Here is a 288358-nt window from a genome sequence, read left to right as displayed (position 1 = left end):
GGGTTGCCGATCGGAGGTTAGCGGACTAGTTGTTCGTATTGCAGCCTATATTACACACGCCTACGCGACCGCGCCGCCGGCGCGCCAAAGTCGCACCAAAGGCAAGCCCGCCGCGCCCGTCCCCCTGGCCTTGAGGTATTGGATACCATCACCTATTCCAGAGACTTTCTTCTGCAATTAGATCTTAACGGTAGGAACATGTGTTGTCCAAGGATAAATCCTGATACGTTCCCTAAGGGTGCTCTGGCTTCATGTTCTAAATGCTTTGGAAAACTCCCTTCCTCCACAGAACGCCTGAACAGGTCTAAGCCCTGTAGGAAAGGTAATAGCTTCCCTGCACCCATTAAAGCAATGCTTCTTACTGACAGATCCCTTATCAAACACAGTGATGAATGCGAAAATCGAAAAAGAGATTGGAAGGTGCACTCGTTCCGAAGTCAATGAGGCAGCGTAAATCAATTACTCCATACTAAAAGTCCTTTTATTCAATAAATCTCTCAGAACTGGCACACAGCCAACGCGTTTCGTTCCCGAATCTTTGCCAGAGGGAACTTCGTCAGGGCTCCTCTGTTATAGATATCCAAAGTAATAAGGCACAAATTAGACCTCGAAATGTAGAGTATATGTTGAACTCTCTCAGGATCAAAAAGCATTAATCATATGCTTTATATAGCATTATGATACTACTCCCCTTTTGTTTAATAAACATAATATCTCTCTATTCCAATTAAAAAAGAGGCACAAGCGATTCCCATAAGATAAATGGCATCAACTGCCGGTTATTATGCCGTACTACTCACTTCCCCTCATTGCTCAAGCTTTGATTTGCTGTATTACTGCCGATTGAGGAATCAAGATTTACAGTTGATGCCATTTATCTTTTTAAAACCCTTGAGGGGCATGGTCCTGCCTTTATGAGTCAACACTTTCAATGGTACACCCCCCCCCCCCCAGGGCCTTATGTTCAACTAAGGCAAAGCTGGTAAAAGTTTCACGCGCTAAAACTGCTAGTTGGGGGGGCAGGAGTTTTTTCTGTTGCGCCGCAAAGGCTTGGAATGGCCTCCCCCTGCAGCTTAGAGGAGCAGTCGGGCTCCTAGAGTTTAGGAGGGGCTTGAAAACTTGGCTCTTTTCTTAATTTTGAACTTCTTTTCTGACCTCGCAGGCAACGTTTCAGCACCAGGACACCTCACGGTCACAGTGCGCTTTATAAACTTTATTAACATAACATAACATCAATGCGCATGTTTGACCCCGAACCACATGGCCAAATAGATGATTGTGAAGGTGTGAACTAGCTGTGGCCTCATTGCTCATGAACAACAATCTTGCAACCCCCCAACTTAGCCCCATGCCCATGTATTAAATAGGGCTGTGTGTAAAAATGTCAAATTTGGTAGCAGGCCTTAAGTAGTGTCCCCCATCACATGTGACAACAGAACATCTCTTCGCATACCTACTCACACTCAACTGTGTGGACAAAGCCTGTTTTGAGGGATCACATTGATCCACATGGCAAGAAGTTGGACACCATACTCACATTGCTGAAGACACGTAAGAGCACAGGTCTACCAGCAACTATCCCAACCACAATGTCTGGCTCACAGAGGTGGCTCACCCCCAAGTGAAATGCGACAGTCAGTCCCTCCCTGTGTACGGACAATGCTCATTGAAGGCACACGATTTATCATTCTAATCAACACTCATCACAGTTGAACACTAGTGAAGTTGCATAGAATTTATTAGCATGTGCGTGTCAGTACGGGCAAAAAAAGTGCCACAACATGCAGACCAATGCGTAAGACACTTACAGGCAGCATAGAAACATGTCGAGGTGCAAGAAATAGGGAGAGAAAAATGAACACCAATTATTACGGATGGCAACGGTCTCAGCCCACCTTGCCTTGCTGGACGATTCATGTGATGTTTGGCGTCTGCTCATTGCCCCGTGTCAGGGGACATGACTCACAGCCCATGGGATCTGCATAGTGCTGACAGTGAGCAGGTGAAAGTGTCCAACAAGGTCACATGTCGTACTACATTGCCATGTGTGTACACTCTCTCCAGCAGTATGTCAGATTTAGGAACGTTGCCAAACGACGCTGTGCAGCTCTGCCCATGGGACTGCCTCACCTTGCACAGGTGTGTGTCAACACGCGTAGGTACATGCACAATCCTGGCGAATGCAGACATGTCCACTGTTGTGACCATTCCTCCAACATGCAACAAGGTGTTAGTACCTGTGCTCTGGGTTACAATCCGTTGTGGCTGCAGGAACGTTGTCACTCGTCCATGAATGTGAGCGCAGCTTCATGGGCTTGACGTCGTTGTTGACTTCAATGAGCACGAGGGAGACCCAATCCATTAACTGGTCCGGACATATGTGCTCCGTCCACGCCGTTTCACCAATCCGCAAAACAGACCAATAGAGGAGCGCCTTGATGTGGTCACTGCACATGATGACCTGTGCAATCTCCCATGCCCTACTGCCAGCACATACACCAAATATCAAGGCATCCCATGCATGGGTATCTTGGTTACACTCCTGGTCGTGGGCCAACAGGTGGCGCACACACAAGTCATAATCCAGTTCAGCTACCGTTGTGTTGAATAGGCAGACATCCATGGGCCACTCGAATGTGCATGATCGACAGTGGAACCAGGGCTGGACGCAGGTGACGTACGCAAGATGGAAACTCAGATGGTAACTGATGCGCAACACTGCCAGTGACATACGTGCACGGTACAGTTCCACATGACAGGGGTTGTGCATGTCCCCGGGATGGCCTGCCATTGCGTTTGTTGGTCTCGTAGACCCGGCACTCTTCTGACCGGTGGCAGTTATGTGGATGATATGCCACAGCTCGGAGCAGTGAGTCGTATGTGTGTGCGAGGTTTGGACGTATGGGTTGTTTTTTACTTAAGTGTCAAGGAGATCCCATGCAGGAGTACCTCAAGCAGGGACTACTGTGTGTGGGGTGAGGACAAGTTTGTCTTTCATTAGCGCAGTTCGTGGAGTGGGAGTCGACAAAATCTGGTATGGTATCTCTCTCAGGGGTGCCAGCCTCATTCAAGACCAAGGTCGGAGGTGCAGATGTCCTTCCGCCTTATGTATTGGGACAAAGGAGCTTTGATCCCTAATGTTAGTCTGACTACTGCTTGTATTTTTGAAATGTGATGTGGCCTTCGTGCTGCAATTCATGCCAGGCCTTCAGTTTATGGTGCACCAATAGCGATACACACACAACACTTGGCATGTATGAGCCAAGAGCCAGATTGGCCTTGCGCTCCTTGTACAACGTCTCTCTTTCTCTCTCTCCCTCTCTCTCCCTCTCTATCTCTCTCTCTCTGTCCTTTTATGAGTGCATGACACACCTTCTTATCTTGAATTTTGTCTTGCAGGCTGTGACTTACAGATTGTCCAGGGATGACCTGCCATGACTCTTCCAAATAGCTGTTTTGAATGAATCAATTTTGAATGTGATATTTCGTTTGGACTTTTAATTGTGAATGAATGATTCTCCTTTTTCTGTCCACACATGAATGTTACTTGTTGTAATTGTGCGACATCAGGCGAATGACTTTGTTCATGATTTCCTGAAGTTGATGTGTAATATGTTTGTCCGGGGGGGTCATTGCCCCCGGGGGGGGGGGCTGGGGGTGGTGGCAGTGGGTGTTGTGGCCCTCTTGGGTGTCCGAGCTGCATGCTCGTTGGCTCCATGGCATCTGTTGTTCTTCAGGTGTGGCTTTGGGATGGGCTCCTTTTTATGGTGCAGGTTGTCGTCTGACTTTACACCAGGTAAGAGCAGGTGTTAAATCCCTGCTGCTAACGCACCTTATCGCCTGTTTTGTGATCTTATCGCAGATCTGGCTGGTCGTTGAGAATGTTGTGACGTGGTGTTGTCGCAGCTTTTTGCACGGGAACGCCTACTCTGCATCTCATTAGAATTAGTTGCCAGTGTCATCTGTGGCGATGTTTTTTGCGGCTGCTATCGCAAGGGAAACAGGGATATCAGCTGTTAGCACCAGCTTGTGAATGAGGCAATATGTTTATCACCACTTTGGCTGAGATAAAGTGCCGATAACTCGGCGATAAGTCCTTGAGAATATGCCCCTTCAATTTTATCTTGAGCTGTGTGGGATACTCTTCATCACTATGACCTAGTCTACAGTGATGGAATGCAGAATGGTATATGCTGGGATCATGTGATCATAATGATTGGCGGTAACAGCAGCTGATGCTGAAGGCTCTCTCAATAACTGCTGTACCAAGCCAATTATATAATAAACAAATCTAACTTTCGCCACTTTCAGAGTAATCTTTAAAATTAGACTGGGAACATTTTCAGATAAGGGATGTTAAACGTATAAGACATTTTAAGGTATTACTCTGTAGCTCCTGAAGGTTGATCCACAATGTGGGGGAGAAAGGGAAATGCAAGTGTAAATGTGTACATAAGGTTGTCGGAGTTGCACACATTCAATAAATGGGGTACAAGAATGAAAGAAAGTATTTTACCACTTCTATTTAAAAACATATCATATGCTTAGAACTCTCCTATTTTCTGCACTGGGTTTAAAGACCTGTGTTTACAATGTGGCATGAATAACAAAAGAAGAACAATAGTTACTTACCTGTAATCTGTGGTTCTCCAGTATTGGTGTCTTTCATAGATTCACATGCCTGAATCATTCCCCGTCGTCGGAGTGGGAGTCCCACGGTACATAAAAAAAGCAATAATTATGCATATAATAACCAAAAATCCTTGGTAACACAAAACCGGGAAGTAAAGTAGCCTAAGCTACAAGAAAAAACCTTCCACACTTATGACTATCAAAGTCATTATGTACAGTCCAAACAGGCGACAGCACCCACCAGAATGTTTCTCCTCAGAGGCTCAGGCTCTCATATTTTCTCGCACAGGAGTGAACCAAAGTATAACAGCCCAAAAGCCTCTGAGGGGAGGTGGGTGGGTTGCATGTGAATCTATGAAAGACACCTATACTGGAGAACCACAGATTACAGGTAAGTAACTATTGTTCTTCTCCAGTATTTAGGGTGTCTTTCATAAATTCACATGCGTGAATCAGAGTAGCTAGCAGTACAGATCATAATGCTCATAAGACTCACCTTATGTACCATAGAAAATATACATCACCAAAATGTATAATCATATATAAATACATCTGTGTTCAATATATGCAGAACAATTTCAAGATAAAGAAAACAGTATGGAATAAGCGTCTTATAGAAAAGAGCATAGTGGAGGAGGGAGAACAGAGGCTCACCTTATTTGAAAAGATTGCGGAGAACAGCTTGTCCCACTGACACATCTGCATCGCTTGAGGCTTCCAAACAATAGTGCTTGGTAAAAGTGTGTCTGTTGGACCAGGTTGCCGCTCTACAGATCTGATGAAGAGGCACACCGGTAAAAAGAGCGATGGATGAAGAAATTGCTCTTGTAGAGTGCGCTCTTGGGGTTGCCTGCAAAGGTCTTCCCGCTTGTTCATGGCATAAACAAATTGCAGCAGAAATCCAACGAGCTATGGTTGGTTTGGAGACAGAATGTCCTTGACGTAATCTACCATATGCCACAAACAGTTGGTCTGATTTACGTATTGTTGCTGTCCATTGTAAATAGAACTTGAGACATCTTCTGATGTCAAGGGAATGCAAGGCCCTTTCCGCAGCTGTGAGCGGATTTGGGAAAAATGTCTTTAAAATTATAGGTTCATTAAGGGGGAAGTCCGCAGGAACTTTTGGCATGAAGCTGGGATTAGTGCACTACAGAATTCGATGTAAATTGCAGAAAAGGTGGATTAATAGTGAACGCTTGAAGGTCACTGACTCTTCTTGTTGATGTCAGAGCCAATAGCAAAGAAACCTTCCAAGAAAGGAACTTTAAGCCCACTTTATGAATAGGTTCGAAGTAGTGCCGCTATATTGTGTAAGCACTACATTAAGGTGCCAGGATGGAGGCTGACGTCGAATAGGGGGAAACATCCGAAACATCCCCTTGAAAGATTGCTGAATGACTCTATTCGAATAAAGAGAATTAGAACCATCCTGCAGAAACCATGAAATCGCCGCCAAGAACACTTTCAAAGTAGAATGGGAGAGGCCCGATCTCGCCAAATGAAGAAAGAATGGTAAGAGTTGTTCTGGTTTTGCATGAATTGGGTGTATGTTGACAGATTGACACCACATGCAAAATTTTAGTTTGTAAGTTTTAATAGTAGCAGGGGCTCGAGCATTAGCTAAAACTTCCTGACAGTCCGCAGGAATATTTAGGTGCACGAATTCAAGGTGTTGAGGAGCCATGCCGCTAATCTCAACACTGCTGGGTCCGGGTGACAGATCCGTCCGTTCTGGATGGACAGAAGGTTCGGTATTGGTCGAAACTGAATGGGTTCGCACTCCGAGAGGAGGAAAAGTTCGGTGAAACAGTATTGGCGAGGCCACCTGGGAGCAATGAGGATCATGCGGCAAGGTTGTTTCTTGATCTTGCGGAGAACTCGTGGAACCAACGGAATCGGTGGAAAGGCATAGGCATATATCTGCGACCAGTTTATCGAAAACGCATTTCCGCATGAGTCTTTGTGGGGAACCCAACTTGCAAAGGATGGGCATTTGCGGTTCTGGCTGTTCGCAAACAGGTCTAAATCTGTGCACCCCCACTCTCGAAAAACTCTGTTTAAGGTTAGTTGATGTAGCTCCCACTCGTGGTTGGATGTTGTGGACCTGCTGAGGGAATCCGCTAGAACATTGGCGAACCCTGGAACATGAATGGCTGAAAGGCTGATCTTGTGATGAATCACCCAGTCCCAAATCTCCTGAGCTTGTTGCGATAGTAGGGCTGACTTCGTCCCTCCCTGCTTGTTCAAGTAATGCATACTTGTAGTATTGTCCGTTCGAATTAGTACTGAGGTTCCTCGAATGATGGTTCGAAATGACTTCAGAGCCAAGAAAATGGCTCACAACTCCAGAAGGTTGATATGCCACTACCTTTGCTGGAAAGTCCATCTGCCGTTGACCGTCATCCCTTGAAGGTGCGCCCCCCATCCCTCGAGGGAGCATCTGTGGTTATAGTGAAATCCGGCATTTCGACCAGAAATGCACATCCTTCCCTTATGTTCTTTATTTGACTCCACCAATAAAAGGTTTCTCACATCCGAGGAGTGATGTGAACGATGTCCTCGAAAGACCCCGAAATCTGTAACCATTGAAGGTTGAGTTCCTCTTGCAATGGCCTCATTCTGTAACGGCAGTTGGGTATCCAAGGGATGCAAGAAGAAATCATACCTAGGAATGACTTGTATAAACGGACTGAAATGCACTCTTTTGACAGCAATAAGCGAGCGAGATTGCAGATCTTGAGTTGTCTTTCTTTTGAGACGAAAGCCTGAACCAGCTGAGTGTCCATTGTGGCTCCCAGAAAAGTCTTTCTCTGTGATGGAGTCAGATGAGACTTTTCGAAATTTATGGAGAGACCCAGAGATTGGAATAGTAACAGACACTTCTGAACATGTGCGTTTGCGGTTTGAAAAGAATTTGCCTTGATAAGGCAGTCGTCCAAGTAAGGGAAAATTTGAATGCCTTGTAGACAAAGGTGTGCGGTCACCGGTGCTAGGACCTTTGTAAATACATGGGGTGCTGATCGAAGACCAAACGGAAGGACTCTGAATTGAAAGTCTCTGCCAGCCACTCTGAACCGTAAAAATTTTCTGTGTCTGGGTAGGATTGGCACATGAAAATAAGCGTCTTGAGGTCGAGGGTGGTCATGTGATCCCCCGCCGAAAGCAATTGGAGGATTTCTTGAAGTGTTAACATTCGGAAGGATAACTTTTTCAGGTATTTGTTGAGGGCGCGAAGGTCGAGAATGGGGCGCCATTCTCCCGACTTTTTTAGAATCAGGAAAAATCTCGAATAAAATCCTGTTCCTCTTTGTAAAAGAGGGACCTTTTCGATTGCTCCTTTTCGAATCATCAGATTTATTTGGGAAAAAAGCTCCTTGAGAAGAGCACGAGGTAGTCCTTTGGGAGGAGAGTTTGGGGGAATCTTTATGAACTCCAGAGCATGGCCTGTGGCCACTATATCCAAAACCCACTTGTCTGTTGTAATTGTGGACCAGTTCGAGTAGAAGTGGGATATTCTTCCTCCAGTTTTTGACTGGCGAAAAGGCAGAGATGGTGGCAGGTGGCGAATCTCATTGTTTTTTATTTGAATCTCGTCCACGATAGGATGGCTTCCTTCTTGATTGCGAGTAGGAGTTACCTAGCTGTCCGTAGGATTGCTGTCTGTTGGGTTGAAACCTTTGATTACTTTGAGAGGTTTGATAAGATCGTTGCTGATTGTAACCTCCTCTGTTAGAGAAGGATCCACGTCCTTTGGCACCACGAAAGGATGACTTACGAAATTGAAGGCTACCAAGAGACCTCGCTGTCTCCGTGTCTTTTTTAAAGCCTGAAGGGCATCATCAACATGTTGGCCGAATAGTGACTCCCCATCAAACGGCATGTCAATAATTTTGGTTTGGACCTCTTGGCGAAAAGATGTCGATTTCAGCCAACCTTGTCTCCTCAGTACTGCTGCACCCGTTAACTGTCTGAATCCTGTGGATGCAACATCCATGGCTGCGTCAATGATTTCCGCAGAGGTACACTCTCCTTCCTGTAAAATCTTCAAGGCCTCGGACTTGGAAGGTTCTGGCAGCATGTTAATGTAGGGGGTGATGTCTGACCACATCTGCCTATCATATCTCCCTAATATGGCTAAGGAATTTGCAGCACGGACAGTCGTCGCAGCCATAGTGGAAACCTTCTTTCCAATCGAATCCAACCATCTGCCTTCCCTGTCTGGCGGAGCTGTTATAGGCGAAGAGGGGTTCCTGGCCCGTCTCTGCGCCGCTTGGGTGATGACAGAGTCAGCTTTCGGCTGGCCGATGAGGCATGCAGGTGAATCACTTGGCGCCTTATATTTTATGTCTAACCATGGCAAGACTGCCGGAAGACAATTTGGTGCTGCCATGATCTTCAACCGTTCCTTTCAGATGAAATCTATGATGGGAATTGTCCTGATCTGCGTTCGTGGTTGGTCTTTAAAATCATAAAGAAAGCAATCATCTTTCTTTGTCTCCATAGGTATGAGAAACCTCTTCGTTGCCCTCTCCATAAGGAGATGAAAACCTCCGATGTCTACAGGAGGAGAGTCCACGGGAGCTGGAGCTGACGGTGATAATGTTTGAATTCGTCCCACTCCGAAAGAACAGACTGATCATCCACCTCTCCCTCTTCCCTGTCATCATCTGTTGTATTAGCATCATGGGAATGACGAGATGGTACTGGAGAAGGTGGTCTAGGAGATCGTAAAGACGTTACAAGAACCCTTGGCATGGGCGTGGATGGAAGAGACTCCGCCGATTCAGATGGAGGAAAACGACAATAATAGTCCTGCAACATATATTGCTAATTATTAAGCAACTCCAAAGGCATTTGTTCTGTGGGAACCGTGACAGGAGCTGGAGCTTCAGGCTCAGGACAAGGTTCTTCCTCCTGGTCGTCATCTTGGTAGTTTGTAAACAATTCCGACGGACTCCTAGCAGTGCGGAATCTGTCATCATCTCCTGATTCTTCTTCTTCTTCCTCCTCAGAATCTAATAATTGCTCAGGCAACTTCAATGGGGAAAGAGCTTCCAATGAGGAGCCACGACATTGTAGTAAAGAAGCCACTATTGTAGGCAGGGCGGAGGAGGCAGTAGCCGATGTTGCAGACCAAACTTGCAAATCCGTGCAGGAAGACAAAAGAGGCGTTGACGAGTGTGCCGTCGACGAGATCGTCGTCGATGGAGCTGGCATCAGAAAAGTGAGTGTCGACGAGGCCGCTGTTGTCGTCGACGAGGCAGTCTTCGTCGACGAGGGGTTCGCCGTCGACGAGGCAATCTTCGTCGACAAGGCAATCTTCGTCGACGAGTCAGTCTTCGTCGATGAGGCAGTTGTCGACGCCGAGGTAGTCTTCGACGACGATGTGGCGGTCGACGAGGACGTTTTCGTCGACGAGGTGGCCGTCGACGCAGCAGTCGTCGGCGAGATCTTGCTAACCCTTACCGTCGACGGAGCGCTGACGAGAGATGAAGTTTCCTTCATCGACGAGATGGGTCGAACAGCAACAGAGACCAGCGTCGACGAAGAAGATGCCGATGCCACGATCATCTTGGGTCTCGGCGACGAGAAGGTAACCGTCGACGTAGAAGTAGTGTCGATGATGATAATCGTCGACAAAGGAGCCGTCGATGACGGAGCTTTCTGCTGAGGTAAATCTTTGTCAGGAAGTCTTTTTGATGCCAGAGACTTTTCAGTCTTTCTCGGGGACGTAAGAGGCTTACATTTTGAAGGTGGAGAAGCCTTTTTTGATGAGGAAGTAGAAGGCAAGCTAGAGCCCTTAGCAGGCTGGACTTTTCTCGACACCTTAGACCCAGGAGATGATAAGTCTTCCTCAGCTATCCTCTTTCTAGAGGACATAGATGAACCAGAGGCTACACTTTCCACCTCAGATAAAGGGTTATCCTTGTCCTTGATCTTCTGTAGCCACAGAAGTAGGCGCCCTTCTCTATCTCTGAGGGTCTTCTGAGGGAAGGTCCTGCAGATCTTACAATCCCTCACCTCATGATCTGGATAGAGGCAGTAAATGCACTTCTTGTGGGGGTCTTCAGAAAATAGCCGGAGCTTCCCAGAAGATTCACAAGGCCTAAAGAGAGACCTCTTAGACGATGACATTTTGAAGATATGCAAAAATCCAGAAAAAACTGTGAAGTACTGAGCAGAGCTCAGGGAGACTCCCTTCACACGACGTGCAGTAGAAAATCTGAGACCCTGAGCCTCTGAGGAGAACATTCTGGTGGGTGCTGTCGCCTAATTGGCTGCAGTTTGGACTGTACATAATGACTTTGATAGTCATAACTGTGGAAGGTTTTTTCTTGTAGCTTTGGCTACTTTACTTCCTGGTTTTGTGTTACCAAGGTTTTTTGGTTATTATATGCATAATTATTGCTTTTTTATGTACCGTGGGACTCCCACTCCGACGACGGGGAATGATTCAGGCATGTGAATCTATGAATGACACCCTAAATACTGGAGAAATATGTTTACTTCTGTTAGGAAAATACTACAGATATCAAATTCGCAGCGTATAGGCAGGCAGCCGGGCAGAAAATAAATCAATGGAACCATTTTAATTACCTATCCTGCTTAGCCTTGTTATAGTTTATTTCAATATAGCCTGCCTGAAACTGAGCAGCATTTTGTTTTTACAAAACAATACAGTTCTTAGGCTGCCCTCTTGCTGCCCACCCCTCAACTTCACACATCACACTTAATTTTCATTATGTCTGGTGAAGCCATCTGCTTCACTTCAAAAGCACAATAAACAACAAAATTCCAATACTGATAACTTCTTCTACCTTATTGTTTGACACGTCACAATGAACCAAACAAAGTGACCACTAGAACTTTTTCTTCTCAGTTTTTGAATCCATAAAAATGTATTAAACCACAAAATCAATTTAATGGGTTATTCAAAATCATTACAATAGTTTTGCGCCTATTGTTTAGCAAAATGAAGCCCTTATTACCCATATGGCAAGATGTTTGCACTTACTTGTCACAATCCTCTATACGAGAACTCTTTAAACACTCCCTTTCACGGTAGACGACACCATTAGTTACGCATCTACTCTGCAATAGAAAATGGGAAGAGACACTGGAGGCTTCCAATCTAACCCACTAACATGGAAAACGAGTCACTCTTCCTCTTTATCTTCTCCATGCCTTTTTTTACGCAGGGGAGTGGGCTCTTCGCTGTTCCTTGTGTTCAGAAACCGGCAGGACACCACGGGCGACCGCTTCCGGGTGGATGCAGGATGTAGACTATTTTATTCGCTCATTGGCATCACGTGACCGCCATATTCTTCCGGGGAAGCGCAACAGCGCTCTTGCTCATGGGAAATGTAGTAAATATACTTATGAGTATTCCGGTGGTTAAAACCATCAACTTATTATGTATATCCTTGTGCGTATTTGTACACGCTTTGCAGGTTTAAACACTAATGATGGTATGATTACACTCATTTAGTAGCTAAAAAATATTAGTATATTTGTCAAAAAGAGCATAGTCAGTGACAAAGAGATCGTATATAAGCTTCACTTCAATGGCCCATTTCAAAGAATGTATTTTACAATTAAATCCCATGTTATGAGATAACATTGTCTCCCAGACGTCTTACCTCAATGAACGGCATGAGTGTACTGGTATATCAGCTGATGGCACTGTAAAAAACCACATGCGATCGTATTGATACTTAGACTTTGTTCAGCCAAATGTGGTAATGACATCCACAGTTGCTTTTGCATCATATCATGACTTTGGTCAGTTGTAAAAAATAAGCTGAACATTCTATCCCAATGTATAAATCTCAGATAATTTGTTTAATCCATTTATTGCTGAATTGTATTTAACAATCAGCATTGCTTCCCTGCGAGTCAATTTTAGTTCCAGATCGCCACCTCTTGTATCTAGTTCAACTTTCGAGATCACAGTCCATTTGAGATCCTTTTCAGCGTGATTGTTTAGCTTCCAATGGTTCACCAAAGGTGCTGTTTGCACATTTTTCCAGGTACGTGATTTATGTTGTGAGATTCTAAATCTCACTTCCTGGTTAGTTTTACCAATGTATAGTTTCCTGCATGGGCAAATTATCCCATACACCACGTTTTGATTTACAATTTGTATAGGATTCATGTTTCCAATAAATGGAGTTATGTGCGAACACTACGCCTTCTTGGGTAGATTCGCAGCATGAACAAGTACCACATTTATGATGTCCTGTTACAGGAGGCAAGCCTACATAATCTCGTACCGTATTTGGCTTTGGTTGGGAGATTGCTGCTCTTACGATTTGATTAGAGATACTCATGTCCTTTTTAAATGCAAAAAGTGGTTTTAAGGCCAAGGACTTATCCACATGTTTAACCAGATGCCAATTCTGATGGATAACTTGCTTTAGATGGTTCGAGTTTGGACAAAAGGTTGACACACAAACTATTCTTTCCATGGGTGTTTTCTTTCTTCTCTCTATCAGTACCTTTCGTGGGTAAACAAAGCCCTTTTCATCGCTCTTTTCAGCAATTATTTTGGATATCCTCGATTCATCAAGTTACCTATTAAGTTAGTAGCATGAAAGGTTTAATCATCTTTATAGGTACAGTTTCTTTTTATCCTTAAAAATTGTCCATAGGGCAGGTCATCTTTTAGACTTTTAGGATGATTGCTTGAGAAATGTAGGGCTTTATTCCTGTCTGTAGACTTTTTAAACAATGTAGTAACTAGTATGCTTTCTTTCTGCATATACCTCCACTTCAAGGAAAGGCATCTTAGTGTTAGAATGGTTCAGACTGAACTTAAAATCCACAGACCTGTTGTTCAACCATTCATGGAATTTGATAAGGTCCTCAACGGTACTTGTCCAAACCATAAAAATACCATCAATGAATCGTACCCAACTCACAATAAATTGGGAGAAGGGATTGTTGTTATATACAAAGGTGCCGATTACGATCCGGCAAAAACCGGGTACGAACCGTCGGTCGGAGCGTTTTCTCCGTCCGACTCGTACCCGGACGTAAAACTTCACAAACATGGAATTACGATTCGCACGGAAACACCATTTCCGTACGAATCGTAAAAAACACCGACCGACGAAAATATACATACGAATGTGCTCCGGGAATACTGCAACGTGACGTCGGGACGATGTCAGGCAGCGTTTCACGACCCAGGAACCACGATTCAAACCGACAGCAGTCCGGACGGGAATATTTTCACGGCACCAAAAAAGTGCCGGAAAAGCGAAGTACGTCGCGAAACGACCAGAGTAGGTGGCCCGGTACGTGCCGTACCCCCCCCAGCCCCCGTACGTATGTGCCGACCCCCCCAGCCCCCGTACGTTCGAGTCGTACCCCCCCAGCCCTCGTACGTTCGAGTCGTACCCCCCCAGCCCCCGTACGTTCGAGTCGTACCCCCCCAGCCCCCGTACGTTCGAGTCGTACCCCCCGTGTATGTACACCCGTGTACGTGTCGAACCCCCCCGTGTATGTACACCCTTGTACGTGTCGAACCCCCCGTGTATGTACACCCGTGTACGTTCGAGTCGTACCCCCACCCGTGTATGTACACCCGTCGACGTGTCGGACCCCCCGTGTATGTACACCCGTGTACGTTCGAGTCGTACCCCCCCGTGTATGTACACCTGTGTACGTTCGAGTCGTACCCCCACCCGTGTATGTACGGTGCGTACGTGCTGGGGGTACGCACCGTACATACACGGGTGGGGGTACGACTCAAACGTACACGGGTGTACATACACGGGGGGTTCGGCACGTACATGGGTGTACATACACGGGGGGGTTCGACACGTACACGGGTGTACATACACGGGGGGTTCGACACGTACACGGGTGTACATACACGGGGGGTTCGACACGTACACGGGTGTACATACACGGGGGGGTTCGACACGTACACGGGTGTACATACACGGGGGGTTCGACACGTACATGGGTGTACATACATGGGGGGGTTCGACACGTACAAGGGTGTACATACACGGGCGGGTTCGACACGTACACGGGTGTACATACACGGGTGGGGGTACGACTCGAACGTACGGGGGCTGGGGGGGGTACGACTCGAACGTACGGGGGCTGGGGGGGTCGGCGCGTATGCGGGCACATGTCTCCATGGTTGCTATGGGAGTTCGGTGCGGACTGTGTTTTTTCCATACGGTTGTAACATCGGACGCACGGGATGGATCGTAATTCCTCGGTCGGACTTCACTTTTCACATTTGTACGGTAAATCGTCCGTGGACGTGTCGGACACATTTTCCGACCCGAGGACGTGTGGGGAATACTTCCTAATACGATTCGTATGGACTTTTTACCATGCGAATCGTAATTGGCAGTTTGTACGGCACTTGTGCGATTCGTACGGTAAAAAGACCGGATACGAGTCGTACGGGGAATTTCTTTACCGGATTGTGATCGGCACCAAATTGTTCTTCATATGCCATGTAAAGGACAGCTAGCTCTGGGGCGAATGGACACCCCATAGCTACTAATTTCACTTGGAAATAGAAGTCACCGTTGAAATAGTTTTTTTTTTGTGCAAAACTACCCAGTTGTATTATAAAATCTGTTGGTACTTGTGTTGGTTTTTCTCTGCCATTCAGGAAGGGTGAACACCCTAAATATCGATTCCAAAATATCGACTGCCCAGAATATCGAAGTTAAAATATAGAGTGGACAGAATATCGAATTATCAAAATATAGATAGGTCAGAATATCGAAATTGGGGTACAAAATATCGATTTCCATAATATAGAATTAAAAAATATAGAATTCCATAATATCGAATTTTAAAATATAGATTACCACAATATCGAATTAAAAAATATAGATATCTATAGTGTTATGTATGGTAGTATATGTGTTAAAATTATGTATTATTTTTGTAATGTATGTTTCATTTATTTAAACTAATGAATGTTATGTAATTTAATTTTTGCGTAATTTAAATCCGTAGCGGGTTGTGGGTTTATAGGGGAATAGGGTGGGAAGTAATTTAATTATGGTTCATTAAATATTAATTATATTTATATGTTTTGATAATTAATTGATTGATAATTATTAATTGGTAATTAATTTTTATTAATTGTTAATTAATTTATATTAATTGATTAATTGATAATTATGTTAATTGTATTTTTATTATTAGGAGCGGGTTGTGGGTTTGTAGGGGAATTGGGTGGGAAGTAATTTAATTGTAATAAAGTAAATAATTATTTTTTATTTATGTGTATTGATAATTAATTGATAATTAATTATTATTTGGTAATTAATTTGTATTAACGGGTAAATAATTTGTATGAATTGCTAATTAATTTTTTAATAATTGCAAACCTATTTTGATTAATTGATAATGTTAATTGTATTTTTTATTATTGGGAGTGGGTTGTGGGTTTATAGGGGAATTGGGTGGGAAGTAAATGAATTGTAATACAGTAAATATTAATTTTTTTATTTACGTGTATTGATAATTGATAATTAATTATTAATTAATTTGTATTAATTGGTAATTAGTTTTTATTAATTGCTAATTAATATTTTTCAATGGTAATTGTTATTAATTGGTAATTATTTTTAATTAACTTTTTATTGGTATTGATAATTAATGTAATCTTATTTTACATTTAAATCATTACTTTCCCTACTTTTGCACTCTCAGGAGTGGGAATAGTATTTTTTACCCTCCGCTATCTAACTCTTTCCCTACTGTTGCACTCACTGGAGTGGGAATAGTAATTTCGACCCTCCTGCTATCCAACGCTTTCCCTACTGTTACACTCTTTGGAGTGGGAATAGTAATTTTTACCCCTACACTATCCAGCGTTTTCCCTACTGTTGCATTCACTGGAGTGGGAATAGTAATTTGTCCCTTCCCGCTATCCAACGCTTTCCCTACTGTTGCACTCTCTGAAGTGAGAATAGTAAATGTTATCCTCCTGCTATCCAATGCTTTCCCTACTGTTGCACTCTTTGGAGTGGGAATAGTAATTTTTACCCCTACGCTATCCAACGTTTTCCCTACTGTTGCACTCACTGGAGTGGTAATAGTAATTTCTACCCCTACACTATCCAACGCTTTCCCTACTGTTGCCCTCATTGGAGTGGGTATAGTAATTTTTCTCTTCCTGCTATCCAATGCTTTCTGTACTGTTGCACTCTCTGGAGTGGGAATAGTAATTTTTACCCCTACGCTATCCAATGCTTTCCCTACTGTTGGAGTCACTGGAGTGGGAATAGTAATTTTTCCCTTCCCGCTATCCAACTATTTTCCTACTGTTGCACTCTCTGGAGTGGGAATAGTAATTTTAACTCTCCCGCTTTCCAATGCTTTCCCTACTGTTGCATTCTTTGGAGTGGAAATAGAAATGTTTACCCCGACGCTATCCAACGTTTTCCCCACTGTTGCACTCACTGGAGTGGGAATAGTAATTTTTACCCCTACGCTATCCAACGCTTTCCCTACTGTTGCACTCACTGGAGTGGGAATAGTAATTCTTACCCCTATGCTATCCAACGTTTTCCCTACTGTTGCACTCACTGGAGTGGGAATAGTAATTTTTACGCTCTCACTATACCAAAAAAAGCTCTTCTTTTTTTACATTACTTTTATTATGTTTACATTTTAAGCTTTTTTATACTATATTATGTATGTTTTATTTAATTGTTTTTAATATTTAATTACTTTTATATTATTTTTAATACATTTAAAAAATTCAATATTTTAGCTAACTATATTTTAACATTCTATATTTTGGAATCGATATTTTAGTACTTACCTGTTTGTAGATAGGGAGTCGATATTCTGTCCTTCTATATTTTGGCGTCGATATTTTGGGCATTCTATATTATGTCCCTCGATATTTAGTCACTGAACCTCAGAAAGGCGTGAATTACTGCCAATCCTTCATCCTGGGGATTTGAGTGTACAAAGACACCACATCTAGGTGTCGATTCCGATCCGGTAAAACCCGGTTACGAATGGTCGGACGGAGCGTTATTTCCATCCGACTGGTACCCGGGAAAAACACCTTACAAACTCGCAAGTACGATTTGCACAGAAAGACCATTACCGCCCGAGTCGGAAAAAACACCGACCGGCAAAATTTTCACATACAAATCTCTTTCGGGACGGCGCACATGCGACGTCCGGACGGAGTCAGGCAGCGTTTCACGGACCAGCAAGTACGATTCGTGCCGACGTCACTCCGCACGCAGCAGGTTTTACGGGAGCCAAAAACTGCCGGGAAAGTGAGGACGCCGCGAACAAGGAGCCCCGGCACACCAGGGACAGCGATGGACCCCAACCTACGCGTCATCCCGGCCCTCATAGCCTACCACCTCGTATACAGAAACCGACGCAGACACCGCAGAAGGTCAGAACAACCCCCAGGGGCAAAGGGGGGGGGTGTGTGTGTGCAAGGGCCAGGAATCATAACCCACACCCCACAAATAACTACAACATCATGCACAGCAATTGCCACCATGGACTGGTCACTTCGGGGGGCGTGTCCAACAATCCCACGTCCCGCCACAACGGAAGTGGACGTGGACGCGTACCCGTCACCACCACAATGGTGGTACGGCACATACCACGCCCACCCCTACGTCACACCAACTACGCCGGTATGGCCTGTACCCACGTCCCAAAGGCATGGGTACGGGCTGCACCCCCAAAGTTGGGGTGCCCTAGGGGTACGGGCCCCACCCAGACCATCAGTGCATGGGTACGGCACATACCACGCCCACCCCTACCTCACACCAACTACGCCGGTACGGCCTGTACCCACGTCCCAAAGGCATGGGTACGGGCCGCACCCCCAAAGTTGGGGTGCCCTAGGGGTACGGGCCCCACCCAGACCATCAGCGCGTGGGTACGGCACATACCACGCCCACCCCTACGTCACACCAACTACGCCGGTACGGCCTGTACCCACATCCAAAGGCATGGGTACGGGCCGTACCTCCAAAGTTGGGGTGCCCTAGGGGTACGGGCTTCATCCAGGCCATCAGCGTGTGGGTACGGCTCGTATCACGACAGTGGACAGATACATAGGGGTGTGTGCCTATCACTCCCAGCAGTGCCCAGACATATGAGGGGTGGGTGCCCATCACTCCCAGCATTGCCCAGACATATGAGGGGTGGGTGCCTATCACTCCCAGCAGTGCCCAGACATATGAGGGGTGGATGCCGAGGACCCCCAGCAATGGACAGAGACATGGGGGGGTGTACATCATTATCAGATGACCACAGCTCCATGGGTGAATGCACGTATCCCTAACTTAGGACAATGATGATAGTGCCATAACAACACATCACTGACAGCAGTGTGCCACTCCCAGGAGGATGGTCATCCTACCCCCACTGCATGACACACCACATGTGGGTGTGAGGACAAATTACACATGCATACCCACCCCTGGCGGAGGCAGCACAATACACACACTCAGATCATGCCACAAGACTGCACCCTCATGTCAAACACCACTAAACAAATAGAGCCAAAGGGAACACACACTGTCACCCACATTCCACGAATGATAGGAATGTACAGGTGCCGGGGCAGCCAACAAGTCGTTGCCCCCCATGGAAGTGAAAGGGTGGAGTACACACAGATACAATGCCCACAATTGTCAGGCAGGTGCCCAAATACCCTGCAGAACACATAACACATGTGTGTGAGGCAGGGAGTACACACATGCAAAGTGCAGAAAAGGGAAAATGTCCACATGAAGTCATGTCAATATACGCCATACACAAGTACAGTGCCCACCAAAGATGCCACAAACGATGCAGGTGGAGACATTGCAGAGCATGCATGGCCAAAGTCGAAGGGATGTGTCACACACCGAGGCAATGTTGACACAGCTCAGCACAACAATTGGGAAACACCATGCAGGGAAGATATTAATTTTTTTATTTACGTGTATTGATAATTGATAATTAATTATTAATTAATTTGTATTAATTGGTAATTAGTTTTTATTAATTGCTAATTAATATTTTTCAATGGTAATTGTTATTAATTGGTAATTATTTTTAATTAACTTTTTATTGGTATTGATAATTAATGTAATCTTATTTTAAATTTAAATCATTACTTTCCCTACTTTTGCACTCTCAGGAGTGGGAATAGTATTTTTTACCCTCCGCTATCTAACTCTTTCTCTACTGTTGCACTCACTGGAGTGGGAATAGTAATTTCGACCCTCCTGCTATCCAACGCTTTCCCTACTGTTACACTCTTTGGAGTGGGAATAGTAATTTTTACCCCTACACTATCCAGCGTTTTCCCTACTGTTGCATTCACTGGAGTGGGAATAGTAATTTGTCCCTTCCCGCTATCCAACGCTTTCCCTACTGTTGCACTCTCTGAAGTGAGAATAGTAAATGTTATCCTCCTGCTATCCAATGCTTTCCCTACTGTTGCACTCTTTGGAGTGGGAATAGTAATTTTTACCCCTACGCTATCCAACGTTTTCCCTACTGTTGCACTCACTGGAGTGGTAATAGTAATTTCTACCCCTACACTATCCAACGCTTTCCCTACTGTTGCCCTCATTGGAGTGGGTATAGTAATTTTTCTCTTCCTGCTATCCAATGCTTTCTGTACTGTTGCACTCTCTGGAGTGGGAATAGTAATTTTTACCCCTACGCTATCCAATGCTTTCCCTACTGTTGGAGTCACTGGAGTGGGAATAGTAATTTTTCCCTTCCCGCTATCCAACTATTTTCCTACTGTTGCACTCTCTGGAGTGGGAGTAGTAATTTTAACTCTCCCGCTTTCCAATGCTTTCCCTACTGTTGCATTCTTTGGAGTGGAAATAGAAATGTTTACCCCGACGCTATCCAACGTTTTCCCCACTGTTGCACTCACTGGAGTGGGAATAGTAATTTTTACCCCTACGCTATCCAACGCTTTCCCTACTGTTGCACTCACTGGAGTGGGAATAGTAATTCTTACCCCTATGCTATCCAACGTTTTCCCTACTGTTGCACTCACTGGAGTGGGAATAGTAATTTTTACGCTCTCACTATACCAAAAAAAGCTCTTCTTTTTTTACATTACTTTTATTATGTTTACATTTTAAGCTTTTTTATACTATATTATGTATGTTTTATTTAATTGTTTTTAATATTTAATTACTTTTATATTATTTTTAATACATTTAAAAAATTCGATATTTTAGCTAACTATATTTTAACATTCTATATTTTGGAATCGATATTTTAGTACTTACCTGTTTGTAGATAGGGAGTCGATATTCTGTCCTTCTATATTTTGGCGTCGATATTTTGGGCATTCTATATTATGTCCCTCGATATTTAGTCACTGAACCTCAGAAAGGCGTGAATTACTGCCAATCCTTCATCCTGGGGATTTGAGTGTACAAAGACACCACATCTAGGTGTCGATTCCGATCCGGTAAAACCCGGTTACGAATGGTCGGACGGAGCGTTATTTCCATCCGACTGGTACCCGGGAAAAACACCTTACAAACTCGCAAGTACGATTTGCACAGAAAGACCATTACCGCCCGAGTCGGAAAAAACACCGACCGGCAAAATTTTCACATACAAATCTCTTTCGGGACGGCGCACATGCGACGTCCGGACGGAGTCAGGCAGCTTTTCACGGACCAGCAAGTACGATTCGTGCCGACGTCACTCCGCACGCAGCAGGTTTTACGGGAGCCAAAAACTGCCGGGAAAGTGAGGACGCCGCGAACAAGGAGCCCCGGCACACCAGGGACAGCGATGGACCCCAACCTACGCGTCATCCCGGCCCTCATAGCCTACCACCTCGTATACAGAAACCGACGCAGACACCGCAGAAGGTCAGAACAACCCCCAGGGGCAAAGGGGGTGTGTGTGTGTGTGCAAGGGCCAGGAATCATAACCCACACCCCACAAATAACTACAACATCATGCACAGCAATTGCCACCATGGACTGGTCACTTCGGGGGGCGTGTCCAACAATCCCACGTCCCGCCACAACGGAAGTGGACGTGGACGCGTACCCGTCACCACCACAATGGTGGTACGGCACATACCACGCCCACCCCTACGTCACACCAACTACGCCGGTATTGCCTGTACCCACGTCCCAAAGGCATGGGTACGGGCTGCACCCCCAAAGTTGGGGTGCCCTAGGGGTACGGGCCCCACCCAGACCATCAGCGCGTGAGTATGGCACATACCACGCCCACCCCTACGTCACACCAACTACGCCGGTACGGCCTGTACCCACGTCCCAAAGGCATGGGTACAGGCCGCACTCCCAAAGATGGGGTGCCCTAGGGGTACGGGCCCCACCCAGACCATCAGTGCATGGGTACGGCACATACCACGCCCACCCCTACCTCACACCAACTACGCCGGTACGGCCTGTACCCACGTCCCAAAGGCATGGGTACGGGCCGCACCCCCAAAGTTGGGGTGCCCTAGGGGTACGGGCCCCACCCAGACCATCAGCGCGTGGGTACGGCACATACCACGCCCACCCCTACGTCACACCAACTACGCCGGTACGGCCTGTACCCACATCCAAAGGCATGGGTACGGGCCGTACCTCCAAAGTTGGGGTGCCCTAGGGGTACGGGCTTCATCCAGGCCATCAGCGCGTGGGTACGGCTCGTATCACGACAGTGGACAGATACATAGGGGTGTGTGCCTATCACTCCCAGCAGTGCCCAGACATATGAGGGGTGGGTGCCCATCACTCCCAGCATTGCCCAGACATATGAGGGGTGGGTGCCTATCACTCCCAGCAGTGCCCAGACATATGAGGGGTGGATGCCGAGGACCCCCAGCAGTGGACAGAGACATGGGGGGGTGTACATCATTATCAGATGACCACAGCTCCATGGGTGAATGTACGTATCCCTAACTTAGGACAATGATGACAGTGCCATAACAACACATCACTGACAGCAGTGTGCCACTCCCAGGAGGATGGTCATCCTACCCCCACTGCATGACACACCACATGTGGGTGTGAGGACAAATTACACATGCATACCCACCCCTGGCGGAGGCAGCACAATACACACACTCAGATCATGCCACAAGACTGCACCCTCATGTCAAACACCACTAAACAAATAGAGCCAAAGGGAACACACACTGTCACCCACATTCCACGAATGATAGGAATGTACAGGTGCCGGGGCAGCCAACAAGTCGTTGCCCCCCATGGAAGTGAAAGGGTGGAGTACACACAGATACAATGCCCACAATTGTCAGGCAGGTGCCCAAATACCCTGCAGAACACATAACACATGTGTGTGAGGCAGGGAGTACACACATGCAAAGTGCAGAAAAGGGAAAATGTCCACATGAAGTCATGTCAATATACGCCATACACAAGTACAGTGCCCACCAAAGATGCCACAAACGATGCAGGTGGAGACATTGCAGAGCATGCATGGCCAAAGTCGAAGGGATGTGTCACACACCGAGGCAATGTTGACACAGCTCAGCACAACAATTGGGAAACACCATGCAGGGAAGATGACAGGTGCCACAGAGGAAGGAACACACCTTGGGACAATGTCACCATGCAGTAAGAGCTAACATGACCTACGAATATATGCAGACACCTTGTGACGGCATGCAGATACCAGGGTCCACCCCATGAGCAGGACACAACAACATTTACCAGACACCCAACACATCATCACCACCCCAACTCAGGGAGCAGCAGCACCAGCAGCAACAGCAGAATAGAAATAGTGTGTAAACGATAAAATAACAACCACATTCAGCATCTCGAAGAAAAGTAGCCACAGTACACCATTCCACAAGCCCATAGGCCACACCAGATGCGAAGTCCCGGGGGGGACACGTAGGGACGCGTCTCCCCAGGCTCGCCTGCACAGTACACTGTACCATATCATCCACAGAAGGGGGGGGGCATCATGTGGGGGAAGAACCAGGCACCGCAGGGACAGGAGGCGCACGGGTAGGTGTCGTGGGTGCAGGGACGGACGACCCCACCACAGGGGGTGCGGTGCCTGGCACGAAGGAGACATGTTTGGTGTACCACAAACTCAGAACCCAGAACCCCACATCCGACTAGCTAAGTGTCCCATTCGATATCCGAGGTTGGGCCCGGCGGTCCCAATGTATAGACAAGCCAGAACAAGCGACTTACAACATCCTCAGGAATGGTGGGAATCAGACATACCTGTTTGTCATGATTCACAGATCAGTCCACAACAGAATAGACACAGACAAGGTAAAGTTTAATGAGTACATTCAATGAACCTCACGTCCTAAGATGCAGGACTGTGGCCAACATAAGCAGACAAATGGTTAAGGCCAGAAACATCAGCATTGTTGCAATATCATAGACATTGAAAGGAGCAAACATAAGAAACTGACAGTGGAAACAGCAACCTTCCTGTCGCCAGTAAACTAATAGTAGTATCATTCGACTAATAGCAGGTCCCTAAGCTAGAACGGGGGACCCCCACCGTACAGATCAGCTCAGTGGAATCACATCACAGGATCATCTAGTCCCATCTCCTGCAAAAGTCCCCCATCACAATGAAACGAAAACGTGCTGCACTGCAATATGGCAAGCACTCGTCTATCAGGTATCTGCAGCTGCGTGCATGTAATGGCTAACTAGTGCGACGATCAACCTGCACACAACAACATGCACCGTCTAGTCACCCTAACTGTGTGTGTACACAATGCACAGTACAAGCTCACTGCTTACTGTGAAGGATGTCAATCAACAGACAGTCCTCATGTGAAGTAAACTCGAGTAGGCATTTCAAAAGTAATAACACGCAACCACAGTGTCGCGTGCAAAAGCAGAAAAAGTGGCAAGATGGCTTACTGACAACTAACGCGTTGGTGCCAACTTAGCATTGTACATAGGGAGATAGGAATCGTCACTACACCCGCCCTTGTTCGTACCACTAACCACTAGGGGCGCTAATTCGAGAACGCAGAGTTCAAGTTTGATAGAACGGAACCAAGGGCATGAACTGGAAGTCCATAGAAGGGAAGCGAAAAAGTCAGAAAATAAATGTCAATCATGAACGATGTTGAAGGGCAATTAACCATGTAAAAGGGGAGAAAAATATCACATCGACGGATGCACCATGAAATGAGCAGGGCTAAAGTTAATCCATCAAGGCATAGGCACTATAAGTTGCAACAGCTTCCAAGAGGAAATCATCTGCACGTTCCGAAAAATTGTCTGCCATCCAGTTCAGCAGGGGGAAAGAACACACGTGTTCCTCAACAATCGGGCCATCCAGCACAATTTGTGGACAACAGGTGGGGACATCAAGATAACTTCTGGATAAGAAATAATTTGCTGCTGTTCCGATGTCCCAATTCCCCAGGACTCCATGTGCAGCAGCACAGGCCATGACACTGACGCTAGAACAGTCCAACTCATGAGCCACTAAGGGGCTCATCAGTCCATCAAAATCCGGGTCAGGAGGCACCGAGTTAGACAGGCACAAATCCAGAGCCCATTCGAATGGACAATCTAGGCAATGAAAGACAGGTTGCACGCAGGTAAAGAAGGGAAACCGGAAGGACAATCCATGGGCACTGCTTAAGGTCGCCAGCGGCAGAGTGCCGTATAATTCAAGCATCATGTTCCGAAGATGGAGCAGCCGGTGCATGCTGTCTTGTAACGCAAGTTGTGAAGCCACAGGGTAGTACGCAGATCAATTATGGCACCCCAGCTACGAGGGCGAGAAGCAAAGGGACACCTCCGAAGACGGTAGACAAAATCGAATGATGAAATGCGGGGATCAATCCAAACAGAGTTTGGAAGAAGGTCACGAGGCCGGAGCCCACAATGTAGAAAAAAACAGCCAGGCCACCTGTTGACGAGGCATGAAAGATAGTCTGAATCCGAGTCCCAAATATGTAGTGGGAGATCAGTGTTAAAAAGCGCTTGCACCTCTGTGCGCGTGTGATCTACGTGAAGGCCAAATGTTTCTCGGGATGAAGTCAACACGACTTGTTTTTGAGACAATGGAGCCCTCATACTGCTCATCTTGTTGAACTCCGCTTTCAAGGTTGTAATGGAAGGCCAGATGGATACATCCAGCCGGCCATGCGGGGGTGGGAAAAGGTCGAAATGAGAGAAAGTCACGATGTCAGGAATTGCCGGAAGCATCCCACAGCAAGCTTCAGCATTGAATAGTACATAATTGCCGTTAGCAAGCAGCGCACAAGACGGGGTCATGACTGGCACACGAATCCCTATCAGAATACAAGCTACATCATGAGCGTGCATGTAACAAGCACCATGCAATTGAATGTGCCTACACACCACAGAATGATACGGAGTGGAAGTGCACCCTTCACCTCTTAAATACACCTCCTTGCCGTCTCTCACGCACCTGTTGTCACCTAGCACGGACACAAGGGACCCGAGCAACTGGGAGGGCGGTGATGAGAATGGAGGGTGCGGCGAGGGATGGAGTGCTGCTTTCAGCACTGGGGGCAGCCTCCGCCCCCTCTGGGAGCTCAGCCTCGGACCCGTCAGAGTCATAGTCGGTGTTGGAACTGGACAGGTCCTCCGCCTGACTCCCCTCGGCCTCCGTGCCACTTGCTGCGCCAGACTCCCCAGCACTGGTGGCCCCGGTGCTGGCTACCTCCCCCACGTCCGTGCCAGTGTCTCCCTCGGTTTCCCCCGACGATGCTGTGGCCAAGGTGAAGAGACAGGAGATTACCAGACACCTGTATACATATGACACATGAGTCAAATCTACATAGGACACAGCGCATAGCATTAACGGCAACATGAGTGACATCTACAATACTACAAACATATGTAGGCCCTGCACCACACAGTTGGTTTACCCACCATGCCACTGGGAAACAATGGGGAGCATGACACAACAGCAAATTACTTGTTCTAAATCGATACAGAGGAGCTACTCACTGGGGACAGTCGAGCACTGCATCACTGGCATGGCACAGTCACCTACACCCGCAACTGTCCCCCGATGCCAGGGACACGGATAATGACACCTCACATGTAACTACCGGCGTTGAACGTTGTGACTGTCATGTGAGTGTCATGTGTTCCCATGAGCTAGCTGTATTAGTTCCGTGACATGCATCTGCATTTGTTGCATCCAACATGTGTGTGCGTGTCGATGGGCATGGCACACTATTACGCACACCAGGCCACATGTGGAATCAGACGTAACGGGTGTATGTATGCATCGCACATGCACTTGCGAGACAAGGACATATCTGTGTAGTCTCAATGTATGTGTCATCATACCTGACATGTACCCCTTCATGGCAAGGTGTGTGGACTGTCCTGTTTCAAGGACATGCGACCTGTGCCTCTAGTGTCCCGCAACCGGTCTGTGTGATAATACATCCTTCTTATGCACATATGTGGATGTCTGTCACTCCTGTAATGCGTCAGCCTCTTCACTTACACTGGCCCACAGCTAGTTCCATGTCATGTCATGTTGACCTTGCGCACCCACGTGTGTAGCTGACTGTTGTTAGGGGTGTAACCTGGCTGGCATACGTGTCCTGGATGCATTGCACAGTACAGACTCTGTATGTAGTATATGTGTATTAGCTGTTGAACATGTGCTCAGTTAATTGACAGTGGTGTAGTGCTGTACTCAATCTTCGTTATTCCTTCCAAATTTCTGCAGGGCACCGCCTCTCCCCCGACCAATGCCAGACTTGGCTGCCATGAGGGAACGTGACTGTATACGCCGCTACCGCTTCTCCCAACCATTGATTGACGACTTGACCACAAGGCTCGAGCCACACCTCCAACCGCTACACAGGTATCCTACTGCACTGACACCCAAGATGAAGGTGATGGCAGCCCTACATTTCTTTGCCACGGGTACGTTTCAATTGACCATAGCTGATGTAGGTGGCATGTCCCAGACCATGTTCAGCCGTGTCCTGCATGATGTGTTAGAGGCCATGTTGGTACACCTGGATGAATTCATTACCTTTCCAACTCGTGAGCAGTTGACAGGTGTCAAGGGTGAGTTCTATGCCCTGGGAGGGATGCCCCATGTCATTGGGGCCATTGATGGGACACATGTGGCTTTGGTGCCACCACACGCACAGGAGGTAGCCTTCCGTAACCGCAAGCATTACCACTCCATCAATGCCCTTGTGGTATGTCTTGCCAACCTGATATCCCATGTCTGTTCACGTTTTCCAGGATCAGCACACGATGCCTACATCATGAAGCGTAGCAGGGTGCCTGAAATGATGCTGCAGCTGCGCAACGAACGTGCATGTCTTGTTGGTGGGTGTAATCTGTTAGTCCTGTATTTAGCCGTTTCTTCATATCTTACTGCTTCTCCTGACCCACTTCTGTCCATGATGTTTCCATGTAGGGGACTCTGGCTATCCCAACATGCCATGGCTGATGACGCCTCTCCGCAACCCCAGAACAGCCGCAGAACACCGGTACTACGACACCCATGGGCAGACGAGGCGCGTGATTGAGAGGACGTTTGGACTCCTGAAGAGCAGATTCCGGTGCCTCTGTTGAATACAAGCCCCAGCTAGGCCCGCAAGAGACAAGGGTTCGCTCTTCTGTAACGCAATCTACAAGGAAGTTGGCACGGAAACTGCAAAGTACAAAGACAACGTTTATTAACCCTTAAGGGTGGTCCTACAATCCACACAACACTCTTCAGTATTGCAAGGAGTAGCACAAAGAACTTACATACACAGTCCCCTTATATACACAACAGAGGGGCTCATGAGTGGGTGGATAGCACATGAAGTCGAAGAACATTACCATTTAGGGTCATTCTCGATTCTAAATCAATACATGGGCGGAGCTAACACACTCCTTGAGCCCGCGAAAACACATGGTCAAGCAAAACTAATTATAACAGACGTGGTCAGTTCTGGGCATGCGCCAAATGGACAAGAGGACTATTTATAAACTGTTGCTAGGCAGATTACAAGAGCAACTAACACAGAGGTCGGACTCTCCTCATGGCGAACACATGGCAGCACGTCAATACAAAATGGAGTCCAGACTTCGGCCAACATACTGAAGAGAACACGATAAAGGGAAACATTAATGTTTTCAGTGAATGCTTAATCACGATCTGCCTTAATTTACAACAGACGACCCTTTCAGCATTTACTGAAGACATCCGGCTTCCAGGAATAATCATCGTATATATCAATTATCATCATTCCTTTAACCTCTTTAGCTAGACCCTTCTGGCGAGCAACTTCAGCAATAGCTTTCTTATCTGGAATGCAGAATGAAATGCATACAGAACAGCATAATGGTCCACATTGAATACACATACAGAGAAAAAACAGAATTGCTATGATAATACAGAGGCCAGTTAGAACCTTCCAACCCCAGGCAGTAACCAACGCCCAAAACCATCCAGAAAAGGACCATGTGCCGTTTTCCGTGTGGATTTCGGCGGCTATTTTATGCAACTTATTAATGGCACTATAAACAGATGGCGTATGATCAGGAATAAACACACAGCAGCTACTTCCAATAATTTTACAAGCTCCTCCTCGATCAGCTAACATCACATCTAATACCATACGATTCTGCAATGCAACTATTCTGGTGATTTGTAGTTCTTCCGTAAGATTCCCAAGAGCAGCAGCGGTCTGATTAGTCACAGCTTCCACCACTCTCGTTAATCTTCGGATCTTTCTACTATTTAAAGCAGCTCCGACAAAGAAGAACAGTCCCAAGTTGAAATCAATATACTGTTGCAAGCTAGTGTCCGTCTGATCTACTTCATTAATTGATAAAGTACGTTTATATCTGTTTACAGTCACATTATTCAGCAATTTCAGGTCCTTATGATACGATGCAGGTGCTAGGAATACAGGGGGTAATAGGAATGATACATAGCATACCCCAGACCACCCAGCTGGCAAACGGTAATAACCTTTATTTCCACATACAAAATAGGTATTATGGGATGCTAGGAAGGTGCTGTTGTTCAGCCCGTCAATATTTAATACTTTTATACAATCACTGACACCAACAGGGATAAAACCCACACTCTGGACACACAGATCCGCTTGGGCTTGTGCCACTTGGATCACAAACTTATCCTTCCCCATAGTGTCTCTAGTGTTCGTAAAGATATAGGGAATGGATTCATTGTCCGGTCGGTACTCTTCCCATTCCCAAATTGTTCCATTCGCTTGTGGGTATTCACTTCTGTCCTGATGACATTCTTTATTAAGTCTGAACAGCAATCGTCCCACTGTTGGTTTCCGAGTAGCAAACAGCAAAGTGTACCATGCTCTACAAGAGCCATTGTGAGAGAAAGGAAGTGGTATGAATGGCGTACCTCCTTTCTTCTGATGAGCTGGCATCATCCCACATATCCAACAGTTCGTAGCATTTGTAGCAACGTGGGTGTGATGCAGCATCTGGATAAAAGTGTTGTTCAAATAGGACTGTCGATGCTTCAACTCCTGATATGGCAATGTGTAAAAGTAGTGCTCCGCAGGCACTGGAGTCGTCAACACAAGTGTCTCTCGGGCTGGAGTGGCCTCCTCCACAAACCATGTTGTTATGCCAACAATAACTATTGTTAGCATGAACCCCAACGCACAAAAGATTTTCTTCTTTTCCATGTCAAAAAGAAACAATGCCCTAATATCTTCCTGAAACTAAAAGTCTGTCAGAACTCTTCCCCTTGGGCAGCGGTTGATTTCTTCACCAACGGGCCAAGACGGGTGTCACTACACTAATGCAGGGCTGATCCCCCCCCCTTGCCACAGCGGCTCTCCGTTTCACTAACCCAAGGGCCGTTCTGACAGTATGTCCCGGTACTGGAAATCTCACTTCCTTGGTCGCAGATGATATCGCCTTCCTCCAGAAGTCGTGTGGTCCGAAAAGAGCTCCTCAGTGTCGTTTGGCTTTGCAGCACGGCCTGTCTCTGCTGCCAGGACTTCTCGCTGATCGGTCAGCACGGCAGACTCCACCAATCCGGGCGGCACCTTCCGACAGTGCAAGGAATGGATCCAGTTCTTCCTGTTCGAGACTCGCACTGCCGTCCTCGTCGCAAGAAGGACTTGCTCAGGTCCGGTCCATCTGGGCTCCAGACTGTTCGACCTGTCGAAGACCTTGATCATCACCTGGTCTCCGGGCCGCAGACCATGTCCTTCGCCAGTAGACCGATCAGGGAGCGCCTCTCGGACCTGTTGATGAATAGAAACCAAGTTATCCGTTAACTGTGCCAGATAATCACTCATCATCACGCAGGGTACATCATACACAGCCTTAGGCCTTGGTGGACCCCAAATGTTCATTGGTCGTCCAAATACAATCTCGTAGGGCGTAAGGCCGGTTCGAGAGTGTGGCACCGACCTAATTGACAATAATGCCAGTGGTAAGGCGTCTGGCCAAGTCAAAGATGTCGAAGCTTGGATTTTGGCAATTTTAAGCTTCAGTGTACCATTGTACTTCTCGACTAGTCCGGCAGACTGGGGGTGGAACACGGCGTGGAACTTCTGGGTGATGCCTAGGCCCTTCAAGACATACTTTATAACATCCGCTACAAAGTGAGGGCCATTGTCACTCCACAGAAGCCTACAGACGCCGTATCGAGGGAAAAACTCTTTCAGCAATAGCTTCGCTGTAGTCATTGCAGTATTGTCTTTCGCAGGGTACGCCTCAACCCATTTACTAAAGGCGCACACCACTACTAGAACATACTTCAAATTATTACAGCGCTCAAGCTGAATGTAATCCATCTGCAGAACCTCAAAGGGTGCAGTGGGCGTCGCAAATCCTCCTGCTGGAGTTCGCGTGCCTTTCCCTGGGTTATACTGCAGACAGATCATACAGGTCTGTACCACCCTCTTTGCTGTGCTAGCAATCTCTGGATGCTCCCAGACTTGGGTAAGCAATTTCACAATTGCGGAAGCTCCAACATGTGCTAGCCCATGTGCCATTTGAACCATAGGTTGTACGAAAGCCGTGGGTAACTTCCATCTATCCATCTGTTTATTTCTCCAACAACCCTCGTCATCCAACTCTCCCTCGCTAGCCCATTGCTCCCGCTCCTTTTCAGAAGCGGTCCTTTGTATTTCTCGCACTTCTTCCTTTGCATCACGCCATCTCTCCATCTGTGATTTCACTACATACATGGCAGTAGCACCAGGCTGCATCGCAGTCTCCCGTGCCACTCGGTCTGCTAACGCATTCCCTTCTCCAACTTTATCAACTACTTTCCTATGGGCGCTACATTTAACAATAGCAATTTTCTTCGGGTACGTCAATGCAGTTAAAAGATTGTGAACTAACTCTCCATGCATTATCTGTACCCCATGTGACGTTAGAAACCCTCTCTCCTTCCAGAGTAGACCGAAGTCATGTGCTACTCCGAAGGCATAGCGGCTGTCTGTGTACACATTCACACACAATCCTGTACTGAGCTCACACGCTCGTGTTAACGCTATTAGTTCTGCTGCTTGAGCTGACTTCTGTGGTATGCGTGCTGTCTCCACTATCGTTTGTAACGTGGTAATTGCATACGCTGCTGAAGTCGTACCATCTGGTAGCTTCAGACATGACCCATCTACCCATAGTTCTCCATCTACCTCTGAAAAGGGCGTATCCTGGAGATCGATACGACCCTTTGTCTGTTCCTCAGTCACAAGAATACAATCATGCGCTTTCTGCGCCTCCGGCTGGGTCTCGGGGTATGGCAACAATGTGGCCGGGTTTAATGTCACGCACCTTTTCAACGTAATATGAGGAGCCAAAAGCGTCAACTCATATCCCGTTAAACGGGCACTGGTCAAATGCTGCGTCTTTGTTTGGTTAAGCAGGGCATCAACAGCATGGGGGACTAACACCAACAGTTTATGGGACAACACAATTCCTTCACTCTGCCGTATTGACACAGCTGTCGCCGCAACCGAGCGAAAACACCCCGGCAATGCGCGGGCGACAGGATCAAGTACAGCCGAAAAGTATGCACAAGGGCGCTGCTTATCACCATGCATTTGCACTAAAACTGATAATGCACATCCATCTTTCTCATGCACATATAATGAAAAGGGTTTTGCATAATCAGGGGTCCCTAACACTGGTGCGGAACAAAGGGCCTGTCGCAATTGCTGAAAAGCAGCCTCACACTCATCTGACCAAGGGATTGGGATGGGCGTATCTTTTGTCAGGAGAGCTAGTAATGGCTTAGCCGTATGTGAAAACCCCAATATCCACTGTCTACAAAAAGAAACGAGACCCAAAAATGCACGCACATCCTTCTGCGTGGATGGTCTCGGTGTGTCCAAGATCACTTGGATACGGTCTGGTGTGAGTGCACGCCCCTCCTTAGACAAAAGGTGACCTAGATAAGTCACCTTTGGTCTACAGAATTGCAATTTCTTCCTAGAGACCTTATGATTATGGGAGGCTAAAAAGGAAAGTAAGGATAGTGTGCTTTTCTCGCACAACTCCAGGGTGTCAGCCGCCAGCAAGATGTCATCGACATATTGAATGAGGGCGACCCCCTCGAGTAAAGCAAAGGAATCCAACTGTCGCTTCAAAGCCTGACTGTAAATACTAGGGCTTTCTGTGTAGCCCTGGGGAATTCTACAAAAGCGATAAGATCTATTGTTTAATGTGAACCCAAAAAGAAATCGGCTATCAGGGTGGATGGGAATAGAAAAGAAGGCATTTTTCAAATCAATCACTGAGAACACGGTCGCCGTAGGCGGGACCAGGGTGAGCAACGTCGTGATATCGGAAACCACCGGGTACTGAGGTATCACGATCTTGTTCACCTCCCTCAAATCAATTATGAACCGATAAACCTTTGCATCCGTGTCCTTTTTCAGAATAGGGAGAATCGGGCTGTTACAGATATTGTAAGGAACTTCTTCCACTACGCCTACTGCGATCAAATCTTGCACAATCTGTATGAGAGCTTCCTCGCCCTCCTGGGAAATGCGATACTGCGGGAGGCGTGGTAGCACCGCCCCCTCCTGGACACTAATGTGGACCGGAGGAATCACCATTTGTCCCACATCTGTGTCCGAAGTCGCCCATAAAGCGCGGGGGAGGGTAGCCAACAAAGCCTCCTCTGAGATCGTACACATCCGCTCGGATCGGGGGTAATTGTCATTCAGAATCACTCTCACACCCTCAGGGGAACAGCGAATCGTAGCCCTAAAGTGTTTTAACATGTCAAGGCCCATAATGTTATCCGGTGTATACGGGGCAAGCAAAAACGAACAGGGTGCAGAGAAACAATCAACCTGAAATGCAAGGGGCTGCGAAAGAGGGCTGCGGGAGAGCGCACCGTCAAACCCTACCGATGTAACCATTGAGCCGGATGGGGGAGCCCCTGGAGCCAAGTACCTAGACAATGCACTACGTGTCGCTCCTGTATCCACTAGGAACTGATCAGTAGAACCTAAAACCTCAGCCGATACATAAGGACCCGTCTGATCGACCGGCACCTCAACTGCTTCAGACCCCCATCCAACGCATTCCTATGCATGCTGAGAATCATGATACCCCGAATGATCGGCGTCCGATACATGATACTGGTGCTGACGATCGAACACATTTGAGCTATCCCGGTGCTGCCCCGCAGTGTCGAAGCGGACATTATCATTAGGATTTCCTCTAAAGTTCGAGAAACCCCCTCTACCTCTCTGGCCACCCGGGGTGTGCCCCTGCCGTGAAGCATGCAACGCTGGGCACTCCCTGGCCCAATGGCCCAACTGCTTACAGTACGCACATTGGTTTTTATTCAAATCAGATCGGCCCGAAGGGGGACCATAAGATCCGCCCCTTCCCCTATTATTAGTATTACCCCGGCGGGGCGGGCCATATACTTGTGCTAACATTACTTTTGTTTTGAGATCTTTCGATTTCTTCTCCTCCTGGCCCTTCGCCTCTTGCTCCTGACGCTCATAATACTGGGCGATGGTCAGAAGGGCCGTCGGTGTCGCGGAGGACCAAGAACTCTCACTCGCTTTTAACCGGGCCGCAACTGCCGGCAGCAGATTAGCCACATATTTGTCCGCGAAAAGGTGGCGGCCTGTGTCGTCGGTAAGCGACTGGCCACTAAAGTCATGGAACGTTTCTTCAAAGCGCGTGAAGAAATCTGCCACTGACTCATCAACCTTCTGCTTACATGCCGCCAACATATTCCAATCAATCTTTTTAGGGGGGATTATTGTTTTTAATTTAGCGACAATAGCAGCAGGAAGATCTAAAATACTCTGAGGTGGTTTCTGTGCGGGCTTCCGCTCCCTATCCTCATCCTCAAGGTCAGACCACCGGGCCTTAAAAGCAACTATATCATCCACCTTTCGGACAGATCGCCACGTGTCTGGTGGTAGAATAAGGCCAAAGAACAGATCTATATCCGCTAGGGTCATAATGCAAGAGTTCAAGGCCCCCTCAACTTCTTCATAGAAGGCCGCCGGATTCTTGCGGGGGTCAGGCAATGCATTCTTTAATGCCATAACATCGGCCCTATGCCAAGGGGTATAAACCCAGTTATACACAAAATATCCCTTAGCATCGGCGGAGTTAATATCGGAACTAGTCCCCGCTCCTTTAGGAGGAACGTACAAAGGCGCCGCTTCTCGCATTGGTTTAACATGCACAACAACATCCTTATCTGACTGGGAGGTGGATGAATGGCCCCCTGCTGCAACCGAATCCTGCTGCTCCTCCTCAGCTCGGTGACGTGCTTTCTCTCTAAGCGCCAGCACTTCGTCCCGTAAGGCGAACAGTCGTCGAGCCGCCTCTGGAGCCTTAGGGGGAGAAAAAACACCGTCATGTAATGCTTTAACCTCCGAGGTCACCTCTGCAGGCTCAAAAAACACCGGAATATTTTCGGAAAGCAGCAATTACGTCGTCAGCAAAATGAGACAAAAAATACACCCTCTCTCTATCTTGCCATGACCCCCAAGTTTGAAATAAGTCCTCTATGGACATCCTGCCCTTGAATGCACGAAAGGAAAGTTTCCGAAGGTCAGCCATGTTCTCGGCCGATAGCATGGACCGCGTGTCTACCTTACCCGAGGCTGGGCCAGAATCTTGCGGCCGTGGAGCAGATGCGCCAACATAAGGGGGCGGAGAGCGATCTAGTAGATAAAAATCATCATCAGGATTATTAAGGACAGGATAAAGCGGCTGGCGAACGACATATTGACCCGAAACTTGGAGCCTACGCTCTTTCTCTTGTTTCTCCGCCTGCTCTTTGTCCTCCCGACTCTTCGCTTCTTCTGCTCGCACATGATCATTCTTTCGTTGCTCTTTATCAAACAACGCTTTCTCACGTTTCTCTCGCTCACGCACTTCCTTCACCCATAACCGCACACACTCAAACATATCCTGACGAGCACGACGCTTACACAGACACTGTTCCACATACTCAATCTTACGCATATCAAACGATCCATACAACGGCCATCGCAACTCAGGATCCTTCCTGGTATATTTCCTCCACAATGTGCTGTACATTATGGAAGAAAGACCATGTTTCACATACATATCCCTATTAGGAGTCCCCTCTGGGGGGGCTGGAGCAGATTCCTCGAGGTTCAACCGGTTTCCAAAGCAGCAACACCACTTACGGAGTGCGCTAAAAGCAGGCATGCTAAAAATAATGCAAAATATGCAGTACTATCAAATAAAATGGCACTTAATCGTTGCGCCGTTCCAAGTTTACACAGCTCCGGAGAAATTTCTCCACATTACCTGCCTATATGTGTTGCAACGCATATATTTCACAAAGACAAATTCAAAATATGACTAGTCATCACAAATCAAACTCAAATAGCCAACCCAGGCTTCAAAACTCGGAGCAAGTACCGTACAACGGTTCTTACCAATCAAGAGTCCAGGTTCCAACTGCCAAGCTCCACAATCGCCCAAACGGCTCTCACGGCAGGACCGACAGAAGAGGTCTCAGTCGATGACCGGCGCCACCCAGACGGTCAGCTCGGAAGGGAAGGAAGAAAAACCTCGGGATGCCAGGGCTAAGACGCCGCTGGCAGTGATCACGTCCCCGGCCAAATCCCTCACCTTCGTCGCGACCAGTCCTTCGAGCATCCGAGTCGCCGATGAGCCCCACGTGACGGGCGCCAATTGTTGAATACAAGCCCCAGCTAGGCCCGCAAGAGACAAGGGTTCGCTCTTCTGTAACGCAATCTACAAGGAAGTTGGCACGGAAACTGCAAAGTACAAAGACAACGTTTATTAACCCTTAAGGGTGGTCCTACAATCCACACAACACTCTTCAGTATTGCAAGGAGTAGCACAAAGAACTTACATACACAGTCCCCTTATATACACAACAGAGGGGCTCATGAGTGGGTGGATAGCACATGAAGTCGAAGAACATTACCATTTAGGGTCATTCTCGATTCTAAATCAATACATGGGCGGAGCTAACACACTCCTTGAGCCCGCGAAAACACATGGTCAAGCAAAACTAATTATAACAGACGTGGTCAGTTCTGGGCATGCGCCAAATGGACAAGAGGACTATTTATAAACTGTTGCTAGGCAGATTACAAGAGCAACTAACACAGAGGTCGGACTCTCCTCATGGCGAACACATGGCAGCACGTCAATACAAAATGGAGTCCAGACTTCGGCCAACATACTGAAGAGAACACGATAAAGGGAAACATTAATGTTTTCAGTGAATGCTTAATCACGATCTGCCTTAATTTACAACACCTCCACAAGACCGGCGGTGCCCTCCCATATGCCCCGGTGAAGGTCTGCAACAACTTCCTTGTGTGCTGCATGCTGCACAACATGGCAGTGGAGAAGGCCGTGCCACTCATCCTGGATCCTGATGAGCAAGATCATCCACCCGTGGAGGATGAAGGGCTTGGGCACGGGGCAAGTGAGGATGAGGATGAGGATGAGGACATCCGGAGTCAGCTGATCCGCAACTTCTTCTCATGATGGTGAGTCCCTGTGTCTGAGTGTGCACGCTTAGTGCCTTGTGTGGCATGTGTTGCAATGTGTGTGTCGAGCTGACTGTGTGCCAAGTGACTTGGAGGTGTGTTCTGATGTGTCATACATGTGCTAATGTCATTCCCCATATTTGTGCAGAAACACAAAAATCATTATTTCCATGGTGACAACATCAATCCTGTAGAGTGCATGTACATGTCTGCGGATTACTAGCTCCTCGCTGACTTGTTGTGTGTCTGTCCTCCCCAGGTTCCTGCGGCTGTCGTCTGCTCATGTCATCATTACACTCCTGCTATTCCTCATGATTTTTGCAACGTGTGCTAGATCAGAGTTACATGCACAGAGATGGTGAAAATTCATTTTGGGTAAGGAGTGCAGCAAGGCGTTTTGTGGGTGGTACGTGTTTGTGATATGTGGGGACTGCTCCTGTTGTGTTACCATGCATACATGTCGACTCACCATGGGCCACGTGACGTGTTGCATGGCTCCCATGAATTGATAGTCACCCTTCCTGACAGTCATCTGTCATGGATTGTGGATTCTGATTAAGGCATCAATGTGTGTCTAACGTCCCTCAGGAACATACGGGATGGTCATGCTGGACATGGTGTGGGACATCCCCATATGAGGCTCCATGTGGAATTGTAGACTCGCCGTGTGCAGCAAGGGGTGTGAGGCTCAACCCCTTCACTTGTGTGCCAGCTCAGTAGGATATACCACATCTGTGTGTTGCAGGGGGTGTCCAGTGTGGGTCACACATGTTCAGCCGAATGACCTGTGATTCTGTTCCAATGGATGCAACTCCATTAGTGTGAGGATGAGTAATAAAGGTGTTCGTCATACTCCAAGGTGCCTCGTCTCTGTCAATGCTGGTCTCTTGCCACTTGGCATGCGGCATCTCTGGCATACTTGCTGTAGATAATGCATAGGAGTCCATGTGTAGTTTAGCGACATGCATGCAGTTGTTCATGAATTAGACTCCCTATTGGGCATGTAGTAAATGGTTATGTATGTTTTTTAGCGAGGTCAACCACACAATAGGTCATCACCAGTTGCTGAGGGTGTGTCTCCAGTGCGCAGGTCGGCCTTCAGTTTCCTGATCCGGTGTAATGGTTCTTTGGGGATTGTGCATGCATTGTCTCTGGGTGTGCCATGTGACACTGGACACTCCTCACTTTACACACGCACCTGTTGCAGTTGTCCTTCTGACATCCTAGTCTTTGTGTGCAAGATGGGCCATTTGGCAGGGAGATGGCGCCTGCTGCTGCAGGCCCTGCACAGGCACCCAGTGGCCACACTTACAAGATGTTGTGCATCATGTTTGGCTCACTCACATTTGCCATGCTCTTTGGATGCTGGGAGGTCCATTGCGTAGCAGGAAAATTAAAACGAGGATACCCTCTACAAGGAGTAGGACCAGCGGAAGCCCTCCAAAAACACTTCCCAATACGGAGTGTATAATTGATGGAATAACTCCGAGGATTGTCTGAAAGGTTCTGAATAGTCCGGAACCTATCGATCAATCAATCAATCATGGCATTTGTAAAGCGCACTACTTACCCGTGAGGGTCTCAAGGCGCTAAGGGGTGTGGAGTGCTGCTACTGTTCGAAAAGCCAGGTCTTGAGGAGTTTTCTGAAGGTCAGTAGGTCTTGGGTCTGCCATAGGTGGATGGGTAGGGTGTTCCATGTCTTGGCGGCGAGGTGGAAGAATGATCTGCCGCCGGCTGTCACTCTTCGGATGCGGGGGACGGTGGCGAGGGCGCAGTCGGTGGAGTGGAGCTGGCAGGTGGGGATGTAGAAGCTGAGTCGGCTGTTGAGGTATGCTGATCCGGTGTTGTGGAGTGCCTTGTGTGCGTGGGTGAGGAGTTTGAAGGTTATCCTCTTGTTGACGGGGAGCCAGTGCAGGTCTCTCAGGTGGGGTGTGAAGTGGCTGCGGCGAGGGATGTTGAGGATCAGGTGTGCAGAGGCGTTCTGGATGCGTTGGAGCCTATTCAGGAGTTTGGCCGGGGCTCCTGCGTAGAGTGCGTTTCCGTAGTCTAGTTTACTGCTGACGAGGGTCTGGGTGACTGTCCTTGTTTCAGTGAGGAGCCACTTGAAGATCCTGCGAAGCATGCAGAGGGTGTTGAAGCAGGAGGAGGAGACGGCGTTGACCTGCTTCGTCATGGAGAGGGTAGAGTCAAGGATGACCCCTAGGTTGCGTGCGTGGTTGTGGGTGTTGGGGGTGTTCCTAGTGCGGTTGGCCACAGGAGTCGTCCCAGGCCGAGGTTTTGGATCCGAGGATGAAGACCTCTGTCTTGTCCGAGTTCAGCTTCAGTCGGCTGTTCCTCATCCATTCGACGAAGGCCTTCATTCCTTCGTGGAGGTTGGTTTTGGCGGTGTGGGGGTCCTTGGTGAGGGAGAGGATCAGCTGGGTGTCATCGACATAGGAGATGATGTTGAGGTTGTGCAGTCTGGCGCCGTGGTCGATCGGTGCCATGTAGATGTTGAACAGCGTTGGGCTCAGGGATGAGCCCTGGAGTACACCGCAGATGTTCTCGGTGGCTTCGGAGCAGAAGGGGGGGGGGGCGGACGCTCTGTGTTCTGCCAGAGGGGAAGGAGGTGGTCCATTCCAGGGCCTTCTCTTGGATCCCGGCGTCGTGGAGGCGTGTTTGTAGTGTGCAGTGGCAGACCGTGTCGAAGGCAGCTGATAGGTCCAGGAGGATGAGGACCGCAGTTTCTCTGTTGTCTAGCAGGGCCCTGATGTCATCGGTGGCGGCGATGAGTGCAGTTTCGGTGCTGTGGTTGCTGCGGAACCCGGACTGGGACGGGTCCAGGATGCTGTTCTCCTCGAGGTAGCTGGTCAGTTGTTTGTTGATGGCCTTCTCGATGACCTTCGCCGGGAACGGGAGCAGGGAGATGGGTTGGAAGTTCATGAGGTCCTTGGGGTCCGCCTTGGGTTTCTTGAGTAAGGCGTTGCTCTCGGCATGCTTCCAGCTCTCCGGGGAAGGTTTCTATTTTGAAGGAGATGTTGATGGCTTTCCGGAGATGGGGTGTGATGGTGGTGCTAGCTTTGTTGAAGATGTGGTGTGGGCATGGGTCTGACGGGGATCCGGAGTGGACGGTGTTCATGATCTTGATGGTGTCGTCGTCGTTGATGTTGGTCCAGTAGAGCAGGCGGTTGGTGTGGATGGTGGTCATGGGGGCGATAGTCTCACTGGTTGCCGGGGCAGTCGTGGTGTTGAAGCTGTCATGGATGTCTGCGATCTTGCGGTGGAAGAAGGTGGCCACCGAGTCACACAGATCTTGCGAAGGTGTGATGTCGTTGGTGTTGGAGCTGGGGTTGGAGAGTTCCTTCATGAATGTTGAAGAGCTCTGTGCTGTTGTGTGCGTTGTTGTCTAGGCGGTCTTTGAAGGAGGCCCTTTTGGCGGATCTGATGAGGTGGTGGTGTCTGCGGGTGGCGTTCTTGTGGGCTGCGTAGCTTTCCGGTGCTCGTTCCCGGAGCCAGTTCTTCTCTAGCTTTCGGCAGGTTTGCTTGGGGGCCTGGAGGTCTTCAGTGACCTATGCCCTTAAATAGGTGTACTATCCCACTCGTATCAGATATGTTAAAGATACGATGTATCATTTCTCGAAAATGGAGAGGGAAGTTAGTTTCGACTAGTGCCTGTATCTCAGCTGAAGACCTAGCAACCTGGATATCAAAAGTCTTTTGAACTGAGGTTAAGGCCACATCCTTTGTAAAAGCACGGTTTTCAGTCTGCTCAGAGAATCGAACTGTATAAGGGAAACATTCAACGAAGGCCATAGCGGTTAGTTTGAACACCGGATGGATCACGGCAGCTGGGGATCCTTTTAAGTGACACGATTAGTTTGCAGCCGAAGCATTACATGCTCCGTGAAGCATAATAGCCTGACAAATTAGAGACACGCTTAAAGAACTCTTGCAGTCTGAACCGCTAACAAATACTTCAGTGTCTACATTCCTTCATTTAAATCTGTACGGTAAAACCCAGGATGTATGTATAAATCCCTTACCCAACGCTTCATACCTGCATACCTGATGGTACTGTAGACAATATTGAAATTGGAATGTCGTGACTGGCAGTGTAATGTGGGCATAGATTATCCATTTGGTGAAAGGTGACTCAGCCACGGTAAAAGGTAATTGGTCTACTTTTTCAATGTGCAGCATTGTATATTTTGCACCTCTTCATGCCATTATTGTCTGTCTCTTTGTTGGATTGTATACAGAAAACAGAGACGTACTGTTGATATTCCACCAGGACACGTGACCAGAGCGCAATGATTGTAGTGTCCAGCTCAATAATAGAATGACGAAGTCGGTGATGGAGTCGCTGAACTGTGCTCGTGGTCCGTGGGGTCTGTAGATGAGGGTTCCTCTGAGGGTGTTGTTGAGATCGGTGTGGATCTGGAAGTGCAGGTGTTCGGCGGTGCTGAGTGTGTCGTCGGTGTTTTTTGAGACTTTGAGAGAGTTCCTGTGGACAATGGCGATTCCTCCTCCTACTCCATTGATGCGGTCCCTGCGGGTGATTTTATAGCCTTCTGGGATGGCTATGGCGATGTCGGGTGCCGAGGAGGGGTTCAGCCAGGTCTCCGTCAGGAAGGCGACGTCTGGGGGGTTGGAGTCTAGTAGGTCCCAGAGTTCCACAGCGTGTTTGCGTGCAGAGCGGGTGTTGAGTAGGATGCATCGGAGGTGGTTGGGTTCTTTGGTAGGTGGGTTGGCGGACCAGATGCTGGTGAAGCTGCAGTTCCGGCAGGAGAAGGGTCCTTGGGTGCGCTTCGGGGCTGCCAGGCAGCAGGTGCGTGATCGTCCGGCGTGAAGGGTGCTGGGGCCGTAGCAGCGGCGGGCGTGGATTGCACGGGGGCAAGAGCACAGAATCACGGGGGCACAGAAGAAAAAACGGGGCACAGATCATGGGGACACAGATCACGGGGGTACAGATCACGGGGGTACAGATCACGGGGGCACAGATCACGGGGGCACAGAAGAAAAATGGGACACAGATCGCGGGGGCACAGATCACGGGACACAGACTTTACCTAAGCAGCGGCAGCTGGGGCAGGGACAGGACGCACAGGGGGAGCGACCTACCTTGCGAGGTCAAGGGTTGCTCACCTCACCACGCAGCGGCCGCCATATATGGGGAGGAGGGAGGGAGGAGCAGCTGGGAGGTGGGAGGCGGTAGGTAGGGGCAGCGAATGGACAGTCAGGGGGGTGGGGCCACAGGGGATGCAGGGGCGGGAACCGGAGCTGGGACGACACAGGGGCAAGGGCACAGAATCAAAGGGGCACAGAAGAAAAACGGGGCACAGATCACGGGGACACAGATCACGGAGGCACAGATCACGGGGCACAGAAGAAAAGCGGGACACAGATCGCGAAGGCACAGAGCACGGGACACAGATCATGGTGCACAGAAGAAAAACGGGACACAGATCGCGGGGGCACAGATCACGGGGGCACAGATCATGGGACACAGATCACGGGACACAGATCACGGGGGCACAGATCACGGGGGCACAGAACTTACCTAAGCAGCGGCAGCTGGGGCAGGGACAGGACGCACAGGCGGTGCTGTGCGGAGGGGGAGCGACCTACCTAACGAGGTCAAGAGTCACTCCTATATTCTTCCAAATTCTTCCTTTATTGTTGTAATATAAAAACACGGTCGAGGAGATCTGAAACATGGTAGGGTCATTCCATGGTGAAATAATCCATGGTCCAAGGCGAGTTGGTATGGCACAATCACCATGACCGGCCAGAATCAGCGGGTTTCTGGGCTCCTAGGGTCACTTCGTCACGGGTGTCAAGATGGAAACCAACTGGCCTTGGGCCATGGGTTATTTCACCATGGAATTACCCTATCATTTATTAGATAAGGTGTTGATTGAAGTTTAAACAAAAAAACTCTGACGAAATTACACTGTATCTTCGGTTACCTTCACTTTTTGAACTGCCTCTCACACCACAAAGTGTAAGGACTCATCCCGCCCTGAAGAAGTCCTTTGTAAGGACGAAACGCGTCGGCTGTTTTGGATGTCCTCGACCGTGTTTTTATATTACAACAATAAATGAAGAATTTGGAAGAATATATGTGTATGTGTGTATTCTTGTTTCGTTGTCTAGATTATTCAATGGTGCACCTTTGCATTTGTTTAACCCATCATACAGTTCATTACTGGAGAATGCAGCAGATCGTTCTAAATCAAACAGCATAGTATTTACAGTTTCAAAGTTTCAATCATCAGAGAAAGTGAGGATATCACTTAAGGAAATTTGTGCGTTATTTTAAAAAGTTCAGTTGGACTATATACTTCATATGAAACCCTATCCCAAACTATTCCTTCTGGAACTGGAACTGCTGTAATGTTCACAAAGGACAGGTCTCTTCGGTCGCGGTGGGATGAGGCATGTGGTTTCAGGACCAAGGTCACATGTTGTACTGCAGAGCGTTCTGGGAGATAGTGCCCATTCAGGAGTAGGAAAAAAACAGTCACTACACTTATCCAAAGGACTAAGAAAGGTAGACTAATTGCAATCCAGAGCTGTAGCCAGGGGTATAGAAAAGGTAAGTCGTCTTCAGCCAAAGGTCGAGATCGCAAATTTGTTTGTGGGAAATAGGCGATGGCGGTAACTCAGGTTCACTCAGATCCAGGCAAAAGGTGTCAAAATCAATGAAGTAGCCAGACGCTGTTTGATCTATCTTTGGTAGCACAGTAGGTTTTGTATAACTGGCAGATGACTCGTTATGAGACATATTCACATAGATGTCAATATTCGACCAAAATGAGAACTGTGTTTTACCTGTATTTATTTTGTTGCTGTTCATTTCCAACAGGCACAAGTTTTGTTCCGTTATTGGTAACTCCTTCATTTAGTAGAGTCTAATCTTCAAATGTTATTAATCTTTCGGTCTGAACTTCCAGAATAGTAGCAAGATGAGATCGCCGGCTACCCAGGACACCAAGCGGCCTACTAATCAGTATTGGCCACCTAGTGTGGTTTGATCAGATCAGTGGAGAAAAATCTCTTTTATTTCATTCAGCAAGAGGCGGAAGAAGTACTATTCTTGTTTCTTCGACAGCCAGGACAGGTACAGGTGCTCTGTAAGATGTCCCAAATTATTTTTTGTTCACAATCTTTTCTCTGACAAGGTCCCCGATCTTCGGGACCCAGGAAGGTCTTGCCGAAACTGCTTTTACTTCCCAGTGGTGGTGGTGTTTTACTTGGATGTTGCTTTGTAATGCCAGGAATTCATTTGGATCCTCTAAAACAGCCAAATGATCATTAATGCCAAATGCTTTTTCATTCGCCACTGCGCCATTGTGATGCCGCAATTGAGGTTGGGTACCACATTCTAGTCCCAAACAGGACTTCATATGGAATACGGCCTCCTAAGAAACGTCTTGGCATTTTATTAAGTGCCCTCTGGAACCCATATAGGTGATTGACCCAACTACCACCTGAGCTTAATACCCTTGCTGTTAAGGATTTCTTTAAGTCATGGTTTTTCCTCTCCACCATCAAAATCCCCTCGGGATGATATGGAGAGAAGTACCGCAAGACTACACCCAAACTTCCCATAGCTTCTTTGTAAGCCCGAGAGCTGAACTCAGGGCAACGGTTAAAATGTAATGTGCCAATTGCGTAAATCCCTATAAAGACTGTCAAATCCTTTAGAATAGTTTGAGCGTCAGCCTAGCGTTGGGGCCAAACCCAAAGGAATCTAGAGTATGATTCTACTGCCACAAGGATGTACCTGTAAGCCCCGTCACATTGTAAGGGGCCAAAGTTTTCCAAATAGACACATGCAAGAGGTCTGTCTGATATCAGTAGTGGTGTTTGGGGCAGAAGTGCAACGGTGGAACCCTTCATCTGTTGACTGATGTCGCACTTAAGGACAAAGCCTTTGGTCTGTTTAGTGAGACCTGGCCAGCAATAATGCTGTTTCATTCATGAAACTGTCACAGTAATGCCTGCGTGTGCTGAACCCAGACCCTTCTGTGCAGCTAGAATTAAACTTAATCTGTGATCCATGTTTGGTATTACTCTATCCCCACTCCTGGAATATGAAGATATAGTATGTTTTGCGCATCTAACTTGTAGGAGTACTGGAGTGGAAAACCTTTTGGCAAGGCTGAGCTGTTGTTGCAAGAAGCGTTCACAGCTATCATTATCTGTTCGTCTATCCGTGCTAGAACGAGTGATTGCAGCAACGGCAGCAGTTCTCACTGTCGCCTTGGTGACTTCATCAGCCAGTGAATTCCCTTCAACATGCATGTCCACATGCTGATGACTCGCATGTGAATTACATGAGCCCGTGGAAAGCCTTTTTTCAGCTCTGTCACTTGTTCCAAAAGCAATTTGTGCTTTACTGTGCAACCTTTAGAATCTCTAAATCCATTCTGGCCCCAATATTTTAGGTATTCATTGGAAGACTGGCCACAGTAAAACAAATCGCACACAATGAGTGTGGGGAATTCTCGATCCGTATTTTTTAGTGGCAGTAGCAAGGCTTTTAGTTCTGCCAGCTGTGCCGTGCAATCTCCTAGCGACTACATCTACGTATTGCTAGGACAGAACTTACTGTCCCACATACGTCCCTTTACAATCGCACATGCAGCGTTGTCTTGCAGGCTGAGCAGATCTGTCAGTGTAAATGATGTATTTATACTGTTCTAGGGGCATTGTTTTGTTTGGGAGACGATATTCTTGTTCGTACTGCAAAAATGCTTGTGTTTTTAATGTAGAATCAAATTTGTAGTCTACATCAGTTGCAGAGAGGGTATTGACCCATTGCATCTGTCGCGCATGTAATGCTTTTGCGTTTGGAACGCTTGCTTTTGTAACAGCCTCTAAGGTTGGTATTGGAGTCACAACAATTATTTGTTTCCCCTGAGCTAGGGCTCTTTCTCTCGCTACAGCAGTCTGTACTGTTGTCGGTATTTTTTCAGTTGATGCAAAACACATTTCAGCGTTTGTGTACAAATTAGCTTTGTATGCAATGGGTACTGTTACGCCTTCATTGAAGCTGTGGTAAGTGTACCCGGATTGACCCCCGATTACACGGATCACCAAAGTCGTGGTGTTTACACATGTGTGTAAGTGTTTGGAAGCTATCATGTCAGCTTGTAAGGAACAGAGAATTTCTGTGTGTTCCTGTGTCCAATATCGAACTGAAAATTCAGGTCTAATTAAGTTGTAGAAAGGTTTTACTTTCTCTGCGTGATCCAAAATGTATGCTCTGCCAAAAAGTAGGAATCCCAAAATGGACTGTAGATGTTCTGAGGTCGGAGCAGAGCATATTTTTAAAAAAATTATCTGCTTGGCTCTTCCCTTCACTTGAGAGCTCATATCCTAAAAATGGAACATTGAGATAGGCATTTTTTGATTTCTAAAAGTTACATTTGTAGCCGTCCGAGGTGAATCCCAGATTTATATTGTTCACCTGGATCAAATGATCCAGTTCATTGTCTGTCAGGTAAATATCATCCACTTAGGACAACGCCTCCTCATCAAAAATTTGAAGCTACTCAGATACTCTTGCTGAGATTAACCAGGGGCTATTTTTATACCCTTGGAGCAGTCTACAAAATTGACGTCGGGAGCCAAGGACCGAAAATGCTATCAAATATCTGCTTTCAGGCGCTATATTTTGGCAAAAGAATCCATTTGAGATATCTAGTGTTGTTTTGTATTTCTTCCGCACAGTGTTATTCATTAATGCGGGATTGTGTGCATTTTGTACTGTAAATGTTTTCGTGCATGTGTTTAAATGCCTATAGTCTAAAACTAGACGGTATGAATTGTCTGGTTTCATTAGGGTAAAAAAGGATTATTTATGGAAGGGGTGCACTTTTCAATAAAACCTTGGTATTCAAGTTGATCTAATATCTCCCGGACTTGCTTTTTTGTGTAATGTATTATTGGGTACAGCTTTTGGTGTGTAGGAGTAGTTTTAACTGGGATATCATGGTGAGGCGACTCAGCATCCCACCCTACATGACTTTCGGATTTAATGCAGGAGCTGGTGCTACCGCCCACTCCTGCACATATGAATGTTTAAGTGACTCTGGAATGAGGTCGGAGAAGGCTGATACTATTACAGTTTCTTCTTTTGGGCAGTCCGAAACGAACTCAGGTGGCCAATCTTTTTCAGCCAAAAGGATACCATATGCATATGTCAGGTTCTCCCAAAAGAGACCTTTCACTTTCCTCTATATGTCCCCCTCCATTTTGAGTGTTATTTTGTATAATTGATGTGGGATACTTGCTCTTGTATCCGGTGTTTCCACCATGATATGCTCATTCATTGCTGCTGTCACCAGAACTTCCATCAGGTATTTTAAGGCCAGCTACTTTCTCCTTTTTTTAAAATTTAGGTTTAGATTTAGGTTTATCTGCTTGTTTGATAAGGCAGTCTGAAGTGTGATGTGTGTCTCTTTGTTTTGGCTGCTCTTCTGATCTGTGATCTGACTGTGCTTCCCTATCAGAGGTTTTGGAGTAACCCTAAAAGGAATGAGAGGAACGTGCATCAGTATCCTGATACCCGTCAGGTTTTCGAATATTATCCCAGTTCCTAAGGTTATATTTCCTGTCAGAGGGTTCCTGTTGAGGAGACTCACCCCGTGATTGTGATGCATTCTGCTTGTTTATTATCCCATTTCTTTTTTGAATAATTGGGTGCTTGCTTGGAGTTATGGTTTTCAGGACTGCCCATTAGTTGTGGTTTCACAGGTCTAGCTCTCAAATTATCTCTATCCAGTGAAGCATAGGTTGCTTCGATAATTTTAGGTAATTCCGCTCCTGTTGTGTAGGAGTGCATTCCCTCAGGTATTGGCGTATAGCCACCACTGCTGCCTCCCCTTTTATGTTTGCCAACATAATTGTAGATACCTGGGCAAAATTGCCTATCAATTTCATCTCTAAGTCCAGAGCAGTGCTCTGCCCTGTACTCATTTATTATTTGATTTAATAATTCTGGTATTACTGCTATTGAGGGGGTACCATGAGTTCTGGTATAAACAGCAGCAAAAACTGTACCCCAAGTGGTACAATCCTCTGTTGGGGAGCTATCCCCATTGGCAAGCAAATTGTCAATATTCAATGCTTTTCTAGCGGGCCTGTGTGGAAACACTGCCTCAAGCTGAGCTATTTTCTGTGCTATCCAGAATGGCATTTGCTCATGTTTGGTGGGCATGCTTCCCATAGCGTTCCCGTTCAACATTTGTGGGGTGATTTTAGTTGTGGTCCATTGCAGTTGACTTGCTTGTGTGACCCTTGTAGGTTGGATTGAGTGTTCGCATCACAAACTGCATAAGAATTCTGTATAGCTTTATTATTTCTTTGTGAAGTGGACGCAAGTCTGCTGCTGGCAATAGGTCGATCTCTGGATGCAGTATGTAAGCAGCTAAGATGCCAGGTCGCTCCATCTCTGTTGGGCAGACAGAGTCTCACTTTTACTGTGGTATGTGGAAGGGCGCCTTTAAACCAGTTTATATGCTCTTGGTAAGCCAACGGGACTTCTATGTCCTCATATGGAGAGTATTTATCTGGTATTTTATCAGGAGTATAAGAATGAAATGTATGTATGTGTGTGCATCTGCAGGTGGGAATTTAAACCAAGAATAGAACACCTCCGTCATGTTTGCCTCGTGTGCCTCAATCAGGAAGGTAACAGTCCCACCTAATGCTGAGAGACCATATTTGCTAGTTTTAAAGTAAGTGCATTTCTACAATGTTCCGAAATGTTTATAGCACCTTTCTGATCAGCTTCCTTCCTACTAGTACCACTAGCCCCACTCAATGTTCCCTCAAATTTTTTCCCTCTGTGTGCGGCAGTGGAGGGTCTCTGTGCGCTGCAACCATGGCTATGGGCGCCAGGAACAAAGACCGCGCGCGTGTGTAGCGCCAAATGTCACTCCAAACGTTTACTTTAAAAAGTGAAAAGATGGTGCATTTTCACACATACAGTGCCAGCCTTGCTTGAGAACAAATGGTGCGGCCTGCAGGTTTCTATCATAATCTTATACTTTGAAATTCACTGAAAAAAACCATAGGTTTCAGGGGCGTTATAGTTAGCTGGACATTTCCCTCATACAAAACCCTTGAAATTCCCCCGTTATAGTTAGTTCAGCTAACTATAACTCGCGCCCCCGCAATGCACTGCTGATGACGTCACATATTACATCACTCATGACATGGTCAGTGACATCACTGATGACATCACTGATGACATCTGAAATGACATCTGAAATGACATCACTGATGATGACATTCAGTGAGTGTGTGTTTCCATAAATTTTAAATATGTTTAATATATATATAGGGAAGAACCTATGTAAAAATGAGTGGGTGTATAAGTGTGTGAATAGATGATTTAGTAGGTGCGTGACTGACTCTATAAGTGAGTCATTAAACGTATCTTACTGCAGACTGATGACTAAACTGTGTGAATGTCTGTATCTGTCTGTCTGTTGGTGTATAAGCAGCTGCATGGTTTTGTGAATAGCTATATGAGTGTCTCTATGGGTTATTGATTGGTTGTCTGAGTTTCTGTTTGGGTGCATGAGTGTTTGTGTGGGTGGGGTGTGTGTGACTGCATACATGTGTGAGTGGGTGATTCTATGGGTGCATGGTTTTAAGAGTGCATCTGTGATGGACTGTATGGTTGGGTGAGTGTATGTATGGGTGTGTTAGTGATTGAATGTATATCTCAGTGGTACATGTGTGAGTAACTACATATGTGAAAGGCAGTATATATGTGTGTAAGAGTATATAAGTGGGTATATGTGAGAGTGTGTGATTGTGAGAGTGGCTGTATGGATGAGTATGTGCTTGTATCAGTGATTGTATAAGAGCGTAAGAATGTGGTACTATTTTTATGAGTAAGTGAACTTGTGTGTGTATAACTGTGTAGGTAGTAAATGGGAGTGTGATAAATTATTTGCATGATAGACTAAGTGTGAGAGTACCTCTATGGATGATTGGTGGTGTGTGAGTGTCTATGTAGGTGTATAAATGCATATGATAGTCCTGTACTTAGTGACTGTAAGTATGAGTGACTGTACATTGAGTGGATGTGTGTGTAGATCTAAGAGTCAATGAGTGGGTATGTAGTTATTGGTATTGGAGTATCTATGGTTTTGAGAATGGACGTCTGAAATTTTGATTGAGTATATCAAAGGGTGTGAGAAGGTGCACTAATTTATCACATGGATGACGTCATCAGTGATGTCATTTCAGATGTCATCAGTGATGTCATCAGTGATGTCACTGACCATGTCATGAGTGATGTAATATGTGACGTCATCAGCAGTGCATTGCGGGGGCGCGAGTTATAGTTCGCTGAACTAACTATAACGGGGGAATTTCAAGGGTTTTGTATGAGGGAAATGTCCAGCTAACTATAACGCCCCTGAAACCTATGGTTTTTTCAGTGAATTTCAAAGGTTTTTTAAATGCCAATTCCTAACTATAACGCCCCTGAAACCTATGGTTTTCTCTGTGAATTTCAAAGGTTTTTTAAATGCTAATTCCTAACTACATCAGGCCTGAAACCTATGGTTTTTTCAGTGAATTTCAAAGGTTTTGTAAATGACTATATTGAATGTATTCATTGTTATACTGATTTTTTTTATACTGATTTACTACATTTTTTAAACTATTTATTTTTAGATATATTTTTTTTAATTACATTATAATTACATTATACATTACAATACAAAATATACTTTCTCAGAATGAATTACTTTAGTTTAAATACTTGGCAAATAGGCAAAAGACTTTTAAGTACAGTAGTTACAGTTGTTGCAATGGGCAACACAATTTCAAACACAAAGCAACATTGAGCTCAATGTGAATTTCTACTTAAATGCAATTAGTTACTTTATGGATTACTTTTCTAACCACAGGACTGGACCCTAGATTCAGTCCTTGGACATCTCCTGTAAACAGTTGAGTAAAAGCGCTTTGGTTACAGTAGTAATTTTTAAGGAATATTATTGTATTTTAAAAGTTGACACTTATGGAAGGAAAGAGAAGTTACTGGTAAGTACGCTTAAAACTACTTTTCAGGGTCAGTGCTGGGCTAAAAGATGCAGCACTGGGTTCTCTCCTGATTACAGGTGAGTAAATCGGAATTCGTAGTTCGGCTGATTTTAGACAAATATTTGTACGTTTCATAAATGGACACTTAGAACATTTTCTGCTGAAAACCACACAATGCATTCCTATGGAAGGAAATACAAGTTACTGGAAAATACGCTTAAAATTACTTTTCAGGGTCAGTGCTGGGCTAAAAGATGCAACCCTGGGTTCTCTCCTGATAACAGGTGAGTAAATCGGAATTCGCAGTTCGGCTGATTTTAGAGGAATATTTGTACGTTTCAAAAATGGACACTTTGAAAATTTTCTGGTGAAAACCACACAATGGATTCCTAAGGAAGGAAATACAAGTTACTGATAAGTACGCTTAGAATTACTTTTCAGGGTCAGTGCTGGGCTAAAAGATGCAGCCCTGGGTTCTCTCCTAATAACAGGTGAGTAAATCGGAATTCGTAGTTCAGCTGATTTTAGAGGAATATTTGTACGTTTCAAAAATGGACACTTCGAAAATTTTCTGATGAAAACCACACAATGGATTCCTATGGAAGGAAATACAAGTTACTGGTAAGTACGCTTAGAATGACTTTTCAGGGTCAGTGCTGGGCTAAAAGATGCAGCACTGGGTTCTCTCCTGATTACAGGTGAGTAAATCGGAATTCGTAGTTCGTGATTTTAGAGGAATATTTGTACAATGGTGAAGGAAGGGGGAGGGGCCTGAGGTGACCTGTCCAAACACGCCCTGTGGCGCGTTTTAAGTTGGGGAATTAATTCTTCTTCAATCCTGTGGTCCCCTGGGGGCCAACTAGCCCACCAGGTACCTCCAGTATGCGCCAGGGAGCTGCATTGCAGAGAGGTATTCAGAGGCCACGCCCCTTTTTACAACAATCTGCAACACAGCTCCGTGGCGCTTACTGGAGGTACCTGGTGGGCTAGTTGGTCCCCAGGGACCCTCAGGATTGAAGAGGAATTAATTCCCCAACTTAAAACGCGCCACAGTGCGTGTTTGCACAGATCTCACCTCAGGCCCCACCCCCTACCTTCACCACTGTGCAAACGCGCCCCGTGGGGTGTTTTAAGTTGGGGGATTAAGTCCCCTTGAATCCTGAGGTCCCCTGGCGGCCAACTAGCCCACCGGGTACCTCCAGTATGTGCCAGGGAGCTGTGTTGCAGAGAGGTGTTCAGAGGCCACACCCCTTTTTACAACACTCTGCAACGCAGCTCCGTGGCGCTTAGTGGAGGTACCTGATGGGCTAATTGTCCCCTAGGGGACCTCTGGATTGAAGAGGAATGAATTGCCCAACTTAAAACGCGCCACAGGGCGTGTTTGCACAGTATCACCTCAGGCCCCGCCCCCTACCTTCACCACTGTGCAAACGCGCCCCGTGGCGCGTTTTAAGTTGGGAGATTAAGTCCCCTTGAATCCTGAGGTCCCCTGGCGGCCTACTAGCCCACCAGGTACCTCCAGTAAGCGCCAGGGAGCTGCGTTGCAGAGAGGTGTAAAAAGGGGCATGGCCTCATTACACCTCTCTGCAATGCAGCCCCCTGGCGCATTCTGGAGGTTCCTGGTGGGCTAGTTGGCCCCCAGGGACCCCCAGTATTGAAGGGGAATTTGTTCCCCCTCTACAAACGCGCCAGGGGGGTGGTGGTCCCCGGGGCTGCGGGGGGGCCTTGAGCCCCCCGCATACATCCAGTTAAGCCCCGGGGGTGGCGGTCCCCGGGGATTGGGGGCCCCTCTGGGCCCCCCATTATGATAAACACATTGCCTCCGGGACTTGGCCCCCCCCGGGGGCTAAATAAAAACGAAGCGCGGGAGCCCGCATCCCGCAATTTTTTGAGCAGGCCTAGGGGGTCAGGGTGTTTCTACCCTGCCCCCTTGTCGCGTTTTGCGTCTTTGTTTTTGTGCTTTCTTGTGCCTCGGTTCTACCGAGGCACAAGATGGCTGCCAACACTTCCTGATCCAGAGTGTTGGCAGCCAATTAGCATTCAGCTCGTGCTCGGGAGGGTTCGGGGAACCGCGGATCCTCCCCGGCCATAGATATCACTAACATTTAACTCTAATTTTCTCAGGAACTACTGAACGGATTTACACCATTTAAGCAAAAGGCACGAATCTGAACTGAGGACTACCTCTTTGCCAAATTTGGTGTAATTCCGTTCAGCAGTTCGGGCTGTAGCTGCGACAACAGATCCTATGGGAAATTGCATGGGGAAAATGAGTTTTGGGACCCCCTTTTTTTCTCGGCCCCCGCTTGACGAATCACCACGAAACTTTCAGGGTAGGAGCGGAGCGGAGCTGGGCAAAAGTTTGGAAAAATTTGCGAAGATTTGTCAATCGGCGCCAATGTTATTCCAAATAGAATGTTGCGGATTTCCTATGGAAAATAGGTCCTAACTATAACTATCTACTGGCGACCGCCAGTAGATAATTTATTGACTCTTAATTGACTTGAATATTGAACAAAAATATCCTACACAATCCGAATGAGTCAAATAATTGCAAAAATCAACGATTCAGAGTGGGTGCATTTCATACATGATTAGTAAGTACCAGAATATTCAATATATGACCTATGGAATTAAATATGTGCGTATGTTATTCATACCACCCGAGTGTTAAGTATTCAGGCCGGGGAAGGGTTTGGGTAGTGTTGGGGCAGGGATGGGCCATTTGTAAAATTACGTTTATTTTTAATCGAATCTTCCTGCTGCAGTTATGTGCACCGAAGTGGCAAGGAACATGACAAAGCCATTGTATCAAGAGACATGAACCTGAACTGATGTAAACCTCAACTTTTTCTGAATGCCAGGTCACTTAGATTCTCCCTGAACACCAACATCACCCTCAAGGCACATAGCTAAGAAAGCAAAGAAAGCCTGGTAACAGGTGCCTCTACTAAAGAAAGATAAACCGTTCTCCCTGAAAACATTTCCAGAACAGCTGTTCAAGCCATTGTAAAAGTGCATCTGGATGGTGGGTGTGCACGCTGCAGTGCTTCAGTGACTTTCGGTCAGCAGAGTGAGGGGCCCACACTCCGCTGACCAAAAGTCACTGAACCATACCATTATAGGTTTTATCCCTGCTCCCGTAGGCACATTACAGATTAATACTAGTGCAGGCGAGAAGAGTGCAGGTGCGCGCCGCTGGGCATCTGTTCCTTCGTGAAATTGAAAGTAAAGGCTCCCTGCTGCTCCACTTTACTCAGTCATTTGTAATTTGGATTACTTGGAGGTGAATTAAAAGATGTTCCGGCACCCACAGCAGTCCGTGAAATAAAGAGCTCACCAAGCCATCACCGGCGGGGCGGCTGAGGGGAATAGACGTTTGCTACAATGGCGGGCATCTCTTAACAGCTTACACCTTGTCCTTTCAATCCTCTGCTTCTCCGGAATGTGCACTCCTCCAGAAATTGTTCTAGGAAAATGATGATGATCATCATCATCATAACAACAATCATAATCCAGTGGTTTTTTTTGTTGTGTTTTTTTTTTTATAGGTGCTCAATGCTGAATGCCACGTCATGAAATATAGAGACTGCCAGGTCTTGATTATACCTCATTCCTCCTTCGACCACCCTACACTTTTTGTATCTTTGTCTACTCTTGCCGGATCTTTCTTCATCTCCGCTTTCTTCCCAATTCACACTACACTGAGGTCACATGCATAATGATGGGCACTGGAGAAAGAAGGGAAAGGTATAGGCAGAAACGGTAGAAAGATAAACAGGGGCCTTTACTCTGTCTCACTACCGCTTTTGAAGGAAGACAGGAGAGGGGCAGAAATCAATACTTAAAAGCCCACAATTAATTGCTTTCGCATCCGCGCTTCACTAACAATAGAGTAGAGACTGTTTAAAACTTTCTGAAAGTAGACGCTATGTTTTTAAACTTGCTCTACTCTTTTATTAGTAAAGCGCGGTGCGGGGACGATTGTGGGCTTTTCTTTAAGTATTGATGTTAATCAGAGCCCCTTCACGGGCAGTATTTAACATCAATACTTAAACAGAAGCCCACAATTGCTCTCGAAGCCGCGCATTACTAACAAAAGAGTAGAACCAGTTTAAAAACACAGCGTGTGTTTTTAAACTGGTTCTACTCTTTTGTTAGTAATGCGCGGCTTCGAGAGCAATTGTGGGCTTTTGTTTAAGTATTGATGTTAAACACAGCCCGTGAAGGAGCTCTGATTAACATCAATACTTAAACAAAAGCCCACAATCGTCCCCGCACTGTGCTTTACCAACAAGTGCGAACAGCCACATGCTGACAAGCCCCCAAGTCCCCCAAGGTCCCAAGCCCCACTTACCTGCACTCCGTCCCGACTCTTCCTCCGGCACACGCATTTAGAAAGTGGCCGCTTTTCGCGCCGCTCGCTTTTTTAAAGCAGCGGCGCGACTCTCTCGCACGAAATCTTGGATGTGTGCGCGCTCCACACACGTCAGTGCGCGCTGATGTCAGCAGAGGTGCGCGCGCGCACCTTAAAGGGAACGTAGGCCCCACCAGTACCACTTTCACCTGCATCTGTCCTTTGAGACATTCTGGGTGGAAGATCTATAGAAAAAGAGATAAGGTTTTGCACAATGGGGAATTATATCCTTCAAGATTGAACAAACCTACAGCCAATATATAGTGAATACCTACTCAGCTGTGGCGGATTTTCCCTTCCCACTCCAGGGGCCTCATGTAGGAAGCCAAATACCGGTCGGTAACGGCCGATTTTCGGTAAATATACCGTTACCGACCGGTATTTAGGCTTTTGAGATGTAGGGGGATCATTTCATGATTCGGTATTTACCGAATCGGTAATTTTACCGATTCGGTAAATACCGAATCATGAAATGAGATGTAGGGGGAGTGTGTGGTGGGTGTGGGGATTTGTTATTTACCACCAACTAAAGGTTGGTGGTAAATGACGAATAGGTGTAAAAAAGCATTTTTGTGCACGTTTAAGTGTGCAATGTGGCAGACATACATAGGCATGTATGTGCGCCACATGTGCACACATGGCCGAATCAGGGGTGCAACAGGGTGTCAATGTGACACCCTGCCACCCTTGCATGTGCTCCCCCCATTACCGAATCGGTATTTACCGAATCGGTAATGAGGCATACCTTCCCATCAATGGGAAGGTATGCCTCATTACCGAATCGGTAAATACCGATTCGGTAATTACCGAATTTCTACGAATCGGTAATTTTTACCGATTGAATACCTACATAGCATTTACCACTTCATAAATACCGAATCGGTATGATTCGGTATTTATGAAGTGGTAAATGCCAGGCCACCTACATAAGGCCCCAGATGTTTCTGGGTAAATGTGATTAGGAATGTCTGAGAAAAAGCACGACTGAACTATTCAGATTTGACCATTAAATAAGAACCAAACCAATGTTAGCGGCGCCATGTTCCTACACATCTTTATAAGATCTTCACATTTAGACAACATAAAATAAGGGATGTGTGACCAGAATGATTCCAGACGCCCCGAAGGATATGTTAGTCTGTAGACCAGCTAGCTCATAGTGCCACTATAACCCCCTCAACCTTAGCAAGGAGCGAATAGTTTCTGGCAACCATCTAACATGTCAACTCTGACCGCCAGGGATCGTGGAAACAGTACAGTACTTTTTGCTCAGTCACTCTTGCTCACTTGGTCTCAGAGATATACACAGAATAACAGTGGGGACGTTTTCAATAAGCATTTATTGAACCAGCATCATTCTAGTATAAAATGTGTGCTGCGACGACTATTGGACAGAAACAGATGTATACAATTACAAGAACTGTGTAAATAAAAGGTAGAATTCTACAATGGTACTAAAACAGTGAATATATTCAGGGATTTCAGATATATGGCAGTAATCATGCATACTCCTAATATGCGTACCCTAATTAAGTGTACCCGAATGTACCTAGCATATATGTAAGTGTGAAGCTAAGAATCCCCTGGGAAAGAGCCAACCCCATTACCTGATAGGAGAGAACGAAGGACCCTGTCTTGGCCTCGAGTTGGACACTCCGCAAGGGATGTCAGACCACTACGTGCTGGAGTGTCTGCGTCCAGGGACCTCAGCGTCTTGTGATAGCATGGAAGCTTCTCCTCTGGTTTACCCAACGAAGATGTGGTACTTATATATCAGAAAGGTACCCTCAGGAGTTCTACCTAGATGTGTCATGGTCCTGTGGGCCTGTCGTTCAAAGATGACGATAACGGTGACTTTTGTATAGAGTTATTATGCAGAAGATGGTAATCCAGCTGTGATACTAAGAATCCTCATGCATAATAAATGAGGCTAGTTTTCAATGAAAATCACACGACATTTGTTAGGCACCTAACTAGGTAAAAGGTCAGCACCAGAGCCATTATGTACAGCAAGGTAGGAAAAATATAGGTAAAAGGTAGTGCGGCTACCTAGGCTTATATGAGGGTACATTGTGACTCATAACACTACGGCTTTCTCCAGTAAAACTAGAGGACTAGCAGCAAATGGTGATTTCTACTGCTTTCCCTTACACAAATTCTTTCCTATGTATGGGGATTGAAGAAGAATGTGGACAAAATGAGTCAACAGAGGAATCCAAAGAACCAGTTGTAACTATACAGTTTGATGAGGATCAGAAATGAAGCTGCGGGGAACCTTCCTACAACTTAAATTCATGAATTAATTAGTGTAAAAAAAACATTCAGAAAAATGTAGAAACATTTAGACAACCCAAAAAAGTGAATCTCTTGAGAACTGGAATAAGATGTTAAACAAGCGCTGGCAAAGCCAATAAGTCTCGGTTATACAAGAGCTACTGGCTTTGGCAAAGTGTTTTTACCATTTTGAACACCAGTGTGGCTGCTGTTCAGCATGGATGAAAGTTAGTGCCGTGGAGTGTTGTAGAGTGGAGTGGGGAGTAGAGTGTTGTAGAGTGGAGTGGGAGAGTAGAGTGTCCTATAGTGGATTTGTTGGAGTAGAGTATTGTAGAGTGGAGTACGGGGGAGTAGCATGTCATAGAGTTGAGAAGAGTTCAGTCGCAGAGTGTCGTAGAGTTCGGTCATAGAGTGCTGTCGTAGAGTGCAGTGGTGTAGAGTGAAGTGGTGGGAACAGGGTGAAGTGGGTTGGAGTGGATTGAGGTTGTGGGGTGGATTGGATTGGAGTAGAGTGTTGTGGGTTGGATTGGGGTAGAGTGGGGTGGATTGAGTGGAGTGTATTGGAGTGGGTTAGCTGGATGGGGTGGATTTGAGTGGGATGGATTAGATAGGATTGGGTGGATTGGAGTGATTGGATTAGGGTGGGCTAGATTGGATTGGATTGGGGTCACTGGATAGGAGTGGATTGGACTGGGGTTCTGGAGTGGGTGGATTGGCTTGTAGTGGGGTGAGCTGGATTGATTAAATTGAGTGGGGAGGACAGAGCTGACGTGGGGTGGATTGGGGTAGAGTAGGGTGGATTGGAGTAGAGTGGGGTGGATTGGAGTAGAGTAGGGTGGATTGCAGTGGATTAGAGTGGGGTGGATTGGATTGGAGTGGGGTGGATTGGACTGGAGTCGGTGGCGTGAAATGGAGTGGGGTGAGCTGGATGGATTGGATTGACTGGGGTGGACTAGAGTAAAGTGGGATGGATTGGAGTAAAGTGGGATGGATTGGAGTGAGGTGGATTGGAGTGAGGTGGACTGGAGTGGGGTTGATTGCGGTGGGGTGCATCAGATTGGTATGGGGTAGATTGTTTTGAGGTGTATCGGGTGAGAGGGATCAGAGTGAGGTGTATTGGAGTGGGGATTATCGGATTGAGGTAGGGTACATTGGAGTGGGGTGAAATGGCAGACAATTGCAGCACTTAATGGTTCAATACTGGCACAGCAGTAGTGGAGAAATTGCTTTGTGTGTACTTGCATGATACTGTGACGAGACTGGGTGCTTGGCATTTAATGTCAAACCACTGATTTAGAGAGCAAGTCACTTGGAAGTGACATAAGGTGACTTGTACCAAACTGGGCAGCTTTAATGTACTTTAATAATACTACACCAGGTGTCTGTGAACCACAGATTATTCAAACAAATGATGGACGGAATGCTGAATAAAAAATACATTCACCCCCAGTCAAGAGATCTGGGTCAAATCCATTGTTCTTTTGCTCACAAGGCCACCCCAGATTAGACCCAGCCATATGCAAATCAGTCTTGACCCTGTCCCTCATGGGAACAGTCCAGACCGAACTGCTAAGCCAGGTCCTTCCTGGACAGGAAAAAAGCATCCTGGGACCGGTTTCTGGGTATTACTCTTCATCAGCCAGGCTAGTTTGAATCCGGTGGCACAGTGAGCAAGGGAACCACGTCTGGGCATACCGATACCACTTAGGGTGAAAAGTGCTTAGCAAACAAATGATGGACAGAATGCTAAATAAATCATACATTCACCCCCAGTCAAGATGTCTGGGTTAAATCTATCCTTTTTTTGCTCACAATGCCACCCCAGTTTAGGCCCAGCTATATGCAAATCAGTCTTGATCAGTCTTGACCCTGTGCCTCATGGGAACAGTCCAGACCGAACTGCCAAGCTAAGTCCTCCCTGGACTGGAAACAAGCATCCTCGGACTGGGTTCTGGGTTTTATCCTTCATCAGCCAGGCTAGTTTGAATACAGTGACACAGTGAGCATGGTACCCACATCTGGGCCTACCCATACCACATAGGGTGAAAAGTGCTTAGCAAACAAATGATGGACAGAATGCTGAATAAATCATACAACCACCCCCAGTCAAGAGATCTGGGTTAAGTCCACTGTTTTTTTGCTCCCAATGCCGCGCCAGTTTAGACCCAGTCATATGCAAATCAGTCTTGACCCTGTGCTCATGGGAACAGTCCAGACTGAACTGCCAAGCCAGGTCCTCCCTGGACCAGAACAAGTATCCTGGGACCGGTTTCTGGGTATTAACCTTCATCAGCCAGGCTAGTTTGAATCTAGTGGCACAGTGAGCAAGGGACTCACGTCTGGGCATACCCATACCACTTAGGGTGAAAAGTGCTACGCAAACAAATGATGGATGGAATGTTGAATAAATTATACATTCACCCCCAGTCAAGAGATCTGGGTTAAATCCATTCATTTTTTGCTCACAATGCCACCCCAGTTTAGACCCAGCCATATGCAAATCAGTCTCGAACCTATGCCTCGTGGGAACAGTCCAGACTGAACTGCCAAGCTAGGTCCTCCCTGGACCGGAAACAAGCATCCTGGGACCGGTTTCTGAGTATTACCCTTCATCAGCCAGGCTAGTTTGAATCCAGTGGCACAGTGAGCAAGGGACCCACGTCTGGGCACACCCATACCACTTAGGGTGAAAAGTGCTACGCAAACAAATGATGGGCAAACAAATGATGGACGGAATGCTGAATAAATCATTCAATCACCCCCAGTCAAGAGATCTGGGTTAAATCCATCATTTTTTTTTCCTGACAATGCCACCCCAGTTTAGACCCAGCCATATGCAAATCAGTCTTGACCCTTTGCCTCATGGGAACTCCATGCCACTGGAATCAAGCTATCCTGGCTGATGAGGGCTGAAAGCCCGAAACCGGTCCTAGGATGCTTGTTTCCAGTCCAGGGAGGACCTGGCCTGGCAGTTCGGGCTGGACTGTTCCCATTGTGCGCAGGGTCAAGACGGATTTGTGTATGGGTGAGTCCAAACTGGAATGGCATGGTGAGTGTTAGAAGGCGACCTCAGAGGAGCCCGGAGGGGGGCCCTGACTATCCTGAGACCAACCCTCGAGGTATCTTAGCCGGGCACTGGCGGGAGACTCCTCAGGGGAGGAATCTCGTATCTAGGATCGTACACTCGGCACCACACGACAAAGAGACGCCACACCGTGAGTTCTTAAGAACAAATCTTTATCAAACCGGAGTCGTAGGATCTTTATGATCGGCAAGGCAAATATATACAAGTAGAGCACGGGCTCACAGAGTCTCGGGGAGGCTAGGAGGTAGCGGGACAGTCTTTTGGGGGTAGGGATCAAATGCGGGGGCGTACCCGGCGCACAGCTCACAATCCTCGAGCTGGGGGATACGCTTGTCGTCGTCGGGGTCCGGCGGGCCCAGGAGAGTCTGTGGGAGCCGCGAGTCACTCAGCAGGGCTCAAGCACAAGTTCGGAGGTCTTACGATCTTCAGGGAGCCGCGAGTCACTCAGCAGGGCTCAAGCACAAGTTCGGAGGTCTTACGATCTTCAGGGAGCCGCGAGTCACTCAGCAGGGCTCAAGCACAAGTTCGGAGGTCTTACGATCTTCAGGGAGCCGCGAGTCACTCAGCAGGGCTCAGGTGTTTCCAAAGGCGAATCTCCCGGATAGTCCCAGAGCACCCCTTGTTATAGGTCGACCCCTTTTTGATGTCCGGAGTCTGTGCAGGCAGGGGTCTTGTTACCTGGGGGTCGCTTGTCGGGGTTTCCTGCCGGTGTCTTTTGATCCTTTCAGGGCTGGGTTGGGAGGAGTCCCAGACACCCAGCAGGCGTGGAGCCAGCCCTTGGGGAGGCCGGAGGGCCGATCGAAACCCACCTTCCCAGGGGAGCTCAGAGGTGCGATGGAAACTGCTCCTCCCTTTCTCATCCCAATGGGAGCGCGATATCCTCCAGCCGGAGTGGCGCCTCTAGGCCAGGGTCGCGCTGGGGCCGGGCGGCCATCTTGGTGCATGAAGTGGGCACGCGGGCCCGGTGTGGCCGAAAGGAGGAAGGCCACGGACGGGGAAGTCCGGGTCGGGTGTGTGTGTGTTCTGGTGGGAAGGATCGGCTAGGCCGTGTGCTCGGGGGCTGCCTGAGGTGCATGGGTCAGGATATGTGGTGCGGGGACAGGGATGGCCATGCCACGAGGCCGGGTCTAACAGTGAGCAAAAAAACGATGGATTTAGGCCCAGATCTCTGTACTGGTGTGAATGTATGACATTGTTCTGCATTATGTCCATCAATTGTTCTTTTTGCACAGATTATTCAAGCAGTAATCCCCTCATGAAGAGCAGCTAACAGGGGTGACAGCACTTCAACTAATAAAACGTGTTACATCAGTGATTCAAATAAAGCCATTTGTCAGCTGAATCAAAGCACTGTAAAGGAACAGATATATAAAGTGTGAAACCGCAGGCAGCAGCAAATACGAGCTTTGCAAAGCCCTCTCATGAGTAACAGAGAGAAGTCTCAGTGCAGCACTTCCATACCCGACCATTGCGAGCTGGAGGTCTCAGCTTTTTACACAATACACACAACACAACTGTGCATCTCTCATTAGCATTGTTGGAAAGAACTGCCCCTAGCTGTATTAGTTAACTTAGGTACACAAACCCAGCCACAAATGTGGCAGACAGGGCCGGACTGGCTGTAGTAAGCACAGGGCGTTTCCTCAGTGGGCCGCCAAGATGCAAAATCGCCCCCCTGCAACAAAAGCGAAAAGCGGTACAAAGGTTTCCAATAGCCCCCCCCCCCCCCCCCAACCCTATGGGCCGGCCAAGCTCATTGCCAGAGTTTCGGTTCCCAGTCTGGCCCTGGCGGCAGTATTGCGTAATATAGACAGTTTACCGTCTGCTTTTGTTGGTTGTGAATGGCACAGAACTCAGCTATAAGGAATAAACACAAACTAAACATTAAAATAAAACAACGATTATATTAAAGTGATTGAAGCAGCACAAGAATAAACTGGGGCAGTTACAAGGCGACAAAATGTAGCTCCTGCACCATTATACACGGTTGGCACTCACTGTGCACAAGCACTGCATTACATGTTAATTTAATTGCAACTTCAAAGACAGACAGATCCCTATAGACGAACAAGTAAACTAACGTACTTTTAATCAACTTTACCACAGCCTGCTCCAGTGTGTTCTAGGAGCACAAAAGAAGCAATGAGGGACACAAATGCAGTAAAAACTAGAACAAGGGTCTGGGTGAAGTTGAAGAAATAGGAGGGAGGGGAGCAGCAAAGGACAAGTTGAAGAATAGATGGAGTAGTGGAGGTCAGAGGATGTGACCTGATGGCCTGGCCTGCCGACTTTGGAACTGGAGACCCAGGTTTGAGTCCTGGCGGTGGCCCAACAACTTGTGATTCTGGGCACATCCGAAAAAATTAAGGCGACAGTGTGTAATTTGAAAGATGGTGAATGTAAAGCACTCCATTGGGGCAGATTCCTACCTGACTAGTTTTGATTCTGTGAGTCTGATGTTGCTCAACATCGTTTGATTCAGCGCACATTCTTCAATCAATCAATCATTTCAGATTTGGAAATTGGTGCTTATCACCCACTAGGGTATCCAGGTGCTGGGGGCAGCTGCTGTTGTGCCTGATCAATCGAACAGCCGCATTTTTAGCCCAGTTCTGAACTCCTTCAGGGATGGGGAGGTCCGTAGGTATGAGGGATGCCATGGCAAATCTTGGCAGCCAGGTGGGAGAAGGATCGGCCACATCTCTTGCTTCAGCGGTAGCAGGGAGTGTGGGCGAGGGAGAGGAATGCAGAGCACAGATGTCTGACAGGTTGGTGGAAGTTCAGCCTGTGATTAAGGTAGGCTGGTCCTTCATTGCACAGGGCCTTTGGAGGCATGTGTCTGCATTTTGAACTGGCAGCTCTTGTGGACGGGAAGCCAATGGAGTGTTTGGAGGTGAGGGGTGATGTGGGTTCACATTGGGAGGTCAAGGACAAGCCTGGCTGCTGTGTTCTGGATGGTCTGAAGTCTGTCCAGCATCTGAGAGGTGACCCCAATGTAGAGGGTGTTGCCATAGTCCAGTGGGCTGGTAACGAAGGCCTGAGTGACAGTGTATTTGATGCTGATGGGGAGTCACTTGAAGATTTCATAGAGGATACGGAGAGTGGGGACGCCGGCTGAGGACACTGCATTTATCTGTTTTTTTCATGGTGTGATTGCTTTCAAGTATGATGCCAAGGTTCCTAGCGTGTTCTGTGGGTGTGGGTAGAGCTCTACTGGCCACCAGGAGTTGTCACACGGGGATGTGTTGGCTCCGAAGACGAGTACCTCCATTTTGTCGGTGTTGAGTTTGAGATAGTTGTTTTGCATCCAGCTGGAGATGCTGGTCATGCACCTGTGCAAGTTGGCTTTGGTGTTCCTGGGGTCTGCGGATAGGGAGAGAATCAGCAGAGTGTCATCAGCATATGATGATCATGCCGTGGTATCTGCAAAGCAAACCACACTCAATAGTTTTTTTTTTTTAAGCAACGGCGAGGCTTTTAATGAAACTAAATCAGAGTGTAATAAAAAAAGAAAAAAGGTGCATCGCTTATTTCTCTCCTATCACTTTCTTTCACGCAGACACACACGTAAAATATGGACAGCCATTGTGAGAGGGATGAGGAGACTGGGTACGTCTCGACTACGGCTCTACATCCTCTGCTCATCAGCACTTCACCCGTGCATGAAAAATAAAAAAATAAATCACAAGTTAAAACAAAGTAATGTTGGCATTCATATAACAAAGGGAGAGGATGTGGCATAACGGCTATAGCGCCAACTTTGAAGTTGCGAAACCTGGCTTGTGTTGGTTGAGTATCCTTTTATTTTGATTCAAATCACTTAATATCTCCATACCTCAAAAAAAAAATGAACGTGTCCATAGGGAATGCAACTAGCTCTCATGTAAAGTGCTTGGATACCTTGCTATATACAGGTAAAACCCCATGACTGTGGGAGAGGGATAGGCAAGTAGCCACTGGGGCACAAGTGGGAGCAAGCAACAGGAGAGGAGGGTGACAGGAGAAGCAAGAATTCAGAGTGGGGGGAAGAGCAATTTGAAAATCATGTAAGCGCTGTGGATGGAGCAGGAGGGAGAGTGGGTGTGAGGGGGAAAGAAAATGCACCTCAATCACTTAGGGAGCAGTGGATAGGCACGGACTGAGCTGAATCAATCTGTGCTAGAGCTTTGCTCCACCACAAGCATCGGAAGTGACATTTCGGCTGCAGTGGCCAATGACCATGCCTGCAAAAACATAGCGACGCTGAAGCAGACAAATGGGAAACAACGGGGCAGGCTCCAAGCCCTTTTTAAAATACAATTATGTCTCTCAAGCGATACGCATGCATTAGCACATGTTCTTGCAGGCTTGACCATAAAAACACATCCACACCAGTTGCATTTAAGTGGAGTGGGCATAACTTGCACACTTTGCTGTAGCGTAATTAATCAAAATTACACCAAAACTATGTGAGATTATGCAGAATTACGTAAAGAGCACAACCCAGCAGTTAGTGCTATTTTCTTATTGCGAAATACACCCTTGCATCCAAAATGGCTCAGAGGATGCATTCTGTCCTAAGAAAATAGAGCTAAATGCAACAGAACACGAACAGCAGCAGCTTGCGCTCACTAAATTTGTTGTTTCTGTGCTCATGCAGTAGGAGTCATGCGCCAAATTACTCCTAATTACATAAACTGGCATAATCGCATACATTTTAGTAATTTTGTGTCAAAAGAGTAACACAAAATTACTGAAACTACTCTGGCGTGAATACAATTTCACCCAGGAATACATTTTAGCAGTCTGTCCCTCTCAGGCACTCTGAAGATTTACATTAAATGTCTAAAGGTAAACATTTTGACCAGGGTATACTAATACGTTTCTTTAAACTGCATTCCATCGTGGCCACATTGATACTTACTTCCCAGTACTACTGCACTCAATAGAATAACATTCATCTTAACCTTTCCATTGGGTTTTTGGGAACCTTTCTTGTTTATGTAATAACTGATGATCCCTTCATGCACATTGTTGATTTTGTGCCTTTTTCTTACTAAGTGCGCTCGCTCATCCATAATACCATAACACAAACTCACCAATCAATGAAGATGAACTTTCAGTTATTGGTCAGATCAGTTCCTAGTTTGTGCTCCTAGTTTAAGGGGTGGGGGGTGTGAGCACTTCTGAGGCATGAGTGTTTTGTCAGTATTGTGTCACGTTTAGTCTTTGAAGAGTGTATGAGTGCTGCTTCCTGTTGTGTGACTGCTACTTTTGAGTGGTGTGAGTGCTGTTTTAGTCTGAGACTGCTGAGTTCTGTTAGCAGTGTCAGACTACCACTGTGAAAGGTGTGAGAGCTGAGTGTGTAACTATTAGTTTATGCGGGCTATTAAAGTGCACGTGCTAGGGTACGACTGCTAATCATAGGCATACAGGAGTGCTATAAATAGTGAAAAAGCCCTAGGACGTGAAGGGTGTAAGAATGCTCCCAGTAGTGTGTAACTGGCCATATATGAGAGGTACTATAGTGTCATTGGCACTTTGAGTGTTTTGTTTTTCTACTGCAAGGGCTGTATTAACAGTTCACCTCATGTTTGATTGGACCATGGCTGATACCTGTTGTGTATTTATTTAACAAAGGCTGGTTCTTACTCTTGAAACAGATCTGCAGCAATAGTTCACAAGCGGATACCTCTTCCTCTACTTCTAAGGACTGATTTCTGTAACGAGGCGTCCTAAAGATTGTTGTGTCATGTCATATATTCACCTTTGAGAACCCTTGACCAGTAATCGCTTACAGGCATCTGCATGGAACATTGACTCCGTACATCATGTACACAACTGGTTGTCTTTACTCTTGTCACCCGGCACCAGTGAACAGAGTCTCAGTGCCCTACAAACAGGTCACTTAGTGCTCGTTCACCATCTCCACTGGGACTCTGCCTCCAGCCTCACAAGAACAGCTATGCAGCCGTTTTTAGCAGCTGCTCGCTCTGGTTGATGTCCGTCCCTACGTCCCCAAACCAGAAGCCACTCTTGCAATTCTGTGTGTGTCGTGAGACTTAGTAAGCATGTGTAGCAAACTGCCCTTCATGCACAGGGTGCATGTGCAATAAATACCGCGAGCCAGGCAGGATTAATATGCTATGCATGTGCCGAAGACAGTCATTCTTGTGCATTAGATAAAACAAACATAATGCAGCATAGAGCTCGCCCACAGCTATCATTGTCTACCGAGAATGAGGGATTGCAGCTCTGGGGGAAGCCCAGCAGCAGTCAAAACAATACATAACACTATCACAGTTGGGGGACAGGCAGGGTGCACACCACAGGGGTTCTGCTATCCCCATAAGCTGCTGTGCTATTGACCTTTAGATGCATCTGCCATTTTACGACTAGGGATTTGCAGTGTCATGCATCACTGCACCGCTCCTGTTCCAGTTGGCACACAAGTCATTTCGAGATACTGGTCTTTTTAGGTCTCGCCTAGGCAGCGCATGCGCTGTCTCTCCGAGACATGCAGTATATACTTTAGGGGGAAGCTTCGCATAAGCTCCGCCCACTCCCCCCGCCCATCTTTTTCTTTGGCTTACAGCCTAAATGCTGCCTTCTGATTGGCTTTTGACTTGTTAGTCCCTCCTTCTGACGTCCATGTCTTCATTTGTATACTTCCAAGGCTATCGGCCCCTTTACTGAAACACTATTTTGTGTCCTGTGTCCCCCCCACCAACCCTCCCACAGTTCGTAACTTTTGGCACCACCCTCACCCTCCCCACTCCCATTTGTGCCTTTTTAAACACACGCACTGATATTTGTAATGCAATACGGCTCACGTAAATGCGAGTCGTGTTGCATTGCAAATGCTTGTTTTTTTTAATTGTAAGCACTATTTTCTTACGTACCGTCTCCTCCTCCTCCCCTGTAGTCCGTGCCTTCTCTCCCCCCCGCCAGCACCCGCACTCTTGTTACAAATGCTTGTTTTATCGGATAGATAGTCTACAGTATTACCATATTACAAAAATATAAAATGTCTACCGACCACGCAACAAATCGACTTCTGCCTCTGTATAATAAGAAAACGTCTTTTAAGCCAAAAGTAAACTGCATAAATAACAAACCAGCTTTACATACTATTGAAGCTGCCAGAGGTCGCTGATTATAAAATAATAGGGGAAAAAAAGCCATTCCAAGATGGCGGCCCGATAAACGAAGTGTGACTGATTCAGTTACCTCATCTCACACCACTTTAAAGAAGGACTACAAGAGCCATGATCTCACTTCTGTTTCTTTTCTTCTTCCGTCTGTGGTAAGATGCAGGCTCTGTCCCCTCAACACACCTACTTCCCTGTTCCCGGGCACTCGTATTTCTCCATTCATACAGTGTCACTCAGAGTGACACCTCATGCTCGAAGCTGCCCATTTCTGCCCCCGGCCCCTTCCACGCACACTCATCTATTTTCCAGGAGTGGTCTGCCCCGACACCCCTGAAAGTTACTGCATTGTTACCCTGTCCTGACAGCTCTTTCCTCTGCCAGAGGCAGAACCATAGTGGTGAGTACTGCGGACCAGCAGCAGGGAGCAAGACGCTGCACAGGGCTCAGCTGGGACCGCTGGCTGTAGAGTTGGGGCAGGAAGCAAAGGGGCCAAGGACAGAGCTAACCGTCAAGTGGGGTGCAGGCAGCAGTATACACTATGGTGTGCCCCCACCCCCCTCCCACAGTCCAATGCCTTCTCGCATCTGCCTTGTTAAAGTAAAAGCGCGCATGGCGCCCTGCAAATTCAAACAAGTAGCGCCATTGCCGAAGCCGGTGTTCCCTTGTCTTGCACTCCTGTTGTTTTGGTGGCTGCTTGTTTGTATTTGCAGCGTGCCATGCCACTTTCACTTTAAAAATAGCATAGCTGCCGTACATCACAGCACTCTCCTCATAAAGTGAAAGTGAGCATGACGTGCTGCAACTACAAACAAGCGGCTGCCAGTGCCGATGTTCAACAGACGGGGAGCAAAAAAAATGAAAAGCGGCTTCCGCCCTCAAGTTTGTGCTATATATAATTGTGAAAAAGGAAAAAAAATACAGTACAGCTCCCTATTCTGCCATTGGTGATTTCAGGTGGTGGGCCTGCTGCTTTCTTTTCCGCTTGAGAATGCCCACCACCAATGAAGGAACTGTAGCCTGCGCAGACCCCTGCTCCTCCCTCCCAATCCATGCTCACTGAGGGCCCACGAGTCGTAGGCTGCAGGATTGTTCCAGGCCACTAGCCAGGCCAGATTCTGCCTGCAGTTTCAAGTCCTGCAGGCCGCCCCTACTGCACCCTCAGCCCCCTGATGCCTGTGACCACCAGACATTGGTACCGGGCCCCGCCTGTCGGCCCTTTTTATGTTAATTAAATTTAGCGACGCTGCAAGATTATTTAACAATCTCAACCTTGGACCCCAGTCCAGCTGAGCCACGCACTGTAAAAGCAGCCCTCTACAAATGCGGCCCCAGCTCGGCACACGCACACAGGAAAGCTGCCTTCAGCCTCCTGCCTACACCATAGCTCCTGGAAAAGGATCCCACCGGACCAAGGCCATCAAAGGGACACAATTGGAGAAACCAGCTTAGCGCAGTGGCAGCGAGTGTCACTACATCAAGGCAAGCCATCTCGGTCAGAAGCCAGACAGCCACCTACAGCAACTCTACATAGTTCTGCCGGCTGCTTGAGTGACCCTCTTTCAAACAACCTGGCCAAACACACTCTCTAGACCACCCTGGCACCGCAGGAGGACACATCATGGTGGCACAGGTGAGAGTGTCTAGCAGTGCAATGAAGTATGTCTGTGAGAGTGTCGGAGCGAGGTCAATTACGACTTAATGGGCAAAATATTCTGTATTGTTCAGGTGCACATATCTGGGATTTATGGGTCTTGGAAGCAGGGTCAGATTGGGAGGTCGGGAATTCGCTGATGGGCCAGTAGACAAGGGCCAGTTGTTAGCCGGTGTGCTTTTAGCCTCAGTGCCTCGTCTGTAAACTCACCTGCTAGGAATATGACATACAAAGTAATCTCCTGTAGCCGTAGAAAACTGCATTTCACACAGCTTGGTTGGCACACTCTCATGCACAGGATGACAATGGACCTTCCTGGTTGGGCCTGTGTCTGTTCCAAACTAATCATGTGCTTCGGCCTATGCATCCTCTAGAGATGCCTGGAACTGCACTATTAGGAGGTGTAGGGAGTAGGGGACGAGGTGGAACAAGCATTTCTGTGGCACTGGTTCCCTGGGTGGTCTGCTAACGTTAACTGGACATTTAGCAGTCCTCGTGGGCAGCAATGCCTTTTTGCATTACACTGGCCTCTAGGGTTTCAAGCAGCCCAGTGGTGTAAAGGCTGTGGCCAAAGGGTTATGTGGGACAGGTCCAGTTAAAATCAGTAAAGATTCCTACCAACTATATTTATCCCCTTTACCTTGGAAATAAAAACACTTTGACAGTATGTACAAGAATTCTAAAAGTAATGCAAGTCAGTGATGCAGTCCCATTTACATTTTACTCATTTGACTTCATATTGTATTGCATATCCAGTCCTGTTCTCTAAGAGTATTTAAGTTTCCTAGATGTATTTTATTAATTTATTTTGTCATACAGCTTTAAGGGTTAGGGAGGTCAGATTGTGGAAGAGGTTCTTGACAGGACAAAATTGAGCGCTCCTTAGTTGTGTGAAAATAGTGTGAGTTTCACTCCCATAAAGATGTTCAGACACACTCATTCAATCTTTGGCCTCTCTGCAGAGCACAGAACGAAGGTCACATTTACGCCACTTGGAATATAATTATAGCTAAGAGTGACTGAAATGTTTAGTCTAAACTGTATGTTCCTCCGACTATTTCACTAGTAGAGGTGCCACTGGTCAAAGCTGAGGTATCTTACCAGACTTTTGTGGAAAGCCATGGCACAGCTGAGTGTGATTGTCTGCACGGGAATAAGCAGGAGCTGCTGGAGGTGGTTCAGTACTGAATGACGGGCAGAACTTTAGTGCTATCCACTGGTAAAGTTACTTGAAGGTTACACCACTAGAACAAGAGTCACAGGAACCAGGCAATGAAAGCACGTGGAATGTGATGAGGAAGGTCATGAACAATATTATCCCAACTGTTTCTGCTGTTTTACCGTGTGCCCCCTCTCGGATCACCTACCCCACTCCCCCCATGCTCTCCTCTGTCTGCTATTGGAACTCACATGTACACCGCTCTTTTTCCGTTCTCCTTCGTACGCTCTCCTTGCGGTTATCCCCTCTCTGTCAGACCTCCTCTCCCTACCATTCATTTTGTGGTACCTTGTTTCCTGTCCAGTCCCTCTTAAATACGTCCCTGACCGCTGTTATGTTTTTGTGCTTTACAATATAAAAAACAATACCTACATTTGCAGTGTAAATAAAGAAGTAACAAACTAGAGCAGTGTCAGTTTTTTATTACATACTACTTTTGCATCGCATATTACTACCTTACTTATAACATTTTCTATTAAAAACAAATACAAAAAAACTCATAAAAATGGCGAGACCGATTGGCATAGCCAATGCTTGTTTTTAGAAGTGGCCACCCTGCAAGTGTTGGAGCCTATAGTGCCACAGCAAATGACGCAGAGGGAGATGGACACTAACACTGAGGTAATGACAAAAATGTTTGTCATTACCTCAATACTCGTTCACTACCCAAACACCAATTAGATATCTTTAATCTCCTTGACTTTTCCAAACCCGACATACTCTTTCTCTCTGAAACTTGGCTCACGGATGACTCCCTACCAGACATCTTAGCCGCTATTCCTACAGGGTACTACATTCTTCAGGCCAACAGACTCTCTGGGAAGCCTGGTGGGGGTGTGGCTGCCATCATCCATCATAATTTACGATTCACCGCCCTAACGGTCTCTAGCATCCCCTCGGTTGAGAGTCTTTTTCTAAAGCTTAAGTCCCCTTCTTCCTCCCTTATCTGTGCCCTCTTTTATCGGCCTCCTCAATCCATGCCTTCCTTTCCCCAGCTGGTTGGGGATTTGTTGTCCCAATTAGTTATCAACAACGCTAAACTAATTATAATAGGTGACTTTAACTATTGGCCCTCTGACCCTAAAGAATGCTCTAATTCCCGGGAATTCACGGACCTTTTCGCTAGTCTCAACTGCACCCAGCATGTCCATTCCGCCACCCACTCTAACGGCCATATTCTAGACCAAATTTGGACGACCAATCTGACCATTTCCTCCCTTTCCATACTCCCTTGTCCCTGGTACGATCACTATAGTATCCAATTCTCCCTGGATTTGCCCCTCGCAGTTAAACCTTTGACATTGGGTGGGCTCCAGGCCAGAAATTGGAATCGAGCGAACAAAGCTGAGTTTCGCTCCTTAATTTCTACCTCCATCCCCGCAGAAGCTGACTGTCTCAACAATCAAGCAGACGCCATTAAACACTGGCTCATCTCTGCTAGTAATATTGTTGCTTCCTACAAACTCTCCACCCTCAGGCGACCTCATGACGCTCAGCGCTGGTTTTCCAACGATTTATAACTTATGAAACTCTCCCTTAGACAAGCAGAACGCAGTTGGAGACGAAACTACTCCCCCGAAAAGAAAGCCATCTTCATGGGACTTCTACATGACTACAAAAAATCCATAATCGCAGCCAAATCCACATATTTTTCCTCAAAAATCACGAATTCCACAACCAAAACAAAAGATATTTTCGCCATCGTGAATGAATTATCTCTACCTGATCGAGTAACAGTCAAACCCCTCCCTACTCAACAGTTATGTGATGCCCTCAACGAGTATTTTGTGCAGAAAATCGCCACCATCAAACACAGTATCCCTCCTTCAACCACTTCTACAGTCTTGGGGCCCTTGCCTAAGAACACGAAAGTGCTGGATCAGTTCCTTCCGATATCAAAAGAGGATTTTCTCACACTCATAAAAAAGGTCGGCTCTGGTTCCCCTACGGATCCCTGTCCACCCCCTTTTCTCCAAGAAGCATTCTCCTCCTGTCCCGACCCCCCTCTTGCACTTCTTAATAAATCTCTAAAACTAGGCTTAGTCCCGGACTCCTTTAAAATTGCAGAGGTAGTTCCCATCCTAAAAAAGCCCAACGCTGACCCCTCTAATCTCATTAACTATCGTCCCATTTCTCTTCTCCCTTACCTCAGTAAGGTCCTTGAATCCCATGTTACGCATTGCCTCAGCTCCTTCATCGAACGTTCGTCCTTTCTCGATCCCCAACAGGCTGGCTTTAGACCTGCCCATTCCTACTCGCAGCCATGAATGAGCTCAGAAAGGGGGCCGATAACAACTCTTCTCAGGCCCTTGTCCTTTTGGATCTTTCTGCCGCATTTGATACGGTCGATCACAAACTCTTGATCGACCGTGTCAGGGAGGCTGGTATCCATGGTACGGCTTTAAAGTGGATCTCTTCTATTCTCGATAACCGGTCGCAGGTGGTTCGTCTGGACTCTTTCTCTGCTAGGAGGACCATCGTGACCTGCGGGGTACCTCAGGGGTCCTCTCTTTCCCCTCTTTTATTCAATTTGTACATGTACCCCCTGATCCATTCCCTCCGCAGCTTTGAGGTCACCTGCTTCAACTATGCGGATGACCTCCAATTAGTTTTCAAAATTGACTCCTCTCCCACTTCTATGGCAAGTTTTCAGGCTACCTTATGTTTTATTAGCAATTGGATGAACGCCAGCCAACTCAAACTTAACGCTGATAAGACCGAGTTGGTCTTGAGCGGCCCCTCCAATCCGTGGAATAACAACTTTTGGCCTTCAACATTAGGTAACCCCCCTCTACCCACTGAATCCGTGAAAAGCCTCGGCGTAATAGTCAGTAATGATCTGACTATGAAATCCCAAATCAGCGCTGTGACATCCTCCTGCTTTTTCCATCTACGCAGAATCCGCAAGATTTCAAGATTTCTTACCACCGAGGCTCTCACTGTGGTTCTCATGGCTTTAGTCATCTCGCGTATTGACTACGCCAACTCTCTATATGCTGGTATTCCAGAGTACCAACTTCATCGCCTCCAAATGGTGCAAAATCAGGCCGCCCGTCTCATTTTTCAGCAACCACGCAATCAACATGTTCGTCCCCTGTTGAAAAGCCTCCATTGGCTCCCGGTGGCTAAGCGCTGTATTTTCAAATTGGGCTGCACCATCTTTAAAGCCCTAGCCGGTCTCGGTCCGGTCTTCATCTCCTCTTTGATCCTTCGTTACACTCCTTCCCGTGTTCTTCGCTCTTCCCATTCTAACTTTCTCGTCGTTCCTCCCTACAAGCGGAAAAAACACGGCGGTCTAAGCTTCTCATTTCTTACTCCTCAGATATGGAATTCTTTTCCTCTAGCGCTCAGACTGGAAACCTCTCTTCCTCGCTTCAGAACTCTTCTCAAAACTCTCCTCTTCACTCAGGCCTACCCATAACACCTGGGCCAGTACATTGTTGTCCCCTGTCCTACAGCGCCATGAAACCGTTGGGTGTACGTGCGCTTTATAAAAACTTTTAACATAACATAACATATAGTGTCACAGCAAATGACGCAGAGGGAGATGGACACTAACAGCTTTTTTTTTCAATTATAATAAAAATGCATCACTTGCAGTCCTTGTGGAAAAATGTTTGTTGGATGGGTCAATAAGTCGCTGCTCAGGCAGCATATCACAGCTAAGCGACCCTTCCCTGCTATATGATGCCTCACTTCCAATACCTCTAGCATACAACAGGGTTATACCCAATTGACCCTATATATACCTGGGTATGGAACAATTATATGCAAACAACACGTGGTATAAAGGAATATATATAGAGATTACTTTTGTATAGAGCACACTTAGTTACTCTATCTCTAGTTTATTAATCTAGAAGGATTTTATCAAAACATTTTAACATTTCTGCATCAAGAATGACATAGAATCAAGAAGGGAACAATAACTCAAAAATACAGATATACACATAAATTGTACATACGCAAATTCCTAACATACAAAAGAACACAAGCAACTTATACATACAAGCTAACCCCTAGAAAAGCACAAATAATTTCTACTAGTGTCCTCCAAATAATTTTAGGACAGACCACTGGGAGATAGTCCAGGAGGTACGCTGCGACTCAGTCAGTTAGTGTCGAACCTTCTCAGCGTACTTGACAGTGAGTCTCCAAACTTTTCTTAATTTCTGTGACTCCTCCTTCAAAAAAAGGGTCTACGCAATCGCGTTTCGGCCTTACACTTTCCTCGGCCTCCTCAGGACAGGGTTAATGCAATAACTGTACACACAGTTAGGACGGTGGACATCCGGACGCTTGTGTAATCGGGTCATCCGGGTCCCCGGAGACCCATTAAATGACGGGCCTTCCTCGCAAGCTAAGTCCCTCCTTGTAAAGCTACGTGTACAAAACTTCCGTTTAATCTTTCAGTCCGGGCCACAACCTTAGGAAAAATCCGACTGGTTATCAGGGTCCAGCACCAATGCTCGAAACTCCCAAAGACGTTGACCGGCGTCTTTGGGAGTTTCGAGCATTTAATGGGTCTCCGGGGACCCGGATGACCCGATTACACAAGCGTCCGGATGTCCACCGTCCTAACTGTGTGTACAGTTATTGCATTAACCCTGTCCTGAGGAGGCCGAGGAAAGTGTAAGGCCGAAACGCGATTGCGTAGACCCTTTTTTTGAAGGAGGAGTCACAGAAATTAAGCAAAGTTTGGAGACTCACTGTCAAGTACGCTGAGAAGGTTCGACACTAACTGACTGAGTCGCAGCGTACCTCCTGGACTATCTCCCAGTGGTCCGTCCTAAAATTATTTGGAGGACACTAGTAGAAATTATTTGTGCTTTTCTAGGGGTTAGCTTGTATGTATAAGTTGCTTGTGTTCTTTTGTATGTTAGGAATTTGCGTGTGTACAATTTATGTGTATATCTGTATTTTTGAGTTATTGTTCCCTTCTTGATTCTATGTCATTCTTGATGCAGAAATGTTAAAATGTTTTGATAAAATCCTTCTAGATTAATAAACTAGAGATAGAGTAACTAAGTGTGCTCTATACAAAAGTAATCTCCATATCTATTCCTTTATACCACGTTTTGTTTGCATATAATCACTTCCAATACCATAGCTGTTTTTTCTTCAACCATTACAGGTCTCATAGAGTGCACCTAACGTCCGGCTAGTCCACCACGACCAACCACATTTTCTCGTTTTTCCTGACTGCCCCTTCTCCATAATGCACAAGTTTGCAGCTTTAGAGCACTACTAGAGCTCTGCCTCACTCCCCATATAAAATAAGTCAATTTCTGTTGCATATCTGTGAACTCTGTCATTAGGGTGGGGACTAGGGGTGCTTGAAAGACATAACATATGGGTGGCACTATGTTCATTTTTATGGCTTCATTCTTTTTAATGATTTCTGGAGTGCACATACAATGTCCCAATCTCAAGAGGTCCAGTAGATTAGGGAAGGGGGGGGGGGGGGCAGACCATCCCACAAGGAAGGGGAAAATACACATTTTTAGGGATAGGGGATGAGTTCTCCATATTTAATAGTCACAACACTAATGGGTATGCCACACCCAGAGATATTACAAAATAAAAGTTTTGTGAGTATCACCCTATGGTCATAGTCAAAGGCGCAACTAGAGTGAAATTTCGGGGGGGGGGGAATAAACATTTCAGGGGTGGGGGCTAATTCTTCCAGCAATCAGCAGATAAAGAAGCAGGGGCTCTAAGAAGGGGTGAAAGAGCAAGAAAGCCTCGTTAACAAGTAAATGGTCTTTCAAAAGACCTGTGAAGTACTCGGGTGCGGCTGTGTGTGTGCCCGGGAAGCTGTCTCAGCCCGGGCTGAGGCACACGACAGGGAGGAGTGGGGGGCGGGGGGGCTAAAGCCCTTTGAGCCCAATGGGCGCTGTGCGCATGGTGTTAACCATTGTGCAAGATACAGGTCCCACGTTCAATCTCTGTGTTCTTAACCCCTTCACTGCGGGTTGTAATTCACCCACGGCGCGGGGGGGGGGGGGCACGCGGCGCTGCTCATGAAGAGCCCAGCTCGTCATGAGGCACAGTGGAGCTGTGCTCATGACGAGCTGGGCTCGTCACGATTCCGTCCACTGATTGATTCTCCCGCACAGGCGGGGAATCAATCGCGCGTGGGCGGAGCACGGCCGTTATGACGAGCCCAGCTCGTCATGAGCACAGCTCCACTGTGCCTCATGACGAGCTGGGCTCGTCATAAGCATGCAAGGGGTTAACCCTTCCAAAGCTTGGCCCATTATCCCATTTGCAGTGCTATAAATCCTTAAGAATCTGGCAGCAAGCACTACACAAAAAACTGTAGTTTGCCGTCTTAACTTCCTTTTATTGTTCCAATGTCCAGATGGAAGGAGTAGTGCTATAGGGCATTTGGGTGGAATCCATGCGCAATGTAAATATTTATTATTTGCACCATTGTTGCCCTTAATCAGATCTTCAGCAGGGGAGTGTGTGAGTAGGTGTGCGTCTGTGTGTGTGTGTCACCACCAGTATTGCGTAATATAGACAGTTTACCGTCTGCTTTCGTTGGTTGTGAATGGCACAGAACTCAGCTATAAGGAATAAACACAAACTAAATATTAAAATAAAACAACGATTACATTAAAGTGATTGAAGCAGCACAAGAATAAACTGGGACAGTTACAAGGCGCCAAAATGTAGCTCCTGCACCATTATACACGGTTGGCACTCACTGTGCACAAGCACTGCATTACATGTTAATTTAATTGCAACTTCAAAGACAGACTGATCCCTATAGACGAACAAGTAAACTAACGTACTTTTAATCAACTTTACCACAGCCTGCTCCAGTGTGTTGTAGGAGCACAAAAGAAGCAATGAGGGACACAAATGCAGTAAAAACTAGAACAAGGGTCTGGGTGAAGTTGAAGAAATAGGAGGGAGGGAAGCAGCAAAGGACAAGTTGAAGAATAGATGGAGTAGTGGAGGTCAGAGGATGTGACCTGATGGCCTGGCCTGCCGACTTTGGAACTGGAGACCCAGGTTTGAGTCCTGGCGGTGGCCCAACAACTTGTGATTCTGGGCACATCTGAAAAAATTAAGGCAACAGTGTGTAATTTGAAAGATGGTGAATGTAAAGCACTCCATTGGGGCAGATTCCTGCCTGACTAGTTTTGAGTCTGATGTTGCTCAACATAGTGTGATTCAGCGCACATTCTTCAATCAATCAATCATTTCAGATTTGGAAATTGGTGCTTATCACCCACTAGGGTATCCAGGTGCTGGGGGTAGCTGCTGTTGTGCCTGATCAATCGAACAGCCGCATTTTTAGCCCAGTTCTGAACTCCTTCAGGGATGGGGAGGTCCGTAGGTACGAGGGATGCCATGGCAAATCTTGGCAGCCAGGTGGGAGAAGGATCGGCCACATCTCTTGCTTCAGCGGTAGCAGGGAGTGTGGGCGAGGGAGCGGGATGCAGAGCACAGATGTCTGACAGGTTGGTGGAAGTTCAGCCTGTGATTAAGGTAGGCTGGTCCTTCATTGCACAGGGCCTTTGGAGGCATGTGTCTGCATTTTGAACTGGCAGCTCTTGTAGACGGGGAGCCAATGGAGTGTTTGGAGGTGAGGGGTGATGTGGGTTCACATTGGGAGGTCAAGGACAAGCCTGGCTGCTGTGTTCTGGATGGTCTGAAGTCTGTCCAGCATCTGAGAGGTGACCCCAATGTCGAGGGTGTTGCCATAGTCCAGTGGGCTGGTAACGAAGGCCTGAGTGACAGTGTATTTGATGCTGATGGGGAGTCACTTGAAGATTTCTTAGAGGATACGGAGAGTGGGGACGCCGGCTGAGGACACTGCATTTATCTGTTTTTTTCATGGTGTGATTGCTTACAAGTATGATACCAAGGTTCCTAGCGTGTTCTGTGGGTGTGGGAGGGGGGTAGAGCTCTACTGGCCACCAGGAGTTGTCACACGGGGATGTGTTGCCTCCGAAGATGAGTACCTCCATTTTGTTGGTGTTGAGTTTGATATAGTTGTTTTGCATCCAGCTGGAGATGCTGGCCATGCACCTGTGCAAGTTGGCTTTGGTGTTCCTGGGGTCTGCGGATAGGGAGAGAATCAGCAGAGTGTCATCAGCATATGATATGATGATCATGCCGTGGTATCTGCAAAGCAAACCACACTCTTCAATAGTTTTTTTTTTTAAGCAACGGCGAGGCTTTTAATGAAACTAAATCAGAGTGTAGTAAAAAAAGAAAAAAGGTGCATCGCTTATTTCTCTCCTATCACTTTCTTTCACGCAGACACACACGTAAAATATGGACAGCCATTGTGAGAGGGATGAGAAGACGTGGTACGTCTCGACTACGGCTCTACATCCTCTGCTCCTCAGCACTTCACCGTGCATGAAAAATAAAAAGATAAATCACAAGTTAAAACAAAGTAATGTTGGCATTCATATAACAAAGGGAGAGGATGTGGCATAATGGCTATAGCGCCAACTTTACGACTAGGGAAATGACAAATGACGCAGAGGGAGATGGACACTAACAGCTTTTTTTTTCAATTATAATAAAAATGCATCACTTGCAGTCCTTGTAGAAAAATATTTGTTGGATGGGTCAATAAATCGCTGCTCAGGCAGCATATCACAGCTAAGCGACCCTTCCCTGCTATATGATGCCTCACTTCCAATACCATCGCAGTTTTTTCTTCAACCATTACAGGTCTCATAGAGTGCACCTAACGTCCGGCTAGTCCACCACGACCAACCACATTTTCTCGTTTTTCCTGACTGCCCCTTCTCCATAATGCACAAGTTTGCAGCTTTAGAGCACTACTAGAGCTCTGCCTCACTCCCCATATAAAATATGTCACTTTCTGTTGTATATCTGTGAACTCTGTCATTAGGGTGGGGACTAGGGGTGCTTGAAAGACATAACATATGGGTGGTACTATGTTCATTTTTATGGCTTCATTCTTTTTAATGATTTCTGGAGCGCACATACAATGTCCCAATCTCAAGTGGTCCAGTAGATTAGGGAAGGGGGGGGGGGGGGGGAAAAGACCATCCCACGAGGAAGGGGAAAATACACATTTTTAGGGATAGGGGAGGAGTTCTCCATATTTAATAGTCACAACACTAATGGGTATCCCACACCCAGAGATATTACAAAATAAAAGAGTTTTGTGAGTATCACCCTATGATCATAGTCAAAGGCGCAACTAGAGTCTAATTTCGGGGGGGGGGGGGGCCTAATAAACATTTCAGGGGTGGGGGCTAATTCTTCCAGCAATCAGCAGATAAAGAAGCAGGGGCTCTAAGAAGGGGTGAAAGAGCAAGAAAGCCTTGTTAACAAGTAAATGGTCTTTCAAAAGACCTGTGAAGTACTCGGGTGCGGCTGTGTGTGTGCCCGGGAAGCTGTCTCAGCCCGGGCTGACGCACACGACAGGGAGGGGGGGCTAAAGCCCTTTGAGCCCAATGGGCGCTGCGCGCATGGTGTTAACCATTGTGCAAGATACAGGTCCCACGTTCAATCTCTGTGTTTTTAACCCCTTCACTGCAGGGGTAATTCCCCCATGGTGTGGGGGGGGGGGGGCGGCACGCGGCGCCGCTCGTGAAGAGCCCAGCTCGTCATGAGGCACAGTGGAGCTGTGCTCATGACGACCATTGTTGCCCTTAATCAGATCTTCAGCAGGGCAGTGTGTGAGTAGGTGTGCGTCTGTGTGTGTGTGTCACCACCAGTCTGCGCTTGTCCTGAAAAGCTGGTGATTTCTGTTGCCTTTCACACTCTAAATCCAAGACGAGAAAGCTGAGTAAAAACCTGGTCAGAGTGACGAGTTTCCTTTTTTTATTAAATAAAATGATTTTATCCGGGACCTTCTGTTGATAAGGTGTTCGTATGAAGAACAGAAGGTCACAAATCCTGGTTATAAAATGTTCAGCAATGTAGGGCTGTTTAATATGGGGGTGCAAGCCTCTGGCAGCGACTCAGTGACGCTTCAATCTGACCAGGATTGGTACAGGGGCACGGCAGTAGGTCACTAAAAGACTCTGCTTGGCAGGATTAGAAGGAATTTCCAGCAGCAGGAAGGGAGCGTGGCAACGTAATTCTGGATTCGAGCACGGCAACATTTCTAGTATTTTGCCGTTTTTACAAATAAATACAGACAAAGGAAACATTGTTTTCGGTCTTTCCGTTTAAACGGAAAACCAGGAGCTCTAGTTATAACATACAGGAAGTAAACGAGTCCATGCTCTCATCCTTTGTCAGTCCTTTCCCAGGCATGTGCTCTAGGAAGTAACAAATTTGTTGCAAGTCCAGTCAAATAAGCTACAAGCATGAAACGAAATATTGAATGTTAGAGCACAAGTAGAAACTTTACGAAAAGTTCTCATAGGCTTCAGACTATTCAGTTCATTAGTTCATGCTAGGAAGGAAAAGGAGTTTAATGCCTAAACAAAAGCAGCCTGTGCGTGCTGAGTTTATGCTAAAATATGAATTTCACATCATTGAATACAGTACATTAGCTCTCCATTTCAGCATGTCAAAGACTCGCGATTACATCATGTAGGTATAAAGTACCCATATAAATTTTTGTAATAAAACCTCATTATTTTTTCAAGTTCATTGTGCAAATCTCTCCTCACGTTGCAAGCTTAATACATCACTCGTTATATTTGAAAGCATATCTAGAATAAACCTTTATGAAGCACAAAATATTATGGCTATTGTTTTTCTCATCCATATCAATGCTCACATTTCACATTCTAATGTTAGTCCATTTTCTCAATACCTAAAACAATTTATTCATGCATGTATAAGGAAATTCATATGATTGTTTGTCTGTTATTTGTTAATTTATGCATAAAGTAAACATGTACCAATAACTATTTCCTTCTCATTAGTTTCATCTATTGTTAGGTGTCATTACAAATCTACATCTCAAATTCGGCATGCTTTTACGAAGCAGTATCTAAATCATCTTTATTTCGTCCATGTTCTCTAAACATGATAACTTGACACACATTTCCGTACATTATTGTCATAAATCGTTTGCCAGGGCGAATTCATAGATATTAAATGAATAACATCTAAGCTTTATCAGTTCCCCTTTTGATGGCGAATCGAGCCATCACACTCTTCTCTTTACCTTTATCTGAAGTCGTCACTTTCATAAGGCAGATGTCTTCCTTAGTTTCAGTCTAGTTTGCTCCAAAGCCATTCATTCACCATAGTATCCACACTGTCTATCTTCTAGCTCATTTCCTGCTTGTTTTCTTTTTATTCCTCTTTTGCCTTTCTCAAATTTTGTGCGTTTAAATGATTTCCAATAGCAATTAATATAGGTGTTGATAGTCTCCCCACTAAACTAATTTCCAAGGTTGCAAACCATTTCCCCACTGACGTAAATCCTTTCCCAGTAGATTCCCATGCACCATCACCCTTCAATTCATTCAATCTTTTCCCAATTTAGTGATATTGCTAATATATCCCCGCAAATCTTTACTTTTGTCAGGAATATACTTGCAACACTGTTGGACCTTGAGCGTGTGACAGACTCCACCCTCTTTTGCGAATAGGACGCCTAATGCAACTCTGTTTTGTAAAACCATAGATTTGATAGTAAGCATTTCAGTATCTATAACAAGGAAACCTCCTGCTGTATCGGTTGACAAACTATCAACTACTGTAGAGTTTTCTAATTTTGTGAGAATTTAGTATCACCTGGACTAATGGAATTATTGCGCCAAAAATATCTCCAATTATTTCAGCAGCCCTTATTTCCCTTCTTCAACAAGTGTGTTTAAATCGTTGGTTCCACTAGTTTGACACACATGATAAATCTTTGGAAATCCATACCATTATTTTTTTAACCTATGTTAGGCATTTCTCCCACAAATATAGTACACCCCTGGGAAAATAGGATCAGATCCTCTAAGATATAAACACCAACCTGCCACAGTTTGGAAGGTGTGATCACATTTACTGGAACCAACAAATGTATTGTTAAATTCGGTTTTGCGTCTTAGCATGCATAGCTTCTCCTTGTATTGCCAATCCAGAGCCATTGTGGAGTGTGCTTCCCCCTATTTAATTTCATCCTCCCGATGTGCCTAAGGTGGGATTTTTGATTGGGTTTCAGCCTTTTTCTGAATATCCCCACATCTATCCTCAACTGAATTTATGAAATCCTTTTCTATATTATGTACAAAACAGGTTAAATGATGTCTATGTGCATATACTGTATCTATGCTCTGTGTAGGCTGAAAAACTCTCCCATTATTTCAGCCATTCGTGAATCTAGGACTACATTCAAATTATTTTTGATTGGTATTTCCGAGATCAAATCATAATGAGTAATAATATTGAAATTGCCCCTAGCAATAAAATAAACTAGTTAATACACTACAAGAAATGCCATATGTTAAAGGTAAGTGATAAGTCACTCCCTCTGATACTGAGGTAGGTAGTTGCATGCACACAACAGTCTCTCATATCCATAGTGTCCACATACTCAGAAGACTTTAGTGAAAACATTTAAAGAAAAGTCATTAATAGATTGATCATGATGTAAGATCTTGTCAGTTAGCTTGTTAGCTACAGCTTCATCATTCTTCCATTCTATTGGTTTACTAATAGAAGTAGGATTAATGTCATGCTTCACATTGACATGAAGAGGTAGATTTAGAACAATTACTACTAATACTAGAATTATAGAAAAAGCAGCTAGAAAGCAAGCACATATGCGTTTACGTTTTAACGATACCGGGTTTGGATTTTCCATCCCTCCAGAAAAGGGACTTATAATCTTTGTCAAAATTTAGGAATGCCTTATAACATTGTACTTTGCAGTAACTGTATTATTTTCTCCAGTTCAGGAAACAAGTTTTCTTTGCTTCTCCCACTGTCAAAATGCACAAGTTACAATGGCTCGGCATCATCTGGTGTACTTTGTCTCTTCAATTATTCAAAAGCCATTTTTCCGTATATTTTCTCCTGCTTTACACATTATGTCCTTTATCATATCAGTTCCTCAAGGTGGTTTTTGTGAGTTTAAGTTACTGAAACAAAAAGCATGATACGCTCTCTTTCAGTCCTTTGCTGCTGACAAAGCAGTCCACTCTGGTGGAGCAGATCTCTGACTTTGTACACCTGCGCTTTTTGATTTTCTCACTGCAGTCTCATCATCGCCTGTGCCACCTTGTTCAGCTTGGCTTAGAAATTCAATTACAGTCGGAGGCATTTTACCTTCTTGCCTCAATCTGTCAGTTTCTTTGGGCCATTGGTCTCCATATACTACTTGCTTTTCGCTGGCACTGTTCACAACGGTGGGGTCAGTACTTCGCCTAGTCAGGTCCCTTTCCACCGAGCCCTCATTTCTTACAGGGACTGACTCTTGGACCCTCATATGAACCAGTGCTTTGAGACCCAGTAGCTGGCACCCCCCACTACTCTGTGACTTTCCTGAGTTGGGACGTCTCATTGCCACCACTAGCACATCCACTGCAGGACATAATTTTCAAGGGGACATGGGACTCAGTGAGTATGGGCAGCGTGCACCCAGTTAGGCATCGGACAACAGTTGTGGTAATAAGAATCACTAGGTATGGCCCACTCCGAGGCTCCAAACACATTTTGCACATGTGCTTCTTGACTAGTGCCCAGTCTACAGGACCAAAATCATGGCACTGTTCCTGTTGTGTTGAATTGGAAACTTCCCCAACCTGGTGAGACAGAAACCGGACCACATCAGCCAATCCTTAACAGTAATCGAGTACCAAATCATCAGTTATATTCACAAGCTGATTGGCTGGGACTGTAGGCTGTCCCATAGCCCTCCCCAGTATGATCTCGTGAGGGGACAGTCCAGCTCTTCTGTCTGGGATACTTCTCAAACTCATCAACACCTAAGGCAAACCATCTGGCCATTTCAGAGATACGGATGCACACACTTTTGTCAAACAGGACTTCAGTGTTCCATTTACTCCGAACACCTCTGGTCGATATACACAGTGCAACTTTTGTTCAATTTGCAATGCTGCACAAAGCATTCGTATCATGTCATTATTAAAATGTGCACCTCTATTTGATTCCAAAGAGGTTGAAATCCAAACCACGGTATAAGCTGTCTAAGGAGTCATTTTGCTACAGTTAGACTGTCATTACACCTGGGTGGATAGGCCATTATTTTAATCCATTGCTAGGAGGCATTTCAACAAAGTCAAATTGCCTTCTATTAAAGGGACTCCCTACATGACTCATTGTGACCAGTTTTTTCTAAACCACGTTTTGTTGTTGACATTACACACCTCTAACAGAGCACTTCTGCAAAAGCTCTGAATACGGGATTGAACCAGGTTCGTCAGAAAAGGCGCATCATGGCATCCCTCCCAACATGTGCAGATCCATGATAGTTTCTTGTCATTGGTGAGAACAAACTATTGGGTAGGACAGGTCTCCCCTCTTTGTACACCCACACCTCAACCTCTTGTCTCTGTACACATCCTGCTTTAATCCACCCTTGTTGCTCAGTTTCTGGCAGTTCATCCTGCCATGCTTTTATTTCTTTCCATGTTTCCACAACTGAAAACATCAGCCTGCATTCTGTGACATCAGTTTGCTCTTTCAATGGGTCCCCATTGAAGATGTAAGAATTTCGAGCTCAATAACACGCTGTCTCGTCCGCATAGCCGTTGCAGACTATCCCATAATCATTTCCCTGTCAGTGGGCCGGGCACTTCACCACTGAAATTTGGGCTGGCAATTGTAATGACAGCAGGTTTTTCACGCTCTCTCCGTTTCGCATAGGTGAACCCGAAGAGGTCATGAATCCACACAGAGATCACAACTGCCCAAAAGTATGGACAACCCCAAATCCATGTTGGCTACTCGTGAAGATCATAAATCTCAATTGTTTTGTAATGCTGAAAGCCCTGGTTAAGGCGATCAACTCAGCCACCTGAGCTGAATACACTTCCTGCAACCATGATGCTTCCACCAGTCACACAACCATATAAATGGCATACGCAGCTCTGATGTGTCCTCCAGCATCCCTCAAACATGATCCATCCACGAACAACACATGATATGATTCAGGTAGTGGAATATCCAGAATATCCGGACGACGTTTTGTGCACCACTAAGTCACATCCAAGTAATCATGATCTGCTTCTTATATCACAACTTCATTTCCTGGCAAAGGCATCAAGGTAGCTGGATTTAAACTCATGCATCTCCCCAAGGATACGTTCTTAACACCCAATATTACTTGCTCATAATTGGTTAACCGACTGCTTGTGAGATGTTGCATTCAAGGAAAACAAGATCTCAAGTGTGGTACATGTACTTTCAGCGGATAACCCATCACAATGCTTTCACATTGCGCCAAACACACAAATAGCAGTGACTGCCTTAAGATATCCAGGCAAGGCTGCAGCTACACTGTCTAATGTAGCTGAGAAGTATGCAACAAGTCTGTGTGCAGTCCCATGCATATGAGTTTGAATTGACAGTGAACAGCTTTGGCACTCACTGCAGAACAGAGTGAAACTTTTGTTGAAGTAGGGCATTCCCAATGCTTAGCTTGACACAGACTCTCTTGCAGTTCATTAAAAGAGCACATGCATTCCTCACTCCATGGAACTGGATCTGGAACATCCTTGTGCGCAAGCCTCTGAAGTAGCTTAGCATTTAATGAAATTTTGGAATCCATTGCCGGCAATAGCCAACCATTTCCAGAGATATGCAAACTTCCTTTTGAGTTCTCGGTGGTACCAATGACTCTAAATTTCTTTTCAATATGTGATTGAAAACTGGAGGACTTTCTGTATACTCATGTGGAACTCAGCACCATGCCAAGACACAGTTTCTGAACCGGAAAGCCAATAGAAATTGGCTTTCCGGGTGCACAGAGATGGAAAAGAAGGCTTGACACAAATCACTGACAGAAAACCATTTAGCTTCATAAGGAAACAGATATAGCATCGCAGCAGGATTTGGCACAGTTGGACGGTACGACAATCTGATAAATTTTGCGCAAATCCTGGACAACCTTATACTTTCCGTTTGGTTTCTGAATTTCCATGATATGTGAATTACATGGGCTTCACATGATTTCTCTCTAAATTCCTTGCTCAATCCGTGTCTCAATCAAAGGTTGAAATTTAAACAGGGCACAGCCCAAAAAAAGTACTATCATTAGTCAGTGATGTATTTAATTCCAAACAAAGCAATGGCTATGACAATCAGTATACAGTAATCTTGATCATAGGTAGATAAGTTTCCAAAATGTTGACACGTAGGTTAGCCAATAAACAGCCGACACGCATTTCGTCGTTAGACGACTTTCTCAAGGCTTAAGTTGGTAATTGTATACACAAAAGATAAGCAAAACACCCTTTATCTTCTCGAATCTAAAGATTCAAAGACCTGAGGCAATTCCGATATGAATCCATTAGTCGCAATATGCTAGAATAGTCATCTGCTATGAAACCAGGGAGCCGAAAAACCTGTTATGGTAAACAAATGGAAGCCAAAAAGTGAAGCCTCTTAAAGGTAACGTCATTCAGTCAAAATCCAAAGTGGTATAACTTCCAGGCCACCTCCTGAAAAATTACCAATCAAAGGTTTTATTCCTGCAATGGTCTCAGGACTCGTTATTTGGTGAAATCGGAGGGAATTCTGCAATGGGTTTCAAAGTGATTTGTATTGGAGATCTCCAATATCCTTTCCTGTAAAATGCCAAACCTATGGGAACACAGCGTCTCTCAATTCGAAGAGTAAATCATTACTGGTTAATAAAGGAAATAATCCCTCAACTGCTGTCCTTTATTTTGACATTTTGAATACAATGTCTATCATTGGTATGAAATTCTAAACCTTTCAGGGTACAATATGGAACAATTCAATTTGTACAATAAGTCTCGTCCTAAAGGGTTCACTGGGCTGGAATCAAATATCACAAATTTCAGCAAATCCTCAAATGATCCAATTTGTACTGTAGCAGGATCTGACACAGGTGTTGATATTAATCGATCTGAAACTCCTACAACTTGGATTCTTTCTCCCTTGAGGTGTAGGTTGGGAACTTCTGCTGTTCTCACAGTGAAACAGGTAGCACCAGTATCAACAAGGAATGAAATGGGTGTTCCATTTACCTTGCCATCCACAAAAGGACTGCTCTCGTCTACCTCCAAGGATGCGCCAAGCACGTATTACCCCTTACCCCTCAGGCACCATCATTGGGACAAATCTGAATCAGGCATTGTTGGGTTACATTTGAATTGGTATCCGTTTGATCATTTGTAACAAACCCCATGTTCACGTAACAATTCTGCACCAGGCCATTAAAATGAGGTATAGGAGCTTGTGGAATGGTCAAGTAAAAAAAATTCTGCCTTAGAGTCTGATGATTCTGTATCGTTTCACCTGTCTGGGCTTGTGAAAATCTACCCTGTGCTACCTGCCCATTCATCTTATTCAATGGATTAAACCTACAAATCGCAATTCCAATGCTCGAATTTGCCGCAAATATGACACAGATGAGTCTTTTTCAATGTCTGTATGGAAACCCCTCTTCCTCTGAATTGGGCTGTCACATTTTGTTGCTGTCCTCTTGCTACTCCTCGCATGCAAGTTTGAGCTGGATTATTTCCCTGTACTATGACAGAACAATCAGTACCTACTCCCACATAACCTTTCTTCACTGCCTTCATCAGAGCCCACACCAATTTTTCCTTCAATCTTTTGTGCTTGGAATCAACTTCATCTTCACAGTACCTGGCATACCTGAGAATCTCATCTATTGGCTTGCTTTGCCAGCAAATTAAATGCTGTTGAATCATTGCACTTATCTCTGGGTTCAATCCATACAAAAATGGATGGGCAAAATGTCCCATGTCTTTACATTCTCTATTCCACTACATTGTTTAAATGCTTGCAAGAGTCTTTCATAATATGCACGCACTTTCTCTTTCAACTTCTGCGTCGCCCTGACAATCTTTACCCAGTGGGTCTCCTTGTGAGAAATTAAATAAGTAATGACCTGGTTGTATTTTCTCATTACTCTAGATGATGATGCACCAGTCCTCGAATGTCTCGCAGGTTCTGTCTCTGGCCAGTCTAACGCAATCTTGCATTCAGTCTACAAATCCTTCAATAAAACCTTTGAAACTTTCACAAACCTCTCAATCTGAATGTACCGTTTAACTGGCTTGTCTCTCAACTTTGGAAAATCATGTGTGAAGGACAATATGTCTGGTGTAGTGCAAGGAACGTGAACATACCCTCCTCCTTGGCACTTATCTCATTGGAAATATTTTAGTTTAAAAATTTTCATTAGCCCCAACTAACCCTGGGTACATTGGCATGGTTGCCTTTGTGGTTTCCTTTTTTTTAGCCCATCTGCTTTCCCATATCTCTAACTCTCCCCATTTCCCGAGTGTTGACAATAACTCTTTAATTTTTCATCTTTTCCCTGACGGATTTAAACTTTCCAAAACCTTGTTGCTAAAATCCAAACTATAGATTTTGTGTAATGCTTTGGACTTCTGTATATCCACCCTATACTTTTGTGCCAACTAAGCAAACTTCTCATGCATGGTTCCAACTCTCTTGGTAATAGCCTTGTAAATGAATAAGAATGTATTACCATGCTAATTAGCAAACATCCCTGGACTAATAGTTCCCAAAATCATCTCTTACAATTCCACATTCAATTTAGCTATGTCCAGCGTTTTTTCTTTAGAATTTCCGGCACTGGAGGCTCCCTCTTCTACCACATTCTTATCAAAAGTAGAAGGTGCTATCTCCTTAATCCAATCATGCATTTCACTGGGTCCTACTCTTTGATTTAACGTACCCTCTTTCTTGAGATCCCCCCCACTAGCTCCTTCTGATGGTGGAAAGACAGAGGGTTCAGAACCTCAAGCTCCCATTGGTAAAGTTCTAGCTGTCTGTACCTGTGGTCCTCTACTGGGAGTTTCCATAATCCTTTCTGCAGTCCCAATTAATGATTTTGATCTTTCTTGATTTGGGGGTACAGTGTCCGAACAGTCCCTTCACGAACTCCCAATTCATTCCCCTGCTGAAAAGAACCTTCTTTGGGAAATACATTATTTGAATTAATTTGTCCCTTAATAGATTCTTCAGCTCTTCCAACACCAGTAGGAATGGTTAGCATGTGCATTTGATGTCCTCCCATGCCTTTCTGAAATAAAGGAACCACTGGTCCTATGGTTACATGTACAGAAAGGGCATCAGGAGCATTCGGTATTATAGAGTTATTAATCCCTGCTCCTCTCAGTGTTGGCTCTCTAATCAAAAGGGATTTACAGAATTTACACTATTTTGCATGATACATGTGTCAGATTGAATCTCCACAAAGGGATTTGCACCGATTGTGGCTGTTCTTCTTTATATGGCGGCGGTTGATTAATTAATAATTCGCTCAAAAACTCATCATCTATTTCATCCTCAGTTAACGTGAGAGTTTGAGTTTTCACTGGATGTTTTTTTCTTTTCTTTGCATTTGTCTCCCTCCCCTTATCTGCAACTATTACAGGATACATTTGTGCTCCTTGTGTAATGTCCCATCTCCACATTTTTTGTTGTGAGTCTAACTTAGCCTCTGCATATAAATTTTGGGTAATTTTATATCAGGCATGATACTTCTCCTTCACTTTGACGGGCCACATGTTCCCATTCTTTGAGAGTTTCAAATTGCATAGTTCTAGGTGATGGCTTAATAGCATTCATGTGTCTCCTTACAGTTTCAATAATTCGCACATTAAAGGGGCCATATTGAGGAAAAGTTAGAAGTTCATCCTTTTCAGTATATTTCATCCAATTTTCTAACCATGTAAATATGTGATATCCTTTCTCTAAATACATGTACATTGCAGGTGTGTCTTCCTGTGCCACTGGTACTCCCTCTCATAGGCACATGCACATCCCCATGTATCAATGTTTTTAAACCCTTTAGGATGTTTTCTAGTCAAATTAATTTAATATCCTTCACAATTGTTCCACTTTGTTTTGAGAAAAATCCACTTCCTTATTATTGTTCTAGCTTTCGATCACAGCACAACTTTCCTCTGACGCTAGCAACCAATCCCAGCTCAGCTCCACTCCATCCGACCTATCCCAGCACTGTACTCTGTGATGTTGGATCAAGTCCACACAGTAAACGACACTCCCTTTACAATCCAGCTTCTTCAGGTCAGATTTCAAACAAACTACTAAACACAAATATATTCTTGTCTGCTCCACTCCACACAAACAAGAAGTATTCACCCAATTTCTAAGCAAAATCTCAACCAGCGCGATTTCACCTGAAAAATCCTTACGATTGATCTCGGTGCACTTGAGAAATAGCCTAACTACGTTACCTTCTCATACTCTCACAAAGTTTCCTTCTCTGGTGGTACTGCCGATGACATCTCATGTACAGCACCCTTAAAACAGCAGACAAACGTACTAAGCGTATGCCACACTGAGACTACCTATAGGTGTATATCCCAGGAACTTAGGCCACTTCGGACCTGATAACTTCAATCACCAACCTTAAGTCTACATCAAACACTGAAACAGACTTTTAATAACCATCATTAGTATCTCATACAAGCACAATATTTTCACAACCCTATTAATTCTCAGAAAACTGGTCTTATCTTCGGAACTGTCATTTCAGCTATAGCATCACTGAACTCTGGAATCTGTAATCCTCTCCTTACATACCCCGTACCCCGCCCCCCTCCCTATATCCAAGTTTTGTCCAACAGGAAATGATCCAACATGCTATCAGAAAAACTGTTGTAGTGTAAACGTGTTGGGCATTAAACTACTTTTGACTACAGAACAGATTTTCCCAGGATACCGTCAACTACCATTTCCTGTTCCGCTAAGCGCCTACAATGGATATTGTTCTGTGCTGAAAGGGACTATATTTAGGGGATGAACTATTACCATACGAGGACCTGGAATAAGATAACAGCATCTATTTATTACTTGGTCTTAAATGGTCTTGTTCAGGCATAAAATGTTCAGATCAAATGAGTTTGGGAGCCGATAACATGACCACAACAAATGAATGAAGACTCAGCAGAATTATCTCAGTTTGTATCTTTATCACATTTTAAAGTAATTTTCATTGCCAATGTGATTTACTACTTATAGTTTTAATAAGCATTAATAAAGCTGTAAGAATCAAATTTAAAGGAAATCCTTCCTCCGCTGAGGAAGATCATATCATGAGAAATTAGTCCTTTAAAGCATATAACCCTCACACAAACCCTATAGATGTAAGTTCAGTCATCGCCAAAATGACCGGTTCCAGTTCATGAACAGGTTTGTCCGACCCTTGTCCACACTGCAGCATCAAATGCCACAGCTGTTGTTGAAGACCTTCCAACCGGAAAGGTTCCACTTATGCAAGCACACCAGCTCACAGCAAATGAAGTCATTGTTGCAGTTCGCGTTAGTTTCTGGAAATCCAATCATCCGTCTCTGTACTACAAGATGGGTCGAGAGTGGGCAATTATACTCCATTGATTTCTGGTTGACACCCCTTGACATCTCCAATTTGATTGGACCTTTCTGTCTCATTGGTCAGTTTGGATAGGATGAGATGGTGTAGTAAAGTATACAAACCCAGAAGATTAAGTAATCCATTACTTTGCATTTTCTATAAGACCAATGATTTAAATTAATCTGATTAGTCATAACATCCAGAAAGTAGGAGAGTCCATCCTCGCATCCTTTGTCAGTCCTTTCCCACGCATGTACTCTAGGAAGTAACTAATTTGTTGCAAGTCCACTCAAATAAGCTACAAGCGTGAAAGGAATTTGAGTGTTAGAGCACAAGTAGAAACTTAGGCTTCAGACTATTCAGTTTATTATTTCAATATAGGAAGGAAAAGAAGTTTGAGGCCTATACGAAAGCAGCCAGTGCACGCTGAGTTTATGCCAAAATATGAATATCACATCAATGAATACAGTACATTAGCTCCTCAATTAAGCATGTCAACGTCTCGTGATTACATCATGTGGGTATAAAGCACCCGTATATTTTTTATAATTTTGTTTTATAACACCTCATTACCTCACATGTTAGTGTTGCAAATCTCGCCTCAGATTGCAAGTTTAATACATCACTTGTTATATTTGAAAGCATATCTAAAATGAACCTTTACGAAGCACAAAATATTATGGCAATTGTTTTCCTCACCCACATCAATGCTCAAATTGCACCTCCTAATGTTAGTCAATTTTCTCAATACCTAAAACAACTTTATTCATGCACGTATAAGGAAATCATATTGTTTGTCTGTTATTTGTTCATTTATGCATAAAGTAAACATATACCAATAATGAATATGCTACTTACCAGTATGCATCTGTTCTTGGTATGTAGGGCTGCTGACATTCATATCTGTGCATAGATCGCCGCCTAGTGTTGGGTCCGGATGATTGCACATTGTTGTCCTGGAAGAGTCTTCGAAGTATCCCGAGATAGGTGACTCCTCCACTGGACCACAGTGCGCATGGGCATCCTCTCCATCCTTAGTTTGTTTTTCGCCATTGTGGCAGTGATGGAGTAGATACAGTAAGTGATGACCATGCTATACAGTAATTGAGTGCTGCAGCCGCTACAGGTGCCGGGGAGGAGGGTGGGCGATATGAATGTCAGCAGCCCTACATGCCAAGAACAGATGCATACTGGTAAGTAGCATATTCAGTTCGAGGCATGTGGGCTGCTGAATTCATATCTGTGCATAGAATACATAGCCGTACCTCCATTAGCGGCGGCTACCCATGCCAGCTGCAGCAGTCTGAAAAAGAGTTTTGAGAACAGCCTGTCCTACAGCTGCCTGCTGTTTTGAGTGTACATCTACACAGTAGTGTTTGGTAAATGTATGTATAGTGGACCATGTGGCTGCTCTACATATTTCCTGTAAAGGAATGATTCCCAGGAAAGCCATGGATGCCCCTAACTTTCGTGTTGAGTGGGCTCGTGGGGGAATCGTTAATGTGCGTTTAGCTTTTTGATAGCAAATTTGAATACATTTAACGATCCATCTTGTGTTGTGGAGAAAAGGCAACGAAAAGTTATTTTGTTTTCCTAAAGTCCTTAGTTCTGTCTATATAGTACATGAGGGCCCTCTTTACATCTAGTGTATGGAGCATTCTCTCTTTGCGACATTCTATGGATTTTGAAAGAAAACAGGCAGTTCGATAGTTTGATTCATGTGGAACTGCGATATGACTTTGGGCATTAATTTGGGGTTGGTACGTAGTACAACCCTGTTTGCGTGAACCTGTATGAATTGCTCTTGAATGGTCAGTGCCTGGAGTTCACTAACTCTTCTTAACGAAGTGATTGCCACTAGGAAAGCCACTTTCCAGGTGAGGAACTGAATCTCACATGAATGGAGAGGTTCAAAGGGTGGACCCATTAATCTGGGGAGGACCAAATTGAGGTTCCACACCGGTGCCGGTGGGCGTCTTGGGGGAATTACTCGTTTGAGTCCCTCCAAGAAGGCTTTGATGGCAGGCACTCTGAATAAAGAGAGGTGCTGCCTGTTTTGGAGATAGGCTGCTATCGCGGTTAAATGGATACGTATTGAGTTGTATGCCAGATTGCATCGGTATAGGTGTAGGAGGTACCAGATGATGTTTTGAATGGATGCGTCCAGCGGGTTAATGTCATTGTTGTTGCAGTAAATGACAAACCGCTTCCATTTAGCCGCATAGCAAGCTCTGGTAGTGGATCTCCTGGCCTCCTTGATGATATCCATACAGTCAGGTGGCAGGTTTGAGTAGCCAAACTCTAAGACTTCAGGAGCCAGATTGCCAGGTTCAGCTGTTGCGGATCTGGGTGCTAAATCTCGCCATGGTTCTGCGTTAAAAGTGCGGGTTTGATCCGCAGCCTTTGATGCGGCACCACGGAAAGTTCTAGAAAGGTGGTGTACCATGGTTGGCGCGCCCATGTGGGAGCAACTAGGATGAGTGTCAGTGAGTGTTGTCGCAGTTTGCATGCCACTAGAGGTATTAATGGCGCTGGGGGAAAAGCGTACGCAAATCTGCCGGACCAGTTCATCCATATCGCATTGCCCTGTGACTGTGGATGTGGGAACCTGGCGGCAAAGCTTTGGCATTTCGCGTTTTCGTTTGTGGCGAACAGGTCTATCTCTGGATGACCCCACTGTTGGAAGTACGGTTGGAGAACTGACGGATGTAGCTCCCACTCGTGCATCTGGTGGCTGTGTCTGCTGAACAGATCTGCCATCTGGTTGTCCTTGCCGGGAAGGTGTTCCGCCATGAGGCATATGTTCCTCTGAATGGCCCACTTCCACATGCTCTGGGCCAGATGAGACAACTGTGGAGAGTGTGTTCCTCCCTGCTTCTGTATGTAGTACATGGCAGTCATGTTGTCCGTCCGGATCAACACGACTTTGTTGCACAAGTGTACTTTGAATGCCTTCATGGCTAGGAAGATTGCCATCAGTTCCAGAACGTTGATGTGCATCTTCTTTTGTTGCGTCGTCCATAGTCCCTGCACTGTGTAAGTGAGTACATGAGCTCCCCGACCCTGGAGAGAGGCGTCCGCTGTCAGTATTATTTGTGGAACAGGCTCTTGGAACGGTCGGCCCTTGCAAAGGTTTTGTGGATTCCACCAATGCAGAGAGTTGTATGACCGATCGCTCACCAACACTAGGTCTTTTAATTGCCCCCGAGCCTGATTCCATTGACGTGCCAAGCACTCCTGAAGCGGGCGCATATGTAGTCTCGCGTGCGGGACTATGAAAATGCAGGAGGCCATCATGCCTATCAACTGCATGAACACTCGCGCAGGAAGGGAGTGTTGAGGTTTGAACTTTGAGATCAGCAGTTGCAAGCTGTTGATCCTCACTAAATTTGGCTGAGCTGTGGCTGCCAGAGTGTTTATGGTCGCGCCCAGGTACTGTCGTACGTGTGCGGGTTGGAGATGTGATTTTGGGTAATTTAGTGAGAATCCCAGACTGTGAAGAAGGTGAATGGTGAGGGACATGTGGCTGGCACATTGCTGGGCTGACTTTGCCTGAACAAGCCAGTCGTCCAGGTAAGGGAAGACGTGAATGTGCCGCCACTGTTGCTAGGCACTTGGTAAAGACCCTGGGTGCTGTTGTTACTCCGAAGGGGAGGACTTTGAACTGATAGTGATGCCCCTGAATAGTGAACCTGAGATATTTCCTGTGTGAAGGGTGTATGGGTATGTGGAAATACGCATCTTTTAGGTCCAGTGTGGCTAGGAAGTCTCCCTGACTGAGTAGCGGGAGAACCTGCTGTAGGGTGAGCATATGGAAATGCTCTGAGAGAATGTATTGGTTGAGGGGTCTCAGGTCTAGTATAGGTCTGAGCGACCCGTCCTTTTTTGGGATTAAGAAGTACAGAGAGTACACCCCTGTCCCCTGCTGGTTGACAGGCACGACCTCTATTGCACCTTTTTGCAGCATACTTAGCACTTCCTGCTGCAATAATGCCAAGTGCTCTACGGACATCGGACGGTGCTTTGGCGGTATGTTGGGTGGAGTGGACGTTAATTCGAGACAGTAACCGTGCTGGATAATGGCCCTGACCCACCTGTCTGTGGTGATGGTTTTCCACTCTGACAGGAACCGTTGGAGTCTCCCCCCCGACAGGTGTTATGTGGTCGGGGGGCAGGGAGAGGGCATCACTGTTTGTTTTTGGGGGAGGACCTGGTGTTGCCGTAACCACGTCCTCTGCCCTTGGTGCTGGAGCCACGATATCCACCTCTGTTGGTTTTATCATAGGTACTTTGTGTGCCTCCTTTAGTGTACTGCTGCTGTGACCCCTGACCTCTAGCTGCTCCTCTATTCCCGGGGCGACGAAAGGAGCCACTACGAAACTGCTGCTTCTGCAGAGCCCCCATTGATTTCGCAGTGTCAGTGTCTTTTAATTTTTTCGAGGGTAGTGTCAACTTCAGGGCCAAATAAATAGTCTGGGTCGACCGGTTGATTTAGGATATTGTTCTGAATCTCCGGCTTGAAGCCTGAGATTCTCAACCATGCATGCCGTCTCAACATGACGCTTGTGTTGATTGCCCTCGCCGCTGTGTCGGCTGCATCCAGTGCGCACTTGATGGATGCATTGGTAAGGAGTTGTCCCTCTCTGATGAGGAGCTCCGCTGCCTCTTTATATTCATCTGGCAAATGTTGGAGTAGTGCTTCTAGTGTGTCGTAGTGGGACCTATCATAACGGGCCAGGAGTGCCTGTGTGTTGGCAATGCGCCAGATGTTCGCTGCTTGCGCTGCAATCCGTTTGCCTGATGTCTCCAGCACTTTGGACCAGTTGTTTGGGGGAGGAGCATCAGCTGTTTGTGAGTGGGCTCTCTTGCGAGCATTAGCAACCACCATGGAGTCCAAAGGTAACTGACCCCTAATGTACATAGGGTCTCCGGGTGCAGGCTTGTATTTTTTTTCAATCCTGGGGTTTAGCACCCGTGCCCTGGTTGTTTCTTTAAAAATGTCTTTTGCAGGTTTGAGAACTCCTTTTAACATGGGCAGAGTCTTGACAGTTCTTTTGGAAGAGGCGAAAGTGTCCACCAAGAAGTCTTCTTCGACAGTGTCAGAATGGAGTTCCACTCCATGATTGGCAGCAGCCCGTTCTATGAGGGCATTAAAGGCAGCAGTGTCCTCTGTGGGAGATGTCTTTATGTTATAAAGCTGCGTGTCATGGGTATCTGGTGCGGTACCCTGGTCTGTGGGGTCATCCCATGCCTGATCTGGGTCTTGCAGTTGATCATCAGGATCGATATCCCCAGGGTAGGTGGTATCATCCCCTACATAGTCCTCTACTGCGTCTGCCTCTGAAGGCGTAGGAGAAAAGGACGGTGGATCCTGATGGAAGGGTTGAAAGTGTTCATGAAGCACTGGCTCTGACCCTGCCGGCAATTTGTGTTTGAGAGGAATTTTGTAGGAGTCCAATCCCCTCTCTGGCGTGATTTTCCGCTTGCGGAGCATCAACCTACCAGTGTTGGCGTCGATAAATTGTGGCTGTGAAGGCTCGAGATCTGTTTGTCCAGTGGATGGGGACTGTGTCTGGTGGACACTTGTCCGAATCTCAAACATTTTCGGCGCCGTGGGCGGCGGCAACCCAAACGTGATGTTGGTCGGCGCAGAGGGTGCTTTCGAAGCCTTGTGCGTGTCGGGACCCGACGTAGAGTGGAGGGCTGCCCGTTCTCTGATGCGTTGCAACGATGCCAAGACCTGTTGCACGGTGAACGCAGATGGCTCTTTGGAACCGGTCGGCACCTTGGAGGTAGGCGTCGAAGCGGCCCCCGACTTTTTTGCAGTCATGTGGCCATCGATCCGAAGGGAGGTATCGACGCTCGTTGGAGTCGATGACTCTGCAGGCGCCGCCGTCTTAGACGTCGACGCAGACGGGGTGGCCACCTTGAATTTGGTGGTTGGGGCCGATATCTTCGGTGCCAGAGGCCGAGGCGCCTTGTGGGGACCGAGGGCCTTCTTCTTTGGCTCAGCACCCGTATCCGCTGCGGTGAGTTCGGCACCGAAATCCCTTTTTGCGCGGTCAGAGCCGATGACCTTTGCCGGCGTCGAAGGAGTAGAGGGCTTCGAGCCGATCACAACCAGTTTCACTTTCGGTTTCGATGGAACCGGTGCGATGGATGGTTTCGGTTTTGCTGAATGGAATCCAGTCGTCTTCGATAATAATGGCTCAGGGTCAGACTGATTTGCATATGGCCATGTCTGAACTGGGGTGGCACAGTGGGCTAAAGAACGGTGATGGATCAAACCCAGATCTCTTGACTGGGTGTGAGTGTTTGATTGGTTCTGATGCTCCGTCCATTACCACCCCCTTTTGTACCGCTTTCTTCTTTGGCTCGGCACCCGTATCCGCTGCGGCGAGTTCGGCACCGAAATCCCTTTTTGCGCGGTCGGAGCCGATGACCTTTGCCGGCGTCGAAGGAGTAGAGGGCTTCGAGGCCTTCGAGCCGATCACAACCAGTTTCACTTTCGGTTTCGATGGAACCGGTGCGATGGATGGTTTCGGTTTCGCTGAATGGAATCCAGTCGTCTTCGATAATAATAGCTCTTGCGAAATGTTCGAGGCCGGGCCTGAAGGCGGGGCCGAAGAACCGTGAGATTGATCTTGTAAAAGGTGTCCGCTTCTTCACTTCTTGCGTTGGGTGACCGCCACCAAAAAATGTGGAGGTAGTATATCACTAGGTCCTGAGGAATTGCCATCAACCTTGATATAAAGGCAAGAAACATGTCGACCTCTTTTTAGCGTATCACTACACAACATTAAGTGACGATACGCGTTATATCCATTTTAATTAGGGAAGTAGCCATACTCATTAAAATATTTTTGGATTGGACTATTTTTCCCTATTTTAATGCACTTAACACCTTCACTTGTACCGACACTAGGACCCTCACTTGCACTTCATCTATCGGCTCTGGAAAAAAGATCTCCGAGAAGTAGGCCCCTCAACGGGTGCCTGATCGGGCATTGCAGCGCCGGCCCGAGTAGGAGCAGGCCCGATTATGAAGCAAGACACCTACTTGTCAGGTGTGTGAGGGCCTTTTTCCAACAAGGAGATTACTCTCCGATTCTCCACTGGTTTCAACCATACAGTTAGCATCTTTTATTTCTCATCTCTTAAAAGGAACTTCATACTCAGTGTTTAAATATAGTCTTCTGGGCATGTATGCTGGACCTGTTCATAAAAGCCCTTCCTTGACTTCCCCATCTCTTTTGATTTACCGAAGGCGATCCCTTGACCGGAGCCTCATGACGACGTATTTTTTCGGCCTCCGTATCAACGGGTTGGCCTAGCTCCTCGCTGGAGCTATCTACCTCGGCCCCAAAGGCCTCATCGTAGTCTCGTACCTCTTCGACGACTTCTTCTCTCTGAAAGATCACCTCATCGTCGTCTTCCGATCGGGAATCGTGTTCGGAAGCGGGGCGGGGCTGGAGTCTACGTCTTCCACGCTCTCGGCGTCCTAGTCTTCGGTGCTAAAGATGTTGGCCGGGGCAGGCGCCGATTGCTGCGCCTCCAATCTCACTGCCCGTCGATTCCGGAGAGTCTTCTTCGAGCGGAATCGGGCACAGGCCATACATTTCGACTCATTGTGATCCGGTGAGAGACATTTGTTGCATACCGGGTGGACGTCGATGTGTGGGTATTTCGCGTGGCATAAAGGACACCTTTTGAATGAAGTTTGATGTTCGGACCAAGCGGATCCGAAAAGCTGGAAGAAGGTGCTAAAGCACTAAAGAAACTATTCGATACCGAACGGGAACAGTACTGACGATAACTAAAGGCCTTTTGGCCTTAAACTGAATTTTCCTAACTTGAGCTAAGATAAGCACATCCGAACCCAATGGCAGAAAAAAACAATCGAAGGATGGAGAGGATGCCCATGCGCACTGTGATCCAGGGGAGGAGTCACCTATCTTGTGATACTTCGAAGGCTCTTCCAGGACAACAATATGCAATCATCCGGACCCAACACTAGGCGGCGATCTATGCACAGATATGAATTCAGCAGCCCACATGCCTCGAACCTTTATTTACTTCTCATTAGTTTCATCTGTGGTTAAGTGTCATTACAAATCTATGTCCAACATTATGCATGCTTTTACGACGCAGTTTCTAAATCAACTTCATGTTCTCTAAACATGATAAGACACAAATCATTTGTTTCCCAGGGTGAATTCATAGATATTAAATGAATGATAACATCCAAGATCAATCAGTATTAGCACCTGCACTACAGTTTCTACTCTTGAATGAACTGCCTTATGTTACAGAGCAGTCTACGCTGGATGAGATGTTTCTGAAGCTTAAGGCACTCGTCAATGACAAATCCCACAGAGTTAGTATTCTCCACAATTGCCAGGTTACAGTTCAGTGGAAAGAAAACACTGAGCCACTGTTGGCCAGGGATGTTTTTTATGAACTTTTTAGGAAAGTAATTCAGGCAGGAAATCTTCAGGTAGAATTGGGTATCATCTTCATATTAGTGAGCATGAATTCCAGAGTTTCTAAGAATCTTCTCAAGTGGTATAAGACACATAGATGAAACCAGCCAAGCCCAAAGACGGCTCTACTCAAATCTGCTGATCTGGCAATGGTTCTTTTCATGCACTTAATAGCCAGCCACCGGTGATAGTTGGCTCAGGGTCATGCTCCATTGGCGGGCTACTGAAGCTGAAGCAGACGCCATGACGCAAGACTAGAGAGGGGGGGCGGGGGGGGGGGAGAGGGAGAGAGAGATGTCCACACTGTTGGCCATGTACATGTTAATCTATAGGACAAATGTGAAGTCCAAAGCTAAATGCTATTTTTTCCTGAAGCACTGAGGGTGGCCGGTTGCTGTCACAAGAGGCAGCAGGCACTGCACTGCTGCTGACCAGTCCCTCCCATTCTCCTTGGCGCGCACAGACTGCTAGATTGTATTACAGTGTTATTCTACTTCTACTGGACTCTTCCTGTTGTCCCAGGTAGTCCAGATCATGCTTAACTTGTTTCTCACGCACCTGATCAAAACACTGCTCGAGCTTGAGGTTCGCCACTGGTGGTTGCCGTCTTGGTCTGCCAACCACCTCAACTTCTGACGAGTGATTCTGGTTGGTAGACGGAGCCATGACTTGCACATACTCACCAACACCTCCTTATCAGCCACATGCGCTAACACCACATCATTGAGATCAATAATTGTTCACAGATTAGTGTGTAACTATTGTGTTTATTACGAACCATTTGTGTGTTCACTGTAGTACGCATCTGTAAATGCCAATAAATTAATATTTAACAAAAAAAATAGCAACTGTTGGACTTTTGGTAAACGGCTTGGGCACAAAAACACATGAAACTACAATATTTCTCACAATGTTTAAAAAACACACAAACAAGACATTTTGGTCAAGGTAAGTTTATTGTCTATACTTCAAACCTAATTCCTTTAAACCACACTGCAAGTCACAATCTATAGAACTATCCAAAATAGTTTATTAAAAAGGGCCATAGCATTGAACAGATGGAAACATTCAATTAACAAACAAAACTACAATGTAATAGCCCCAACCACGACAACAATCTTACTTTCTTTTGTTTTACTTAAATGTGTATATTCACCATGTTCCTTTGACCAAATAGCCACGTCACTTAAAGAGCACTTTGTGAGTGAACAACATTAGGTTGATATGGTATCTCACTCGATAAAGCAAACAAGAAAGCAGGAGTATAGATTTTGTGCAACTGAGAATGAGGTACATAATGGAAAAGCTTCCAGTGACCAGGTGATTTGCTGGGTACCAGAAAAGGGGGATTACATTTAATCTAGAAGCCAGCAACTATAAAGGAATTTTAAGGACCTCAAATATCTGGGCTAGATAAACACTGAAACATGAAACGAAAGACCAAAAGTACTAGCTGGTTCTCTGATTTGAGGAATATCCGGAAAAGCAATGCTGCTTAGATTTCAGAATATATAATATATACTTATAAGGCACATTCCTAATATTACAAATGGGGCAATACTTTTCAAAAATGTTCATAGGAAAGATTCTAAAAACTAACTTAATATTTTAAAGTGGGAAGAATGTGCTTTTGAAAATCACAGTTTCGACAACCCACCACTTACTAAAGGTTGCAGAAAAATGGATGTGATCATCTATTTTATATTGCAACATAAATTATCCTCGGAATTATTTGCTGCAGCACACAATTAAAGCAGCAGCAAATTTTCCTAGATCAATTTTGAAAAGCATTTTTTTTTTTAAGGCCTGAATCCTGTGATCGCCCATCACCCAAACCAACTACTCTCGGCTTTCATACATGAACATGTCAGAAAGTCCAGTTTTCGGGACACAAATGTATCTACCACATTATGTGGTGGCATATCAAAGTATGTGCAAATGCTGTAAAGCATGTCTGCGGGGTTTATGAACCTTTTCACTCATTATGATGTTTTTGCTGGCACATTTCCTAAACAGTCTTCTGCTTTGGATATTTACTTTAAAACGTGTTTTCCACCAGGGTAATGATTAAGGCTTAGAGGGAGTCTCCGCAGCATTTGTGAAGGCATGTACACACAAAACGCATACTATTACTACTTCCTTCTAACACACGACTACATGAGCCCCCCCATAGAAACTGTAAGTTGTGAGGTATTGTGTCAATGGCAACCAAGTATTTGTCCAGTAACCTGAGGTAAGTATACCATCATGACAGAATGTAATCAGAAAAAAAAAACATTAGAATATACAAGGGCATTTCCAGTAAATCAATGTATTCAATTCAACTCCATGTAAGCATCTAATTCAGGATCTGAAATTTAAGGCAGTAAAATAATATATTATAAAATGTTTATAAAAATAGCAGCACACACTAGGTGACAATACAGCAAGGTATTGTGAATGTGAAAGAATGAAACAAATCATAGCTTTTTAGCAGCGAAAAAAAATACAAAAACATAAGTGAATCAATTTTCTACATTTTCTGGCCAAACTTGGCATTCTTTGTCCATAAAATGTATTTTTGTATTTTCTTCAAGTAGCATGTTCTGTCTGAAGTGCATCTCCTTTTTTGACTCAAATAAATGAGACTTGAAACTAACAAGTTTCAGTACGCCAACTATTAAAAGAACTGTGCAATAAAAATAATTATTGGGCCCTTTACCTTAGAAACGCAGTTTTTGCATCAGTAAAAAATTACCATCTTTGAAGTTTACCATTATCACTGTGTAAGCTGGATGGTATTGAGCTCTTTTTGCAACATCAAACAGTACATACACTTTTTCAGACACTTAGTCTGGAATGTTGAGACAGGAATGACATCCTAGATAACATTAATATCTTCAGCTACACCACAATTCAATTAGGTTACTTACCTGTAAGTAGGCATCCACAAGCACTGTGAAGCATACAGGCGCGCTCTTCACATCCTCAACTGCCTGAGGTGGGAGCCCTCAAGAATTAAAATGTTACGTTTGGCCAAAATGTATCTACTGCTGTACTTAGGAGATGGCAACTTTTGAAGATACTGTTTGATCCCCAGAATTCACAAACTTTTTAATGTCCAGAGTGTAGGACACGCAGCCGAATGTAACAAGCAAGTATTTGATTATAAAACAATATCCTCTGGGACTCTTGATGCGCCTTACTCTTCAAAGAAGGATCCTAATGGGCTATCGGCATCCAACTGGTGTAATACCTTCTTTTCCATTGAGTAAGTAGGAATTTGTATATTCTAAATTGCCTAAGTCTGCCTAAAAAAGTGCTTCCTAGCCACAAAGGGTAATGATAAATCACTGAAGAACACAGACCACTTTACTGATCAAAGTTCACTTGAAAATAGAGCCTTTCATACCTCCCTCTTCTCCAGGTGTTTGCAGGTGCATCTATTCAAACCTACACTTCAATAACTCCATAAAAAGGCAAGGAAAAAAATAGGAATGTGCCCATCTAGTATCCTAGTAAAAGCTGCCAGATGCAGGGATTTACTGAATGTGTGTTGACAATTCTGTGTCATTTCAGCAACATAATGGACCCGCTTTTTGCAAATCTGAGCCATACACAATTAGATATTGCTAAAGTTTACAAACTACTGAGAGGTACTTTGGGATACGGCTGTTGCATTCTGTCTGAAAAAGAGAACACCGGAGGCTCCTATTACATAGTTCTATACCTTTTGCAACCTTAGACTCGTATCCAGCGTCTAGGTTTTCTTCATCTTCCTCTCCCCTCTAAGGTTTTGTGCGGTGCTGCAGAACCAGTCAGCCAGGGTCATGCATATGGGTGCACATGATAAAGTTCTGCATGGTTTTAATCTTTGTGACTGAAGCCACACAACTTTTCCACTGACGCCATGCACTTCTCTGGCTAGATATCAATGATGGAAACAGAATGCAAATGGGAAAGTCTTAGCTTTGTGTGGTAAAGGGGCACCTCTTCTACTTAAGGGTGGTAAACAAACACTCCTGTACCGTCTACAGTACTCACTTCACAGAGCTTACTTTACATTACTTTAAAGGCAGTATCATTAGCAACATTTTTACGGCTGTACATGGGTCTTTACATTTTAGGGAGTCCATTTAGTCTATGATGAGAGTCCCAGATTGATACTAATTCCATGGGCAAGAAGGGAAGGTTGGTGAAGTTTCGATGGGTGGAGAGGCTATGGATGAATGGTGTCTTTTCTCTCTCTCTCCCTTAGATGGTAGTAAAAGCTGATGGAATTGGAGTACTGTGTTTGATGTGAACCGATTTTTTCTCAAGAGTAAAAGCAGGGTGGGAGAGGAACACTAATAAATGTAATGAATAGGAAGAACAGTAGTATACATGGGCAAACTTTAAAAGGGAAAATCCAGTTTGCTGAAAGGATGAGCACAGATAAGACTGATCTTTGAACAATAGATCACAATGACCAGGCTAAAATACTGCAACTCTCAATTGTGCATTTGACAAAGTTAAACTGTGTCCCAAAGAGGATATGGAATGAAAATAAAAATCAGATGAACTTGAAGGGGATGCCTTCATGGTAGAATTGGCTCTAGACGTTATTGCCGATTACAGGCTGTGCTCCAATAAGTTAGTTTACCTTCACTAATCAATAGACAATTAACAGTTCTACTTCCAATGGTAGAGTTCACAGATCCTTGGAAGAAATCAAGTCTTTAGTTGAACTTGTTGCAGGCAGTGTGGTTTCAAAGGAGGCTCTACTTCATCTATATTGTAGTTTTCAACACCTCTGGGATGAAGAGTCTTTAAGTCTACTGCGGATGGTCTTATTGCTGCCCAGATGTGTGGCACAAACCCGCCAAGGTGTAAGCACTTTAAAGTATTCAGATCGAATCAGTTTGATTACAAATGGTGAGAGGTTACTGCCTTAAAGGCTCCTAAAGACTATAAGGCTACTAACGTGAACCTCAGATTAGGAAAATGTAAACACATTGTTAATGTACGATCTGATTCAGTAGGTGATAGAAGTGAATTGACCAGCACATTTTATTAGCATCTATAGTTAAGGAGTCAATCACATCCTAATACAGCTGCACACGTGTTACTTTTTTGTGATGTGTAAATGTACTGTGCCAATTTTGTTAAATGAAGAAATGAAAACTATGGTGAGAAATTAATTAATACATTTTGTTTAATCACAACCTATCCCACTGTAACAATTTTAAGTAGCTATGCACAATAAACATTTACCTTACATGTTTATGGCATTAGGGAGTGTCATAATTACTCAGTAGGCTTTAAAGTACTATCTGGTATTATTTTGTACTGTAGCTAGGGAAATTAAGAAATAAATATATTCAGATGTCTAGTCGAACAAGATTTACGTTGAAATTCTACAGAGAATACACACAAATAGGGCCATGCATGTTTAGGCAAGCTTGGTAAGGCAGTTTAAGAATCCTTCTTACACATTATGAAGGGTGTAAATCTAAACTACCACGATTTTAATTTACAAAATCAAACTCATTCTGGGAATTAAAACTCATCCTGAGAAACAGTTAAACTAAGCTAGAATACAAAAGAGGTATGGCTACAGTAAAGACACAAACAATGAAGTAATTAGGCTAAAACACCTTTGTACTATAAGCATTTCTACACTGCTGAGTAGAGCAATGGACTGACTGGTGAATGATGAAATATTTGTAAGCATGTGAATTCTGAACTCTGTCAAAAAAGTTAGTGCTTCTGGCAGAACAGACCAGGTTTGCTTTGGAAAGAGTAGGAGACATAACGGTCTTCAAGGGCAGTAAGAGCTTTGAACGATGGAATGGAATAAGATCGGTCAACTAGCTGAAAATATTTGGAGGTGGTTATGACTTCACTTCCAGCTTTCCAATATACACATTCTCAGACTTGCTTCTTTGATCATTTTTCATCCAGTCAAATATCCTATCCATCCTAAACATTGAGAAGCGTCCCAGCCGGTGATGCCCAGCTTCGAATGGACTGCAGGGAATTACATAGCTATTAGTACAGCTGATTTGCTCATTAAAAAGCCTGAATTGTAATTTTTGCCAAACTTCCTTTATTCACTAGCATCCTGTGAAGGCTCAAATAAAATTTGAAGTGGTGCAACGCCCCCAAGGCACAGAGGGCACGGATCCTGCTTATCTTAAATATTTATAAAGCATTATTCCTCCAATATATGTTTGAGCTCAGCTGCTCGCCCACTGGTCTAAAACCAGAGTTTTACTAAACTTGGTAGGGGTATCTGTCTTGGGCAAGCTGGAATGCTATCCAGTATCCCTGTTTTAGGAATCAAATATGAACATGTATTAGAAGTCTTTAAAAATTATGTTTTTTAGCACTACACAAGGTGCTTTTGTCGTACTCAGAATTTGTTTTATTGCGGTCATATGTATGAAGTTTACTGTGCTTGTGTCATAAAACAGCCATACGATTTATATGGTGCAGTGTTGAAAGATGTCATGTAGAACGGAAACAAAGCTGTGTGAGAGCACCCATCTGAATGAAAATTGTACACTAGTTTTAAAATCACAGTTTCAAACCGTCTGGTTCACCATCATTAAAAAAAGTAATGTAAAGGAGAAATTCCAATACCAGAAATTCCAACAACTTCAGAGAGGGTCCCTTATTTTAAAATGAATCTAATATACTTTGTCCTCAGAAACAACCTCAATGAGAACAAAGGAAGAAACATTATATAGCGGGTATTATATAGCAGGTAGGAAAGTCAATACGATGTTAAAATTTGAAGAAAACTGTTCACTAGGTAAGGCTAACATGAGCAGCATTCAGTTTAATTGCAACAAAAATAATTATATGAAAATAAATTAATGACTTCTTAATTACGCATTCTGTGTGGGAGATTTGAAGACCTCATGGCTGTGGTACGTAGCAATCCAAGTCCTGAACGTTCGGGGCAGTGCTGAGAGCTGTGTAGACACAAAAAGGGAGTACACAGAGTAGATAGGCTGGATTTCTACTGCATACCTCAGTAAAGGTTTGCGTGCAGGTTTTAGTTTAGGGTGATAATGTCGGCAGCGTACAGTTTTTGTTTTTCCTTCAGGCCAGCATCTTTTTACTTCTTCTAGAAAGAATCCATTTAACAAAATGTTCATATAAATAACATTGCCTCCAATTTCTGTAAAAGAAATAGATGTGAATGAAGCATCTTATTTTTGCAGACAGAAAGGCCTTGCTTCCTTGCTGGAATTCAAGGTCTTTCTGCATACTGTTACCAAAGTCTGATATAAGAAGTTTTATTTAGCAATTGTCAACTTCTCACATGCTTCCAGGATTCGATGATGGGAATCCTCCCTGTGTAAACCATAGGAAGAGGAGGTATGTTTAACTGCTACAGCCCACCTTTCACTAGGGTCATGTTCATCTCTGTTATAATCGGTTTGTTGGAAGTGCTTGATGAATGGGCTTACATTTATACATAATAAGAGTGATTTTGCTAAGGGAGTCTCCTGAAAAAGGTTTATGGAAATGGGCATAGTGGTGTCTGTAAAGTTGAACTTCTATAATAAAAGTGAACATCAAATTCCAAACCTAGAGATTTAGTTGAGAATGCAGACTGGAGAAAACATTACCATGAATATTTTTCACAGCGGTTTTTTAATCCAGTTACCTACTAAAGGTCCTACAATGTTTAAAGTAATAGGATTAGGCTTCCCTGCCCAAGATGTCTACATTAATACATCATTACAGTAAATAGGCACAAGTTATCCACCAATATAGTTCTTCAGTATTAAACAAAAAAATGGACCGCCAGTCATAAGATAACAGAGAACAACCAACAAGATGGGAGCTGATGGAGCAGTTGGGACTAGTGACTTGATTTCAAAACACATAAGGGAGGTAATGTATGAATGGTTTAATTATGCACCTAGTTAATGTGTAATGTTTTACTTCCCAAGAGTCCCACTTCAGGCAGTGTAAGGTTCAAAGAATGGAGACCTGTAATTTCTTCACGACGGAAGGACAACAAAGTTTACAAAATTCGGCAAAACATAGATCTACATTTTTGCTCACCACAGCTGTTCCAACCCAGTCTGTTTATCACATAAGAAATTTTGTAAAAGTGCTATATGAATAAAATGGTTTATAATAAAGCGGCTCATCGAGGAATAATAAAAACAGTGACATTGGTATTGGGAAGCTTAAGAGCGATACTTGGTTCATCATACCAGATAACTGTTTTGGTTTGTGTTTTATCAGACATAACTTTGGATATTGACAAGGAAGAGACAGTTAAACGTTCCAAAAGAACATCACCACAAATGTCTGAATGAAACACATTTTAAGAGTCTGGTGAGTGATGCAGTCCAATTAGCAAAATGGTAGCATAATAGCACTGGTTATTTCATGGTTTTACAAGTTTGAATAAATATTGACTTTGTTTGGTGTGGCCGGTTCCCAGAACACTGAGCAATAAATTCAGAAGCCCCATTGCATCATTACCATCTGCATTTTCAAAGCCAAGCCCGGTGCCACACGCAAACTTACCCGATTTTATTTTTCAAGCTATCTCAGACCGCCGGTGAGGGACTTGGCCCGGATGGACTGCCAGGTGTTTAATTACGCTGACGACACACAAATCATTTTACAAATTGACAACACCCCTCAAGCCCATGCACCTGTGCAAGACACCCTGAGATATGTGGTAAATTGGATGACAGCCAATTCACTTAAGGTTAACCCAGACAAAACGGAGGTATTTGCCATCACTACGGACAACAACCCATGGACCAACCAATTCTCGCCACAACAGCTGGGAGACACTACGTCTCCAGCACCGGTGGTAAAAAGTCTGGGTATTAAAATAGATGCCAATCTCTCACTGGCCAACCAAGCATCAACCGTGTTCGGGACTTGTGTGGGCCTGTTAAGGCAATTGAGGAAACTATCACCCCACCTCTCATTCCCCACCATGCGAACTTAGGTGACAGCCTTGTTCATCTCACGCTTAGATTATAGTAACTCACTTTAGGTTATCGGACAAGCTGCTAGGCAAACTTTAAGTGGTGATGAATTACGCTGCCTGGTTGATTTTTAAGCTCCCCAGAAGCACATGGGCTTCTCTCCTCTGCTGCAAAAACTCCACTAGCTCCCCATCAAACAGAGGACCAGATTCAAGGGCCTTTGTATTGCCCACAAGGCCCTGCATGGACAGGCCCCAAGATACATCAAAGAGCGCATGGGGAAATACATCCCCGGCTACACCCTAAGATCTTCCACGGGGGACCAACTAACCTGCCCACGGTTGAACTACATGACTAAAGGAGGGCAAGCTTTCTCTGTCCTCATCCCCCCCAACTATGGAATAGGCTGCCATGTAATCTTCGCACCGAAAAAGCCCTCCTGTCATTTAGAAAGAAACTGAAGACTCTCCTCTTCACCGATGCTTGGGCATAACAGTTCAGTCAGGGGTTACACTCACCCGGGGGGACTGTAGCTACTCTTTTCACAGCGCTTAGAGACCTGCCGGTATTAAGCGCTCTACATGTCACAATTAACAGCTGCTAAAAGAATCAACTTGTATGCTTCTTGGCAACTAATTTTGTATAGCTGTACTGGGTGTCCATTCTGAAGTTTGATTATGGTCTACTTTTTAGAAGTACTCTTTTCTCTGAAGTAGATTTTTTTTCCACGAAGCACAGTTTAATAGACTTGAATCAAAATCTTTTCAATTTTTCTCTGGAAACACAAAGTAAAACTATTGAAAATCTGGCAGTCAGGTAGCCAATCTTCTAGTTATTGCGACTGGTATTTAACTCAAAGGAACGAATTTCATGTATGTGTGATGCCTGCAAAGACTTCAAAAGCTAAACACGGAGACTGAAGAGCTTCTGGCAGAAAGCAGCACAGTAGTTCTGTTATTCTCACTCTCTGATGAACACCCATTCGCTTACTAAAACTTTTAAAAACTAAAAACACACCTGCACTCAGACAAACGACATACGAATCCGTCCATTCAGAAAATTTCTTCTGAAACTGAACAGCTCTTTTAAAAAAAAAGTAAAATGGGTGTTGTACTGACTCAAAGTCCAAGTTTCCCAATTAAGTGGGTAACAAATTATAAAACATCCACTTACATGAAAGCCAACGCTCTGCCATCTGAGCTTTAAACACTATAAAACATTGTCATACACTTTCAGAAGAGGTCCTACCCATCTAAAAAATTAGGACTGTTTTAAAGCCTTGGCCCTTTATGCTTAGGTTGTATCTGTACGCTTTAGTACCCACAACTAGTTTCATAAGGACAGTGCCGAGAAAATGTGCTGCACATACAGCATACCAATGTTATTTTTATCGGCGAATTCTCAACATCTGAAGCTTTGATACAAGTGCCATGTACAGTATTTTAACAAACGGATGACAAATGATCTTAAACAAAAAGGCACTGCTAATCGACGAAATACTCACTGAGGAAGATTCTAAAAATCCTTTGATAGACATGGTAGGGGCATCCTACTTAGCTTTACAACTTTCTAGACCAAATGCACACAGCTTAGAATTAAACATGCATTCAACAAACACTGACCGGACATGCCAAAGTACCACTAAGTAGTCCACCCAAAACCAAATTGTTTTTCGTCCTGCATCTCTCAATCCTTAGCCAATACACAAAAATCCAGAATGCTATCTGCGATGGGTAAGGATGACCTCTGGAGAAAAAAAAAAAAAAGGTACCAAAAGCCATGACTGGTAATTGCATTCAGCAACATGCTTCCTATAAAGCCATCAGTTTTACTTCTTCAAAAATAATTATGCCCGTATTTTCATTTTTGCACACTGAGTAAATATGGGAGCATAAGTGAGAGCGGATGTATTCACTGCTCATGGAGGAGTACCTATTCTAAACAATACAGATGAATGAGGTACCTCTTCAGTACATGCTTCAGGAGTATGAAGCACGACAGTAGCCATAGAAGATACTGTCAAAATAAGGCTGTTCACTTTCTTGGAGTTAATTGGGGGACAGTACTACCCCTCTTCGAGATTCACACCAGTGTGGTGCATTAGTCAGATGACTTTGTCCTTAAGAGACCCTAAAAACTAGGCACTGTGGATTAACTTGAACTACCCTTTTGAGAACCATTGCAAATTACGCACAAGACCAAAAGGACTTGCAGTCTTATAGGTTGTACATATAAATTCACGATTTGAGAACTGCATCGACTGTACCATAATCAAGTAGTTAACACATCAAAGCATATGAACTGGTATAATACATGTATTTGACAGAAACTAATCTGCCCCGGGTTACCCTTTTTAATTGACATTAATATATGAAAACTGAAACTGGTAACTTGATTGTGGACTCCTCCAAATCATTAGAGTACTCCAACTTCAAAAAAGTCCCACAGATTATTTGTTCACGTAGTATATGTCGACCTTGGTCCACGAGGGCATATAGAGTTGTCAGTCAAATAACGATCCTCACAGAGAGTGCAGAAAAATCAGGTCCCAATATTAGATATTTATAATGTAAAAAGACCACCACTAAAGGTAAAAACAGATTCAACTTGAATGAGTGGACTTCCTTTGCACAGATCAAGGTCACAAAAACGGACAAGGAATATGCTCACTACTATTACTGACAACAAACGTCTGGAACTATAAAACAACTTTATAGATTATGTTCATTTTAAAAAAGGAGACTCGCCAAGTACCAGGCATGTATAGCAATGAGATTCTCTTGCTCGGGCACTTTTTTTTTTTTTAAGCACCATTTGATCTTAATTTCCATTTATCCAACAGTAACATCATGCAGAATGATGACAGCAGGTGACGGTGGGATCTTACATTCGGAGAAAGCTTGTGAATTTGAATTACCATGAAAGTTACTTCCGTTTCAGTCACCCATTTTCAACTTTTAAAAACAAATTACCCAGCAAATAAGACTTGGGAGGGAAAGTAGATGCACAAACCTCATTTAAACATATATATTGACTAGCTCCTGTATTGCAGCAAGCTGAAACTTACAGATGACAAATGGAGGGTTCCACATAATTGCTGTATATCTTGCTTGGAGGTCATACCACTGTAGTTCGTGGTGTTCTTTGGATCCACTGATATGAGTATACCCAGAGTGAAAGAAGCCTTGTTTATATTTATTTGGAATATAAAATCAATGAACCAGTAACTAAAAATACTGCATTTGAAGGCGAAGACTATTTTCTACCATATTTGCCTCCTGAGAGGCACAAAAACCCTATAAATGTCCGATCACTGTAGAACCCAAGGGTTTATTGTTCACATCAAAACCGTTAACTTTCTCTCGAGCAAGCGACGGACACTAAGAAAACGCAAGGTATGTTTGATTGGCCTCAATCAAATTCATAAAGGACTTTCGCAAAATGCACCACCTTTTCTTTATGAAAGAACATATTTCTCAGAAGCATAAAGGGAATGGGGTTGATGATTATGCGGTATGAGGAAAGTAAGGTTTGAACTTCAAGTTATAAAGGTTGAAAGGTCTGTGCATCAAAACAAAAAATCGGGTCAGATCCAAGGAAGAACAGGTTGCCTCAAACTTGGACCATTATTATGCTTTTATTCATAACACAATAATAAAATAAGGCCATTTAGGTCTCAATATTTCATTGAATCGGTCTTGGCTTCATATACAATATCCACTTGGTCAAATGATGACAGAGTAAAATCTAGCTCTCCCACGTGCCAAGCTCAGGTAACGAGTGCAAATTATTCTGACCCCATAAAAACTGACCTCATTTATTAAGGTCTGAGAAATGGACCTTTACATAACTGTAATGATTGCAAGATCTGTTACACAGCTGTACAATCAGTACAGACAGCTTTTCGTCCCCCAAACCACAGTGCAACACCATGTAACAGCCAATTTGGCACCTAACGTATGCCAACTAAAGGTGGCTCTAACAGGAGTTAGACATAATAACAGAACAAAATTGATACAAGCCGAAAGAAAGGCTGTTGCTAAGGCACAATGTGAATCATCTATGCCATCACAGCCAGCTACTGGGGAGAGGGAAGAATACAAAAAAACTAAACAATACTTCTTTTGCAATGCTGAGGCTTAACAGAGGCCAGCTATCAGCCATAACTATTTTTTCTTCTAAAAGACAGGCATGCATAGGTCATGGGCAGGATTAATCGCACAGTTATACTCATGTGGATTGGCATAATTTGTTTTTGGATTACCTACTTTCTATCACTTTGGTACGTTTACGAGTTTGTGGTATCTCCCAAATTCTTACAAATGAAGACAGCCACACTTCGGAATAATACATGCTCCACCCAGAAGTAATTTTATGCATATTTTAGCATTTCTGGTTTTTCTTTTGTTAGCAAAAAATGTTTGACATTGTTTAGGTACCCTCATCCGAGGGGGCAATGAGAAATCAAAAAATGCATCAAACCATACAATTCAGGACTTAAAGCAACGTACCTTATCACAGAATGTAATGCTTAATGATTTTTCCAAAGAAATAATCACATCTAATATGCCAGAATATCATTGCCAGATCTTGTCTGACAAATATTGAATCCTAAATCTACCATACAAAAGTATCACCCCATTGTGGTTATACTGACAACCAATTAAATCAGAGAATAGTGTATTTAACACTGGCACAATCAACTGATTAGGCGTCAGATGTGACAGAATTCATTTTGCATGACTCAGACAAGCACGCGTTCAGTTCTTGACAAACTGTAGGGCTCATAGTGACGATTTGAACAAATATGCTATTGGGGCAAGCAGCAAAGGGACGTTGGTTATAAATGAAAGTTTCAATGCAAGCTGGGATATCGGACACTGAGAAGGATGACTAAAAGGATATTTTAAGAGATTTTACAGTTGGCATCAAACTGTGGAGATCTGCAATGAATACAGACTCATTTCTTCAACAGGGCAGTTCTTAATAAAATTTACAGAACTGGTAGGAGATCGGGCAATTTCACCAATCCCATAAACATCTTAATATTTCACACTGGACAAAGGAAATGGAGAAATCTCCTTACCACATACCTTCCTAGACATTCCTCATGCCTTCAACTTCTTTGACCCATAACATATTATTTGAAGAGCTTGAAAACATTTAAATGGTTGCATTCTCTAACATCTGAAGCGATCCCTTAGCATAAATACTGCAATAACCAAGAACAAGGAGATCTCCATAAAGAAGAAATTCGGGAGATTATGCAGAATACAAAACTTGAGGAAGAAGTTAAAAAAAAAAAGAAAATCCTTAGACACGCACAGAACTTGGTCCGATATGAGTCTTCAATACACCTAAAATCGAAGTCTGTTACCATAATGTGGGATCTGAAACGAGGAAGGTGGCAGGCAGTGATATTAGGAGAGTTGAAGTCCTAACCCTACTGAGTGGTTGCTACTTTTTTTATGTAATAGTTTTCCACGTCGCAAATCAACATTATGTTTGAAGGAAGTAGCTAACAAAAAACATGTGCATCCATGGAAGAATCGTTGCTGAATACTGCTTTTACCCCAAATGTGGAACATACTTTCCGTAGGATGGGTCAGTCCACACCTGGATATGAAGGAATACCATTTTGCCAATTGTACTGCATTATTTATAATGAACCAATATTGACATGTAGGAGTGAAAAAAGCACATTTCAGACTGCCAACAATTAAGAAAATCAATTCTTAGGTAGCAGCTACCACTGACAGCACACAAGTAAACAACCTATTTTATAAGATCCAACAAGAATCACTAACTAACAAACTAAGAGGTAAATAGAGAACATGTCGCATCCACATCCCAACTGGTTCAATAGGAGTCCTTATTCTCTATTACCCTCTCAGATCGTTCCTCTATTTCTTTGCATTCAACACATGAGAGCACCCAAATCACTTTCTTAAATTAAAAATGGGTACATGCATAACATTACACAAAACTAAGGTAATCCCACAAAATATGTTTACATTTATCTAGCTAGCTTGAGTATACAGATCAGTAAGAGTGAATGCCGTAAAAGCATACAGACTGCAATAAACATATTGTGGGATTCCCTTCTGTAGAACATCAGACACCAAATGCATTTAATAACTCAGATTTTATCCTAAAATAGCTTTAAATAGGTTCTATGTGCGAGCAGATAAAAAAGATTTCATTAAAAAATAAAGAGGACGATTTTGTGCTAGAATCCTCACAAGTTGATGTCCCTAACATCCGTCGGTGTGCTGGCCTGGTCCAGTTCTTCCACTGTCTTAGATGGATTGTTTTGTTGTTGTTGCTGTTGTCTTAGGTTGTTTAGGAGAACTGATTCAATTTGTTCTTGGCAAGCTTTAAGAAAATCCTAAAATGAAAAGTAATGATTACTGACAAGCAATGAAGCGTACGGATAAATTCATAATAAACAACTACTTTTATTACAAATGTGGCCTACAGAAATGAAACAGTGGGGGGTGTGGCCTGCAGCCAAGGAAGATGGCCGCACACTGAAAGAGCTGCGTTGCATTACACCCCAAATCCGGCATTATCCGATGACCAAAGGTTACTTACCTGCACGCTAAGTCTGCGAGGAGCGACAGGCAGTGATCCGCGCTGCTTTGAGTGGCTCATCAACGCCTGGCGGTGAGAGTGCTGCGGCCTGGACGAAGCGTCCTGTGGCGAGAAAATGGCGCCCGCTGTCTTGAAGTGAGCAGGGTTGATGGTGACCAAGTTCCCGCTGGGCAGCCGTGGAGTGAGACTGCGGCCTTTGACTCCAGTGGCGCGGGAGCGTGGGCGCTCATCGAGGGCTGAGGCTGGCAGTGGCAGGCGAGCGGTGACGGGCGATCGTGCGCACCCCCTTGGCCGAGGCGGCAACAGACAGGAAAATGGCGCCCGCCGCCGTGAAGCCGGCAGCAGACACAGTGACCCGCGGTGGTGCGGGCGGATGCGGGCGTTAGAGGCGCAGCGCCAGTGAGCTTCGGCGCGTCCTGCGGAGAGCCCCGTAGAGCTGTGATCTCGGCAGTCCTGGTGGTGGCTGCCGGCCGAGAGATGAGGGCTTGCCGGCGCGGTTGGGGCCAGAAGTGTGCAGCAATAGCTGCGCCAAGGACAACCAGGTAGAGGCGTCCGGGTTGGTCCTTTGACTCTGTGGCCAGATAAGGAGTGAGGCCGGCGGGGACTGCAGCAAGGCGGGAGTTGTCCTAGTTGCCTAGCAACACGGGATTTTCCCTTCCGTTTCTTCATTGTAAACGCGGTATTCTGATTTGCTACCCTAGATCCAACCATGTTTAAATATTGCCGTTCCTCCACCAATCACTGTGATCGTACCAAACAGATTGAACGCTGTTCTCCTGTTGTAGCGTAATGCGGTAGACTTATACACCCGGAAGATTTCGAGAGAGGTATGGATGGTTTCCTTTATCCTTATTAATTGTTTTCAATGGATATTAGGACAACCTTTTACATAAGGTGCTCTCCCTTTCCCCTTTTTTTACATTCTGTTACTGCCTATTGAACTCCTCGATAAAAGCGACAGCTATTACGCAGTTCGAGTATGTGTGTTCCGTCCTTCAGCTTCCCGCCAACAAATTGATTTTCACGCTAAGCTTTCCCTATCATTCAACAAACATAGGATAAGCAACGATTGGGCATTTGTTTCCTCGTGAGTTTCTCCTCACAGGGGTAAGTGATAAGTGTGTGCACTGTTACTAACGTGTACCCTTATAGTCCATTCCTCAGTACTAATAATTTTTCTATCCTTATATTTATAGTACCCTCCGGGCCCCTTTGAGTAGTTTTGTTTCACATTGAACACGGTGACACCACCTATATCTGTTAGGCAATATCCTTGACGACCAGGTAGAGAGATTAAACATTAATGCTCCATTACCATTTTTTGAAAAAAAGGAATATGCTACTTACCAGTATGCATCTGTTCTTGGCATGTAGAGCTGCAGAGTTGTACACTTAGCATAGATCGCCATCTGGTGTTGGGCCCGGATGTTTGCAGTTTGTTTTTCTTCTTGGACAGTCTTTGGAAGTCACGAGTTTGGTGACTCCTCCTTCGGTCCGTACTGCGCATGGGCTTCGGCTCCATCCTCAGATTGTTTTTCGCCAACAGGGAAATGATGGAGCGTAGTAATAACAGTGAGAAACCCATGTGTTGTATCTAAATAAGATGTACTGGAACGGATACAGGTAGCCGGGGAGGCGGGTGGGCGTGTACAACTCTGCAGCTCTACATGCCAAGAACAGATGCATACTGGTAAGTAGCATATTCCGTTCGAGGCATATGAGCTGCAGATTGTACACTTAGCATAGATTATATAGCAGTACCCAACCTTAGCGGCGACCACCGGTATCCGTTGCAGCTGTTTGAAAAAGTGTCTTTAGTACAGCCTGGCCCACCCTAGCTTGCTGCTTGGAATGCACATCTACACAGTAGTGTTTTGTGAAGGTGTGCGGTGTAGACCATGTGGCTGCTTTGCAGATGTCATCTAAGGGTATATTCCCTAGAAAAGCCATAGAAGCCCCTAACTTTCTTGTAGAGTGGGCTTTAGGAGGAACAGATAATGTTCTCTTTGCCTTTTGATAGCAAATTTGTATGCATTTTACAATCCACCTAGCTATCCCTGATTTAGAAATGGGGTTGCCTTTATGTGGTGGAGAGAAGGAAACGAACAATTGTTTAGTCTTCCTGAAGGGTTGCGTTCTTTGTATGTAGTATAGCAACGCCCTTTTCACATCAAGTGTGTGTAAGGCCCTTTCTGCAACAGATTGGGGTTGCGAAAAGAAGATAGGTAATTCCACTGATTGATTGAGGTGGAAGGGGGAAATGACTTTGGGCAGAAACTTCGGATTTGTGCGAAGTATGACCTTGCTGTGATGCATTTGTATGTAGGGTTCCTGTATGGTGAACGCTTGTATTTCACCAACCCTTCTAAGGGAAGTGATAGCTACAAGGAAAGCTGTTTTCCAGGTGAGAAACTGTAGCTCACATTTGTGCATTGGTTCGAAGGGCGGACCCATTAGTCGTGTAAGAACTAAATTTAGATTCCATACAGGGGAAGGTGGTGCCCTGGGAGGAATTACGCGTTTAAGGCCTTCCATGAAGGCTTTAATAGCGGGCACTCTGAAGAGTGATAAATGCTGTCTGTTCTGTAGATAAGCAGCGATCGCTGCTAGGTGTAGGCGTATGGATGAATATGCCAGGTTACACCTGTGAAGATGGAGCAGATAGCATATGATGTGCTGTATGGATGCATCTAGAGGGTTGATTGTATTGTTACGGCAGTAAATTACAAATCTTTTCCACTTTGCGGCATAGCATGCTCTAGTGGTAGGACGTCTGGCTTCCATGATAATGTTCATGCAATCAGGGGGAAGGTTAAGGTATCCGAATTCTAGGATTTCAGGAGCCAGATCGCCAGGTTGAGCTGAGCTGGGTCCGGGTGCCTGATTTCTCCATGGTTCTGGGTTAGGAGGTATGGGGATAGATGCAGTTTTTGATGTGGTACCACTGACAGTTGTAGTAGCGTGGTGTACCACGGCTGCCTGGCCCACGTCGGAGCTACCAGAATGAGTGTGAGAGTGCTGTTGTAGCTTCCTGACCACTAATGGAATTAGTGGGAGAGGTGGAAAGGCGTATGCAAATCTGCCTGACCAGTTCATCCATATCACATTGCCCTTGGACAATGGGTGTGGGTATCTGGCGGCGAAGCTTGGGCATTTTTTGTTTTCGTGGGTGGCGAAGAGGTCTATCTGGGGATGCCCCCACTGTTGGAAGAATGGGTGAAGAACTTGTGGATGCAGTTCCCATTCGTGTAGTTGTTGCGTTTGTCTGCTGAGCAGATCTGCCATGGTGTTTTGTACGCCTGGAACGTGCTGTGCCAGGAGAAAGATGTTTTGAGGAATTGCCCATCTCCATATGCTCTGGGCTAAGCGGGAGAGCTGGGGAGAGTGTGTCCCCCCCTGTTTTTGGATATAATACATTGCAGTCATATTGTCTGTGCGAATGAGGACTGCTTTGCCCGAAATCTGTTTTTGGAAAGATTTTAGGGCTAGAAAGATCGCCAAGAGCTCCAGATGGTTCATGTGGAGCGATTTTTGCTGTGGCGTCCATAGACCTTGCATGGTGAGGTGTAGAAGGTGCGCTCCCCAGCCGGAGAGCGATGCGTCCGCTGTTAGAGTCACCTGAGGAACCGGGTCCAGGAACGGCCGCCCTTTGGAAAGGTTTGTGGTGTTCCACCACTGCAGAGAGTGATGTGTGCGGCCGTCCACCAACACCAGATCCGTCAGCTGCCCCTGGGCCTGGTTCCACTGTTGTGCTAGGCACTCTTGAAGTGGACGCATGTGGAGTCTTGCATGGGGCACTATGAAGATGCAAGACGCCATCATTCCTATAAGCTTCATAAACACTCTTGCTGGAAGAGAGTGTTGAGGAAGGAATGTTTTGCGTAAGGCTTGAATGCTTGTGATTCTGGCTGAGTTTGGATAGGCAATACCTTTGGAGGTGTCTATAGTGGCCCCGAGATATTGCTTTGTGTGAGATGGTATGAGGTGGGACTTTTGGTAGTTCACCGTGAAGCCTAGCTGGTGGAGCAGTTGGATGGTGCTGTTTGTATGTTGCACACATTGGTTGTAGGACGCGGCTTTTATCAGCCAGTCGTCTAGGTAAGGGAAGACGTGAATATGTTGACGTCTGAGGTGTGCTGCTACTACTGCTAGGCATTTGGTAAACACCCGTGGTGCGGTGGTGACCCCGAAGGGGAGAACCGTGAATTGGTAATGTTGCCCGTCCACCACGAACCTGAGGTATTTTCTGTGAGAGGGGTGTATTGGGATGTGAAAGTACGCGTCTTTCAGATCCAAGGTTGTGAGGAAGTCTCCCTGGCAGAGGAGTGGGAGGACTTGCTGTAGGGTGACCATGTGAAAATGGTCTGAATGTATGTAGGCATTTAGAGGCCGGAGGTCGAGAATGGGTCTGAGGGTCCCGTCTTTCTTTGGTATTAAGAAATATAGGGAGTAGACCCCTAGATTTTGTTGATTGACGGGGACCTGCTCTATAGCGTGTTTTTGGAGGAGTGAGAGTACCTCTTGTTTGAGCAGTGTGGAATGTTCTTGAGACATTGGACGGTGTCTTGGTGGGATATTGGGTGGGGTAGATGTTAGTTCGAGACAGTACCCTGACCGAATGATTTGGGTCACCCATTTGTCCGATGTTATGGACTCCCATGTGTGGATAAAGTCTTGTAGTCTGCCCCCGACCGGAGTGGGATGGTCTGGGGGGAGCGGAGGGGAGTCATTGTGCGGGTGGGGTGGCAGAACGGGTGTTGTTGGTTTTGCCCCTGCCCTTATTGTTGTTGCCTCTGTAACCGCCCCTTTGATTGCCCTTTGAAAAGGTATTTTGAGGAGGGGACTTGTAGGAGGTAGAGGCGTTATCGGTGGAGGAGCCTCTGCCTGTGCCACGAAAGGACGAGCGTCGAAAGGAATGTTTAGAGGCTTGTGTTTGGAGTGCCCCCATGGACTTTGCTGTGTCTGTGTCCTTTTTCATCTTTTCCAACGCTTCGTCTACCTTTGGCCCAAAGAGAGTTTGCTGGTCAAAGGGGTGATTGAGTATGGACGCCTGGACTTCAGGTTTGAACCCTGAGATCCTGAGCCAGGCATGGCGACGAAGCAGGACACTTGTATTTATGGCTCTAGAAGCAGTGTCGGCTGCATCGAGGGCACACTTAATGGAGGTGTTTGTAATTAGTTTACCCTCCTGTATTAGGTCATGAGCCTTGCGCTTGTGTTTTTCTGGAAGGTGCTGCATAAGAGCCTCTAGTTCGTCATAGTGTGCTCTGTCATATCGCGCAAGCAGTGCTTGTGTGTTTGCAATGCGCCACATGTTTGCAGCTTGGGAGGCGGTGCGTTTACCAGACGCGTCCAGAAGTTTAGATTCCTTGTCTGGCGGTGGGGCTTCTCCTGAGGATTGGGAGTTAGCCCGCTTTCTAGCTGTGGAGACAACTAGGGAATCTAGGGGAGCAGGGCCCTTAATGTATGCAGGGTCTGTGGGTGCCGCTTTGTACTTCTTCTCTATTCTAGGGTTCAGTACTCTGGCCCTGACAGGGTCTTTGAACACCTCTGTAGCGTGCTTGGTGACACCCTTAAGCATGGGTAAAATGGAAGTGGATTTGTCTTGTATGTCAAATGTATCCAGTAGGAAGTCTTCTTCCACTGGTTCACTGTGCATGTCCACCCCATGGTAGTGTGCTGCTCTCTGCACTAAATGATGAAACCCTAAGGAGTCCTCTGGAGGAGACGGCCTGGATGGGTATAGGTCGTCCTGAGGTATGTCTGGTATATCAGGGTTATTGTAATCCTCCCATGGGTCTGGGGTCCCTGGTGGAGTGGGATCCATTGGGGCGTCCGCCGGGTAATTGTCCGGGTCCCCGTCATCCGGATCTGGGGATGGGGCCGGATCGTAGTGAGGTGGAGGTGGCGGAGACCTGGGAGGGGGAGGGGGTGGAGGTGGTGGAGGAGGTAGGGGAGGCGGTAGTGGGAAGGGCACTCTGAGGGGTGAAGTAGCAGAGTCCTTTCTTTTGGGTGGTGGAGGAGGAGCCGGAGTATCAAGGCGTCTTTTCTTGATAATTAAAGTCAATAGTCCAGTCTTTGGATCTTTGGACAGAGTCTTTTGTAGAGGGTCTGGTGTAAACAGAGCCAGTGGCGTCGAATCGTCCGTCGGCACCGGTGATTTCGGAGCCGAGGGCTTCGATGGTTTGTGTGCGCCATGCTTTTTTGGGGCCTCCTGTTTTTTCGGCGTCGAAGGAGTTTTCGGCGTCGGAGCGTCGGTGCCGACAGATTTATGTTTGTGTTTGGTCGGCACCGAGAGTCCAGGCTTCGGCACCGGTGGCTTCGGAGTCGAGCTGGATATTGTTTTCTTCGGTGCCGGATGCTGTTTTTCGGCACCGGGCGTCGGCTGGCTCGATCCCGAGCTGCCGTGAGACTTTGGATGCTTCGACACCGAGCCCGAAGGTGGGGTGATCGAAGCTTTGGTCTTGGTTTTGCCCAGGCCGGCAGGCGAGGGAGTAACCTGAGTCTCTTTGGTTTTGGGCGCGGGGGTGGGAGGGGGCACAGTACTCACGGCCCGCTGCGCCGGTGTGATGTCCTCCACGTCGGAGTCGTCGGCTTCGGAAGCGCTGACGACGTCTTCTTCCTGCTCGGTGTGTGTTTGCCCCGAAGCTTCGGCGCCGTCTCCGAAGATGTCCGGTGGAGCTGCAGACGATGAGTGCGCCATGGTGCGTCGAGCTTTTCGATCCCGGATGGTTTTCTTCGATCGAAAAGACTTACAGGCGGGGCAGTCTCTGGCCTCGTGTTCTGGAGAGAGGCAAAGATTACACACCTGATGGAGGTCGGTGTGGGGAAATTTAGACCCACATTTTGGGCACTTTTTGAATGGAGTCCTTTCCATCGGCCGGGACCGGAGTCGAGGAGGGCCCGAAGGCCGGTGCCGATGTACGGGATGGAGAAAAGTGCCGCTTCGAGAGATGAAGATGATGATGAAGAAACTCGAAGATGCGAGGATTTTCCGTCGAGGCTGGAACCGTAGAAGTTAGAAAGCCGGAGCACGAAGTATCACATCCGAGCCCGATGGCGGAAAAAAACAATCTGAGGATGGAGCCGAAGCCCATGCGCAGTACGGACCGAAGGAGGAGTCACCAAACTCGTGACTTCCAAAGACTGTCCAAGAAGAAAAACAAACTGCAAACATCCGGGCCCAACACCAGATGGCGATCTATGCTAAGTGTACAATCTGCAGCTCATATGCCTCGAACGAGCACTTTACCCTGACGATATTTTTCATTTTTATTTTTTAGGTGTCCCTATATTAAACTGTCCTGACGAGACCCTTTATCTAGAACAGGGTCGAAACGCCGTTGACGAGAAAGGCGAATCATTCTTTGACACTTACGATGATTAAGTGTTGACAATCATATTCTTTCATTTTTTATGATCGCCTTTGTAATCGACAATTGAAACCTTTTTTATGTTGCACTTTATGTCACTCTTTTTTGTTTAGGTTGATATTACTTTTTTCACTGGGACACTTTTTTATAATCATGTATTAAGATTGATGTTTTGTGTATTGTGATATTGTGTTCATTTTTCAAAAAAACTTTCATTATGAATATAAAGAACAAAAGTTTTCCACCAAAATTCTAATGTGTATAGCTAAACTTTTCTTTCTGACGCCACATTTAACCCCTTTTTTCTTTTTGATCAATATTTTGTGTCGTATATCATATTATTAATTATTATTCCACATGAGCCACAGTTTCCTTGTAACAATAAGTACCCAGGCTCCACGCAAGTAGGGTTTCCTTGTCTCCTAGTCAGATCAAACGGCCCTAATGGCACTAGACGCATCTATGGCCTTTGATAGTATCGAGTGGCCATATTTATTCAAGGTTCTTCAGAGGCTGGGTTTCGGCCCGGTTTTCTGTAGTTGGGTGCGACTGTTGTATGAACAGCCGTTGGCACGAGTCAGGGTAAACGGAGCGATGTCTCGACCATTCCCCCTGCGCAGGGGAACCAGGCAGGGGTGTCCCCTGTCCCCGCTTCTTTTTGCCCTGGCTCTCGAGCCCCTGGTGCACTGGATCAGGCTGGACAGGTCCTTCTGGGGCCTGGCGCTCAATGACGTATGGGAAGAGCGTATATCGTTATACGCAGATGAGATCGTTCTCTATATGACTCGACCGTATCATTCAATTGCGCAGGCGCTTCACCTCTGAGTTGTTTGGGAGCTACTCTGGCTTCACGATTAACTGGACCAAATCCCTCATTTATCCCCTCTCGGGTCCGCCACCACGGATCCAGAGGGGTTGCGCGGCATCGATAATGACAGACGGATTCAAATGTTTGGGGGTGTATGTCACCAGGGACAGGGCAGAGTTCTTTAACAAAAATCTTGAAACCCAGTTGGCGAGGCTGGCGACTGATGTGTCCCACTGGATGTCCTTGCCCCTCTCCCTGGTTGGGCGTGCTGCGCTGTTCAAGATGATGGCTCTGCCGCGGCTGCTATACATCTTGCAGAATACACCGTACCCAGTCCCGAGCGGGGTGTTTCGGCGCATATCGCAGTCTGTACGTACACGGTTGTGGGGGGAGAAGCCAGAGGATAGCGCTGCGAAAACTCACGAGAGGGGTGTATGACGGGGGGCTGGCCATCCCAGGCGTCCAGCTGTATTACTGGGCTTCTCAACTGCAAGTAATCAATGACTGGGTCTATGCGCCGGGTTCGGAACCTGCCTATCGGGTGGACAGGTATGCTATGCCGGGAGGTGTTTGTGAGTCACTCCTCTACTCACGGCGGTTGCGAGGGGATCTGCCCTCGCACACGGGGGTGGTCCTCCACTGCTGGCGGAAAGCGAATCCATTTCTGGGGTGGACTGGCACATTGACAGGCAGGACCCCTCTGTGGGTGGGGGATCACTTGGCTGAAGTTAAGGGGCTCATGGGCTTCAGGGGCTGGAAGTTAATTGGAATAGAATACCTGGGTGATGTGTGGAAAAGAGACGCCCCTAGATCCTTTGAAAACCCTTAAACAAGAATACCAATTTCAGGACTCCCAGCGTTTTCACTACCTTCGCCTTCTGCACGCCTTGCGTTCCCATGTGCGCCATGACACTTCCATTCCAGAACATTCTCCCATGGAGGACAGGCTTCTTCTCGACCCCATTCTCGGTAGGCCAACATCCACTATTTACCGCAAACTAAAACAATATGCCTGACCCCTTGGTGTCCCTGCGGGAGAGATGGGAAGGGGATATCGGTCACCTTGAAGATGACGATTGGCAGGACGCCCTACAAAGCCCCCACAAAGTTGCCATTCGGATTAGGTTGCGCCCCGTACAGCTAAAAATCCTGCACGGGTGTACTACCCGCGAACCCATCTTTTTGCATGGGGCAGGAGCCTATCTCCATTATGTGTGCGGGGATGACAGGGGTAAGGGACATTCTATCATATCCTCTGGGAATGCCCAAACATAGTACCCTTTTGGACGTGGATAGCGCGTACAATGGCGACGGTGGTGGGCTCCCCGGTTCCAGTGGAGCCAAATGGCTTCTCCTCATGATCAAAGGACCCACGGACTGGTCCAAGTACCACGAGATATGGCTGGCATTGGCAGCTGGCGTGGCGAAGCTTAATATTGCCAGTTGTTTGGAGGCGCAGGCGCCCCCGCGGTGGGATCAATGGTGCAGGGATCTGGATTGGTGCCAGAGGGCAGAGGAAGTCATTTATAAGTCAAGGGGCTGTGTGAGAAAATGGAAAAAGGTATGGGGGCCGTGGCGGAGATATCGGGCGTCCAGGAGTGGGGGGGCCAAGTGCAAGTATGGTATTATCCCATTATGCTGATTTGTGTATATCCCATGCAGGGGTGGTACCTCTTATACCTTGTGAATTTGGTGATATTCTGTATGAGACTATGAGCAAAGTTAATAAAAAGATTTATATTAAAAAAAAAAAAAAACTGAAACAGTGCAGATTATGTGTTTGGCAAACTCAACAGAAACATTATTCAAGTGAAAATTGAATATCAAGTACCACTGTAAACCGATGAACAGAGAAATCACCAACTATTTATTTATGATCTTTCCCTCAAACCCAAAAAATAGAAAATGGAATACTACACAAATAAGAAAAAGTGATGTAGTACAATACACTAGACTTACCACTTCTGCGTTTGTGATCTTAGCCAGAAGTTCTGTTAAGCTATCGCCAGACAATATACTTTGTTCATCAACAAACTGAAGCCCACAGATTGCCGCACCAACACTTCCAGTAGCTATCATTGACGGTGGGTACATGGCAAAGTTAAAGTCTGCAGAAAAATATAGATCTTTCAGATATGCAAAGAAAGAGTGGCAAAAACAAGCAGTCCCTTAGAAAAACATTTTTTTTTTTTTTAAAAAAGGTACAGGTTTTACAAAACATTTTTTTTCATCCAGATGGTATTTGAAAATTAAGTAACCTGTAACTACAATTCTCCCTTCGTCTATAGTATTTCATAGATTCAATTGTTTTGAAATTATTCAGGTTGACAATCCTCTTTGTATTTAACGCAGGGGCATTAAAGCGAACAAACGCAACAGTTGCTTATTTTTTGGAATTTTTCATGCAATCAATGCAGGTCCCTTAGCTCAACTGGAGAGGCGAGCTTCAATTTTAGAGGTACACATCTCTAAGGTTGACTAGGGGTGGTAAGGATGAAAGGAATCGAAGTTCAGGGATGATGGAGTTATAAATTAGTTTCAGCTTATATTAATTACGAGCCTACTATGCATCGTCACTCCTGTGTTTTGCAAACTGCCAAGAGCATCTGCCATTCACTCTTCCGATAATCCAACAATCTCCTTTAGGATGCAGACTGCTGGCACGTTTAGTGGAGCTGGGTCAGAGAAGAAATATACATTTGCTGGTCAGAGTATTAAGTGGAGTGGAGTGAAAACAATACGCAAGACATACTACAGTATAGCCAATAGAAGCTACTAGCATCGAAGCCTGCATCCAGGTTATAAATATTGTTGGAAGGAGGTCATAAGGGAGAGGGATGACCTGCAGTTGGCTACTGGAGGCAGGTGAGAGAGAAGGGAGCAGCAGCCACAAGCACTACTACAACCAGAGAATTTGACAATCGTCCCATGCACCAACCTACGCCACTGCATCATACCGCCAACTAACCCAGCTTGTGTTAGAGTAGGACAGTACACATCAGCTGTCTTTAGAAAAAAAGCACCAGCCTGCTTTCCCTGTCCCTAAATAAATCGGTCTTATTTGGAAAACTGTAGAAAATGATATGGGATAAGAAATTCCTTAGAAGCACTCAGGCCCGTTGCTAATGTTTCAAATAACCGAAGTCTCTGTCGCTGCTGTGAAGAACTAATTTAGAACGTTATCGCGCCTCAGGACAAAGAAACTCCTTTCCCCAAATCATTTAATTATTTTTGAGGTAGAACTGCCAAACGCACTGCAGTCATGCTAAAGCACCTCACACATACCCAAGAATCAACAAGAAAGCTTATAAAAGAGCATGAAGGAGACATGGTTGTTAAGAAAAGGTGGAAGATAAGAGTTGACCATGTAGAATGTGAAACTGTAGTCAAATCTGAACTTGGTGTTCATGAGGAAAAACGAAGGAATCAACAAGTGTACGGCAACTGAAATAATCTTCGTTGAGAGCATGTCTCTCGCTGACATGTTCACTAATAAAGACATTACTGATAATACAGTGATGGACGATACAGAGCGTAAAAGCCTTCTCGAATTACTATGACAGAATCAGAGGGGATTGATAACAGGTGTTTACCTAAGATAGCTACTGAAAAGGGTGTGAGGCAGATAATGCTTCAGTCCACAAGGCTGGTGATGCATACTAGTCAATTAAGCAGTCACTATCAATAAATGTTACAGCAAACCATTTTCTGAAGCCATGGAGTGTTTTGAGGTAAGCCAGAGGAGAACATAGAAGAATTTAATGAGGACCATTTAAGGAACGCTGGAACCTTCTGCTGTTTACCTTGAGATTTCAACTATAAAGGGTTTTGTGCAGCTTTTAGAAAGTGGAGTGCACTATGTACCCACTCCTCACTAGAGCACTGAGTTTCCCTAAAGGCATGGATTATTCCTCTTCAACTTATTCCTCATCAGTCTTAGCAGAGATTTTACACTAGTCATACTGTTCAGGAATGTGATGTTGGTAGATAAGCTGCACAAGGGTCGTGTACAATACTCCTCATTGCCCTATTGGTCCAACAGGGCCTAATGAAGATGCATTTGCAATGCCAGGTGCTTTAAAAACCTTTAATTCAAAACACAGAAACAGGGCAAAAAGCAGATCACCGAGCCCTGCAACAGGGAGATGACAGGAGAAAACTGCTCCCAGAACAAAAGTAACACATTACTTCTATTCTGCAGCATAGTTTGTAGAGACTATTTGATATTTTAAAGGAGACACTGATGGAAATGTTCTTCCGGAACAGCAAAGCACTTGAGGCTTACCTTTCATGCTATATGCAGAAGAAAAACTGAGCTACAGAAGACTTGTGAAGGGAACAGAGTTCAAAGACTCCCCTCCTCCTTGGTTCTCTGCTAGGTTTCACAAGGTGGATATGCTGTGCCTAAAACAATATTAAGTGAATTCTTCACTGATGCTTACCAAGGATTCAAAAGGTCCAACACTGACAGTTCGATTTGTTTTTGACTTTTGAAGAAATGGGGTATATTTAAACAGAAAAAAAAGTAAAACATTGTATGTTATTTTTACATTGGAAAAGAGGCAAACAATTGATTAGATTGCAATCGCAGATTTTTAGTGACTGAGAAATGATTTTAAAAAAAGTTATAAAAACAAGTAGCGAAAAACATCTTTTTTGGGTAAATGGAGTCTCCTAAATAAACTAAAGCACATAAGATGGCAAACAGAGGTGCATTTGGAGCCACCGAAGCATGTCAGAGACAAATAAATAGGCCCTTTTTTCAAAAGGACAAGATGCCCACATGGCTACCCATACTCTACTCACACAGTAAGAGCTGCTGGGCAGACCTACCTTTCAAGGTGACCTGGGTAGCAAAGTGAGCAAGGAGAAAAACAGTCATACCCACAAACCCTTATTCTGAATGTCTAACTCTTGTCTGTTCATCACTTAGCCAGAATACTGCCATTATCCTCCAAAATAGACATCACTTCTGTATGCTAGGTTTAGCCCTCATGGAAGGGAGCCCTACTTGACCCTCTGCAACATTCATCAACAAGTAAGGTTTTGGTGCTGCAAAGAAAGCAGAAAGTGTTTCCCAAAATTGAAATGCTAGGAGAGAGTCTAGTTGCTCATTATTCACATATTGATCAGTGGGAGGGAGAAGGTTCAGAATATAAAGAATTGCAAGAAAGGTGAAAACTGTGCACCAAGTGTTTTTTAGCCATTTATCAAATTGTGTTCAGGTCTATATTGACGATTATGTGGCAAAAGGCTAATCTTCCATCAACTCCTAGCACTACTGTGACTGAGGAAGCTCTTCATTTAGGAAAGGCATCGAGACAATTGCTCTTCAAGAGCTCAGCATCAGTATAAACAACATAAGTGGAATGCATTCAAACTTTTCAACCAGTGTCAATCATTCAGTCACATTCCAATTCATCCTTTTTTGGTAAAAGCCCCACTCCAGACATGGAGCAACTATCTGCACATTGGTCCTGCTCCAACAGGAGGAGGACAGCTCCAACTGTCAGAAAAAGTGCCCTCTAAATGCAATACAAGCAACAGGGTCCAATTTCAGGTAGTTTAGAATTCTTTTGTGAGATGCTGCTTTGATCACATGACACAGCGAGCACAAGACATGTCGTGGCACACCAATCACTCAGGGCACCACACTGAAACAAGGTGATGTGTGTAATGCCTGTATTAGAAGAGGGTGGAATACCAGCACTGAACAAACTCTCCCATGTTAACATGTACCAGATGTCTGATGATAAATGCTGTCTCCGCCCCCCCCTATAGTGTGACTGGGGCCAGAACGGAGGATTGAATGGGAGTTTTGTGCACTTCTAAAGTTGTTTGAACTGCTCCCAGAACAAAGACTGTGGTTATTAGTAGGCCTGGGCAAAAATTTCGTTCCGTTCGCGGAAATTGCGATAATTTGACATTTTTGCGTTCCGCGGAGAGCGCGAAAATGTCAAAAATTCCGGTTTCCGCAGCTTGGCGATAATTTGTTTCTTGCTCGCGCTGTAAAATGATACATTCGCGCGCGCGATCGCCTTACCTGAATCCCTGCGTTCGCCGACAAGTTTTCTTGATCCGGTCGCGTTCTCCATGAGATGTTGTATTGTTTTTAGCCATTTGCGCTGTCTCGCGACAGTTCGCGCCCGCAGTGACGTCATGCGTCGCGCGATCACGTCTTTCTTCTCGCGATCATGCACCGCGAGAACAACTCAAAACAAGATGGCCGCGCCCGCAAGCAACCACATGGGTAAGTTGGCGACCCGCAACCATGCAGAAAATCTCGCGAACATGCCGGAAAAAAACTTCCGCATCTTTGCGATATTTCTGCTTGTTTGCGATAATTTTAAACATTCTCGCGATAATTTGCGAAGGTTAATTCCGCAAATTCCGCCCACCCCTAGTTATTAGGGTGACCAACCGTCCGTAAATTTCACGGACAGTCCGTAATTTCGGCCGTCTGTCCGTTGTCCGTTAAGGATTCTTTAACGGACGCCATTTGTCCGTAATTTTAACCGGGGACCGGTTGCACCACCCTAAAGCCGGCACAGCTTCCACCCACCTCCCTTCTGGACTCCGATGCAGTACCAAAGCTCAGATCCCAGCAGCATTGGAGAGGCACAGCGGGATGGCTACCCTCACACCTTCAGCCCTTGATGAGCTGTTAAGAGGTGCTTGAAGGTGACTGAGAGGGAGGGGCTGCAGCTTCAGGCGCAGGGGCATCTATTCAGATGCAAACAGCCCTGAATGCGTCATGTCTCTGCAATTTAGAGAGGCCTCGCACATTCCCTTTGTGCCCAGGGCCCCAAACATCCTAGAACAGGCCCTGATTACACCGAGGCAGTACCTGGTTCTCTTCACAGAGCTTAATTACTGTTACTAAATTGTACGCAAACCTCGGTTCTGCAAACATGCAGTCTATAACGTAATAAAATAAAGAAATGGCACAATCGCACCCACACTGATTAACAAAGTATGGAGGACAGTCAGTTAAATCAGTTCTCTTGGAGTATCTCCTTTAAGTACTGTACATCACAGTGGGGGATGGCAAAACTAACCTTTTGGAAAGAGAGCCTGTCATCTCATTGTCTTGTCCAGGAGGGGTGACGAGCCCTACCCCACCCTGGAAGAGACCAAGATAATACTAGAATACTGCATGCCCACCCCTGTGCCCACCCTGGTGGATCCTGTTCCCCCTCCTGTGTTGGCTCCTGCCCCCCCTAGTGATGGCTCCTGTCCCCCCATGTGGTGGCTCCTGTCCCTCCCTCCGCCTGTGATGGCTCCTGTCCCCCCCTGTGGTGGATCCTGTCTCCGCCCTGGGTGGCTTCTCTCCTAGTCCTGGAATGGCTCCTGCAGCGAGGGTGAAGTTCTTGATGGGCTTCTCAAAAAGGCTCAGCTCAAAATTAATATGAAAAGGTGGGCGAGTGAGAAGGGAAAGGATGGGTGGATGGCTGGATGAATTAGTGAAAGGGTGAATGGATGAATGAAAGATTGAATAGATGGATAATGAGAGAGGATGGGTGGATTGATGAGTGAGTGGAAGGATGGATGAGAGAAAAGGTAAATAGCTGGATGTATGGGTGGAAGGGTAGCTGGATGGGTAAAAGGGTGGATGGATGAGTGAAAGGATGGATGAGTGAAAAGGTGGATGATGAGTGAGTGGGTGGATGGATGAGTGAAATGATGGATGGATTGATGAATTGATAAGTGCGAGGGTGAATGGACGGATGAGTGAAAGGGTGGATGTAAGGATGGATGAGTGAGTGAAAGGGAGGGTAGGTGGAGGACAAAAGGATGAATAGATGACTGAGGGAGTGAAAGGATAAATGGATGAGAGAAAGGATGGATGAGTGATGGGGTCAATGGATGGATTCATGAGTGGATGAGTAGATGGATGGGTGGATGGATGGAAGGAAGGATGGCTAAGTGAAAGGGTCGATGGAGAGAGAAAGGGAGGATGGATGGATGACTGAAAGGGTGGATGGGTGGAAGGATGAATGACTGGGTGGAGTGGATGAGTAAGTGAAAGGATGGCTGGATGGGTGAAAGGGTAAATGGCTGGATGGATGAGTGAATGGATGGATGGGTAGAAGAGTGGAAGGATGAGTGTACAGATGGATAGGGTGAAAGGGTGGATGGATAATGGATGGATGAGTGAAAGGATGGATGAAGGGATGGATGAGTGAAATGATAGATGGAAGGATACATGATGGATATGTTTGCAATTGGTTGAATGTGTTTGGATATGGCTGGGCTTACTTATATACTATTGCGCGACCTCCTCTGATGTGTCTGTAAAACTTACCTATTGTCCTGAAGTTTTGTCCTGAATTTTGACCTCCTGTCCTGAATTGTGTCCTGAATTTTGACCCTTTGTCCTGAATTTTTACTCTCACCGTCCTGAATTTGCACCAATGCCAGTTGGTCACCCTAGTGGTTATAATTAGAGGGGCATTGACCCCAAGATTTTAGACACTTCGTGTAACTTGTAACTAAACGCTTCTGGCTCTACAGAAAGCACCAGAGGATTGCTGTGCATCAGGAGGAACCTCCATTTGGAGTTCTTTCCTTGTCAGACAGGTCTGCTGCCTACTGTTCGTTGGACTGCAGAAGGGACTGCCACTTTGTAATTGTTGCCTTATTTGCTGGACTGCTGCCACCCTCTACCCGTGCCCCCCAGTGCTCTGAGGGTATGATGGCTCTCGCTACCTCAGCGCCTGGTGAGCGCTGCATGTGAGATCTACTTATGCCAAGAGTGTGCGAGTTTTCACCAAAGTTGGCACTGCTAGCTGAGCTCAGCGCACCATAAATGTAGTGCCCGTGTTTGTTGTTTACTGCAGACAGTCCCGCAGTTGGTGATGCTGTATTTCACTGTGTTTCCCCAGGAGGTGAAGGTGAAGCCAGTTCCCCTGGAGGGAGAAGTTGCCAGGGTCAGCATGGGCAGTAGGGCACTCCACGTAGACTGACCGTCGGATCATGTTCCATGCACCACTTTCCGGCCGAGCCTCAGAACGAGATTTCCCCTGGACTGCAGGGGTGGTGACCAATGGAGGCTTCGCTCCATTTAGCAGCCATTCCGGTGGAGAGCTCAGGGGTGAGGACAGAAGGCTCTGCTGCAACTGAGGCTTCCTTCCGGATTGCAGCAAACCCTGTGTAGAGCCCGGTGGTAAGAGAGCAGAAGCCTCTGCTCAGACGGAGGCTTCACTCTGTATTGCAGCCATTCCGGTGGCGAGCCCAGGGCTGTGAGAGTGGAAGGCTCTGCTCCGACGGAGGCATTCTCCCCAGCTAGGTCCCACACTACCACGCTGAGCTGCCCGGAACTGCCACAGTAGCCGTCCCGGTTCAGAGGGACCAAAGATGACACTTATGCTGCTCAAATGGAGCTCCAGAGCCGGAAGGTTTGTTTATCAGTGCGGTGATTCCCCTAGTGGAGTGCCTGCAGCAACGGTAGCTGCCGGGCACCAGTTATTACAGTGGACCCAGCGTGATCTCTTCATCCACCCCTCCGCCGCAGGTGAGTGTGTGAGTGAGTGAGTGTGTCCCCTCCCCACAAGTTGGGAGACTGTTGTGTTCCTTGTTATCCCCTTATAGCCTCTTCCTCGCGCGACCTTTCCCTTGCGTGAGACGGTGATGTTGTCAGCTGGACGTTCCACAATAGCAGTTGACAGTTCCTGTTTGATTCGCACTGAGGTCTATGGTGTGTTGTCTTTATAATCTTAATAAATAACTTACTCTATTAAGCTGGTTCCAGAGCACTACTTTCCATTTATGGCGACGAGGTACCTGGACGACACACCGAAAAACCCACGAGATTAAGGAAGTAAAACGAAAAGAAGAAAATAATATCTGGATAATAGAGAAGAATTAAAGATTTCCTAGCTATCGTAACGGAAAGTTTCAATTCTATTAAGGACTCTGAGGCGAGGATTATGCTATTCTTTCTCCACTTTAATGAACAGCAGCCACTTTAGGTCAACAGAACAACTACTATTCCCATGAAACCTAGGGAATAGAGCAAAACAACAATAGAGTCCACAGGCAGAGCGTCATCTCCGTGCACCAACCACAGCCTCTGTTGTGAATAAAGTCCTCTGTCCCTGTTCATTCCTCCCCTTTCGTCGCTGTAAGTCAGGCAGACAGTAGGTATCATGAATCTTGTTTTCCAGAATCGCCTGAAGGACAAAAAAAAGGAGTATCAGCGATAGCCATGGCTAAGGTTTCACCTGTAGGAGAGAGGGCATCACCAAGCAACAGCTAACAGAGTAATCACAAGACCAGAAAAAAATCGTTACTTACCCTAGTACGAGGGCGGGAAGGTATCACGGAGGACCGCGAACCCTGGGTGGGATAATCCTCGCCTCCGAGTCCTTAATAGAATTGAAACTTTCCGTTACGATAGCTAGGAAATTTTTCATTCTATGTCAGGACCGGAGGCGAGGATTATGCTCGTTTAAAGCTTGCTCACCACCAAATGAGCCATATCGATAATCGGTTTGAAGTAAAACCGTTTAAATGTAGAGTCTGAAGACCAGTCTGCTGCATTCAGAATGTCTTCCAGACGAGCTCCCAGGGTAAAAGCCTTAGAGGCCATAGCTCCTCTAGCGGAATGAGCCCCGAAGGCTCGAAGATCAATCCCCGCTTCCTGCATCACCCACCGCACCCAACGGGCAATGGTGGGAGAGGAGACCACTTTATGAGGCTTCTTGAGCGCAATAAGCAGTTGTGGTTCGCCCGGCGGGCGAAACTCTTCTGACATTTCTTCGTACGCCTTGAGGCAAGAGACGACACACAACTTGGGAACATCCGGAAAAGCCAGATACGAGATGGACGTTGTCCCACACTTCGTCCGCCTACGAATCGTGAAAGTAACTCCCGAAGGGGAAAAAATTCTGCCGGAAAAATCCAAGGCTCTTACATCAGACACCCTCCTGCAGGATACAAGGCATAGAAGCATTGCTAGCTTCGCTGATAATTCCTTCCGCGATAAGAACCGGTTAGGTTGCCAGGAAATAAACAAATTGAGAACCTGATTCACATCCCAGAGTTTGGAATACCGGGGTTCAGGAGGTAAAGAAAGGCGAATGCCCCGAAGAAGCCTACACACTAAAGGGTGTTCACCCACTGGAGAGCAGTCTATCACCGCGTGACCAGCTGAAATGGCTGAACGAAAGGTATTGACGGTTCTATAGGCTAAGCCTTCCTCCGCCAGGCCTGCCAAAAAATTCAAGATGAAGGTTACATCTGTTGCCACGGGATTGAGACTCCGTCGCATACACAAACGACACCATCTCCTCCAAGTTGATCGATATCGTTTGATGGTGCTATCGGCCCAAGCCTTAGACATGAACTTCTCAGCCGCTCCCGATAGGCCTGGGACCGCCCAGCGTCCCCTGTAATCCTCCACGCCATGAGGGCGAGTGACCCTTGCGCTATCAGAGGGTGAGCCATGTTGTCCGGACTGAGCAGAAGATTCGGAAGACGGGGGAGTGGGATTGGAGAATCCCAGGAAAGTTCCAGAAGAACTGGAAACCATACTTGAGATCTCCAAATTGGAGAGACTAGGACCACGTCCGCAATTTGGCGGCGGACTTGAGCCGACACCCTGGTCAGCATCGCAAATGGGGGAAAGGCATAACCTCGCTCGTTCTTCCAGTTCTGAAGAAAAGCATCTGTCTGAGTCGCCAGTGGATCCAGTCTCCAACTGAAGAACCGAGGAAGCTGATGATCCAACCGGGAAGCAAACAGGTCGACCGAAAATGGTCCCCAGATATCCTGGAGGTCCTAAAAAAAACCCTGGATGCAGCTTCCACAGGCTCCCGTTGTGAAAATGACGAGAATGAAAATCCGCCACCTGGTTGTCTTGACCTGGCAAGTACTCCGCCGTCACCGACAGGTGGTTCTGAAGGCAGTACCGCCATAGGTTCGACGCCAGGTCCGAGAGCGCTCTCGATCTCGTTCCCTCCAGATGATTGATGTACCGGACCGCCGATACATTGTCCATCTTCAGCAATACACAAGACTGAACTGAGTTCTTGGTCCAGCATTGGATCGCAAAGGACCCCGCCAAGAGCTCCAGACAATTGATATGTAACTGTTGCTCTTGTAGTGACCACACACCGCCTGTTGTGAACTCGCCGCAGCGAGCGCCCCAGCCGGATCTACTGGCGTCCGATTCGATAACAATATCGGGCGCGGAACCGAAAATCGCCCGCCCGTTCCAGGCCTCCATGTTGGCAAGCCACCACTAAATCTCCTCCCTGGCCTTCGCCGAGAGGGGCACTTTTTGAGAATAGGAATAACCCCTGCGAAGATGGTAAGCTTTGAGACGCTGCAGGGCCCTGTAATGGAGCGGACCTGGAAATATGGCCTGAATCGATGCCGACAGTAAACCCACCAGACGAGCCAGTTGTCTGAGAGAAATCTGATGCTGTACGAGCGCCCTCCTGAGTTCGTGGCGGATCTTCGCCAACTTGCGGGAGGGAAGACTGAGTGTCGCCGCCACCGAGTCGATCGTGAACCCCAGGAAGACTACGGTCTGGGATGGAACAAGGGTAGACTTCGCCTCGTTGATCACGAAGCCCAAACTCTGAAGCAGATCGACCGCCATTTGTAGTTGGCGAGATAAGTTTGAGGGACACTGCGCCATTAGAAGGATGTCGTCCAGATAAACAATGAGACGTATGCCGGACGCCCGCAGTTTTTCGATCACTGGACGGAGAACCTTGGTGAAGCACCATGGGGCGGATGACAGACCGAAGGGAAGGGTGGCGAATTCGTAGGTAACGCCCTGCCAGAAAAACTGGAGAAACCTTCGGTGCGGGGGAAAAATGGGAACCGTCAGATACGCGTCCTTGAGGTCGAGACGTACCAGCCAGTCGTGCGGTCTGAGCAGATCGCGAAGAAGATGGATCCCCTCCATCTTGAAGTGACGGTAAACCAGCCACTCGTTGAATTCGCGCAAATTGATCACTGGACGCTGACCTCCGTCCGCCTTGTCCACCACAAACAGGTTGCTGATAAAACCATTGGGGTGGGGCAGGGATTCTACAATAGCTCCTTTGACCAACAGGGAACGCACCTCTTGGTCGACCAGCGCAGCGTCGGCGGAGGAAAACAAGAGAGGGCGAGGAGGGGATGGCTGGACGGGATCCCCGAGGAACTCTATATGAAAACCCTGAACGGTTTGGAGAACCCATGCATCCCCCGTGAGAGAAGTCCAGGCCGGGAAAAAACGAGCCAGACGGCCCCCCACTCTTAGAAGGGAAGAAGGGAGAACACTCACCGGAAGAATTGGAGTTGGAGGCTCCTCTGCCTCTACCGCCTCTGTAACGTCCTCGCCGTCCTCTCGTAGGGTAGAAATTCCCGAATCGGGCTTGGTCTTGGTATTGTCCTTGATTGGAGCCTTGTCCTCTCTGTTGATTAGGACGGCCGGACGAGCGGCCCCTGCCTTGGCCGGCCCCCCGGAAAACCTGAGGGCGAAACACCTTCCTAATTGAAGACTGCGCTCTAGCCAGAGACGCAAAGGTGTTGACAAAACGGCCCAGCTCTTTCATGAAAGGCTCACCAAAAAGGCCCCCTTGGGCCACCGGGCCTGCTTCAGAATCCGCCAAGTCCCCCAACTTCGGATCTACCTTGATTAGAAGGGACCTGCGCCGCTCTGTAGATATGGCGCAATTGGCGTTGCCCAGAAACACTACTACACGTTGGGCCCAGGAGGACAAATGTTCAGGGGAAATCAGGGAACCGGAGGCCTTGGCCTCCTCAGCCATGTTCAGAATCTTAGTGACGGGTCCCAAGGCGTCCAACAATTTGTCTTGGCAAGCCCGCCAAGACCTATCCATGCCCTTTTTTGGGTCCTTCACAAATTTCTGTAGAAAAGTGGCCATACGCAGGTCAATATCAGGGGTGGCCGCTACTTTTCCTGCCAACGAAGGGCGAGGGCACTCCGTCCTGAGACAATACCGAACCGACGCCTCCAAAGGCTGACGAATATGGTTGGCCACATACAGAGCGACCTTGTCACAGGGCGCCCATTCCGAGGACCTTGGATGCAGTATATCTGCTGGGTCTAACATATCTGCACACAGATTCCCCTCCTTGGGGTCCAGGGACGAACCTGCGGAAGGATCCGGACATGAAGGGCCTGCAGCATTGTCATCGTCTCCTTGAGCAGGATCCACTGGTGCCGGAGCATCTGGGGTGGGATTACTTGCTAAAAAGGCCTGTTTCAGGCGAGCGAAGGCGTCCAAGTCCACCCCTGCCTCCCTAGGTCGTTTTGCCGGAGGAGGTTGAGAACCCATTGGGGTAGCCCCAGAAATGCTAGTAGACGCAGTCTGCGTCGCCCTGGCAAATTTGTCACAGGCTTGCTCAATCTTTTGGGAAAGACTATCTTCCAGAGGCCCCATGGCCTGCTCAACCGCTTTTATTATGGAGGAATCCACCATATCGTAGAAGTCGTCGTCATATTGCAGAGTAGCGAGGGGGTCATCCTCCCACAGCTCGTCAGTGTAAGTTTCATCCTCATATGACTCCATAATTACTCACGAGGTCAAACAGTGCCCGCAGAGAAAGGAACTGATATATGAGGGCAAGAGTGGCTAAACTCAGTAAGGGGGGCTGGGTGACAGCCTAAACTTTAGGCAAGCAGTGCTTGCAATCGGGACACAGCCCTGGCCCAACAGCCCTGGTGCAAGGTATATTAGAGGGCGACCTGCCACATATGGGCCCGTAGGAAGAAACCTGCTTACAGACTCCTGAGAGCGTATATAGATTAGTCCTATTACCGACCCCCAACTTGCACAGATTACCACAGAATCCTGTCAGGGGCGTTCAATTTATCTACTGCCTAAAGGCAGGTACAGACCGTAACCACGGCGTAAAGGCAGGCCCAGGCTCACACACGGTGATGCTTTCTCGAGATCAAACCAGCGCGGAATCTCGGGAATGCACACCGTAGAAAGGAACGCGCACACGCGCGCCCTCTAGTGGCCGCAAAGCGCACCGCGAGCCGCACCAACAGCGCAGCCGTTAGGAAGGAACACTCCCACGGCTTCCAGCGAGTCCGCCGAGTAGCGGTGGACTCGCCACAGAAATCTGAACCAAACACACAAAAACGGGAAGACCGTGAGGCACGCGTCGAACCGTGACGGCGCGCGCCTCGCGTCTGAGGCACAATCTGAAGAGGAAAACTCAGGCTGCGTGTCAAAAGTTAGGAAGTTCACCAGCCGAGTCCCGCAAGAAAAACAGTGCCAAAATACACTACCAGCTAATAGGCAAATAAGCGTCCCAGCGTAAGCACATTACGGCAGCATAAACATCATAAAAATGGATCAAACCATGACAGATAATAGCATGAACATCCAGTTAATGGATTAAATCCAGAACTATAACATAGTTTTATCCAGAAGAACAAACGATTAAATCACGAGAAAAAACAGGACTTAACTGGCTGCGAGCAGCGAAGAAAGAGGAGGAATGAACAGGGACAGAGGACTTTATTCACAACAGAGCCTGTGATTGGTGCACGGAGATGACGCTCTGCCTGTGGACTCTATTGTTGTTTTGCTCTATTCCCTAGGTTTCATGGGAATAGTAGTTGTTCTGTTAACCTAAAGTGGCTGCTGTTCATTAAAGTGGAGAAAGAATAGCATAAGCCTCGCCTCCGGTTCTGACATAGAATTGAGCGGATCTTCGCATAGATAATATATTAAAGTACAAAGAAATCATCACAACATTTTACAACGAGTAAAAGCTAGAACCAAAGGCAAGTTGTTCGAATGTGTAGATGATCGACAAAGAATGAAAATAAGAAAGAAGGCACTGCGAAAAATTATACAAGCAGCGTAGTCAGCCGTCAAGCAAAAAAAAAAAAAAAAAAAAAAAAAGAACGACCGGAGATATACGAGTGTAAACCTGTTTGAAGTGGCTCAGCGGCATTGCAGAGAAATCTCCGCAGGAGCACATCACGACAAGCGAGGGTGATGACCAGAGGCAAGTTGTGCGAGTGTGGAGATGGTCGTGAATGATTGAAGATCTCACGAGGCTCTGTGAAACTGTGTACAAGCTGTGTAGCCAGCCGCTAAGATTGACAGGTGATACGAGATATTTCTAGTGTGCAAACCTGGTTGAAGAGATCAGTGACATCGCGAAGAAATCTCCTTAGGAGCTGTGGCGCATTTGCTAGGGAGTGTCTATGACGTCAGACGCAAGCGACGCCATCTTGAAGGTGCAATATTGACGGTCTAGGCTTTTTCTCATGCATAGGAAGCGTGCGTGCCGCCATTTTAGATAAAAGAAAACGAAGACTTTAAACGACCGATAAGCATACCGGAGAGGAGTAGGAAGTCTATTTGAGCACAAGCAACTTAGGAGGAACAGGCGAACATTGCTTAAAGGCAAGAGAAATGAGAGTGTTTAGAGACACACAGGTGAGATGTGTGATTAAGTATATTCTAGCATAAAATTTGAGGAGATGAATATTTTAAAAGGTACTGTGAGACTAACTTAGTTAATGAGATACTGTGACATCTGAGGACTGATTAATAAATTGAGTGGTCAGTATTTCACTATGGCTTCAGGGAACGTTTACAATTTACAGCCTCCAGAAGCATTTTTAAAGGGTGCAGGAGTACCACTGGTGAAATGGGAAGAATGGAAGGAGTACTTTTGTAACTACATTTGATAAGGAAGACAAACTGCTTAAACCTGAGGAAAAGAAAAAAATATTATTACACTGTTTGGGAGCAGGCGGTTTATAAGTGTACAACAATATCACGAAAAAGGTGAGAGTAGGAGGAGAGAGAAATGTTTTTAATGAGGCCATGGAGGACTTAGATGGTTATTATAAACCAACTTCTGTGTTGCTGTACACAGATATACATTTTACAGAAGGAAACAAGGTAAGGAGGAAAGTATAGAGGACTATGTGTCAGCCTTAAAAGACTTAGCACTCATGCAAATAAAGGCTATGGCTTATAAGAACAAAGGAAGGACAAAGATTTAAAGGAAATGTTAAAAAAATATGAATAATTAAAATGTTACCGCAGTGGTAGCAATAAGCATTTGGCCAACGACTGGAAGTGTCCGGCTAGGAATGACAAATGTACACAATGTGGACTTATAGGACATTTTCAAAAAGCTTGTAAAAGGAAAATTAAAGCCAATGTGAAATATGTAGAGGATGAGGAAGAGGATGAGCAAAACTCCTCGGATGACTGACTACAACTTGTGTGTACTAAATGTGACTGAAGAAACAGGAAGTGAGGAAAAAGAGAAAGGCAAAAAGAAGAAACCCATGTGCATAGTGGAAATAGGAGGTGTTAATATGGAGATAGTTGCAGACTCAGGTTCACCCTGCACAATAATCAACCGTGATCTGTGGAGAGAAAAATTCCCAAAAAACGTTAGGAAAGCATATGGAAAAACCAGATATCACACTTAAAACATTCACGGGCGAACCTATTGAACTTATGGGTTTCAAGGAACTTACGTTTTCATTAAGGAGAGAGAAACTAGCAGCAAGTTGTATGTGGCTGCCACTGGCCCTTCTGTGCTTGGATGGAAAGACCAGGTAAACTAGGGATTACACTTAACCCGAGCAGCTCAGAACCTGTACTAGTCATGCAACAGGACATGTTACCGTGTAGTAACTTAGTTGACAGGTTCCCTAAAGTATTTAATGGCAAAATAGGGAAATGCAGGGATTTCAACACAAAATTAAACTTAAAGATGACGCTGTGCCCAGCTTACACAAGGTAAGACACATTCCGTTAACACTCAGGGAGGAAGTAAGAACAGAAATTAAGAAACTACTTGAAGCAGACATCATTGAACCGACAATCTTCAGAATGGGTCGCACCTCTGGTGGTCGCAAGGAGACCTAATGGAAAATTGAGGTTATGCATGGACTTGCGTGACCTCAATAAAAATATCCTTATAGACCAATACCCACTTCCCAGAATTAACGAGATGTTATCCCTCACAAAAGACAGGACAGTATTGTCGAACATAGACCTAGCCGCTGCTTACCACCAGGCACCTTTGCATCCTGAAAGCAGACACCTCACCACCTTTATTTCACCATTTAGGCGTTTCAGATTCAAAAGAATACCTTTTGGTTTAGCGTCGATAGCGGCATTATTCCAGAGACTTATGCAGGAAATGTTTATAGGGGTCAAAAAGTTACTCATCTTTCAGGATGACATTCTGGTGATGGGAAAAGATCAGAATGACCATTACAACAGACTGGCACAAGTACTTAAAATCTTAGAAAAATGCGGAATGACAGCAGAGTAGAAGAAATGCAGGTTCAGTAATAAAACGGTCACCTACCTTGGTCATGAAATAACACATGAAGGAATAAAACCAAGGAAAGAACTACTCAAAGCAATTAAGGATGCTCCAGTTCCACAAAACAAGGAGGAACTCAGAGCATTTTTAGGACTTGTGGAGTACTACTCCAAATTTGTAAGGAACTTTTCAGCAAAAACTTACAGCATAAGGACACTTTTGAAAACTAAAAACAAATTTGAATGGTCACAATGTTGCAAAGAAAATTTTAAAGGCCTTAAAAAGGAAATTTGTGACGCTCCTCCCCAGAAAAGAATTTGATACTAATCTAGACTGTGTGGTCACTACGGATGCCAGCGGAAAGGGTATAGGAGCAGTCCTCACACAAATTGAAAGCGATGGTAAGGAAGTCATCATCGCATTTGCTTCTCGCTCTTTAACTTCCACTGAGGAAAAATACTCTGTTATTGAGCGAGAAGCCTTAGCTTGCGTGTGGGGGCTGGAACATTTCCGCCAGTACATTTGGGGTAAAAGGGTCACTTTGCGTTGTGACCACAAACCACTGAGCAAAGTACTTACGGTGAAAGGTTTGTACAACACGTTTCTCTATAAGACTTTTAGATTACAATTATGATGTACAATACTTGCCAGGAGTCAAAAATGTGGTCGCAGATTTCCTTAGCAGGCTACCTTTACAAAATGTGGAGACAGGAGTAAAGGAAGAAGAACTCTGCGTAGCAAGCATCAACGAGGAATTCCCAAGCATACAGGAAGAGGATTGGAAAAAAAAGAGTATCTTAATGATGAAGCATTCCAAGAAGTTCGTAAACTCATTGTAGAAGGATGTCCTAGGAAGAAACGTCTGAAAAATGAATAGATACCTTTCTGGGAACTGAGAAGTGAGTTGTCTGTGGAGAACAACCTCATCTTAAGACAAGGAAAAGTGGTACCACCAGTTACATTAAGAGAAAGGATAGTCAACATTTGCCATGAGGGACACTTAGGCATTAACAAAACTAAACAGAAAATAAAGAATTGGTATTGGTGGCCAGGCTGTGATATCGAAATAGAAAGAGCGGTAAGGAACTGCATACAATGTGAGAATTCTGATTAGACTCAGACAGCTCTCAGACCCCCACTACAACCATTGAAATGCCCGAACATGCCTTGGGAGAAAGTAGGAATTTATATAATGGGACCTATAAAATGGCAGGAGGAACAAGTGCACATACTGGTCTTAGTAGATCACTTTTCAAATTGGACAGAAATAAAGGTTTGCAGGAAGGTGGATACAACTGACCTTGTCACATTCATGGACTGTATATTCACGAGAGAAGGTATACCGAAAACTATAGTACGTGATAATGGGAGTCAGTTCACGTCGGACATTAAGAAATTCATTGACAGGAATGGTATTACCCACAAAACAACTTCCGTTAACCACCCGTCTGGCAATGGGTCTGTGGAAAGATTTAATAGGGTGATAAAAGGCACCATTCAATTAGCTAACAACAATGGTAAATGTTGGAGGAAGGAAGTAAACAAAATGATTTGGGGGTACAGGAGAGAAAACATTGGTAAGCCCGTTCGAAATCATGAGAAGCAGGACACCCATTTCCAAGGACAATATTGGATGGCTCAAGACAGCTAGGAAAACAATGGTCGGCGGAAACGGTCTGAAAAAGAATCCAAGAGGCACAAGCTCTGTGCAAAGAGAAGTTCGACAGTAAACATAACTGCAAACAAATCAACATCAAAGAAGGAGATAGAGTGAGGGTCAAAAGGAGTGGACACATTAAGGGACAGAATAGGTTTACAGCGCCATTAATTGTAGAAAAAGTATTTTGTAACTCTGCGCTCCTCAGCGATAGCAAGGTGTGGCATACCTCTGCTTTGTATGTTTGTTCCCTTTGGATGTTATCCAACAAGACACCACTGAACAAAAGCCCAGGGGCGAAGGGGACGATGTGGTTGATCTGGACAACTACGGATGGTTGCACCAAGAAACATCTGAATCGGACGGAGAAGGAGATAGCACATTTACGCCATCTAGCAACCATGGAACCAGGGACGGTCAGGACCGTGAACTCATTGAGTCTATTGGTGAATACAGAGACCTTAGTACTAGTGCCTCAGAGGTATCACCTGGCACTAGTAGCATTACCACATCCGTGGAAAATCAAGAAGCATTGGAACTTATGGACGAGAAGGGAGATCTCATCACTAGAGAGACAGGTAGCTCCTTAGGTTTGGGTAGTAGCCCTTCGTCAGAACCTGAGCATATGTCAGAAAGAGACACTATGAAAGAAGTGGCTAGCACTAGTAGATTTGGTCGTAGCTTGGTTAAACCAAGCAAATACAAGCACTTTGTGTGCGACTAGATAACTTTTTTTTTTTAACTGTGCCTCTTCCAGTTTTTGTTTCCTCTCTAAGGGTCATTAAGGAAAGGAGATGCGTTGTGTTCCTTGTTAGCCCCTTTGACTCTTCCCCTTATTGCATCCTCTCCTCTTCCGCGCGCGACCTTTCCCTTGCGCAAGACGGTGATGTCACCAGCTGGACGTTCCACATCGACAGTTGCAGTTGACGGTTCCTGTTTTTGATTCGCACTGAGCACTCCTGTCTATGGTGTGTTGTCTTTATAACCTTAATAAATAACTTACTCTATTAAGCTGGTTCCAGATCACTACTTTACAGAGACATACCTGGGGGCAGGGTTCAGGAGACCCCATAACATGGGAGTCCCATTCCTCAGACTCAATATTCCCGATCGGGAGCTGTTATTACCATAGTTCCGGTTGTAGGTGGCCCAGGAGCCTACGTGTAAGGACTAGGGACAATGGATACCATAATAGGAGCGTGGGTGCCGCTCTTTGTGTGTTTGTTTCATGACTTCGTAATTTCTACACCATGGAGGACTTCTGGTGATCTGCTGATGTTATGTGTGTTTTATTCCTTACGTGTGTGTTCTGATATGGATGTATGATGTTTTGATGTCTTTTGATGGCCAGAATAACGAGTCCTATTTCAGGGACTGCAGGATATGTACACCGATAGGGAAAGGTGATGTTTTCATCATATTTTTATAACGTGTGCAATCTATGAGTATTTACCTTATTGCACTACCTATGCGGTTATGACCATTGCCTAGTGGCAAAGTGATTTTATGATATATGTGAGGTTATGACAATTGCCTAGTTGGCAAAATGATTTTTGTGATTGTGGTCTAATGTGTTTTATGTATAATGCAAAGGATATTTTTATATAACCTTGTGTGGAGTCTTTTTGTGGTGTGCCTAGTGTTTCAATGGCGGGTGTGTGCATGTTGCGCAAACGCGTTACACATTGCCTATGGGATAAATCTGACTGCTCTGCCAAGCTACCAAGGAGATGAGCCGGGGTTATCATGGGTGTGTAACTTCCTTACCCCGACTAGAGTGGTGGGTTCTGCCTGACTTAGGTGCATAATCTAGCCAACCAGAAACACAATTTCTAACAATAGTGTATCAGGTTTAATATCTTCATATGCTGATGAAGTGTCTAATGATCTCAGACTGGGGAGGAGAACTATCACATTGAATACTGTCCTCAACTGTTTTTTCAGTCGAAGGGCTATTCTTTGATGATCAAGAATGACCATCAGTAGACAAACACATGCAAATGGGGCTTCGCAGATGTCTTTAGGTGGTGAATACAATTATTGACAACAACTGTAAAACTACCAAAAGCTTTTAGATTGATACACGCCTAACTAATATGGAAAAATTTGCACAAATTGAAATAATTTTAATGTAAACTATCAAGATAACTGGGAATGTTTAACCCCTTCCATGCTCATGACGGAACGGTTCCGTCATGAGCATCGGTTGAGCTGTGCTCATGACGGAACCGTTCCGTCATGGCCCCGCCCGCGCTCGAACCCTTCAGCACCGCGGGGGAATCCGCGCAGCGCTGAAGGGGTTAAAGTGATGAGGGGAACCATACTATTACCCATGTTTATTATGTATGCACACCAACAGGTGCTTAACTAAACTAGTTGAGACATCATATCAACCAGGCCTTCTAACTTCTGTTGAGTAGAAAAGATTTTCTGTGAACACATGTTAATATAGTATTAATCATTTGTTAATATTCTGAAAACCTGCTTTGCTTGTATTTACCCTCTTAACTGCTGTGTCTTCCCCCACCCCACTGCTGACCCTATTTTTGGCTATTTGGGGTAGTTTACACTTCTAGCTGCATAACTTTTTTTTACCTTATAAAAGGTATCTATACCACATATGCGTACTGTTTACCCCCAAGATTCTGAGGACTCTAAAAGGTAGCCAAGGTTTGATAATTCCCCTTAAGGAGTGTTGATTTTTCAAATAGGTAGCCCATTTTTCATATTTTTTGTGTTCTCAACCTACTTCCAGTTTGTGGTGGAAACCATTGTGAAACATGGGTGATCCAGCAAAGCTATAGATTTCTGAAAAGTAGGCAAAATTACAGATTTATCATGGGGTCATATGTGTAGCTCCCACAGGAACTAACTGTTAAAATAAAGAAATATTGAAAATGAGTAGAAAAAAAAAATGTCCATTTGTGTGAAAACGTTTTATTCGATAACTGTCACAATGGCCGATTAACAAAAGCAATATACTATTATGTCTGTTGGACCCTTCTGGCTGTGGGGATATATAGGGTTTGTAGGTTCTCCAAGAGCCCAAGGCACCTAGAGCCAACAACTGAGCTGCATTGTACAATGGTTTTTCTTTGTGTGCGGAGTATAGACCAATTCATATGGTGAAATAGGCATGATAGAAAATGGGTATCAAGGAAACCTAATGCATTCCTGAAATGATCACAAAACAGAGTTTAGGAGCAGTGGTTATTGTACATCCCTGAATTTGTGGGTACCCAAACTAGTATATGATTTAGAGTATTATTCAAAATGTCTCTCTTACACTTCGGCTTACATTTGGAAGGCAGAAATTCAATTGGTAATAACAAATGTTCTACTACTCTATGCTCCCACATGTCTTCGGATAAAAATAGGGGATTTTATTGACTAATTTGACCTGTGTTTCGTTCAAGAAACTTGGACCATCGAACCACCCCATAGATCAGGATTTATGACCCATCATGTACTTGCTCAAAGCGTTGGACGGGGACGTCGTCAATCAGGTGGTCTGCTTATCTGGGCTAAAACTAACATTAAGGCAACAATTCAACCCCTCCCGTCAATTTCACTTGATCATGGATAGCTCTGTTATGAGTAATGATACCCAAACGTACTCTGTATATCGTCTATAATAGGATGGTCAAGGACGCAGGTGAGACTACGGTGATGCAGAATCTTGCCCAGCATAGAGCTCTGTTCAATTCCCATGATAGTGCTATCTTTGCGGGTGATTTTAATACCACATGAGCCTTGCGTTATGGGTGATCAATCTCCTCTAAGTGCAAAGGACAAGGAGTGGGGAATACCAGCCCTTAATGTTGCTTCAGTAAAGTGCTGAACTGGAGCTGCATATCAACTCGTCCTTTGCTCTGACATATGGCTTGAGGGCATGTAATAACTGCTCACTTTCGGACCCCAATGACGTACATACTTTTATCCATCCCTGCCGTTCCAGTAGGATTGATTACATCTTAATCCCTATGCAGCTTTGGGTTTTTTTGGCCAAATTTAAGCGAATAACTAGGGGGGGGGGGGGGGGGGGGGGATAGTGATCATAATGCCCTTCAGTGTATGTTGAATGGCCTTTTGTATTACTTATCAGATGTGCCCATATTACTTACTGCCTCTAACTTAATCCCCTCTAACAATAGGTGTAGGATTAAATGGGGTCATGTAGCTCACGATCAGAACACCAGAGATTGCATGAACGGGGCCCTTAAGAACACAACATTAGAGCGAATTAGGCTATGCCTCTATTTTCCTAGGGACCTTTTTTGGTCATCTAGAGTAACTATGATAAATGAAAGCTTATTTAACACCCTAGGCAAGTGAGTCATATGAACCCTAAGGTCTAATAGAGCCCACCTTAGTACCAAGTGTATCTGGTACAATAAACTGTGTAATGACAAAAAGAATGAACTTCGACAGGCACTTAAATTGGGAGACAAATGCTCTGATCAGATCTAAAAGAAGAGTATAAAAACTGCCCAAGTTAAAGCACTTAGTGACTGGGATGAAAACATTTGGGAAGACATGTATGTAGCTGCTATATTGAAAGACACCAAATGTTTCTGAAAGTTGATAGCAAATGGCAACAAGAGCCCATTAAGATTTTTGTCAACCAGCATTTCTTCGGGGATTTGGCATACTCATTTTACAGAGCTATATAGTCTACAACAAGGTTTTCTGGCTGATGACGCCATGTAGCAACAAGATATATTCAATCCCCCCTCAGGCCCTCTAGTGAAAAGGGATAAAATAGAGGTAGTTAAGGCCATTGCCCCTGGAAACACAGCCAGACCAGATGGGTTCGCAGGTGACCTAGTTCGGGCGGATATGGAGGCATGGGCCGCATATTTCAACAAACTGACAAACCATATTTTGGAAGGAGCAAATATCCCAGCAAGCTGGAAGGCTGCAGAAATTGTGCACATTTATGAAAAAAGAAAGAAAATAAAATAAAAAAAAAAAAGGCTTGCGGGGATCTTCATTAGTCCCATTAGTCTTATAGATGTTGGGCAAAAGGTTATCCTTAGACAAGTAATTAGAAAACTGGACACTTGAATAGAGGACCATCGGGCCCTTTCCCCATTGCAGGCTGGTTTTAGGAGGGGTTAGTACTGTTGATCAGATTTTTATTAATTTATTGGAAAATCGTTAATTGTAGAAGGCACACCTCTATATGGTTTTTGTTGACCTAAAGTCTGCTTTAGCCTTAGTCCCTAGCGATAAACTGTGGGCTGTACTGAGGAATATTGGGGTTTCAACCAGCATTGTTCATATATTGGCATGCCTACACCAGGATACGTATGCCCAAGTGAGACGGACTGAACAGATTGAAATTAAGAACGGGGTCCAACAAGGCTGTGTTCTTGTGCCAACCCTCTTTTCTTTGTATCTTAACGATGCAATAGTCTATGTGGAGGACTGCTTAAAAGATGCCCCTTCCTTAGGTGGTCCTAAAAAAACCTCATCTGCTATTCGCAGATGATGATACCCTTTGATTTTGAAGACACCTAGAGGTATACAGCATTTGGTGAACATATGTGAAGGCTTCTGCACCGAATGTGGTCTTTTAATAAACCATATTAAAACCAAGTTCATGACTATTAGGCCTCATAAATCATTTAGGGATTCAATATAGTCTAGGGGTTTCCCCATAAAGAGGGTCATGAATTCAGAGTCTCTGGGAATTAGACTCAACAATTACATGTTAGGGGCCCTATAGGTTGAAAAGAGCAGCTTAAATTTAATTCATCAGTCTGCTGCAATACTGAGATGATATAGAGCATCAAGGGTTAAGACCATCTCTCCAGCACTTGAGGTGTACGGAAATTAAGTGGAGGGCAGTGCCCTGAATGGGGCCGAAATATGGGACACCTTGAATCTAACCAGATTGGGAGTAGCAGAGAATAATTTTCTGAGAGCTCTAACACATCTCCCAAATAATACCTCACTAATACCTCTAAGAAGAGATACAAGTCTTATTTAATAACACTCAAGGCCCAACTTAGACCATTACTCTATTGGAGGAGGCTAAAGTATTCTCGAGAGCTTGCAGATTATTGTGGAGGGCTGGAGGAAGTGGTACTACTAGATAGTTAAGCCACAATTGTGTGGCTATCATATATCCAAAGGCGGTTTGTACAAATTGGGTTAGAGGAATATTGGTCTTCTTCGGCTTCCATGCCTCCTTTATCAAAGTCCACACTCAAGGAAGCTTACTGGACCCATATCCGCTATAGTGAATTACAGAAAGTGCCTAAAGGGTCTCTTACTGCCCTCTTTTTAGATTTTAAACCAAATTTCCAGCGGGAGCCTTTTTTGGAAAGCTGCAACGTTTCTTTTTCTTAAATGTCGCTATCGCATTTACCACTAATGTCACTTTTAGTAAAATGTAATCAATTGACTGTATTAAGTACTTCATGCCCAGTCTGTCCCTCAGAAGAATAACTAGTGCATTTTGTTTTTTTCTGTCCGGGATATATTCACCCCCAGGAAATCCTGGATTATTCCCTTATGCAAGCAACTTGGCTGGTTTAGGTAACCATGCCGCTCCTCCATATAGAGTTGAAGCAGGCCGTTGTAAGTGCGGTAGCCAAGTTCCTTCACAGGAGCTAGCATATTAGAAGTAGGGCGTTAAGAGTGAAAGATAAGGTTGCTTTTTTTCATCCTGTTGCTCCCCATTCTGGTTCCTCGATTCCTTGGTTGGAAACACAGTATTCGTAACTCCCAGATTTTAATTGATTCATTTTTTTTTTTTAATATAATTGCTAAAATATTCTTGAGCAATTTTAAAGGGAGGACTGGATTTTTTTTTTTTATAGCATTGATTATTGGGAATTGGTCGTTTTATGAAATGACTTGAGAATGTGTTTTATCCTTGTGGTTCTTCAAAAGAAAAATATATGTACTGTATTTGTGTGCTTTTATGGGCTGCAACCCCGAATAAAGTATTTGATGAATGAATTAAAAATGGTACCTCACTTGTGTGGGCAGGCCTAGTGCCTGCAACAGGATATGGCCCAAAACGCAACATGGACACATCACATTTTTCCACTCAAAACGCACTTTTTCTTTCATGGTGGTTAGCTGTGGATTTTGGGCCCTAGCTCAGCCGGCACCTAGGGAAACCTAGCAAACCTGTACATTTTTGAAAACTGGACACCTAGGGGAATGCAGGGAGCGATGGCTTGAGTGGCTCTCACCAGGTTTTATTTTTCCCCAGAATCCCTAACCAACGCCAAACTTTGACATTTCTGTGATGGAAAGCTCTGGAATCTGCGGGGATCCACAAACATTCTTCCATCATGCCCCCTCCCGCCCCTCCCCCCGGCCCCCAGTCTCCTGATAAAGATGGCACCCAACTGTTATGGGCAAGCTTAGTGCCCGCAACAGGAAACGTCCCTAAATGCAACATGGATACATCACATTGTTCCACATAAAACGGATCCTTTATAGGTTTTGCCTGCGCTGCGCTTGCGAAATGTATTGTATTTAACATAAGTCTTAAGAGGGGCTTACATTCCACCCTTACTTTTCATTTGTTTGTGTGCTAGCCATTTCTATTGGTTATATCATGCTATTTCCTGTTGTTCCTTGTGCGTTCCTCTAATCGGTGTCCCATGGCCAAAGTACTCCTTTTCATCCGCTTTAGTGGGTAGAACAACTTTTATTAGGTTACGCCGGCACACAATTTTTTTCATAATCGCCCCCGGCTGTATGCATTTCAAGCGTGCTCGTCGGCTGCATTATTTTTGTTTGCCCGACCCCTTTTATTTAATCTCCTTTTGTCAGCACGCATTTCAAGCATGCTTGTTTTTAAAGCAAGGAGATTAGTGAAATTGCCCAGAATCACAGGACGTTGAAGCGACGCCAAGACCTGTACCATTTGTTCCTTAGTTCCGAAGATGGCTGCTCTGACCATAGCGCCAGATCCTTCTTCTCTCTCCCTCTTACTCCCCCCCCACTGAAGTGGAGCATAAAAAGCAGAGGTCTTTCTGTGACATTTCCAACAACAGTATCTAGCAGCTGGGGGTGGGTGTAGGTGAAACCAGCAACATCAAAGACAGCAAGTTTTAGCGATCGCAGCTGGCTCTGTATTTTCTTTTTCATGTCGCTTATCATTCACCTCGAGGCTACTAGTTTGGTTGGCATTAAATGAAGAGTTCTATGCGAACATAAAATGGAAATAAAATTTGTGATGAAAGCCACCATCATTTTCACAACTTTAACCTCGACATGAAAATCAGGAACTCGTGAAGGGCCAGATATCTTTTTACAGCACAGTTGTTAGAAGGCTCTTTCTTCAAAAGATCACCATGCACGAAATTTTTAAGCCATGCTTCAACACAGGCAATTCCCAGGTCATACAAAATGCCACTGGGACTTTAGTTTTCCTCCCCTTCCTACATACAGCAAGGACAACATAAATGCAGCCTGTAGGCCGCCAGGAGCTGGAGGGCCCAAGTCATAGCTCAAACTGTTGTAGTTGTCCCAAGGGCAGGGTTGGCAATAGGGGTAGGTTTGGAGTAGGGTGGGCATGTAGGCAGGAGAAGTGAGGAAGGCTCTCAGCTGTTAATTTTGTTTGCCGGCTTTCCTCAGCTGTTCCATATATATTTCACTGGCAGGCTCTGCCGCGTAGCATGGATGTGTTCTTGTACTCCCAAAGATGTGCCAACTTTACCTTCTCCGGTCAACTCACTCTTTTTACAACAAGAATGTTACTACCGAACTTTCTTTTGATAGGTTCCTCCTCCTTCCTCTTCGACATCCACAATGAGGAAACCCCTCTACCTCCCGGCAGCGGAATGTTCCTTGCGGGCACTCCTTGGTTTTGTTTATAGCACCTCATCATCCCTAGAAATTATCTGCACGTGTACTCTTTGAAACGTCATCCCTCGTTTTACTCCTGCTTAACCTTAGGACGTTTTAATTTGTATACCATATATTGTGTGCATTTAGATGTCAACTTAGGTTCTTATTAATAATATTTTGGCATGGTTTACATTTAGTTGTTCATGTTATATTCAATTGTGCCTGTTCACATGCAATGAGTTTCTCTGTGCATTATTAGACAGAACGATAGTCCAGTGGCTTAAAGTATTTGCACCTGAAATACAGACATAAGCATTCAACAGGAAGTCCCTGCTTCGAGAAATATAGCAGGACTGATCATGTGGATGTAAAGTCTAGTCCTTAGTTCCAAGTCTGTTACTAAAGTTGATAGCAAATTTATATTTGTAGGCACACATTTCTGATCAACGTCCCTGACATTTGTGTTTAGTTCTTAAACTTCCTTAAAAATTGGGATATACAACAGAGTTGAGGGCGAACTGCAGAGATTAGAGATGTCTGAAGTGGGGCAGGACTCCGACATCTCTTTACAAACAGTGGGGAGAGGAGTTAAAATACTGCTACTTTAATAGATGATTTAAGCGTTCTGTATTGTATAAATGCCCTATACTTTAGAGTAATTAAGGTTTACCATATTTTGCTACTTGCAGATGCTACAGTCTGGTTAGGAAAGTACACCTTACAATGTTTTACAAAGACCAACACCTGGGCTATTGTCAAATGGTGAAACCACACTAACCCCAGGGGAATCCTGGGGGAGGGAACCAGAGGCGTGGGGCGCTAGGAGCAGGCAGCCTCCAACACAAAATGTTCAACACAAATGGAGCTGCTCCAAGTAAAGTGACCGAAGGTACTCTAAGACTAAATTGTGAGTGTGGACATCTCACAAAAAGTGAAGGACTGGACTCTCACACCACCAGGTGTCATGCTTCATCATCGGCAGTCCTCGCCCTCTAGAAACTTGGTTTGGTAGAGGGCTGGCCTTGACCTGACAACAGGGAGGCACTGCTAAACTAAGTGGGGGCCTGTGAAAAGTGAGTGGAGTTTAAAAACCATTATAGTTACCAAATAAAAATTTTAATAGGAAAGGTAGCTATATGGTATTAAAAGAGGCGGACGGTGTAATTTATTGTCCCCTCATCGTAGTGGATGTGGTCAACATGTTTCTGCCGTTTGGCCCAGATGGGTCTGAGCCATTCATCAGGACCAATAAAAAGGGGGCTTTCGTTCTTACCAACTTCGTGGTGAGAAGGTACCACTTGGTGGGATGACCTATGTCACACTCCACGGAAGAGTAGAGCTCTTAGTAAGCCTGTAAAACAAATAAATACACACAAGAGTACCATCAGAAGAATGCTCGGTCACTTGATAGAATCACGTCCCCGCACATGGGCGGGACTATTCATAGATTAGGACTATACACAGAGATCCCCTACTACAGAACCACATGCACATATGGGTATTACGCGAGTGGCTATATATGCGTTAAACGCGTGTCACTCATCTGTGCACACACTAGAATATATGAAGAGTATGTGTGAGAACGTTTCTCACATGTCTTATCCTAGGAACATACCCTACATGCCCCATGGGAGGAGAATGGAGGGGAGACCCCTGTGTCAAACTCTGGAAGGAAAAAACAATAATTGCAAAATGAAAACAAAGTCTTAAGAGCATGGAGCGGTGCTCCCTTTTCAGACTAGCACGCAATCATTCACGCACGCATGCATGCATTCCCTTACTGCCTCAAGATGCGTCTCCCGTGATTGCACCTATTTGTGTCCTCCTTTCCTCGCCGATGGCGATTGAGCAGGGGTTGGGTGGCCTTTGAATAGTGCTCTTAACTGGGCTGGGGAAGGTAAGTTACACCGTGACTAGTGAGAGTGCCTACAAGGATGTGGGATCCTGTGTCCCTAAATGCACCGAAGGAAGTATGCAGACAATCTGCCTGACCTGCTCGTAGCGTTGTTGAGAGTGTCGCATGACTGGAGTTTAAGATCCAGTGTCCGTGGGGTCAGCGTTGTCAAGCGGACAGGCTGAAGCCTGGCCGTGGGCGTAGCCTCCTTGATATCCAATCAGGAGGCGACTTGCGGCCTGGCGTGGTTGGGACCTTGTGTGTGTGTATGTATGTCCCGCCGCGCAGGTCAGGCAAGGCGTGGTCCCTGCGTACGTGGAGATCGTAGCCAATGGCATTCATGGTAACGCCATCACGTGGTCAGGACTGCTCGCCGAAATGCAACCTGCGTAGGCCGTATTGTCAAAAGGCATCAGAGGCGTGGCAACTACCTTTTTAATGAACATAGAGTGATGCTAGTAGAAAACGCCCAAGTTAAACCATAAATGCAAGGCTGGTATGCATAAATGTATATTTATTTTGGAAGAAGAACAGAATTCATTGAATTCTAGAATTAATTTGTAAAGATTATGCATACATGTGTAATGGCAGTGAAACAGTATGCATGGAAAACAAGGATGAAAACATGAAAGTATCCATGCATGTATAAAGGATGAATACAAACACGTAGACATCCGTAGTAAATTATGTACACCTACGGGAATGTTGATGGTATTAGGAAAAAATAGAAACACACATATTGCGTGTTGTGGTAAAGTGTGTCTATGTGTTTTTTTTTTTTTTATCAACAGTCTCAAAAGGCAGTGGTGCCTAAAACGTATCATCTTTTTAAACATAGGCTCATCTAACCTAGTGGGGGTGATATAGGTGTGGGCACTTATATACATGGTGGTACCGTGTAATAAAATATATATGCACAGCTTTGGTGTTTATGGGTCTTGGCTCCCTGTGCTGCGTCTTCACGGGCTCGATATGTCGGGAGACAGGTAGTATGGTGTAGACAGACTATGATGGGAATATTCCTAACAGACATAAGCATTCAACAGGAAGTCCCTGCTTCGAGAAAGATAGCAGAACTGATCATGTGGATGTAAAGTCTGCCCTAAGTTCCAAGTCTGTTACTAAAGTTGACAGCAAATTTACATTTGTAGGCACACATTTCTGATCAATGTCCCTGACATTTGTGTTTAGAGTTCTTGCACTTCCTTTAAAATTGGGATATACAATTGAGAGTTGAAGGCTAACTGCAGAGATTAGAGAGGACTGTGTAATGTCTGAAGTGGGGCAGGACTCAGACATCTCTTTACGAGCACTGTGGAGAGGAGTAAAAAGACTGCTACTTTAAGAGATGATTTAAGCGGTAGTGTGTATTGTATAAATGCCATATAATTTAGAGTAGATTAAGGTTTACCATATTTACTACTTGCAGATGTTAATCAGTATGGTTAGGTAGGGACACATTACAATGTTTTACAAAGGCCAACGCATGGGCAATTGTCAAATGGTGACAGTAGCTTTGGTCAGGCTTGTGCTAACAAAAGAAGACCTTCAATATTACTGTAATAACTCGATACAAATGAGGGACAGCAAAACCGATGCATTTCAGTCTCTCTTCAACACACAAAAATCTCTAACAGCTGAGGCCACCGCAGGCAAACGTCGATCCTATACACCCAGAGCCGGTACTCACTCAACTGAAAAGATTATCAGACTTAAAGACGTTACTCAAAAGGAGTCTCACCAGAAAACTCAAAAAATGACCTGGCTGCACGCATGCTGGTAACTGGTGCATGATGACTTGCCAAATCACTGAACTGCCCTTTAATAAAGTATTCACAAAACAATATAGATTTTTTAAACTTAATGCCATGTTGCACAGCAGTTTGTGCTGCTGTGCAACATGTAAAAAACATTGACAAAGCCATTAGATCTCACATAGGCGAAACCTATTGACTTTGCCATACTTGTTTTCCAATGTTGGCGACAGTGGATTTTGGGTCCCAGCTCAGGCAGAACCTAGGAAAACCTAGTAAACCACTACATTTTTGAGAACTAGACAACCAGGGTGGTGTACCTTGCACGGATCGGATCCCCTGAGGTGCTTCCCCACAATGTCCTGCAAACCTCAACCTACGCCTGTAATCATGCATTTTGCTTACATTTCTGTGATGGAAACTTCCAGAAGCGGAGCAATACACAAAATTCCTACCACACCACGTTAATCCACTTGTGCTGATAAAAATGGTGCACTACTTGTGGGTGGTCCTAGTGCCCGTGACAGGAATGGATCAAACCAAGTTCAATTGGAGACTCTCACCATTGACCAGGGTGTGTGTGTGAAGGGGAGGGGGGGGGGGGGGGGGGGGGGGGGACTGAAGATGAGGTATTCACCCCCAAGGAGGAGCGGCAGAAAGTGTATTATTCTCCAGGGTGGCAGCGTGCTCAGGGGGGCTGCTCTCCACCCCAAAACATAATGGATGAGTTCAGACTAGTGGTAACTCCCCCCCCACCCCCACTCCATTTGCCCCAAGGTGGGAGCAGAAAGACTGTTGCCCCATTTAGTTGGGGTGGAGGCATAGCCATGCCAGACAGCCCTGCCCGCTATATTTGAAAATATTTCCCTGCCAGCTAGTGGGCTTTCTGCCCCGCACCCAGGGGGCAGATCTGGGGTAATTGCCCCGCCTCCCACCCAAGAAGGGGCAGGACTATCTTGCTGGGGTGTTGGGGGATTGGATTCACAAGCCCTTTTATACTGCAAGTTTTATTTGTAAATCTATTTATTACAGGAAAAGTATGATCTTTTAAATGTGTTTCTTTATTAGTTTGTATCTTTGTATCTCTGTGTTTTGCTGTGCGCTTTTATGGTCATCATATGTTATGAACCGAATAAAGCTTCATGAACTGAACTGACTGCGGAATTTGAAATTGAAGGCTAGAAATTAAGGTGGTATCCTCAGATTTATTTGTGGGAACAGATCAACTGAATCAAACAGAATATAGTATGGGCAATAGGTGGCCTGAATTGAATTTAGAAAAACTCCAATCTTCCGATTGAAATTAAAATGTTCATATTTGTTGAATTAAATAAAATACTGCACATGTGTATTTGTTTGATGAAAGTTGGTTTCTGTATTCTAGTGTACTGTTTAGCGGTTCGAATCATCGAAATTGCTTAGGCTGGGGTCCCCAGCTTCCAGAATTGACCCAGTGGAACCCCAGATTGCTATCATTCAGGGGAGGGGATCCTCGGATACCAATAATGACTTAAACGGGGGTCCACAGAAGTCATAAGGTTAAGGACAACTGTTCTAGTTCTTTCATATGGGTCGAAGAAGAGTTTTAGCCTGTTTCAGAACCAAACTAACCTTTTCATAGGGCACCAAGCTGTGAGTACCAGAAAGCAGAGCAGGTGCACCTACAGGAGCCAACAGAATTGCAAAAGTGGAGGTAGCAGTTGAAGCTAAACATCTGCAATTAAGACTATAACAAACAAACCCATTGGTGTCTACTTTCGTTTTTATAAACCTCTTGTTAGACCCGGGATCCCTGGATGGCTGAGGTAGGTACCTTAGGCCAAATAGGGACCCTTTGTTTCCACGTCAGGGAAAGGAAAGACACCTTCTCAGATAGCCCCCTCTCACCCCCGTTGTAGCTTGTCATGAACAGCCAGGCTTATCTTCAAGGCAAATGTGCAAAGTATTTGCAAACATGCTTACAGCAACCCAATGATGACACCACAAATGGACTCCACACCAGTTTCATTAAAAAAAAAAAAAAAAAAAAAAATGAGTATGAATTCATATAAAAAGATATACGATAAGACCACACGATATAAATCCAACATATGCGTATTTGTAATATTCCTCCTGGCCACTTGTTAGGCCAGTGAGCCCTTGTAAGTTCTGGCGATATTGAGCACTTCTAAACGTTCCCCTGCAATGCTATGCAGTTCGTAATGCTAGAAACCAGTACTTTATAATGTAAAAATAACGCAGGTCGTAATGCTAGAATCAAGCACTTGGCAATGTAAAAATAATGCAATGCGTAACACACCAATCCGGTACTTCATTATACAGAAATAATGCAATGCGTAATACACTAATCAGGTAGTTCGTTATGCAGGAATAATGCAATGCGTAATACGAAAATCAGGTAGTTCGTTATGCAGAAATAATGCAAAGCGTAATACACTCCTGCACCGATCACGGTGCCTTAGGCGGTCTCTCCGCCTCTCATACTGACTTGCAGTCAGCCTCCGTCAACAGTTGCCCCACACAGGTATGGTGTAACCAAAAAGTGCAGCTCAGCGCTATGGCCCGGGTACTGCCACTCCGTTGGCAAGTACGGGCCGCGACACGAGCCAAAGCAGAGGCTTGCGCTGCAGGAATGGGAGAGGCAGAGAGCGTCTCCCTCAGAGTTCACACCCCTCCCCAGGAATCGACACACGTTACCTGGGGGGCGCGACCTCGCTCTTCTCTTCCAGCGACTTGGACCTCTGGTGCAATCTTTGTGAATCCCAGGCAGTGGGACTTGGGCCTCCCCTCGACAAGGTTGGTTCGAGGTACCGCTCTGGCAAAGGCCGGCTATGGCCAGCGGCTCAGCTCCTCGTGGGTTGCCGGTCCGGGCCGCTGATGCTACGAAGATCTCAGGCTGCAACAGGGCACACACACATCGTCGCAGAGACTCACTTGAACTCCAGGTGCACAATAAGCAATCCTCACCAAGGTCTCAGGCTGCACAAAGCACATGCACACAGAGCCGCCGAGACTCACTTGGACTCCGGGTGTGCACGATAAGGCAATCCTCACGAAGGTCTCGGGCTGCAAAAAGCACATGCACACAGCGTTGCTTGGACTCTAGGTGCCCACGATCACAGGGCACTTCTTACGAGTGTCTCAGGCTGCAAAAAGCACACACACACAGCGTCGCCGAGACTCTCCTGGAAACTTTTGTGTTCCTGAGTTTCTGAAACAGGGAGCCAGCTCACCTCGGGCCCTTGGGGATAAGTTACTTCCGGACACAGCAAAGTCCTTTCAAGCAGGGGGACACAACACACAGCAAAGTCCCTTCAGCCTCTCCTTGGTTAAAACAGAAAACTGCAGGCCAGCCCCATAACACACATCAAGGGTCAGTCCTCTCCTTCAGTTGTTTCTTCCTTGGCAAAGGTTCCTCTTGACCACGAAGTTGCTTCAGTCTTGTTCAAACTTGATCAATCCATTTCTCCAAAGTTCAGGGGCTTCAGATCTCATAGTTATACCCCTAAATGTCTTTAAAGTCTGTGTTCAGGGGGGCACGGACCCCTGTTCAAACCAGTTCTGGGTGCCTCCCTGCCAGGGACACCTTCTTCCTTTGATTAGTGGGGGGTCTGGATTCTCAATCACTGAGCAGGAGATGGGCAGCAACCCAGGCCTCTTCACCTCTAAGGGCTACTTCTCCCCCTACACTCCAGATGCAGGTCAGCCTGTTGCTGTCTCACCTCCTCCCCTGGGTCAAGACATTCCCCAGATCCTATCACTTTCAAATCCAGACAGTCAATCCACAACCAGGCAGAGACACACAGAAATGTTAGAGCACAAAAACCCAGCCACTTCTAAAAGAGTGGCTTCTAAACACACAATGTAAAAACCACCTTCATAAAAAGATGTTATTACATTGCGAGTTCAGGCATACTAAACTTCACCTCTCCATCTGAAGCCTTTGGGAAGATGGGCTGGAAAACTTATCACAAAGCCTCCCTATTCTGTCCTATGGGCAAGACAGCCTTTCAACAGTGAAAAACGAAATGGAGATTATTTCACTGTCAGGACATGGTACACACCTTAGTACATGTCCTACCTTTCACAAGCACTGCACCCTGCCCATGGGGTACCTGATGTGCATAGAAAGGGAAGGGTAAGGTCTGGCAAGTGGGTGCACTGGTCAGAACAACATGGCAGTTTAAAAAACTGTGCGCAGGCACTGCAATGGCAGGCCTGAGGTCCCTCTTTAAGGCTACTTGTGTGGGTGGCACAATTAGTGCAGCAGGCCCACTAGTAGCAGTTGCATTACCAGCCCTGGCACAGTGTCACTTTACTAGGGACTTTACTAGTAAGGCAAACATACCAATTATGGACAACCATTTACCATTACACAGGGAGCACTTGCGCTATGACACGGATCAGCAGTGGCAGAGTGCCCAAAGCATCTAAGTTGCCAACATCATGTCAGAAAAAAGGTCTAGGGGGAAAAGCAAAAAGTTTAGGGAACTTTATCCAAAAAAAGCAAAGTCCAACACCCCTCATACCAGATATTGTTCTACTCCAAACCCCCGGTATAGGAGGAAGTTTCTGCTATCGTTACAAAGGACTGACAGGCAAGGCCTTGCGGATGACAGGACATTGAAGCATTCCAAAGCGGCCTTAGGGTACCTGCAGGTGATCAAACAGGCTCAGGCGCGTATTTCCTAGGACAGGGTTGTACAGATGAGTCTGTGTAACTTTGCATTGACTCCCGATCAGTGAGTCAGGAGAATCCATATTAAGAGCTGTGCTAACCATTGTCAAAGTGATTGTACTCTCGCCCTAAAACATGCTAACTATGGCTCAGCCCCAATTGGCACATTTCATTTACTTATAAAGTCCCTAGTAAAGTGGTGCTACATGCATCCTGGGTCTCTAAATTAAATACTTCTAGTGGACCTGCAGCACTTCTTGAGCCAACCACTTGGGTAGCATTTTAAGACAGGTCTCAAGTGTGCCTTTGCAGCCTTTGTGTGCATTTTTAAACTACAATTTCGACCTGGTAAAATAAACGTTTTGCCAGGCCAAACCCTTCCTTTTTTAATGCATACAATTTAATACATACATACATGGTCTATTTTGGCCCTAAGGCATGCCCTAAATAGACCAAGGAGCAGGGTGCAGTGCATTTCAAAAAGTTGAACATGCACCGCTAACTTTTATCCATCCTGGTAGTGAAAACTCACAAATTTGCTTTTAACTACTGTAAGACCTGCCTCTCCCATACGATAACATTGTGTTACCTTATTACGCTTAATAAGTGGTAACTTTCCATTGGGAGTGGGTAGAAATATTGAGTTTGGTGTCAAAAGCATTGTAATTTAATAGCCTCTTTAAGTCGTATTTTAGGTCACATTTCTGAAATTGCCACATTTAGAAAGTTGGCAATTTCTTGTTCTTGGGGTCTGCAGCCTGGATCACATGACTAGGTGTAGCTGGCAGTTGGTCTTTGTATACTGCTCCCAGACAGTGAGACAACAGGGGAATGTGTGTTGGCAAGATAGTCCATTTCTGACTTGATAGAAGCGAAGCGATCACCTACCACACGCGCATATCACAAAGGCTCTGCTTCAGCCAACTTACAAAGAGTTTGACACTAGTCTTTTGTGTCCTCAGACAAGCTGGGGGCCAGAGCAGGGAGACAGAAAATTCCAAACACATCTGGAAGTGGAAACCTCCAGAACCTGCTCTTAATTCAAAGCTGGCACCAGATATAAAACACTCAACCTTCAGACCCAACTCTTCAGTACACCTCAGGACCTGTGAAAGACTTCAGAAGCACTGCTGTGCTGCAAGAAGGTCTGCTAGTCTGCTGCTGGAGCGAAAAGGACTGGACCGGTGTCTTGAACCCAAGACCACCAGAGTGGCTGGCTACCTAATCAGAGCCTCAGGGACAGGAAAGGCTCTAACAACCCTGAACCCCGTCCGCCAGTGGTGCCACCCCAGCAGCGGGAGTCAGTCTTTGCTAAATCCTGCACCTTGCACCAAGCACTTTTTGGAGGCAATTAGGGGACTCCAGACCCCATCTACCACCGCGACAGGACGTGCTGTGACGCTGACAGGGCGCCCGTGGCGCATAAAGGGACTCGCGGGCTCCAGCAGCACGGGAGCCCGTCTTTGCTAAATCCTGCACCTTGCACCAAGTAGTTTTTGGAGGCGAGCAGGGGACTCCAGACCCATCTACCACTGCACCAGGAGGCGCCGTGACAGTGACAGCGTGCTCGCGGCGCATAAAGGGACTCGCGGGCTCCCGCGGCGCAGGATGTGCGCGGGCGTGCCCGGGCCAAGGGAGGGCCCGTTTACGCCTGTAAGAGGTGGGGCGGGGCCATTCCCCTTGGCTTTGTTTCATAATATATGTTTGTTCCCTCTTATGTAACTGGCTGAACCGTTTCATTTGGTATTTATTTCTTTAACCTCATTTTGGAAATTACATGGTTTCAAAGTAGTTTCAAACCACTGTTAAGTATATGTTTTTTACCTGTACTTGAGTGCCTTGGTGACAGTATAGAGGATAGTGCATAGGGTCTGTACTAAATTAGCAGACAGTTCGCAAGAGAAATGGGTAAAAGAAAAGGTCAAGACAGGGTATGGTAATTCCCAAAAAGAAAAAGAGATCCCTAGGCGATGTCCGTCAAGAGACTATGGATTGGGAAGAGTCAATTTTGACAGAGTGCCAAGAAATAGCAGATGCAGGGCCACCGAGATCCCCTCCTCAGACAGATATTTTACCCAGAACAGACCCGGGTAATGATGCAAATTCAGTAGCCTTGTCACCTATTTCACCCAAGCCACTATCAGTTCAAATAAAAAATAAAAAACAGAAAAAGTTAATACCACAGATGTTCCATCGACGCTCAAAAGGGAGAAGCAAGGCACTAGTAAAAAGACCTGATCCGGATTTTGACTCAAGCACACCTTTAACAGTGTCTAGTGAGTCAAGTATTTCCCCTAGTGTGTCACACATTACGCAAGTTGAGTGCCACAACAGATTTGACGTCCTCGTACAGGAGGAGGAAGGGGGACCAGGAGTCGGACTAGGTAATCCCGAGAAGCCGTGCAAAGATCTGGTGTGTGAGATGCAAGTATTGAAGTCACTAATTGAGTCATCGAAAGAGGTCCTCTCTGCACTAAGAACGGACTTTGCTTCTTTAACTGAAAGAATAGACTCTAGGAAGGGGGTGCATCAAGCATCTACGTCATCTCCAACACCCACGGCCAAAATAGCATCAAAGGATAGGTCCCTATTCTTGTGGGTTTGCTGAGCGCTCCTGTATAATTGCTCCTGCAGGTATCCTAAATCAACCTCTAGACTCTACCAGAAACCATCTCTCGAATGATAGATCTACTCTAAATGTAAGAAAGATATCAGGAGTTGATCAGGCCAGGACTGGCTCTAGGGCCCCAGATAGAGGTGAAGTTATTCTAGATGAAGGGTATGTACTGAGGTCGGGGAGTGAGGGGTCTCATGGTGACCCCCTGTGCCCACAGGCTGTCGCTCCTCCTCCACTGCTGCTGCCTGACGCCTGCCTGCCACTACCGCTGACGCCTCTTACCTCCTCCTCTCCACCGCTGACCTCTGCCCTGCCGCTTGCAAGTACCGCCCTCCGCTCGCTGCCTGCTTTTGCTGCCCATTTCCTCGCCAGTTCACCGCCGCCGCTGCCCCGGTCACTCTCTTTCCTTTTTCCCGCTTCCCTGTTCCGGTTTCCCGCCACTGACCCCGCAGACCCGCCTCCCCTTCCTGCCCATTGGCCACCCAGCCTCCCAGCTGACCCTCCCTCCCGGCTCCCTACTTAAGGGGTCCACGTCGAGCTGGTCAGTGTGACCCCCTGCGCCCACAGGCGGTCGCTCCTCCTCCACTGCTGCTGCCTGACGCCTGCCTGCTACTACCGCTGACGCCTCTTACCTCCTCCTCTCCACCGCTGACCTCTGCCCTGCGCTTGCGAATACCGCCCTCCGCTCGCTGCCTGCTCGCTCGCTGCCCATTTCCTCGCCAGTTCACCGCCGCCGCTGCCCCGGTCACTCTCTTTCCTTTTTCCCGCTTCCCTGTTCCGGTTTCCCGCCGCTGACCCCGCAGTCCCGCCTCCCCTTCCTGCCCATTGGCCACCCAGCCTCCCGCCTCCCGCCTCCCAGCTGACCCTCCCTCCCGGCTCCCTACTTAAGGGGTCCACGTCGAGCTGGTCAGTGTGACCCCATGTGCCCACAGGCGGTCGCTCCTCCTCCACTGCTGCTGCCTGACGCCTGCCTGCTATTACCGCTGACGCCTCTTACCTCCTCCTCTCCACCACTGACCTCTGCCCTGCCGCTTGCAAGTACCGCCCTCCGCTCGCTGCCTGCTCGCTCGCTGCCTGCTGCCCATTTCCTCGCCAGTTCACCGCCGCCGCTGCCCCGGTCACTCTCTTTCCTTTCTCCCGCTTCCCTGTTCCGGTTTCCCGCCGCTGACCCCGCAGTCCCGCCTCCCCTTCCTGCCCATTGGCCACCCAGCCTCCCGGCTGACCTACTTATGACGCCCCCAGAGCGACCGCGCAGCGGACGCGCCGAAGGTGCGCCAAAGGTAAGCCCGTCTGCGCCTGGACTGCACCCAGCGCCAGACCCCCTGCCCCCCCGCATCCGCCACCCCCCCCGCAAGACCTACGATGCCGCCACACTCAACGCACTCAACACCGACCGAGCCCCCGGATGCTACCGAGCATCCCCGCGACGCACCCATGGACCCTTCGTCTGCCGATCCTGCAACTTCTCCTGCCTCCGAACCGGCACCGCACCCATCAAGACGGACAACAGCAACCACCTCAAGTGCATCCTGATCAACACCCGCTCCGTCCACAGACACGCCATGGAACTCTGGAACCTCCTCGACTCAACATCTCCAGACGTCGCCTTCCTCACGGAAACCTGGATGAACGCCTCCTCAGCACCCGACATCGCCATAGCCATCCCGGACGGCTACAAGTTCATCAGGAAGGATCGCGTCAACCAGACCGGAGGGGGCATCGCCATCGTTCACAAAAGCACCATTCACATCTCGACTGACTCCATCGACGCATTAAACGCCGCCGAATACCTGCACTTCCAGATCCACACCGACCCCAAGACTACCCTCAGAGGCACCCTCATCTACAGACCCCCGGGACCACGCGCACAGTTCTGCGAAGACATCACGGACTTCATCAGCCCTCACGCCCTCCCCTCCACCGACTACATCCTCCTCGGGGACCTCAACTTCCACCTGGAGAACAACAACGACCGCAACACCACCGCCCTGCTGGACAACCTCGCCAACCTCGGACTCAAGCAACTGGTCAACACCCCCACCCACTACGCCGGCCACACGCTCGAACCCCTCTTCTCATCCAGCAAGCACGTCAGCTTCAGCCACTCCACCGGACTTCACTGGACTGACCACGGCTGCGTCCACTTCAGCTACAAAAAGAACACGGTCCACCACCACCCGAAGCAGGTTCCCCACAGAATCTGGAGCAAGATCACCGTCGACCAGCTCGCCACCTCCCTCAGCCAGAACCGACCTGTCAGGACAACGGACCCTGACACAGCAGCCCTCGACCTCACGCAGTGGCTGACCTCCTGTGCCGACGACCTCGCCCCACTGAGGAACCCTCTCACCAGGCCCAGAAGCAAGAAGGCCCCCTGGTTCACCGACGAACTCAAGGACTCCAAGAAGGCCTGCCGCACCCTCGAAGGCCTGGCTCCTCGACAAAACCGCCGACAACATGACCACCCTCAAACTCGCCACCCGCAGACATCACCAGCTCATCCGCACCACCAAGAAGAAATCTCTGAAGGAACGACTGGACAAGAACGCCCATGACAGCAAGGAGCTCTTCAACATCGTCAAGGAGTTCTCCAACCCCAGCACCGGCAACAACGACATCACTCCCTCGCAGGACCTCTGCGACTCCCTCGCCTCGTACTTCCACCGCAAGATCGCCGACATCCACAACAGTTTCGGCGCTCCACCCCCGCACCCATCGGTGGAACCTACGCACCCCGCCGCCATCATCCAAACATGGACCGAGGTGACCCCCGAAGAAACGACACGCATGATGAACACCATCCACTCCGGATCCCCGACCGACCTGTGCCCCCACCATGTCTTCAACAAGGCCGCCTCTACCATCGCACCCCACCTCCGAGACATCATCAACACCTCCTTCGACACAGCAACCTTCCCGGAGAGCTGGAAGCCTGCCGAGCTCAGCGCCCTGTTGAAGAAACCAACAGCGGACCCGACCGACCTCAAAAACTTCCGCCCCATTTCGCTCCTGCCTTACCCCGCCAAAGTCATCGAGAAGGTCGTCAACAAGCAGCTGGCCGCCTTCCTCGAGACGAACGGATCCCTCGACCCATCGCAGTCCGGATTCAGAGCCAACCACAGCACCGAGACCGCCCTCATCGCAGCCACCGACATCCGAGCCCTGCTCGACAACGGTGAAACAGCGGCACTCATCCTCCTAGACCTCTCCGCAGCATTTGACACTGTCTGCCACCGCACCCTACTCCAACGCCTCAACAACACCGGCATCCAAGGGAAGGCTCTGGACTGGATCATCTCATACCTCTCCGGCAGAACACAGAGAGTACGCCTCCCTCCGTTCCGCTCTGAGGCAACTGAAGTCATCTGCGGAGTCCCGCAAGGATCGTCGCTCAGCCCCACTCTCTTCAACATCTACATGAAACCCCTCGCTGCCATCGCACGCCAACACAACCTTAACATCATTTCCTGCGCCGATGACACCCAGCTGATTCTCTCACTCACCAAAGACCCAGACACCGCCAAAGCCAGCCTACACGGAGGGATGAGAGACGTCGCCGAATGGATGAACATCAGCCGCCTGAAATTGAACACAGACAAGACGGAAGTCCTCATCCTGGGACCGTCACCCTCCGCATGGGACGACTCCTGGTGGCCCCCGGCCCTAGGCACCGCACCCAAGCCAACGGACCACGTGCGCAACTTGGGCGTCATCCTGGACTCCTCCCTATCGATGACCAGACAAGTCAACGCCGTCTCCTCATCTTGCTTCCACACCCTCCGCATGCTCCGCAAGATCTTCCGAAGGATCCCGACCAAGACCAGGAAGACTGTCACCCAGGCCCTCGTCACCAGCAGGCTAGACTACGGAAACACCCTCTACGTCGGTACAACAGCCAAGCTTCAGAAGAGACTTCAGCGTATCCAGAACGCCTCCGCCCGACTCATCCTGGACGTCCCACGACGCAGCCACATCTCAAGCCACCTGAGAGGCCTGCACTGGCTCCCGGTCAACAAGAGGATCACGTTCAGACTCCTCACCCACGCACACAAATCCCTCCACGACCTGGGCCCAAGGTACCTCAACGACCGCCTGACCTTCTACACGCCCACCCGCCAGCTACGATCTGCGAATCTCGCCCTCGCCGTCGTCCCTCACGTCCAGAGAGCCACCGCCGGAGGAAGATCCTTCTCCTACCTGGCGGCCAAGACATGGAACTCCCTGCCCGTCCACCTGCGGCTGACCCAGGACCACCTCGCCTTCAGGAAACAGCTCAAGACCTGGCTGTTCGAGCAGTAGCAGACCCCCTCCCCCAAGCGCCTTGAGACCCTTCCGGGTGAGTAGTGCGCGATATAAATTCCACGATCGATTGATTGATTGATAGGGTCAGTGAAGGAGGGAGTTTACACAAGGCATAGTGACCAGGGTGCTCAAGATGTGATTTAATTAACTGAAGTCCCTAAACTCCACAGGGCTGGATATGAAGACCAGGATTCATTTAAAAACAAAGTTACTCACTGGTTAAGATCTACCCGCCACTGTTCTTCCATCATTCAAGATGAAATCAAAAGGGTTTAAAGATTAAGTTCATCTGGGGCTATCAGAGACACGCTAGAAGTAAGTTTTTTTGACAAGGACATGGTCACTGGCCTATTGGCAATTGATTCACGCACTATTCCTCCAGTAAACACATCTATCACCATTAGGTACAGACGTCCTCCAAGACTAGAGTTCATGTCTTATAGATTTTTGGGGGCTGGACCACTCCCCTGTCCTCGTGGCGTAGCAAATGGCCAAACAGGTACAGCCTGGATTGAATCTTGATAGAAACATTGGGTGTGCAGGGCACTTACGATCTCTGCCTTCATCAGAAGTTCCAACTCCTAGAGGTACAATTTATTTATTTATTTATTTGCGGGTTTATATAGCGCTGGAATCAACTCCAATGGAGTATCTCTGCGCTTTGGGTCGGGTTTTCAGCTGATCAGTAGCAAACAGGGAGGGCAGGCCTAAATGTCATTTTTAAACAGCAAAGTTTTAAGTTGTTTCCTGAATTTCAAATGTTCGGGACATAGTCTTAAAGTTAGCGGGAGACTGTTCCACAATGTAGGTCCCACCACTGATAATGCTTTGCCACCATGTCTAGCCTTCTTGGCACGAGGCACTACCAACAAATGACCATTGCTGGATCCAAGGGTCCTGGTAGGAGTATAAGGAATAAGGAATATGCTACTTACCAGTATGCATCTGTTCTTGGCATGTAGAGCTGCAGAGTTGTACACTTAGCATAGATTATATAGCAGTACCCAACCTTAGCGGCGATCACCGGTATCCGTTGCAGTGGTTTGAAAAAGTGTCTTTAGTACAGCCTGGCCCACCCTAGCTTGCTGCTTGGAATGCACATCTACACAGTAATGTTTTGTGAAGGTGTGCGGTGTTGACCATGTGGCTGCTTTGCAGATGTCATCTAAGGGTATGTTCCCTAGAAAAGCCATAGAAGCCCCTAACTTTCTTGTAGAGTGGGCTTTAGGCGGAACAGATAATGTTCTTTTTGCCTTTTGATAGCAAATTTGTATGCACTTTACAATCCACCTAGCTATCCCTGATTTAGAGATGGGGTTGCCTTTATGTGGTGGAGAGAAGGAAACGAACAATTGTTTAGTCTTCCTGAAGGGTTGCGTTCTTTGTATGTAGTACAGCAAAGCCCTTTTAACATAGAGTGTGTGTAAGGCCCTTTCTGCAACAGATTGAGGTTGCGAAAAGAAGACAGGTAATTCCACCGATTGATTGAGATGGAAGGGGGAAATGACCTTGGGCAGAAACTTCGGATTTGTGCGAAGTATGACCTTGCTGTGATGTATTTGTAGGAAGGGTTCCTGTATAGTGAACGCTTGTATTTCACCAACCCTTCTAAGGGAAGTGATAGGTACGAGAAAAGCAGTTTTCCAGGTGAGAAACTGTAGCTCACATTTATGCATTGGTTCGAAAGGCGGACCCATTAGCCGTGTAGGAACTAAATTTAGATTCCATACAGGGGAAGGTGGTGCCCTGGGAGGAATTACTCGTTTAAGGCCTTCCATAAAGGCTTTAATAGCGGGCACTCTGAACAGTGATAAATGCTGTCTGTTATGTAGATAAACAGCGATCGCTGCTAGGTGTAGGCGTATGGATGAATATGCCAGGTTACACCTGTGAAGATGGAGCAGATAGCATATGATGTGCTGTATGGATGCATCTAAAGGGTTGATTGTATTGTTACGGCAGTAAATTACAAATCTTTTCCACTTTGCGGCATAGCATGCTCTAGTGGTAGGACGTCTGGCTTCCATGATGATGTTCATGCAATCAGGGGGAAGGTTAAGGTATCCAAATTCTAAGATTTCAGGAGCCAGATCGCAAGGTTGAGCTGAGCTGGGTCCGGGTGCCTGATTTCTCCATGGTTCTGGGTTAGGAGGCATGGGGATAGGTGCAGTTTTTGATGTGGTACCACTGATAGTTGTAGTAGTGTGGTGTACCACGGCTGCCTGGCCCACGTTGGAGCTACTAGAATGAGTGTGAGGGAGTGTTGTTGTAGCTTCCTTACCACTAATGGAATTAGTGGGAGAGGTGGAAAGGCGTATGCAAATCTGCCTGACCAGTTCATCCATATCGCATTGCCCTTGGATAACTGGCGGCGAAGCTTGGGCATTTTTTGTTTTCGTGGGTGGCGAAGAGGTCTATCTGAGGATGCCCCCACTGTTGGAAGAATGGGTGAAGAACTTGTGGATGCAGTTCCCATTCGTGTAGTTGTTGCGTTTGTCTGCTGAGCAGATCTGCCATGGTGTTTTGTACGCCTGGAACGTGCTGTGCCAGGAGAAAGATGTTTTGGGGAATTGCCCATCTCCATATGCTCTGGGCTAAGCGGGAGAGCTGGGGAGAGTGTGTCCCCCCCTGTTTTTGGATATAATACATTGCAGTCATGTGGTCTGTGCAAATGAGGACTGCTTTGCCCGAAATCTGTTTTTGGAAGGATTTTAGGGCTAGAAAGATCGCCAAGGGCTCCAGATGGTTGATGTGGAGCGATTTTTGCTGTGGCGTCCATAGACCTTGCATTGTGAGGTGTAGGAGGTGCGCTCCCCAGCCGGAGAGCGATGCGTCCGCTGTTAGAATCACCTGAGGAACCGGGTCCAGGAACGGCCGCCCTTTGGAAAGGTTTGTGGTGTTCCACCACTGCAGAGAGTGATGTGTGCGGCCGTCCACCAACACCAGATCCGTCAGCTGACCCTGGGCCTGGTTCCACTGTTGTGCTAGGCACTCTTGAAGTGGACACATGTGGAGTCTTGCATGGGGCACTATGAAAATGCAAGACGCCATCATTCCTATGAGCTTCATAAACACTCTTGCTGGAAGAGAGTGTTGAGGAAGGAATGTTTTGCGTAAGGCTTGAATGCTTGTGATTCTGGCTGAGTTTGGATAGGCAATACCCTTGGAGGTGTCTATAGTGGCCCGAGATATTGCTTTGTGTGAGATGGTATGAGGTGGGACTTTTGGTAGTTCACCGTGAAGCCTAGCTGGTGGAGCAGTTGGATGGTGCCGTTTGTATGTTGCACACATTGGTGGTAGGACGTGGCTTTTATCAGCCAGTCGTCTAAGTAAGGGAAGACGTGAATATGTTGACGTCTGAGGTGTGCTGCTACTACCGCTAGGCATTTGGTAAACACACGTGGTGCGGTGGTAACCCCGAAGGGGAGAACCGTGAATTGGTAATGCTGCCCGTCCACCACGAACCTGAGGTACTTCCTGTGAGAGGGGTGTATTGGAAGGTGAAAGTATGCGTCTTTCAGATCCAAGGTAGTGAGAAAGTCTCCCTGACAGAGGACCGGGAGGACTTGTTGTAGGGTGACCATGTGGAAATGGTCTGAATGTATGTAGGCATTTAGAGGCCGGAGGTCCAGAATGGGCCCGAGGGTCCCGTCTTTTTTTGGTATTAAGAAATATAGGGAGTAGACCCCTAGATTTTGCTGATTGACGGGAACCTGCTCTATAGCGTGTTTTTGAAGGAGGGAGAATACCTCCTGTTTGAGCAGTGTGGAATGTTCTTGAGACATTGGACGGTGCCTTGGTGGGATATTGGGTGGGGTGGATGTTAACTCGAGACAGTACCCTGACCGAATGATTTGGGTCACCCATTTGTCCGATGTTATGGACTCCCATGCGTGGATAAAGTTTTGTAGCCTGCCCCCGACCGGAGTGGGATGGTCTGGGGGGAGCGGAGGGAAGTCATTGTGCGGGTGGGGTAGCAGAACGGGTGGTGTTAGTTTTGCCCCTGCCCTTATTGTTGTTGCCTCTGTAACCACCCCTTTGGTTGCCCTTTGAAAAGGTATTTTGAGGAGGGGACTTGTAGGAGGTAGAGGCGCTATCGGTGGAGAAGCCTCTGCCTGTGCCACGAAAGGATGAGCGTCGAAAGGAGCGTTTAGAGGCTTGTGTTTGGAGTGCCCCCATAGACTTTGCTGTGTCTGTGTCCTTTTTCATCTTTTCCAACGCTTCGTCTACCTTTGGCCCAAAGAGAGTTTGTTGGTCAAAAGGGTGATTGAGTATGGACGCCTGGACTTCAGGCTTGAACCCTGAGATCCTGAGCCAGGCATGGCGACGAAGCAGGACACTGGTATTTATGGCTCTAGAAGCAGTGTCGGCTGCATCGAGGGCACACTTAATGGAGGTGTTTGTAATTAGTTTACCCTCCTGTATCAGTTCATGAGCCCTGCGCTTGTGTTTTTCGGGAAGGTGTTGCATAAGAGCCTCAAGTTCGTCGTAGTGTGCTCTGTCATAGCGCGCAAGTAGCGCTTGTGTATTTGCAATGCGCCACATGTTTGCAGCTTGGGAGGCGGTGCGTTTGCCAGACGCGTCTAGAAGTTTCGATTCTTTGTCTGGCGGTGGGGCTTCTCCTGAGGACTGGGAGTTAGCCCGCTTTCTAGCTGTGGAGACAACTAGGGAATCTAAGGGAGCAGGGCCCTTAATGTATGCAGGGTCTGTGGGTGCCGCCTTGTACTTTTTCTCTATTCTAGGGTCCAGTACCCTGGCCCTGACAGGGTCTTTGAACACCTCTGCAGCATGCTTGGTGACACCCTTAAGCATGGGCAAAATAGATGTGGATTTGTCCTGGATGTCAAATGTGTCCAGTAGTAAGTCGTCTTCCACTGGTACGCTGTGCATGTCCACCCCATGGTAGTGTGCTGCTCTCTGCACTAAATGATGAAACCCTAAGGAGTCCTCTGGAGGAGACGGCCTGGATGGGTATAGGTCGTCCTGAGGCATATCAGGTATGTCAGGGTTGTGGTAGTCTTCCCATGGGTCTGGGGTCCCCGGTGGAGTGGAATGGGGTCCATTGGGGCGTCCGCCGGGTCATAATCCGGGTCCCCGTCGTCCGATCTGGGGACGGGGTCGGAGAGTAAGGAGGTGGCGGAGACCTGGGAGGGGGAGGGGGTGGAGGAGGCAGGGGAGGAGGTAGTGGGGAGGGCACTCTGAGGGGAGAAGTAGCAGAGTCCTTCCGTTTGGGTGGTGGAGGAGGAGCCGGAGTGTCAAGGCGTCTTTTCTTGATAATTAAAGTTAATAGCCCAGTCTTTGGATCTTTAGATAAAGTCTTTTGCAAAGGGTCTGGTGTAAACAGAGCCAGTGGCGCTGAATCGTCCGCTGGCGCCGATGATTTCGGAACCGAGGGCTTCGATGGTTTCTGTGCGCCATGCTTTTTTGGGGTCTCCGGTTTTTTCGGCGTCGAAGGAGTTTGGCGCCGGAGCGTCGGTGCCGACGGATTTGTGTTTGGTCGGCACCGAGAGTCCAGGCTTCGGCACCGGTGGCTTCGGGGGTCGAGCTGGGTATTACTTTATTTGGTGCCGGATGCTGTTTTTCGGCACTGTTGCAGGGATTCTGCTTATACACAGAACTATGCGTAGAACCCCAGGACCTCAGTGAGTTGTGGTGTACCAGAAACTCACCTCAGAACCCAGAACCCAGTATCCGGCTAGCATAAGTGTCCCATTCGTGATCCGAGATTTAGCTCGGCGGTCCCAATGAAAAGACAACCCAGAACACGCGACTCAGTACATACTCAGGAATGGTGGGAATCGGAAATACCTGTTCGTATATTATTCTCACATCAGTCCACAACAAGAATCAACAGAGACACGGTGAAAATAAAAAGAGTTTATTTTTATAGACCACGTGTCCTAATATGCAGTACTTTGGCTAATATAAGCAGACAAATGATCAAAATCAAAACCATCAACATAGTTACAATTCCATAGAATATAAAAGGGGTGATCATGTTATAATGACAGTGGATACTACCACTTTCCCTTTACTAAGAAGCTAATATTATTATTAGACTAACAGAAGGTCTCTTAGGCTTGAATAGGGGACCCCATACCTCAAAGATCAGCTTAGTGAAATCACATCACAGGAGCATCAGGAGTCTTCTCGCAGGAAGGCTCGTCTTCGGTCTGAATAATAAACATGATGTCCGTGATATTAAAAGCACCAACTTTCAGGTATGTGCAGCTGCTCGTGTGTTATGACTAAATAGTGGGTCGATCAACCTAGAGTGGAAAACATGCATTGTCTAACAACTCAGACTGTTTGTCACATCGTGTGCAGACCAAGGTCGCTTCGCAGAGCTCGGGATGGTAACAACAGATTGCTCTCGTGTGAGGCAAAACTCGAGTCAGCAGTTCGTTTAAGCAATAACATGTGAACGCAGTGTCGTGTGCAAAAGCAGCAAGATGGCTTTCTAACTTCTGACGTGGTTATGCTAACTTAACAATGTATGTGCGTATTAAGGGAGTCCTTACTACAGCACCAGGCGTCGGCTGGCTCGAGCCCGAGCTGCCGTGAGACTTTGGAGGCTTCGACACCGGGCCCGAAGGTAGGGTGATAGAAGCTTTGTGCTTGGTTTTACCCAGGCCTGCAGGCGAGGGTGTAACCTGAGTCTCTTTGGCTTTGGGCGCGGGGGTGGGAGGGGGTACAGTACTCCCGACCCGCTGCGCCGGTGTGATGTCCTCCACGTCGGAGTCGTCGGCCTCGGAAGCGCTGACGACATCGTCCTCCTGCTCGGTGTGTAGTTGCCCCGAAGCTTCGGCGCCGTCTCCGAAGATGTCCGGTGGAGCTGCGGACGATGAGTGAGCCATGGTGCGTCGAGCTCTTCGATCCCGGATGGTCTTCTTTGATCGAAAAGACTTACAGGCGGGGCAGTCTCTGGCCTCGTGTTCTGGAGAGAGGCAATGGTTACACACCTGATGGAGGTCGGTGTGGGGAAATTTAGACCCACATTTTGGGAACTTTTTGAACGGAGTCCTTTCCATCGGCCGGGACCGGAGTCGAGGAGGGCCCGAAGGCTGGTGCCGATGTACGGGATGGAGAAAAGTGCCGCTTCGAGAGATGAAGATGATGATGAAGAAACTCGAAGAAAACGAGGATTTTCCGTCGAGGCTGGAACCGTAGAAGTTTGAAGCCGGAGCACGAAGTATCACATCCGAGCCCGATGGCGGAAAAAAACAATCTGAGGATGGAGCTGAAGCCCATGCGCAGTACGGACCGAAGGAAGTGTCACCGAACTCGTGACTTCCAAAGACTGTCCAAAGAACAAAAACAAACTGCAAACATCCGGGCCCAACACCAGATGGCGATCTATGCTAAGTGTACAATCTGCAGCTCATATGCCTCGAACATTTATTTTCCAGGTATAGGGGACCTTGCCCATTTATGCTTTTGTGAATCAGGCAGCATATTTTAAACTTAGTCCGTTGACGGATTGACAGCCAATGCAACTTTTCTAAAAGAGGTTTTGAAGCTGTTCTTGGAGGGGCATTAAGGACCAGTCGAGCTACTGTGTTTTGGATAACCTGTAGTTTGGCCAACACTCCCTCATTTGCTGAGAGGAGCAGGCCATTACAATAATCCAGCCGACTTAAGACAAGAGCCTACACCAAGGTCCTTCTGGAGGAATCCGGCAACAAAGGGAAAACCTTACGCAGCAGGCCAATAGTGTAGAAACAAACACCTGTGATGTATAACCAATACCGAGATTGATAGTGAGCTCTCTACCGTAAATGCAAATATCAGTAGGACCCCTAGGTGTGGTACTGAAGGGGAAGCCCCAGTCCACCCTTTTTTAAAGGTTTTAGTCTGGAATGTGGCAGGGATTACAAAATAGCTTTCTGACTCAGATTGATGTAACCTTGTAGACTCATACGATGTAATCCTATTTCAGGTAACCTGGAGTTTGTCTACACCTTTAAGGAGTGGTTTCTCTTCCTATGGCATTGCTGCCACGGGGAAAGAGCAGGGTAGACCCTCGGGTGGCTTAGCTGCCTTGGTGAAAAACACTCTGGGGTCTAAGGTCAAGCTCTGCATGTCGATTCACAGGATATTTTAGCCTTTGAGTTCACCCTATACAGTGGTTGGAAGATTAGAATTTTTAATGTCTACAATAGAGTGGTTCATACCCTAGAGGAAACAAATACAATTCATATATTAGACCATGCTTTGACCGAGTAATCGGATGGTGTTCCTGTACTAGTTCCAGACAATTATAATTGTACTTTTGAACCCTTTTCCCTTACCCCTTCAGATTTGATTGAGGATTGGGATTGTGTGTGGTCAATGCCATATCTAGATTTACCAAATGTGAGATGGACGAAGAGAGGAGGCTAGGTGCTAGCCCTTACCCTACAACATGATCTAAGAGCAACAAATGGGAGAACCAGGTCTGATCCCAAACGGGAGTGTACCTTCAACAGACCTGGTCACACAAGTAGAATTGATTATTGTCTAGTACCCCTCAATCTCTGGCCCCTAGGGGATGACATGGTGGTGGTAAAAAGAGTAGAGAGCGATAACAACGCTCATGCACTTAATCTTAAAAAAAACTGATACTGCTCAACCTGATATTAGGGGGTGTCCGGATTTGGGTGTTCTTTCCATCACAAATGACCAAATGTCAATTAAGTGGAGTGGGTCGAGGAACACCCGAAGCTCTAGAATTAGTTAAAAGTAAAGCACGTTGGGTGATTTAGGAACTGACTAAACTCCCCGCTAAAGATGCTGTTGCTAGCTTGGGATCTTGTTTTATATCTAAATGCGAGATATGCTTAGCCAGGCTCTTAAAGCACGAAAAAGTGTGTGTGTGTGTGTGGGGGGGGGGGGGAGGGGGGGGAGGAGGGGAAATAGGGCAGCCTTAGAATACACTGTGCAACCAGATGAGTGGGTTACTTATTTTAGCATCCTTTATGGCAAAGGTACCAGAGAAATCCTGGAGGATAGCGAAATGGGGGTTGAGGCGCTAGGTGGGAATGGGGATACCTTTGGTTTTCTCCATCGAGGAAAACCCAGATGGCAATCTCAACTTGTGTGCCCGCGCGTGCCCCCGGCCCGGACAGATTCTCTAATGATCTATATAGAGAGGATCCCTCTGGGGCTCCTACATTAATTCAGTATCAAGTTTGATTATGTCTGGTGCTGATATACCAGCATCGTGGCAGGTTGCGGAGATAGTGCCATCTATAAACAAGCATTGGCATAGCCAACAGGTCTCGCTTTTGGGACCTTATTAGTATTTAGTTATGCAGCACAATATCCTTGGTGCAACAACATCAACGTTGCACGGCTAAACACTTATAAGGTTCCCAAGGAGAGACCGATTGGCTATGCCAATGCTCGTTTTTTATGGTGTTCAATTAGTTCTCAGGCTGATAGAATCAAGTCTCACGTGTAGGAGTTGGACAAAGTTATTTTCCTTTTAACAGCAGAATTCGCAGGTTATGATGTATATTTTAGGAATTAGGGGGGAGATCAACGCAGGCTCCTTCATGGCAACAAAGTGCCACGTGCAGCGATGAAGGAGCAGCCTCCCTTTGCCTAAATAAAGCCCAAGTCCATGGGAGCATGTGGCTTTCACATCGGCGGCGCACTTCAATGTCTCAAAATAGGGCCAAGCTCTCACCCAGTCAGAATGCACACGTAAAAGGAAGGGATTCGCGTGCCACCTCTCCCAGACAAAAGACACCCATCTACACGAGCCGCATGATCTGGAAAGCCGTCCGACTCCCAAACAAAGTGGAAGTGGGAAGTCACAGACTGCTTCTCCAATAACATCGACCGTTGCTGTAAAAGCAACCTTTCTCCTCCCATCCTCGAGCCACCGTGATCACCATTTCAGCAGCGCATCAGCATGCATGACAGCTAACCTAGCTTTTCTCCTAGTTCACTAATAGCAAGAAAGGTACAGGAATGATTCTCAGTTCACGTTCAAGATGAACTCGTCTCTCAAACATACAAATACCTCTCTCGGCCAGAGATATAATCTAATGTCACTTGCTGACGCAATTGTTTTTGCCTAAAACAAAGTGTAAACCCTTTCTTCAACAAGCAGTTGTTGGTGTTGCCTTGCCGTCTGGTGCAGTTCTTCCAATGTGTCTACTCCTGCAGAATGTGGCTCCTGCCACTCTTACTCGCAAATGTGATGGCAGCCTTATTCTTATAGGATAGTGACGTGAACCAAAAGTAATGCAACCAATGCCTGCCCATCCATAGGAAAGATACTGAAAACGCCATTTCACAATCACTACTTAGTTGCTAAACTTTAAAACCTGCATCAGTCCCGCAGCTTTAAAGAAGTTTAATAAACCACAAAGAAGTCATGCATTTTTTTTATTGTCACCTCTGCCCTTTATAAAAAGTGAGGTCAATTTGATGTATAGTTTGTGCCCTCCCTCCATGAATACTTTGTGCAACCCCACTCCACTGTGAGGCGACCCTGTAGAAGCAGAGCCCAGAATTTGTGAGTCACAGGACAAAACCTGTTGCAAGCATCATGACTGCGAGTGTGGGCAGATCGATGCAGGGCCACATGGTGAGACTTACCTTGATCTTTGCTTGCCAGGAGGGTCTCTGGATTCGCAAGATGCCCTGTGTCTTTTCTACTGATGCCTCCTGCACCCAGGTCCCTGCAGCGGCCCATGCGCGACTAAGCTCGCAAACCGGGCTGTCACTGCTATGGCGCAGCTGCTTCCTAGTAAACAATCCCATGTGCCGCCCCTTCCTGATGTGAGGAAATAACCAACCATTTAAAGGATTGAAATATACTGGGAACAATGCGTGCTCGGGGAGGCTGCACACAGGCTGTGCACAAGTGGAAGAAGAGGGGCTGTGGGAGGCAGAAGAGGATACGAAGGAAACAGATAGCAGGAGCAGGCAAACGTTTGGGGAGGAAAGAAAATAAGAAAAAAATAAATAACTAAATAGAAAAAAACATTTTGCCGGCTGGATGAATGCTTTTTTCCCTATGTCGCGCTGATTTCAGGTAAAGCCTCTATGTTGACCGTAGAAAGTGCGAGGAGCAGGGGGCAGGAAACTAATAAAAACAGGCGCGCCATTAAAGAACACAAACACGCTCGCGCTAAAGAAGGAGGCGGGAGGGGGCCTGCGCCTGTTTCCCTTCCGGGAACGAGCAGGGGCACCATATGTTTGCAAGTTAATTACAAACATATGGTGCAAAGCTTGCTCCCGCAAGGGAATCCCCAGACGTGCACACGTTGCCATTAAAAGCAATGCAACGCATGCACGTTTTTGGCTGAAAAGGCGCATCGATGGCTAAAGGTCTTTCTCCTATGTAGCGCATGCGCGCTGCGTAGGCGAGACCTAAAAAGGAGACAGAGCTATGCCGGGAAGTTATAGGCCAATTAGCCTAATTGATTCTTTCCAGAAAATCTTCTGTAAGCAGATATTAGGAAGGATTCAGGACTGGATGTCTGAGTCCCAAATCCGGAGTGATTTTCAAGCTGGCTTCCGCACAAAAGTTAGTACCCTAGATCAGGCCTTTCATCTTTTGTGTATCTATTGGAAGGAAGTAGTTGTAAAGGAGGGGAAATTATATGTGACCTTTGTCGATCTGCACACAGCGTTTGACCTTGTCCCCCAGGCTAGACTCGAGAGTATTAAAAGCAATGGGTTTGCCGGGCAACCTTTTAGATATTTTAATTAGACTTCACTCATCAAATGAAGCACAGGTCAGGTGGGGAGCAAACAACCAAGTAACAGGAACTTTCCCAGTGCAACGAGGAGTGAGACAGGGATGGGTGTTAGCCCCCACACTTTTTACTCGTTTTATAAACGGGGTGGGAAATTTTATAGATAGAGATGGCTGTGATGCCCCAAAAACCGGTGTAAGAAGAGTGGCTGCCGACGATACTCTTAATTTCCAAATCGCCGCAGTGTTTGCACCAACTTCTGAATGATTTTATATGATTTTGTGATAAAAGGGGGCCGGTTTTAAACTAGGCGAAATCAAACGATATGATTTTTAACAGGGGCAAGGTGAAACTGTCTAAAAGACCTGTATGAGCCGGTGGAAATCAACTGGAGCAAGTTGAAGTTTTTGATTATTTAGGTATCTGTCTGACTCCATCGATTCATTGGGGTGCCCACATTGAGAAAGTAAAACATCAAATAATCCACTAGTGTGCCCGCATTAGTAAAATCCACAGGAAGACTGTCTCCGTCAAATTGCTCCAGCACTTGAAATCTAAAACGTCATGGTTCTTGGGGGTGGTCACTTTACGGTGCAGAACTGTGAGGTATGGGCAATTCAACCTGCCTGTCATCCAAAATCGTTTAAGATCTTTGGTGGATCTCTCATCTAGCTCCCCTGATACCTCTGTACATGGACCTTGCCCATAAAAATTGGCACACAAGCTGAATTATAAACTCTTGATCTTTTGGTATAGGCTATGGACAGTGGACAAACTAGGAACCTACCGAGAGGCCTTGTCTGACCTTATAAAATTTCCAAGGGCCACGTTGATTATGTGGTTTACGTCTTTAAGGGAACTGGTAGGGAGGTTGGGAATGGAGACATTCTGGCATGACCCGGAAAGTATGACCCAAGTACCAAGGGCAAAGTTTAAAGAACTGTGATGGGAAATAACGCTTGTAAAGGATTTGGCAAAACCAGCGACCAGTTTGTCTACTCATTTTTAGAATTTTAAATTTGTTCCCTGATTGGAGACCAGTATTGATGAAATTGTGCCCCCCCGCACGTAAATTGTTCTTACAGTTCCGCTATAAGACCTTACCCACCAAACTGTTTTGTTCTAAATGGTCTCAAAATGTTTTTACTGATGATCTGTGCCCTATGTGTAAAGCCTGCCTGGAATCCATTGTCCACTTAGTTTTCTTAAGTCCTCATTATCCATCCCGAGGAAAAAATGGATACTTCCTTTGTGTAGATTGGCAGGCCTGGTCGCTACCTCGAGGTGCTAAGAATTTGGTGTACTGATACACGAAGAGTAATGGTGTATGGCCTCTCAAGATTTTGGTATGCACTGTGGATCTGGCGTGGGAAATCATTTGTATGAAGCACTTTATTTTTTTTTTAAACGTGTTGTACCCTGCATTTGTAAACTATTTCATAGCAATTTTGTTTTTATAAATTTATCAATCAAGGTCATATTTATTGCTCCGTGCTGTGTGCTTTTATGATCTTTGTGATCGAAATAAAGCTGTTGATTATGATGGTGCCACCCCAGTCCTTACCCTTGGAAGTGGGCCTCAAGTGCTCTGCCAGCCCAGCTGTGATTGAAACAAAACCACCACAGCATAATACATGCCTTCGCAGCACCACATCAGAACCGCTGCTGTGTGACAGATCCCCGACGCAGGACCCCCACAGCTTTGCAAAACCACTAATGCAAGACTCCTCCTCGTCACAGTACCTCGCATCGCAACCCTGCAACTCCTCTGAATCTCTGCTGCACGATGCAACCTTAACGCAGGATCATGCACTGCAGCCCCTAGGAATTGCAACAGTGCAATGCATCTTCCACACAGGACCTTGCATCACAGCCCTCAGCCCATCGAAACCACCACTGTGCGGCGCATCCTTCATGTGGATCTTGCAAAGCTCCAGAACTCGGATTTAAGGTACGTTGTTCAGCAGGCCTAACTGGGTCCCCATATCTGGCCTGCACTCCATCGCAGTCGACCTAAACCTTTGACTTAGTGCCAGTTTAGCGTGACCAGAAAACCACAGTTGGTGCTTTGTGTTTCCTGACACTATTTTTACCTAAAACATTAAAATTACATGTCTCTGGTTCTACTAATTGGATTTTTGTTGTTTTGGTGTCAAAACAATTAATTACATTTTATTCTATTTTTCAAAATTGGCGTGGGATTTTTCTTGTGCTATGTTATGTGCTGCATAAATTCTTTAAGCCTGACTGCTATTGTGCTAAGCTACCGGAGGGTTAAGCATGGGTTAATCTGGGATTTTCTTGTCCATCACCACAAGAATTGTGGTTGGTGCTAGAGTAGGGTTTCACCCCCCTCATGTATAACACAGTGAAGACCGCTTCTAGAGTATGACCGAGTGAGTATATGTGAAGTGAAAAGTGCTAAAGTGGGCACATTACAAAAAGTGACGGACTGGCATCACACACCACCTGGTGTCATGCTTCATTATCTGCCAGTCCTCGCCCTCCAAAAACCGCGTTTGATGGAGGGCGGGCATACACCTAAAGATAGGGATGCACTTCTAAACTAAGTGGGGGCCCAGAGGGTAATGTGAGTTTAAAAAGCCATAATAGTGCACCTGACAACTTTTTATTCTAATGTGGTGACTAGATGGAAATAAAAACGTAAGTGCGGTGAATAGGGACCCTAATTATCCCATCGCCGCGGTGTTAAAGGTAGACATGTTTCTGCCAGTTGTCCAAAAAGGTACGTGGCATTCATCAGGACCATATAGAAAAAGGGAGGGCTCCTAGTCTGATCAAAGACTATCCACTGGTTGTGGTGACCCATGGTCACTCAACACTAAGAGGGTACATTAACCTGTGAAGAGAGGAAACACACAAACAAACAATAATGAAAATGTGTAGATTTTACAAAAAACATAAACTCGGTCAAAACAATCATAAGCCATACGCATACGTAAAACTGTAGTGTGTGGCTATAAGGGGAGCTATACAGTGTCAGACATCTGTGTTCATTCTGACAAAAATAGCATAATAAGACATTATCTATGGTCTTACCCTGCTCTTTCAACCTACTTGCCCCATGGGAGTTGGAATGAGGAGAGCCCCTGTAGTCAAACTCTAGGGAATACAAGAGAGTGACTAATCAGAGGCATGCTAGCAGAAAACACTGTGGGCCATCTCAGGAAGATGTCCTGGAAAGGCCTTCTTTCTTCATACACTCACACACTTACTTTGTTAAGGTGCGCTCTCCACGGAATCACCTGTAGATTATACGTCCATCCTCCCCGGCGATGGTTTAGCACTGGGAAAGAGGAGTTTAAATAGTGTCTAGGTAGTGGGCGTGACCCAACAATCAACCTACTCATGCTCAGGTGAGGTGGCGCTGCGTGATGACATGCAGTTTCCTGTGCCCGAGCGGCGGTACCAAGATGTACCTGGACTTGCCTGGAGTGGGGTGTGCCTAGGGAAGTGTGGAACGCCTGTCTCTCCACACACGGAGTGGAGAGGCGCATAAAGACTATCTGAATATGGGGAGGGCAGGGAATTGCGTGAGGAAACGTGAGCCTTAAGGGGCATGACTGTAATGCCAACAAAGCTTACGCATGGAAGTGTGAGCGAAAATTTTGCGAAATGAATTGCACAAAAATCACGTGAATGGGAGAGCGTGCCGGTATTATGCCGATTCCCCCCTCAACCAGTACCCCAATGTCCTACATTATATTGGGGAAAAAAGGGGGACTGGACATTCCAGTGCAGGTACACTATTATACATTTCTGACAAAGGCCTGGGATTTGCAGGTCAGACAGCTCCCCCGCCCCCCCACGAAAGACCCCTCAACGTCTATTCTCTTGCAGAGATAGATACCTTTCTTTAAGGGAAGTGTGCCCTGGTATTATCTCCAAAAGAGACATTTGTTCAAAGACAAGACAACCCAGTGCACCTTTGTGACTGAATAAAGGCATCGGGAGCAGGTATACGGAGGTGTCAATAATATGCAGTAGAATCATGCTGCACCAAGGAAAAGTGCCTGCCAAGAAATTAGAACTATACTACACACTTTTTTTTTCCCACCGGAGAGCGTGAGGAAAGCAGCACAGTTACCGTTTCTGTTATCTGTAAGATCAGTTCCTTACTGGGTGATCCTTCAAACAACTGGTGTGTCCTGTAACCACTTAATATGGTGGAATATCCAAAGATATTGGAGAAGACGCCTCACTCACTGAATAGTGACATGCTTCATCATAGGCATTTTTCCACAACCAGGTAAGATGGTACTACCTGGGCGGACTCAACCAAAGATGTTCCGGGAGTTCTTATATAAAAGGTAACACTGGTTAAGCAGGGAACCAGATAGGGGATATATAAAAATACCTCCAGGTATACGCAAAATCTGTATTTCATTCCTAGGGTACCTGTGGTAAGAGATAAAAAACGTGAAATCAATGATTTTTTTTTTTAAATATAATTGTTTCAAATGCACCCTCTCTATAATGCCAACATGTTGCGGCCCTCAGTAGCAGCCCTGCTGGGTCTGGGGCCTTCTTCAGGGCTAGGATATCTACTCTTGAAAGTCCCTGCCTAATGTTAAGCAATTATTTCATGCATAACACAAATGAGGCCTATTGAACCAACCTAGGTTTCTTATTCATCCAGTAGTTTTTTTACTGAATGGTGCTACTAAGCACCATGCGGGACTCGTGTGTTATGGTGTCGTCTTGTGAGTCAGTCGGCGGCGGGCGGTGTGCAGGAAATAGGTAGCCAAATGAAGCTCAGACAATTGCTTTACATGCTCCCATGGTGCAGGTTGGCGTCAGACATCACATAATTCAGCCCATCCTTCTATAAAGGAGCACAAGTCAGGGCTGTCCGCTCTTCCCACTCTGTTTTACCTTGCAATGGAACCGGTCTCTTCAGCTTGCGCCGGAAAGGTTCTGAGTGGGGCATTCCACTGGCACATACCATGCATGCAGTCTTCTTTGTATGCGTGCAACATCCTCTTACAGCCAACGATGTCGCTGTGGGCTATTTGGATATTGCACTGCCTCTCTGCAAATTGAACTTGTGTCCAGCCTACACGTCAACTGACAAATCTTGTCTATTTCAATTTAATCCACTGGCCCTGCGGTTCAATTGGAAATGGGGTTGCGCCACTCCTTGTTGACAGCAGCATACCTTCACATATTTAGGTATGCAATTATATCATACTTACCAAAAGATATCGATGGGAATGTAATGAGTACAGTCTCGGTGCTCTGTGACAAGTGGCTATCTGGAGAACCTTACCACTTACTGTCATGGGCAGGGTTGGTCTCAAGGAGGATTACACTTTCCTGCTTACTCTATTATTTTGCCGACCTACAGTATTACTTACCTGCAAAACTCTTTTGCTCTCTCAACACTTTACTGTGGGTAGCCAATATGGAGCAAAAGCAAATGAAGAGTTCCGCTGGCCAATCTCCTACGTCCACCTGACAGGGGCAGCCTCATCGCTTCTAATTTTTAACATTACTATATTGCCTCCCATGGCGATGGAAGTTGATGCTGCAAACTAGCATGACCTTTGCCTCGATAGTCCTAGTACAAAGTCCCGCTCTAAAGCAGAGTCCGATACATGGTTTTTATAGGACCTGATTATCGATCCCATCTTTGATTATGAAAACAATAGTGTGACTAGCAGACACTAAACCAAAATGAAGACAAAACTATCTTGGTGACAAATGCGCCAGCTCGATTATCTTAAAGCAGGTAGGTGTTCATGGTTCACACATTTCTACTCATGCTAAATACTTCATACTTTCTAAGACAGAAACTGAAATGTCTAAACAAGACAGTGAATCGAAATAATAGAAAGGACAATGACATATAAAAAAATGGAGACGTCTAAACTGGAGCCGTCAGTGTTAGCAATAATATGCTGGCTGAAATTCTACAGTGACAGGACAAAGGACTTCTACAAGATGTAATAGCTTTTTTTTTTTTCCGGCAGATTTAGCACAAGATACCTTATTTCAAAACAGGACATCATTGCTCATTGGATCCCTGCTTGCATTCTGCTACAGTAAGGCTTTTATAAAGCCTTTGAAATACAAAATAGGGGCCCACTTCAATAGGAGCATGGCAGCTACTGCAGCACTATTCACTGGAGTATCCCTCAAAGATATTTCCAAAGGTGGTATGTCAGCCTCAACACATTTGCCAAGCAGAGCTGCCTTGGCATACAGTCAATATCCAATGCTATAAATTTACAAACGATGCTACAAAACCCGTTTCATGAAGGTGAGCCTCAGTTCCACCATTCATATTTATGTTTAACTAGGATTCAGCTTTGATTCAAGCATGTTAATTTATGAAAGACCAAAATTGTAAAAGAAAAGGATTTGCCAGTAACTACAGTTGTTTCGAGTTGGTATAATTCACAGATTCTCAAGAGGCTCGCCCTCCTCTTAGTTCATGAGGTTCAAGCTCCATTTACTCTTGACAAGGCTTGAAAATCTGAGTGGGTCACCCTCCGGGGGAAGTTGAGTTCTGGCACTCTCCATCCCATTGGCCAAAGATCAGGTCACTCAGTGAGATAGGTGGAACACATGTATCTTAATGCGGTTTGTAATGCTAGAATACCCATATACACTGCTGTGTGAACACAGACTACATGAGTTCCCAGCCAGATGACGGGAACTAATTCAAGCATAAGAATCCATGTAAAATACCAATAATAATTAACTGAAATTTCAAGTAATTAACTTTAATACACCTCATACTTTCTAGTGACATCACTTACTGAATACACAAACGCTAGAATTTAGCCATGCCATATCCTGTAAGAAATCATACCTGCATGATTTATCTGGAGTATTACAAAAGGACAACCATCCTTCATTCAGGGCTGGGAATTTCTGCCGTCGCAGGAATAAAAGAATTATGCTATGTGAATAAGATGCAGTTGTTCGCCCTAGTAGCTTCAGGCAACATCAATGCCCGACTGTCTTTTTCAAAACATTTTTTACTGCTGGGCAGCGAAATAGAAATGACGAAAGACTGGTAAGAAGGTTGAGCCTTTGAGTGGACAGACTCTCTCATTCTCATACTTCAAGTAGCTTGGATTTTCCAAGCTCTTCAACCGCTAGAGCAGTTTTCTGGTCCTATGGTGAGATTTTTCATTCATATATCAAACGGCCAAAGGACTAGAGATATGAGTCAGTATAAGAACAGCTTATTTTACCTGGGAGCAATATATTAGTTTGTTAAACCAGTTACTACTTAATAGATCTAATTATAGACAAATCTCGCTTCTACCATTATTGTCTAAAATCCTTGAAAAACACATGAATCAGCAAATTTCATCATTTGTTGAAACAAATAATCTTCATCCATCTCAATATGGTTTCTCGGCTGGCTACATGACAATCTACCCTGCTGGGAGTTAGTGCAGCTCAGACTTCATCTTGATCGTGGAGGCACAGCTGCACTCATTCTACTCAATCTCAGTGCTGCTTTCAACACTATCACACAAGCTATTCCTATTAAGACTGAAGGCTATGGATCTTTGTAACCAGGCTCTAATCTGGCTAGCTTCATTTTTACAAGAAAAGACCTTTCAGGTTTTTACCATCAACCATACCTCCAGCTTCCATCCTCTTCCCTCAGGAATATCCCATGGGTTTGTTTTTTGCCTTATGTTGCATGACATTTATGTGCGTCCCCTAGCAGACATTGTGGAAGGCTGGGGTCTCTCTCTTCCCTCCTGCAAATGATACCCAGATCAACTTTCCCTCCTTCACCTAAGGAAGATTACAGCTCCGACACCTTGAACAATTCCTTGGAACCAAATGGAGACCAGACAGATTTTGCTAGAGGGTAATAACTCCCATTTTTGGGGGGGCCTCATCACTGGTCAGATATCTATGAATCTCTAGTTTCTGTCTCTGTGGTTAAGAACTAGGGCTTTTGACTGTGACGAGCTTGCAAAAGAATGTCAAATGCCTCTGGAAGCTTCTACCTGCTTTGCTGTTTTGAAGTGGCTTATGAAAAATCTTTGGATATTGCTAATTTATGCCTAACAAACAGTAATTCAAGTTCAGTCAACTATGGGAAGATTCTTTATCTTGGGGCCTCCAAAACTTCACTAAAATGTCTGCAGGTGGCCCAGAATGGGCCGCTAGATTGCTATTCCATCTCCCCAAATATTCTTCTCCGAGACCTCCACTGGCTGCCTGTGGAAAAGCATATCCAGTTCAAAGCACTGTGCTACATGCATAAACCCATGTTGAAAGTAGGTCCCCGATACCAAAGACCGTTGGGGACATACTACCGTCCTGCCCATTGCCTCCGTTTCAGCAACCGCAATCTCTGGGTTGTCCCCAGAATCAGTAGAACTTGTCAGAGCAGTTGATCTTTCTTTTATCTGGGTCATAAACTGTAGAATTAATTGCCTGACTCGATGAGAAGGTCAATCGCCAAATGCTTTCACAAAACTTTTGAAGACTTGGCTCTTCTAATTCATCTTCTGGTATACCGGCCATGATACTTTACTAAACATGCCTAGAGCTGGGAAACCCCGTTGGATAGATAGATATATATAGTAGCAGCATTATTGTGGTTCTATAGAGCTATATAGATATATATATATATCTATATAGCTCTATAGAACCACAATAATGCTGCTACTACTAACATAAATGTTACTTAAATACTGAAACACCACACAAAATTGAGCAGGAATTTTAACAAAATTTACACATATGCTATCCACAAACAAAAAATATCCGATTGAAAAATGCTTTTTTGCTCTAAAAACAACAACAATTTCAGTAACAAAGTGACAGCTATGAGCCAGGGACCCATCCCAAAGAGGATTATCATATTCCCCCAACTCACAGACACCATTCAAATTGTTCGGTCAGTCTGCTTATTCGGATCCAGCTTTTTCGAGCGTATACATATGCAAAATTTGTCTGGTGAATAGCTGAGAAGGGTGCACTAACCAAGAACACCACAGGTTATGCTGAAGACAATATGCTATACTCTGTTCTTGCAAAATTGCTTTGCCTTCTCCTCCCAGATTCCCGTTTTAGGCCTGCCACAACTTAGAATGGACTAGCCAAATTAAAAATAATTTGAATCTGGATATATTGTAGAGTTTATTATACAGGATGTAAATAGAACACCTGTAGGAGTGAAAGACAAATGTACTCAAAATCTACCACAATTATGATCACCAGATGTACAGGGACGTTGTAGAGGACTAGCAACAGATGCCTTTGACGATACAGTGTACAATGCAGCAGTGTTCTGAGCTACCTTTAACTACACAGCACTAGCACCATGCAATTCTATGATGGCTGACACAATCAAGCGTCATAGATCCACGATCACACTTAGTTGCTAGTGGCTTGTTGCAGGCTTTGGGCACCTAAATAAGGGTATTATTAAAAACTGAATAATTCATCAAGCTTACATCACATTACTGGCGTCTCCAATCCCATCCAAGCGCATTTTATAAAATCAATGGAAGCTATGGTTATCTCCGAAGGATTCCTTAAGGCAGTCATTCCCTGTACCTATCCAATGGTACACTGTCAAACATTGGATTAGAGATTGAAGAGGATAAGAAAATTCAACGGCAATTCAATAACTGTGCACCACATACATAGGTCACACAGATGCTGAAACCACAAACCTGTTCCTTAACCGGATGCAAGACTATACTGAGGACTTCCCAGTTATATTGTCCCCCCCTCCACCGCTCCCGCCCTCATGATCCTGAAATGGAAACAAATCAATAGATTATTTTACCAACAGGCAGATAAAGCTGTCTTTGCACTATGACTTTCAAAATTCACCAACAAAGAAGCAATACATCAAGATTACTGATGGTTGTTACCCTACTAAATGAATCTACTTTATACAGCTTCCACCCCTATTAACACTGTGCCAATATTGTCCAAAATCCTAAAATGGGAAATGTATTTGCCATCACAACAGAATCGGATGATGCCCTTCGATGAATGAAGTGGCTGGATGCCATGTTGAATCCCTACGTTTGAAACCATAGACCACTCTATCCTACCCTTCTGAATAGATTGTCCACAGTCCCTCACGCTCCCCCGATGACTGACAGTTCCAATATTTTCGGGACCATCAAAACAAACAAGTGGCCTTTAGCCCATTAACAGCAACAGTGGTTACCTCTACTTTAGGAGTTCCACGTTCTATTCACAGCTATTTGGCAAGGCTATTTTACATCTTTCTTCCACAACCTGTCTCAACACAATCATACGAGAATTATTCAAGTCGGCATCAGATTGTCAAAAGGATAAATATTCAGTACCATCCTCCAAAAGCACTCTTTCTAAAATTCTGTGTTGGGTGCTGGGTGAACAGTCTACGGTTTCACAGCACCAAAACGGAGTTAATCATTAGCAGCATTAAAAAGGAAGACGAGCACTGACATTACCACAATGACGAGGAGGTCTTGAGCATGCCTGACAGAACCTACTACGGGTGGGGTACCGTTTTTCAACGCAGTGTCATGTTCAGCTATGGGGCATACCGCCTATGTATGCCACAGAGACAACTAAATGAAATGGGGAGGACAACTGGACAATTCTCATGGCCAGTCAGCGTTGTAGACATCAACAGCAACCAATAAGTCACATTCATTCTTGTTTTAAGGTGACCACAAAAAAACAGGAATATGAAGACATTCCATCTGACAGCAACAAATGTGGCTGCTCATACATGCGGCTTTCCAGCTCTAAACCCTTGAACAACAACTTTAAAGTGGAGCACAAACCTGCCCTAGAAGCAGGACATCAGTCAAACTAAATTTAGTTAGTGAACCACACACTTTACCAAATTCCTGCTGGAAAGTGGAGGCACATGAAACATTTCTGGGCACCTCGGAGTAGGACTAAATTCAGTTGAAGTCTAGCTGGTCACCGTCAGCAGTTGAAGTGTGCCAGCGGAGCCCAAGTCATTGGTGAGTGTAAAATGGTTATATTTAAGGAAACTTATACATACATGGAAGAAATCTACAGATGCGAGAGAACACATTTATTTCCTCCAGAGAGAACAAGCAGCATGCCTCCTACCCAATGCCACACACCATCACAGAGGGTGTGATAACCATGAATCTTCACAAGCACTGATCCAACATTTAATACCAGATTCCCAAACAATCAGTGAAAATGTATCTGGCTAATGCTGCTGTTTCCGTAACTTTTTTTTTTTTTTAAATGGAACAAAGTTTTTAGTTTAGTGCCAAACCCCCAAGCTGGAGGATCAGCGGGTCACACTTGGTCTGGTCTTTACCTTTTGACCTGTCCTGCTTGGACAATCCTACCAGGAGACTAAGCTCCTGCAGGAAACATAACAGTGCACATTAATGAGACATTATAGCATCATCTCTGTATGCCAATACACATGCAGATGAATTCATACCATACTGAGCCAAAACAAAACAGAACAGACTACTGGTGGCACACCCTGGGCGTCTCCAATAGTTGCTGTACTAAAGAAACAATCAAATAAGAATAAGCATGGGCAAGAGTTTAGCTAACTAAGCAATCCACTGTGAAAAACACCCAGGATCCCACATTAACGACATGGCCCCTAAGCTGAATGGAAGATAGGTATTTTTAAAATCTAACCAATAGGAAGGATCACATCACATGGAACTAATCTGCAATAAAGATCCATTTTCAATACGCATGGGGCTGTCCAGAAATAAAAGTCTGAACTTTGACAGTTCCTCATAGTTAGAGTTCCAGGAGGGTGCCCAAAAGGTGATACAAATAATTCTACACTGGTTTCAACTACCCCACCCAGCTTCTGATATTTATCAGAAGTCCTAAAAACCAAAAGAATGTTTTAAGAGAAGGGTGAACAGGTAGGGTGCATGATAAAGCCAAATACATTCGAATTCTCACAAACAACTCCGTTTTATGACTTTTTTTCAAGAGCGTTAATAGGAAAATCTTCCAGGACATCACTAGGGATAAGCTTTAAATTACCAAAATGAGTCTGAAAGACCGGTATTTCTTCTTCTTCCTAGATACACCCAGACCACATCATTAAAGAAACTCCACTGGCTACCAGTGAAGGAACGAATCCAGATTAAGGTATGCTGCACAGTGTTCAAAAGTATGGATGGGGTAGCTCCCAAATTCATGGCCAAATAAATAAAAATAAAACCCTTAAGCATACGCCTACTCGTAATTTGAGGTTTATGTATGCAAAATGACTTATGGTCCCAAAGCTCCGCAAATGCAGATTCAGTATTGGCTCCTGTAACTTCGATCTCTCTGCTATGTAAGATTCGCCACAAAACTGATTTTAGGCTAGTTCGTAAATTACTAAAGGCATGGATTTTTAAGCAAGCTTATGGAAGTGAGTAACTCCTGACCTATTTCTCATCCAGAAGGTGTGTTATTTGTAAGGGCCAAAAAACCGTAGGTGAACAATTGCTTTATTTTTTTAAATATTTTTTTATTATTTTAAAATCACAAATGACAACGAAAACCTAAAGAAACATATATAGCACAGAGAAAAAAATAACATGAAGAGAGGGGAAAAAAAGGAGGAAAAAAATAAATAAACGGAGAGTACACAGCAGGAGAAGAATATCATATCCCGAATCAATAAAGGAAAGATATATACAGATTAAACATGAGCATAATATTGTCAGATCCCATTTAAGAGTATTTAGAAGAAAGATTGGTCGACAATTCATAGAGTAAAAACAAAAGAAGTATGAGGCAGTTAGTCCCACTGAAGGCTTGACCAAACCCTTCCGAGTTTCACCCTTGAGCGTGGACCCAGAGCTTTAGCTAGTGCCAGCTCCATTTCAAAAACCCCCCTCAACAATACCCAAAAATCAGCAATCTTGGGAGGCAGTGCGTCGATCCAGACCCTGGCAATAGACAACCGGGCAGCACTGATAATGATTGAAATTAAGGAGAAGGATAAATAGCCTGGGTCTGCTACCAGACCCAAAACTATGGCTTTCTCATTTAATTGAATCTCCTTACCGGCCAGCCTACTCAACACACGTTACATCATACCAAAACGAAGCTTGTCGAGAACAAGTGACAAACATATGTCTGAGATCAGCAGCATGCTCATTACATTTAGGGCAATATGACTTCGATGAGTCATACGAGGTAGTCTATTTCGAAATAACCTGCGGGGTGTAGTATAGCATAAACACAGTGCGGTGATGTTGCAGCTTTAAATTGACTGAAGTAACAGCAGAGTTGATTATGGCCATTGAATCAGTGATTTCTTCTGTGTTGATGTCCATTAAGAACATACGAGTGAGTTTAGCCGCCATCTGTGATCCGTCACTTCTATTTACAGACAAAAAGCTCTGATATATTTTCCCAATCTGACCCCGACCGAAGTCTTAAAGATAGCCCGTAGTAGCTCTGTAGTGTAAGGGAGGGCGACTAAGCCCTTCCCTTGTAGAAAATAATCCCCAACTTGTAAGTATTTAAAAAAGGAGTTATGGGATAACCCATACTCCTCCTTTAGTGAAGAGAACGACCTAAAGCCACATTCATCATACAATTGCCCTAACAGTGTGATTCCACACTGTTGCCATGACCTACATACAGAGTCCGAGAATATACCCGGAAACCTAGGATTGTCCCACAGAATAATAAATTTATGTAGATCTGGTATAGCGAAGTTTTTACCGATGTCCTGCCAGATATGGTGAATGTGTCTGACGATCTTGAATCGGATTCTCTTAAAATAGTTAGGGTCCGATATGTAGTGTAGGAGAAACCCAGTGTTTAAACCATATGCAAGCTGGTACGCAAGCCATGTTTTGACCACATTGGGTCCTAAGAGTAAGCTCTGAATACGATTCAAAAAGGCTGACCAAAAATAGGTCTTAAAAATCGGGGAGAGAAAAGCCCCCTTGCTCATATGTCAACTTTATGTATTTGAGAGCTCTTCTAGATTTTCGAAAGCCCCAAATAAAACTTCCAATAGCAGAATAAAGCCGTTAAAAAAAAACGGACATTGGGACTCGTAGAGGAATGGAGAGGAACAAATAAAGGAATTTAGGCAAGATATTCATTTTCATAAAATTACATCTCCCAATGATAGTTAAAGGCAGTCTATGCCACCTACGCATATCAGCTGTAATTTTTTTAAGCAATGGTTCGTAATTCAGGGCCATAAAGTCCTCGGTGCGACCACTAATACAGACACCAAGATATACAGCAGAAGTAGTTAAACCTAAGTAAGGTGCTGCAAGTGTAGGCACATAGTTAAGGATAGATTGCGTTTTATTTATATTGAGCTTATAACCCGAAAAGGAACCAAAGAGTTGTGCCTCATCTGTTAGTACGACTATGGCCATCTCAGGCGTGGTAGTGAAGACTGCGATATCATCTGCGTAGGCTCTAACTTTAAAAGTCATACCATTAAGTGAGACTGGAGATATAGAAATATTCTGAAGGAGATGTCTAATGAAGGGCTCAGTATAGAGAGCGAATAGTAAGGGGGAGAGCGGACACCCCTGACGCGTACCCCGCTGAATACTGATAGGGCTAGATGTACAGCCGTTGAGTTTGATGACAGCAGACGGATTATGGTAGAGTCGCTGGACCGTCAAGACAAACCTCCAACCGAGGCCTAGAGATAGCATAGTACTCCAAAGAAACCCCCAAGCTACACGGTCAAAGGCCTTCTCGGCGTCCAGCATTAACATGCCAATCCGCTGACCCAGATGGCCAGCAACATCAAAAGCTGCGAAGGCAGTATTTATATGAGTTACCGTGTCTCTACCGGGGACGAAGCCATGCTGTTCTTCTGAGACCAATAGGTGTATAAATGGGGCAAGACGTGAGGCAAGAAGCTTAGAGAATATTTTCTGTATTAATAAGCGAAATCGGTCGATATGACCCCAAGTCTACAACAGATTTGCCCTTTTTGGGGAAGACCACAATGTTAGTTCTATTCCAAGAGGGAGGCGCCTCCCCTCCCTGCAGTATATCATTGATTAGCTCAAGAAGGACTGGCATCAATAAATCCCCAAAGATTTTGTAGCACTCGAGTGGAATAGGGTCCTCACCCGCTGCCTTACCACTAGGCAGAGACCCGATTGCTACATTCAATTCCTCCACATCGGCAGTGTTCTCTAAACTCAGCGTACGAGATACATCTAACAAGGGTAAAACACTTTCTCGTAGATAATTCATGGCCACCTGTTGGTTATAACTGCCAGATTCCTTATACAAGTTAGCATAAAAGATCTTGAATTGCTCGGCAATGTGCTCAGACCTCGTATAAGTGAGACCGTCTACCCCATTAATAGTTTTAATATGTGATTTAAACTTCTGATCAGCAAGTTGGTAAGCCAGTACCCTTCCCACCCTCTCCCCATACTCATACTGCAGAGATCTGACCTTCAGAAAATTATTGGCAACCTTATCCTTCAGCCCTCTACAAAGTTTGGCCCGGACTTAATTTGAGCATATATCAGTGACTCGCTGATATCTTTTGAAGCGATTGCCAGGGCATGTTGCTGCTCTAATTCGATATACTGCCGATGTTCGTTGCCCAACTGAGCACCATTAGATCTACTTTGCTGGACATTAAACTGAACAGTAGCCCCTCTCACACATGCTTTTAAACAATCCCATACCATCCCGAGGGAAGAAGTGTGACGATTATTAGCAATATAGTCCGTCAGGACCAAATGCATGTAATCGAAGAAAACATGATTGTTTAGAAGATGCAGAGGAAATGAGAATTCCCTAACTTAACTTTGTCTGAAGGAGCCAAGATATACAGAGAGCATGATGGGATTTTGGTCCGAGGTTACTTTTGGACATACGACCATAAGTGCATTAACCAAAAGTCTATGATTAATGAAGATCATGTCAATCCTGGAATATTGTTTATGGGGGTGAGAAAAAAAAAGTAAACCCAGAATTTGTGGGAAACAACCTCCAGGCGTCGTCCAGTTGATGAATATGTAGTAGATCTCGAATTGCAGCCCTAACCCGGACCATTCTGGCTCTTACAAACATGTTTGTGTTATCAATTTTTTTGTCTAAAATATAATTAAAGTCTCCCATTATAATAAGATCCCCAGCCCAGTCTAAAAGTTCAAAATTCAGGTGAGAGAAAGCCTCAGGACAGTCCGTATTAGGGTCATAGACCATACATACTGTGACCTTCTTTCCAAAGATAGAGTTGTGCAATTACCCACCTACCACGGCTGTCAGCAAGAGTTCGTAATACGACAATTTTAGAGAATTTACCCTTCAATAAGGCAACCCCCCTAATAGAGACCGTCTGTGAAGTACAGACGATCAGGTCGAAGCCAAGCTGTTTAAAGAGATTTCTAGGTTTGTAGGCCAAGTGAGTTTCTGCCAATCCGACTATTTGAGGCTTCAATCCTCTGAGCTCTTCAGCCACCAATCGCCTTTTGCTAGCCAAATTCAGCCCACAAACATTCCAACTCATATATTTGACTCTAGACATCACCAGAAAATTGTTCTAAAGTACTAAATGATTTCTCCTCCTCACGTTTCTCATTATTGATTTCAAATATTTCCTGTGCTATTTTAACAATACCGTGACTATTTGTCCCCAGCCTCCTAGAACCATCCCCCACCCTGTTTCTTAAGAAAGGAATCACTCCCCTTGAAGCTGTCCTAACCCAACAGCGGGAAGAAGGACGCCACAACCACCCCCCCAGAGCTCCCCACCATGCCCGCACACCCTACCCCCACCTACCAATTCCACGAAAATACAATTCCCTCTTGACATTAGTGCCACCAGATGGCATTTCCAAGCCCCTTATACTAAAGAACAGAGAAGAGAGGGGAAAGAGAGCGTCAAGCAGAGACATTATAATAATCAAGAATTAGGGGTTATTTGACAATTAGCAAGCGCTTTTTAGCCTCCATTTCACTAAAAAAAAAAAAGAAAAAAAAAAAAAAGGGGGGGGGGGGGGAGGGGTGGGGGGGGGGGGGGGAGCAACCATCCTTAACCACTTTGAGTTGGGCAGGCTCCTGCAGAAAGACCTGGGAACAAACAGACTTAAATGCGTCCATGAGCTGACGAAACTGCCATCTTTTATCCATAGAAGATTTGCATAGATCAGATCTCACGAAGATTGACATAGAGTCAACTCGAACAGGAGCCGTTGGTCGGGCTTTAAAGAAGATAGCCTGGCGGAGTAGAAAATTACCCAGAAATACCAAAATGGACCTAGAAAATTTTGTTTTAGCTTGAGAGTTTGATGATAGGAATAATGGGACGCGATGCGCTCTTTGAACCTGCGTGTCCATGTCCCAATCCCCCCAAGTCCGGGAAGGCTTTTTGTAATAGGTCCACAACAAATGCACGAGGATCAGAGCCTTCACTCCCTTCCGGTACCCCAAAAACCCTCAGGTTATGTCGCCGCTGTCTATTTTCAAGATCATCGATCTTTAACTGCATAGAAACCAGCTGTGACTCCTGTGAGGTGACTAACTTAACAGTTTGGGTATTGACTTCCTCCACGTCTGCCACCCGCTGCTGCAGTTCGGTTACATCGGCTGTTAAGTGATGAACCTTAGTAGTGACCTCGGAAAGTGCCGTTTTAATTTCGATGCGGTCTGCCCTTGCCTGCTGATAATAAGCTTGTGCTTCTGCTCTCTGACTGTTTAAAACCTGCATAATATTAGAGAGAGAGGGCTCATCACCCCCACCATGTCTTCCGTCCAACTGATTCTGCCCAGAAGTATGACCTGTTGGACCTTCGACAATGACCTGGGAGCCAGAGGGGGAAGGAGAGGCGAGAGAATCGAATACTGTGACTGGAGTATTACACGTAGCTTGAGTTAGGCCCTTAAGAGTCATAGAGTGGCCCATCAGCGGTGTTTTGACCATGATCCGTGCAAAGACCTTCGGGTGAGGCTTGAGCAAATTCCAGGATGTGTGTATTAGTAAAAGCAATAGTAGATTTATTAGATGATAAATGGCCGGGGAGGAGAAGACCGGCCGTTGGAGCCATCAGATTGGCAGGCACATCAGACCTATTCACCGGGGAGGGGGCCGACATATCCCCCTGTGAACCAAAATTAGATAATCTGGAGACAATATTTCTCACTTCGTCCTTTGAAGAGACCCATTGACGCAATGGGCTTACCCCTGGACCCACCTTAGACAGGCTGGTTGCGCCCTTCAAACGACCAATACATCTGTAATTTGAGCCCTGTTTCCAGTACCACCACAGCCTCTACCGCCTTTACCTGGTCGGTTTGATTTGGGAGCCTTATCTTTTTAGGCTTAACCCTCACCGGGGTATTGCCCCCTGGGCTATGCACAGCATTGATATTGATTCTAGTGCTAGCACCATCAAGTCCGAATGACACAGGGTTCGCGAAGGACAACAAATCCTTCCCGGATTCCGTACATGAGTTTACTTGCTCCTTGTGGCCGCCAGCTACACTGCCAGGGTTGTCTACCAAACAGTTATTGTCGATGCATAGGCTAGCCGCCTGTATTGGACCGTCGGGATGCTCACAGCCTATGCTATTTATATCCTCAGATTGGGGGGTACATCCTGGGACTGAGGAGATAATCCCAGCTTTAGTGTCAAATGGAAGAGGATCAGCTGGGTCCACTAAGCTCACCCCAACAGGAGAAGGCTCCATTCTTAGAATAACCAACGGCTCCTCCAGAGATTACTCCGAACCCCCCCCCCCCCCTCATTGACTGCTGCATTAAAAACTTCGGCCATCTGGGTGGGTGGGAGAGGGGGGGGGGTGGGGGTGGTACAGCAGATTCGGAGCCGCAGGATCGAAGAAGCGCTGTGACTTTCCCCGAGCGTAAAAGCTTTAAAATAGGTTTCCCGACCAGAGGATCTTTTGGACCGGCTGGAGCATTGTTACCTGGCAAAGCTCTATCAGCGGCCGAATCAGTCTCAGAAACAATCTGACCTTCTAGGCGATCCATTGGAGCAGACTGGCCATCACTCTCCGCTTGAGCCCCACTTCGCCCTTGACAAGTAGTCCGGGGGGGTGGGGCATCCCTCCGAATGGCACCCATGGAAATGATTTGGATCCTGGAAGACGATTTTCAAAGAAAACAGCAGTTCCACTCCTGCCCCCGCTGCTAATCACCCAGGCGCCGGCAGCCTCACCGTTTACCAGCCTCGGAGCACGAAAGTCCACCAGCGGAAGGCAAACAGCTGCCTGGAACGGCCTCCGGGCTGCGAGCCAGCCCGCCATGCGAGCGCCGTGGATCTCACAGCTGAAGCGGGTTAGCCGGCACATCCGTCAGTTCTTCGCAGAGCCGGAGAGGAAATGGACACGCAGCCGTGAGACCGTAAGTTGTTATCGTCTACTGGATACCTCAAATTGTGTTTTTAAAAAATTCACCTCGCATACCCTCGAAGAAGTGAGAAAAGTAATTAGCACACACACACGCATTATCTCTCTCTCAGGAAAGGAAGATGGCGGATCGTATCCGCGGCTGAAGGACGCGCCTTCACCCTTCCGGGGGTCCGGGATGCCTGCCGCGCTGCCTCTTCGCCCACGATGATTACTGTAATCCCTAACTAGCAATATGGTGAACAATTGCTTTATAAGCAGTACTAACATAACAAAGATACTCACAGACTTTCAGGCCTGCATGACAATATGTGACAAACTTGACAAAAATATACTTCCACACATTAAAATATGGGAAATCACCTAATAGAATATGGTTTCAAACCAGTCCACTGGCTGAGAAAAAACTTCAACTGCTGTGCACTTTGTGGCACAGTGCCCTTTATGTATAGTGACAACTAAGCAGCCTTCATCCGAGAAGTATGGTATTTTTATTCCCACTTCTACAATTCCATAGTCACAATGCCAACAAATAAAAAGATGGACACATTCGAAACTGCAACTTGAGAACGGAATCTGGTATGGACTCGTCCTGGCACAGCGAGTTTGACTTCAATCATGCAGGGTAGGTGAAAAATATGATGGATTACACCTCAAGCATAGACCCGTTCAAAAGCAGATGGGTTTTACGAGGATGAAGACGGCTGCTCCATTTGCATTAGCCTTTGTTCTTAGTTCATAGGTTAAATTTCTGTCAGGAACGAGCTTATGGATGCAAAATTGTGTTTTTGTTGGTAAATTCCCGCATTTGAATGTTTACTAATGTATCTATTCATTGAGTCTGCTAGCATCATTTGGTCAGTTGCTCCCAGGGTAATGTGCACCTCTTGGGGATTGACGAGCAATCGCGATCTCTGCTGCAGCCAGAGGTATTGACAGGATCCTTATTCCTTTCTAAGAGAACTCAGGAAGATTGTATATTAGCTTGAGGCATTTGGGGTTATAAATATAATGGCCTCCCTTTCATCAGTCAACAATTCTTGAAGTACTTTGACATGTCTCAAGAACCTAAAAATAAATTACACACATATATATATATATATATATATATATATATATATATATATAATCTCAAAGGGGTTCACTTCCACAGGATCAGGAAGAAGCGGTACTTTTATTAAGCTGTAAACAACAACGCGTTTCAGACGCAAGCGGCCTTTGTCAAGAGATATATATATATATATATATATATATATGCAGAAAACTCTGGGAAGTTCTCAAGTTTAGGTGGAAAGCAGCTCCTGTTAGAGCACTCTCAACCCCAGCAACACTCTAGATCTGCTCACCTCAAATGTCTGCTTTTTTATCTGTCTTTAGGCACAGCACAGTGCCATCCACGCCGAGATAAAAATGGACAAAGTCTTTTGCCTTTTCTACAGCAAAGTCTTTAAGCATAGGACTAACACAGTGCTGTCCATGCCGAGCTGTAAAATGGCAAAAGACTTTGTCCATTTTTATCTCAGCGTGGATGGCACTGTGCTAATCCTATGCTTAAAGACTGATAGAAAAGCAGACATTTGAGGTGAGCAGATCTAGAGTGTCGCTGGTGTTGAGGTGAGGAGCTGCTTTCCACCTAAACTTGAGAACTTCCCAGAGTTTCCTGATTCCTTTTTTGCATAATTTATGCGTCACTTTATGCCTGAAAGGGTATTGTTTTGATATATACACACACACACACACACAAACATACATACATACATATACACACATACATAGATGCACATATACATACACACACGGAGAGGTATCCAGTCAGTCAACTACTCTTAGACTATCAAAGTACTTTTTATAGATCTAAAATTTGTAGTCCATGAGAAGGAATGTTTGAGAAACTTAACTGCAACCCAACTATATACTTTTTCACAGCAAAAGATTACACAAACAGAAACATGCAGACAGAAAAGGCTAAGCCAGGATTAACTACCACCTAGGGTGTCTGTGTGTGGGGTGAGGGGGGGGGACGGGGGGGGGCGACGAAAGAAAATGGGAAGGTCCGCTTGCCATCAAAAATATTTCTTGGTGCCCTAGCACTGGCGAGCCCAAGAGGAACCAGAAAACCAACACGATCTTTAGCCCAGGCTAACCCACAAAAGCGCAACTGCAGTATAGAGCACTAAATAAAACCAACACAATTGCCACCCCACATAACGAAGGATGGTGTCTGCATTATAGAGCAATTGTAAAAAGCATCCCTCACTTCAGAAAATATCACACTATGGCTGCTTTGTCTCCCTTACCTTCTTGTAAGGAGCTCATCACGCAGAAACCAAAAAGGAATTGTAGCCTCTTGCTCCAGCTCTCCAGTGTTGGCATGTTTCATAAATTCAAATGCTTGGGTCTTTTCCTGCTGTTGAACTGGGAGTCTTACAGTTACTTTAGAACTGCAATGCTCTATTAACACAGCTTGAAAGACCTTCAACATTAAGTTGGCACAATAACTTCCTTAAAAAGGGCTTGAACTTTGGGAAATGAGGTGAGAGCATTGAGAGGACCATTCCCTGCAGAGGCCACCATACCTCAGAGTCCACAGCACAAGTGTTAAAGAATCTCAAACATGTGGGTGGGCCAACATTGTGGAGCAGGGTGGGCTGCATGTGAATCTATTGGGGGGGGGGGGGGGGGGGGGCGCAGGAAAAGTGTAGGTACTGAAGTCATTGTGTGCTTTTACTCGGACCCTGGGCAAGTGGACCCTCATCCCAAGGAATCTTGTGCCCGGACCTAATTGTTGTATCTGCCATCACTGTTCGCCGGTTCCGCTTCACGGGAAAAATCAGCGGCGAACCTGTAGTTTCTACGGCAGCTGGGGGGGGGGGGGGGGGGGGGGGGGGGGGGGGGTCTGTGGCAGTACAGCAGGGCTGCAAGCATTACTGCAGGGACTCCATCTCCCAGGAGTCCCTGCCTGGCCAATAGCTCACACCTGGCCCGCTCTCCCTGCAAGCCACGCCCCCAGCGTATACGTACATAATCACGCTAACGTCCGCGAACACGGGTTGCGCGCGGGTCGAAGCTCGGAGCGAAGCCCGGGCAAAGGGCGGGTAGTCTGTGGCAGTCCGGGGCTGTCCAGGGCCGGGTCGGGCCACCCCCCTGACAACATCACTGGTATCTTTAGACACATAGGGGTTTATCATTATTATTAATATCTGGTCACCACTATAGCCTGTGTTAATGTCCACCTGTTCAGGGAAGAGCCTCAGGAGAGGAGGAGAGGGTGGAGCCAGCTGTATTATAGGCACTATGGATCAGTTCATTACACGGGTAGCTGCTGTCATAGGGAAGGAGATTGTAATGACAGAGCGGCGTCTCTCCCAAGAACTTCCTCTGTCGAAACGGTCCTCATTGGGTTCCCTGGCGCTTGTTAACTCGCCTGTATGTAGTTCAGATCCCCTCTCAATTACATCCCCTCCACTGGAGCTTCTTCGGGTTGCATCTCTGAGGGCCAGTATAGATAGGTTGGAGAGCTTGGCAGCCATATCTATTCCCCCTCCCGTTGATAGTAGTAGTTTTGACCCATGCTCCAGTGAATTCCTTGTCCTTACAACTCGTCCTATCATTCCTACTATCCAAGTTAATATCCCTCAGCTACCTGCCTTACCACTGACGGTATCCAAGAATGTAACTTATACCAAAAGGAAAAGGATTGCAAGCCCACGTAAAGGCAGCTTCCCAAAACTTTATAAGAAACCAAGGAAGTATGGTGCCAGGGGAATAGGAACTAAAGCGGGTGAGGGGTTGGGCGCGAAAAACCCCGGGATGGAAAAGGGGGGTGATCATTCAGGTCATATGATTGAGGAAGCATGTGTAGATCCAACATCAGTCTGTCATTTAGCTCCACCTAATGACTCTGTAACAATTACACGATTTGAAGACCTGATGACAACATTATTGTCCCCGATTGTAGAGAGAGTAAAAGGGTTGGGAGAGAGGTTGGATAGATTTGAACAGGCAACCTTGGATAAATTATTCACTCTGAAAACCCTTATCAAACTGCACTCGAAGATCGGGGAGGATGGACAGGGAGGGGATAGTGGCACCCGGATGTTCTCTGCATCCACACAAGCCACACCTACCGCCTCTAATACAGCAAACACTGTAAATATGTTGGCTGTGGCTAATGTACCTGCTGCACAGGTTGCGGATACCTCAGGCAGTACTAGTCATTCAGGCCTAGCACAACCGAGTGCACCTAAGCCTCTTAAAGTCCCGGTAAAGAAGCCTATCTGGCTGAGCTGCCGGGTAAGAAGGGACCTCTTAAATATAAGGGAACCTCGAATGGGATTGCCAAAGGCAATGGTCCCGATCAAGCCCACTCGACCAGAACTTGTACTAACCTCCCCAGAGAAACCCAGCCAGAAGTATCTTCCCCCAAAGCAGCTCCAACTATTCCACCGGTGAATTTGCCCCCCCGAGTGCCACCCGTATGTCGCCATACTTACTAACGTACCCACTTTGAAGGATGATCATTAGGAATCCCACCAGGCTTTAAAAAATAAAACCATGCACTGGTTAAAGACCAATAGACCTCTTCCTAGGGGTCTAGATGGGTTGTTCCTAGGAGTGAGAAGGGTAGGGTGGGTAGGATATGGTCGCAAGCACCTAGAAGGAGATTGTGTGGTGGTAAACTTCAAAGACAATAGGGTTGCTCAAACTATTTGCAATCAAAAGTATGTAATTGGGGGGGCAAGCATTGGTGTAGTAGATTTAACCTATTTTTACCATAGGACTGCAGCAAATAATAATGGCTTACATTCTGGCGGGGGTTGGAGCAATAACCCTATTTATCCTGAGAATCCTGTCATCCCTCAATTATTCCAACCGGCAGTCTGGCCCGGGTCTTATGGGGGGCCGTCGGGATATTGAACCAACACTTGCCATAGGGTGGCCTTCAGGGACCAAAGCCCAGGTGATGTTCCTGTGCCAAACGAGTCGGGTGATAGTAATGTCTTTCTTCCCTCTCAGTTAGACAAAGCCACTACCCTACCTCAGGACATTAACTCGCTTGCAGGAAGACTAAGTGAGGGCAGTAGATTAAGTCTTATAGATCTGACGGAGGGGGCACCTAACACCAAGCCCCGCAGGGAGCCGGTTGTGGAGGATCCAGACTTTAAGATTTTTAGCTGGAACGTCGCGGTATCTCAAGGAAGCTGGGACTACCAGACAGGAACGTGCTTGTGGAGGGTTAATCCATTTGCATTTTTCAATAAACATGGTGCAAGGAGCCCTGCCACAAGGTAGGATATTCGACATATTTTGTTCCCGCTGTCCCCCCTGTTTCAGGGAAGGGACGCCCTGCGGGCGGTCTCCTCATATGGGTTGATGTCGCTCTCGATTGCCAGGTGGTTCAGCACCCCACCAACTCTCCTGATCTCCTCAATATTACTGTAAAGGGTGCACGGGGTGGCCTCCTCCTGGACATCTTTAATATCTACGCCAGAGGCACGAAGGGTGGTATACCATCGGCCACAATATCCCTATTAGAAGTTCTGCTCAGGCAGCGCCCCAATAAATCTCGCATCTTGGTGGCAGGAGACCTGAATTGTACGTTCGAGCCTTTGGGCCTGGACGATACATTGGGAAGTGGTGAGGAGGACTCCAGGAGAGGGATTCCTGCCCCAGCGCTGCCTCCCATCAAGAGGTGGACCCAAGTGGCGGTACAGATTAATTACCTCACCATGGAATTTGACCTTAGGGCTGTTAATGGGAGGTCCAAGTCTGACCTAGTGGGTGCTCATACTTATAATAGGCCGAATCATACGTCTAGAATAGATTATATTCTTCTTGACGTAACTCTATGGAGCATCCTGAAGGATATGGAGATCATACCGACAACAGAGTGATCATAATTTCCTCTCACTCGCTCTCTTTCCCCAGTGGTTAACTGATAAGGGGGGGGATTATCATCTTATATAGCTCCAAACCCCCACAAAGTTTTCCCATCCAATTGTGGTAGACGGCTGAAGTGGGCTAAGCTTATCATGTCCGAAGAGAAAGTGGCAGATATAGGGGCACTTCTGGCTGCAGCACAGTGCAAATTGGAGTCGCTGACCCGATCGCCTGAGGAGATAACGCTGACCTTCTGCGACTTAACTAGGGCGCTGAGCAACCTATTTATTCTCCCTAGCATGGCTCCTCGTGCTAACAACAGGAAGATGCTTCCCAAAACGCAGGGTTGGTTTACAAAAAAATGCAGAGTCAAGAAAAAAGCGCTGGTAGGGGCTGCCAAATCTAAATCCCAGGTTGCAATTAGGCTCGCAAGGAAAGATTACTCCCAGACTTTAAAGGCAGCAAAAAGAGAGGGGAGGAGAAGTTCTGGGCGGACCTCTTGGCTGCAAGCTTGGACAGGAACGCTAGGGGATTTTGGAGTTTGGTAAGATCCAGGGAAAGGCCTGTTGGCACATTGCGGACATGTAATATCCCAGCTCAGAATTGGTTTAGATACTTCTTGTCCCTTTATACCCCTGCCGAGGGGGTCCTTAATGACTCCTTTGCTCTGCTGGTCGAGGCAAGGGACACTGAGGTCGATGCCTTTACTGACAAAGAAGTGGAAGTCGTAATCAAGTCCCTGGTCCCCCTAAAAGCTGCTGGGCCTGACGGGATACCCGGCGACTTGTTACGTACCAATCCCAAGCAATGGGGGAAGTTGGTTTCCACTCTATTGAATGCTATTATGGGGGGGAGCATCTGTACCTGAATCCTGGAAAGGGGCGGAGGTTGTCCCTATATTCAAGAAGGGATGTCGGGACAACCCCGCTAACTATAGGCCCATAAGCCTTATTGATTCATCCCATAAGGTGGCAGGGAAGGTAATTCTGGGTAGGATCCTCCAATGGGTGGATGATAATAATATTCGGTCAGATTTCCAGGCTGGTTTTCGCTCTGGAACCGGGACCATAGAGCAAGCCTTCAGACTGGCGCTCCTGCATTGGAAGGTGGTGGTGCTGGGCAAGGGCAGTCTTTATCTGGCCTTTATCGACCTCAAGACTGCCTTTGACCTGGTACCTAGGGAGGAACTGTGGAGGGTCTTGCAGGGTTTGGGGGTGCCTTCTTATATCCTATCACTCCTGATAAAACTACACACAGGCAATTATGCGCAGGTGCGGTGGAGTAAGAATGGGGAGAAAACCGACAGAATTCCAGTGAGTAGGGGCGTCCGCCAGGGATGTGTGTTAGCTCCCACCCTATTCTCTCTCTATGTGAATGGTGTGGTAGAGGGAGGGAGGGAGCCAGATAGATAGATAGAGATGTGTGAATCTGGTGGCTCAGTGACGAAGGCGTCTGCTGCAGGGGCCTGTGTTCAACCTCATGGTCACAGTTTTTTTTGTTGCTCTAGCCCCGCCCCCTCCCCCACTGACCCCGCCCCACCGGTGCGGCCCTCTGCCACAAACCACACTGTAAATTTGGCCCCCGAGAGAAAGTTTGTGAGTACCCCTGATGTGGAGAATGCCATTTATAGTATCAGAGATGATGATGAGACAGGGTTTATCCTCCGCTTCCCTTGATGGTGTTGAAAGTGTGTGGGCTGAAACTGAAGGTTTAGACAGACAGATCTCGATGACTGTTTAATCTGAGCTATCACAGAGAAGGACTGCAACACTTGGCTGCTTGGTTTACAGCCCTGTTCGGTATTTTGGAAGTGGCATTTAGATATTTAAGCCACATGGTTGAAATGCATGGATAGTTAAGTAATGTTGGTCTTATCTGGTTGAAAGAAAAAAAAAAAAAAAGAAAAGAAAAGAAAAAAAAAAGTAAAAATTACTTCACATGCATGAATAGCAACTGCGTGAAAGGTATGTTAAAAGGTGGCTTTAGCCTTTGGTTAAAAAAAGAAAACCCGCATTCAAGTGGTTTTCAATGCATTACTGTTTTATCTTGAATGAATGATCAACTTGTAGAGCGCAAACAAATGCCCAAGGGCGGGGCGCTAGAGGGCGCACAAGCAGAATGGCCACACTGATGTGAGGCTCCTGCTGCCTGGAAGTATAATCCTGCATTTATCCTTGTAAATCTACTGATCCTCCGGCGAAAACAACGTTGGGCTGTGGCTCGCACTGGCGTGTCACCTCGGAGGAAGTTTGAAGCCTGTGTGACCTGTTGCGGGGAAGTTAGCAGCGTCAAGATACGGAGCGGGCGCTGGACTGCGGAGAGGTGGAGCGTGGTGTCGGGCGTGTGTGCTACGACAGCTCGGGGCGCACCACAAGGCTGGCGGGCCCAAGCGGAGGTCTGTAACTAGGGAGCCCTGCCCTTGTAGTGGAGTTGCTGCAGGACGCGGAGGGCACGAAGAAGACACAAGACGCTGCTCGCTGTTCGCCCCCCCCCCCCCCCCCCCGTTGAGAGCGGCTCTTCCGGGAGCAACGACCCGGTGCAACGGCAGACTCAAGGTGAGCGACGCGCTATCTGAGGGCAGCCTGGTGACCATTGCGGGACACGGGGGAGAGGTGCCTAACTACCGGAGTGACGCGGGTGCCCTGGGGGCCCGCTGATGCGTGTCGCTCTCTCCCCCCCCCTCCATGCCCGAGGACGCGCTCTGACTGTATAATTACATGCGCATCAGGGTGAAAGTATGAAGTGCCCCGGGGGGACCCACCGCTCAGATCTGACATCAGAAGCCAAGCTAGCCGGCGGCCTCAAGTATCGGCATGACATGGGGGTCTGGTGAGGAGGAGGCTTGATACGCCGTCTTGTTGTGAGGGCACTGCTGAGAGAGTGCGCGCGTCCACTTGTAGTGCGGCAAGGGATAATACAAAGGTGCCTTGGTGGCGCACGCTGCGTTCTGTGATCCCAACACCTCGCAGCTTTATGGAAGTGGCGCTCCTGTGGCTAGGTATATATCCGGGACGTGGGGGGGCCCGGAGGTGCTGGCCTCATTTCGCCTGCTGGTGGGTGCTGCTGATTGCCACCGGTCCCGCTGCCCCTTGTTTGGCGGGGTTCAGTGGCTGCCGTGGGACATCTATAGCTGTCTCGGGAAAAACTGGGGCTCGCGTTCCTCTGGGGCCGGCGGTGGTGGCTGCCTCCCTCCCTGCCTGCACTTCCGGCCTGCGAGTACTGATTTGGGGCTAGCTGGGAACTGCTGGCACCTGCTGTGGATGCGCTGTGCTTCACCTGGACCCACTGACCCCTTCTCCGCCTGCGCCGAACTAGTAAATCGCCCTCTTGCCCGCTGCTGCGGGCCCACGCAATAAGCCCACGATGGGTAAACAAGACAGCCGACAGCCTAAACTTACGTTTGAGGTCCCAGCGGCCAAGAAGGGTGCAAGGAGTGCCCAGGATGCAGGAAGATCTAATGACTTGCCTGAAGATGGTGCGAGCTCCGACCCCCCCGACAGCGGACTTGCGACAGCTGATGCAGGAAATGAGGCAGGGCTTTGCGACTATAGTTGATAAAGTAGATCGGTTGTCATCAAAAGTGAACGCTTTCGCGCAGAAAATGGACCTGCACGAGGAGCGTATCACTGAAGCGGAAAGGAGGATATCTGATCACGAAGACACCTCTATCTCACACGCCGCGCAGCTCTCGAGGATGGATAATGTATTAAGAGTCATAGCTGCAAAGAATGAGGAGTTGGAAGCCCGCAGCCGGCGTAATAACATACGTGTGGTAGGTGTGCCAGAGTCCACCAATACAGGGCGCATGGAAGACTACGTAGAGAAGATACTCCTTGCTTCTGTAGGAGTTGATGCGTTTTCTAAGCAGTTTATCGTCGAGAGAGCACACCGCTCCCTTGGACCGAGGCCCAAACCTGGTGCTCCACCACGGCCCATTATCGCCCGGCTTTTAAACTATCGTGATGCTGCGCTGCGGGCCGCGCGCACGAATCAGACGCTTTCATGTGATGGGGTCAGCTTCACTATCTACCCAGACTTTACGCCTATCGTTCAGGAGCAACGGCGTAAATTTCTCGAGGTTAAAAAGAAACTGCGGACCATGCAAATTGATTACGCATTATTATACCCGGCAAAGCGGAGAGTCACCCACCAAGCGAAGCAGCATTTCTTTACCAATCCGCAACAAGTGGAAGATTTTTTGAAGACTCTTAAAACTACGTGAAATATGAGACACGAGGGTGATGCGGACGGCCACGAGGACAACCGCTAGTTGTGGAGTCACACCTGTTTGTTAGTTGCCCGCCGAACTGGTAGCTTATGGCAAGGTTGGCGTCATGACGGCACACCTGGTGGATACGCAGTGGTGACGGCATTCCAGTGTACGAGACTGCTATAGCCGGATTTGGGACAGTGGTCGGTAATGTATTCCAGGCACCACCCCCCCCCCACCCCCAGTTTCTCTTCCCCACCGTTGGGAGGGGGCAGGAAGTGGGGAGTGGATACGGGCACCCTCTTGATGTACCTCATGGGGTGTACCCCACTGAACATAACGACTCTGTTGCTCATGTTGAGCTGTTTGATGGGGTTTTTGGGCGGGGGGTGGGGTGGGGATTCTGGCAAGTTGGGGAAGCTTCAGTGGGTTGGGGTGTGGGCTAGAGGTTTTTATGGTGCTTCATGTCCCCTCCAATGTTTTTGTAGTCTCTGAGATGGCTGCACCTAGATTGGCAATCAGGATATGTCATGCAAATGTCTTGCAGCTCACGATTGAAAGTCAGTGTTCCAGTTCTTTCAGAAGGATAGGGGTTCTGGATATAGCTCGGATCCTTGTGAGACCCGTTTTATGTTTTGACTTTATTACGGAGTGGTTAATCGAGACCCTTTGTACTGTATTCTATCCGATTGATTTGTTTTCATTGCATGATGGGTGTATTGTGGAGACGGATACAGATGGCACTATGGGGTTCTCGGGGGAGAAGGGTAGGGGGTTGGGGATGTTTGACAATGTTATCACTATGTTTGACACCATTTTTTTCACAGCAATGATATATTGGGATTTGACATGTCTGTATGCTGGAGAAATACTAGGGGAGCACCTTCTATCGCATGGGATGCACGTACACATTCACATACGACCGAGCGGCGCTACATACGGTGCGGCGGGCCGCGGAGTACGCTGTTGCATCCTGCTACAGGTGCCGCAGCGCCCACGCATGCACACACAAGTCAGCGAGCTGCGGAGTGACATACTGGTGCAACATGATTCCTTTTGCTGCACACATGGCTAGGGCAGAAACTGATTTAAATATATTAACTTGGAACGTCAGAGGTCTAGGGGACCCCCGGAAAAAGAGACAGATACTCTCTTATCTGGATCGCCATGCAATCCACGTAGCCTTTCTTCAGGAGACACATTTTCGACCGCAGACTAATCACATTTTTGCCTGTCGATGGGCGAAATACGCGTTGTTTTCCTCCTACTCCTCATACTCTAGGGGTACGGCAATTTTGGTAAAAAAGGGAACGCCCTTTGTTATGGAGGGCACGAAATGCGATGCTCAGGGGAGGTATTGCCTACTGTGGGGTAGGTTGGGGTGTATGGCAGTTGCCCTGATCTGCTGCTACGGCCCCAACATAGATGATCCGCAATACTTTGCGGACCTCAATGCGGCCATCATAGGCATAGGCCCGAGGCACCTCATCTGGGGAGGGGATTGCAATACAACACTCGATCCACTAAAGGACAGATCTCATCCGGCCCCACATCATTATACCAAAGCGCGGGCGATATTATCTGAAATACTAGCTGAGCATAGCATGATTGACACATGGAGATGCCTCCATGCTGATAAGAGGGAAGGCACGCATTTCACGGCGCAGGCAAGATCCTGGGCCCGGCTGGATTATGTCTTCATCTCTCCTCCCCTCTATACGGCGTTGACTAGAGCGTAGCATCTACCAACAACGTTCTCGGATCATTCGCCAGTTCGCGTCACACTGCGAGCTGCTGACCTTGGCCCCCCCTTGACTGCCTGGCGTCTGCAGCCGCGGATGCTGCTCGATGTTGTGTTTCAAGAGGAACTGCGGAAAGAATGTCTAGAATTTTTTAAACGTAACAAGGATTCTGTGCGGGATGTGGAAACTATATGGGATGCATTTAAAGTGACTCTGAGGGGCATCTGCATCGCTAAAGGCTCTGGTGTACTGAAAAGTATACTAGCGCGCTTACAAACACTGGAAGCAGATCTTAAGACACTGGAGACGTCCCTGGCTGACGGACCTGATGATACTACGCAAGCACATATTCGCGAAAAATTGACGGAATATACAAACGAAGCCACTAGGGAGACGAATTTTCGAGGTAAACACTGGATTGCCTGACGCCATGGCGAGGGTGAGCGGCCGGGGAAAGCTCTGGCAGCGACGATACGATTGACATGTCCTCCTACCACTATCTTAGAAATTGAGGGTATGGAGGGGGAAGTCTATAGAGAGACACCACGCACAACCTTAATGAGTTTGTGGCACATTATCATCAATTGTATACGTCAACTAGATTAGGGGATTTGCAATTGCAGGACTACCTGGAAGATGTGTCCCTGGGGTGGCTTAGTGACGCTCAAAGGGAATTTCTGAGCACCCCTTTTACATTAGACTAGGTGCGTGAGGCTATTATGCACATGCGATCGGGCAAGGCTACGGGCCTAGACGGGATACCAATAGAATTCTATAAAACTTACATTGATTTTATGGCGCCTGTCTTGCGCGAGGTGTACGAAGACGCCCTTGAGACGGGCCACTTACCCCAGTCTATGCGCATGGCCCTCATTACGTCATTACTTAAACCCGGGAAACCTGCGGATAAATGTGACTCCCACCGACCCCTCTCATTGCTCAATTGTGATGTGAAAATTCTTGCGAAATTAATCGCTACTCGTATTAACTTGCTCCTCCCTAACCTGATCTTACCTGACCAGGCAGGGTTTGTGCCAGGCAGGGCAACCTCCAATAACCTGCGCACTTTCTTCTCGATCCTCAATTCGGTACACGAAGACCTGCCTATGGCTGCCATCTTCTTAGACGCCTCGAAAGCTTTTGATCCACTGGAGTGGGATTATGTCTTTAAAATACTGGAGCGTATGGGGTTTCCACTCATCTTTGTCTCATGGATTAAACTTTTGTATATGTCTCCTAGGGCCACGGTGCTAATCAATGGCACCCTTTCCGCGGCATTCCCAATCTCCAGAGGCACTCGGCAAGGTTGTCCCTTATCGCCACTGCTATTTGCTATAGCCATGGAGCCGCTTGCAGCAAAGCTGCGGCAACATCATAAAGAGAAGGCATTGCGATGCTTTCACAGGCAGATTTTAATCTCTATGTACGCGGACGATATTACTTTGTATGTACGAGACCCCAGCGATAATCTCAACCAGATTCTTAGAGAATTCATCCGCTTTGGTAGGCTCTCAGGGATTCAGATTAATTGGAGCAAGTCGCGGATTTTCCCCCTTACGGCCGCTACCAAGCGTTTCGTGCTGGACTATCCTCTCGCCTGGAGTGAGGGAGACTTTAAGTACTTAGGTATCCACATAGCAAAAGACAAAGATGAATTAATGCAAGCCAACTATGGAACGGCGATGACACGTATCTCTGCTTGCATTACCAGATGGATAACGCTCCCCCTCTCGATGGCTGGAAGAGCCTCATTGATTAAAATGGTGATATTGCCTCAGATGCTGTATTTGTTTCTGAATATCCCCTTTTATCCAGGTAGCTTTTTCTTCCGTCACCTACGTTCGGAGCTCATTAGACTGGTTTGGGGTGGGAAGTCACCTCGACTCAAGTGGGAGGTCCTCACTAGGCCCTACATTCAGGGCGGGTTTGGCGTCCCTGATTTTGATCTATACTTCCAAGCAGCGCAGGCCCACTACGCTTATTTCTGGATACGCCAACCAAGATATATGCCTCAACTGGCTGCTGAACACTGGCTTGCACACCCGGTCCCCATAGAGGGCGCCTTGTATATCCCAATGCGGGGGAAGGATATAATGCCCACGACAGTGACGAGTACAGTGACAGCGTGGAATCGAATCACTGCCAAGTTAGAGTCTGCCATGGTGTATGCGCCGCTTTTACCCCTTGTTTATCATCCAAGCATGCCCCTGTTACAGGAGGTGGGGTTTAGGAAATTGTCTAGCACTCTGAACGTTACGACGTGGGGAGATCTGTACCACAATGGTACGTTCCGCACTATGGAGCACCTATGTGGCGACATCCAGCCTTCTCCTCTGGAGGTTTTTTGGTACCTCAGGCTCCGGCAGGGGATTAGGGCACTAACGCCTGACTTCCCGAATGAGCCCCAAGCTGTAGTACCCTTACAGCGTATTCTTGCGGACGAGGCCCCTGCAAAGCTAGTCTCCAAAATCTATAGGTCGGTTCACACACTTGTAATCGCCCCGCCACAGGCGGCTCGGGAGCACTGGGACCAGGAACTGCAGGTTCCCCTGACAGACAAACAGTGGGAGTTCTGCCTTCAGCAGACGGAACGTATTTCCTCAAGTAGTAGACTCCGAATAATACACTATAAATACATCCACAGAGTATACTACACCCCTGCTCGGCTCTGTAGATACCGCCTCCATGACGATGACAGATGCGACAGGTGTCGCGCCCCTATGGCGGATTTTCTTCATCTGGCATGGGCCTGTGAGGCAGTGAGCCGCTATTGGAGCCAGATCTTTGAGGCGCTCTCTACAATGATTAATTCAGAGATTGTACCCTCACCTGTCCTTTCCCTCCTGGGGTACGTGGAGCCTATACAAGCCGCGTACCGCAAGTTCGTTGCGCTCGCCTTCCTGCTTGCTAAACGGCGAGTTGCATGTAGGTGGGGCAGGGGTAGGGCCCCCAAATTTAAGGATTGGTTGCGTGATCTTATTTATTGACTGCCAGTGCGATTAGGTCACCTACATAGTCACATGTTGTGAAATTTCCCAAGAGCTGACAACTAAGTAAGGGAGGGAAGGTACCCCCCCCCCCCCCCCCTTGCAATAAGGCGCTCCAGGCACTTCACACCATGGGGCTGCGTCCCTGTGCTCCTTGTGTTGCATGATATGGGGCTCCGCCAGGGGGAGACTACTTATTGTGGGCCTTGTGAATATCGAGAGATGACTGTACAAGCCTGCTCCGCGGATTGGGTCCGCAATGTCAATGCCTGCTTACGATTCTTTCCTACCTACATTGTATTGCTTATGGATGTAATGTGTACCCAATGTGCTACATGTGCAAAGTGATGTATGTTCACATGTGAAATAGTAAAATAAAGGTTTATAAAATAAATAAAAAAAATGCCCAAGGGCGTCAAGGTGCTGAAAACGGAACCCCGGTCAGAGGGAGGGAAATATCAACCCTCTAAAGAAATTAGAGGGCAAAGAGTCAGGTCTTTAAAGATTCACGGAAGAGAGGGTGTGATTCAAGACAGGAGATTGATGTAGGTAGGGTGTTCCAGAGCTTTGATGAGGCCACAGCAAAGGCTCTTCCTCCCCACCTTGCCCTCCTAAACGTGGGCACAACTAGCCAATTTTTGTTGGCAGATCGCAGCTGTCTGGCGGGGACGTAGCGGTGGAAGATGTGCTAGATTCCTTTTGGACCGGAGTTATTAAGTGCCCTATGAACAATACATAGGGCTTTAAACAGAATTTACTTCTCGGTTGGAAGCTAATGCAATTTTCGAACGGCACCGGATATCGAATGAAATTTGTCATGGACCAAAATCAGTCTTGCCGAGGTATCCGGATATGTCACAGCTAATGAATAGATCCCCTGTTAATGTCCAAATAAAGAGCATCACAATGATCCCACCTGGACAGAATCGTGGCAACAGCTGTGTGTTTTCACAATGAGAGCGAAATGGGAAGATCTTCCTCAAGGTCCTAATAACCCAGAAACAGGATGAGACAGTTCTGCTGACCAGAAGATCAAAAGACGCCATGTTGTCCACTATGACACTGAAATTCTTTACCGAGGCAAGAGGGCAAGGGGATGATGCAAGCATTTCTGGCCACCATGAGTGGGTCCATATAGATTGTTCGTGGTCAAAGACCAGAACCTCGGTTTTGTCCCCATTGAGTCGAAGAAAGTTGCTTGCCATCCAGGAGGCAACATCCTGCATGAAGCTGTTAAATTGGCTGCAGTAGCCTCTACGTTCTTTGTGATGGACACAATTATTTGTGTATCGTTAGCATAGGCTAAGGCCTCCAACCCAAAGGATCCGATCACCTTAGCCAGTGGGTAAACATATATATTAAACAAAGTATGACCCCGGAGAGGAGCCCAGCGGGGCTCCATAGAAAGTAGATATGGGATCAGAGTAAAATTGGTTCATCTTTACTGTCTGGGACCTATCTGTCAGGAATGAGGCCAGGAGCTCCAAGGCAGAGTCTGATACCCCTCTTTCCTCAAGATGGCCAATCAGCCTTGTCGAGGAGATGGTATCGAAGGCTGCAGATAAGTCCAACAGTATCAACAATGATGTGTACCCTGCATCTACTTGGGAGCGTATGGTATTTACTGCAGCTATTAACGCAGTCTCAAGAGACGTGGCCACTCCTGAATCCATATTGGGAGGAATCGAGCAGGTGCTGTGGCTCCAAGTAGATGCTTAACTGAGTGTTTATTCTCCAGGATCTTTGTGCACATCAAACAGTACTTGCCTAGTACATATCGAAATTAGAATGGGAAGCCTGAGATAGGAGTGTAGTTAGAAAATGCTCATAGGAGTGGGTCTGCTGTAGCAATACTTGCAACAAAGGCTGCTCTCAAAGCTTGGGAAAAAAATAAACTGTTATGAGGAAAATACAAGCAGGTTGCAGCAGGAGTTTTTTGTCCAATAAAAAAAAATCAGTTTTCAGGTTAAAGACTCGTCCAAAACAAACCGAGTGGATAAAAAGGAAAAAAAAAAAAAATTACAAGACCAGCGAAAACAACTGAAAAACGCATGCTCGCTTATTGCAGAACACTAATATTTTTCAAATACTCTAAATTACAAACAAGTAAGAAAATAAAACACTTATTACCCTGTTCATTTTAACTTTAAAATATACATTTCTCATATAGTGGGGTCATTCAGAGTTTGCTAGATGCAAATCGTCTACTAAAAGTACAAATTGCACATCTGCCAAACTTGCGGTTCTTCCAACCTGGTCTGAAATAGACAAAGTGCCAGATTTCCACCGATTAAAACCTCAATTGACTCTTACAGCGGAAACTTTTGACTGGCAGAACGTCAAGAATCTGCGTCCTAATAACAGTGATCATTCCGATGTACATTTTTTGTGTGAGGCTGACAGGTAAAACCTAGCAGTTCTCAACCCGAAAACAAAAGAAAATGACCACAACAGGCTGGGAGAAAACACTCAGTGACTTTTTTGTTTTGCTTGTGCAGACATAAACCAATGCAAAACAAAATAAATAGGTGCCATGATATTATAGTTGAAACCGGTCCTAGGATGCTTGTTTCCGGTCCAGGGAGGACCTGGCTTGTCAGTTCGGGCTGGACTGTTCCCATGGGGCACAGGGTCAAGACTGATTTGTATATGACCAGGTCTAAACTGGGCATGGCGAGCAAAAGAATGGATTTAACCCAGATCTCTTGACTGGGGGTTAATGTTTAGATGTGTTCTGCATTCCGTCCATCAATTGTGTGTCTTATGATATCATGGCCAGCATTTCAGTTTTGCAGAAAGGGTTTCCCCTGCATCACCGAGGAGACAGTGGTGATGGCAGACTGTACACAATTAGCCAAATAACCCCTATAGTCTTTGCCGAAGTCATAAGCACATTCAATGACAAATTAGGACCCATGCACTCAAGCTTTTTTTTTTATCATTACCTAGAAGATCTAATAATGGTCAGTGCAAGTGATACTCGGTTTCAATAACGCGTTCATTTGAATTTCATGAGCCAATTTAGCAGTAAATTCAAACAAGCTACTTCTCAAAATTAGCCCAGAAGTACCAACTTTCACAAATGCTCTCACAGCTACTACTAACCAGTGATAAAAAACAACATCATACCTGTGGCACAAAGAGCAATAAACGTCTGTGCGTGCTTTCGGATCAAAAGCAACTTGTCCTTAGGCAGAGGCAGCTTTTTTAATATGTGTTCAATAAAATCATGTGGAGTAACCGCTGCAAGATTCCATTTCAATTTTCCTAAAACGACCAGCTCCCACTCCTAGGGAAAAAGCAGAGGCAACACTTTAAAATAAAAGCTGAAACATACTTTGACAAAGATTCGCATATTACATCTACATTTCATTTCTTCGTCCGGTTTCAATTTATCTTAACTGCCTGGAGATTGTGACCCTTTACAATAGCTTCAAACTTGTAAATGTCTGGGTCTACTGAGATAGATTAGACTTATTGGGTTTTAACGTGATTTCTGCCTTTTGAAGACATTCTGAACTTCCTGAAAGTCAGAAAGACTAACACGATACTGAAGCGAAATTGTCTGCACTGGACACTTCCCATTGTATCACCATTGTCCTGACGAGCTTTCCCAACATAAGTAACCACGCCTTTTTAGGGAATTCAATATAAACAAACTATACTGTTAGGTACACAGTTTTAAACAAAAGCCTATCTGACTCATTACAAGGTATACCACATCAGTTGCATGTATAAAATACAAAAATTAAAAACTTAATAACCTTTCTGATAACACCGGAACAGTTAATGCATCCAGCAAAGTAAGATTGTTTATTTCAACCAAGAGAAAGACGTGTTTATTATATACCCCGTGCCACACACATCGGTTTAATGATTTTTTTTAATGCAAGCTTTATATACAATGAATAAGGTGTTCAATTTATGATGCGATCTAAAGCAAATTAGGAGATGTTTGGGCGTCTCAGATTACAGCAGCTATATTTACTGCATTGAAAGGGATTGGCTTCAGAGCTAATCACAAAGATGCATCATGGTGCATTCTCGAGACGTGCTCTTCTCAAAAACAAAAGTAGTTCAGTGCGCCTTTAAGATGCTACAAGTAATTCATGGCTTGCTCTACTAGGCAATGGCTAATGTATATCTGAAATATCTTAGCGTCATGGTGAAACTTTTTAAATGGGAGATAGCGCTTGCTTCAGTCTAAAGTATTGCATGGATGCGACATTTAGGCTATACTCCGCAGCCAGTAAAGTACTGTTTTCCTATATTTAACTTGAACTAGTGTTTTAAGGGATAGTATCTGCAAATCTTAGATTTGAAAGGAAGAGTCATCAGCAGGGACTTATTACGTTACCTATCACCTGCCACAAGATGGCAATGGTGGTTTAGAAACTCCACGCCGAGACGCCAGAAGGAAAGGAGCAACCTAAATTGACGTCCCTGGCGATCTATCTCGGCCCTCCCAACGTGACGCAACCACCAAGCTACGTAATATACAGCGCACGTGAGCAATGTATACACTTGAGACAAATATATCATGCAGGACACTAAACGTTAAGCCTTATAAAAAACGAACGAAAATGATGGCATTGACTATTGCTCATGAGCACTTCAACCTCAGCCAGTGTCAAACATGGACAAGAAGCAGGCGTGAAGCGCAGGGGTTGGCTGAAATTAGGAGGTATGCACCAGTCCAGTCTTGGTAGACATTGCGTAATATAAATACCACAATTCAAATCAGTTGTAGTGCAAGCGCAAACTAATCTTCACTTTCTTTCCCTCGCATTATGCACCCTAGCCTTGGTTATCGGACCAATTAACAGAAGTTAATGCTCCAAACGAAAAGCAACAAGAAATAAGTCATCGTGAAATAAGGGCTGAAATCTGATCATTATCAAGACCTTTCAATGGTCGTGGACATCAACATTTCATCAGTTACAAAAGGCTTTAGGCACTTATTCCTGTTTTTCAAGTAACATGAATGACACCTTATACATTTACATGAAACAAATCATGTGCCACGAAGGGCAGACGACACACTAAACATGTATGAATAGGAAAAAATACGGGACAGTTTACCAGCAGCTCTTGGGGTCTGACAGAATTGTCAGTGTAAATGCAAAGTTTTTCTGCAGTGAGGGGTATTGTCTCTTTCAACTTGGACGCCAGGAACATGCAAACTGCCCCCAGCAGCTGCAGGTGGGACTTTTTGGTGGGCACCACATCTAAAAATCTATCGAGGTAATTCATTGCCAGAGGGAAAACTTCTTCTTCGCATTTCTGTTCTTCGCAGACCTGAGGTTTTAAAGGGGACAGAAGAGAGAGAAAGAGCACAGTTAAAATAACGAGCTTGGTGATAGGAAAAAAAGTACAATAATAGTTTTATTCGGGAAAACACGCTACTCTCAGACTGCTCGCATCTCATGGTTTCATTTAAAACTAAACGAATTCCAGCCACAAAACGGTGAGGGTAAGCCGTGTGACTGGTATTCGTTTCTGTTTCAATGGCGGCATTTCCTCTTCCGTCATATTTTCAAAAAATATTTTAAATATAATAAAAGGGATCACGAGTTCGCTCTTTGCTGCATAGCCTTTTCGGGTGTATTCTTGATCATTCCCGACAATTGTAAAAAATCTAAGTTGAGCCATAGTGGGCGAAAAACGATGGTAGATGTCGTACCACCCGACAGGGACAGCGAAAGTCTCGCGTGCTCAAGCCGACAATTAGTTTAAAAAAATCATTAAAAATCAAAGGAAGGTTGGACAGAGAATCCCGATACATGAAAACAAAGCTGGGGTTCTGGGCTACCAAGGGATGTATTTTCCGGGCCAGTGAGAGGTGAGGAGGGGGGCGTATAGAGCCTCTAAAGGAGGGGTGGGGTGTTCTCGGCGTCAGGGGCTGAAGTGAACGGCTCTCACGGAGTACAACCGGGCTCCACGAGGATAGGCACCCCAGGTATCTAACCGGGTGTGAGCCAGGAGGTGCAATTCTACCCACTCGTGGCACCCTACAAACAGCTTCTAGAATCGACACCCCCGCCCTACAGCTCGAATCAACATGGCGAAACATGGCACCTCTTGTATACGTAGACACCCACTTTAATAGGAAGAAACAGCAGCTTGTGTGTCAATAATGTTAACATTTGATGCTATGATCCCCACTTAGAGGTAAAAGTTAATGCAGGATGCCCCCCTCTGGGCCACTAGCCAGCCCTCCCCGAGGGGACTTTCCGAAACTTTTCTTAAGTATTAGAAGAGCAGCAGCCGCCAGCCCGGAAGGGAGGGTAGGGAAGGGCAAAATGTGCAAAAAAATGCAAGCGGTGGGGAGAAGTTCCATTGTCTGGTTGGGGGCACATGGTGAGGTGGGGGGGTCCCTCAGAGTGGACTGCGGGTGGTCTTTCGGAAACAAACCTCCAGCATCCATGTGGCAAGCATCCTGCGCATGTAGGGCTGCACGTCCTTCTGCACGCACTTGAAGTAGGAACACCGCGGCAGGTAGTTGTCCTCGACCCGCAGGAGGTTGAGCAGCACGCGCTCGTCGCGAAGCAGAGCCGGGTCCGCCAGGGCTCGCCTCACCGCCGGCGCCTCGCAGCACAACAGCTCCATGAAGAGAGGCCGTGGCGGTGGTTGCCTCCGGAGACGCGCTCCTCCTGTGCGGCGCGGGGCTCGCCCTCCTCCCGCGAGAAGTGCGGCGGGGCTGCTCGGCTTCCTCTCGGCCTGTGGGAAGCAGTTCAATGGCAGTGACGCAGGCGGCGCGGGGCCGGTTCTGTGGAGAGCGCGGCAGCTGCCCAGCTAGACTTAACTTCAAACGCCTCCGTCCCCTTCCTCTTTGAGGCCCCGGGACAGGGCGCCCTGCTCGACACGCTTCACCTTCCAGAGGCAGGATAAAACAGGAGGCAAAAACCCTCACACTAATTCGCGGTGTCCCTTTCTTGTTTAACCGCCATTGTTCTAGTTCCTGGCAAGGCGCTTTTCTACGCAGCCAAAAGAGGATATATTTGATAAACTAAATCCTCGAAAACGTGGGTGCCAATAACAGGCACGATCCGGGTGGGCTCCCCCTAGTTTCAAGGCAGAATGTGCTCGGTTCTGTAGTTTACTTCTGGGAAGAGGAGGGCGAAGGACTCAAGTCGTGGCTGGAGTGCGAGAGTTTAGCAGAGTAAAAAGGCAGAAATGAAGAGCCGGGTTGCAGGAGTAGCGCCGACCGCCTCCGACTCGAAAACGCGGTGTCTCTGCAGTGGCCGCGAAGGCACTTCCTGGGACGGGCTTCTCTGACAGGCGGCCGGCGCTGGTTTCTGGTGCGAGCTGATAATGCTTTCTAGGAAACGAAGCCAGTGACGAGGGACACAGGCCGGCAGCAACACGTCTCCTCCTGCAGACTCCGCAATCACTAGCGTTCCCCCCCTGCTACAGGCCACGGGTCGCGGTGTGGGTCGACTTCTGGACCTGCTCAGACTAGCACCATGCCCATGCTTGCAACTCCTTGCGTTTCAGTGCTCCAGCCACGTGGTGCCTCGGCGGAGAGGGGTCATGAGGTGTTCAAAGCTGCAGGGACCTGACTCTTGGTAGTCAAGGGCTAACTCTCTCTACAGCTGATTTTCCAGCAATAGTAGTTCCCTTTACAACTGATCTGGGTTGCATAAACCCTCGTGGTGACAAGAGGCGACTGATGAAAGTATCTCTTTAAAAAATGGGCGTGGAGTAGACCCGGTCGGGTTGAAGTGGACGGGTGCACCCCTCTGTATTTGCATATCCAATGGCTCTAGCTGCTGCCTACCCCGCTGAACGCAGAATGTTGCTGGGCAAGAGAGTTTTTTTCTTTGAGGAGGAAACATTCCGCTCTAACTCAAAACGAGACTAAGAAATCATGTGTATTGAAGGGCCTTTATCGAGGCGTCTGGCAGTAAAAACAATAAGAACGCACCAGGCAGTAAATCAGGCACTAAGTACTAGGTGTGGCTATCAAGTAATTCCATTAAATTTCAGAATAACCGGGGTGACTTGATGCAAAACAAACAAAGACGTCAGTATTCTTCCTTACAAATATTAGGTTTTTACTGTACGTGCACTTGCCGTTGCCTTAAATAGAGAACTGCAATTTTGGGAAGACCACCCCAAAAATGTTTGATTTGTCTGCACTGCAGTTGCGCACACGAAATGGGCATAGTCGTGTATATCTTGTATTTCTTTCAAGTTGCTATTGCAAAAATGTTGACGTTTATTCCCAACAGTATTTTTAAGTGTCTGTTTCCATAGTTGTGCTGAGTGTTGATCCGAGATGCATTTTACCAGTGAAGCATACCTTCTGGCACGAGCAATACGTTCTAAACGCAAAGACCGACATATGTTAAATACCCTTAATGCAAAAACACTTGCCTGTACACAATCTTAAAAGCCGTGTTTCAAAATAGTACTTTGGAAAAATGGTGTGTAGTTCCCATTCTTATTGATGTTGTACATAGAGGACGCTAGCGGCACGTCTAATAACAGAACAACGCGGTCAGTTTACATTCGGCAGGGCATATTCTCAAGGAGTTATCGCCGAGTTATCTGCACTTTATCGCAGCCAAAGTCGCGATAACTTTATCACCCAATTCACAAGACTGGCTTTCTTCAAAGGACGGAGCACTTGCGTTAAATAATAATCGTTGGTACAGCAACCGTTGTAAATGTACAATAATGTTGACTTCTGATTATGGTTTTTATTATTGCATAAGGACAGAGCAATAGCACTTCTGTTAAAAAAAATAATATGTATATAATATATATATATATGACCCCGGCAACTATCGCAATTGAGATGCAGAGTAGGCGTTCCCGTGCAAAAAGCAGCTTCAACACCACACCGCAACATTCTCAACGACCAGCCAGATCGGCGATAAGTCCACAAAACATGCGATATGGCACGTTAACAGCAGGAAATTAACACCTGCTCTGACCTGGTGCAAAGTCGGACGACAGCCTGCAACAGAAAAGGGAGCCCAGCCCAGAGCCACACCTGAAGAACAACAGATGCCATGGAGCCACTGAACATGTGTGCCGGACACCCAAGAGGGTCACAACACCCACCGCCACCACCCCCAGGACTACATGCCCCACCCCAGGCACCCCCCCACCTCCCCGGACCAAGACACTGCACATCAATGGCATGAAAACATGAACTAAAGCACCCGCCTGATGTCGCACAATTGCAACAATCAACATACATGTGAGCACTGAAATCCTGATTCATACATTAATCATGATTGGCCTATTTGATTTATTAGTAAGCCCAAGTCAAATGCTACTCGTGGTCCAGCAGCACGGATTGTGTCACCCACATGCGTAGCCCTGCAAACATGTCTCAGACCTGCAACTGCAGTGTCACTGTGTACAGTTTTTAACTGCCATGTCGAGCTGGCATGTACACTTACTTGCCAGGCCCAAACCTTGCCTTTATTAACTGTAAGGCACCCCTAAGGTAGGGCCTGGGTAGCCCCATGGAGAGGGTGCAATGTATTTAAAAGTTGAGCCATATGAGTGCCTTGCAACGTCCCAAGTACTGACGTACCAACGACCTGCACCGACAGTAAAGAACCGCCTCCACTCTGGCTGCAGTGACGCCTCATCTCCAGGGCACATTGCAACGTCTTTGTTTTGTCATCGTTTTCAAGGTATTACAACTGGGGTCAGTACAACTCCTTCACGTTCGGCCCCGAACTTTGAGATTCGAGCACCTCGTTATAGCCCCAGTTGGAGCAAAGCTCTATGACTGCATTTGATCTTTGAGAATACGTTGTTTGATTTGTGTATGTTGGATTTTTGTTGTTCAAGTCTTGTATTACTCAGATAAATATTGGCTATTTTTCTAAACTGGTATTCAGTACTTTTGTGGTGTCTTCACTGTGCTTCTGGGGATAAGTCTGACTGCTCTTGTCAAGGTACCATGAGGGAGAGCACAGGTTATTCTGAAAATGTAATTTATATACCCTCACTAGAGTGAGGGTCCCTGCTTGGACAGTGTGCAAACCACTGCCTACTAGAGACCCCATTTGTTATTATAGCCATCTAGGATATTCGCACATAATTGTTCATTACTTTGAATTGAGGGTTATTCACTAAGGGTAGTGCGGCGCTGCTCAATTTTAAACTGCACTTGCTGGATTTTTTAATGGTTAAATAAGCTGATGCAATGCTTTGCTTCACTTTGTGCTGCGAGAGTCAGCGCGAACCTTAGTAAATAAATATGTAAATATATTTAAAGTAAATAAATAAGTAAATATGCCCAGCTTTTGGTAAAGTGCATATATCAATCACTTTATGAGTGGGCCCCTATGCATTAGTCCACTGTGCCCAGGGCTTAAAACCTCGGTCTTAAGCACAGTCCCTCTCCTTAAAGAATCAAAAGGGTAGAGTTGCACACTGCCTGGTAAGACTGTCTCAGTTATCTACAATGCATGTGGGTACATGTATTCAGAAACAGTCTAGTGTCGACAGGTGGATGCTTGATAAGCCTTAATATGTGGCTCATACTTCAATATTCATCAGAAAGCTAAGTCATGGAAGGCTGGGGGAGCATGGCTCACGGCAATCTTATTATAATTCATGGATGAGTCGCAGCATAGCTCCCAGGTGCTAACCTCGAGCTCCAGCAACCAGACCAAAACTTCCAGTATGAGCAGGAGCCTACAGCGAGTAATCAAATGGGTCTGGTTGAATACTAGCTGGCAGGACTGTCCACGTTCTCCTCAGTGCATGTAGTCACATGGATATGGAATTACAAAACGGGTAAAAACGTTCTAGGGCAACACACTGGGCTATGTTTTAACATGCAAGCGGCCACTTGTCTACAGTGAGTAAAGACTGATTGTGACTACATGTACCAGCATAAATTGAGAAGTAATGGGTCTGTTTTGCCAGACAATGTGCCATCCAGTGTGCAATCCCATCCCTTTGCTTCTCTCATCCGAGAATTCTTGAATGACCCTCTCCCATAATGCAATGCAATGGTCACTGCATATGTGCAGATGGCCAGGAACACCCCTGAGGACTGCTGAAGCTGTAATCAGTTGATTACTTTTTCTGGACAGTAGGCACTGGGGCTGTCGACCAAGGGAAGTATAAATTCTCCACATTGCGATCATTATTCATACAAAAAAAATGTATGTTAATAGCTATGAGTAATCCTAATGATAGGTTCATCAGTAATATATGTGAATTATTTATCATGTGCAGAGGCGTATGTATGCTGGCAGGTGCTGAAGGCCTGTAGGCAGGTCCACCTAGCACAACAGTTGCACACAAGAGACTATAATCATATTGTCACTAGTAAGGGTTTGGGCATTGGGTGTCAAAGGGATAGCTACCCGTTTTAGACTACAGAGTGGGGAGATCAATCGATGTTCTCCCTTATGTACGCCAAACGTGCACCTATTTGCAGTTGGAGAGATTCCCCACATTCTTATGCCAATATGCCACAATAAAAGATAGGGCAACTTTTGGAGACCGGTAAAATGGGAGGAATAAATAGTCGCACAAATTCGAGTGAATTAAGGGTGGCAAGATGAGAAAAGACATACAACAGGAGTAACTTGTTCTATCCATCTACCTTGTTCTCAGCATCATTTCAATTCTACATAAAGCCTGACATCCCGGATGCTATTTTCATTGCAGGAAAAGAGTATACTTAGAAAAATCCACAAGAGACAAGAAATTAGATGTGTTCGCCAAACATATGGCACACGATAACTATCCTCAGACATCTGTTGTCCATAAACTATTAAATATAAAGTAACATATTATGGCTTGCCTGTGGGGCTTCTGGGCAAAATTAAGAAAAATTGGCTCTCGTTTTTAAGCTGAGGCTCACCCAAAAAAGAATATGCTTGAACAGACAAACGCCCCTCCAAGCATAGGACTGCACACAAGTAAGTGTACATACACGTTTAGTACATCAGTATGTGCAGAAGCCAATGCAACTGGAATGAATTAGGGAAAAGGAAAACAAAAGAGAACATGACTGTACCACTAAAGGTATATGAAAACAGTAAAAACAATAGAAACATATGTAATTTATGTTTACAAATCAACAAAAATGGGGGCCAATTCTGAGGAGGCAGGGAGGGTATAAAGTTTTCTCCAAGAAGCAAATTTGTTAAGAGTCTCCTTGTGAGACCTAAAAAGGACTATAATATTGCTGTGACTTGCCTGTAAGGCTAAGTCAGAGTAAGGAAGGGCAGCTAAAAGATCCACTAAACTCCGGGAGATATTCTCAAGAACGTGTGATAACCATCGCAAATGTAGCTTAATGTAACTTTGCATATCGCAGTCCATCACGAGAAAATAACACCGTCTTAACGTCCAATTCCCAACCCGGCGGCACCAGGCAATAGCAGCATGATATCGTGCCAAATGACCGCGTAAAAACCAACGCGACAAACAAAAAATGCAAAACACGGACGCCCAAAAAGTTGCAATGCCCCAAACGTGATACAAAAAATTAGCGAAAACCAGCAACAGGCCTGCAATTCCCATGCGTCATGCGGGAAAAAGCAAAAAAAACAAAAAACATGGAGAAACCAAATACCATTACATTTTAGACAGGGAGTGCATTTTAGCACTGGTCTGCAGTGGTAAAGTGTCCAGAGTCCTAACACCAGCAAAAACAAAATCCAGCACACAGTAAAAAATAGGAGAACAGAGGCAAAAAGACAGGGAAAACCTCACCAAAAGATGCAAGCTCTAACAGCCATAATTTCAGTTGCTAGCTGGAATTTTTGAACAGTGTTTGCTGTTATAAGTTAAACTTCTCACAGTGGTGAATAACTGTGTGGACCAAAATGTACCAGGCAAAATACCATTCAGAATTCCATATTTCTGTGGGTTTAGCACTTGCCAAAACCTGGTGGTAAATGTGTGCTAGGACTCTGGTTTGGTGGGTGTGACCGGGTAGGGAAGGATCTTGCAGGGCAGAAGAAACCATTGCATGCTGTTCCTTGCCTAGGCAGAGGGTCAGGTGCTGGCCAGAGGACAGCAGCTTTTGCCAATGCAATTTCTGGATTTTCCAGCCTTTAAAATCTGGTATGGTGGCCCCATGCCTGGAAAATCCAGAGCATGGGCACTAGAAAACTGATTGATTATTGTGTGCATCTCTCTCTCTACCTCTCTGTGCCTATTTTTCAATCTCTTCATATCCCTTCTTTCTGCCTCACTCCTCTCTCTGCACTCCACTGTTCTGTTTCAATCTCACCTTCCTGCATCTCTCCTCAATTTCCTTAATTTTTGTCTCAACTTCATATCACTCTTTACCTTGCCTTTCTATCATTCTCTCCATCTTTATGTATCTTACCTCTTTCTCTTCTTTCTAGCTCACTACCTCCCATTTCTCTTTCCCTACATCACATCTGTCCAACTAGTAGATCTCTCTCTACCACAACATTCTTTAATACCTAATCTTTTAATTTGCTGCTACAGTACATCTCTAATTTCCCTTTCTCGTTTTCTCTGGTCCCTCTACTACACCTTTCTTGCTATTTCACGTTCTACTTCTTTCTCATGTATTACCTGCTCCCTCATGTCTCTTAAACTCCCTTTTCTACCTCACCCACCTGTGTCTCTATACATCTCTTCACTTTACCTCTCTCTACCTCACAAATCTCTTCATTCTTCTACGCCTTTATCAACCTTCTTTCTCCCTACTTGACTGATTTCCTTCTCTTTTCCACTTTTCACACCCCTCTCTGCCTTTTTCTCTCTCCCACACTACTCTGTTTACCTGATATGTCCTCTGTACCTTGTCTCCTTTTGTCCCTCTCTTTACCCTGCACTTTTTTGTTTGCCTGGCTACTTCAAGCATCTCTAACCGTTCACCTCTTCCGCTATGTGCCTTTTACCTCTCTTTAACTCAGCTCATCTCTCTTTTAACTCTACCTCTCTCTGCCTCACGTTTAGGTGTGCTCCACCCTCTTGCGCTCTCCACATTTGCTTCTCATTATCTTTAGTTTTCTCCACCTCACTCTAATACTTCACATATTTCTTTAACACTTTTTCTGTACCTACCTACATGTTCTCTTCGCTACCCCTCTAAATTCTTATTTCTGGCTACCTCACCTTCCTCTCTTAATCTTGCGTCTCTCCCTACCTCATCTATCTTGCTACCTAAATTCTATCTCTACCTTAATTTTCCTTCTAATTTAACTCTCACTATACTGAGCTCTTTGCATCTCTGTCCTTCACCTGCTATCTATCACCTCCATTTCTCTTATAGAGTCTGACATTTCTGTCTAGCTAGAAAAGGGAATACATAGAACGAAGGGAAGAGGGATAATGCAAGGCATGAAAAACAAGGGGGTAAAAAAATAGATTTAATCCAATGGTATAGATAAAAATCCACAGAGCAGTGTTTTGTATTATTTTGTTGCAGCAAGAACACCAGTAGCAAAGAGGGATTTATTGTGATTATGAATATCTGGTAACTGAAACTACAATTTCAATCTTTGTGGGCTTCTATCTTATTTAATATTATGCTGCAGAAAGGGACCAATCTGTCTAGACACTGAATACCACGTAAAATGTGTGTGTGTTTATACTTTATTCGATAACAAGGTATCATAAAAGTAATTTACATTTCGAATCAACATAGGTACGACCACAGGAATGATAACATATAAAAATATACATTTAAAAATTTCATCCAGAAAAACAAAAAAAGAAAAAAGGGAGATTAAGTAAAACAGAGGAGTAAGAGAATGAAGGCGAGAGATACATATCCAGTTATAAAAATTGTTTGATGTAAATGGTAAAGAGAGACAAGATGGCAATCAAAGCAGAGCTTGCTTCAACCAGCTTAGATCGTAATATCCAAGCTTTTCCAAGATATTTGGCTACCCCACAAACTACCAGCAAGGATGTTGTGTCCGTCGTTAAAATACGGAGGGCCACTGATGACTGCCTGGTACCCAGATTACTACAAACTGGAGTTAACCAGCGCTTTCTAGGTGCCCTGTACGCCTTGCAGGCAAACAGGAAATGCCCCAGTGACTCAGTAGGATTAGAACATCCCGGGCAAGCTGTGTGATTGGATTTAGAATTTTTCCAATTATTTGTAAAATCATTAAGAGGTAGTGTGCCAAACCTCATTTTGAGGAACAAAGCTCTGTCCCTTGGTGAGGAGATGAAATCTAAAAAAGGTTCCAGCTTCGGAGCTGGCTTGCAGGTCATGAATGCATCAGTTAGAGCACCCAACTTTGCGTCTGTCAAAGCCATTCCCTCGACGCTTGACCAATATAGTTTCTTAATAATATCTTTTTGCGGGGGCTGCTGCAAGAGCCATTCTTCTTTTAGCCCTAGCTTAATTACCATGTCCCTCAGATTTTTCAACCATGGGATTAGTCTGAAACCATTTAAAGCAATAAGTTCGTCAAGGGCGGCTGCATAATTGCTCAGTTCCGGGGTTCTCCTGAGCCGGGCCCAAAATAAAACGGGCCGAAGGCCAACAATGTCTTTAATGGAACGGCGTCCCAAATCATAAAGTAACGGCTTAATAGGAGTGGAAACTGGGAGACCCAGAAATTCTCTCATAAATTTATGTTCTGCAGAGACTAAATCAGCAACTCTTTCGAATCCCCACAGTTCAGATCCGTAAGCAGCAGCAGACAATGCCTTGCCCTCGTATACTAATAAGGCAGGGCTAATAGGCTTAGTTGATGATAAACGGTGGTCTCTAAGGATTGCTCCTGTCACTCTCTTTAGATTTAAAGTCTTTTTGGCAATGTGCGAATCCCATTTCATTCTAGAGTTTATCCTGACCCCCAAATAATCAAAGGCATCCACTTCTTCTAAGGGGGTGCCATTTAATGCGACGGTGGTTTTTTTAAAGTTTTTTTGTTTCTAGATAATACCATCAATTTGGTCTTAGTAGTATTGATGGTAAGTCCACGATTGTCGCAAAAGATACAGAACTTGTCAAGCAGTTTCTGAAGACCCATAGGGGTCTTAGACATGAGGAGTGTATCGTCTGCAAAGAGGAGGGTGGGTGTTTTTTCCCCCGCCAGGGCGGGGGCATCCGCTGGGTCCTCCCTCAAATGGTCTACCACCCCATTAATAAAGAGGGAGAACAGTGTCGGAGCCATCACACATCCCTGGCGAACCCCCCTCTGGACAGGGATACGGTCAGTCAATTGGCCTTCACTCCCCCATCTAATTCTTGCATATGTGTCCTCGTGCAGGCTTTTGATAAACTCCAAAAGGTATCGTGGCAACCCCATTCCATGTAGAACCTGCCAGAGTTTGTCCCGGGGAACGAGATCAAATGCAGTTTTAAGATCAATAAAGGCCAGGTATAAAGAACCCCCGCCAATCAGGACAGTCTTCCAATATGTGGCGAGGAATCTGAACATCTGGTCCATAGTACCCACTTTCTTCCTAAACCCTGCTTGTAAATGTGATAAGACGTTTCCCTCTTCAAGCCAGGTCCACATTCGCGAGTTGAGAACCCTGCCAACCACCTTTTGGATGACATCGATTAAACTTATTGGCCTGTAGTTGGCAGGGTCCTCTCTCGCCCCCTTCTTATAGATTGTGACTACCTCGGCACCCTTCCATGAATCAGGGATAGCATGGCCTCTTAGCAGTAAGTTCATCACATTAGTGATAAGTTCTGCCCATATTAGGGGGTCATGGAGAATCAAATCGCCTGGAAGGCCATCAGGGCCTGCCGCCTTCCCGGAAGCTATGCTTTTGATGGCGATCTGGACCTCCCCAGAGGTAAAAAGGTCCATTGGATCAGGCTGTAAAAAGGTTGGGTTAAGGTCTGGACTATCAGACGTGAGGTGGTCGGGATCTACCTCGTTACAATATAATTTCGAAAAATGCACAGACCACTGCTGTTTGGTTATATTGTTGGGGATTGGTTCAGAGTCTCTTCTGGATAGTTGAGTTATTAAGGTCCAGAAGATTTTAGAGTCTTTTGAAAAGGCTGCGTACTTAAGTGCTTGCCAATGTTCCTCCTCCCAAGCCCGTTTAGCAGCTGCTATGGATTTTTTATAAGCTTGCCTAGCCAGCCTGACAGCTATCGGATCTTTATTCCGAAGTGCAAGTATGATCTGTCTCAGGGTTCTACATTCGTTGGTAAACCATGGGTTGCCTCTCTTGGGTTGATGATTTATGCCAGCTTTTGGACCTTTTATTATAAAATGAGAGCCTATGTCCTCCATGAGGGTTTTATAAGTGTTAATAAAGTTAGCATGGTTTGTCACAAGCGACCCTGCATTGAGGTGAGTAAATTCAGCAGCCTTAGAGGCCACTAGGAGGTTTATGGAGGTTAGGGTGTCCTCGTGACCTGATACTTTGTGCCATTTCAACCTTCTATTGCAGTTTGTAGGAGTTACTGCTTTTGAGGCCAAATTCAAATTTAAGGAGTTTGGCCTTGAATTCCATTTAAAAACTGCACAGAGGGGATTATGGTCACTATCTGGCATCTGTTCTACCTTCATATCAACCACCTGGTCCCAAGAATTTGCATCTATGATAATGTAATCGATACGCGATGGCCCATGTAATCTATTAAAGGTCATAGCCCCATGTGGATCAGAGAGAGTTCTTCCATTTAGGGCACGGAGGTTAAATTCCAGAGTGAGACCAGTCATCTGAAGTGCCCTTACTGACCATCTCATAGTAGAACTCAAATTTAAAGGGGGGATACAGTTTTTACTGTCTTCCTCAGTGAGCCCTAAAAGGTCAGCATCTCTTAGTGGTTCGTACGTACAATTCAGATCACCACCTATAATGATATTAGAGAGTGGTGGGATACCTGACAAAACGTTTTCCAGAATGGAGATGGTGGCAGGGTTTTGAGTGGGAGGGCCTCCTCTAGCGTATACATTGAGGAGGTCGACTCTAGAGCCATTTCGGGGCCGTTTGAAAGCTATATGAAGAAGATCTACTGACTTGGCATTGTGGATTTTAATGTCCAAATTCAGAGCGACCTTAATCCAAATATGTAGGCCTCCCGAAGGTCGGCCCACACCCTGGTGGACTGCCGGGATATGAAAAGTAGAATAACCAGGCTTATAAAGAGGGTCTAAACTCCAGGTCTCCTGGAACATGTAAATATCGTATTGGTTGACGAAGTCAAGCCAATCCGGGTTGGCCAGGTGTTTCTTAAGGCATGCGATATTCCACGAAAGTATTTGGATTGTTCCCGAATTGGCCTTCCCACTATCTGGTATAGCATTAGTCAGGGGTACGGGGGAAAGTGTCCCTTCGTTGAGCCATATGGGGGATGCTGAGTATAATGTACTAGGGGGCGTCAATCGATATCCTCTAATCCTCTAAGTGGGGAGAAGCGATTAAAAGTAGGTACATTAAAAAGAGATGGTCCTGCCTGTGGCCGAGTTGGGATGATGGGGTAAGTAGGATTCCTAATTATTGACTGCGGATAAAAATAGGTTAGATCGAGGGTTCTAATGGGGCTCTGGTATGGAGCTTGGGACCAATTCACAATCTGTCTAGTAGCTCTAACATCTCTAAAATTGACAACGATTACGTCGCCCTCAATGTCCTTGGGCCGTGGGCCCACCCAACCAAGCCTACGGACATTCAAAAGTTCGCCATTTATATTAAGAGGTAACGGCCTATTCTTTCCCAACCAGTGTAAAACTTTGTTTTTTAGGTCATAATAACCTTCCTTCTTGCCTGCCTCTAGTGCAGGAACTCCTGTCATAAGTACAACGTAGGGGGTTGCCTCTGGTGGGAGGTCTATGTGGTCAGGACTACCGTCGTGTTTTTTATTTGAAACAGTGGAGGGAAGGGCGTTGATTGTGGAAGGGAGGATGCCTCTAGAGGAAGGGGAAATAACAGTTGTCTTACGAGAGGATGATAGGTTAAGTACATTTGATGGGGGTGGGACAATTTTGATATTAGTTATTTCTGGTCTGCTTAGCCTATCATCTGGCGTTGGAGATAGGTTAACAGCAGGAGTGTTATTTGATGATACCAAGGCCTTTGGGAATTGCTCGTTTAATTTGTCAGTGTTTTTCTGGATCATTTGCTCTAATAGCCCTAGTTGGTTGGACACATTCTTTATCCTTTCTGTTAGTGGAAGAAGGAGTGATTTAAGAACTTTCTCAATTTGGGACATCATATTGTTTGATAGAAGATCAAATTTACAGTGATCTGACTCCGTAGCTTGCTCTGCTGGCTGCTTAGCTACTGGGATAGAAGTTTTTGCGATGTTTCCCAACGCAGTGTGTTTAGCAATACCCAAATGGTTCGTTTTGTTAAGATTTTTCCCTCCTTTTTTTCTTTTTTTGGAAGGGGGGGGGGGCTATGATGTTGCTTCTCCCTCTCAACTTTTGCGGGCTGACAGCATTAGAATTGGATATGGCTCCAGGAACAGATGTGGTCGGAGGTGTAAAGCCCCTAGGATGACTAATAGGGAGGGTAGGATCAGACAAAGTTGGGTGTGAGTGAGAAGGTGACGTTGGATTGTCAACATGAATGGTCAGAGAAGATGTAGAAGCAAGGGGGCTGACCGGTAAACAAGAGATAGGTGGGGCCGGCGACGGTGAAACAACCAACTGGATAGGGCCAAGAGAAGATCTTTTAGATTGTAAGATTTTGGCCGATAGACGTCGCTCTGCCATAGCTATCTCCTTTTCCAGGACAGAGGTAGCTCTTGTAATAAAATTGTCTAGCGTGCCTCTGACTGAGCCTCCCAACGTGGATAATTTACGTGATGGGGTACAGGTAGCCATAGTGGGAGACGCACAAATGGCCCAAACCAGTGATTACACACGGCAAAATTATACCACCAATATAAATGACATACGTGGCTTTTATATCAGGTGGCATGCAAACAACAACTACGTTAGATGATATGTGTGTGCCCCTTTAACATGCGCTTGTAAACAGGTAGTACCTCAGGGAATGGAGTAATGGCAAACAGATCTTAGAGAGTGGGCCCAGCCCAGCCTCCTCCTGCCTCTGACGGCCTCAGACGGCCCGCCCTTTTGCCCGGGCTTAGCCCCGGGCACTCCCGCGCTGCGGGATAACAAGATCTAAAATAGGATGCGTGGGGGGCGTGTCTTCCAGGGAGAGCTGCCCAGGTGTAAGCTATTGGGCACGCAGGGGCTCCTGGACAATGGAGTCCCCTGCTGCTCGCAGCCCTGTCAGCTGACGCTCACCCGGATCTATTCAGTCCTGCTCCAAACCGTTTCCGCAAATCCTGATGGACGCTGCGGGACCCGCGCAGCGGGTCCGGCGAGGTACTAGCGTCGGTGGGGCAAGGAGAGTCCTGGTGCAGTTCCGCGTTGGTTCAAGATCAAAAGGTGAGTCCCAAAGGCTCCAAGTGGAAGGGCAGATTTAGCTTGCAGATCAGCTGGGGGCGTGTCTTCCAGGGAGAGCTGCCCAGGTGTAAGCAATTGGGCGCGCAGGGGCTCCTGGGCAATGGAGTCCCCTGCTGCTCGCAGCCCTGTCAGCTGACGCACACCCGGCTCTATTCAGTCCTGCTCCAAACCGTTTCCGCAAATCCTGATGGACGCTGCGGGACCCGCGCAGCGGGTCCGGCGAGGTACTAGCGTCGGTGGGGCAAGGAGAGTCCTGGTGCAGTTCCGCGTTGGTTCAAGATCAAAAGGTGAGTCCTAGTCTGCATTGTGTTAAAGACCAGATTGAAAATGTTCCCTTCCCTCTGGGTTGGTTCTGTGACTTCAGTTTTGATGTTTACAGCATACAGGGCAATTCTCCCAAAACAGGTGACAATTTCCCGGGACTATTACACAGACTCCTGCTTGAGTTTTCTTTAAATTCTAGTTGTCGCCGCCACGTAAAATGTTAAAAACGTATAACTTTGGGGATTGAGGAAACCAGTGGCATTCACCACAAACAAACAGTGATGAGCCGGGAAGAAGGGGCATGGGGGAAGCGCGGGGGTGGGCAGATTTAATAATTATTTAAAAAAAAATAGACTTACCAGAATCTGCCGCCTGCTTCCCTTATCGAACCTCGGTCTTCATGGTCCCAGCAGCCACGGGACGTCATCAAAGACTCCCTGTGCAATCCCGGCGCTGCTTTCATTCTATAAAAGCAGCGCAGGAATAGACCTGAGCGGGCTGGTTTGACCCTCCACTCTGGCACAGGAGTCTGTGCAGTGTCTCCAACTGCAATCATTCAAAATCTTTACGAAACATGTCGTTCTCCAAGGTTTCATTAAAAACAATATTTCCTTTATTTATACATCCAGTTTGGTAATACTGATGCCCTACCATCTCCTGACATCTTTAAACGACAACACTAGCCAACCAACATGTGTTTTGAGGTACCTCTCTTTTTCAAGGCTCACTGCCACTTCATCGCTAAATCACTATCCTTACAATGATATGCATCTTTGTTTTGAATCCAATCAGTTTAGTGTATAGAAGCATGCAATTATGGTAGTTACTGTTATTTTGTTTTCAAAATAATTATCTTTCCTCTTAATTTTTTCTCTCCACAGTTAGTACCTGTATGATGTAAAAAATAAATTAATATCGTTCTAACATTAAGTATAAAGTTTAGAAAAACAAAGTTCACTGACTCACCAGGAAAACGAAATTCGTCACTGTCTTGACGCAGTTAGCAAATTGTCACCATCATGTTCCCATTATTTATAATCTTGTCTTTAGCATGACAAATTGTCCAGCTACGCAAAAAAATGATGGACGGAATGCTGAATAAATCATACATTCACCCCCAGTCAAGAGATCTGGGTTAAATCCATTGTTTTTAAGCTCACCATGCTACCCCAGTTTAGACCTAGCCATATGCAAATAAGTCTTGACCCTGTGTCTCATGGGAACAATACAGACCGGACTGCCAACTCCAGGTCCTCCCTGGACCGAAAACAAGCATTCTAGGACCGGTTTCTGGGTATTAACCTTCATCAGCCAGGCTAGCTTGAATCCAGTGGCACAGTGAGCAAGGGACCCACGTCTGGGCATACCCATCCCACTTAGGGTGAAAAGTGCTACGCAAACAAATGATAGACGGAATGCTGAATAAATCATACATTCATCCCCAGTCAAGAGATTTGGGTTAAATCCATCGTTCTTTTGCTCACCATGCCACCCCAGTTTAGACGCAGCCATATGCAAATCAGTCTTTACCCTGTGCCTCATGGGAACAGTCCAGACTGAACTGCCAAGCCAGGTCCTCTCTGGACCGGAAACAAGCATCCTAGTACCGGTTTCTGGGTATTACCCTTCATCAGCCAGACTATCTTAAATCCAGTGGCACAGTGAGCAAGGGACCCACCTCTGGGACTGTTCCCATTGGGCACAGGGTCAAGACCGATTTGCATATGGCTGGGTCCAAACTGGAATGGCAAGGTGAGCAAAAAAACGATGGATTTTGGCCCAGATCTCTGTACTGGTGTGAATGTATGACCTTGTTCTGTATTCTGTCCGTCAATTGTTCTTTTTGCATTTGTCACCCCGAGTGGTACGGGTATGCCCAAACGTGGACCCCGTGCTCTCCATGCCACTGGAGTCAAGCTATCCTGGCTGATGAGGGCTGAAAGCCCGAAACTGATCCTAGGATGCTTGTTTCCAGTCCAGGTGAGGAAATATGAATTTTTATGGTCAGTTGTGTCCCCTATCTAGACCCCAACGGCTCCATGTACATGCTACAGGTACATGTATGTTCCCTCCACTTCAAGCTATGAAGACGCAAATACAATTGTGTCCAACGTTAATATGTACTCTTTCATATCTGCCATGAATGGGCCAGATATTCCGTTCCTAAGTATGCCTTGCCACCGTCTTTATATGGTATACTTTTCACGTTCTCCAGCTCTGGCAAGGTAGGCCCTGAATTCTGCCATCGAGCTTTTCTTGCTTCTGCCTCTGAATGCTCCAGCCTGGACCTGCATCTGTATCCATGAACTTTGTCTTACTTCCTGCGCGGCTAACGGTGCCTAAGCCCGGCCTGTTGCCTGCCAAAACTAAATTCGGCCTTCAAGTTATCTGTTCCGCTCCTCAAGAAATGCATTCCTGTCTAAGTAGCTTAGGTAAACATCCCTCTAGCTGCAGAGCTAAGGGCCCGGCCTTACTGTCTCCGTGCAAGTAATTCATGACTCTCGTTATCATGGTAGGCCCATGCCCCCTCGCATCTCATGTAGACACTTAGACGCTTGTACACACACTAGCAGTCAGTATAGAATAGGATCTGTCCGAGAAGACCTTTTCTTCCAGATAATATAGTTCCTTAAACACAAGATATTAGATATGATTTAGGACTAGGTTGTCCTGACACCCCAGACTTCTGTCTCCACATGTAGGGCTAAATGTCAAGTTCCCTTCACCCTCTAGTTGCACGTCAATCACACGTCATGCGGCTGCGCGCGCATCTCTGCCAGATATTTCTGCTGACACTGCAGGATTCTCTTATGGATCCACCCACTTGTGACATCATTTTAAATGACGTTTCTAGTATACGCCTATTATTACGCCTATTTTCATTACGTATGTGTATTCTTATCTGTATTATCAGCTGTTACGCCTCCTGCATCTGTCTTAATGTAATGCTTTTCATATATATATGATTACTTGTCAATAATGCATTGCCTATCCCTTCCTGAACCTTCGTGGTGATGGAATATGATTGCCTGGTTCGAACCATAATTCCTTTGTAAGGAATAAAGTCCTTTTCAGAACCTCTAATACCACGGATTCTGCCTCTTATTTTGACTGAGTTATTCTTACTAGACTTTACCGCATAAAAAATAGTACAGGTAATTTAAATATTTACCACATAATTGGCGCCCGAACAGGGACACCTCTCACACCCCACGCGCCGGAGGTGCGTTGCAGACCCGGTCTCCTGCCACAGCCGGACGGACAATTACGCGTACCCGCAGGATTTCCTGTATCTCCCTCAGGCCAAAGGGGGCGACTGAGGCTGCGATCAACACCCAGACGAGGCGGTGAGGAGTGCGGAGAATCCCGACCAGAGCCTAGCTGAGAGAGCAAGATCCGAGGTATACAGAGGCCCACCAGATTCCGAAGTTCCGAAGTATCTAAGTCACGAGTCGAGTCCAGTCCAGTTTGGTCTAGTCCAGTCCAGACTTCCGAGGCCTTCCGTTCCGTGCTTCCCGGTGAGTACCGTTGCTGGGGACGCATCTAGACGTGCGCATTAGTTTGTGCCGGTCAAGACGGGTCTGGGTACACAGACCTGGTCTGCACTGTTTTAGCAGTGTATCTGTACTGTTTAGCAGTACATACAGTATATTTAGTATTATGCAGTTAACTAGTTTTATTCTAATTATTATTGTTCGTTCTAAAATGTTTTGATATGTTTTAAATGTCGTGGTATGGGTGATTGTTCGATCTTCATTATTGTGTTTATTGTATAAATTGTGTTCAGGTCCGAGTAAAAGTAAGAATTAAGTAACAAGATTCAAGATGCCGTTATTTTCAAAATTAAGACAGATAAAAACTAGAAAAGGGATACTCGAGGAAGCTGTTCCTATCCCACCTAGGGACACTCCAGGGTACTTTATGTACCATAAACATGGCCTAGATGCCGTATTATATCTTGATCTATGGGTGGACTACACCAAGGATTTGGCAGAGAGTCAGAGATGGCCCGCTGCTGGAACATGGGATGCAGATTGCATCATGAGAATAGAAGAAGCGTTATGGAAAAAGAAAGCCAGACAGTCACAGAAAGATGCCATTGAACTATGGCGTAAAGAATCGCATAGGCGCACAGAGAAAGCGCTCAGAAAGGAAGAGAAAAGTAGGGAAGATTCAGAAAAGGCCCGAGAAAACATATTAATTGACGAAGGTACACGAATAAAAACAGAACAAGTAGACAGACAACGAAACACTCTTATGAATGGTATGTATCCTCTTCTGGCCGAGGGTTTGCCTAAGGCCACTTTGGAGGTACCAGAAGATCTGCCACCTCCGTTACTCCCGATTAAAGTACATCCCAAGACCGCAAAAGACATTTTCCTTTCTTCCTATTTAGACGATGCAGCCCCCGAATATGCTAATGGTGTGCAGCCACGCACACCACCCGTTAACGACACTCAACCCCAGAACCAGTTGCACTCACCTCCGCAGCAACAAACTCCTACTCAAGTTCTAACAATTCCATCTGTTTCTACAGTCCTTCCTGCACCGACACTCTCTACCCTGCACCCAACAAATCCTTTTGGACTTGGCACCTCAGGGGGTGCGACAGGAGGTTTTTCCACGCCACCGCCAACAACTAGATTAACTTATAGAGATTTAGCATATCGACGTACACCCCAAAGAATATCAGACAATATATTAAACGAGCCTCTTTCCGATTGTAGATATGATCCAGTACCAGGAAAACACGACAGAATGTTGCTGTCTTCAGTACGTTTGCGACGAGCTGCAAACTATTTAATGACGTTACCAGGAATGGTTGAACATCTAGACAAAATATACCGCTTTATCCAATCAGGGCAAGGTCCTGAAAGTATTGCCGAAGCCATGGAATACCAGAAAGTAGACATACAAAAATTACTGTTACGTTTTTTTAATAAACTGTTTGATCAGAAATAGAGATAGGCCAGAGGTAGATTCGGAGGAAATGCAAGCACTTACCAGATGGGGTCAGAATATAACAGACGGGAGACATGATAAACAGAAGTGTATAGAAGCAATGTGCCGAAGGATCAGAAAAGAAGTAGAACGAATACATGAAAACAGAGTAGAAGCAGATAAAACTGAATCAGAGGAAGAGGAGGAGGAACAGTCAGAAATGAACACAGGACAATTTGAATTACCAGCTAGACAAGCGATAGCTTATGTAGGAAAAGGAAGACCCTTTAATAAAACAATACGTCCGATACGTCCAGAATGTAACAGAATTTTTCAAACAGTTATTACAAATCCAAGGACCCCTGAACACTTATTCCAGGCTACCGATAAGTTACTTCGAGAACGAAGGGGGTACCATGTGCTCGATTCTATGGATGAACAAGAATTAGCCAGGTCAGCAGTACAATGGGCTGACAGCCCTGAAAAATATAGTGATGATGCGCTAGCACACACGTTTCTGAATCTCGCCCCAGACGAACAACGTTTGGCTAGTATATACATGATACAACATCTCCTTATAATATATAAAGGCCAACACTCCGATCCTGGTCCCCTACTTGATATATTGATAGAACTACTCACGAATAAATGGAGAGGTCTAGGTACCGATCTAATTAAAGTAATTCTAGAATACCGACATAGATATAGTGCCTTTTTGGGCCCAGAACACGATCCAGCTCCTTCCATGGAGAGAAACCCGTATTACATAGACAGACAGAATCCCTTACGCGAAGTACACCCAGTCAGGAATGATGACAATACGTTTAGACGCGTGTTTGTGTACACGCCCATAACCAAAATAGAACTATTGGAAATGAAAAAATTAGTGCCCAGCCATGACAAAGATCCAGCAGGTTTCCACCGTGAACTAAAGGACATGTTACTCATGGGTGATTATACCTATCCTGACATTATGAAAATATTGAAAGTATTATTGCCTGCCGGTATTTATGAGAAACTCAAGGAAAAAGAATGGGAGGTGGGAGACCAAAAGATTGATTGGACCGCATTAGAAAATGAAGAAAATAACCGAACTGCAGGCGTAGGGCTTGGGGACAAAACAAAAGCATTGCCAGGTCTATTAGTACAAGTATTGCCACGTTTATTAACTACGAAAAAGGAAGATTGGGGAGCAATCTCAGCCTGTAAACAGAAACCCGAGGAAGACACCAGTGATTTTTATTCCCGATTTGAAAAATGTTTTGGTATTAATAGCGGCCTGAAAGCAAATAGTGAGTCATATCCACATCTTTTTGTAACAAAACTAGTCGAGAATTCTCTGCCGCAGGTTAAAAACAGAGTATTGAAAGTCGAGAGCACTTGGCAAGCTAACACCCCTTCACAAATGTTACAAATGTTACAGTATCACCAGAATAGAATTAGAGAAGAGCAAGAACACGAACAAAGACGTATGAAAGACACGAAAATGAAAATGCTTGTCGCTCAGTCAGTTCCAGTTGACGGTCATAAAAAAGGTACGGCCAGTAATTCAGCGGTTCCCGTTAAAGGGACATGCAACTATTGTAAACAGCCAGGTCATTATATAAACGATTGTGCAGTTCTGAAACATAATATCGCTACGGGTAAAACCAAGGAGAGACCGCGTCCGCCTAGACAGGATCAGATCCAACAACAAGTACCTCAGAATATACAGCCTATGCAAGCTGCACAACAGACCGTGCCACAACAACAGCCACAGCCTATTGCTGCCACACAGAACACGACACAACAGATGTACCAGTATGCACAAAATGACTATCCAGAGTATCAGCGATACACATGAAATAGCCTAGAGAGGGAAGTTGGCTTACCCCTTATTGAGGTTCCTGTAGATCAAGAGGGTCCCTATGTGCAGAGTCAAGTATTAGGGAAAGACAGAAAATTTCTACTTGATACAGGGGCAAGCAGAACAACTATAAGTCACGACGAAGTCCCAGGGGCACCCCTCTCAGGCTCACAAAATATTTCCCTTGGTTTTTCAGGAAAGCCTACTATTAACGAAGTATCGCAACCACTTGCATTTACAGTTGGTCCATTGACACGGACTACAGATCTATTGCTTACGAAATCATGCCCAGAAAACTTGTTAGGCATAAAAACATTGAAAGCTCTGGGAGCTATAATATGTTGTTCTCCGGACGGAGTACGACTATTTTTGCGTGACTTTAAAGGTCACTACGTGTCTAGAGACATGGATCACCGGTTACAGAATCTACCTGCACACTTATGGGCACAAGGCCCCACTGATGTAGGTTGTATGCACATTACACCATATCGAGTCACACTCAAAGCAGGAGTGGTATTACCACGAATGCGACAATACAAATTACCTCCAGATGCTGTAGTGGCTTTACTGCAAATCATTGACGAGCTCATCTCACAAGGAGTGGTTGTAGAAACCGACTCCAATGTATGTAATTCTCCGATTATTCCGATTCTTAAAAGAACCGACCCAAAAGCACCCCCAGTATATCGATTAGTTATCGATCTGCGAGAATTGAATAAATGCATTGTACCACAATATCCCGTGGTCCCAGATATCTCGTCATTGCTGACAGCTATTGATTCAGAGGCAACGTTCTTTACTGTAATTGACCTCAAGAACGCCTTCTTCAGCGTCCCAATCGATCCGGAAAGCCAATATTTGTTCGGATTCAGTTTAAATGGACGAAGTTTTAAATTCGCACGCGCACCTCAAGGATTTACAGAAAGTCCTAGCATCTACAGCCAAGCACTGAAAAGACAACTTGACAGTATCCACATGCCTGTTAACACTGCACTGCTTCAGTATGTCGATGATCTGCTGATCACCGCCCGAAGCGAACCCGAATGTGAAAAAGCCTCACTGACGGTTTTACATTTCTTAGCCGACAAGGGGCACAAGGTGTCCCCTTCAAAGCTGCAATTTTGTGCCCAGCAAGTTGTGTACCTAGGGCACTTGCTGTCCAAATGGGGGAGACGGCTCACACCTGATCGCATCCAGTTAATTGTAAACATGCCACCACCCAAGACACAAAAGGAGGTACGGGCCTTCATAGGCCTCACTTCGTACTGCAGGCAGTGGATCCCCCAATATGCATTTTTAGCAAAACCACTCATTCAGTTGACAACACAGGAGGCAGCGACATCGACTGTCCTCCCTTGGACTCCAGAACATACACAAGCTTTTGAAGACTTAAAGAAAGCTTTATGCCAAGCACCTGTCTTAGCGACACCATGTTACAGTAAGCCTTTTACACTCTTTGTTACAGAACGTGAAGGTACTGCCTTGTCAGTACTCACGCAGGAACAAGCAGGATCACACAAGCCATGCGCTTACTTTTCTAGCACATTAGATCCCGTAGCTCAGGCTCTTCCTGCGTGTCTGAAATCAGTTGCAGCGACAGCTCTAGCGATTAGACAAAGTGATTCCATAGTATTAGGACATCAATTGACAGTACAAGTACCACACGCAGTAGAGGTTCTCTTGAACCGGACACAGACACAACACTTGACTATAGCACGACTGACTGGTTACGAACTTACATTGTTCCAGCCACACACAGAAATCAGACGTTGTAGTACATTAAATCCTGCCACACTTTTGCCATTAAGTGGAACAGACCCACTGGCACATGATTGTATTGAAGTCATTACTATTACGACGAAACCCAGACAAGATTTGACAGACGTCCCATTATCAGATCCAGACCTGACACTTTATGTAGATGGTTCATGTATGAGAACAAGTACAGGAAAGTTAGTGGCCGCCTATGCAGTCACGACAGACACCGAAGTCATTGAAACAAATTGTATCGACACATTATCAGCTCAAGCAGCAGAACTTATTGCTCTAACACAAGCCTGTATTCAAGCCAAGAATAGAAAAGTTAATATATACACAGATTCACGTTATGCTTTCGGAGTTGTACACGACTTCGGAGTCCTTTGGCGAGAGAGAGGTTATTTGACTTCTCACGGTTCCCTCATTCAAGCTCTATTAGATGCAATACATCTACCTATTTCAATATCTATCATGAAGTGTAAAGCTCATACAAAAATTACCGATATCATTTCCCAGGGTAACGACCTAGCAGACCGAACAGCTAAGCAAACAGCACAGAATCAGACTCATGCAACTGACTTGACAAAAACAATAGTTCCGACGCCGACACACTGCATGACAGTTAAGGATCCCGCTCTTGATGACATACAGACACATGCTACACCAGAGGAAATAAAGAAATGGACTGAATTAGGAGGGATCCAAACCGATCAGGGATGGATGACGAAGGGAAAATCTATATGGTTTCTCCCCGACTCAATGGTTCAAGTTATCATTAACACAATACATAGTCCAGCACATCTAGGAGAAAAAGCTATGTTAGACAGTATTCAACACATTTGGTTCAACAAGAACTTACGAGCCGCAGCCAAACAGAAAGTCCGAACTTGTATGATTTGTTGTCAGTTCAACCCAGGTAAAGGTGTACCTGTAGAGCAGGGTGGATTTCAACCTCCCGATCACCCTTTTGAAGTCCTCCAGATGGATTATGTCCAGATGGAACGATGCAGAGGATTCAAATATGTCCTCGTAGTTGTATGCGCTCTTTCCCGTTGGACAGAGGCGTATCCCGTCTCAGATTACACTGCCCCGACTACTGCCAAACAATTAGTTCGTGAATTCTTCCCACGGTATGGTTTGCCTCGTATCGTGTACTCAGATAATGGCCAGCCGTTCTCATCCGAGCTAATGAAACACATTTCACTCTTGTTAGGCTATCAATGGAAATTCCACTGTGTCCGACATCCCGAGGCAGCAGGTCTCGTGGAACGCCATAATCAGACCCTGAAAATACGACTCTCCAAAATCTGTAGAGAGAAAGGTGTCGACTGGATAGTAGCCTTACCGGTTGCACTATTTTTCATGAGAATGGTAGCACATTCTCGCACAGGGCTATCCCCGTACGAGGTGGTCTTCGGTAGGCCACCAAATATGTGGGGGACGCCTATACCTCGTAAAATAACTGATGTTGATTGTAATATGCTGACAGATTACCTTGCTTCCTTGATGTCTGCACTACAATCTTGCCGTTCACAGGTAGCTGCAGCTTTTCCCGATAACACTGAGGTGAAGCCTCATGAAGTGGTTCCAGGTGACCTGGTACTTGTAAGAAATTTCGACAGGAGGAGTCCATTGGAGCCTCGCTGGCAACAACCGAAACTCGTTTTACTGACCACGAGGACAGCCGTGAAGATAGAGGGCCGCAAAGGGTGGTTACACTCGAGTCATATCAAGAAATTTCATGGACTACCATCGGATTTAAACGTTCAGCCCTGCATTCCCTCACAGACTGACTCAAAACTCCCCCTGGTTGAAAAGACTGGAAAGGAGAACTATAAACTGAAACTAAGGTCTAGCAAGTCAGACAATTCGATTGTTTAAGTCCTCTCCAAGGTGAATCGGTTGAATTAAGTCTTTGACATGTATCCTCTAGACCGAATGAGAGGGAAAAATAGACAGAAGCAGCTCAAGAAACATGCATACTGTAAATCACTTCATAGTCACTGTATAGTGACATTGTTGATTATATTTTTTCTAAGTCTTATTATTCTTGCTGCAAGTGTGCTGTTACATATGTACTATCCTATTTTCAAGCGTGCTTACAATGTTACTGCCGAACATTCTTTTAGTGAACTACCTCCACATGAGTTGTCCTATAGATTTGCGCTGCGCAACAACACATTCATTAGTATGTTACACCATTCCCATCAGACCAGCAATGCTACAAATTGTTGGATATGTGGCCGACTCCCTCCCTATCAGAAATACAAAGGAGTTCTGCCTCTCTTTCCATATCCGTTCACACACAATGGTTCCTGTGGAGCATGGTTTAGTTTGATTAACTCCTTAGACTCAAACACTGTAGTTTACCAGAGCAACTGGGTATGGGGAAACCTGAACTTAGTTTTGCTTAAAGCCTGTTATCCTAACAAGGAGGGACTTCCCAAAAGAACAGGAACTGATCTAGAAAATGAAGTATACGGATTAGGTAATTTTACACTTAACCTCATGATTCTAAATATTGAATCTGAAGCTACACTAGTCTTGCCTGCTATGTCAGTATTACCAGTCAAAGGTGAATTCTGTGTAAGAAAGAATGGTTCAGTACACCTGGGTCATAGTAAATGTACCACTGTGATCGAATTCAGTGATAAAGGCAAGTCTACATTTAGAGCTTCCCGTCACTCCTACTTCATATGTGGGCATACCGCATATATACGTCTACCTCCAGACTGGGATGGTACCTGTTACATTGCATTCCTTTTGCCACCTGTTTTTCTAGCCCCTCCTGATTATCATAGAAATACCAATCTAGTACACCATAGACCTCAGAGAGATATCCCGATTGTTGACTACACCGAAACAGCATGGGAACAATATACAGACTTCAATAAAGGTCTCTTTCCTTACATAGGTGTTGTCTCAAATAGTAAACTGATACGAAGATTAACCAGAACCCTTGAAGCAGTAGTGAATGAAACTACCTCTGCCCTAGGCAACTTAACAGAGGAGCAGTCTGCGATACGGATTGTTGTTCTTCAAAATCGTCTTGTCCTTGACGTCATCCTAGCAGATAGGGGCGGAGCTTGTAGGGTCATCGGATCAAGTTGCTGTGTTTTCATCCCAGAAAACGCGCCATCCGTATATAAAGCCATAACTCGTCTTCACAAGATTGCAAACCAGATACATCAGAATGCAGGCACCTGGACATGGTCCGGTTGGTTCTGGAGCGTGTTGTCAGCCTGGGGATGGAAAGTCCTATCCTTCCTAGGTATTGGCCTTCTCATAGTATTCAGTTGTTGCCTATGTCTACAATGTGGACCAGCGATTTGCGGCCTGTGTGCCACATCGTGTATTCCACGTTCAAGTTTTCATTCAAGATCCCGGAAGAAGAAAGAAGAGCAAATGATGTTACATGAACAGATTGATGGATTCCTGAGGATCGATATTTCATGAGGGTCCGTAGGGGACAAGGAGGGAATGAGGAAATATGAATTTTTATGGTCAGTTGTGTCCCCTATCTAGACCCCAACGGCTCCATGTACATGCTACAGGTACATGTATGTTCCCTCCACTTCAGGCTATGAAGACGCAAATACAATTGTGTCCAACGTTAATATGTACTCTTTCATATCTGCCATGAATGGGCCAGATATTCCGTTCCTAAGTATGCCTTGCCACCGTCTTTATATGGTATACTTTTCACGTTCTCCAGCTCTGGTAAGGTAGGCCCTGAATTCTGCCATCGAGCTTTTCTTGCTTCTGCCTCTGAATGCTCCAGCCTGGACCTGCATCTGTATCCATGAACTTTGTCTTACTTCCTGCGCGGCTAACGGTGCCTAAGCCCGGCCTGTTGCCTGCCAAAACTAAATTCGGCCTTCAAGTTATCTGTTCCGCTCCTCAAGAAATGCATTCCTGTCTAAGTAGCTTAGGTAAACATCCCTCTAGCTGCAGAGCTAAGGGCCCGGCCTTACTGTCTCCGTGCAAGTAATTCATGACTCTCGTTATCATGGTAGGCCCATGCCCCCTCGCATCTCATGTAGACACTTAGACGCTTGTACACGCACTAGCAGTCAGTATAGAATAGGATCTGTCCGAGAAGACCTTTTCTTCCAGATAATATAGTTCCTTAAACACAAGATATTAGATATGATTTAGGACTAGGTTGTCCTGACACCCCAGACTTCTGTCTCCACATGTAGGGCTAAATGTCAAGTTCCCTTCACCCTCTAGTTGCACGTCAATCACACGTCATGCGGCTGCGCGCGCATCTCTGCCAGATATTTCTGCTGACACTGCAGGATTCTCTTATGGATCCACCCACTTGTGACATCATTTTAAATGACGTTTCTAGTATACGCCTATTATTACGCCTATTTTCATTACATATGTGTATTCTTATCTGTATTATCAGCTGTTACGCCTCCTGCATCTGTCTTAATGTAATGCTTTTCATATATATATGATTACTTGTCAATAATGCATTGCCTATCCCTTCCTGAACCTTCGTGGTGATGGAATATGATTGCCTGGTTCGAACCATAATTCCTTTGTAAGGAATAAAGTCCTTTTCAGAACCTCTAATACCACGGATTCTGCCTCTTATTTTGACTGAGTTATTCTTACTAGACTTTACCGCATAAAAAATAGTACAGGTAATTTAAATATTTACCAGGGAGGACCCGGCCTGGCAGCTCGGGCTGGACTGTTCCCATTGGGCGCAGGGTCAAGACTGATTTGCATATTGCTGGGTCCAAATTGGAATGGCATAGTGGGCAAAAAAATGATGGATTTAGGCCCAGATCTATGTATTGGGGTGAATGTATGACATTGTTCTGCATTCTGTCCATCAATGGTTCTTTTTGCAAATTGTCTTGCTAGGCGGTGTTACCTGGAAAGAATCAATATGTGAAGGAGGTGATCGACTATATCTCATCAACATGTTCTGTTTCTTGATTAATTTATACTACACTGCAAATTAAGAAGAAAATTGAACAAGGGGAGCTATCAATACTTATTTCCTCCAATTTAAATCTTTCTCATAATAATTAAAAGGAAAAATTCAAATAGCATTTCTATGACCTGAATAAATAAGTGAAAATGAATTGCCTTTATTTAACCTATTCCATTTCTCATTTTTTAATAATATTTGATGCAAATTCACAAGAAAAATAAATAAGGTGAGATATCAATATTTACGAGCTGTTTCTATCTTGTACTTTAGATCTTCTTAATAGCGATTGGAAAAGAAAAAACAAATGTTGCAATGTAGTTGACCAGGCTAGAGCCTCCCACTCTTTGATCTATCGTCTGTTGCCCAACCATTTGTACTGTATGTTTTGGTTATGTACATGGAATATCTACTTCACTATATGAGAATTTTCATGATTGATTTCCAACACAATCCTTCTATATAATCTAGCCCGAAAATCTTAAACTACAGTTGATGGTTCTTGTCATTCGATTAAAAACTGTTTACCCCCCCATCCAGTGAGTCAAGCTGAATTACGAAGTTTTCACCATAACAACAGACAAAACGTGTCAGCCCCCAGCAACTTATTTCCTATTCATGAGTCCAAAGATATTCTTTAACAACTCTGATGACACAAAGAAAAAGTTTTCTGGATTCAAACTTCTAACGTATAATTATACATTATCAATTACACAAATTAAAAGCATTCTGTATTCAAACTTCCAACCTACAATTATACCATACAGCGCTCAGCAAGTTGTACTAACTGTGGCTTGAGTCCATTGTCAGGGATTGTTAATTCTACCATCACTAAATGCTTTGCTATTTCCTCAATATTTTCAGTTCTTCCTTCTTCTAATTAATGTTGCAATATCTGTTGAATGCTTAATACCACTCTATATCTCATCTTTCTTTACCGTAAAGTGTAATCTTTTCTTAGGAATGTTTATCAAAAAGTGTTTTAAATTTTAGTTTACTAGTAAAACCTAATAGGTCTGATGTAAATTGTAATTCGTTAAGAGGAGCAGAAGGGACAAAGTTGAGTCCTGTATACAACACAATCATTTCTATCTGATTGAGAGGTTCATCTAAAAGATTAGGTATTATGTTAATTATCTTCCTTCCGCTTTCCTGCTCTTGGCCCTCTTTTTCACCCCATCTTTTCCTTCATTGTTTTATGAATTCCCTGCTCTTTCCACCTCTTTTCCTATTGATTGTTTGTATTTTCCTCACTGTCCATCCTTGTCTCTCTTCAAACTTCGCTGTTCTGCCATCCTCATCCTCTTCAACGCCTCTAAATAAGTAACTAATCTTTGGCCTACCATTTAGTCTGTCTTATTGGAAATGCCCTAGTCAGAACCACTACTATTGGTACCCATCTTATTCTGTGAAACACCAAAGGTGGAAGGGTCAGTCCGAAGGGTAACTCATTTTGGTAACACAATTCATCTGCTTGTATCCAGAAAGATATGGATAGGTCACATCACCCACTAATAGTCATGGCGTGCTTCAATATCTGTGACCTATCCGTTTCAGGGTAGGTAAATACCTTCCTGGCAGACTCAACCACTAATCAGGAGTACAGATAAATATAAGCAGTATATGGCAGGGATCCGGATAATTATGTTAAAATATCCCAGGGTATACCCATCAGGTATCTCTTTAATTGGTTGTGTACCGTGGATATGATTGAAATCTATTAACTGTGAATATATGGAAATTACAATGGCTCGCCCATCAACCTTTATCTTGCCAACATGTTTCGGCAGTACTAGTTAGTGGCATTCTTCAGGGCTGTAGTGGCTTAGTATTCCTGCGTGATGGACACTCATCTCATGCATCATGCTAAAGAATGCAAAAAAAACTGAACTTACTTGATTGCAATTGGTACATGTAACAAATGCATAATAACAAAATATTGGTTAATTTTTCAAAAGAGTATTCAATGTAAAGTAAATCAACATGGTGGACCGTTTTCACCACAAAAGGAGACTGCGCATTACACGCTCTAGTCTCCGACAGCACGAGGACATGACTCGGCTGTATTTTAGACTTCTTCTACCGGTACCGAGGCATAGACAGGCTAAACTGCGGTCCGCCTTGGGAATGAATAGGTCGTAATGACGGAGGGTTGCTGAGCACAGTAAGACTTTTTTCTCCCTACAGGAATCTACATAACCTTTATTTTCCGTATTTTCACTGCATTTCTTATTGCTTTTTCAAACCAGTTAGAGGAAGGCACAAGAGATGAATGGCTTAAAACAAATCCTTATAATCTCATTCATTTGTCTATTCTTATTATAATATAGGGTTTCTACAGGCCCCTCCACCCAGACAGACTATGAGGCGTAGTTTTGCCACAAAATAAGTACGTTTCCAAAAGAAATAGATTTTATGTTGCATGTTGTTTGCGTCCTGTTTTGTCCTTGACTACGAGTGTTTTTAATTATGTCTTTTAAACCTTCCTTGCTCTCAATAGAGACATTGAGTGTGGTATATTAACCCACACAGGATCTAAGCACTAATTAAGTTTACTTTCAAGGGCACTTACAACATATTATGAAGTACCTTCTTTTACGTGCAGCGTAACGCCTTAACCTGCCCACAAGAGTGGTGGGCAGGCAGTATGTATTAATTTTCATTTTGCTTTTTCTTCCCCATGACAGATACTACGTGTTCAGAATCAACCGTATGTATATTCTTTTCCTAATGCTCACACAATAGGTGTGCATTCATAATTTATATTTCACTTTATTATAGGTCCTGCACGGAGTGGTACACAAAGGGCTGGTCCCTTTGTTGTCCTGAAGAAGAGGTTTAGGGGATACCTTGAAACATGTCAACACAATACTAGGGATTGTAATTACATAACAGTTACTTTTCCCTTTTATTAACCCCTTTTTATCTTTACCAACTAGGAGCAGGAATAAAACATTAGCTCACTAGTTAGGTAATTTTTAAACATCATTTACACCACTCCCCCTACACTGCACTACACATATCCTCACAAGGTAAGTGCTCCTACGTAAATCCGCAAGTTGCAGCACGCCCCAAGCAGTAGGTGTTTGGGATGGCCCCAATGATGAAGCATGCCACATAGGGGCAACCCTGGGTGGGTGAGGGGACTCAAGAAAAGAAATGTTTCTTTTCTACCAGTAGAGGTGGTCTTTCACCCAATTGGTGAATCCCCCGTTTTTCTTGGCTAGGTTCTTTTGATCCATCATCTACGGATTCTTTTTGCTGTACTAGTAAATCAACACCCAATCTTTAGTGGACACACCAAAGTCACATGTCTAGATAAGTCTGCCAAGTTCATAGTGTTAGCTATGCCAACTACACACAGCAAACTAGTGTTCATGCAAGTGTACTCACAATTGGTCATTAATCATACCGTGATATTGGGTTAGCTGTGAGCTCTGGATATGATGAGGGGGCGTTACCCTGCAGTCCCAGACGTTTTATCATAAGACAACACAGGGAAAGTGTATATTTAGACATAAAATGTAACCAATAATGCCTTAAATCATGGAGCCTCTTATATTAGTAATTACCAACTCACTTAGATTGCAAACCACCTTGTGTTCCTCGTGTATAAGTTTTAGGTATTAGGTTAGCACTGTTCTCAATAGTTGGTTGTTGCCTTTAAATGAAAAAGAAATCTAAAACCAATTCATTAGTACACAGCTTGCGTGCATGTCTAGACCTGCATCATTACTCACCTGGTACCAGTGCTCATTAGTTGTTCTTCGAGTTATACATGCTCTTAACTTTAAGGGGATATCTTTCCTTAGTACAACTGGTGTTTTCCTAAATGTGTTAAGCTCTAAATTAGCCAACCTTCCTATATGTGCTAGACTATCCAACTCGGGTAGGTCTGAGAGATCAAGAAAATGGTGAATACATCAATATATAACCAGGCAATCTAATCTCTTTCCCTGTTTTTTTAATTAATCATTGGGTCTTCTGCCTCAGAACACATCCAGTCTTAAAATACTCCCAATGGACTCACCTTATTAAGGAAATGGAGCCACCGTACACCTCCGGGCCCTTATCTGTCAAATTTGTGACGCCGTAAGCGCCATGCTGTTCCCTACATCTCTGAAGTCATGCTGTTCTTAGGCATGTCGCATCACTGCACGCAACGTATTATATCATGATGCATTCATACAGGATATGCTGGGAATTGTAGTTCCCCACCACACTTGTACTGTTTCCTCGTTGCATGTTTATGCAAATTCATACTATGTTCATAAACATGACAGATTCAAGTCCCCAGCTCGATAATACTCTTGAACATGTCTTTTATTGTTTTTTCATACATTCAGAGACTCAATGTCTATAAAAACGGGACTCTAGATCAGCTTTTGCTTATTTAAAGACATCTCAAGTTTCCCATAAAAGACCTCATTAAGGAAACTCTCTGGGATTTTATGTACTTTATGGTTTTAATTTATTGTATGGTATGCATTTCAAAACTCAATGTCCATAGAAACCAGAACTATAGGTCATCACTTTTTTGGAATACAAGTACATTGCTCGTATACTTGTTATATTTATAGTCCTTCTCAATTGCTTAAAAAGGACCTTGTTAAGGAAGCATTCTGAGAAAGTATGTTCTCATTGATTCCATACTACTTCATCATTGAATCAATGTTCAGAGGTCCGGTGACTGTAAATCTATCTTTGGTCATAGCTAAGCAGTCCGTTTTCTGTATTCTCGCATGGAGAGAACACTTTTTCTCTAATCAACCAATGAAAGTCATTTTCGAATGTCCATTCTCCAGATAGTGCCTCATCAATTTAGTTGCATTTTTCTTGGAACTAAAAGTGCTGCGATGGTAATTTTTCTTTACTTTCACTTTTCTTGTAGCCATACCTATATATCTGAGCCTACACTTACATGTAATCATATATACTACGTTTCTTGAGTCACAGTTTTTATGATATTTCAGGAATCAAGGTGTTCTAAGTCAACTTCCTCCATTTTCTTGGTGGGTGAGCAGACGCTGCAATGACAGCAAGAGAAGTTTCCTGTTGTGATTGAAAGGTGCAATAAGCCTGTTACAGTTGTTTCTGACCGGATATTTCTCATTTGTGTATGCACAATTTTATCTTTGACCCCTTTTGCAGGAGAACATGGGTTTCTCAAACTTCAGTGATCCTGTGGTTAGGATCCTCTAATGCCTATTGATGATCTTTCACATTTGAATAAAATGGATCCTGCAGATCGTTGCAAATTTCAAACGGTCTATTTCAGGTCTCTTATGTTTCTGTAATAGTTTTTAAAAAAAAATGTCTTTATTGAGTTTTGAACACAGTGTACAAGACTGAGAAAAACAAGCATTGCCACTCGATGATCCCGGCAAGGTGTGCAAGTCAAACATTCAATAAAAAGGGAAGATTGTATTAGCACTATACATTGAATGACTACATTTTCATTCAAACATACACCGTGAGATTTACGTCCAGACATATTGAGGTGTGAAGGGGGTCGGGCTACAGCACTTCCACAAGGCCTGTCAGTCGTTCGGTCGTGCATCTGCGGCAGCCTCCGCAGTGGCATCCCGCTCCAGAAGGTACGTCTGTAGAGGGGACCATATGTCGCGTGGGCAGGAGGAGGGTGGCAGGAGCTCGGCATAGGTGTGCAATTGATCCTGACAATATGTAAGATCATTCAGCCAGTCTTTAAATTTAGGCACCCTTTCTCGGCCCCATCGACAGGTGACTCATCGCTTAGCTAGCAAGAGTGCCAAAGAGGCATATCTTTGCATTGACACAGCCAGGGCCTGGTATAACCGAGGAGTGCGACTAGGGGATCGTCAGTAACATGGAGACCGGTCATCTGGTCCAGTGCCGCAAGCACCTCCAGCCAGTAGCTTTTGATGGAGGGGCAGTCCCAAGCCAGGTGGCGGAAATTCGCCCCCTCCCTCCCGCAGCGGCCGCAGCAGTCGGTGTCTCGCAGGTGGAGGCGCATCAGTTGTGCAGGTGTATAATATAGGCGATGTAAATATTTATAGTGAATGAAGCGCAACCTACTGCCAGCAGATATTTTTCTAGTCTGTTGACAGCAATAGGACCACTGGTCATCCGAGAGGGGGGATCCAAGCTCCTCCTCCCAGCGCACCCTGTACAATGGGGGGTCCTGTGCGCAGTCTGCCTAGGTGGTGCGGTACAACATTGAAACAACGTGGGAGTGGGTTTCCTGCTTGAGGAGAGCGTGTAGAGGGGTCACGGTGGAGGGCTCCTGTGGGAAGCACAGGGTAAAGCCCGAATGTCTTGTCACAAACGGATATAGAAAAAGCGTTCCAGGGGGGTGGGTGGAGAGTTGCCCAAACACCTGTCGCTGGTGCGAAATTTACCATTAACACATAGATCCCCCCCAAGTCCGCATAGGGAGTTTCCGGAGTTGACGGCAGCCTCCCTCTTGCGTGACCGGGATGTTGAGTCTGCAAGTTAGGGGCAGCAGGGGGGAGTATAGTGTAGGCATATGGAGGCATCGGGCCAGGTCTCACCAGGCGCTGGTGGTGCATTCTACTGTGGTAGAGGCTAGGTGTCTCGGAATGGCCGGAGCGCTAAATAGGCAGAGTATGGGGTTGGAGTCATGTATCCATCCTCAAACGCAAGGTGGGGCATGTAAGGAGGGGGATTCACCTAATATGCTGCCTAGTGGGCCTGTGTGCAGCTGAAGTATAATTCTAGATCTGGGATTTCAAACCCTCCAGCACTAAAGGGTCGAGTGAGGATGTTCCAATGCATTCTAGGTTGCTTCCCACCCCAGGTGAGCCAGATTAGTTGGGTTTTTAAAGCTTTGAAAACATGTCTGCTGGGGGCGTATGGGATATTAGTGAATAAGTAAAGCAATTTAGGCAGAATTATCATTTTTATTAGAGAGGTTCTCCCAGCGAGTAAGAGCGTCATAGCAATCCACCTGGTGATTTTATTGATAAGGAGGTTTAGTGCGTGCCATAATTAGCTGCCATCAAATCATTGCGGTTGCGGGTTATTGCTATTCCTAGATAGGTAATTGTGTCGTCGCACCATGCCAGGGGGTAGTCAGGCGTGAAACGTGTGGCGGAGTCAGTGAGAGGAAAAATCTGGGATTTCCCCCAGTTTATGTTAACCCCAGAGAGGTGTCCGAAAAGGATAAGGAGCCGTAAGATAGAGTTGAGACTGTCTTCCGGTTTGCGGAGGTATAAGGTAATGTCGACAGCTAGTAAAGAAATCAATATTTGACTCTCAGGGTAAATTAGGGCATGGTCTCGGTAATGTTGGCAGATTTTTGCGGCCAAGGGCTCAATCGTCAGGGCGAATAGGAGGGAGGACAAGGGACACCCCTGCCTAGTGCATCTGGCTATCAAGAATGAGGAGGATATGGTACCGTTAAGCACCACACTGGCCCGTAGGCCTTTGTATAGAAGGTGGATCCACACCAGAAACGGGGCAGAAAATCCCATGCGGTTGAGCACGAAGGCCAGGTAATCCCATTCCAGGGAGTCAAATGCCTTGGTGGCGGGGACAATATCGTGTAAGACAGTGAACAGGGTGCGGAGGTTGTGAGAGGTTCCCCTGCTGGGGGCAAACCCCGATTGGTCAGGGAGAACTAGGGCAGTCATAAGAGGACTGTTATGGTTTGCTATCAGTTTTGCTAGAATTTTAGCGTCGATATTAATGAGGGGGAGGGGCTTGTAGGACTCTCGTATCAACGGAGGCTTTTCGGGCTTCAGGAGGGATATTCTAAGCGCCTCACGCATGGTCCGGGGGAAAATGCCCAACTCGTGAGCCTCTTCATATAACTGCTGCAAAGCAGGGATGAGTAGGGCCCGGTATGTTTTGTAAAATTCGTCTGGGAGACCATCGGGGCCTGGGGCCCACCCAGACTGCAGCTGCATGATAGTTCGAGTAATCTCTTCGTCCTCATGATGTGCAAGAAGATATTCTCGCTGACCGTCCCCGAGCCAGCCAATCGCAGTGTCTTGGAAGAATGAGGAGAAGTCAATGGGTTGTGTCCTATGTGAGGCGTACAAGGCGCTGTAGAAACGTTTGAAAGTGGCAACTATATCGGAGGTGTTCCTGTGCAAGTGACCATCCTCGTCATTAAGTTCGAGGATGGTGTTGGAATGTCTAGGTGGCCGAACAAGGGCTGCAAGCACTTTGCCTGGTCTCAATCCCTCCCCATAGCGGCTGACAACGAGGTATTTCCCTCTAAACTTGCACTCCCTATCAGCCGTTTCCTGATAGTCTGTGAGTAAGTGACTAAGTCCCTCAGACGAGACTGCAGCCCTGGAGTGGGAAAGGTTTGCATCTGTGTTTCGACATGTTTAAGGTCCATTTCGAGCTTGCAAAGTGTGGTACGAAAGTCTCTCAGGATGCCCCCACTTTTGGCGCTGCAAATTCCACGCACGGTGACTTTAAAAGCCTCCTATACCGTGGAAAATTGTGTGATTTCTTGCTCAAGTTCGGACTTGAACACCGGGTCCAAAAGTGCTAGCGTGGGAAATCGCCAGCACAAGTATGTAAATTCTACATGAGGGAGGGAGCGTGAGGAGTACCGCGAGTGGTCGGCGTAGGTGCGCAGGAGGTGGATGGCCCGGGACAGCCACGGGGTCAGTCCCTTAGAGATAAGTTAACTATCAATACGTGACCAGGAGGAATGGGCGGAGGAGTAGCAGGAGCCTTCCCTATTGTGTGGATGGAGACTTCCCCAGGCGTCAACAAGGTTGTAGTCTGAGATGATGTGATTGAGTGCATAGTGTGGATTGGAATAGTGGTGGGGTTGTTGTTGTGAGAGATCCCGTGCCGGGTCCAGCGCGACATTAAAATCTCCGCCCCCACACTAAGTGCATCAAGCCAGTGTCCTGGATCTTGTCGTCTCATAGGACGCGTAAGAACTCTGGGTCGTCAGTGTTCGGGCCATAGCAAGAGATAAATGTTATGTATTGGGCGGCCAGTCTGCCCCATGAGATGCTGTAGTGACCTCGCGGGTCATTGTAGGCCCCTATAGGGGTAGAGGGAAGCATGTTTCCAATGAGAATGGCGGTGCCCCATGCGTAGGTTGAGTATCAAGAAAAACAACTATATGTGGCCCAGCGTGATGCAAAGGAGGTAGGAACAGAAGGGCCTAGATGTGTCTCTTGGAGCACCGCGCAGTGTATGTTATGTCGGTCTAAGTAAGCAAGGATATGTCGGGGCTTGGGTGGGTCGCCCAGTCCTCTCACGTCCCAAGTTAGGAGGTTATACTTAGGGGGGTCAGGATGGTTCTCCATGGATGCAAGTCAGAGATATTCAGGAGAGAGTCGTAGTATTGTTAGGTGGATCAGTTGTATGTGCAGAGTCGGTGTTAGTCGGGTCATCTGTAAGTGGCAGTGAACAAAACACCCCCCCCTCCCCCCACCCACATCAGCAGCCCAAACCTGCTGTGGCACGTTTCCCCCCCCCCCACCCCCAAATCCTGTGCGTCCATCTCCCAACAGGGGAGGGTAAATAGTATACAAAGATGATACTAAATCGGAACAGTGTAGGGGTCTCCTAAAGGGTAGAGGCTAAAGGGCGTACCAGGGACACCTCGCGACAGCGAGGGTGCTCAGGGAGCAGGAGAAAGTCTATCTTATCAAGTGAACTGCAGCAGTCGGCTAAGTTTGGGAGTCGCTGTGGCATTAGCCCCAGAGGAACGTTCATATTGTGTGGGGCAGTTCGTCTCTTTGGGCTCCACATTCCCAGCGGTAGGTTGATGGGACCCATGGTGTTTGCAGTCTCCATGAAGACATTGTGCGGAGAAGAAACAATGAAAAGGAAGGGCTTGGAGGGTAACATGGCCTTCATTCTATATCTGAGGCACCACCAGCATCGGCAGGATGAGAAGATGGAGATGGTCGGTCTGCGGCCGCTTAGGCAAGGATTTTAGAAAGTCAGAGACATGTTGAGGTTTCGTGAAGAAGTGGAGCTTCCCCTGGTGCGTGACTTTGAGGTGCGCGGGGTAAAGCATAGCGTGGGAATGCCCGCTTGTTGAAACTTTTCTTCACTGGGAGGAATTTTCTGTGTGCCTCTTGGACGGCCACAGTGAAGTCAGGGTAAAGCGACACCTCTATTCGGTTGAAGAGCAGCTTTCCCCACTCCCGGGCAAGCCGCAAAGCAACATCACGGTCTCTGTAGTTGAGTACTCTCGCAATGATGGGGCGAGGAGGGGTGCGGGGTGTGGGTCGCTGATGGAGCGGTAGCGTGCAGGTCAGAGGCAGAGACGAGACAGCCTCAGGATGCGGAGGGCAGTGGGGGAGGCAGGCAGCAAGCAGGCCGTCCCAGCAGGCCAAGCTGGCAAGGGGGTAGCGTGAGGTGGTGCCTCAAGTAGGTAGAGCTCTGGTGGCGAATGCGGCAGGCCCTGCAGGGGTCCAACAGGCCTTCGCGTGGGCAGAAGGGGTGGAGCTGCTGTAGGTGTAGGCCCGTGTGGCTGCAGGGGTGGCAGGGGGACTGGATTAGTCTGCCACCGCGTGGGAGGCGTAGGCGGGCCGGCCGCTCAGGTGTAGAAGTCCAGCTGGTCCAGCAGGATTACAGCGTAATGGCGCGAGGGCGGCAGGTGATCGGGTGGTTGCAGAGCACAGTCCCAGTAGAGTCTGAGGGCAGAAGACCATCAAGGCCAGCGGCACTGGCACGTGTCGGGCAGGCGTTATATGCGGCAGGATGAGGCCCCCACTGCAGGCGCACTCACCGGGCAGTTCGCTTCTGTGTGGCTCTCAGCGTTCTTCGCTACCCAGAGTGGGCGTCCCCGTCAGCAGGGGTGCCCGCCGGGAAGAGGTTCGGGGCCGCCTGGGCTCCGCGGGCCAGAGCGTGCCTCACAGGTCCAGAGGCGTGTCTTCAGCCCCCCAGGCGGCAGCCCAGGCACAGTCACCCTCAGTGGCGCGGGCGGCCCATGGCAGCTCAGGAGGGAGGAGATGACCACAGGGGGACAGCCTCACCACCAGCAGGGTCTCTGGCTCAGCAACGGCCCCAGGGGGACCCAACATCGCAGGCGGTTGCCAACTTAGGCCCAACAGCCCGGTGTCCGACGAGACGCAGTGTGGGGTTGGTCAGCCTCTCCCGGCAGCGTGTGCTACCCTGGTGAGTGGTGGACGGGCTTCGCTGTCAAATTGGCTGCATTTTGGGTGGTTTGGGGCAGCGGGTGAGCAGGATGATGAAGGATTGTGCCCCGAGCTGCAAGAGCCTTACGCAAGTGCAGCCATCTTGCTTGGCGCCCTCTAGAGCCCCCCATGATTCTGTAATAGTTGTTTCCAAGGATTATTCCTTTCTTGTTTCTCTGCTTTTCTTATAATAATAATTGGAATTGGATGTTGTTTTTCTATCAGCTTACTCATCGGTTTCAACGCATGTTTGTTGTAGTCCAGCTTCGTGGTACAGTTGGTTTTCAATCTCAGGAACTGCTCCAAAGATGGTTATCTCAAAATGCTTTTGGGGGGAAGCTTTCATACCATAGTCGATTATTCCTATCTGTTACTTTGTAGTACATCTCGCATTTTAATGTCTATATAAGTAAATCCAAATATGAAATCTCAGTCTTGCTCATGATAAGTGTGAACTTCCAACACTATTCAGCCATCTTGATTTCTCCTCAACTCTCTCCTCAGTGCCTTTTCAGATGATAAATAAATCTTCTATATATCACCCCATGCGACTATGTGTGACGGAAATGGATTAACTGAGTTTAGCACATACTCCGTCTCAAAATTATGGACATGTAGACAGATTAAACTTACAGGAAATGTGCTGCCCATTGAAGTTCTGTGTTTTTGTCAAAATAAGTTGTTCTCAAATTTTTATTAACTACGTGTTAAATCCAAATGTGCACAATCCTTGATGAATTCAATCAGTGTAATAGATGCCCAAATAGTTTTCACCAGTAAAGCTTCTATTACTCTCAGTGACTCCTCTGGTGTATTAAGACTACATCCAAGGTCACTAGTAGTTCGGTTGATGGGCCAAATCATATTCCCTCCAAGATATTCAACAACTTCTTTGTCTCTTACATACAATGTCATTTTAAAGACTAAGGGTCTTAAAACATGGTCAACAAACTTCAAAAAAGGTTTGAGAACCAAAGAGTGGTGGAACTTTTCTCTTATGCACCTTTGGTAATATGTAAAAGTAAGGACTCTGTGGCGGTTTCTTCAGAAGGAAGTCTGATTCCTGATCTAATTTTTATCTTCTGCATTTTTGACCATTTATTTGTTACCCTCAAAAGGGATCAAATAAAACATTTTGTGGAGAACATTGAATATGTGATAAAAAGAGGATAGAAATTGGATAACTGACTCATCTGTAGGAAAAAACTTGCTGCTTATTGACATATTTTGTCCATTGTTATGGTGAAAACTTTGTGATATAGCTTGTGTCGCAAGATCGGTGGGTAAACGATTCCTAATCAAATGGACGAAAACTATCAATTGTAGGTTAAGATTTTTAGGCTAGAATACATAGCAGGCTTGTGTTGGTGCTCACTACGCCACTGGAGTCAAGCTATCCTGGCTGATGACGGCTGATAGCCAGAAACTGGTCCTAGGATGCTTGATTCCGGTCCAGGGAAGACATGGCTTGGCAGTTCGGGCTGGACTGTTCCCATGAGGCACAGGGTCAAGACTGATTTGCATATAGCCATGTCTGAACTGGGGTGGCGTAGTGGGCAAAAGAACAATGGATTTAACCCAGATCTCTTGACTGGGGGAGAATGTCTGCATTGTCAGCATTCCGTCCATCATTTGTTTGTTATAACAAAAATGTATAGCACAATTTGTTTGGCAGTAGACTATAGGCCAAAGAGTGGGTGGTCTGAACCTGGTCGACTACAGTATAAGAAAACAGAAACAACTCATAACAAAAACAGGTTATGTTAAAATAGGGTAGTGATGGCAGAACTCTGGGACATTACCACACAAAAGATGTTCTTTTCGACAAGTGGTCAGCGTCAGACATCTCAGCCTTAGGGTGATCTCCCCCAAAACATTTTGCTCATTCCAATCCTGTTTGCTGAAATTCATTTTTGTTGGCTTCAAGTCACTGTACACTTTACCACTGCTAACCAGTGCTAATATGTTTGTGCACACTCCTTCAAACATGGTTAAATTGGCCTTCGCCTGATTGGCACATTTAATTTACTTATAAATCCCTAATAAAGTGGTACAACATGTACCAAGGACCTATACAATAAATACTACTTGTCGGCATGCAGCACTTATTGTGCCACCCCCTTAAGTCGCCTTTTAAAACATGTCTCTGGCCTGCCATTGCAGCCTGTGTTCAGTTTTAAACTGCCAATTTGACCTGGCAAATTACACTTTTTGTCAGGCTTTAAACTCAGCAGTGTTCTTGTGTAGTATGTCTTATGGAGAATTTTGAGTTGGATCAATCGACAGCTCCCTTATATAGCAACCACTGCCGAAAAGCCCAGTGCAATCTGCCAGTCTTCTACATGTAAACATCCCAGAACCTGTTCCAATCTACTGATCTGAGAAGGGGGACTTGCCTGTTTTTCATGATCGAACCATAATTAATTGATATGTGTTTACTGCCTCTCGTTCATCTAGCAGTCTCCCTTCCAAGGGGGACTCTGCCTGGGTTTCGTTTCGTGCTCCTGCGGTAAATATTCCCGGAGGGCATGTCTCAACTGGCCATAGGTACTGGGAACTGCAACTCTGGCATTTGATTTTCCTTCTAACGGAAGGCAAATGGCACCACCCCAATGGCGTCCCAGACATTTGCCAGGCAAGAAAGACCAATATTATCTCAGCCCTGGAATCCTCTCAGTGCCACCACTGTCCAGAGCCTTCTCATATTGTTGTTTTCAGGGTCAGTCTACCTCCCCTTCTCTAGTCAACCTCTTCCAGGTATCCACTACTATCCTTGCTGTCAAGCCTGCCCTAGTGTCCAGCTTCCCCCGTAGAGTGCGTGCAAATAGCTTCCCTCCCCCATACCCAGCCTGTCCTGGCGGAATGCTAGGTCTTCCAGTCCGCATATGCCCAATCATTGGCCACCCTAACCTGCACTGCTTAATATTATTTCCTGACGCACGAGAGCTATACCCCCCTCGTATTAGGATTGGAGGACTTTCATAGCTATATGAGGCTGATGCCTGGACCAAAGAAGCATTCTCAACAGTGCATCGACCCTGGCAAAGAGAGCATCCGGTACCTTATAGGGAGTGTGCTGTAAAATATGCGAGTTGGGTAAGAGCTATCATTTCAAACATTGCTGCCTTTTCCATTAATGTGACAGGCAATGTATGCCAATGTTTTATATCCTGGTCTAGCCCCTTGAACATAGGCCCCAAGTTCGCCTCGTAATGTGAGTCAACATCTCTTGTGATCCAAATTCCAAGATATTTAAATTGCCTAGTTTCCACCTTCAGCACCGGGGCAGAACTCCGTCTGGCCCTAAGTCCCTATTGAGAACAGTAGGGATTTCTCCCAGTTGATGACAATGCTAGTATGCGTCCTGAAAATGCGGAAAATATCCTGCAGCCGGCTCAGTGTTTGGTCTGTTCTCGTGAAGTACAGCAAAATGTCATCTGCGAATAACAATATACATTCCTACTGCCCAGTGCCTCCCTGACAACCTCCAATCTGTACCCATTCTGCCAATGCCTCTATTGCCAGTGCAAACAGCATCTGCAAAAGTGAACATGCCTGCTTTGTACCCCTATGCACCTTAAAAAAGAGAGATCTGTGACCGTTGAGCTTTACTCTTGCTCTTGGTCTATCATAGAGCAGTTTGACCCATGTAATATATTTTGTATTGTGGCAAGGATTTCAAAGTAGTACAGCCACTCCATGGAATCAAAAGCTTTATTTGCATCCAGCGAAGCAATGACCTGTCGGTTGGATAGTGCCCCTGCCACATTGTTGTGGAGTCTTCTCAGGTTCAGTCAGATCGCACAACTTTGCATGAACCTGTTTTGATCTGGGTGCCCCAAATTGGTCACCCTCGCCTGCAGTTGGGTTGCCAGGGATTTTGCCAGGATTATAATATCAGCATTTAGCAGAAAAATTGGGCGAAAGGATTCACTTCTTTTAAGGGATTTTCGTCTTTTAGAATGAGAATGACTGTTGCCATTCTCATATCTTCCAGCAGCTCCCCTGTTTTAAATGCTTCCACAAATTCTACGTGGAGCGGGGCTGCCGTCCATACAGAAAGCTTGCGAAACAACGCTATAGAGAAGCAATTCGGGCCCGGAGATTTCCCGGGCTGCATCTGTCCCATGGCTAGAACTACCATCTCCACCGAGACATCTGCCTCTAACTCTCTCACATGTGTGAGTACAAGACACCACACTGGGCAGTCATTTACGGAAAGCCCGTACTTCCTCCTCCGGGACCTGTAGCTGTGTGCTATAAAAGGTTTCTATAGGACCTGGACCCCCAATGTTGGCTCCCGGCCCCGCCCCCATCCAACCCCACAAATCAATACTTGACGACTAGAGCTGTGGGTAAAAGAGGCCATGTTTATTACAAACCATCACACAAACATGACCAATATATAATTAATACAATTCAATATGATATGGATTTATCAAATTCAATCGCTAAACAATATTTAAGTTGATCATAAAATCATAAGCCGTCAGCAAATCTGACAGAACTCAATTTATCTACACGAAGAATGTTGTCTATTGCTCCAGCACTAAGGGGCCTTATGGCTCGCGTCCCCCAACCAACTGAGAACCATGCAAGGCGCAACCCACCTGCGTCCTTGAGAGGTGAGCCCCTGCCATCTGGTCCTTGTCCGCCTCCTGAGGGGCCCACCCCTCCACCACCAGGCTGCCCATCGGGGCTCGTAGGGAATAACCGGGGGCGGATGCTCCATGCCCTAGTTTGTAAACTGGCGCCCTTGCCCCCAGCCGGTGTCTCCATTCTCTCTGGGGTGAGCTTACCGTATCTCCCCCTCGGTGCTGGCCTAGGGAGTATGCAGGAGGACTCCCCTTAACAATGTAAGGCAATTTATGTGGCCTCCTTACCGCCACTCTCTATTCAACTTGCAACACCTTCCCAAGCTCTACCTCTAGGGATGGGTGGGTGGGAGATTCACAGAGTCCCCTGCATACATGGGCCGGCGCCGTAAGGAAGAGAGGGCGAGAACCGGGGCAAGTTGCCCTAAATAGGCCATGCCCACTCCTCCCCCTCGTTGCCTGCCCCGGAAGTAATTCCTGATGGAGTCATGCCCAATCCTTCGATGAGGAACTACGAGGGCGTGGCCGGGTTCCCGGAGGACCGCGTCCTAATGGCGCACTTCCTTATAGACTGCGCTTTTCCATAGGACCCAGACCCCCCAGGTTGGCTCCCGGCCCCGCCCCCATCCAAACACACAAATCAATTCTTGACGACCAGAGCTGTGGGTAAAAGAGGCCATGTTTATTACAAACCATCACACAAACATGACAATATATAATTAATACAATTCGATACGATATGGATTTACCAAATGTAATTGCTAAACAATATTTACATTTAAGTTGATCATAAAATCATAAGCCGTCAGCAAATCTGACAGAACTCAATTTATCTACATGAAGAATGTTGTCTATTGCTCCAGCACTAAGGGGCCTTCTGGCTCGCGTCCTCCAACCAACTGAGAACCACGCAAGGCGCAACTCACCTGCGTCCTTGAGAGGTGAGCCCCTGCCATCTGGTCCTTGTCCGCCACCTGAGGGGCCCACCCCTCCACCACCAGGCTGCCCATCGGGGCTCGTAGGGAATAACCAGGGGTGGATGTCCCATGCCCTAGTTTGTAAACTGGCGCCCTTGCCCCCAGCCGGTGTCTCCATTCTCTCTGGGGTGAGCTTACTGTATCTCTCCCTCAGTGCTGGCCTAGGGAGTATGCAGGAGTACTCCCCTTAACAATGTAAGGCAATTTATGTGGCCTCCTTACCGCCACAAGGGCGACCAGGGCAGACCGCCCTTTGCCCTCCCCACCACAAGGCTACCCTTGAACCATTAAGTTCCCATCATCTTCAGGCTCGGAGCCATGTCGGATTCAAATGCACGGATTCATCAGTCTGGGTCCCAGGTATACATGCGCCCACCTTTGCAGTGAACCATATGATTCCCATGCCCCACTTTGGGGCTGTATCGCCAAGCAGGCCCCCTGCCCAGTGCAACGCTAGGCCATACCGGCCTTCCAGGCACTTGGCCGAAACATAACGGGGCACCTGACGTTAGTTCTGGCCCCCAAATTTGTCCGGGCGCTATGAGACCACGCTATCTTGGAAACGTCCTATCCAAACATGGGCAAACCCAGACCGAGCTACCTCGAGGACCACTGACCCAGTCCCACCGTATCATTACCTCTGTAATGCAGTATAAACCAACTCAGGGAACTGTAGTCCCACATGGCGTCTTCCACTAGCTGCTAATGTGTGGGATCCGAGGATCACCCATGCCACTCACCCGAGGGAGACCTTCTTGTCGCCCCCAGCTTCAACTCGCGCTGCTGCTTGCCAAAGAGCAATACGGGCCCAACGCACGGGCAAGCGACCCATAATCCACACCGCTTTGGCAAACATACTTCCTCCATCTTGCCCGGTGAAATATCCAGCTTGCTGCGCATTTCGCAGACCCAATTCTGATTAGAGTGACCAACTACCTTGATCCCCCAGCTGCGGGAAATAGTCCAGCATGCGATATGCACTAACTTTGCACAAGTCTGTACTTGATAATTGATGGGCATGTACGCCCCCTGAGTATCCACCAGCCGCTACAGAACCCTTCCTAATCTGCTCAGGTTATAACCTCCCCTGGGGAGATAGCCTGTCTACCTCAAAAACCCAGTGTCCAGGAATTGCAGAACCCCATTGCCCGAGTCGTGATGTCGACACCAGTTTGCTCCCCCAGAAGGGGCCCCCAAGATCATCCCTGCACCTGTTACGGGAAATAAGGTAAGTCCGTCGGATGACTGCCCCCAAAGTGGGGGTCACCCAACATGTAACTTGCTAAGATCTTACTCCTCCAGAAGGAAGCACCCTCATTCTGTGTCCCCTGAGTTTGGCAAATAAAGTGCCCACCATCTGTTGTGTTCTCGCGCCAGATACAAGCCTGCTTTGAGAACCCTATAATTGCCCACCACCCCAAGTGGGCCTCCAGTCGGGCACAAAGGAGGGGGGGTTCCTCCCCCGCTGACACCCCCAGGTCCTGAAAGGCCTAAACACTCTCGGTCCGGGCTTCTTAGTGCGCTCACAGAGGGATGCCCCTACCAACTATTAAAGGGGGGTATTCCCTTCCACCGAAGAGATGTTGCCAACCTAGCCATCTGAGCTGCTGCTTGCATGGAGACCTGATGGCCCCTTAATTTCCACCTGTGTTATGTGCGCAGCCTTTTCCCCGGCCCAACTCAGCTGGTCGGAACTAGAACAGCAAAAACTGCAGGTGTAGCTGAAAGCGTCCCAGTGTCCAACATCTATTCCCAGGAAGGAGCGTCCCGCCTATTCCTGTGGGCCCCCTCTTGGCCAGGTGGACAGCAAAGCATGACAAGGCATCATCCACCTACGTGTGCCCTACTTGTGCCCTAGAACCGGCTAGTAGCAGCTAATCTCTCTAATTGGCTGAACAAGAGACTCAAATCAAACAAACGAAGAGCTATGTAAAAGTGCTGCACGTGTACTGTTAAACTAAAGGGGAGGACCCTGAACAACGAAGAGGTGTGACTGAGCATGACAGTTAACTGATGCCTAGATGAGTGTCCTCACAGGACACTCTACCTTACCCAACTATCCAATGAAAGGTACACGACTGACTGGCATCCTGAAGGTAACATTAAAGGAATCCTGTAACACGAACATCTTGCCCAGTAAGCACCTTTTATTAAGCAAGCATGTATGTATGTTACCTGTCTGTACGCTGCCTACTAACACTGGAATGCATGGCAGCCCTGTGATAAGGGCGGCTCTGACTTATGCAAGAAAGGGACCGAGAATGTTCCATGCCAGCAAGTCTGCCAGCGCCCAGTACGCAGTGCCACCCCTGGCCAAAGAACGCTCTCCACTGGAGGGAGCAATGCAGCAGAGGGGCAGGTGACCCAGGGGTCAACAAGGGCGGTGTGTTGTAAGTCCTCTGGAGTGTACCTCTAGGATCTTATACCCCATTCAACACTCCCCGGGCTATGTCCACTGTTTCCTCGATGTCCCCCCACAAAGCTCCCGAAGTCTTTACTACTTGGGTATACTCATCTCCTGCTGCCACCCTATGTGCCCCAACTGCCCTTTCCTCCCCCTCAAGTTATCGATACCATCCTGATGCTGGTGACGCCACACCACACACGCCCAAGATACAAATTGCAACACAATCCGTGTGTAAGAAGGGGCAGCTTCTGGCCCAGGAACACGCATTTATGAAGAGAGGTAGGTGCAAGCTCAGGAACACACGTGTACTAAAAGAAGGAAGTCTTGGCTCAGGGACACAAATGTACGAAGAGAGGTAGGTGCCCGTCCACAAAGACGCATTCACGAAAAAAGGCATGTGGACACCCAGGATCACACCTGAAGTTAGAAAAGACAGATCCGCGAACCCGCATCTACCAGGCGAATCACACCCTATGGGCACATTTGTAGCATTGACAGACACATCCTGAGCGTACACAGTCCCTAAGAACAGACAGACCCTAAAGACGCACCCGTCAAAAGAGATGTGAAGGGACAGCTCTGATGTTGAGACATAGCCGAGGAACAGACGGGTCCTAAGAAGACACCCAGTGTAAGAAAAGGCAAATCGTAGCGCGAAGACCGCAAGAGCACAAAGAGAGACAGTCGGTAAGGATGGAGAGACAGTCTTAGTCAACAGAAGTGGGGAGAAATGACCCTTCCACCTCCCAAAATACAACCGTACCAAACTTTGCTTTTGGAAGAACCAAGGTCGCAACACTAACACCCTTTTTGGCAAATACAGAAAGTAAAACGACAAACTAAATACTGCCACAACACTTAACTTCTAACTTAACGTATCACTTAAAACATCATAATCTGGAAATTATTGTGAGCGAGAAGGTCCCACAATCCGGCAGACGTCAGCACCTCTTTTGTGGCCGATCCCAACCACAAACAAGCATTGGCATAGCCAATAGGTCTCGCCTTTGGGGCCTTATAAGTGTTTAGCCATGCAACAGTTAATGTTACTGCACCAAGGATATTTTGCTGGATAACTAAACACTTAAACGGTCCCAAAGGCGAGACCTATTGGCTATGCCAATGCTTGTTAGCATTTGAGTGTGATTATAGAGGTATGGGCGAAACCGTTTAGGGCCGTTCCGTCCAGAATCTGATGGCCTGTGGTGTTGAAAGCACTGCTAGATAACAAGGGTATACGAAGTCGGGAATGGGCACAAGTGAAGGGTATGACATGAAATTCCAAATGTCAAAATCATAAAATGTGTGATTTAAGATATGGATGTCGTTTAAGAACAAATATGTTATTTTCTTGAAAGTTAAAAACAACTAATAACTGCATTGTGAATAGAGACACGAGTTTTCCATTTTTACTATAAATGCTTCCCTCTCTTTATTTTAAAAATCACAAAGAAGTAGAGGTTAAGGGTCTGATTTGCAAAGGGACTTACGTGTAGTAAAGGTACAAGTGTGGAGTCTCTGCACTCTGGGCAGCCTCTCTGTCCAGCGCACTGCAGTGAGTGCAGTGCGGAGATTCTGCCATGAGTGAAGAGACACGTAACTTTATTGCATATTAGTCCCTTTGTGATTTGAGCCCTAAGCCTTCATTTAAGGGTCTCACCATATGTTCAATCATGTCTGCTAGATCAAACGTTATGCATATAATCAGAAGCCCTAGTATTAAAACATGCCATCTTGTAATGTGCCATACATTGTCATTACCTTTTCTGTTTGCGAAAGGCACCAGTTATCGAAAGTAGTAAAATAAACTTTTACTAAACTCACCTTGGTGAAACTGCAACGATTGCTGCTCCTTATTGAGGAGCATAAGGGCTGGTACCCAGCTAATGCCCCGTGCGCTCATTGAGAAAAGTGTGGGGTGACCAGCAATATCGAAGGAGAGGCAGAACGATCTAAGAGTATGAGCATAGACAAGAACAGAGAATAGGATAGTGGAATGAAGGGTCCCGAACACAGGAGAGGGTTGAGTAGTCGGTTACAGGACAGGCAGTCAGTGCGAAGGGAAACGCAGGGGAAACTGTTGGATGAAAGAGACAAAGATTTGATGATGGGAGGACGAAATGGTTACAGGGGGGGCACAGGGTGGATTAGCTACTTTCATAAGAGGAACCGTTTGTTAGGAGGATGTTGTGTTAAATCGTAATAATGTAACTGCGCAGGGTTGAGGCGAGTGAGGACTTGAGCACTGTGGACTAATTATAGTGTTAATCTTGGAGCAGATGTAGCAGGGTGAAGTCATGAGCAGGTAAGGATGAACAATAGAATACTGATAATTGAAGATGATGGAGAGAGGAAAGAGCTGAAGGTTTGCACAGAGCGCTTGTGGATGGTGAGGTAATGAGGTCCTGGAAATAGATAGATTTGACACCTCCTAGATCATTATGCAGTGTATGAAGGGCTTGCTTATTAACCAAGAAGTTAGCAGTGAATATGTGCTTTCGCCATTTATGTACTGCTGCCCTCATTTACTGTTATGCGCTCTTATTTCAAGTGTAATTCATGGCTGAGGCCTATCTTTGGTACAAGGTGGATAATGAAGCAGTTGTATGAGCTGTAGTGCAAGACTGAAGTGAGGTCTTTATGAAGATCACGTGGAAAGCAGTGAGAGCAGTGGGGTCCTGTTTTCTACAGCAGATGGGTACATGAGAGAGCGATCTACAAGGAGGCGAACTGATTTGCATGTGAAATGTGTGATGTCAGATGGAGCGATGATGGGTTTAGATTTGGATAAAGTGTTTGAAATTAGCATACAATTGAGTGGCTTACCTTGCTTGTGGGTGGGATTAAGGAAGGTGTCATTTGAGGAGTGATCAGACAGAAGTGGAGACACTGCCGAAAGCATCAGTAAAATATTTTGGCAAGTTATGGTCACACCAGTGAAAGCAGAATCGTTTGGTGAAGGCAATAAATAGGTGTGTAGCATAATTTCCGCCAGCTGTAAATGAAAGCCATTACTATATAGTTACAGAGACGAATGCGTTTCCAGATGTTTGGAATGAAAGAGGCTTATGGTGCGAGTCCTAATGAGAAAACATCTTGTCATCCATAATAAAACACTGACCAAGGAGAGTAAGATCACATAGGTATGCTTTACTAAGGTAATACCTAAAACAAAACAAATGTTAGATTGGTTTTGAAATAACAGTAAAATCATGAGTCTGAGTCTTAGGACCTGGAAGGCCAGTGCAATCAGGAGTGAAATACGGACAGTATTGGAGCATGCTAGTATAAACTATGTTCAGGATCCTTTGAGACACCTTTAAAAATACATTTTAATACAAGTAAAAGGGATAGCTCCTTTCCGCTCCTATAGCGTCTTGTTTTTTAACGCAGATGTATGGTGCTCTGTAAAACACGTTAGCGCCACCTGGTGTATTTCATGCAATACAGCCCCAGAAATGTTCTGCCAAATGCAATGGATCTCCGTCACATAAACAAAGGCAATAAAAATCAAACATCAAAGCGGCGAAAGTGAAAGTAATCGAGCAGAGCATCAAAGGGCTGGGTGAGAAGGGAGGGGGGAATGCAAGGGTCAAAGCGGCTAAAGTGAAAGAAAGCTATAGAGAAGGGAGGGGGGAGTGGGAGCAGCTGTGCACGTGCATGTGATCGTGCACTCAAGGTTTAGGCCAGCCAAAAGACTGTGGGTAGCACTTTGAAAATCCCACATACAAAATGTCTCTTCGAGCCTTTGGCTCAGCGAGACCTAAAAACTCATGCCTCACACTCTCGGTCTGATCCGACCCCACACCCTTGAACAGCTGACCTTCAGCGCTGATGCCAGAGAGGTCGTGCCAGCAACAAACGAACCCCCAAACACCAAATTCCCAGGACAGTAATCACCGTCATCAGCTACAAGCAGAGTGTGCGTGGCCGCATAATAAACAACACGGGCCATAATGATTTCACCAATGAACTGTAAAGGGTATTTGGGAGGTTCGGGGGGGGGGGGGGAGGGTGGGCAGCTACCTTGGGCTATCAGGGCTCTAGGCGAGTCACGAGGCGGCTCGGGTTCCCAGGCTTAGACCAAGCCCGACAAGCTACAAATCTCAAAAGCTGCGCCCCACTTCCTCTCCTCCCCCCACAAACACAGGAGCCACGTGCCTTGTGGGTTTAAAGGCGCATACTGATGCACCCCAGGTGATGGAACGGCCTCTATAATCCTCGGCTGCCATTTCCGGAGACTCTTATCTCCAGCGCCCCTAGGTACACAGACCCTCTCCTGAGGCTCTTACCCCATAATGCCCCTGGGTGCAAAGGCCCTTCCACCATACTTGTATACCGACTATTGATAAAGCTGCCTACCGTGCAGGGGATACCGAACAGGATGGACTTCAACTGGAAGCCCGAAGAAAAAGTGTGGGTACACGCAGGCTAACTATATTTTCACGGAAATCACCAAACTGTAACAAGGCAATGACGCTAATTCATCCTATGCAATCAAAAAACCGAGACCACCGGGAGCACCCGTATGGGTATGATTAAATGTACGTGCCTGTGATTGCATGTATGTGTCTTTACTAGACACGCTCATTAAATGTCGAAACGGGAAAGAAGTCACATTTCCATACTCTAATGCATGACTTTGCGCCCGATGATCAGAGCACACAACAAAAGTATTTTAACGTGCGATGTGCTCAGCAATTATTGCCTCGATCGCAAATGCCAGGGACCCCCGGGCTAGTACTACCATTTGACTCAACAATGCTGAACGGTCCCACCGAGGCCCGAACCCGGGCTCCTCGGCATCGCAGATGACAGAACTGACCTTCAACAAGTATATCAGGATCACGGAGACCTGTGTGCCACTCAGCTCCCGATCCCAGCCACCAGGTAACAACTGACCCTACCACCAGCCCTTGGCGACAACCATTAGCCGCCACATCTCTAGCGCAACCTATCTGCACCCATCCGAAGCGCATCGATTCCTTTGCATGAGCAGAGCCGCGCTGCACTTGACACAACACTCGTGTTCCTAAATACAAACTGATGAACCATTGTCCTTTGAAAGTACTTTATTCTACTTCGTAAAAGGCTAACGCAACTGGGCCAAATCAGGTTCCCTGTCCTTCCCTTTTCTCATTTCACCCGGCATAGTTCCCCAACACACTCTCGGCAATCAATCACAAATACGAGGAAGTGCCGATATGCCACCATAATCACAATCACCCCAGGCACCTTAACAACCAGGCGGTTAATTGTGTAACGAGGAAGAGTGGGAACGGGGGGCTAGAGACTTCTAATGCGTCCACCGTTAAGGTGCGTTCGTTCGCTCTCTGTACCGGGCAGCCGAAGGAAAAAAAGGAAGCGCAAGGGGTCACCGTGATTATAGCTCCCCTTTATTGCTAACAACTTGTTTAGCGCACCTCCCCTGCGACTGCCCAACCACAAAGACCAAAGACCCCCGCCCCTTACCTCAGTGTGCTGGAAAGCACTACCACTGAAAGCCTGCCTGACCGGGGTTCCCACCGCTACGGAGATGGGGGGCTTGGGGGGGGGGAAGGCGACCGCAGGGAGTCCCCACCCCCGGGCAGTTTGGGAGGGGGTGTGTGGGGGGAGGGGTTTGCTGGCCTCGCGCGGCCTTTTTTGAACTTGGGCTTGATAGTAGCATAAACATAGCCCAAAGATAGCCCAAATATAGCTAGAATCATGCTCAGGTATAAATACCTTGGGCGCCGGCTCCCGGCCACCATTTTAGGTTTGGTGACCTGGTGGCCGGGAGCTAGAATAGTGGCGTGTTTTTTGTTGGCTTTCTTGTCAGCAGTGCGAGGTGTATTGGTGTTTGGTTCGCGATGGCTTCTCAGGATTATCGAGTTTTGGAGGCTCTCAGGCTCTTGTCGGAGGCAGGCCGGATGGACTTGGTCATCGGGGAGGTTGCGGGGCCGTCGCGTCCCCCGCGGCAGGCCTCGGCTGGAGTAGCGGCTGCAGTGGCAGCGTGTTCTTCTCCGAAGCGTGCGAGGCATTTACCGGTGAGTGAGCGGGGACGCCCGCGTGTGAGGAGAGCGGTCCCCGCTCGTTATGGCCAGGCCGGTCGGGCAACGGTGCTGGGGGAGGCGGGTGTTGATAATGCGGCGGGGCTCGGGGTCGGTTTGAGTGGTTCCGCGGAGCGTTCCCTGTCTTCCCCTGCGGTGGGGGTTAAGCGCGGGGGCGGGCGCGGGAGCAAGAGGCGCTCGGCGTCTGTGCCTGAGGTGGCGATATGTAGCGCGAGGGAGGGGAGCGCTGTGTCGAGTGTGGGCGGGCCGGCGGTTTTGGCGCAAGTGGCAGGGCATGAGCGTGGGACGGATCTTTTGGTCGGGCCAGCGGGTTTGGGTTTCGGGGATTCTTCGTTTGTTGCGGAGGGTGCGGGGGGCTGGAGGCAGGTTTTGAGCGGTCCAGGGAGCAGGCGCCGGATAGGAGGGTTGTGTTGAGGTATGCTGAGGCGGGTGTCCATGACGTGAGGCTCGGGGGGCATGGCGAAGCAGCGCCTGGCAGCCCCTTATTGTTTTCTCCGGGGTCTTCGGTAGGGGGTGCGGGTTTTTCTGTGGGGGAGAGCTCTACGGGAGAAGGGGAATGGGCGCAAGTTGAGGGGTGGTGTCCGGCGCAGGAGTTAAGGAGGCAGGGGATGTCGGAGTGGGGAAGTTTGGCCCAGTTAATGGCCCAGGGAGGGGCGGACTGGCGTTCAGCGAGCGAGGAGTCTGGGGGGAGGGAGGGGGAAGGGGGAGTGGGAGGGGAAGGGTGGTTTGGGGGGGACGGTGAGGCGATTGGGGGGGGTTTTGAGGGCGAGGGTCTGGACATTTTCCCCTCCTGGGCCGAAGGTGTCCGGGGTTGTAGTGGGGAGGGTGCAGTGGGATGGTCAGGCGCACGGGGGCAGGACCGGGTGGGGGGTGTCAAGAAGAGGGTGGTTTATGGGGCGAGCGGTCGTGTCAGGAGGAGGTCGGGCAGGTCGCTATCTTTAGGGAAAGAGTATGGCGAGGTTTCGGCGTCCGCTTTGGGGCACGCTATGTTGGAGTGGAGCGGGGATGAGGAGGAGATGGTGTCATCGCAGCTCGTGGGGGCCGGGCGAGCGGGTGTTTCTGGGGGTGCTATATCAGGCGCGGGTTTGTCGAGCGGTATCGGGTCGCGGGAGGCTGGTAGTTTTATTGCTCCCGGCACACCAGTCCAAACTTTTTCTTTTCAGGATAGGACACGTAGCAGAGCAGCAGACTCGGTAGGGCGAGGTGCGGCCCAATATCGCCGAGGAGAAGGGAGGATGAGGCCTTGCGCGGCACATTCCGTACCGGCGGGGGATCCCGTCGCGGCCAGCTCACGAAGGTCAGGCGCGACCTCGCTGGCCCCAACGTCACGGTGGTCGAGGTGGATGGACTTTTCTGATAAAATGGATTTTTGTGTTAAGCGTGGTAGAGGGGAGGACCGGCGAGTACAGTCGGCTCCCCCGCAAGGTGGTTTTAAGGCCGTGGAGGCCGCTGGTGCTAATTTAGGGTCCGGTAAGGCCCGAGTGGTGGATTTTGCTGAAGAGAAGCCGATGGTGGAGGAGCCACTACTGCTCGATTATGATGAAGATAGCCCCGAGGAAGGGGAAATACGGGGTTATGAGGTGGGGGGACACTCTCATGCTTCTCGTAGTCTGTTTCAGGTTCCGGGTGTGGCACCCATTGCACAGTCCGTGGTGGTGAAATCTAAAGGAGAGCACGGCCCGTCAGCGAGGGCGCATCCTCCAAGGGATTCTTCTGCACGGGAGGTGAAGCGGTCGGAGTCGGTCCGCACGCCCTCTTTAGAGCCAGGTGAGAGCGCTACAACACGGGCCAAACCTATTATGGTGTCTGTGGGGTCTGGGGAAGATGGGGGAGCGGGGGTGTCGGAGGGGAGGTTATATAGAGGGAACTATGTGAAAGATACCGGGGTTGGCACGGGGACGGAGGGAGCGTTGCAGGGGGCTAAGGTGGAGAGTGGGTCAAATACGGAGGCGGGCGATGGTAAGGAGAAGCCGCAGAGTAAAGAGTTGAAGATCAAGAAGCTCCCTTATATGGGAGTGACTAAGCCTCTAGGTGCCCACTTAATGGTGGCAACAAAGGAGCGCATTTGGAAGGGAGAATATGTGGAGATTTTAAAGCTTTTGCACAGGGAGGTGAGGTCTAAGGAGGGCTCTAAAGAGGAGGAGTATGAGTTGGCCAAGCGCCCTAAGGTGCCGCTGACGATCGAGAATTGGACAGCGGCGTTTTTGATATATGCCAGTGTCTATTGCGAAAAGTTTCCCGAGCGCTGCGTTGCCATGTTCAAGTACATGGATGTCATACGAAAGGCCCAGATTACAGGTAACCGTTATGCGTGGGCTCAGTATGATGAGGAATTCAGGGCCCGTATGGCATGGGATCCGGAAGCGAAATGGGGCGAGCTGGATAACGACCTGTGGCAACATACCATGGGGGCCGCGCCAGGGGGTAAGACGATTTTTACAGCGAGTGGTCTGCCTCTAGTTTATCGGCCCTTTCAGGGAAAGCCGATAAACTAGAGGCAGACCAGGTGGGGTGGGAGGCTCAGCCGCGTCACAGAGTGGGGTCGGGGCATGTTGGGATTTCAATAAAGGCCTGTGTACCCGGGATTATTGCAAATACCGGCATGAGTGTTCCAAGTGCGGCAAGCGGCACTCTCTCGTCAACTGCTGGGGGGTTAGGCCATCGGGAGGACAGCAAGGGCAGCAATCAGGTTCAGGGATGTCTGGAAATGCGCAGCAGTCGCAGGGTGGACGAGGGGGTAGGGGCGCACAGGGTTCTGGGCCAAAGGGCTCCTACGCCAATTAAATTGGGTCAGCTTCAGGACGCACTGGAGGGATACGGGGATTTGGTGGCGAAACAGACTCTTTTGGATGGTTTCAGGTGGGGTTTTCATTTGGGGTACCACGGGCCCCGGCAGAGGAGCTGGGCGGATAATCTGAAATCTGCGTCGGAGCACAAGCAGGTGGTGCGTGAGAAATTGTGCAAGGAAGTGCAGGAGGGGAGGATGGCAGGCCCGTTTGGAGAGTGGCTAGTTCATAATTTGATCATTTCCCCTATTGGTGTGGTGCCCAAGAAGGAGGAGGGGCAGTTTCGGCTGATCCAACATTTGTCATGGCCTGAAGGGTCGTCAGTTAATGATATTATTGACGAGGATGCTGCTTCGGTGTCCTACTCCTCAGTTGACGTCGCCATGTCACTTGTTGTGACCGCGGGCGCAGCTGCAGGCATGGCAAAATGCGATATCAAGTCAGCTTTTCGCCTGCTCCCGGTTCATCCGGATGACTGGCCTTTGTTGGGTATACAATTTGAGGGCAAGTGGTATGTGGACAAGGCGCTACCGATGGGTTGTTCGGTGTCATGTGCTCTTTTTGAACTGTTCAGCACTTTTTTGCAGTGGTTTTTCACGCATCGCACGGGTCACAGCTGGGTCACCCATTATTTGGATGATTTCTTTTTTGTGGGCTCTCCGGGCTCTTTGGAGTGCCGGCATGCTCTGGTTTCCTTTCAGGAGCTTATGGGGGAGTTGGGGGTGCCGTTGGCTCCGGAGAAAACAGTGGGGCCTGATACTGTCATTTCCTTTTTGGGGATTGAGCTGGACTCAGTTGCGATGCAGGCTCGGTTGCCCGAGGATAAGAAATCCAAGATGTTGGCTTTGCTGGACGAGATGTTGGCGCGGCCAAAGGTGACGGTGAAGGAAATACAGGTGTTGCTCGGCCATTTGAATTTTGCTTGTAGGGTAGTAAGGGCGGGGCGAACCTTCTGTAGGCGCCTGGGCCGGGCTTTAGCGGGCCAACATTTACCTCACCATCATGTGCGTTTGTCGGCTGGTGTGAAGGAAGATCTGCGCATGTGGGCATTCTTCTTGCACTCTTTTAACGGGGTGCCATTGGCCAGGGACGAGGATGTGCATTGGGATGTGCAAATGTTTTCAGACGCAGCGGGCAGTGATGGTTTTGGCATTTACTGGCAGGGGCATTGGTGTGCGGAGAAGTGGCCACAGCAATGGAGGAATGGTGGGCGGAGCATTGCCTTTTTGGAGCTTTTCCCGCTTTTGGTGGCCTTGACTGTTTGGGGCAAGGAGCTGGAACATAAGAGAGTCCTCTTCCGTGTGGACAACATGGCGGTGGTGCAAATAGTCAATAGGCAGTCAGCCAGGGACGAGCAGGTTTTGAAATTAATGAGGGTGTTCGTGCTGGGCTGTTTGCGCTATGATATTTCATTCAGGGCTTTGCACGTGCCGGGTGTGTACAATGACATTGCGGATGCTTTGTCTCGTTCACAGTGGGGGAGATTCCATGGGCTGGCCAAGGAGGCGGACAGGACACCGACCCCGATGCCGGAGCACCTATGGTCGGTAGGCAACGTAGGGTATTTCAACTGGTGGTAGGTTCTTTGTCTGTTTCAACGCGTTCGGCATATGCATTGGCATGGCAGGAATTTTTGTCTTCAGGAGCCTGTAGGAGGAAGGAGCAGTGGCGCAGTTCAGATGATGTAGTGCAATTTATCCTTGACCTCATTGAGAAGGGTCTGTCCAGGGTCACTATTGCTGGGAAACTGGCAGGGATTGCCTTCATGGGTAAGCTTTGTTGGGGTTATGCCCCGTCTGCGGGGGAAATAGGACGCAGGATGCTTGAGGGTTGGGCTAGAGAAAGGGGTGCGACCGGGTTGTCTCGCCTACCTATTTCCTGGCAGATGTTGGCACGTTTGTTGTCTGTTTTACCTGCAGTTTGCAGAGATGATTTCGAGGCTTCATTGTTTGCTACCCTTATGGTATTCATGTTTTTTGGGGCGTTTCGGGTTTCGGAGCTCCTTGGGAATAAGGGAAGACGGGGCATTTGTTGGCAGGATGTGTTCTTCACGGACACAGGTGTGTATGTTTGGTTGCACAGTTCCAAAACAGATCAGAGGGGGGTGGGTAAAGGGGTGTGGTTGGAAGCAGGATCCCCTAGTTGCACATGGCCTCTGCGTTTGGCGAGGCAATGGAAGACTCTCTCAGGGGGTGATGGGGGTGATTTAGTTTTTCGACACATGGATGGGGCGCGCGTCTCTGACTATCAGCTGCGTATGGTCCTGCGTAAGGGGTTACAGCATATGGGTTTGGATGGGGCCCAGTTTGGAACGCATTCCTTTAGGATTGGGGCAGCGACTGAGGTGCATAACCGGGGTTGGTCCCAGGGCGAGATAATGCGCTTAGGGCGTTGGTCATCTGCCTGCTTCCACAAATATGTAAGAGAAAGTGCTCCACAGGCGCCTGCGTCCACTTCTTTGGTTTGAAGTCTCATGCTTGTTTTTCTTTTCAGGTTCGGTGGCTGGGCCACACACCAGGGAATTGACGGTGTGGATTGTGGGGCATTCCTTCGTCAAGTGGGCGCACGTGCAGGCGTGCAAAAGTTATTTTGGGGGGAGTTTGGGTTTTAATGGCAGCCTTTTTCGACTGATATGGAAGGGTAAAGGGGGTATGCTCTGGAGGGAGCTGATTCCATGTTTGAATAAAGCCATGGTGAGGGGACAATGCCCGGATGTTCTTTTAATTCACTTGGGGGAGAATGATCTTTGTAGTGTGAAAGGGGTGGTTTTGTTGCGCGCTATGAAAAGGGACTTAGCGTTGTTGAAGGAGCTTTGGTCCGGTTGTCATGTTCTCTGGACGGAATTGGTCCCGCGGAGGGTGTGGAGAGGGGCGTTGAATCCCAGGGCGATTGACAGGTCCAGGAGGAAGGTGAATTTGGAGATTTCGAGGTTTTGTCGGGATCTGGGTTTTGGGAGAGTGACCCACAAAGATATCCGCTTTGAGGCGGTAGAGTTTTTTCGGGGTGACGGGGTTCACTTGTCCAGGTTGGGCATGGATCTTTATTTGTTGGAGCTCAGGGAGGTGTTGTCGCGGTGTTTGAATGTTCGGAAGCCGGCTTTGGGGGTTTAGAGCCCTCTGTGTTTGGGGGGCAGAAAGAGAGGAGGATGGTGGTACCACCGCCCTCTCTTTCTGGGTGGCGGGGGTTATGGTGTATTCTGGTCAGTTTTACCGGAGGTTGGTGGAGTTATTGTTGTTGAGTGGGTTATCGACAGGGAAAGGTTAGGTGGGTAAGTTTGTTCGGTTACACAGTTTGGGGGCCGATAGCTGTAAAGGGGCAGGCAGGGGACGTTTGGTTAACAGAAGGTTTGGATTTAGAGATTGTTGTGGGGGTTATACAGGAGTGTAATGTTTTATAATGTTTTATAATGTTTTATATTGTTGTAATGTTGTAATGTACGGGCGGGGGCGGGCTCGAAGGTATTTAGGGGAGGGGGCGGGGGGCGGGGCTAGGCATGTTATATTTAGTGAGGTTTAGTTTTGGAAGGCGTTTCGGCCAAGGATTGTATTTGTAATGTGCACCTGTTTCCAATAAAGCGGCCTTTTACACACAATAATTTTGTCAGTGGACTGCTTCCCCCCCTCCACCCCTCCCTCCCAAGGGGGGCTTGGGGGGGGAAGGCGACCGCAGGGAGTCCCCACCCCCGGGCAGTTTGGGAGGGGGTGTGTGGGGGGAGGGATTTGCTGGCCTCGCGCTGCCTTTTTTGAACTTGGGCTTGATAGTAGCATAAACATAGCCCAAAGATAGCCCAAATATAGCTAGAATCATGCTCAGGTATAAATTCCTTGGGCACCGGCTCCCGGCCACCATTTTAGGTTTGGTGACCTGGTGGCCGGGAGCTAGAATAGTGGCGTGTTTTTTGTTCCCACCCTTCCCCCCCCCACAAAAAACACTTGTGGTTTTGCCCGTTTGGGCGGCGGGATTGTTAGGTTCTCCTTTCCGTTTTTTCCCCCCTTTTTTGCGAATTTTTTCAGGCGTTTTTTGGGGACAGGTGTGCAGGGTTTTTTTTCTATGTTTTGTTTTGTCGCTTGGAGCAGGTGCTGTGCGGGGGTTATGGTGTATTCTGGTCAGTTTTACCGGAGGTTGGTGGAGTTATTGTTGTTGAGTGGGTTATCGACAGGGAAAGGTTAGGTGGGTAAGTTTGTTCGGTTACACAGTTTGGGGGCCGATAGCTGTAAAGGGGCAGGCAGGGGACGTTTGGTTAACAGAAGGTTTGGATTTAGAGATTGTTGTGGGGGTTATACAGGAGTGTAATGTTTTATAATGTTTTATATTGTTGTAATGTTGTAATGTACGGGCGGGGGCGGGCTCGAAGGTATTTAGGGGAGGGGGCGGGGGGCGGGGCTAGGCATGTTATATTTAGTGAGGTTTAGTTTTGGAAGGCGTTTCGGCCAAGGATTGTATTTGTAATGTGCACCTGTTTCCAATAAAGCGGCCTTTTACACACAATAATTTTGTCAGTGGACTGCTTCCCCCCCGACACCCCTCCCTCCCAACACCGCGAGATGCTCTACCGTCAAGGCCTCGCTCTCTCTAGTCCGTGAAGCACACGACCCGATGTCCCACGACTATCGCCGGCCCCGAACCTTCTCCAAAAAACCCTGTCAACCACCTGCAGGGGTAATAAAGAAAGAACACGGAAAGACGACTCTCCGCTGCGAGATTCATGGAGTCCCCTGCATACATGGGCCGGCGCCGTAAGGAAGAGAGGGCGAGGACCGGGGCAAGTTGCCCTAAATAGGCCCACACCCACTCCTCCCCCTTGTTGCCTGCTCCGGCCGCAAGTGATGTCACGACGATGCCCCAGAAGTAATTCCTGCTGTAGTCACGCCCAATCCTTCGATGAGGACCCATGAGGGCGTGGCCGGGTTCCCGGGCGGCCGCGTCCTAATGGCACGCTTCCTTATAGTCTGCGCTTTTCCATACACCTCGCAAACTCTTCTACTGTGCACTCACTTTCACCACTTCCACTTATGCTGATAGAATCTCCCATACAAAAAATGCCTTCCCGTTCCTTACTTCCAATCTAAGTCAACAGTTTACCCGATCTGTCTCCCGCTTTGTGTATGCGCTTCTGTCTCGCTAAGTACGCTGTTTTAACTTCATGCTTTGCCACCAACTGCGCCAGTTCCCTCTCATGTGTGGCCAATCTGCTGAGCCTCTCTTTCCTATCACCTATTGCCTCGGAAATAATTACTCCAGGGATCATAGTTTTATATGCTCCCCACAATGTGAGTGCCCTTATTTTATTCAAAATGGAGTGTGGTTGCCCATTCTAGTCTTTTGACCTCTTGTTTGTTCGTGAGACTCCAAATCTCCATCCTCCATGTCCCATGCTCCTGCCGTTTGCTGGTGGTCATGGCCACATGCAGAGATGAGTGATCACTGATCCCTCGGGCCAGATACCCTGCCTCAGCAAACTTAAGTAAGGTGCAGCTCGGGGTGAAGAAGGAATCGAGCCTGGATTGAATATCATGTGCACCTGAGATATAAGAGTATCTACTCTCCTGCCCATGGAGAGCTCTCCAAACATCGCCCATCCCTAGCGCCTGCAGAAACCCCCTAGATTTCCTCGGGTGGCCTCCCCTTCTCTCCTCATGCTCAGCCTATCGAGCTGCATGTCCATCTCCCGGTTAAAATCCCCTCTAATAATTGTGAGCGAAGGGGAAGCCTCCATCAAAGTTTTCCTTATCTTGTGAAGAGTTACAGATAGGAGTTCCAGTGGTGCGTACACATTTACCAGCAACATGGTCTCGCCCTCACAGTCCCCCAACAGCACCACATAGCTCTCATTAGCATCTGTGCATGTGCAGGACACATAAAAAGGCAATGTTCTCCTGAGAAGAATCAACACACCGTTGACATGAAATGAGCCTTGTCTCCATGCACAATGCATAGCGTTGCCGGAAGATGAACACATAATTTAGACCCAGCTGGAGCAGCACCCTTTTGACTGGCACAAACACGCTTCTCTGTATTTGGACCAAATTAGTATATTCTGGGTATAAGTTGACCTCATGTCCTTCTATGAGCCAAGGACCATGTTTCTGTGCTGCCTGCTTGATGACATCCCTGTCCCTAAAATTCATCAGTCGGGCTATGATCAGGCGTGGAGCTGCCTCAGGCGGTTGGGGGGTCACTGGTATTTTATGCTCTCGTTCCACTTATTAGAACCTTGAGTGTGCTCCTGCAGAATATTATTTCCAGCCATTTCTCCACAAACAGTTCCATATTGGGCCCCTCTGCCCTTTCCAATACCCCTACTAGTCTCACATTATGTTAACTGGACCTACTCTCTGCATCGTCTAGTTGATTAGCCAGTGTCTTTAGATCCATTTGAATTGCGGAACTTCAATGGGAGTTCCTTGACATACGGTATAGCAGTACCTAGTTGGTCCTCTGTTTCCTTAACACGATCCACCAGCTTTTTGTGATCCTCACTTAGGAGGCCCACTTTGTTTACCACTGCGGCAATCAGTGTTTCCAATCACACTTTCATGTCCCTTATAGCCTCCAAGATGGTCTCTGCGTGCGCTGCTAGAGAAGCATCCCCTTCTCCCATCATTGTTCGCTCCCCCGTCAAGGCAGCATGTGTGTCAGCGGCACCCCTTCACTGTACGATGCTTACCCATCGTTCCTCTGATGTGCCCTTTTGGAACCTCAGCCAGCATATGGGAGGCGGGGAGGGGAGAGTAGAGATACCAGTGCCTCCTAGAAAAAGTCAAGCTCGAATGGCCACAACTTGCCTGCTGTGCTTCCTCTCCAGCCCAGGGCCAGGCGCCACACTGGGTCACCACACGTACTGGGTCACCAAGCTCTAAAGTCAAGGGAAGGGGTGAATCCCTGTATGTCCTTCTTGATGGCTCCAGCACATCCCTAGCTAAATTGTCTGCACAATGACTGCGGCGGCACCCCTGAGCGTCTCTGCCCACATTAAAGTCTGTCCTTGGGACTCGATAGGTGAACACTCCACTCGGCCCACAGTCCCCAGGGTCGGGCCTCACCATCGCTACACTGCAGTGGCGACCCAGCTACCTCCTCCCCAGAGGCATGGTTCAGCCAGCAGCCCCACGAAGCTGACACCGAATGCTACAAGGTAGGTTTCAGCAGCAGTGTGGCGGGGTCCTCAGCACCCCCCATTGACTGCTGAACCGCCGAGCGATGTGTCTATGTGCTGCCCGCTATCTTGGAAATTCCGCACAGGGTGGTCTTTAACAATCAAAGCCCCTGGTGTTGGGATTATTGTCTCTCAGAAGGTGAGGGGGGTACGCTGCCGTCCCCGCCACAGCACAACGAAGTCTCTGATACATGGCTCTGATGCTCTTGAAGAAGCCCCAACTTCTCACCAGGTTCGCGGTGAGCATCTTGGCCTCTCTGCTCAATCACAGCCGCGTTGTCACAAGTTCAGGTTGCATTCTACTGCTCCCCCTTAAGTCCAAGGGTATTCATCCCTTGTTACCTTGCCTGTTGATGTATGGGCACACAGGATAAGTTGCTTGGGGACCTGTTTACTGGCGAAGCTCAGCCGAGTGCGCATGTTTACATCGCCAGTCAGGCCATGCCCTCCTATTTCATTGTTTTGGTGCTTTTACATGCTTTACCCTTTTTCCTTTGTTTTAGCCTGACTGCAAATAGCCACAGCTACCCAGGGTTGAGGTAAGGTATAATAACCTATCTTGACTGGACCTAAGTTGGTATTGTGAGTGTATTACATAGTGAGGTTGCACAATCACACCATATAATTTACCACTCCCCTCACATTGGTGCCTTGAAGTGGGATCTAGAACCTGTGTTTAGCTGTACCAGACAATTAATAAGTTACTAACCACTGGAAGGTTGACACCTAAGAAAGAGTTTTAAGAAGTTTGCCCAGTTCTGATTATACAAGGCACCATTTTCCTGGAGTTTCCAAAGTTTTAGTTAAGTTTGCATAATGTTTTCAAAAGTTTGATAAAACTTTGTGATGTTCCAAAGAAATTTGAGGGACATGAATATTGACTTTTCCACCTTGCCCACACTGAGGATCAGCAACCTGAGGATGGTGTGCAAGGAGAGAAAGATCAGTCCAAGCACTACTGGTAAGTGACATCACCCCTGACAGTGGGGATGAGTATAATGGCAGAGAAGTCACTGAGGAAGAGGATGAGGCAATAATGACACGGCCCTCAATATCCGTTCTAGGCGGCCTCCCACATCTGGCATTGAAAAGAGCTGCACGTCTGAGAGGGGAGCCTAAACACCTAGAGACCCAGATAAGTCTCCAAGAACTCGAGCAGAGTAGCCTTGCCTTGGAGGAGAGAAAGATGGCCCTAGAGGCAAGAAGGGTGACCCTAGAGGAAAGAAGGGCCCAGCTGGACATCAAGCCCAAAGAAGATGGTGGTAACAATGAAAATGAGGTAATTGAAAGCAGGGCCTGTGATCTCAGGTTGACGAAAGGCATTGTTCCTAGATATGTGGAGAGAAGCGACATTACCAAATGGCTAGCATCCTGTAAGAGGGCTCTAAGGATGAGAAGAGTGGGTTCCCAACACTGGGGGTCCTTGTTGTAGGAACTATTCACCAAAGTGGGGCGAGATAGGCTCCTGACACTTGAGGACAAGATGGCTGAGTCGTATCCACACATAAAGGATGCATTCATTTAACTTTTTGGTCTTACTTCTGAAGAATACAGGAAAAACTTCAGGGACACTCACAAATGGACAACCGAGACATGGGTAGATTTTGTGAAAGCTTCTGTTAAGTCACTGGAGGGCTGCTTAAAGGGTAACATAGTGAACATAGGCGCACATACTCAGTAACTGTTCCTCAGAGAAGTTACACCACTATCCGGTGGATTCCAAACTATCTACTCCCAGAATGTTCAGAAAGATGGCTGATGAGTGGGTATGCACTAGGGTGCACAAAAAGGCCCATGGAAGTGATCAAAGGAAATGGAACAGGCCCCCATTTGGGGGGAAAGGAAAGGGAAGGATAAAAAGAAAGTCTTTCAAAGAGTCCCCCCAAAAATAACTGTTGGGGAGCTCAGGGCCACATCCCAATTCATGGGCGGGGGGAATACCTGGGAAATAATCTTAACCCTTCATAGGCTGGGGTGTTCTATGACTCTGAGCAGCTAGGCCACAAGAGGGAAGAGGCTGTGTGCACCAAAAAGTCACCCACTGGGGACCATCCCAAAGGCATTGCTAGTGTAGGGATGAGGGTGGACGTTGTCCCTGGGAATTGGAAAAGTACACCAAGGCCACCTTAGTTTTCCTGGTTAGTAAGGAAGTTGAACTTTTGTTCCACTGGCTTCCAAGTATGGAAAAGTACAGGCAGTAGGCACATATCAATGGGGTTGAGGTACAGGCTGTGAGGGATATAGGTGCCATCATAATCATGGTCATGGCTAAGCTGGTTTCCCCAGACCAAATAATCCCTGATGAGGTGTACCAGATTGTCAACTCTGACAATATTACAAAGTCACACCTATTAGCTGTGGTGGACTTTGAGTGGGGGAGAGGTTACTGGGGAAAGACGTTAGGTGTGTCCCTTGCCATCCTAGTGAAATGTATAAATGACCTTGAGACTTCTGCTTGGGCAGAGGTGGAGATAAGGAATCATTCAGAACTGGAGAGTCTTCCCGGAAGGGTATGTGTCTCCACTAGAGCACAAACGACCTGTAGGGAAAATCAACGGACCCCAGAGCCTGTAAGAATGGCCCAAGACCCTAGGATCGAGAGAAAGGGCAGAAAGGCTGGGGAACCAACTTCAAAAGGCCCTAAGGCCAGAAGGAGCCTAACCCTGATGGGGAAGGCCTGGTACTTGAAGAGGAGGTTGCTGCCAGAGTTGCAGAACTCCAAGGAGCAGTAGGTCCCTCCAGAGAGAATCTGAGCCAGAGACTGAGGCTTTTTCCACCCATGAAGGCCTGAGACAGTTTTCTTTCAGGCAAGAACAAGGTGATGTTAGTGTTACCCTTAAGGTATACTGGAAAGAGGGAATCTTGTATAGTGAGGCAAGGGGCCCCCAAACCAGGGGCAACCAGGAGAGTGTTGGTCCCACAACAATACAGAGAGTTCCTCCTTAATCTCCTTAGCTGGGCATTTGGGGAAGACCAAGACATAGGAAAGATTGAGCAACCATTTTTGTTGGCCCCAGATGTCTGAAAAGGTGAAGGAGGTCTGTCATTCTTTTGTCACCTGTCATGCCAGTGCAAGATAGGGGGTGTTAGATCTGGGGGTCTCTAGTTGGCAGGGTAGGTACCACTGTCCAAGTAGGGACCCTTGCTTCTAGTCTGGGAAAGGGGGATACACTGTTAAGATAACCCCTGCTCACCCTCTAGGTAGCTTGGCCTGAGCAGTCTAGGCTATCAAAGGCAATGTGTAAAGTATTTGTACCAACACTCACAGTAACACAGTGAAAACACCACAGATTTACTCCACACCAGTTTTAGAAAAATAAGGTATCTTTACTAAAAACTTCACAAGACCAAATACTACAGAAAAACCAACATACAATTAAAAAGGTTACTTTAAAAATAGTTCAAGAGTTTGCAGAAAGTACTCCAGGATGTCAAAATCAGTGTCCTGCACAATGCGACTCTCAATGCACAAAATGCGACACTTTCGTGCCCAACAGTACCTGTAGTTGCGATAAGGTTCCCAAAAGCTATAACAAGGAAGATGGCAAAGGCGATGCGATACTCCTGAGATCCTGGGGAGGCTTTGCAGCAGCCCTGCTTCACGCAGCAGAGGTGGATGCGCCGGCTCCGATCTGTAGGGGGAGGATGCGATGACTTTGGCCTTCGTTGCGTAGGTTTCTCTGGGGGAAGCTTCACGCACAGGTTCGATGCGACACTCTTCGATGTGGTGCGCTGCGTGGCGCAGCGTTGCCTTCCGGCGCCGCAACTCTCGATGCGCCACGGAACGGGACTCTGCGTTGACGCACCCGATTTATTTATTTATTTATTTATTTATTTTATTTTTGCTATTTTTAAAGCGCGCAAATACCCATACAGGTGTCTCGGCGCTGGTGATCACAGAACTCCCTACAATATGATGGGGGGGGTTAAGAAGAAGAGAAAAGCCATGTCTTGAGGCTTTTTCGGAATCTAAGGAGCGTAGGAGCAGTTTTGATATGGAGTGGGAGGGTGTTCCACAATTTAGCAGATGACTGGAGACTTTTCACGCACCGGCAGTGGTGCGGCTCGCAAACTGGTTCTGCGACAACCCTCGCAATGGCCGGAATCTTCACGCTTCGGGACGATGCTCGACGCACTCGGCGATGCGG

The 288358-nt window shown here is 46.3% G+C and overlaps 1 protein-coding gene across 2 annotated transcripts; it reads right to left on the bottom strand.

Moving 5' to 3' along the window:
• Positions 1-102380: 102380 nt before the first annotated feature.
• Positions 102381-222649, bottom strand: CCND2 (cyclin D2). Of its 2 annotated transcripts, XM_085652580.1 has the most exons (6): positions 221438-222269; positions 220106-220321; positions 218153-218312; positions 127111-127259; positions 116619-116764; positions 102381-103793 (listed from the first exon to the last, which is right to left on the bottom strand). In XM_085652580.1, exons 1-6 carry the CDS (start codon positions 221630-221632, stop codon positions 103787-103789), a joined length of 873 nt encoding a protein of 290 aa, XP_085508706.1. In that variant the 5' UTR covers positions 221633-222269; the 3' UTR covers positions 102381-103786. The 2 variants fall into 2 exon arrangements, with proteins under 2 accessions (XP_085508706.1, XP_085508707.1); XM_085652581.1 differs by lacking the exon at positions 102381-103793 and having other exon boundaries at positions 113332-116764; positions 221438-222649.
• Between the last annotated feature and the right edge of the window lie 65709 nt (positions 222650-288358).

The sequence above is a fragment of the Triturus cristatus genome, chromosome 4_1, assembly GCF_964204655.1.
Source record: "Triturus cristatus chromosome 4_1, aTriCri1.1, whole genome shotgun sequence".
In the NCBI taxonomy this organism is placed as follows: Eukaryota; Metazoa; Chordata; class Amphibia; order Caudata; family Salamandridae; genus Triturus; species Triturus cristatus.
This window is presented reverse-complemented; position numbering and strand designations above follow the sequence as displayed.

Excerpts from the sequence above, each read along its gene's own strand:
- CCND2 (XM_085652580.1), bottom strand. The coding sequence starts at position 221,632 with ATGGAGCTGTTGTGCTGCGAGGCGCCGGCGGTGAGGCGAGCCCTGGCG. Across the intron at positions 127,260-218,152 it reads TATTGCTCTTTGTGCCACAG|ACTTTAACTTTGCCATGTAC; the intron begins GTATGATGTTGT and ends ATTTTTCTGCAG. Across the intron at positions 116,765-127,110 it reads AGATCACAAACGCAGAAGTG|GATTTTCTTAAAGCTTGCCA; the intron begins GTAAGTCTAGTG and ends TTTTCATTTTAG.